The sequence below is a fragment of the Dama dama genome, chromosome 13 (genome assembly GCF_033118175.1).
Source record: "Dama dama isolate Ldn47 chromosome 13, ASM3311817v1, whole genome shotgun sequence".
In the NCBI taxonomy this organism is placed as follows: domain Eukaryota; kingdom Metazoa; phylum Chordata; class Mammalia; order Artiodactyla; family Cervidae; genus Dama; species Dama dama.
Window position 1 is genome coordinate 64,805,158 of NC_083693.1, and position 270,827 is coordinate 65,075,984.

Below are 270,827 nucleotides of genomic sequence, written 5' to 3' on the forward strand. Positions count from 1 at the left end.
ATGTCTCCTGCACTGGCAGATGGGTTCTTTATCACTAGTGCCACCTGGGAAGCCCTACTTTATATACAGATTTTATTAAATCAGTTATCTCTCTTTTGAGGAGTCATAAAAAATGAACAATAAGAAAAAAGAAACTTCAGTATTCATGATCTGACTCTTCTGAATCACATTGTCCCCCTTCTTTCATGCAGTGATTTTTTTAATAAGGGAAATTTTAAACACATAAAAGTTTGAGGAAATAAGATAATGAATCCCCAGGCAATTGTCATCATCTCTGGTCTCACCCACAGCCCCCCTCCTGGATTAGTACACAATTGAATTCAAGACATCATATAATTTCCTCTGTGAACAGTTCAGTTTTTGTCTGCAGAAGATAAGGCCCTTTTGTTTTCAACATCATCCTAATATCATATCATACTTAAAAAATAACAGTGACTTCTTAATGCCTTGAATATATCAAGTCAGTGATAAATGTTATTTTTCTATCATTGGTTTGTTCAAATCAGGACCCAAAAGAAGCTTATACATTCATGTCTCTATTTTGTTGATACATCTCTTAGAAGTCTCTCTGTTATCCCATCCTCATTTTCCCCCTTACATTTGTTTGTGGAAGAAACTAGGTCATCTGTTCTGCTGAGATTTTGCATTTTGTATTTTTCTGATTACATTTTACAGTGTCATTTAACATCCCCCTCTCCCCTATATTTCCAGAAAATTGATAGTTAGCGGGTTTTTTTTTTTTTTAACACTCCAGAGAAAGACTGTCTCTCAGAGGTCTCTCTTGGTCAATGTGAATTTCTTTTAAAGGGGGTTTGGAAAGGATTAGAAATGACTAAGATGTTGGGATGGTGGGGTGAAGACTCCCCAGGGGTAAAGCCGTTTGGGGTGGACAGGTCCCCCTCTGGCCTCACTGCTCCTCCCTGGTGCTGACTTTCTGGAATCATCTGGGTCAGAAGGCCTCCAGGGTGCATCTCTGATTGCAGCGATGAGCTTGACCCCGGCTCCTCCAGCCTGAGACCTGAAGGCAGCTGATTCACCTGGTACGAGGTGATCCCAGTCCCCTGCGCAGCCGCTGCCACGCCCTGAACACAGTGCCCAGGCGTGGCGGCTGGGAAGCCTGCCTCTTTGCAGATGTCCCAGTAGTGTTTAGAGCCACCTTTCTCCTGGTAACGTTTACTGGAACATTTATTCCCAAGACCCTGAGTATTGCTCCTTCCTTAACTAACCCAAAGAGGGCACCAGTAGGTCTTCTCATGCACAAGTCACAGCTCCTAGAAACAGTTCCAGAAGGTTCCAAAGGTTTCTTCCCTTTCATTTTCTTCTTTTTCCTTTTTCCCTTCCTTCTCGCTTCCCACCTTCTTGCTATTCTGTTTTTTTCCTCTCCTCTTTTTAAAAATTAATTTTTGTTGGAGCACAGTTGATTTACAACATGCTAGAGTCTGCTTACAGCAAAGTGAATCAGTTATGCACACGTGTACATTGTTTTACACTCTTTTCCCAAACAGGCCATTACAGAGTATTGAGTAGAGGCCCCTGCGCTGTACAGTAAGTCCTCATTAGCTATCTAGCCCCTATTTTATATATAATAGTATGTGTAAATTAATCCCAACCTCCCAGTTTATCGCTCCCCCCATCCCCCTTTAATAATCAACTCAGCCATTTTTCAGTGCACTAGAGGGGGCTGCTATTTAACAAAGCCTGCAGTGTGGGGCGATCACGTGAAGCTGAGCTGCATGAAGCAGAGCTGCCTCCATGGGATCGACCTTAGTGCCCACAGAACACAGATAAGCGAGGGATAAGTTCAAGGCCTGCTTCTGTCATCATGTAGAAGACCTCCCTTTCAGCCTCCAGTGATATTACATCCTGACTGCCACTCAGCCCCTGTGTGAACTTGGGCAAGTGGCCCGGCCTCCCTGAGCTTTCCTCATGAGTACTGTGTGTTAGTCACTCAGTTGTGTGAAACTCTTGCGACCGCATGGAATGTAGCCCACCAGGCTCCTCTGTCCATGGGATTCTCCAGGCAAGAATACTGGAGTGGGTTGCCATGCCCTTCTCCAGGGCATCTTCCCGACCCAGGGACTGAACCCAGTTCTCCTTCACTGCAGGCAGATTCTTCACCATCTGAGCTGCCAGAGAAGCCCCAGGAGTACTGTAAGGCAGGTAGCAGATCCCTACATCACAAGATTAAATAAGGTAACGCTCTGAGCACAGAGTCCGACGTAAAGAAAATGCTCCACAGCTTTATGATTTATGAAGACAGAAACGGGCTCAGAAACTGTTTTCCCTCTGGGGTCTGAGTATCTGGGAAACGCTAGTCTATTCATGCTTACAACCTGTGAGCGTTCACGGTTGGGGGTGTAGCTTTATTGTGGGTTGAAGCTGTATTTCCCCCGTAAAGCGACCTCCTCCTCCCCTGGTGACGCAGACCTAACGAGCCCCTGGGAGGTGGCGCTGATGTTCTGCTGGAGGCAGGAGTATCTCAGGGCCTGCTCTCCTCGTGGTCCACAGGCCACGCTGGGTCCCCCCTTCCCCCGACACCCGCACTCCAGCCCTTTCAGCAGCGGAGGGAGGGCTTCTCCGTCGAGGCCCCAACCCAAGTGTCTGAAGGACCCTGGGGGTTTCCAGGCAGGCTCGGAGCACCTGGGTGCGGGGTCTTCATGGGCTCCTGTGGGTGGGGAGGAGGGCACGAGTTGGGGCAACAGACGTGACAGCAAACAGGCCTGAGAGCCCAGCCCAGACTTGAATAAAGCGAGAGGAACCGGTCTCTGTGGCAGGATCACCGCTAGTGGGTTCGGATGTTTTCATTAGAGTAGGGGGAACAGGGCTGAGGACGCCCTTGTCATGCCTTCAGAGCAACCCCTCCCCCAGTCTCTGTTGGGGCAGGGACCGTCTGAGCCCACCCGGTAGGCGAGGTTTGAAGCAGCTTGGAAGGAAGGGTCTTAACTCCAGCTTCCGGAGTCTCCCGTAAACCCGGAGCAGCCTGTCCGCAGGATTCCGGCTTCTCAGGTACTGGTGACGGACCAGCTGGGGCTGGGCTTGGAGAGACTTCACCCTGCTTGAGGCGGGTAGCTAGGGAAGGTGGGTGGGGCGCAGGAAGGATGCTCATCTTTATACAACGGGAATATCTTCTCCCTTAGAAAAAGATGGCAATAGAGGAGAGGTCATCCTCCCTTCTTCATTCCAATGGAAGAAATAGTGGCTGAGAATTTTCCATCACAGAGGAAAGCTCTAAATCCTTAAGTTGAGGAAGCACCGCGAGTCTTGAGCAGGGTTAAAATAAATGATCCTACAACTGGAAACGCTGCAGACAAACTTCGGGACCCTAAAGTAGAAGAAAAGAGCTTAGAAGCTCAAAGAGAAAAGACAAACTGCGTACAAAGAAATAACAGCCTGTTAACCATAACAACAGAATCTAGAAGATAATGAAATGCTATTTTAACAATAGTTTGAAGTGCTGGGGGAAATACAAGCATTAATTTAAGAATGAGAGAGATACAGAGATTGAGAAAGCTATAAGAAGGAATCCTGATCAAATCAGTTGAGAAACCTGGATACGTTTAAACAAATATTCACTGTAGAAAACAACAATCACAAAAATGACTAATTTGAGGAAGCTAAAAAATAGAGATATGGATCAATGAAGACACTTAAGACAACACCTAGGGCAGAATTGGAGGGAAAACACTTGAAGGTCTTTTTATTATTTGAAATAAAAGATAAATTCTGGCTAACCTTAGACTTTATTAAATCAAGTGGGTTAAAACTTTAAGAGTAACCACTAGGGAAGGAAAATACGATGCATAACTTTGCACCAGTAGAAGAACAAAGGGGAAAAAGAAAATTTGATCAATTCAATGAAAGACACAAAGGAAAGAAAAAAGATGAAATAGCCAGGTAAATAGAACATTGGTAATAAAGGATTATATATAAATTTAAACCAACACTAGTCTCAATAAATGTAAATGAACTAAATTGCTGTTTAAAAGGTAAGGACTGCATTTCAGAAAAATCCACTGCCTGCTAATAACAAGAACTCAGACTCCTCTTAACCTCACAGACTCAGACCCTGACTCCAAGATACTTGTCGTTTGTCATGAACATTTTTTTCTTTTTCAACATTTAAAGTGCTTTTGTCATCTTCCAACAGTCAGATCTGGTTAGCTCATTTATACAGATGAGGAAATCAAGTCTGTGATAAATTGCATAACATCCCAGTTTCCTCAGCTAGAGTGTGATAGGATTTCAACCCAGGTCAAGAGGACTCCAAGTTTAATGGCCTTTTAAAGCTCTAAATCTGCACTCCCTTCTTCTTTACCTTGTTCAAATGTCTCCCTTGGGACCCTTATGGCTAAGGGTCATAATGGATGGGTCAGACCATCCATTAGAGTTACTTCAGTAATGTCTGTACAGGCCACTAACCTGCTTAGTCCCATGCACTAGAACAACATTGTCTTAATTCTTGTCCTTTTATATTTTTACACTAGGTAAGACTCATTTTTCTTTTCAACTTTTTAAACTGTATTTTTACATTTATTTTCCCATGTTAACCTTAAAATGATTATGCCAAAATTTAAAGACACAGAACTCTACTGGCATTTCATTCAATTCATTCAGTCCTCACACTTTTAAAATAATTTCCCTCATTCAGTATTCTTAAATGACATTTATTCTCCACAGATTCTACAATAACCTTCTAAGGAGTTCCCATCCCCACAGAGATTCACTGAACTTGGGTTTTCTAAGTAATTAAATTGTATGTTCTTCAGATAACGCTACTGTGTCTATTCCTTTCTGGGGATTATACCTCTTATTACTGTTTATGTTTTTTTGCACTGGTCAGAACCTCCAAAACACTATCAAATAATAATGGTGACTGCAGTACACCCTGTTGAATCACTTACCCCAACCTCCATTCTTTCCTTCCTATTTGATTACAGAACTCTAACGTTTAGCTGAATACATTGCTTCTCAGCATTCTTTGCAGCTACATGGGACTATGTATCTAAATTCTCATCAATGAGATGCCAGCATAAGTGTTGTGTGTAACTTCTTCACAGTCCCTGTCTTCTGCTCCCTTCTATCTGCTGTTGACTGGAAAGGTTGATGTGATGGCTGGGACTCTGGCTGCCATCTTGGACCACTTGGTAGACAGACTAATGACCCTTAAAGATGTCCATGTCCTAATCCTTAGAACTTGTGAATTTGTTAGTTACATGGCAGAAAGAGTTTTGCTGGTATGATTAAGTTAAAAATCTTGAGATGGGAAGATTATTCTGGCTTATCAAGATGGATTTAATCATAATCACCAGGGTCCTTATGAAGAAAAGAGAAAGGCAGGAGAGTCACAATGAGAAACAGCAGTGTGAAGATGGCAAGTTGGAATGATGCAACTATGATCCAAATGCCTCTAGAAGCTGGAAGAGGCAAGGAAATGGGTTCTCACATAAAGGCTTCAGAGGTAATGTGACCCTGCTGACACATTGATTTGTGCCTAGTGAGACCTGCTAGGACTTCCAGCCTCCAGAACTACACTGTCATAAATTTGTGTTGATTTAAGCCTCTGAGTTTGAGCAATTTGTTAAAGCAGCAATAAGAGACTCGTGCAGACCTAAGACTGGAAGGCAAGGAGTTGGAAAATATAGTTGGAAAATATAGCAAGATGCTGGAAAATATAGCAGAAATTTTGCTCCCTAATCCCAAGGGAGTTGCCCTGGATTTCCTACCTCCAGGCTTCTTTTGCCTGACAGAAAAATTCTTTTCTTGTATAAGACATTATTTTTCAGGTCTTTGTTAATTCACTAGAATAATACTTGTTAGAGGGATAGAGACCACCTCATTTAAATCTTGATTTTAATGAGAATTACTCTAGTCTATCATCATAAAATATGATACAAGCATGTAAGTTAAACTGTTTATTCTTTATTGTGTTAAGACCATCTCCTTATACTTTTAATTTTTAGTTTCTAAAATAAAGACTAATTTTTATTGAATGCTCTTGGAGTATCTACTAAAATATCATACCATATGCTTTTTCTTAATACTGATATACTTCACTTATAGATTTCAATTCTTGAGATAAATCCTACTTGGTTATGTCATAATATTCTTTTAATGTATAATTGAATCCTAACTACTGAGAGATGTAGACATTTATTCCAGACATCAATGTTGTTTTTGTTGTTTAGTCGCTAAATTGTGTCCAACTATCTTGTGACCTCATGGACTGTAGTCCACCAGACTCCCTGTCCAGGGGACTTCCCAGGCAAGAATACTAGAGTGGGTTGTCATTTCCTCTTCCAGGGGATCTTCTCAACCGAGGCATCAAACTCACTTTCCTGAATGGCAGGTGGATTCTTTACCACTGAGCACCAGGGAAACCCCCCAGACATCAATATGATCAGCTAAAAAAATCTACTATAAAGAGGCGAGGAAAAGTGAATATATTTCTCTATATTCTTGATCAGTCTATAGATTTTGCTTTGTGTACTTCAGATATCACCTAGGGTTATGTTGGCCTTATAAAATAAATTGGGTAGCTCTCTATTTTTCTGTTTCCAGCAAGTGTACATATTCCTTGGGATTTTGTTCTTTGACAGTTTGGAAGAATTCATCCATAAGAACATCTGCAATGAAAGAATTTTTAAAATAATAACTTTGCCAGTTTCTTTCCTCTCCACTAGTCCACTCAGGTTTCCTTTTTCTTGAGTGGAGTCCTGAATTTGGACTCTTGGGTATAAGCTTTATCACTGATTGCCTGTGTTTGTTCATGCATTCATTCATTCATGCCATTTCCGCCTTTTAACACTAATGGGGCGTCCCAGTTGGCACTAGTGGTGAAGAACCCACCTGCCAATGCAGGAGGTGTAAGAGAGGCAGGTTCAACCCCTGGGTCAGGAAGATCCCTGGAGGAGGGCATGGCAACCCACTCCGGGATTCTTGCTTGGAGAATCCCATGGACAGGGGAGCCTGGCAGGCTACGGTCCATGGGGTTGCAAAAAGTTGGACATGACTGAAGTGACTTCACACATGCACATGCTGAGCGCTGGAGATAGAATGATGGACAAAATAAAGAGAATCTCTGCCCTCAAGGCCCTCACAGTCTTCATGGGGTGAGAGACCGCAAACAGGCCAAGAAACAAGACAAGAAAATGCAAGTGAAGGCAGTTCCCTGGTGGTTCAGTGGTTAGGACTCTGTGCTTCCATTGCAGGGGGCCTGGGTTCCGTCTCCGGTTGGGGGACTAATGCCGGGAGCCAACACATGAGACCCTACCCATGCCAAGGCCATAAGGGAGAAAACCTGACGGGCAAGGCGGATCAGGTTTTCAGGGGTTTTGAAAAGGCCAGCTCACGAGAACCTACCCCTAACAAGGCCATGAGGGAGAAAACCTGACAGGGAAGGCGGATCAGGTTTTCAGGGGTTTTGAAAAGGCCAGCTCACGAGATCCCACCCATGACAAGGTCACGAGGAGAAAGCCTGACAGGCAAGGCAGATCAGGTTTTCAGGGATTTCGAAAAGCTGCCCCTGGCGCTCACCTTAAAGATGATATCTGTCTTTCTGATGCCTGCCTCAGTGGACTACTCCCTAATTTCTGTGACACAGGCAGAAGGCCTTCCCCGATCTCGTCCCAAATAAGAATCAATTTAGAACTTTAATCAATAAGTTTCCCAGGTGGTGGTATTTTATGAGATTATCCAGGGTGAAAGGAGTGTTTTAACTTAAACTCCTTTGCTGGTAGTTTGTTAGCCAAATGCATTTATGCCCTTAGTACTAATATGCATAATTGCTTATAATATCCTAATCATAAAATAGCATAAAGAACCTGATTATATAAAAGCCCTAATAGACATAGAGCCTTTTTAAGGGGTAAAGGAGTCCTATTAGAAAACATAAGAAAAATTATTCTATAGGTGGTTATTGGGTTGAGATTTGCTTGCTGTGTTTTGCTTGCTGTGTTTTTGCTTTTAATGTGCTAAGGTTGTGTTATAGAAACCATTGTTAATATAGTTAAAGATCTAGAGAAATAAGGACTTAGCCCTAGTGTGGTAACTATGAGATGGTTGTTAATTGTCAGCCAGGAGTGCTAGGCAGAAGCTGCCTCACCAAAGTCGCAGAGTCAGTATGGGGTAAACTTCTTAGATAAACGCAACTGACAACTTTTACAGAGGGATTAATTTTTGTATTAACAAGAATATAATTCTACTCTGTACTATTTCCCTATGAGACTGTTACCTTTCAGTTAAGGTCACCATAAAAACGGAAAATAGGTTTACATTCACCTGACCTGCATAAAATGTTAACAGCCCCAAGGCCAGAAGATCATGCACTAAGAATTACTATAGAATTAGAAAGCAAAAAACATCCTGCTTTTCCTAAAAAACAAAATGATGTAATACTAATCCTGTGTAATCATGAGTAAGCATCTTGTACCTTGAAAACGTTCTGTAAAAGGGTATAAAACCGGTTGTCAAAAAGTAAAAGACAGACTTGGCCCTATCAAGGCTAGTCTCACGTGTCTTCTGTCTCTCTCGCCGACACCGTTCATCCTGAGGGTACCCCCTGGATCCTGCCGAAGCTGGACCCCGGCAGACTAAGATCCTATAACCCACATAGTGAGGCCAAAAAACGAAGAAGAAAGAAAGAAATGCAAGTGGTTATTAAAAAGAAGGAACGAAAGAAAGAGAGAGAGGAAGGAAGGAAGGAAAGAAGAAAGAAAGAAGTTAAGAAGGGGCTGAGACTATGAATAGGGGAAGGCCTGTTTCTGGATGGGAGTTGAGGATAACCTCTTGGGCAAACACTGTGCCCAGATACCCTCAGATCCCATCAGCTCATCTGTGGCCCATCATTGTGCATGGACACTGCTTCTCACGGCTTCCACAAGCTTTCCTTAAGGAAGTGCCCTTGGGTTATTGGAGTGGAAAGGGCCTGGGGTTTACGTCCGTCCCCCAGGGGACTTGGCCTCAGACTGTAGGAGTACAAAACCAAACCTCTTGCCTGGCATCAAGGAAAACTCCAAGCTGTGATTTACTCTCCAGGGGCCCCTGTGGGGTCAGGACTGAGATCACACACTTGCTCAGGGTCTCCCCTTTGCCTGGCCTGTATCCCCCAGCTCCATTCAGTCTCCTTTCCCCACTCCAGCATTGCTTAATTAATCGCTCACCCATGCCTTCCCATCTCAGGGTTTGCTCTCTGTGAAACTGACCTATGACAGTCTCTGTGAGCAGATGATTCTGAAACCAAGACATCAGGTGTGAGAAGTAGCTGATCCCAGCGAGACAGCTGTGAGTGGTGGCCTGAATCGAGATCTTAATTCCCTGCCCAGGAATTGAACCTGGGTGGCCTGGATGAGATGGGTAGCCAGGAATCCTAGCCACCAGACCAGCAAGGGCTAGAGGCTAGAAGCGATTTTTCCCTGGATCTTTGCCCCCAGTGAAGAATGCATACATCATGGAGGCAGAAACTAAATGCAGGTACAAAGTTTATATTTAGAGACACAGCGTAACAACAAGTGGGAGCGCACACAGAGAAATGGTTTCTTAGGTAAGATAGAAGCAAGGCAGAGACGCACACCTGGAGAGAAAGGGTATGGGTGTTGCCCCTAGTGAGAAGGAGCTCAGTAAAGGTGTGGTTGCGTCATTTACACGTCAGTTCTTCCAGGTCTTTGTTTACTTTCAGGCCAATTTTCTTTTAGGCCTAAAAGTGGGCCAATTTCTTTTCCCACACCTGACCTACCTTAGGACCCTCCGCTAAGATGGATCTTGAAAGTGAAGGCTTCTGGAAGGAGCAAGACTCATTACTGTTGCAGTGAAAAGGAAAAAAGAGGAATGAATTTATTTTCTTTCCCTTTCCTGAGAACAAAGACAGCAAAGAGAACAGTGAGCAGGCCTGATCATTCCTAGTTTTTATTTTAACTGTTCCTAATCTGTAGTTTGTAACTAAGTTTGCCTTTCTGCCCCCTAACTCTGCACAAGCTACATTTTGCACCTATTGTCCTTTGACTCTATGTTAATTACAGCCCATATCTGGTGCTCACCTTTCATGCACTCTCTTTGCAGACCACCCCTTGTAGTTAGTTTTTCTCTTTTTGCTCTATAGAAAGAAGACCCCAGGGCCACCAAACTGCCCAACTCAACTACTGGGTTATCTGACACCAGCCATTGACTGTTTTTGAAACAATGCAAGAGGAATAAGAGTACAAGACCCCTCATGGAAGTGGGGTACAGTTCTTGAGGCACAATCCTCTCCCCTCCATGGGCTGAGGATTAAAGCTATCTTTCTATTTCCTCCAAAGTCTGTATTTTTCTATTCTGCTTTAGGGAGCAGAGAATGCCAAGATTTTGGCCAACAACATTATGGCCTGGCGTCATTCCTTGACTTTCTGTGCCTTTGTAGCGTCGCCCTTGTCCCAAAAGAAGGGGGAGCAGAGATCTCTTGATCTTTTACTCAAACAGGGTTTTGCCCCTTTGTCCTTGCCATGACTATTACCTTGACTAATTACCATGACTATAAACCTTAAGGTGTTTACAAGAGACAAACACTGGCTACCTACCCTGTTTCTGTTGTTATGTCCATTTCAGAGGGCAAACAGGTAGCTGATTGTAAATGCCTTAACTGGAGCCTACCTATCTCTTTTCTCAGGAATTGTTACAGTCATAGGTATCCAGCCTGAAGCCCACTTCTTCGTGCCCCATGAAATGCAAATAGGAGACCAGTTTGTAACCTGGAACCCATCTATCTCCTGTCTTATAGCCAGTTAGGGAAAGAAACCAGAGAGGGTTGGGATGAGAAAGGCTGAATTGGGAGAGGGGGAAGGGACTAGCATGTGCAAAGGCCCTGAAGTAGGAAGAGGCTTGCTAAATCTGGGGCTTGAAAATGAGATTTGTTTGAGAAATGGTGAGTGGGTGGGAGGGAAGACAGGGCAGCGTCCTGTACCAGCATCCTTAGATATTATCTTGTAGGTAGTGGGGTCCGAGGAAAAATTCTGAGCCAAGAAGAGGCAGGATGAGGGTGGTGTGCTATGCTGTGAACCTGAGAGCCGAACAGTGCATCAGAAGCGTAGAGGATATCAAGATTGGGGATAGACAGATCATAGGGGCAAGTGGGGGTGGCAATGATTTTGGCACAAAGTTATGTGGGCCTTGGTGGCTGGGGGGAGGAGAGGGGAGAAAATTACAGAGAGTGATTAGGAGATAAACTGGAAGAGGCCCAGTAGCCTGAGTAGTATAATGGAAAAAATTGCAGTTGCAAAAAAGATGCAGTTTTGCAGAAATGACTCCAATGAACAGTTCGGAAGTGAAGACTTGGGAATAAAGCATTCTTGGATTTGAACTCAGGTGGGGAGGTTCACCTCTTTGGGCAACAGTTTCAGCATCTGTGAGAGGAAGGTGTACCTGGGCCCTGAGGATTGTTGGGAGGAATAGATAAGAAACATAGGATTCATCATGTTTCTGCTCTCTCATCCTTTCAAAATGGAAGGGCAGAACCAGAAAGACTTTCCTGGAGCTGCCTTTCAGCACCAACATTCTGTAGCTTTTATAATCTGACAAACCAGGGGCTGAGAGTACAAAAGCCATGTGTTTAAAGAAGTGTGCTTTCCAGGTAAGAAGAGCACAATTGCTGTCAAAGGCGTTAAGTGGTTTCTGAACAGCTGCAGTGTGATTAAATTCACCACTTAACCAAATTGCTTTCTCTTGCCTTGATGGATGCAATTGCTCGGAGATGAAGGGGCTTAATGTGCAAAGCTCCGCTTGCCTGCATGACTAATGAATTAACTGTTCCTCTTCCTGTAGCCTCCTGCCTGCTGGCACCCAGCCTGTTTGCCTGACCCTAGCCGGTCCCCTGGACAGAGATCTCTGATGTCGTAGATCACCACGAGGATGGCCAGTAAGGTGTTCTCATTACGTGAAGTCTTGGCCCCCCAGTTAGCATGTTCTCCCCAGAGCTAACAGTGTTCAGGGAAGTCTTTCAGGAAAGAGGCAGCAAGGTAGGGTAAGAAGAAATCTTAGGGTTGAGCTCTGGAGCCAGTTCCCCCACTTACTAGTGTGGGACCTCCAGCAAGTGACTTAATCATAGGGAGAGCTCCAAGTTCTAAGCATGTACGTGCACCAAGAGCCTTGCTGGGTGCATTCCCACATTTTCATATCACACTTCTTTCTCAAGGCTATCAGCAGCTCCAAAGGTAGATGGTCTGTTGATCTCCATCCAGTGTTAGTGCAACAGCAGAGCCTCAGGAAATGATCTGTGTAAAATGATGACTGAAAGAAACAATGAATAGTTGAGGAGATGATTGGGTTCATGGCTTTCCTGGTGGTTAAGAAGGTAAAGAATCCACCTTCAATGCAGGAGATTCAGATTCTATCCTTGGGTTGGGAAGATCCCCTGGAGAAGGGAATGGCTAGCCACTCCATTATTCTTGTCTGGAGAATTCTATGGACAGAGGAACCTGGTGGGCTACAGTCCCTGGGATCGCAAAGAGTCAGACATGACTGAACAGCTAACACTTTCACTTTTTTCACTTTGGGTGGATAGATGGATAAATGAAGGGATGGAGGATAAATAGATGAGTGGAAAGATTAATGGATTTGACAGATGGTAAGAAGAAAGGATGAATGGGTGGAGAGTGAAAGGATGGATGGGTAGATGGATAGAAGGATACATGATGGTTGGTTAGAAGGATGGATGAAAGGAAGGAAGAATGAAAGGATGGGTGGAAGAATGAAAGGATGGATGGAAGGAGAAAAGAACTGAAAGGTGGATGGATGCCTGCAGGCTGGTCCTCATAGGGAGGTACCAATCTGAGAGGTCAGTCCCCAATTTTTTTGCCCAGAGACATTCAACATGTGTCTAGAAGTTACCAGGAGTCCTGAACTTCTCTCCCTGGAAAATAATGGGTTAGACTAGTTGATCTCTGAGGTCTTCATTTTAGTTCTTTCCCTTGTAACATGAATTCTTAAGAGAAGAAGGGAAATGATAATAGTCAACACAGTTTGAAAGCTTACTCAAAAACATCATTTCATATGATCCTCAAACAACCCATAGCAACTTCAGGGCAGCTGTATTTTTATCTTCCCCACGTGACAGATGGAAACACTGAGGCTCAGAATAGTCACACCTGGTATTTAGAATGTATTTTCTAGTCAGGTGGCCAAAATTATTAATTAACTTCTCTGTGCTTCTGCTTCCTCATTCAAAAAATAAGGCGAAGTGCATGGCAAGATGGAAGGCAAGAGGAGACGGAGACAATTGAGGATGAGATGGTTGGATGGCATCACTGACTCAATGAACTTAAGTTTGAGAAAACTCTGGGAGATAGTGAAGGACAGGGAAGCCCGATGTGCTGCAGTTCATGGGGTTGCAAAGAGTCAAACATGACTTAGCAACTGAACAACATCAATGGCAAAGATTCATAAAGTCATTTATTCATTCATACCCGCTTATAAGGAAACTACCAGGCACTGTTGCTCTAGGCACCAAAGATGCAGCAGGGAACAAAAATTTCCAGCCTCTACCCTAATGGAGCTAGTATGCTAATGGAGGGAGAAAACAACATATGACAAAGGAGAGTAAGTTACCGAGGATTATAGAAGCAAAAATGTTTGGAATCCCTGGAGTATTTAGAAGCCTTCACAGTGGAGGTTGTTGACCTTTGGGCTGGGTCTTAAAGAAAAAATAGGATTTTATCATGTAGACAAAGGAAAGGTAGCTTTGTAGACACAGAGAAGAACTCCAGGCATAGAAGTGGGGAGGGCTTTTGGATTGGAGCCAGATTTGAAGGGCCTTGCATCCCTTCTTGGCAGACACAAGGAAGCCCATGAAAGACCTTAGCGAGGGAGTGACAAGATAAGGCATAGCTTTCAGGAAGGAGGGCAGCCTGGAGGGTGGACTCAGGTGTGGAGAAGATGACATGGTCCCTGGCCAGGAGGGGGTTGAAGGCACAGGTATGAATGAGACCATCCAGAAGGGCATCAACTGCAAAGCTAAGAGGGACCCGAGGCAATGTCAGCCTGGAGAGAGCATGAGGTGGACGAGTGGTCAAAGGAGGTGGATCCTTTGCTACCCCCAGCCCTGGTCCCACTGGTCTCAGCCTGGGGTCCACACCCTGCCTCTCACTCCTTCTCGGTGAGTCGGTTAAACCTTCCCCTCTTCCTGGAACCCAAGAAGCATCTGGCTTAGCCTCCATCACTGCAGAGACCGCCCCCCAATCTCCCAGCATCCAGCTTCAGCCTGACCACCGGGAGACCAGAGAGGGGAACTCACTACCAGGAAGGGTCTCATCACCCTGGTGGGGTGCATCCATCTCCTTCCCCCTCCTGCTGGCCTGCCCCATCCAGGCCCTGCCCTTGCTAAGCAAAGCATCTCAATCAACCCCCCGCCCCCGGGGCCTCTGAGGGTTCCTGAGCCCCAGAGTCGGAATTCTCCACTTTCAAAAAGAGATTCATTTTTTTATTTGCAGTTTGAAAAAGTCAAAAAGTGCTTGTCTTATTTTTTAAATCAGATAATCCAGAAAGATAGAAAGGAAATTTAAATTCTTTACAGTCCTATTCCCCGGAAAGTCACAGTTACCATCTTGCTGTGTATTCTTCCAGAATGTTTTCATTGATGGGCCCATGTGGACGCCCACACACACCTTTTTTTGTGTGTGTGGAACAATAACAGCAGCACACCATACACTCTGTTCTGTGAACTGCTTGTTATTTTTCAGTTACATCGTGAAACTACTCAGCACACCTAGATCTCCAGCAGCGTTTTTTCTCAAGGGAAGAATATTCTGTGTTGAGAAAGGGCCTTGACAGAATCTCATCCCCTCTGACAGATATTTAGGGTCACTGCCCCCCCAAGACACTTTTCCTGTTTAAGTAATGTTCTGTGTACATCCTTGTTCATAAAGCTTTGAGCAATAAAACGGGACTGTTCAAAGTTGGGGGTTAATATGGCCTCTCTGACTCAGGTCATGAAGGAAATTGATTTTGATTTTCAAAGTCGGTAGGGATTAAATGAACAATGGTTGCCAGGCAACCGGTGAGAGGGGGCCTCAGAGAGGAGGCCAGAGCAAATGGTAGCCTCCACCCCCACCCCCGGGGACCCAGAGCCTCACAGGCTGTGTTTCTAGGTAATAAGCCCCCCTCTCGTGCTGCCCAGGGAATCCTTGGTGGCTCAGTGGTAAAGAATCCATCTGTTAATGCAGGAGACGCCAGAGATATGGGTTTGATCTCTGAATTGAGATGATTTCCTGGAGAAGGAAATGACTACCCCCTCCAGCGATCTTGCCTGGAACAATCCCATGGACAGAGGAGCCTGGTGCGCTACAGTCCATGGGGTCGCAAAAGTTGGATATGACTTAGTGACTAAACCACCACCCACCACCCACACTGCCTGGAGCCCCCAGCTCCAGCCATAGTCCCTTCCCCACCTTTCCCTCCCATTGCCATGGTGTTAACCTTGGACCTGAAGCTATTATCAGGGTCCTCCTGGCTGTGGTTCTGGAGGAAGGGGTGGAGCAGCCACCTGCAGGGGTGGGAGAGATGGTGCTACTTCCTTCTGGATGAGACTCACTCATGCAGGGTAAGGTGGGGCTGGTCTTTCTCTCCAGAATGGTAGGGGCGCTAGAAAGGTGGCCTAGTCACAGCCACCAGGTGGCCTGGTTCTGCACCCCTCAAGAAAAAGTTAGTCGCATAGTTGTGTTCAACTCTTCGATCCCATGGACTGTAGCCTGCCAGGCTCCTCTGTCCATGGAATTCTCCAGGCAAGAGTACTGGAGTGGGTCGCCATTTCCTTCTCCAGGGTACTCCCTGACCCAGGGATAGAACCTGGGTCTCCTGCATTGCAGGCAGATTCTTTATCTACTGAGCTATTAGGGAAGTACATACCCCTCAAAATGGCCCCTTATAATTCTCACCCACATGTGTAGACCTCCCTAGGCTGAATAAGCCAAACTGCACAAACCACAGGACATTGCAAAAGGTACAGTGAATGGCTTCTGAGGCCAGGTCAAAATTAGAAGCCAGCTGCATGTCAGGAGGACATTCAAGCAGCTCTATGAGAAGCCTATGGAGTGAGAAACTGAGGCCTCCCGCCAACGAGCGTGCATGTGTGGTAAGTCACGTTAGTCATGTCCAACCTTTTGTAACCCTATGGACCGCAGCCCGTCAAGATCCCATCCATGGGGATTTTCCAGGCAAGAATATTGGAGTGGGTTGCTGTGCCCTCCTTCAGGGGATCTCCCCAACCCAGGGGTTGAACCCACATCTCTTGTGTCTCCTGCATTGGCAAGCGGGTTCTTTACCACTAGTGACACCCAGGAAGCTCCTCCTACCAACAGCTATCATCAGTTTTCCATTTGTGTGAAGGAGCCACCTTGGAAGCAGATCCTCCAGCTCCTGTCAAGTCTTTGGATAAGTCTTCTAACCTGGTTGCCATCTTGTCTGCAACCTCAAGAGAGACCCTGGGCTGGAACTATTCTGGGATTCCTAACCCTTAGACACTGTGAGACAATAAATGTTTATTACAGTTTGAAGCCACTACATGTTGAGCTAATTAGTTACACAGTAATAAATGACTAATACTAGCAAATCAGTCAATCCTAAAGGAAATCAACCCTGAGTATTCTTTGGAAGGACTGATGCTGAAGCTGAAGCTCCAATACTTTGGTCACCTGATACAAACAGCTGACTCACTGGAAAAGACCTTGATGGTGGGAAAGATAGAAGGCAAAAGGAGGCAGGGGCAACAGAGGATGAGATGGTTAGAGAGTGTCACCGACTCAATGGACATGAACTTCAGCAAACTCCTGGAGATGGTGGAAGACAGAGGAGCCTGGAGTGCCACAGCTCACAGGGTTGCAAAGAGTTGGACATGACTTTGTGACTGAACAACAAAAACGCTAACAGAATTCCTTAGGGAAACCTGCTGTAGTCCGGGGACTGTAAGTGTCTGGGTGATCCTGGAAAATTCTTTAAAACAAAGTTTTCACGTCAGAATTCAAGAATGGCGCCCAAGAGACACTAACCTTGGTAGATGTATTAGTGAGAATTCTTTCTGTTACAAAAGACAGAAACTTGGGACTTCCCTGGTGATTCAGTGGGTAAGACTCTGTGTTCCTAATGCAGGGGTCCTGGGTTCGATCCCTGGCCAGGGAACTAGATCCCAAAAGATTCCACGTGCTGCTACTAAGAACCAACACAGTCACAGAAATAAATAAATATTCTTTTAATATAGAAAATTAACTAATGAGTGTACGCAAATAGAAAATGTAAGTGAGGACTTATCATTAGATGGTGTGATTTGGAAGAACTGAGTAGAGTTAGCCGTAGGCATGGTGGGATTGGAGTTTACATACGTCCAGGCTCCCGAAAGTGCAAGGGCGTGAGTGGAGAGTGGGCCGATGGTCAGGGAACCAGAATCTCCAGTCAGCATCCTCTGGACTCTGAAAAGGATGGCACGTTGGTGTCAGAGGTGCCTCTCTAAGGTCAGGATAGCGGAGGGCTCCAACATACCTGTGGGCTGTCCCCACCTGTTCCTTAAATCTCCATGCTCTCAAGCTTCCGCTCTCCATCCTCCCGGCCTCACTCCACCTCTCCCCCTCAGCATCAGTACCTCCTGTGTCCAGCACCTCTGGACATCCCCACCCAGCCCAGGGCCACTGGCCCTCATCCTTGCCACGGCCAACACTGCCCTCATTTACCCCAAGCCTTCTGGATTGCAGCAATAGGCAGCACCGTCCACCTGGCCATCTGAGTCTGAATCCTCACTTCTTCCCCGCCTCCTCCCTCTGCCTCCATCCCCACCCCACCCAGATCTGTCCACACTCTGTCCCTCTGCCTCCATCCTGCTCCAAGCCATCACTTCTCTCCCGGATTACCGGAACCACCTCCCAACTGGCCTCCCCGCTGCCAGTCTTACCTCCCTGCCTCTCCCCTGTCCCTACCACCCAACACTCCGCCGCCTCCTACTTCTGCCTCCATCACTTGGCCGGAGCTATGCACTCCACCTGAAATTTATTTATTTTGGGTGGGCTGGGTCTTCATTGCTGCATGGGCTTTTCTCTAGTTGCATCAAGCGTGGGCTACTCTCTAGTTGTGATGTGTGGGCTTCTCATTGCGGTGGCTTTTCTTGTCGTAGAGCATGGGCTCTAGGGTACTCAGACTTCAGTAGTTGTGACTTCTGGGCTTGAGAGCATAGGCTTAAATAGTTGTGGCATGCATGGGCTTAGTTGCTCCACAGCATGTGGGATCCTCCCAGACCAAGGATTGAACCCGTGTCTCTTGCATTGGCCGGGCTTCCCAGGTGGTGCTAGTGGTAAAGAACCCTCCTGCCGGTGCAGGAGACACAGAAGATGTGGGTTCGATCCCTGGGTCAGGAAGATCCCCTGGAGATGGGAATAGCAACCCACGCCAGTATTCTTGCCTGGAGAATCCCATGGACATAGAAGCCTGGCGAGCTACAGTCCATTGGATCACAAAGAGTCAGCCATGACTAAAGCAACATAGCACACTCCCACATTGGCAGGCAGATTCTTTACCATTGAGCCACTAGGGAAGCCTCTATTTATTTTTTAAATATTTTTTATCTATGTGGCTGCATCAGGTCTTAGTTGTGGCACGTGGGATCTTTAGTTGTGGCATTCAAACTCTTGGTAGCAGCATGTGAGATCTAGTTCCCTGAACAGGGATAGAACCCGGGCCCACTGAATTGAGAACTTGGAGTCTTAGCCGCTGGACCACCAAGGAAACCCCTCCACCTGAAATTTAATTCCCCACTCTCATCTGTCGACTGCGCTCCCCTTTATTCTTTAGATCTCTGCTCTGGAGTCCCCTCCTCCAGGAAGTCCTCCTGGATGCCCAGAGCTCATCATTCCCTCCTAGGTGCTGTTGCTGAACCTACCACAGGCTGGTTTGTAGAGTGGTTATGAACGCAGTGTCCTGAGTCAGAAATGGGATGTTAGCCCCACTACTCAGCAGCTGTAGGACAGTCTGGGCAGGGACAGAGTGGGGCTGGCAGCAGGGGAAGCCCTGGTGATGGGAAAAGATGGCGTTACCCACTTTAGGCAACCAAGAGGGAGAGAAGTGCAGGCAGGGTGTGGGTGGAGAGTAAGCCCGGCCCAGAGTGGAGGCGTGGGGAACAGAACTGATATTTGTGGGGCATCTGCCTGTGCCAGGCACTGGGCTACACTGTTTACATTATCTCCCTTAATCTTTGCAATAGGAGGTGAGTATTATTATGCACATTATTTACATTTAGAAAGTGAAGCTCAGAAAGTTTTTGACTTGATGGAGACAGAATCCAAACTCCACATCTGTTGAACTCCAAAAGCTTTCAGCTCTGACACACGAAGTCTGTGTAGACCCAGTTGAAGGGTCCTGGGTTTCTCAGGAGGGGAGCGAAGTGAGAATTTAATCAGCCTGGCCCACTGTGAGATATCCCTTCCCCTGTGTTTGGTGATAGGCTTCTAGTAATACAACCCAAGATGGTCTTGACTTTGAGGTTTCCTCTTCCCAGCTGTGGAATCAATTCAATCCCACTTACCTCTAGGTCAGAACAGGACAGCTTTCCCCATCCAGAACCTAGTCTCCATATCATACTTTGAAGTTATCTTGTAATTGCAATGTTAAGTCCCAATTTATCCTGCCACCCTGCCCCCCCTCCCCCCAACCTCCAGCTGGTGCAACATAAGCATTGTCATGGCCAACAGCTCACAGCTCCTGGTGTTGAGTGAAGGGTGTGACATGGGGTGGGGTGTACTCTTCCCTTTCTGGGGATAATTTCCTTCTGTTTCTCTGCTCAGCTCAACAACCAGCCACCTTTAGCTTCCCCAGCTAATTAACCCTGCACTTTTCATCAGCCCTGATTAGATTCATCTAAGCCAGTCCAAGCAACAGGAAGTCTGGTTTGGACTCCAGCTGAGAGAAAGTGGCTGACTCAAGGGGGTGCAGGGCAGAGGAAGAAGGGACTCAGAGTTATCAGCAGCGAGGGAGGCAGAGAGAAATCAATGGACTCCCTAGGAAGCCACATGGGACAAATTTAATCATTTAATAAATATTTAGTGAGCACCTACCATGTACCACCTCTGTTCTTGACATGACAGCAAACAAGACACATGAGGTCCCCACCTGTCCTCATGGAGCTGACAGTCTAGATAAACAAGTAGAAAACATTTTTGGTGCTGATAATTGCTATGATGAAAAATAATGTCTGACCCGCCGCCTTCCTGTTAAAGTCTCATGGAGCTTTGAAGCCTGCTCTCACCCCCTCTCTGACTTCTCCTGCAGGCAAAAGCCCTCAACCTTCCATTTTTCACTTCTCTTGACCATGGCCCGTCACCTGCTTAGCATGGTGCTGACTCTTTGTTATTATTCTTTTACAGAAAAGGAAGCTGAGCTGCACAGTGAGAGAGTGATGGAGCTGGGATTAGAGACCAGATCTCCAGGCCACCCCCAGTTCCATCTGCTTCACCCTGCCCACAGAGAGGAGGTAAGGCTAACAGGTGAAGGGGAGGCTCTGTGTTTGGCTGAGACAGCAGGAACCATGCAGGTATCTGGTGGCTTACACACCCTGGACACACAGGTCATGTCCACAGGAAGTGCCCTTATTGTACTGTTCTCACTGGGGACCTGAGGGTGACTAGGAGTCAGGGATGTGGGCCCCAGAATTTCACATTTGTACCAAGCTGGGTGGAATAGGTGAATTCAGGTGTCTTCAGGTCAAATGCCCTCATCTTGAAGAAGTCACAGATCCTCCAGCCTGCATTTATCAAACTGCTATCAGTGGATGTTCTCTAATGCGAAAGCCTCCAAATACAAAACAGACACCAGAGGAGATGCTTTGTTCAAAGCATGGCCACTGTCCACCAACCCAGACCCACGATACTTCTGTGCAGCCAGGGCCTCAATAGAGTACAGTTTTAGAACCACTGAGCTCATCCAAACTCTTCTTTGGAGAAATGGATAACTGAGGCCAGACAGTGGACTAGGGACAGAACCTTTAAGGAGATCACTTGAGATTGGCCCCAAGGGATAGGATGAGAATGGCTTCCCTTTTGGCCACACTGCCCTGCTTCTAAACATGGGGAAGTGAGTAGAGGCCTCTATCAGGGACAAGAGTTACCTGGATGAGAAGAAACGCCTGGGTTTCAGGCTCCCAGGCCAATTCACTTTGGGTTTGGTTTGTGTACCTGTCAGGATGAGCCAGGTTATGCTGCAGTAACAAGCATCCCCCAAATCTCTGCTCAAAACATCAAAAGTTTATTTCTCCCTAATACACAAAAATCCACTGCCAGTCTGGGCAAATCTGGGGTCACTATCCCCTGTGAAGTGACTCAGCAATCAAGCTGCTTTAATCTTCGGGCACTTCCTTCTCAACACTTGACTGCAGGGTTGGTGGGGGCAGGGAAGAAAATAGGGAGACTGGCCCTGAGCTGCTTTCATTCAGAAGTAAAACCTATCACTTCTGCTCACATTTCGTCGGCCAAAGAAAGTCACATGGTCACACAATTCAAGAAGGGAGACTGGGATCACAGGAGGATGATAGTGTACATCCAGAAATGGTGAGCCCTAAACCTGCCAACCACTGTTTCCAGATCAGCAAAATAGGCAAAATAATATCTACCATAATTCCTTCACTCGTTCTATGTGTTCATCTATGTGTTCAATCCACTGATTTTTATTGTGCAAAGTGCTGGTGAAACAGAGATACAAGAGTGGAACTCGGGTCTCCTGGCTCCTAAGCCAGGGCTTCACCCTCCTCCTACTCATACTCTCTGCCAGCCTGGCTCATATTTTGGTCTCAGTTTGTCTTCTCCCTAAAGCAGAGCCTGAGAAAAAGATTTGGGAAGAGGAAATTTACTTGAGAAGTGAGCCTGGGAGGCTACAGTGAGGGAGTCAGAGAGAGAGACAAGGCAGGAGGGATACCAACACATGTGCATGCGACAGCCAGTCATCGGCGTGGGCTCCGTCCCACCAGCGATTCTCTGAGGACCTGTGTAAAGTGCACCTTGGAACAGTCCTGAGTTGGGGGAGGCTGGGGTTTGGTCCTACTGACTGCCATTCCCCCCAAGAGAGGGGGGGATGTTTCTGGGGAAGTGAACCCCCAATTCACTGGGGACAGTGCTGCTGCTGTGGTCTGATCGAGGCTGCAGGAACAAGATTCAAGGCACCAATAGCAGCCACTATAGATGCTGACGGAAAAGCCATGCCTATCACGAAGCCATATGGAAACCCAACACAAACAGCCCTGCATTGGCCAAACAATGGGGGAGAGCACAGCTCGGGCCAGCTGCTGAGATATTTTCTTCTAACCTCCTTTCCCAATTTGGAAGGAGGTAACTCCTCCACATGAAAACAACCAGGAGAAACAGCAGCATGGTGATGCCAACTGGCTCGGGCACAGGGACAAGACGGTGGCAGCTACAGGTGCCCTGGGCTAGATTTCAGGCTGGCTTGACACAGCCTGTCCAGAAGTCAGGAAGATGTGAATAGGACGCACAAGGACCGAGAAACAGGTCTATTAGCTCACCTCCTGTGGTCAGCATGTCTGGGAGTCAGAAGACACCACCCCTGTGTTTGAAGCCTCCAGCTTCTTCAAGAGCATTCTACGGTGAGAGTCTGTGTGGTCCAGGCAGAAGAGTTCCAGCCTTGGGAGCAGATGCTCTAGGTTCAAGTCTTGAGACCACCATAAACCACACACTCACCAAGACGGATGGACAGATCAGAAGATTGTGTGTGAAGCACACAGTTGAGAACAACAATGGGAGTTGCCATTGATCCTTGCCAGAAGAAGGCTCAGCCTCCACTCTACAGAGGAGGCACCTGAGATCAGAGGCAAGTCCCAGGTCTTGTCCTTCAGAGCAGGCACCCCTGAATCCCTCTGAATTCAAAGTTCCTCTGATCCTGTGGTTCTGGAACAAACTCAAAGGCAGCTCTCCAGGTGGGGACATCACAGAAAGACCCCTGCACTGGCAGCATGACCCCAGGGTAAGGTTGGGCAGGCGTGATGATCACATGACCAGGCCATGTTCCTGGAAAAGTGCAGAAGACTCAGGGGTCTCAGAAAGAGCCAGGGAGTGAAGGTCAGGGCCACGGAGGGCACAAGGAGTCTTGTTCTTTGGGTTGGTTTTGGTTTTCCCATCAAGGTGGTCTTTGGGGTCCATTGGAGTCCATGATCTTATTGTTGACGAGGTCTGAGGTCAGTAGTGTGGGAGAGGCAGGGGAGGCTCCAAGGGGAGCTGACCTTTGGATTTGATGGGTAGTGGGAGGGAAGACATCATTGTGCCCAGGGCTCCAGAGAAACTAGAGGAAATGGAAAGAGCCCAGGCCCATTTCAGCAGCGTGGACCTGCCAGCTCTGTCCTCTCACTTCCACCACATCTGGATTTCGAGAAGTGGGCTTTCCTGGCATGCCATCCTGCTCACATCCTACGACCCTCTCACCCAGCTCAGTGCCCACCTTCCATACAAAGTGTAGGGGGGAAGGGGCGTGCTGTGTGGTGGGACAAGGCTGGTGGAGAAAGGAACCACAGGTCCACACTGAATGTTTCTCAGAGACCTCCACCTGTCCTGGGGCTGCTGGGCGGGTCCCCCAAACCCACATACCTCAATCCTGAGCATCTAATCCTGTGCTTTGGAGCCAGCCAGCAGGCCCCAGGTCTATGCGCCCATGCTTGTTTTTGTGGTTGCTGTTGCTTTTGCTTAGTCGCTTCAGTCGTGTCCAACTCTGTGCAATCCTATGGATTGTAGTCCACCAGGCTCCTCTGTCCACGGGATTTTCCAGGTAAGAATACTGGAGTGGGTTTCCATTTCCTTCTCCAGGGGATCTTCCCAACCCAGGGATTGAAACCACATCTCCTGCATTGCACACAGATTCTTTACCACTGAGCCACCAGGCAATGTTTTTGTGGAGCCTTATACAAAAGGCATAAAGTTGTGAAAGACTGATGCTGGAGTCAGGGACCAGGGAAAGGAAGCGGTGACCTTCCCTGGGGAAGGGTCTTAACTCTCAGATCAGGTCATTTTGGATGAGCCAGAGATCCAGTGATGACTCACAGCTGTCCAATACGACCCCTAGCACACAAAATCCTCATCCTTTCTCTGTCTTCTTTTCCTCATCCTGTACAGAGAATAATGACAGTACCTTCCTCAAAAGGCTGTTGTGGGATGAATGAACGAATACATATGACCTGCTTAGAACAGCGTTTGGCATGTAATAAATTCTCAATGGATGTTAGTTGTTTTTTGATGGTTGTTATGATGATGATTAATAACGCATTCATTCAAGTCCAGAGCCTTATATGTATTTGGTTTGTGTTGGATGAATGATTGAAATAAATGTAAGTGGATAACATGTTAGCAGCAAATGACATCAAAGATTGAAACAGACACTGATTTGGTCTGATTACTTATTATGATCTGGTATCCATGGAAACTGCTGAATAGTGAGGCTCAGAATAGAGGGTTTTCCTCTGTACTGAATACACCAAGGTACACGTGTGGCTTCTGCACTTTGCAAGCCACAAAAGGGGCAGATTCCTTACCCACCTTGCTCATCTCTCTCCTTGCCGAACAGTAAACTCTTCCACGGCAAGGACCACAACTCATGGGCACTCCAAAACCAAGTGCTGGCATGGTTGCTGGGACACAGTACGTGCTTATGAATTTATGTTAACTGAATGAATGAGTGTTACCTGATTAACTCAGAAGATGACAGGACTAAACCTTGAACAAAGGATTTCAGAGCCTGGCCCTAGAAGGGACTGGGAAAGGTAGGGGTTAATTATCACCCCTTGAATTGTATTAGATTAGATGTTAGAATGATTCCGGTTACTGAAATTGGGGTAGGCTGTGTCTGAGTTCAGTTCCAAAGTGGTGAAGAGCTTGGACTTCAGGGTCCATCAAATCTAGGAGGAAATACTGTCTTGGCCATGCCCCAGTTTTGTAAAACTTAAGCAAGTTATTTAATTTCTCTGGGACTCAGTTTCGCTATCTATAAACTAGGCTTGAAGATACTTGCTTGCTTCTCAAGGATACTGTGCAGAGCCACTGGTCCCTTTGGGAAGGGAATCGTATCTTTTTTTCCTCCCCTTTAAATTATTTTATTCAATATAAATTATGTCAGTAGTATAAGTGGTTAAAAGAAGCAAGCTTTGAGTGAATTGGCCAATTTGCCCAATAGGCTATTTGGCAAAATGATTCTTAGCAAGTTGGTTTTTGGCAAAGCAGACCTGGTGTTGTCATACCCCTATGACCATCTCTGCCAGGGGTGGGGGTGATGACCCTTGACTAAGGATTCCGTGAAGGAGAAAGCAAATCTGCTTTCTCAAGGGATTTGGAACCACTTGTGGTGTGTGTGATGGCAGAATTCTTTGCAGAGTGCAGTGCACACGTGAGGACTGTAAGGATGGCTGGAGTAGCAGAGAGAACCCAAGGCTGAAGCAAGTTTCCCAGCAACAGAGACAGGATTCAGCAAAGGAAAGACCCAGAACCCCAGGGGGAGCTTCATCCGCAAGGCCATGAACTCAGGAGTCGGACAGCCTGGGTTCAAGGCCTGCCTCTGCCTCTCTCTACCATCTGAGATCCTGGCAGTGACTTCACCTCGCAAGGCCCCAGTGCCCTTCCCTGGTTGATGAGGTGGTGTGACAGCAAGCACTGGGTGGGGTTGGGGTTGGGACAAGCCTGTGAAGTGCTCAGTCCACCCGGCCCTGGGGCTCAGCAGCACCCAGCAAATGTGGCTCCCCCTTGCCCAGTTCTCCACAACCTCTCCCACTCCCACCTGGTCTCAGGGGGCAGTGAGTCCTCCTGCCTCAGCCAGTCCAGTCTTGATTTTCAGAGTGTGCAGAGAGAACACACCAGAAGGACAGCAAGGGGAGGGGGAGCAGGGTGACCCCCCTTACCGGGGAGGTCGTTATTGCGGGAGGCAGCAGCCATCATGACCCCCATTTCACAGGGGGGGTCACGGAGGCCCTGTTGGCACCGGGCTTCACATCCAGGCTCATTCGTGCTCAAAGCCGGTGCTCGTTCAGTTCAACCAGGATCCCTCTTTGGTTCTGCCTCCAAATGCAGTGTGGGTCCCCCTGGGCCTGGAGGAGAACACACAGACAGAAACCAAGTGGGTGCTCGGCCCAGCCTGGTACCCGCCTCCCCACCCTCACCCTGACTCATCCCCGGTTCCTTCCACCCCCCGACAATGACCTCTTGCCCTGGGGTGCTCTCCTGGGCTGGTGTTCCTGTCAGCCTCTCCAGGACACTGGGACAGGGGGCAGGAATCACAAGCTTGGCCTGTGTCTTCTCAGCCACAGATAACAGCGACATTAGATAATTGCATTTGGCCCTTATCTCCGTCTCACTCTTTATTACTTCCCCAGGGAGGTGCTGTAACCATGGCCTTTCTGCCAATTAAGCCAGCCTCCAGGCTGCAAGTACAAGCCGAGGGACCACTGTCGGGGAGGGGAGATGACATCTTCAGGTGGCAGGGACACCCTGTCCCTCGGCTCGGGACGTGCTGACAGGCCCTGGGTGACTCCTGGGAGCATGGCCAGAGCCCTGCCTAAGAAGGGCTGGATCCAGAGGAGGAAGTATGGATCGTGCCGTGGGTTCTGCCCTAGGGTTTGCTATGTGACTTCAAGCATGGCACTTAACCTCTCTGGGTTCTAGGTTTTTCATGGGTCGGATGGGGACAATAGCTCTTTCCTGCATAATAATCGAGCCATCTTGGAACTGGAAGACATCATGTATTCCATGTATTCTCGGTGTGTTCCGGATTCTTGTGACAGCTTCTTTCTTTAAAACAGCTTTATTGATGTGCATATTTAAACTGTACGATTTGGTAAGTTTTGACATGTGTGTACCACCGGGAAGCCATCACTGTAGCAAGATAATGAACACATCCATTCCCTCCCTGATCTCCTCTCGGCCCTTTGTGACCCCTCCTTCCCCCCACCACCTCCACATCCCCGGCAACCCACCACTCATCTGCCTCTTATCACTAGAGATTCATTTGCATGTCCTAGAATTTTATAGAAACGGAATTATACACTATGTACTTTTTCTGGTCTGACTTCTATTTTGAGATTCATCCATATTGTGTATTTCAACAGTTCATTTCTTTTTATTGCTAAGTCATACCCCATTAATGGATCTGCTACGACGCTTTTGTTCATTTATCTGTTGATAGATACTTGAGTTGTTTCCAGTTTGGGGCGATTACAAATAGAGCTGCTATGAATATTCATGTACGAGCGTTGGATGCTTTCGTTCCTCTTGGGTAAATACCTAGAAGTGGAATGGCTAGTCATATGGTAGGTGTTTGTTTAATTTTTCAAGAAATGACAAATTGTTTTCCAAAGCCGTCATACCATTTTACATTCCCAACAGCAGTGTATGGGTTCAAGTTCTTCGACATCTTCACAAACACTTGGCGCAACCAGTCTTTTTAATTTTAATTTAATCCAGGAGGCGTGTGGTGGTATCTTATTGCAGTGCTGCTCCCAGAGAAACACCCGGGTTCCCAGGCCCCCTGCCCAAGGCCAAGTTCTCTTTCTTAGTTAGGAGGTGAGGCATGGCATGGAGACCCTGGGAGTTCTCTGCATCTTTCGTTCTTCCCTTCTGCTAGTGGAGAGGCTGTGGGGGATGTTAGGTGACCTCCCAAGTACCTTGGGATCCTGGAAAAATGCATTTGAGATCAAACTCTCATCTTTGATAAAAATTCTCTGGCCTCTCAGTATCATTGCCCTGTGTCCAGTTGGGCATTTATTATTAATTGGCATTCAATGCCTCAGGAATAAGATCTCTTGCTGGGATTCCAGGTTGAGGTGGTGGAGTAGCTTGAACCACCTGGCCTGGAGCCAAGAGGTCTGGGTTTGGGGTGGGCTTGTGGCTTCTTCAGAGCACCCTCGTCACGGGTATGACAGCAGCTGAAGGCCTCTGACGTTCTCCAAGTGGGGAGGCTCCCTGGTTTGAGGCCAAGTCAGTAGGCTTTTGCCCCTGAAACGTGTCCAGGTACAGATCTTCTCCAGAAGAGTTGGCATGCGTGGAACAAAATTCATTGTTTACATTTCGGCCCAAATGCTTCTCACCAAGAGCATTCCACTTGAAAGACAGCTGAGATGTTGTTAAAGTCACCTGGAAATAAGAGTCGAAGAATGGGAGGTTTCAGATGTCCTCCTAAGATGCAGTGGGACATAGAGAACAGACTTGTGGACACAGAGGGGGAAGGAAAGGGTGGGATGAATTGAGAGAGTAGCATGGAAACATATACATCACCCTACGTCAAATTAGATAGCTGGGGGGAATTTGCTATATGACTCAGGGGACTCAAACCGGGGCTCTGTGACAACCTAGAGGGGTGGGATGGGGTGGGAGGTGGGAGGGAGCTTCAGGGAGGAGGGGACATATGTATATCTATGACTGATTCGTGTTGATGTATGGCAGAAACCAACACAATATTGTAAGGCAATTATCCTCCAATTAAAAATAAATAAATGTAAAAAATATGACACAGTGGGTATCACAGACTGAACCCTCCCATTATTCTTAGCAATCGGAAGTGAGGCCACCCACAAAAAAACTGTCTTGAGTTTCATGTGGGAAATGTCCTAGATTTTCTTGGTTATTTTAAAGAGCTTGGGAGGAAGGATTCATGGAGACATGGGAGACATAGCCAGTGACTCAGGAGCCACCATTTCAGCAAAGAAAGAGATTGCTCAGAAAATCAAGCCCAAAGCCCTCTCCTCATCATTTAAACCATTTATAGAGGAAAAATGGAGGCCCAGACAGGTGGATGGACCTTCCTCATCCAGTCATTATGAGGAAGAGCTTGGACAATGTCTCTTAAAATGAGGCAAGATGTAGGAGTCTAGTCCCATGAAGTAAGGAGGACCCTTAACCACAAAAATATCATTGCCAGGGACTTGATGGAGTGTGCACATGACTCCCTTACCATCCAAGTTCTCGGAGCTGGAAAAGGTCTGACTATTCAGAAATAAGACTCCACGAGATAAACCAACTACATCAATTAAGAAATAAAACAGAAATTCTAATTATTCCATGGTTATCTAAAAATTTCAAAAGTTTGAACAAGCTTGGGGGGGGAGGGGTAAGTTTAAAAACTATGACCCCCTGAGGCCTGTCAAACAAAAATCCTTAAGCAGTGTCCTGGGTTCCCTGGAAGGCGGTGATTGTTCAGGACCATAGACAGCGGCCAGGAAGCTGCTCTCGTTAACATGCGTTCCTCTAAGAGAACACCTCCTTTCATCCACAGCAGCAGCACAAATCAGAGTTTGTGGAGCATCATTTGAACTCAACTGCCTCTACATGAAGAATCGGGACAAGCATATTCCCAGGGTGGCATAACATCTATGGGGTTCTTAAAGCTCCCAGATCACCTAGACATCTCCCCGACCAATATCCCACCTTATGAGAAATTCCACCATCATCCTGGTATTTGAGTTAAGCTATTTTTCATCTCCATAAACACACACACACACACACACACACACACAAAAATCATGTTCCTATGACTGTAAGGTTGAGGGTGATTTGAAGCAATGTCTTTCTCCTCCAAAGGCTTGAGATCCAGTTGAGCAGAGAGAATATTTGCCTATGAAGTTAATTCTCTGGCTAATATGGTAGCTGATAATGGTCAAATAGTGGTGCCTACAGTAAGGGCTAAAAGATCTTCCTGGAGTGGAAGGTGTTGAGAGGAGGTGATCTGAGCCTGAAAGTCTGGGAAAAACAAGCAAGAGCAGAAGGCATTCTTGGCAGGAGCACATGATAAAGGTCTGGAGGCAGGAGAGTCTGACAATACATGTGACACAGGGGAGGTGGAGAGGCGTCAGGACAGTATTAGGGCAGTGTGGCCGACGCGGGTGGGAGCAGAATAATAAAAGAGAAGCCAAAGAAATATGAGGAGACCTTTCTGAGGGTGCAAATTCCTTCCTTTTCTAGAAGATGAACTTCAGCGCACCCTCATATTCTTAGTTCCTCTCTTCCTTGAGTGATACATCTTCACTGCCCTGGGAGTGTCCCATCACCCCACTTCCATGCATCCCCCATACTGTAGAGTATGCTCAGCTGCCAGAACCTAGTTTTTGGCACCTCCTCTTGGAGAGTGAAGGTCGGGGAGCAGAGCTTTGAGTGCGGGGGAAAAAGCACAGAGGTGGAATCCAGTTGGAGAAGGACTGGAGAAGTGTTCTGAGGCAGGTAGACAAAGCTGAGGACGCCAGGGTGACACCTGGACTTCGGTCTTGGTTGGAGGGAAGGTCTGTGATTAAACCCCACCTGGTCCAGAATTCCCTACTGTCTCCTCCAGGGCAGGGACGCAGGAGGAGAAGGGTAGCCCCGATGACTCGGGATCTCTGAACCTGGGGGGCTGGAGGACTGAACAGCCTCTGCTAATTGGATCTGAAAAAGCTTTGGGCAGCAGAGAAGTGGCTCGAGTGGCCTGCAGGCCCCAGCTAACTAGGTGCCCCCTGTGCATCCGTCCAGGCCGGTGCTCCCAGGAGCCCCTCTGCCGGGGCCCCTGATCCCCATCTGGGCTGCCTGGGGAGGAGCAGGGCCTGATGCTGGGGCATCCGCTCACCGCCTGCCTGTCTCTGGAGGGCAGAATCAGTACCACTCAGGGCTCCAGTGCCCCCACTTCCAACACTCCTTTTCTGAGCCCCCATTTTGTAGAGCCCTAGATGCAGCTGTGGGGAGATTGAGAAACTTGGTCACCTGATGAGAGACTTCCCAAAGTTACAACAATGACAGTCTGAGTGACTTGGCACTCATTGCGGGCAGACCCTGTGTCAAAACACCCAGGACATAGCCACTCTGTGAGCCTCTCAAGAGCCCCAGGAGGTAGAAACAGTCATCAATGCGCCCATTTTACCGATAAGAAGACGGAGGCACTCCAGACATTGAGTTGCCCAGCCCTGCTGATGCCAAAGCTTGAAGGACGTGGCTCGTTTAGTCAGTCAAATACAAAGTGGAACCACACGAACCAAGTGCTCCCCCAGAGGACAGAGCCTGAGGCCGAGAGCTATGACAGCCACCTGGGGCCCCCAGGAACTGTGCTGGGGCTTTCTCTCCTGTTATCAGCACCCCAAGACACCCCAGACCCAATTAGCACTAAGAGATGTTGGTGGCTGAATTCTCCCCGTTCGTTTCAGAGAAATCATGCCAAAAATTATTTTGGCCATTTTGTAGAATAGGAACAAGAGCCCAGCAAGGTTAAGTGACTTTTGTAAGGTGACACAGGAGAACCATGCAGAGCCAGGATTCAAACCCAGGCAGGACTCTGAAGTACAGTCCTTTCCACCATCCTAAGCAGCTTCTGGAAGTTGATCAGGAGCTCTGGGGACCGGGATCACCCCCAAATCGCCTGAAGACTCTTTCCTGAGAAGCCCTAGAGGTCAACCTTTTTTGGGGGGGCTATAGAATTGAGAAGTTGGGCATCTCTGATCTCGAGGCATCACCCTAAAAAAGCATCCTGCTTGGAGTCAGGTGCCGGAGTGGCTCCCTGAGGCAGCATGGCTGCAGAAAGGAGGCAGGTTACGGGCAAGCCCTCTAGGGTCTCAGTCTGGCCCAGGCCAGGTCCTTCTTTTCAACTTCCTCTTTGTGCCTCGAGCCCCCAGGGCTTGGCCCATGGCGCCCTCCCTCTGCCTTGCCCACCACCCTCTTGGGCTGGAGCCCACCAAACCCCTCGTTCACCCATGAGGCCTGTAAACCACTTTATTAGATCAAAACAAACATCTGCCACAGAAGAAAAGCAAAACCTTAATTAGAGGCCGCTGGGGATGTTTGCAGAGACAGATGGGAGAGGATCTAATGAAATCACCTTGTACCGGCCTCTGTGCAGACCTCACAGATAAAACACCACTGCCCAGCAACGGAGCTTCGCTACCTGGAGGCCTGATAAGGGGCTTGGAGAAGCTGCGTGTTTGGAAAATATGATTTTGTAAGCAGGGCCCAGGGTATGTTGACTCTGCCCGAGGCCCTGCAGCCCCCATCAGATGAGCAGCTGCCACTTTCCCTGGGGTGCAGGCAGGAAGCTGCTCCTAAGGACCCCCTGGCAGGGACTCCCAGGTGCACATGTCCTGAGACCCAGCCAGAGGAGCAGTCGGTCACTCCCTGGGATCTGGTGTGTAACAAAGGGGACATTTCGGAGCACCTGGGGCACCTAGTGGCAACAGCTTTCTCTTCTCTCCCTGACGCCTGGTTCAGAAGCATCTCTGTAGGCACCTTGGAATGAAGTGGGGGGTTAGGGCTGCCAGGAGCCTATGAGGCTTGGTAGGCACATCTGCACAATGCCTTGTAGCCTCTGGGTGACCCCACCTTCTGCTGTGCATCTTCTCCCAGGGACTCCCACTTTCTCCCAACTAAAAATAAAAATCTTCACCAAGGCCCCCTAGGCCCTACATGATCTGACTCAACACTCTTGTCTCATCCTTGACTACTCTCTGTCTCACTCGCTGTCTTCCAGCCGCCTTGGCCTCTTTGATCTGCCTCAAACCTCCCAGGTGTACTCCTGCCCCAGGGCCTTGGCACTGGCTATTCATTCTGCCCAGAATGTTCTCCCAGATATCCACAAGGCTCTCTCCCTTGAAGTCCTCACTCAAATTACACTGAAGTCCTCACCCAAGTTACCATCTCAATGGGGCCTACCCTGACCACCCATTTGATGAGGCCACACCCTTCCACCCTGCTTTTCCCAAGCCCCTTACTCTCCTGCTTCTTCATTTTCCCCAGCATCACTACTTTCTAACCTACTGTATAAAGTGCTTATTTATGTTTTATTGTTTTTTAACCATTTGTTAAAATTGAAGTATAGTTGATTTACAATGCTGTGTTAGTTCAGGTGTATAGAAAAATGATTCAATTATTCATCAATCTATATCTGTTTATTTTTAGATTATTTTCCATTATAGGCTACTATAAGACATTGAATATAACTCCTAGTGCTATACAGTGGTTCCTTGCTGTTAATTTATTTTATATAGAATGGGAAACACTAGAGATCTCTTCAAGAAAATTAGAGATATCAAGGGAACATTTCATGCAAGGATGGGCACAGTAAAGGACAGAAACAGTAAGGACCTAATAGAAGCAGAAGAGATTAGGAAGAGGTGGCAAGAATACACAGAAGAACTATACAAAAAATGACCCAGGTAACCACGGTGGTCACTTACCTAGAGCCAAACATCCTGGAGTGTGAAGCCAAGTGGGCTTTAGGAAGCCCACTACAAATAAAGCTAGTGGAGGTGATAGAGTTCCAGCTGAGCTATTTAAAATCCTAAGAGATGACACTGTGAAAGTGCTGCACTCAATATGCCAGCAAATTGAGAAAACTCAGCAATGGCCACAGGACTGGAAAAGGTCAGTTTTCATTCCAATCCCAAAGAAGGGCAATGCCAAAGAATGTCCAAACTACTGTACAACTATCGTGTTCATTTCACATGCTAGCAAGGTAATGTCCCAAATCCTTCAAACTAGGCTTCAGCAGTAATTGAACCGAGAATTTCCAGATGTACAAGCTGGGTTTATAAAAGGCAGAGGAACCAGAAATCAAACTGCCATCATTCATGGATCATGGAGAAACAAGAGAGTTCCAGAAAAGCATCTGTTTCTGATTCATTGACTACACTATAAACTTTCACTGTGTGGATCACAACAAACTGTGGAAAATTCTTAGAGAGATGGGCATACTAGACCACTTTACCTATCTCCTGAGAAATCTGTATGTGGGTCAAGAAGCAACAGTTAGAACCAGACATGGAAGAACTGATTGGTTCCAAATTGGAAAAGGAGTACAACAAGGCTGTATATTGTCACCCTGCTTATAAATTATAACTTATATGCAGAGCACATCATGCAAAATTCTGGACTAGATGAATCCCAAGCCAGAATCAAGATTGCCGGGAGAAATATCAACAGCCTCAGATAGGCAGATGATACCATTCTAACGGCAGAAAGCAAAGAGGAACTAAAGAGCCTCTTGATGAGGGTGAAGGAAGAGAGTGAAAAAGTTGGCTTAAAACTCAACACTCAAGAAACTAAGATCATGACATCCAATCCCATCACTTCACTGCAAATGGGGGAAAAATGTAAGTAGTGACAGATTTTATTTTCTTGGACTCCAAAATCACTGCAGACAGTGACCACAGTCATGAAATTAAAAGACGCTTGATCCTTGGAAGAAAAGCTATGACAAATCTAGACAGTGTATTAAAAGCAGAGACATCACTTTGCCAATAAAAGTCCACATAGTCAAAGCTATGGTTTATTCCAGGAGTCACATATGAATGTGAGAGTCAGCCCATAAAGAAGGCTGAAAGCCAAAGAACTGATGCTTTCAAATTGTGTGCTGGAGACAACTTTTGAGAGTCTCTTGGCCAGCAAAGAGATCAAACTAGGCAATCCTAAAGAAAATCAACCCTGAATATTCATTGGAAGGACCGATGCTGAAGCTGAAGCTCAAGTACTTTGGCCACCTGATGTGAAGAACTGACTCATTGGAGAACACCCTGATGCTGGGAAAGACTGAAGGCAAAAGAAGGGAATGGCAGAGGATGAGATGGTTAGATAGCATCACCGACTCAATGGACATGAGTTTGAGCAAATTCCAGAAGATAGTGGAAGACAGAGGAGCCTGGTATGCTCCATGGGGTTGCAACCAGTCAGACACGACTTAACGAATGAACAAGTCACATCCAGGTCCTTAGCTGCAAGGGGACCTGGGAAATGTAGTTTTTAGTTTTCCTACCTCTGCCCCCCCAACCCCTAGCTGAGAGGGTTGGAATGGAAGTTGAACAATCTAATCCACAGTGCTCTCCATATGCTCACAAGGTAAAGAGTTCCTGACTTTGCTTTGCCCCCTGCCTCTTGCTATCAGTGAGCTATACTACAGCTCCCGCCACCCACTCAGCTCACTGCTTCATCTAACATACAAAACCAAGGCAGTATATATACTTAGCTATAATCATAACACATTCTGTGCGTGGATCAAAATTTGGCAGCAAATCTGGGAAACTGTCATGGGGAGCCACAAGCAGTGGGTAGATTGAGAAATACTGGTTCCCTGGTGCTCCAACATGGGCCTAAGATGGGCTGCTAAGCCCACCTTCAGAGCAGATCCTCCTCCTCTCTGATTCCCTCTTACTGCATATTTGATGGAGAGTTACCACATCTTGGCTTTCTGTCCCAGGTCTTTGCATTTCAGCAGGAGTGATTCACAGAGAAAAGATTTGTCTGGGGGAAAAGACGAAAACTTGACCATGGGCATCAGATGAGAGGTATTCGCTTTAACCAGAAGCAGCTCCAGAATATCAAGATAAGAGGCACTCAGGAGCAGCGATCTGATTAGAAATCAGATTGCTGGCTAGAGAACTTGTTCGAAGATTTATATATAAAGCCATGACCTGCTTTTTATGGAGATAGCATGTATAGACTTGGAGCAATAAAAAGAGCCTTCCTCCACGCTTTGTCCTTTACCTAAAGCTGAAAAAACATCAATCGTCTCTCTCTAATGTGAGAAACCTTAGAAAGCCTGAAGGCAGTAGTTTGGGATGGGAGTTGTTGGTAAAGACCAGTTAAATATAAGGCTGCTAGAGGGTATAAGGCATGGCAGAAGGAGGGTGGGGTGGCACAAGACAGATGGCTGGTCCCCACACGCCACCATTTCCTAGCTGTGTGACCTTGGAAGAGTTCCTCTATCTCTCTGAGCTTCAGCTTCTGCATATGAAAAGCAGAGATGTTGATATCTTAGCCACGGGTTTATTGTAAAGATGAAATAAAATGACATGCATAAACCTATAGCAGATGTCAGTGTCCCACCTCTGAGCAACTTTGGAGGTTACCAGTAGACAGTTCCCATACATGCCAACAGCTTCCAGTGTTTCTCTGCCTGAAGGTATTCTCTGGCAGTGACAGTTTGCTTGGCCCTTTTTTAGAGCAGACAGGAAGTCAGCATCTCCAGGAGAGGCCCTCAGTGAGGAAAGGGATTCAACAGGTAACATCCCAGCATCCTTGCCCCAGTGGAAAAATCCTGGGGTATGCCCTAGACAGTTTCTCAAGAGGTCCCAGCTGGACTGAGTCTCCAGTGCACTCAGTAGTAACTTGCTTATCAATACTCATTTCATTGTCTTTGGTTTTTTTTTTTTTCTTTTCCGTGTCTCACTTTCCTTCTCCCTTATTGCTAAAATCACTTCCAAATGATGCATTCTCAGATTGTGGTCTTAGGGTCTGCTTTTGGGGAAATCCAAACAAAGACGAGCGTCAAACCCAGTGCCTGGCTCCTTAAAAGGGACCCAACCAGCACCACACAGGGTTCCTCCTAAGAACCACAGCCCAGAAATTATTTGAGTGGTTATTTTCTCAATCCTCCCAACAGAAGTGCATAATTTATATCATGCTAGATGCATGCAAGAGACACTCATTCATGAGGAATGCCTTAGGGTGTTTGGGCTCCATTTTCTTGTTCAAACTCCATCTGTAAGCAAGTATGATAATGGCACCTACTCCATAGGGCTGCTGCGTAAAGCACTTAGAACAGTGCCTGGTTCTAAGTTTTCAGCAACGGTTAGCTGTTGGCATCACCCCCAAGGGTTAGTTGGAGGGAATACACACTGTCCTCCAGTATCCCAGCTTCCTTTAGTAATCAGAACCTGTGGCTGCTCAGTCTCCCCAAAAACTAGGTGTGTCCATGTGCCCAAGTCCTAGCCAATGGGTTATGAGAAGTGATAGAGGCAAGGTCTGCATCAGAACCTTACAAAGAAGCTGCTTGGCCTCCATCTACCCTTTGCCCACTTTGAGACAGTTGAGAAATAACGGCAACTGGAACAGCTGACTTGATATCAAAATATATGTTGAGGATAACAGAGCCACCCCGCAAATCCTACTTGTTCACTTCGGGGCTGTTGTGGGAGGGATAAATAAGACCCCATCTTATTTCATAGTATTTTAGAGTTTTTCCTTCCAGTCACTTCTCCTCACTTAACCAGTCCAGCCCAAAGACAAATATGGGGTCAACGGATGTGAGTTTTTGTCTTCTTTCACGTATCCATTGTGTTGACCACGTGCCCAGCACTGTGCCAGAAACTAAAATCAAAAGATGAGCAGGATGCAGACCAAACCCCAAGGAACTCAATGTGTAATGAGATAGAAGGATCGAGAGGCAAAAAACGCCAGCCTTCTGTGATAAATGCTCACACAAGTGTTGTGGAGGCAGAGAGGAGGGAGCAATTAGCTCAGGTCCTAAAAAGGATGGAAGCATTTGCCAGGCTATAGGGGAGGGAGTGGGATGGTGATGGGAGGCATTCCAGGGAGTGGTAACAGCACGTGAGAAATCATGAGAGATGGGGGTGATGCGGGGAAACATGGACATCTGAGCAAAACGAGCTCTAGGTCCGACTTTACCACTCACTGGCCTTATAGCGCCCTGCAGGCTCATGCTAGTATCCTGGGTCAGTTTCCATATCTGCAAAGTAGAATAAAAAAGCCCTGCTCTAATTTAGGCTTAGGGGTACTGTAAGAGCTCAATGATGGAATGTTTAGAAGAGCTTATAAAGAATGTGCAAATGCTAATCGCTGGCATCGTCACTTGTGAAGCTTAGTTTGGGACATTTTTGCATGTTGGTTACACTCAGCTTCAGGGAGGCAAATAGGCTCTGGGAGAAGAACTAGTGCTCCAAGGAAGGTGGCAGGGGCTCTGAAACTTCCCAGGAGAAAAACCCACTTAGCTTGGAGAGTGGTTCAACTTTCTTCATGGCTTTTGGGCAATGCACATCAAGTGTCCTAAAATGTCCATTTTCTTTGATCAAGAAGTTCACCCTCTGTTACATGAAATGATACAAAAGAATTGCAAATGCTGCAGAGGTTCGTGCACAAGGTTGCATGCTGCAAACCTCTGCACCACGTTCAGGATGACCTACATCCGAAGGGCCTGAGGTCCTTAGGCTTTCAGTGTGTTCAGCTGAAGTTTTCCACTGGGAACCGTCCTTCACCAATGGAGCAGCCTAAATACAGACTATAGAACATACACTTTGTTTATTTTTGGCATTATTTGATTATTTTTAATGACTGAATAACATTCTATTATGTAAACATACCACATCTTCTTTATCCATTCGTCTGTCAGTGGACCGTTTATTTCCATGTCTCGGCTATTTTAAATAGTGCTGCTATGAACACAGGGATATATGTATCTTTTCAAATTACATAATTTTGCCTGGGTATATGCCTAGGAGTTGGGTTGCTGGATCATATGGTAACGCTATGTTTTAGTTTTTTGAAGAACTCTCCATAGTGGCTGCACCAATTTACATTCCCACCAGCAGTCATAGATCAAAAGTTTGTTAAAATTGATTTTTATTGGAGTATAGTTGCTTTACAATGTTGCATTAGTTTCTGCTGCACACCAAAGTGAATCAGTCATACATATGCACATATTGCCTCTTTTTTTAGTTTTCCCTCCCATTTAGGTGACCACAGAGCACTGAGCAGAAGTCCCTGTGATATACAGTAGGTTCTTATTAGCTATATATTTTATACACAGTAGTGTATAGAACCCTGGAGAAGGCAATGGCAACCCACTCCAGTACTCTTGCCTGGAGAATTCCATAGACAGAGGAGCCTGGTAGGCTACAGTCAATGGGATCGCAAAGAGGTGGACACAATTGAGTGACTAACACTTACTTATTTAGTGTAGAGAACATATACTTTAAAATGATCAATACTGTCTGGGTCGTGGGAGCACGGGTGATGTTCTGTATTTCTGTGCATTTCCAAGTTTTTGAGACAGACTCCATGTTACTGCTCAGCACTAGCTTTCAGACCATTTTCCCTCTGTCTCCCTCCGATTCCTCCCTCTGGGCATTTGGACTTGTGGTCCTTCTACCTGGAGCCCTCTGCCCCTGGAACACACAACCCCTCCCCCACCAACTTCAGGGCTTTGCTGAAATGTCACTTCTTTGGTGAGGCCTCCTTAGATTCACCTGATTTAAAATATAAGCCAACTCCTCCCCCAGCTCACAGTCCCCCCTTCCCTGCTTCATTTTTGTCCACAGCATTTGTTCCCACCTGACATACTTCGCATACCTACAACAGCTGAGCGCTGCTCTAAGGTGTTCTAAGCACGTGTGTGCTATTCTCTGTGTGTGTGTGCTCAGTCTTTGCAACCCCACGGACTGTAGCTCACCAGGCTCTAAGTATGTAGTAGGTGACTAACAAGTAGTAGTTAAATGGATGACTAAATGCATGAACAGGACCATTTCAGTTTCTTCTGGCTTCTGCCAGGTTCTCCTTTGGGGTGGGAGTGGGCACAGGCGTGGGGCAGGTGGTGGGAAGTAGCAGCAGCAGATGGGAGGGGAGGGTTACAGGAAGAAGGTGGGGCTCTAAATGATGCCACACCAAAGGCCAGATATCAGCTTCTCTATGTTGGGGGGCCACGTGGCAAAGGGCTCTCAATGTGGCCCCCAGGTTGAGAGCAATACTTGTGACCAGAACATAAGGGCCCCAGGGCAAAGAGAAATAAACCAGGAAAACAGCCTTACACACAAAGCACCCAGGTTTTGAGAACACTCAGGAGAAGGGAGAGGCTTCCCCGGTGGCCCAGTGGTAAAGCATCTGCCTGCAATGCAAGGAGACACAGGAGACTCAGGTTCAATTCCTGGGTCGGGAAGATCCCCTGGAGGAGGAAACGGCAACCCACTCCAGTATTCTTGCCTGAAGAATCCCATGGACAGAGGAACCTGGTGGGCTGTAGTCCATGGGGTTGCAAAGAGTTGGGCACGACTGAGCATGGACACATACATACATACAAGAGAAGGTAAGAGCTGTTCTCAAACACACACATGGGTAACCAGCCACAAGAAGGTGAGCCTAAGGTTGCACTAGGTCTCCTGAGTAGAAGTTACAAGGGCTCTTACTTTGGTTTGGGGTCAAGAACTGTTCCCTTCTCCTCCCTTGCCACCCTCCATGAGTGCTGTCCAACAACAGCCAGAGTCCAGGCTTCACTTGTTCGTGGGTTGAACTTTTAATCAGTGCATTCAACAGTTATCAATTAAGTGGATTTACTCTGTGTCAAGGGTCCTGCTCGGGACTTTGAAAGCAATGAAGACTAAACATGATTCTAATAAGTAAATACATATGCAACTAGAAACTGTGAAAGCACAAAACTGGGTTGCCACAGAGAGATCTAATTCAGACAAGGGGTCAGGGACCTCTAGGGGACCTCCTAGATTTTTGAAGGAGCCCAGAATGGTGAGCACGCCTCCAGCCAGTGAGATGAAGGAAGTCCCCCTCCAAAGGCCCTCAGAAGTAAGGAGTGACGTGTTAGAACTGGCGGGGACCTCAGCGCACTTTGGAGGAACAGGAGGTCCAGAGACTGGAAGTGACTTGCCCACAGACACACAGCAGGTCGGTGGAGCCGTCGAGAGTTGGACGATCAGCTGAGTCCCCTGTGCCACCTCCTGAAGTCATATGTCCGCCTGGCTGCCTCACCCAAGAACTGTGTGCTGTGGGGGCCACCCGCAACAGGGACGGGGTAGGGGGTGAAGCTGGGGGGGGCGGGGCGAGCTGCTGCCAGACCCCCCGGAGGGATGGGGAAAGGGGTAGGGGCGGATCCGATGACGTCATTTCCGGGGTCCGCGGTATATAAGCGGGGCGCGAGCATGCCCCACTGCTGCAGTGCCCGAGCCCAGTGCGGAGGGCTGTTGGACAGGCAGACGCACACGGAGACCTTGCGCCACCATCCACCCCCCATCCCGCTCCAGCGTCGCCGCAGCCGGCCCGGAGCGAGCAGTCCAGCCGTCCTTCGCCCGAGCGCGCTCCGTGGCCGGCTTCAGACCGCCAGCTGCTCGGCGCCCCGGCTTCGCCATGCGCTCCGCCGCGGTCCTGGCGCTTCTGCTCTGCGCGGGGCAAGGTGAGTGAGCGCGGGCCCTTGGGGGAGAGGTTCCTGGACGCCCCTGACTGCCCTGAGGTCCAGGCACCGCGCAGCGCCGCGTGCCCCTCCATGCCTTCCCTCCGGCGCGGCGAGTTTTCAGCGCCACGGACAGCGCCCCGCCTCCCACCTGACCCCGCAGAGTGGCCTCGGCGCAGAACCCGCAGACCTGACTCTTTGACTCCGACTCCCGACCCCGCGGGACAGGGCTCCCTGTCGCCCCCACCCCACGTCTGGGCTGCTTCGGGGCCAGCGCCGGCTCTGCGCCGTGGCTGGCCAAGGTCATTTGGGGAGATGGGAGGACCGCTGTTGGCTCCCCTGTTGTCCCTTCTTCCTCCTGCTCCCCACCGTCTGTCTGCCCTTGACTTCTACCTCTCCCAATCCTCCTCCTTCATCTCTGCCGCTCACCTCACCCTCTTTTCCATCACCTCTGGGGTCTCTCTGCCTCTCCCTCATCCTCCCCCCACCTCAGTCCCACCCAGCCACTGGCCTGTTTTCATAGCTCTTGGCTTCTGCTCCCACACCCCCTCCAGAGCATAGCTTTCCCAAAGGGAAGGATTAAGGCTCTCAGTGCAGCCTGTGGGAGCCACCCCCATGAGGGTAGCAGTTGGGAAGGGAAATAAAATCAGCTCCACATCTCATTTGAGTGGGGGTGGTGTTAGGGAGGAGCTTTGGGGTGAACGGGCCCCTGATGAACTCGGTCTGGAAGGACTGGGTTCTCCCCTCAGAGCAGAGGAGTGACCCCCGCTCTCTTTTTCTTCCTAGTCATTGCCCTGCCTGTGAACAGCCCCATGAATAAAGGGGACACTGAGGTAAGAAGGGGCGTGGGTTTGCACTGGGATGGGGGTGCAGAAGACCCCAGTGGACCCCTCAAAGCCAGATCTTGGGTAGCTGCAGGAGTCTGGCATCAAGCCAGGGGACAGCACTGCGGCTGCTGAGCCTGGGGACAGCTTGCAAAAGAAGATGTCAAAGTCTGCTAGATTTCCCTGCTTGCCTGCTGTGGGGCCTTCCCCGGCTTCCTCTGAGCTGGGTGTGCAACCCAGCGGGAGCTGTGTCTTACCCACTGGGCCCAGGGGCCAGGCCCACTGTCTTGAACACTCCAAATCTTGTAGGCCCACCATGGGCTGGTGGGGGTGACTTCTCTGAGGTTTTGGTTGTCCACTGTCCTGCGAGAACAGTCTTCATCTGCCTGGCTCCGGCCTCCCTGTTTGCTCTTCCCCAAGGCTCTGCCAGCAATACACCCACCCCATCCCACAGTTGCTAAAGCCCTGGCTCTCTCAAGGGACCACAACAAAAACATTCTTGATCATGGCTCCTGCACCCAGGCCAGTTGGGGCTTCTGGTGGAGGTCACCCAGGAAAGGACTTGGAAGACATTGATGGGGGCTTCTGTGGCCAGCAAGAGACACTCTGTGTTGGGCATATTCCCAAAATTGATTCACGTCTGAGTTGGGACTGTTTTTCCAGCTTCTGATGTTCACAGATATCTCCACTTGTGAATTAGAGAAATTCTACTCCCTGCCTTTTCAGGAACTATTTTCTTTAGAGAGGCTATAGTTGAAACCCAAAGCATCAAAGAGATTTCAACCTCAATGTGCTCATTTAAAATTTCCTATTCACTAGTTACAGACAGGCCTAAATTGAAAAAACCGCTGCCACTCATTGTAGCTGTGTCATCTTAGGAAAAATCCCTTGAATTCTCTGAGCTTTCCCTTTTCTCACTATAGTGATATTTCCTTTGAGGGAAGTTGTAAGGAATGAAAAAAAAAAAGAAAGAAAAGTAGCTCAGTCATGTCTGACTCTTTGTGACCCCGTGGACTATACAGTCCATGGAATTCTCCAGGCCAGAATACTGGAGTGGGTAGCCTTTCCCTTCTCCAGGGGATCTTCCCAACCCAGGGATCGAACCCAGGTCTCCCGCATTGCAGGCAGATTCTTTACCAGCTGAGCCACCAGGGAAGCCCTGGTAAGTAAGGAATAGGACTCCTGCGAATTGCTGACACATAGTTGGTCCTCAGTAAATAAGCATTTTTATTCATAGCCTAGAGCTTCCTTTCCTGACCTTCCCATCATTCTTGGGACCTATACCCAATTTGTCTCTCCCAGAATCTGTCCTCATGGACTGGTGATATTATCTGATTATCTGATATTCCGAGTGCAAGGTTTGTGGTTGCAGAAAGGGTGCAAGCTATAAGCCTTTCCTTGCCAGATTCCTTATGGGAGACACTTTGGCCATCATATTTTCAGCGGCCTGGGTCAGAGACACCAGAGCAGCTGGTGAAGACCTGCATGTTCTATCTAGGATGCCATGACTACTATAGAGCCTGTCTGCCAGTTTGCTATCCTGGATCCTTGAACGGGTTGCCTTGGCATCCCATAGACACAGCCTTCCACCCCCTCACTCCTCACTGTGTTGCCTGATGCTTGTCTGACACTTCCTGCTCCTCTGCCCAGCTCTAGGCAGCTGAAGCAGGCTGGAAATTGTGAATCCCTCCCTGACTGTGTCTGGCACTCCATGCGTTACAGAGTATTTCCCCATCTGTGCCCCATCACCCTGGGAGGGGAGTCAGAAGGTCTTCTCACTCACATTTTACAGAGGTGGAAATTGAGGCTCAGAGAGGTCAAGTCACTTGCCCAAGATCACACAGCTAGGATGCCACACTACAGTTGGCACCATCTTCAAATATCATCCATTTATCAGCTGTCTGATTATCCATAGCACCTTGCTGGCCACTGGACAAGACTTTCAGAGAAATGGCTGCTGTTGGCCTGGGATGGGCACCCGGATATAGTAGATGTATGCCCACATCCAGCCAGGGAATTCACCTGATGGGTGAATATGGAGCCAGGCTGTGAGGCTGTCACTCCCTGCATGTGACAACCCCATAGATATTTAGAGACAGTTTTCCAAGTCTTGTTTCCAGGCAGCAAAGAGCCAGGAAAGGTCTTTGTTCTCCTCTGGGTGGTCCAGAAAGGCTTCCTGGAGATAGCTGACTTTTGGGGCATCTGCAAGACTAAAGTACTTTTGCAGGGCTACACCTCTAATGTCCAGGAGCAGCTTCCCCATCTATAGAGAAACACTTCGGATGAGAGGGTGCAGGGTACCCACCCCCACTTTAGAGGGGCTCCTGCTGGCCAGGTAGTTGGAGTGCCTGGCACTTGGTAAGCACTGTATGTGGATTTTTAGTATTAGTGCTATTATTGTCTGGCTTAGAAAGGACAGCTGTGCCACTGAGCTAGATATCCATGGACTCCTGAAGACAAAAGTGAGCATCATTATGTCCTCCTTAGAAATTTGCCTTGGAACTTCCAGGGGCTGAGCTCCATGCCCAGACCAGCCCCAACTGGCCCCATTCTGTTCCCAGGTGATGAAGTGCATCGTCGAGGTCATTTCAGACACGCTGTCCAAGCCCAGTCCCATGCCGGTCAGCAAGGAGTGTTTTGAAACACTCCGAGGAGGTACGGGCCAGGCTCGGGGTGAGGGGCTGCTGCCTGCAGGGCTGGGAGGCAAGGACATGAGTGTGTGGTTTTTGATGGAAATCAACAATTTAATTAAGTAGTCACTGACCATGTGCCTACCTTAGCCAGGTCTGGGCTGAGGTCTGAGTGGTACAGAGAGATGAAGAGCTAACAGCCCCTGTGTGCCTGGAGCTTACAGTCTAGCAGAGGGGAGTGATATGAACACAGTTAACTAGAATTCTGGGCAGAATGAAACCAGGGCTGGGAACAGCAAGCCCGCAGAATGTGAGCTCCCTGTGGAGGAAGATTTTGTGTGCTAAATCCCCAGGGTTGAGGACAACCACTGGCACCTGGATACCCTGTAGATGTGTGATGAATAAAGGAACACCAAGGGTGGGTGAGCATGATAATGGCAAAGCTTTTGCAAGGAGGCAGTCAGTGTTGGCTGGATCCAACATTAGCATTAGGATTGGGATTTAAGAGAAAAGTGGGAAATCAGTAGTTAGCAAAATGAAAAAGAGGGTACTCCAGGTGAAGTAGACAGCACTAGCAAAGGCATGGAGATGCAAAAACAGGTTGTGTTTGGAGACATTCCTGTATCACTGCAGGAGATGCCATCTCTTGGCAGAAGTCTGGGTGCAGGGACAGTGGCTGACCTTCCTGATATGATAGCAAACTTGGAAAGGAAGTCATTTCAGAAGTGTTATCTCCAGACCCAATCTTGCTGCTACCACCAGGGTTTTGAGTTTCCAGAATAAATTCCTTGTGTTCAGCTGAAAATATTGATGGCAATCTCTTTCTCGGCTGTCTTCTGGAAACCACCCGTAACGACTCCCCTTCATTGCAGATGAACGGATCCTCTCAATCCTGCGACATCAGAATTTGCTGAAAGAGCTCCAAGACCTCGCTCTCCAAGGTATTTTCCAACCACTGCACATGGATCTGGGTGAATTCCAGTACCTAAGAGTCAGAAAAATCATGGTGGAAGGTTGAGCAAGGTCTTCTTTCTGATCCTCACTTACCACCTTTTTGTTATAGGGTGGTAAGGTGCGGTCCTCTGTGCCACTTGGCCCAGTCTATCATTCATACACTTAAAGAGATCAAGGCCCAGAGAGGTTGAGTAGCCTGTCCAAGGTCACACAATAAGTTAAGGACATCCCAAGACCAGATGCAGCTCTTCTAAAACCCTGTGGTCTCTGGAGTTCAGCCATGTTAGAGGGGGCACTTTCAAGACTCAGTTACAGAGAGGACTTCTTTTCTCTGTTTAATGGGAAAGAAATTGGTCTCCAGGAGAGAGCAGGGGTCCCTTTGCCCTTGTGAGCTTTTGCTCAAAGCGGAGATGGGAGAAGCAGGATCTTGCTTGCCCCGAAACACAGCCCAGACAGCCATTGTGCTTTCAGAGTGAGGTGTGTCTTTCTCCAAGAGGTTAACAAAAATCTACTGATGCTGTTGGGAATGGAGTGGTTTTGTGAGGTAGTGAGCTCCTTGTCACTGAGGATATTCAAGCAGAGCCCAGGTAGGATACTGGGAATGGAGAGTTAGGCTGATGTCATCCCACAGAGTTAGCTACTCTGCTCAGCCCCAGGCTCCTTCCTGGGTTCCTGTGAGGCACAGAAGGCCTCCCTGGAAAGAAATGGGTCCTGGGTTCTGGCCCTCCACCTCCCTGTGGGAAGGGGCTATTTACTTGGGGGTGGGAACATGGGCATTCTCCTGCCTCTCTCTGAGAATGGGCCCTCGAGCAGGAGTCTCGTATCTCCCTGCAAAGAAAGTAAAGGCTTATCTTCAGGGGTTGGCTTGGGTGGGGTGGGCTGGGGTGGAGGGCGCAAAGGCTGCCCAGGCTCAGGGAAGACCCTTACTCTAAGCCTCTGGGGCAGACTAGGCCACATGTACGAATGGAGAGCGATTTGGGAGAAGAGGCGAGTGAAAGTAACCACAGCTGGAAGGCTCCCTGAGGCCCTCCCCAAGTTAGCACACCGTTGTTCCTCTCGCTCACTTGTCCTGGAAGAGAGACATCCACTGCACGTGGTACAATATGGTAATTTTTAAATTAATTACTGAATGACTGGCGTTATATTTAAATAATTAAATGTAATGTCAATGAAGACTATGATAGGAAGATGTGTTCCGAAACATCTGTTTACACACATATACACATGTGTGTGTATTCAATATAAACAGTGTCCAATATACAGGTACATTGTTGTTTTATGTTAAAAGAGGATGAGATAAATCTACATATCTGTCCATCCGTCCATCCATCCATCCATCTAGCTATCCACCGACTCCCTCTTCTGTATTCTCACAATGTCTTCTGCACACCTCTATCCTAGCATTTACGACACAGCCACCCTATTTTATAGATGAGCACCCAAGTCTTGGATTGCCCAGGTCGCCCAAGGTCATAGAGCAAAGAATTAACCAGGAGGTGTGAACCTTGGTTGGTCAGGGTCCAGATCTGGGCATAATCCCTGGTTCACAGCCACCATGTCAGGCACCTCTGGCCACCCCAGAAATCCCCATCATAGGAAAACCAGCATTGGCTGCAGAGTTGGCCTGGCCAGGGCCACTGTCAAGAAGCAGGGGTGGGTGGAGATGGTCAGAGGAGGCAGCACAGCCTGGTCTGATGCAGGAAGAAGGGTCTTATGCTGATCTTGGGCTTGGATGCAGACAGGTGTTCAGCCTGGGCTTATGGGGGTCCATGGGGACAGGTGTTGCCTGAATCAGGAGCCCCCACGAGGGGACAAGCAGTCACTGTTGCCTCCTGATGCAGGGTCCCCTAGCCCAGGGGTCCCCCATCTCTGGGCTGCACAGCTGGAAGTGAGAGCAGGCAAGCGAGTGAAGCATCATCTGTGTTTACAGCTGCTCCCTATAGCTCACATTACTGTCCGAGCTCCGCCTCCTGTCAGATCAGTGGCGGCATTAGATTCTCTTTAGAGCGCAAACCCTACTGAGCTTGAATCATCCCCAAACCCTTCTCCCGTCGACCCGATCTGTGGAAACATTGTCTTCCACGAAATCAATCCTTGGTGCCGAAAAGGTTGGAGACCGCTGACCTGGCTACCAGCCAGGTTCTGAGGGCCCTGCACTCCCTACTCCTGCTCCTGGAGCCCTCGACTCTGAGTCTTCACTACTCCGTGAGGCAGCAGGCAGGGAGCATTCTTATTTCGCAGGTGAGAAGTGGAGTCTGGAGAGGTGATGGGGTCGTGTGATGGGCCCTAGCTGGGAGGGGGCGGCCAGCCCTCCCCTCCCGCCCCCCCCCCCAGCTTCTGCCCCCTCAATCTCTCACTGGGTAGGCCCAGAACAGGCCCAGTTTTACAGATGAGGAAAGAGAGGCCTCCATTCTCACAGCCACACATGCGGGGCTTAGACCAAACGGGACACTTTTCTCGTTTTCTTATCCAGGAGCCAAGGAGCGGACACATCAGCAGAAGCAGCACAGCAGTTACGAGGCTGAACTCTCAGAGGTGCTTGAGAAGCCGAACGACCAGGCCGAGCCGAAAGGTCAGTGCCGACCCGTCTGGCCAGAGACCAGGGGAAGGAGAATGAAGAGAACAGTGGTTACAATAGACCGAGGGTCCCAAGGAGTCAGAAGCCCCTCCTTTGGGTCCTGGAAGGAAGCTCTTATTTCCTTCTCTTTCCAAATGGGGAAACTTGAGTCCCAGGGAGGTTGAAGCACCTTTCCAAGGCATAACTGGAGATGGAATGTCTCACTCCGCAGCCCTTGATGGGTCATATCTGCCCACCCCAGGCGCTGGCACTCGGTCAGGCAGGAGGCCTGGCAGGTGGGCGGCTTCGACTCTTCCGAGTGGCCGAGGCAGTGCCTGTCCTCCCGGGAGTTTAGCGGTGCCCTGGCATAGCCTAGGGGCAGCAAGATCCCAGAGGAGCAGGTGTGAAATACTAAGTGAATCTGGATCATCTTTTTTTTTTTTTTTTAATTTTTTTTTTTTTGGACTGCTTTGGATTTTGGTTGCAGCATGTGGGCTTTCTCTAGTTAGGGTGAATGGGGGCTACTCTCGAGTTGCAGTGTGCAGTAGTTTTAGCACACAGACTTAGTTGCCTCACAGAATGTGGGATCTTCTCAGACCAGGGATTGAACCCATATCCCCTGCACTGGCAGGAGGTTGCTTAATCACTGGACCACCAGGGAAGTCCTGGATCATCCTTCTTGAAAACAGAGAGCTTTTAGGGGTCACAGAGATCATGGCTTAGGTCAGAGGGATGCTCTATTAAACTCACTTTTCTGGCTAGAAACAGTCACACGCTTGTCCTCACAGCCCTGCTCTTTGCACGTGGAAGGTGAGTGAACGGGGCCAGTTCCTAGAAGCAGGGACCTCAGCGGTCATCCGTCGGGGCTGAGAGGGGAAACCTGCCGGCGTGCCCTCACGTGGGCCAGGGCTCTCACCCTAGTGGCTGCTTGAGGCACGGCAGGGGCTCACATGTTCTGGTTCCATGGAAACGAGTGTCTGGCTGACCCTGGTTGTCTGCCATGGGCTGTAGGAGGAGGAACAGGGTAGCATTCATTGGGGAGACAGCCATATGTCAGTGCAAAGGGCACCCTGTACTTGGCATTTGGAGGTTTGGGTTCAAGGCTCAGCTCTGCCATCTGAGCACAGACATGTCACCTTACCTTTCTAAGGGTTGGTTTGAGTTTCTGTAAAGTGGGCATGGGACCACTTCCACCTGGAGTCCTGGAGTCAAATGGTGGAATGGACTTGGTAGTGACTTGTTTGACAGTAATCATTTCTAGCAATGGGAGGGATTTTTACTAGATGAAAAGCTGTCTTCAAAGCAGGTACAGGTAAATACCTTTTAATGAAAGTTGACAAATACTGAGGAATTGAATACTTTCACAGGACGCTCAGGATAGAATGCTTGCAGAAGGGAGAAGGACGTCACAGTAATGGTGCCCATTACACAGAGAGGTTAAGGAACTTGCCCAAAATCACACAGCAGTTCATCTGCTGTCTTAATTTTAAATTCAGGGCTCTAGCTTCTGGGGTCATTTTCAAGGGGTCATCACATCCTCCTTCGAGAGGTAGAGTTACAAAGAAACACAGTCCCATTGTGCTGCTGTCAAACCCAGACGTGGAGAGGGCAACCCTAATTCTCTCATGTGTGTGTTGGGTTGGGCTTGCTGGAAGCCTAGAGATACAGTGACTAAGATCTGAAATTGGGCCCGGGGGAGATTCGATGTGTAGCCTGGTCCTCAGGGCCTGACTTTGCTCTGTTGTTTCTGTAGAGGGGACAGAAGAGGTGTCCTCCAAGGATGCTGCAGAAAAAAGAGACGATTCTAAAGAGGTGGAGAAGAGTGATGAAGACTCGGACGGAGACAGGCCTCAGGCCTCCCCAGAGCTTGGACCAGGGTCCAAGGTTGAGGAGGACAACCAGGCCCCTGGGGAGGAGGAGGAGGCCCCCTCCAACACCCACCCCCAAGCCAGCCTCCCCAACCCAAAACACCCAGGCCCACAGGCCGAGGAGGACAGTGAGGGCCCCTCCCAGGGTCCAGCCAGCAGGGAGAAGGGCCTGAGTGCAGAGCAAGGGAGGCAGGCAGAGAGAGAAGAGGAGCAGGAGGAGAAGGGGGAGGAGGCCGAGGCTGGAGAGGCTGTCCCAGAGGAAGAAAGCCCCCCCACCGCAGCATTTAAACCCCACCCCAACCTCGGCGGCAAGGAGATGCAGAGGGGTGAGACTGTGTTTGATGTCTGAGACTTCAGCAGATATGTTGGGGAGAGGGGGATGAGTGGGAGGGCAGTGCCCTGATCCATAATCTCATTCCACCTTCTCAACAACCCTGAAAGGTAGGTATTATTCCCATTTGCTGGATGGGAAACCAAGGCTCAGAGAGGTTAAGTAATTTGCCTGTGGTCACACAGCTGATATGTAGTAAACACAGAGATTCCATCCCAGGTTTATCTGGTTCCAAAACCCTGCATCTCTCAATAGTCCACATAGGCCCTCTCCACCCCCAGGAGGGGAGAGGGGCTTTGCAGGGTGACTGGGTGGGATTTGGGAACCAAGGGGCAGCATGATGGGAGGGAAAAGGCTGGTCTGGGGACACCGTTAGCCTCAACCAGGGATTAGGAAAAGGTCCTGGCTCCCCTTGAGGGCCTGGTCAGGGTCTTTCCTTCCTCCCCAGCCGGGCGATCCCTGGGTCGGGTCTTCTGGGATGAGAGGGCTAAAGGAAGAGGTGACTTGGCGCTTTAGGGGGTCTTGTAAAGTGTGGTGTCAAGGTGGCCTTTCCGTCCAAGGGGAGTCTGTTGTGAGAGGCTGAGCTGGACCTGGTGGACAGGGTCTGTGGTCACAACAGCAGCTACAGAGAGACTTCAGGGAGCGGCAGGGGCCCGGAGAGGTGGCAGCCACTCCCTTATTCTCCCACTCTTGTCTACCAGCTGCTCCAGGTTGGCCCGAGGCTCTGGCCGTGGATGGAGCCGGGAAGACGGGGGCTGAGGAGACCAAGCCCCCTGAGGGGAAGGGGGAGCGGGCACACTCCCGGCAAGAGGAAGAGGAGATGGCAGGGGCCCCTCAAGGCCTCTTCCGTGGTGGAAAGAGCAGGGAGCCCGAGCAGGAGGAGCAGCTCTCCAAGGAGTGGGAGGACGCCAAGCGATGGAGCAAGATGGACCAGCTAGCCAAGGAGCTGACGGCCGAGAAGCGGCTGGAGGGGGAGGAGGAGGAGGAGGACCCCGACCGCTCCATGAGGCTCTCCTTCCGGGCCCAAGGCTATGGCTTCAGGGGTCCTGGGCTGCAACTGCGGCGAGGCTGGAGGCCGAGCTTCCGGGAGGACAGCGTGGAGGCCGGCCTGCCCCTCCAGGTGCGCGGCTACCCGGAGGAGAAGAAGGAGGAGGAGGGCAGCGCCAACCGCAGACCAGAGGTTGGTACGGGGTGGGAGCCGACCCCGGGCCCCACTGGGGGGCAGCTGCACCCAGACGTGCTACCCCGCATCCCCGAGGGGACACTGTCCCCTTGGAGTCAGGACTAGAGAGGCGCCTGGATAGGGGGCGCTCAGGAGACTGGGAAGGCACAGGAGAAAGGGCGTGTGGTGGTGGGGGGCACCCAGCAAAGCTGGCGGACAGGCAGACAGAAACATTCAGATCAGCACACAGAAGTTGAAGAGCTGGTGAGTGAAGCGGATCCTAGAGTCGCTGGGAGGGGCCTTTGTCCTAAAGGCAGTAGGGAGCCTCTGCAGGTTTGGAAGCAGGACAAGGATGGATGGCGTTTGGAGCTTTGAATGGAGAGAGCTTGGGAAACTAAAGGACCTGGCAGGGGCTAGCCTGGGAGGGCCACTTGCTGCCTGGGGGAATCCAGGCTCGGGGCATCACTGGCCTAGAGAGCTGGGAGGGCAGGACAGGAGGGGACACTTAGGGACAGGTGGTGTCTGGGGAGGCCCTTCCATTGGTCCAGCCGTACCCTCTCCTGACTTCCAGGCAGTTCAACCGCACCCTCCTCCCAGGTTCAGACCCTGCCTCCCGTCCCGATGGCAGAGTGGGGAGGATCTGGTGGTGACGGGTGGGAGAGGCATGGGCATGTGCCAGAAGACCGGGGGTCTACCTCCTCCTAGGCTGGGTGACCTTGGGCAGGTCACTCCCCTTCTCTGAGCCTCATCGGTTCCCTCATTTGTGAAATGGGGGTAAGAAGTCCTTTCTGCCCACCTCATTATCATGATCAGAATGCACACAAGCTTTGAAACCCTGGCCATGCCCAGGGCTACTTGGGAAGCTCAGAGGGGTGTGGAGACATGATACCATGGGAGGGGATGGGTTGGGACTTTGGGGCAGGCTGGCAACACCACCTTGGAGCTGGGGGAGGCCTTCGGGGTGGGGGGGCAGTCCATGGTTCAGGCTTTAGTTCTCAGGGGGGCATCAGGGCCTTTTGGGGGCTGGGGTGTGTCCGAGGCCGTGGCCCCAGTGTTCTTCTCTGCCCACCCGGAAGACAATATGGCCCTTTCCTTGGGTCCCCAAACCAAGGGGCCTGGGCCTAGGTCCTAGCAGTCTGAGAGGGAGAAGACTCCTCCTTGGCAGCTGGTGCCGAGTGGTCATCTGCCTGTGTCCCCAGGGACTGAGGGGACAGGGCTTCAGGAAGCAGCCACTTGCCCTCCACCCCTCCCCAAGGCTGGGCACCTTTCATCACTGCCTTCCCCACCCTCAGAAGCTGGGGAGAGCCAGGGGCTCTGAGGGACTGGCTGGCTTCCCTTCTCCACGGGCAGAGGGGCCCTTGGACTACAGGCAGGAGAAATGGGGACCCGAGTCCTAAGGATTGGACAGGACAGGGCCCCCCGACTCAGCCCAAAGGTCTTAGAAAAAATGACCCCAGAATCACAGAACTCCTGCCTGGGGGGTTACTCCAAGATGGGGGCCACTAGGGTCCCCATTTCATTGGCAACCATTGTCCGTCTCTTCTCACTGGGGCCCAGGTGGGGACTCCTGGAAAACCAGCCCTCTCGGTCAAAGCTGGGGTATGGCTGACTCCTGCTGTGAATCTGAGGGCATGCTCTTGTGGGTGTCAGTCCCAGAGGGTCCTCGCCTGCCCTGAACCGGCCTGGCAGCCAGAGCTTGGGGACCCAGTGACGGGGACGGAGGCTGGAGGTCCCGTCCAGGCAGTGCTCATGTCCTCAAGCCTGTGTGCTGGCCCCCTGCCCCTTGGGTAGGGAGGCCTGCAGCAGACAGGACACCCAGGCACGGCCTCCCCTTGGAAGCCACTATCACAGCCTTAGCCTTGGGCTGGGGGGCTCGAAGCAGCTCTGAAAGGCACCAGAGGCTTGGTTTCCCACATGCCTGCCCAGAGCCACTGAGGAGGAGGTGGGCCTGAATAAGAGTCCACCGGGGAAAGTATGAGGTCGGGGCACACACTCTCGCACGCTGGCTTCTCAGAGCAGCGCAGCAGGGCAGCTTCACTGTCCCCATGAAATAGATGAGTCTCAGAGAGGCAAAGCCACCCGTCCGAGGTCACACAGCTAAGCCGGGAGCCAACAGGCTGACTGTGCGCTCCACGCTCCAGCGCCCGGGTGACTCTGGGTGTTCTCTCCTAGGACCAGGAGCTGGAGAGCTTGTCGGCCATCGAGGCGGAGCTGGAGAAGGTGGCCCACCAGCTGCAGGAGCTGCGGCGGGGCTGAGGCGCCGACTGGCCCCACCAGCCAGGGCCCCGAGACACCCTGTGGGCCCGGCTCTGTTGTCCCTCCTGCAGGTCCCGGCCAGATGGCCCCGGGTGCTGCTTCTGGGAGGGAGGCCTCCCCCAGCCTGCCCAGCCCACCCTGTTGCCCCCACGCTCTTTTCCTCCTGCTCCTGACCCCTGCCCCAGTGCACCCCTCTGCAAGGCAGACCCCCTGCCTTTCAACGATTGTCCTGTCTCTGAACACAGACAGGCTTCTCAAAGTTTCCCTTCCACCATTAGAGCCACTGGGCCTAACTGCAATAAGTACTGATCTTTAGGCGAAAGCTGAGGACTCCTGACTATATTGTGTATGAAATTTATCTAAGGAAAATAAATCTGCTCTGGGCTCTTTCCTGTTTCTCTGAACTTCCCCCATCTTGACTCCAAGTGGGGTGGGATGGATGGATTCAGGCAGAAAGACAAGGGGAGGTTCAGTCCCCCTGGGGTGACTCGGCCGCTTTTCAGTCCTGGGATTGGAGGGCAAGTGACACTGCTGCTCAAAACATCTGTTTCCTCATCTGTGAAGTGGGGGTGCTGACACCTGCCCCAAAGTGCGTGTGGGATTAAATAACACTTCCCCCATTTGCCAGCCATACGTGAGCTGGGTCAGGCAGGGACGGGGCTGGTTTGAGAAACAGCCTCTGCTCTGTGCAGGGTAGAGGCCCTGACAGCCCCAGGATAGTACCTGCCACCAAGGCCACAGGCCCAGCCAGCTCTGGACTTCCTGACTCAGGCCTCTGAGCTGCAGACCCCTCCCTCGGCACAAATCTGTCATCTCCTCTGACCTGATACATGCATGGGGCTCTGGGGCATTTGAAGTTCAATGGTTCACTATAGCGCGGTAGTCTTAGTCTCAACTTTGAGAATGATGAAACTGAGGCTCAGAGGATGAGATGACTCATCAAAATCTCAGGCAAGAGTGATGCCCCATACATGTAACCACAGGGGCTGCAGGATTATGAATCAGAACAGACAGGCTGATCTGCTGGACTGGAGTGGACCAGCTGATTATCAGGGCCAATCATTCAGTCATTCATCAAACGCTTGTGAGCCGCTGCCTTGAGCCTGGCAGGCCTGGGCACACAGAAATGGCCTGGACTAGCCCTGACTTCAAGAAATCCACCGCCTGCAGAACGTGTGTTTTGACATCAGACTGCAGTTGGAATCCCCAGCCCAGCTAGATAGTTTGGATGAGCATTTCTCGTGCGCCTGCAGCCTCAGTTTCCTCATCTATAAAATGGGGATACTTTTTAGCTTCTCACCAGATCATGGCAAGGATTCGAGGGGTCTAGACAGCCTGGACCAGAAAACCAGTGCAGTGATGACACAAGTCGTTTGAGGGGTCTTGGCAAGTCTGGGCCTCTCCTAACCTGGCGAGCGGGCCCACTGCTGTTGACGCCTGTCCGTGAAGCACAGAGGGACTCTCCAACGAGCTGGTGCCATGAGGTGTTTATTCACATTTCAATGAGACAAGTTTATAACCCCCCCCTCCACAACCCTGACAGTTATCGAAATAACAAACATGACACTAACTGTATTCCACTAGTCAACTGTCAGCACATCCACCTCCAGGAACAATTAACAAATAAAGAGAACATGGGACACCTCGTCCCTGAAATACCCCTTCCTGGAGACGGGCCACCTGTTGCTATCATCACATGGAGCAAATATGCAACAGAATCAAAACAGCCAGTGGTTCTTGGTTTTTACAGAAGTGATGATTTTATAGACAGTATGTATAGATTCATATAAACATTATATACATACATGTGTACACAAATGAAGTACAAGTCAGCTTGGGGTTCTGACAAGCATGGCTCGTGAACGGGATCAAAACACGTAGCATTTGTCAAAAGCACAGGTGTCAGCACTGAAACTGGAGCTGCCAGCGTCTTGGGAGCAGCTTTCCCAAAGAGAAAGCCTGCTGCAGAGGACTGGGATCCACAACGGAAGCCGAGGTGGGTTCGGCTGTGGGAAGGAGACAGTCCCTTCCAAGTCACCAGATTGTGGATAACTGGATGTAGAGCAAAAATGCAACCATTTCCGGAAAAGGCCCCAGGGGGCCTTGGATGGGACCTGGTGGTGAGAACCAGAAGGAAGAGGGCCTGGTGCTTCCACGCCAACAGGCAGCTCTCCAGTGAACAGCGTGTCGGGGGAGGGCCATTCCGAGGCAGGGGTACCGAGCCTGTGTCGCAGAAGGTACTATCAACGACCAACGGGAGAACCACCTGTCTGGAGGCCTCTGCAGCAGCATCTCAGACTCAGACTCTGGCAACGGTAGGACTATGCCTACAGCACAGGGCGTGGCCAGGCCCCAGGGGGCGTGACCAGGCTTCCTGAGGTTGTGGCCAGGCCCCGAGGGCGTGGCCAGGCTCCCAGAGAAGGTAGATGCCCGGAACCTTCAAGGCTGGATGCACTCCTCTGTCTCGTGGTAAGCCACGTTCAGGGGGTGTGTTCCTTCAGGATCTCTGGAGCACGGGGGCCCTTGAGCCGTGGCCCAGGAAGGGAGAGGAGCTATCGGGGGTCCTACTGGGTGAAGGGTCAGTCTCTAGGGCGAGAGGACAGGGCAGATGCAAACCCCGAGGATATCAGAGGAGCCATTCAGTGGGTTCTCTGTGGACAATGATTCCCTGAGCCAAGGCCCAGTCCCCCTCGCAAGGACAATGCATACAGTCTCTCTTGGTCTCAGAGGGGCCGCCTGGCAGACAACAGCTGCTCTTCCCAGCTGGCTTGGAAACTACAGCTTCCTGCCAGGATCCTTCAATCTGCCATAAACCATATTTGGCAGTCCTCTGGATAGAGAAGAATCCTCTCTTCAAGGTTGTTTTCTCCCTCACTGATGGGATTAACTTAAACAATACCCCCACGTAACTCCTCAGGAGACAAACCTAGACAGCATATTAAAAAGCAGAGGCATTACTTTGCCAACAGAGGTCTGTATAGTCAAAGCTATGGTTTTTCCGGTAGTTATGTATGGATGTGAGAGTTGGACCATAAAGAAGGCTGAGCGCAGAACTGATGCTTCTGAACTGTGGTATTGGAGAAGACTCTTGAGAGTCCCTTGGACTGCAAGATCAAACCAGTCCATCCTAAAGGAAATCAGTCCTGAATATTCATTGGAAGGACTGATGCTGAAGCTAAAGAAAGCTCCAAATACTTTGGCCATCTGATGCGAAGAACGAACTCCTTGCAAAAGACCTTGATGCTGGGAAAGATTGAAAGCAGGAGGAGAAGGGACAACAGAGGATGAGATGGTTGGATGGCATCACCAATTCGATGGACATGAGAGTTTGAGCAAGCTCCGGGAGATGGTGAAGGACAGGGGAGCCTGGCGTGCTGCAGTCCATGGGATCACAGAGTTGGACACGACCGAGCGACTGAACAACACACTCCTTGGGACCTCCGTCTGTGTCTGCCTCCTGTGGGTGATGCTGAGGAACCTCTCGCCCAACCCTACTCACCCCCCACCCCCCGCAAACTCAGACACCTTCATGCCAATGGCAACTCCTGCCACCAGGCTCTCTTGGGGAAGACAGACATCCAGCACCCACACTCAGTCGGGGCTTGAGTGCATGTGAAACCACATTACTCTGTAACCTGCAAGTAGAACTCAGCCTGTGGCCACTGCTCCAGGCTGCACAGGGCAGAGACCTTGCAAGGAACCCTTTGAACCGACCCGAGGCCTCAGGCAAAACGTGGTCCTGCACTTGCTCCCGGGGCCCTTTGAGTCAAGAGGGCCTTCAGCAGCCCTGGCCACGGACCACAGCCAGAGATGCCACAGGGCCAAGGCCCCAACAAGCCCACCAACTAGCAAACAGAAGCTGGGGAAGGAGTCCCAACACCCCTGCCCCCGACCCCCAGTTTACCAGCAGCTTACCAGAGCAGTCCCTCCCCATGGGCCCTCGAAGGTTCTGAGACTGATCAGAGGTGGCAGCACCAAGCCCTAGTGAAGAAAAGGCTGCAAAGGCAGAGAGCATTCCAGGCAGGTCTGTCTTCCCCTGGCAGGAGGCCCCAAGGCCAGGGACACTGAGGCCTAGGGGGAGACCAACTTCCTGGCGTGTGTCCTGGGACCCGGTCAGTGCGCCCAGTAACACTGAAGTGGGGGTCGCTTGGTGATGCCTCATGCTGCTCACGGCCTTGTCTACACTCCCTGACGCAGCTTCCTTCACCCCTGTGGGGTCAGCTACTCTTTGTTAGATGGGGTTCACCAGCTGGGGAGAGGCCCATACACGCTCTCGAGTGGACCGGTCCCTTCCCCACTGCTCTGCAGTTCCTGGGCCTTTATGAAGCCGACCCTCATCCTTGGTTTCCACTCCTGGGAGAGGCAGTCACCCTGCTGGCCACCCGCATCGAGGCTGGTGGAAAGCGCCATGTCACTGGGAAAGTTCCTCAGTATCTGGGCCCTGGATGCTAACATGTGAGACCCCATGGGGGAGGCAGCAATTAATCTGGACATGACATGACCAGGGGCCCCACCAGGCGCGGGAGTCACCCTGCACTCCTGACCTGTCCTAAGGCGATCAGGACTGGAATTTTATTCCAGAAGGTAAAGCTGTTTTATTAAAAGACGGCAGGAGGACAGAAACGTTCAGCAACGTTTTGTAAACACGTGTGAAATGCAGTTTGATTTCAGTAGTTTATTTTGGAGACAAAGCAGTGCAAGAGGCCGGCCACGCTTTCCTGCTTCCCCTGGAGCTCAGGGGTCAGACAAGGAAAGGCGACGTACAGACATTATAATCGGGGTTCAACACTCAAGTCGTGTAAACACGGTTGTCGGCGGGCCCTTGGTTTCTAGGACAAGCCGGCCAGTTCTGAGGGCAGCGCCCCTCACCCCAGCCCTTCCTCTCCTAGAGGCAGGCGACCCCCGTGTCCCTGCTGACCAGGCCTGAAGGTGCCTCTGAACGCCTGACTCAGCAGCTTCTTTCGTGGCACCCTCCCTGGACCTCGCACGACAGCCCAGAGGCCTGTTCCCCTCCCTCTGACTGCCTGATATCTGAAGACACACGCTCATGCTTCAGGGGGTCTGCTGTTTCCCACCGGGTGGGCACACTGACAGAGGACTGACCAAGCCCCTCACTGGTCCCCTTCTCTGCCAAGGGGGCTGCCTGCCCGCCTGGACTGTGGAACTGGACTGATTAGCCGGTGGTCGGTTGGTCTGCTGCCATCAGGGGCTGGGGGCTCGGACGGGAGAAGCAGGGAACATTTTCTCACCTCTGGGGCTGCAGCCTGCTCGCCCCTGGCTGGCTCAGTGCTGGGGGTGGGCAGTGAACACGGGAGGGGTGTGGATCAGGCCTTCCGGGCAGGCGTGGAACAACTGGCAGCCTCGTCCGGCCTGGGAAGAGGACCCCCGCCGATTGCCTGGGTGCCAAGGGGAGGCTCATCTGGGTGGACTTCACAGAAGGACAGGCTGCGTCGCAGGGGTAGGGCGTTGAGCCTGCCCTTGAGTTCTCTGGTCATGAGTGCCCAGCGACTCTCGGAATAATTTGCCCAAAGTCACAGCACAAATCCTTGGCACAGACAGGATCAGCCCAGAGGCTCTCGGCCGGGCATCCTCCTCCCAGGTCCGGGGAGCAGCGGCCCCTGGTCAGGGAAGGGCGGACCCTTCGCACGGCCGCACAGGACATGTGTTGACGGGCCCAGTGGACTCCGGGGAGTGGGACATGGAGAGAGGCAGCCAGCCTGGGGCTGTGGCCTTCCCGGAGAAGCGTCCTCCTCCTTGGCTTTCACGAGCGGCAGCAGGTGGATCACAGCTCAGACCTGCTGCATGGACTTCCCCAAGGAAAGGGAAGCTGAGGCCTCTGGTTTCCTTGGGGTCACGCTTTTGGGAGGGTCTGCTGCACACCTGGTGGGGCTTGAGGCCATCGGTAAGAGAAACGGGCCGGGCCGGGGTGCAGGGGCCGGGCGGGAAGAGACAGGGAACCATTGACTCGCTCTGCTCAGCTACCGACGACCTGACCCGGGACGGCCTGCTCCAGGGTCCCCGAGGACCAGCCCACAGCAGCCATTGAGAAGGACAGATGTGGGCGTACCCAGGCACTCACACACACACACACACACACACACACACACACACACACACACACACGCAGGCACGCCCCACCTCACATTCAGACCTAGTGTTGAAAACACAAGCGTGTGTAAACTCGGTGAAGACATCTGCACAGCAGGAACCAGGCGGGATCATCCCTTTGCCGCGAGGCTGGACTACTTGGGGTTCCTTTCCATCCCCACCCCCACCCCTCATTTAGATCATGACATCAGAAAATCAGGTTAAAAATTAAGGAAAAAAAAGAAGTAGAAGAATCAGATCGTTGGGAATCCTTAGTAGTAGCGTCACCGTCGTCAGGAGCTGCTCGCCCAGCGGCCGCGCTCTGCGGCCCACGCCGTCTCTCTGGGTCCCGGGCTCTGAGGCTACTGGGAGGAGGCCTTAGTGGCCAGCGAGGCCACGCAGTGCTGCTGGAAGCTGGGCGACACGGCGGCAGTACAGCCGAGTCTCTGGTGCGGCAGCTTGGCGGTGTTGCCGGCGCCCACGTCAGCCTCGGGCGTCCAGGGCGGCTCCTGGCCCATCATGCTGCTGCAGCAGCCGGGGCTGGCGCTGCACGTCCGCTCGGCCGCCAGGCCGCCGGCCTGCTCCGCCAGGAGCCTGCTGTGCCTCAGTGGGGCCACGTCCCCTGTGCCCGCCGCGCCCGCGCTCTGGCCCTGCAGCACACTGGCGATGTGGTTCAGGAGGTCGGTGAAGAACTCACTCACACCCTCGTAGCCTGCAGATGGGAGAGACAGACGGCAGGCTTAGCCGGGTGGGTGGGTGAGTGGGGCGCTCAGGGGCAGCTGGTGGAGTACACATAGCCCAGACGCCAAGTGTGTGTGGCCCCAAGGGCCAGTCCTTGAATTCTGGCTGCACCCCCGGGGTATGAGCATCTAGAGAGAGGAGGATGATGAGAAAGGGCCCTGCACCCTGTCTCTCTCGGGCACAGCTTCAGGGTCTCATTTGATGACCCTCTACGTGGTTTGGTGGGCTTCCCAGATGGCACATGTGGTCAAGAATCCAAGTGCCAATGCAGGAGACACAAGACACGTGAGTTCGATCCCTGGGTTGGGAAGATCCCCTGGAGAAGAAAATGGCAACCCGTTCCGGTGTTGTTGCCTGGGAAATCCCGTGGACAGAGGACCCTGGTGGGCTACAGTCCAGGGGGTTGCAAAAGAGTCAGACACGACTGCGTGGCGGAGCACTGTGGTTTGATGCCCTTATGTGGGGATGTGGCTCAGGGGGCGGGACCGAAGGCCCACTCCTCCAGGTCTGAATCAAACACGTCTCATCTCCACGTGGCCTGGCCCCAGCTTCCTCGTGTGTAAGCGGAAGATTCGGGTTTGGGGGCTCCTGCAGGCAGGGCCAGGAGGGGCTGGAACATGAGTGAGGCCTGATCAACAGCATCTGCTCCTGGAACTGAGTCTGTTCCACTTCCCCTCCCCCAAGCACCTGCAAGGAGGCCCCCAGGGCTGCATCCTGACCTGCAAAGCCGAGGGACAGAGATTGGGCAGCCCGGACAAGGCCATCGCATGGACACCGCCTCCCTCACACGCGGGCCTGGGTCTCCTGAACAGAAACTGCCAGGGGCCTGCGTTTCCCATCACAGACTCGATTGTGATTGTCAGCAAACAGTCCTCGGAGCCTCCCACAGAGCAAGTTTCAGATCTAGGGCGAGGATTTTGCTGACTTTTGAAAACGGCTTCAAAAGAAATTCAACAAGGGGTGGGTGCCCCACCCCCTGCCTGCCTGAATCAATTCGCAGGGATGCAAACTGGGCACACAGCTGCAAGAACAATGATCGGGACAGGAAGCATGTCCCCAAAAGGGATGGTGTGCCTGCATCGGGAGGGGCTGCAGGGACCACCTCCTGGATGTGACCCCATCGCTGACACCAGGCCTGGTGCTGAGAGGGACTGACCCCTCCCTCGCACGGCCTCTGGGATGGTCTTCACAGCCATCCGTACAAGCAGCGGGGGGAATGAAGGTTCAGACACGGGCAGGTGCACTATTGCATACAGAAAAGGCTGCCCAGGGGCCAGTTGGATGGGAATGCCTCCCTGTCCACGTTCTTTGTGTTCAGCAAACAATGGTTTGCTGTTTTTGTGGTTTTGAGGGAGCCCAAGGTTGAGGGGGACAAGTGGAGGTGCCCAGAGTAAAAACAAGAGTGGGCAAGATAGCTGGCATGCACCATACTTGCTCTGCTCGCCTTGTTCTCACTTAATCATCACAACCCTCTGTTCCCATTTTACAGACGAGGAAATGGAGGCAGAGAGTTAAGTAACCAGCCCCAAACACCCAAGAGCCATCAGCAGGTGGATACGTGCCCACTGGAAGGTGAGTGGGATGACAGTGTCCACGGCTGGGGTCCATCCAGGTTAAGTGCTGCCCCTGGCTACGTGCTTCACAATCCTCCCTCGTGGCATCCTGGGAAGGGTATGTCCTGGGGAGCGGGGCCCGAGGGTTGGCCCCATTCTACAGATGCAGATATTCATCGGAGGGACTGATGCTGAAGCTGAAGCTCCAGTACTTTGCCACCTGATGGGAAGAGCCAACTCATTGGAAAAGACCCTGATGCTGGGAAAGACTGAAGGCAGGAGGAGAAGGGGGTGACAGAGGATGAGGTGTTGGATGACATCACCGACTTGATGGATGTGAGTTTGAGCAAGCTCTGGGAGTTGGTGATGGACAGGGAAGACTGGCGTGCTGCAGTCCATGGGGTCACAAAGAGTCGGACACGACTGAGCGACTGAACAACAACAGGTGAGGACAACACGCAGCGCTGGGATCTGACGGGCCCTTTGGTGCCGTTTGTGCCGTGAACACACGTGGTGCTGGGCGCTCCACCCTAGCCCTGGTGGCTTCCTCGGCCCTGGGACTGGGGTGATCAGCAGGGTAGCCCGTAGCCCCGCGGGGGCCATCAGCAGGTATGCTGCTGTGTTTCCAGGGTCGGATGCAAGCAGGGAGGAGAGCTGAGACCCACTGACGGGCCGCCAGGGACCATCAGCTGTTCCCTCAGCAATGGCTCTGCCGTCCCCACACGAGGCCTGGCGCACAGCCCCATGCAGCCTGGGGAGGGTGGGCTGAGGCGTGAAGAGTGCTGTGCACACATCATCTCCCCTGAGAGGAGGGGAGTGTTCTTTCCACTGCACACAAGCGAACACTGATGTTGCCTGGGCAGGAGGCTCATCTTGTCAGGGGGCAGAGTCGGGATTTGCACCCACGACTCAAGCGGAGAAAGCACGAAGCCTCAGGTCAGGCCCCCAGACCCAGCCCTGCTACTGGGACATGACCTTGGATGTGGCGCCCAGCCCCCTGGCTCCATGCATGTCAGTAAATGGAGATCCCAACAGTCCTTTGCACGTTGTGTGGCTGTGAGGATGAGATGAGGTGCTGGGGACAAAGGTCCCCAGGCAGGCTGGGGACGACTGCCCAGCATGCGGGGGGGCTGGCGGGGGCGCTGCCAGACACCCACGATCCGAGGCACAGGGTGAAGGGCTCCAGACCAACGGGCACCCTAGATCCAGGCTCATAAATCAAGCCGGTAGAGAGCCGGGCCCCAGGCGGCTGTCTCCTGGACACCACCTCCCTGGGGCCCTGGGCTGCACGCCCTCCCCGGAGCCTTCCTCCGTGTGGGCCAGGCGCCCTTACACAGTCTCTGGGGGGCTCAGCCTTGTCACTCAGGCCTGGCCCGTTGGGGGGCGGGGAGGGGGCGGCGGGCTCATGGCTTCCTCTGTCCATGCTGGTTCACTGTCCTCCTCTGCACACCCGGGGCGCCCGGCCCGAGTCGCACAGGTCCCGGCGGGGTGGACAGACTCAGGACGTGGCACAGACCCACAGCTCAGTGGTTTGTGAGTTCTTCTCTCCCTCCTTCTAGAACCTCCACCCCAACAGCCCAGTGCTGCCCTGCCCTGCCCCCGAGTCTGTTAACCCGGCGACCTTCTTGCCTTCATCCCCTCCCTCTCCTCCCTGGTTTAGATCCTCCGATTTGTTGTAACTGTTGCCCTGACGCAGCCCCAATTCCCTCATGCTCTCTCATTCCGTCACCCGCGTCCATCAGAAACCTACCTCTCCCTCCAGGCTGCACCGAGGATGACTACCGAGAAACAGGCCACTGTCCCACAGGGTCTCAACTTCTGATCACAAACACAGCCCTCAGATGGCCGCCCCATCTTGCTCAGAGAGAATGGCCATGTGCTGGGCTCCCCTCTGGCCTCTGGCCTCCCCACTGCACAGGAAGCCTCAGGCCACAGGGCCCCTCTGCAGGCCCTTGCGTGGCTCCCTCCCTCCCTGCCAGGCCCTGCCCCCATGCCTGCTTCCCAGAGGAGCCCCTGTCCTCCGAGGGCAGGACCCCAGCCGCCGTGCGCACGCCACCCCAGTGTCTGCAGCAGCTGGGACACGCAGCGGGCCCTGGATAAACCGCGTGGCTGAGGGAGCCAGGGGCCTCCTCTAAGCCTGGGCTTCCCTGGCTGTGAACAGCGGGGCTGGCTGGGCCCGACCCGCGTGCCCTCCATGCAGGGGACACACATCAAGCACCCAGCCTAGAGGCCCGTGAGCACTCCCCACGCACAGGGGCTCTTGGCCCCTGCAAACCCAGGGGAGCATTCTCCTCCGGCAAGCCAGGCTCTTCACACGCAGGAATGGCTTCCTATCTTCTTGGCCACTGAGAAGGGCTGCTGCTCTACCTCCAGGGCGGGTGCTTGACACAGGGGAGAGCCGAGGTCTCGAGACAGGGACGACCGCTGAGAAGTACCTGCCCAAGCTGCTCCGGGCTGAGGGGGTGCCAAGTGTCACTCTGTCCCTGACCTGCTGTAAGGACAGGGAGCCGCCCAGCCTCAGCACACGTCTAGGTGAAGGAGCCCAGCCCAGGACTGCCCCCCACCCCACAGTCATCACTGTGGCTAACAGTCCCGCTGAGGGGTCTCTGTGATGTCTCCTATGGAGCCATTGCTGAGTGGGGATCTGAGGGGTGCTGGGCAGAGCCTGGTCATGCCAGCAGGCCCAGAGGGCCTGGCACGTGCTTCCCGCCTTAGGGCTGCAGCAGACAGCATGGAGCAGGCCCCCCCACCCCCAGCTGGCCAGATCTGAGTGTGTCCCCCACACAGTGGCTCAGGGCAGAGAAGGAGCAAGGCCTTGCCGCCACCCTGCAGTGTGACCTGGAACAGTTTCTCCCTCCCTCCCTTCACGGAAACTGGGCTTTGTATTCCCTCCAGAATCCTCTCAGCTCTTTAAGTAAATCTACAAGGGCCTGAGAGGTCAGCTGAGATTTGGCCAAGAAAGGCTACTGCTGATGGCACAGGGTCAGGAGAGTTCAGTCAGTCAGTCGTATCCAACTCTTTGGGTCAGGAGAAGCGGGGTAAAGGACACACATTCAGGAGCAGGCCCACTGTGAGCCCTGAATATCTGCTGGCAGGTGGGCAAAGGCTTAGCGGGCGCTGCTCTGACCCCAGGCCCCAGACAGGGAGGGATGGAGTGGTCAGGCCGGCTCTCCTGCCCCGTCACCCACCCACGGCCACCAGCCTCCAGGCAGGTGAAGGCAGCCCCCGGCCCCACGGCTCACCGGGGAAGGCGTTGATGTCGATGACAGCATGCTGCCCCGTCTGGTTGTTGATGATGATGTCGATCCCGAAGAGAGACACGCCCAGTGCCTGCCGCAGGGCCCGGGACAGCTCCCGGATGACCTCGTCGCTCGGCCGCTCGAACACGCCCTCAATCTTGTCCAGCTGCCAACACACATACACGACACACAGACACACGGGAGTCAGACCTCGGGCAGGGAGACGAGATACTAAACCATAGAGATCCCCACTGCGGCGCCACGAGGCCGGCTCTTACCTCCAGGCAACAGGCAGGACAGACCCTCTAGGATCAGCCCAAGGATGGCCATTTCCAAGTCCTGCCACAGGCTGGGCAGGCATGGCATCTGTGACCTCTGGTCCTCATGCCCAGCGGGGAGGTGAGCATCATTACCAGCATTTTACACAGAGAGGCGCTGACGCTCAGGGTCAGGGCTGATTCACAGCCACACAGCTTAGGGTTGCATTTGGACCCAGGTATTTAGCCCATGGAAAATCCCATGGACTGAGGAGCCTGGTGGGCTACAGTCCATGGGGTTGCAAAGAGTTGGACACGACTGAGCGACTTCCCTTATTTAGCCTGCAAAAGCCATGGGCTTCCCAGGTGGCACTAGTGGTAAAGAACCCGCCTGCCAATGCAGGAGACATGAGAGACATGTGTTTGATCCCTGGGAAGATTCCCTGGAGGAGGGCATGGCAACCCACTCCAGTGTTCTTGCCTGGAGAATCCCCATGGACAGAGGAGCCTGGAGGGCTATGGTCCATGGGGTCACAAAGAGTCAGACACGACTGAAGTGACTTAGTGCACACACACTGAGCCTGTACAAGACAAGGTTCTTAGCAGGAAGGAAGGAGAAGGAGAGTCTGCTGTGACCCCATGGGGATCAGGGCACCTAAGAGCTGCACCTTGAAGAGGGGAAGACTGGAGTGGCTGGGCCAAGGGACCCAGGTGAGAGCACGGTGGAAGCAAAAGTGCAAGGCAACCGCCCACGGAACAGAGTTGGGAGCGGCTGGAAAAGTCGGGGAGGACGTGGGCAGCAGGGGGAGTTTTTGTCAGCATCACCGCACTGGCCCATCATTGTCAGAGCCTCAAGGCTGTGAGGCGGTGGGTTCCGTGGACCAGCCTTCATTTACTGGCTGGTACTGGGTCGGGGGAGGTTTGGACACAGGGCTCCTGGGTGGGACTTGTCATTCTCCCCTTCCAGACAAGTTGCTAACCTTGGTGTTTCCACCCTAACTCCCCATGCTGAGCAAGCTTCCCCAGAGTCTACTCGGCCACTCCTGCCCAGCTTCTGGGTCTGAGCTCAGCTTTTGGCGATGCTTCCACGGGGCTGGGGAGCTGGCCCCGGGACTCCACCGTGACGCCACTCGTGTTCTGCTCTAATCACAGCTGGCCTGGGACAGGCAAGTCTTCATGGGCTCAAGCTTGGCCCCTGGAAGGAAGCAGCACATCACCCTGGGAAGGACTGGAGCAGACGACTCTGGATTTGAATCTGGACCATGACTTCCTAGCTCTGCGGTCTTAGAGAGAAGTACTTGGCTTCTCTGCACCTCGGTCTGCTCATCTGCCAATCCGGGCCATCGAGGCCTCTACCCCAGACAGCTGGGAGGAGTCACAAGGTCATTTAAGCAGTGGGGACAGCACAGGTCTGGCTCCAGGAGCTTCCCCACCTGCATTTTAGGGCACGGATGGCAGTGTGTCACCCCTAAGTCGGCCAGAATAGGGCTCACGTGTGGTGCTCAGTAGATACCAGAGTCCTAAGCTTGCTGGGATGGGGTCAAAGGGGAAGCACAGGGGCTGATCCACCAGAAATAAAAAAAAGAGTTGGGTCAAAAAGTTAAATGGAGAATTATCACATGGCCCAGCAGTTCCACCCCAGATGTGTAACTTGTATGCCAATGTTCACAGCTGCATTATTCACAACAGGCAAAAGGCAGCAACAACCCGAATGACCATCAACAGATGACTGGATAAATGGAATGGGTTACCCAGACAATGGAATACTGTTCTGCCACCCTTTGCTACAATGTGGAGGAACCTTGAAAATATTAGGCCAGGTGAAAAAAGCTGGACGCAGTAGGTCACCTACTGCATGATTCCCTTAAAATGAAAAGTCCAGAAGAGGTAAATCCATAGAGACGAAAAGCAGATTAGTAGTTGTCAGGGGCCAGGAGGAGTGGGCAATGAGGAGGGCTGCTTAGTGGGTACAGGATTCTCTTTTGGGTGATGAAAATGAAAATGTTCTCTGGAACAAGACAGAGGTGGTGGTTGTACAACACTGTGAATGTACTTAATACCACTGAATTGTTCATGCTAAAATAACTAATCAAAGAAAACTTTCCTGGCGGTCCAGTGGTTAAGACTCCATGCTCCCAATTTCAGGGGGCCCAGCTGTGATCCCTTGTCAGGGAACTAGATTCCACATGCTGCAATGAAGATCTGATGCAGCCAAGTAAATATTTTAAAAAACCCACAAACAATTGTATGTTATGTGACTTTCACCTGGATTTAGAAAAAAGAAGTGAGGCTGGGTCAGCCGGGCTGGGACAGAGCCCGGGCAGCACCCGCAGGACACGTGGCCCTCACCCCCGGCACAGGAAGCCGAGTGGCCGATGGGGAGCTTCCAGACACGCACAAAGCAGGGAGCCCACCCCTGGGCACCGTGATGCTCTGCAGGCAGGGCCCCTCTGCCCATGGCCCCGCTGCCTCGGCGTCCCACCCTGGGGAGCCACTGTCTGGGAGGCAGCGTCAGCCTGGCTGGGACGGGCACTTGTCCGCTTGGCACCTGCTGAGCCCACCCCGTGCCCGCCTCCCACTCACGCCCAGCGGTGCAGGCTCAGCAGCTCGGCCACTGGTCCCGCAGCCCCGGGGGACGCCCGGCACTGCCCAGTCTCCGCCGTGTGCCATGAGCTGTAATGGGCCCCGCCGGGCCCTGCTTTCTCGCGTCGGTAAACGGAATACTAAAAACACTGCCACCGAGGGACTGTGGCGAGGATCCACAAAGCTCCTGAGTCAGGCCCGCAGCGCCGGCCCGGCGGCAAGGGGACCCATGGCTGCTGCTCTGTCACAAAGCCTCGTGACCTGCTGTTTATAAAAGCGCTTTCTCAGCTCAGTGAAGGGACCTCAGACATCCTTCTGCAGCCCTCTGCCTGTCTGCAAAGAGGCGGCGATGGAGGTGCTGAGGTGAACCCCCAGGCCCCTCCATCACCGACAGACCGAGCACCTACTGAGCGCCTGATACGGTTGTGGGCGCTTCATCTAGGGACCCCCAGGGTCCCAGGACCATTCCAGGGGCAGGGTGGGGACACTGAGGCTCAGAGGGACGACTGGACTCGCCACACAGCTGGGAAGGTTGTGGAGCTTCTGATTCTGGGCCGTCTCATTCAGTGTCGCACTCAACTAATACCCGGTCCTGGTGTGGGGGCCTGCCAGTCAGCTGGGAGCGGCGTCCACTCTCGGGGGCATCCGACCAGGGAGGGAGGCAGGGCTCCCTGCACCTGCACGAGGCCACGATGGGGACTGGAGGGACCCCATAGGCGGGAGGATGCTAAAGGCTCGTCTGGACACCTGCACCTGGGAACGGACGTGGCTGTGCAGGAGGGCCTGACATCCCGAATGGAAAGGGGACGGCCGACTGCCTTTCCCGTTCCTTGTTTATGTGTTACCAGCCCTGGAGGACCCCCGCATAGCAGTCATGAGCTGAGGGGAAGGGCAGGGCTGGGCGGTGGAAAGACAGTCTTGCGATGTCTGCAGGCTGACCTTTCCCATGTAGCAGATGGAGACATGGGCTGAGTCACAGGCGGGTGATAAACCGGGAAGGTGACTTTGCTTCCAGCCCTCACGGTGACCCTCTGGCCTCTGTTAACAGCCCAGTGGTGACAAGGGCCACACTGTGCCGGGGGTGGGCGGCAGGGACAGCTTCTCCTTAAGGTCATGGAATGCGGACCCCCTCCGAGAGTCACTGGCCAAATAAGGTCTGGGAGCCTCGCAGGGACACTCTGAGATTTCTGAGCCTTCATGAGACCAGAACATTCCCTAGCACAGAACACCTATCTCAGTCTTACAATGTGCATGGCCAGGTGCCGAGGAGTTCTCTTTAGAATCTGGTTGTTCTCCAAGCGTCCCTGACCACAGAACTTGTTCCCGGGTTACGTCTGTCAACATCCCGAGGGAGGCTGGTGCTCACTCCAGGTCCCTGCCGTGCCTGGGCTCCGTTGAACCCTCGGCAAATGGCCGGCTCCTCAAAGGAGCCAGGAACAAACGAGAAATGGGACCGGCGGCCTGGGTCGGGAGACAGCGGGTTGTGGGCAAGCACAGGCCCTAGCCTGGAACGGAGGGGAATGAGGCCCGGAGGTGGGGGTCCGCTGCAGAGGGGACATGGCTGAACCCTCCCAGAACGGCTGGGAGGGCTCTGGCGTACGGGAGCTGGAGACCTGGCGGAGGGCTCGGTTCAGAGGCAGGGGCAACAGAGGCCACGGGCTCTGGGGACACGGAGGAACAGCAGGGCGTGCCGCAGGGCTGATTTCTAACTGCTCGGCGAGTGCCAGGGAGGTAAGAAACCCTAAATTCCTGCAAGACCCAGCTTTGGAATCAGACTAATCTGGGGTCAGCTCTCATCTCTGTCCCTGCGTGAGAGCCCTGTGGGTTTAGACAAGTTATTTAACCTGGTTGAACATAGCTCTCCCCTCGGGAAAGCAGGGACGTCTGTCCACCCCCGCAAGGCTGTTTCGGGCCGGAGGATGGAGCCTGACGCCCACTGACTGAACAGCAGCCCCGAGCCCACTCCCCACCGTGAGCCACCCCAGCAGCCGCAGAAGTACACAGCAGGAGCTCCACAAACACTTACTGGACTCCCATGGACAAGGAAAGAAAAAAGGAAAACTGAGGTGGTGCTGTTTCTTGCCTCCTTTTTTTAGTAAACCAGGAAAAGGCAGCTTAGAAAGCAGGTCTTCAAATTCCTCACAACTGGGGGATTTCCTCACGTGGGAGAAGTTAGACAACCGTCCACCTGAGTAACCGAATGGTGAATGGGCCTGGCTGTGATGGCCGTTGCCATGGAGGCGCAAAGCGAGCAAGGAAGAGGCGGTCTCTGGAGCCCCTCCCTGGGGTCCCCGGCCTGGCGGGGAAGGTCCTGCCACCCTGCCCTGCTGGGGAGCCAACGTCACCCCACCCCCAGGCTCGGCGGGAGGGACATACCGCGGTCAGGACCGACGACGACTCTGGCTTCGACACGTTGTGGCTGTTGAAGAAGATGGACTCGCGGTCTGAAAAGCAAAGACGGGAAGGAGCCAGAGTTAGAAGCTCCAGGCAGAGACGGCGATTCCACCACCGGACACCAGGGGGCAGCACCACCCCGGCCACAGGCCGTGGTGCCTTAGGGCTCAGGGTCCGGCAGCAGCCACCTGGGCTCCCTCCCACCCCGGAGAGACACGACACCATGGAGGGACACACGCCGAGTCAGGGCTCCTGTTTCAATTTTTCTTCTCATATAAACATGAATGGCTTGACGAGCCTACCTCCCCTCCACTCTCATCTCATACCTGGTTTACCCGATACCTAGGCCCCTTCCCCAGAGTGTGTCCAGCGTGTCTAATGGGCGTGGCACCAGAAAGCGGGGCTGAGTGAGAAAGGGGAAATGCTGCATATGGGAACATCAAAGGCCCAGAGGAAAGAGGTCAACTGATGCCACTTCATCCCATATCCCCAACCCCTCCTGGTTCTGCCCATGGAATGCCTTTTCAGGCACATTTAGGCTGCCACGGGGCACGTGAATGTTTAAAACACAAAGGGTTCTGCTGTTTCCCAGTTATTTAGGGGAAAAAAATAGGAAATCAGAACATGGGCTTTTGTAGGATCCATCCAAGAAAGCATAGAGAATAATTTCTGTCTGGCTTTGGAAACGGGCACAGCTGCCTGAAGTACCCTCCACATCTTCCCACACCATCTCTCCCAGCTCCCACTGCCCCCGGGCCCCCTCAGTCCCATGGAGAGGCAGATTAATAATCTCAATCCCAAGACTATTAGAGTGATGAGCAGTCGGTTTGTTCATTCATGCCCTGCAGAGGAAAGGCACGTCTGTTGGTCAGAAACATGCTCTCCAGTACTTGGAAGTATGCAAATGCATGGATCACAAAACCAGGAGCCTCAGGATTGAGAGATCTGGTAAAGACCCTCACCACACTAGGACCCCACCCCCCCTTACCCCGAGAAGGACACAGGCCACGAGCCCCCACGTGGCCCCGGCAGCCTCTGCTTTAGTCCTTCTGGGGGAGGCGCTGTGGCTCCCGTGCCCCAGGACACACTGCTCAGCCCTGAGACTCAGGACAGGAAGGGCCCCGCCGGGCACCGCTGTGTGCCGGGGGCTGAACCACGGGGGCACCTGCTCTGGTCGCCAACGCCCCCCCCACCAGCTCCAGGGTTACAGCGCCGCAACAATCATGCATGAGGAAGTGATTCGGGCGGAGGCCAAGCAGGCAGGCGCTGAGATGTACCTGGCTTCTTTCCCGCTAGCGGGGCACGCAGGCCCCTTGCCGCCCCGGTGTGCCCGACAGTCCTCCTACCGCTCCGACCAGAGCCAGTCCAGACGGGGGGCACGAGAGACGGTCCTGGGGAGGAGCCTGGGGAAAATAAACACCCTGCGGGACTTGTGCCAAGCAGCCCCACTGACCTCTATTCTTGCGCGCCGACAAGCAAGAAGACTGAGCCTTCGGGGGTAGCAAGCCCCGTGGGCCAGAGGTCAGAGCAGGGCTTGAGCAGCTGGGGTGGGCCTTCCAGACTCTGCAGGCACTGCCCACGTTCGCATCCTGTAGCCCAGCCTGGCCCCGCTGAGCTCAGGGCACTTCCCACCCAACCAGTGGGACCCAAGGGCAATGGCCCATGTGGCAGAGTAGGCCTGGGGAGAGAAAGGCCACCCAGGGCAAGTGGACACAGCCAAGTTCAGGGAGGCTGAAAAGCCACAGAGAACAATATGGATGCTTAGCTATGCAAGGAAGGGAAAGAACTGGGTGCTCAGAGGGGTGTACCCAGCGCCCATTGAACTGGACAGACCATGTCACCCGGCAGCTTCTTGGGGCAAGATCCAAAGTGTGGCCCATTTCAAAGGGGACTTGTTTCTGCTCCTGGCTAACTCTGACCTGGGGGCTCCAGCCAGAGGACTGTTCAGCAGGGCGATGGGAGCTGCCCTTCGCTCAAAACCCTCCCCACGTGCAGCTTGAGCAGGCCCAGATGGAGAGGGAGCAGTTTCCAGCCATTTGGTGATCCGGGAAGGTTGTGGAACCTGAGACACGTCAGGCAGGATTGGAGCATCCCCTGGCACCAGCTTCTTGGGCAGCTTTAAGATCCCCTGCTGATAAACCTGGCAGGGCCCTTGCACCTTGATCACAGGAGCACCCTGGACGGGGGGAGCTGGTCCCTTCTCTATTCCCGGGCTAGTCCCACAAGACACATGGAGCCCAGTGAAGAACCACCATGAATGCCCACAGGAGACGGGAGACAATAAAAAAGAGGAATATGGGTGTGTTTGTGCCCAATTTACAGATGAGGAAAACAGGTTCAAAAGAGGAAGAGCAGGGCACACGTTTAGCCCCCAAATATCCCCGTGACTCTGTAGTGCAGCTGTGAACTGCGGCCACACCTTCTTAGCTTCATTTGCTTCATCTTCACATGTCTTCTTGGGGGAGGGGGTGGGCAGCATGTCATGGCGCTACAGACAGTGGTCCGCGTCTCCTCCCAGACCTCCGGCCCAGGCTGCCCTGCTCGAGTGGTCCCCTCACCCAGCGGTGTCCCGGGATCCCCCGCTTCCTCTGGGGCCCCTCATCTGTGCACAGTCCATCCTTTCATGACTTCCCTGTGCAGTTTCTCCCACTAGAATCTGAGCACACGAGGGCAGGACACCTGGCTGACTATCCAGTGCCCTCTGGATCCTAGCCCCGGCACAGGGCTGGGCACGTGGCAAGTTCAAGGGAAATAAGGCCTCTGTTACACCCACAGGGCTCTCAGTGATGCAAGATCACCAGATCTGGCCCCGCCATCTGCAACTGTAAATAGAGGTTTATTGGAACGCGGCCCCGCCCATTCACTTACATGTTGTCTGCAGGGGCTCTTAGGCAACGTTAATTATGACGGAGCTAGAAATACTTATTCTGGACTTTTCCAGCAAAAAAGTCTGCTGACCCCTGCCCTATGTCATCATTGGTATCATTTCTTTATGTACATACCCCTAAGGGAAAAAAGGCCCAGGATGCAGAGACAACAAAGGCCCTGTGTCTGCAGGGGAAAAGAAATGGAAATATTTCTCCCACTGTATTGAGGGGAGGGGGAGGGGGATGGGGGGCGGGGCCAGGGGTTGCCACAGGCCAGCCTCAACCCTCTCCGTAAAAACGTAACTTCGGTTCCAGCCAAGGCAACCGGGAGACGTTGGCTATTAAGACACTCCTGACTTCAGAGGTGCTAACTGGTGCAAACCAAAAGGACACCGGAAAACCAAAAGAACACAGCAGCTGTGGAGGGGGAGGTGGGTCCTCATAATCACCGCAGGTCCAAAGAATCCCACTCAAGGAGCCCCCACCTCCCTGCGTGGACAGGGGAGGCTGGAGGGCTTGCCATGCAGGACTGCAGGGACCAGAGAGATGGGAGGAGGCTGGAAACAGCCAGAGGCCCAAAGCCCCCTGCTCAACTGGTCCAGTTTAAAGGGCCACTGTCACGCTGTGCTTTTCATCTGTTAAGAGAACACACATGTGAAAAGGACAAAACCCAGGCCAGCCGATGGCCTGATGCCCTGAAGACAGTGGCCATGCAAACAGCTTTGGGGAAGGAGGGATGGACACATGGAAAGTCACTCAGCTTCCCTGAGCATAATAAACGCTCCTCCGTCAGCCCTGTGTTTGTCCACTGATCTGCTCAGTCCCGGTCAACACATTTGGGCTTTCCCGGGGGCTCAGCGGTAAAGAACCAGCCTGCAATGCAGAAGTCACAGGAGATGCAGGTTTGATCCCTGGGTCAGGAAGATCCCTGGACAGGGAAATGGCAACCCACTCCAATATTCTTGCCTGGGAAATCCCTTGGACAGAGGAGCCTGGCTACAACCCATCCCATAGGGTCACAAAGAGTCGGACATGACTGAGCAAGCAGCCTGCATATTACAGTAAACTCGCAACCAGAATGGCCACAAGAAGACACAGATGTGGAGCCCTTGTCCTGAGACGGGACATAGAGCCCACGCCCTGCCACTGGTGGTTCCCAGATGGAAACTAGCCAGCCCTTTGCAACCAGGGGGAAGGGTGGGACAATTGTTGTGTGGAAAGGAAGGGAACCAGGTGGTATGTTTCTTTAAGAGATGGAATGATTTAGGGTAAAACAAGAAAAAAGGAAAATGACTGTATAAGGTATACTTTTTCTTCCCTTAATACATTTGCTGTAGATTTAAACATATTCTTAAATACCAGGAAACAATATAGAGAGGATTAAAAAATACTGGCCTTACCCTGCCCACAACTGCTAAGAATGTTTCTTGCTAACATACAGTCACATACAAAAAGACCCTTCCCGACATTGGTCCCCCACCGCCAGTCACTCCATCACCCCAGTGGGTGGCGGCAGGGAGTGGTATGTGAACTAGTCCCGCCCGGGAGGGTGGGCTGCCCGGCACTCAGAAGGTCAGGGGAGAGAGACACACGTTTCCCAAGTGTCTGCTCTCTGGGCTGTGTTAACGGGAAGAATGGCTGAGAGAGGACGGGAACAGCTGGACTTGGTCCAAGAGGAGTGGCTTGCAGCCACGAGGAGCGGACAGGCAGTCCCGGGATTTTAGGCGGACACGTCTGTCTGCTCAGCGGCCCGGCACTGCGTCTGCTGACGGCGGGTTTCCCGTGCAGAGAGAAACGCACCGCGAGTGAGACCAAGCCAGGCCGGGGCGACCCACGTCCTCCAGCTGAGGGGACACCATGCGTATTCCAGAGACACTGCCCCTGCCCCAAAGACTCCTGGAACTGACCTTGAAGAAGCCTCCAGAACCACTAAAGCAATCTTTTGAGCAGCCCCGATAACACCAAACCCTTGTCTTAAGTGTCAGTTTTTGCGATAGCCAAGGGTCACCAGGAGCTGGAGAGCAGCTGATGAAAAGCTGAGGGCCTGGAGCCCCTCAGCCTCCCGGGAGGACACCCTCAGATGGGGCAGCTCCCCGCAAATGCCACCACCGTGTGACAGCTGAGGGACCCTTAGGGCCATCATTCACTGGTCCAGAACATGCTCACCGACATGGTCCTCACCCCTGAGGCCACTCCTGACCCACCTGGGGCCCCACAGCTGGCAAGTCCTGTGCCCCGAGCGTAACTCCTAACAGAGCTCGCGTCCACCTCAGGGGCTGCAGAGGCAGCAGCTGACTCAGTGTTTCCCAGTTGGAAAAAGGAGCCATGATAAAGCAGCCAGAGCTCTGGTCCTCAAAATACCAGGGGTCCCTCCCTTCCTGGCTTCTGTGAAAAGCCCATCACCCAGTCCAGCATGTTCTTGGTAAGCCTCCTTATCACGACGGGCCCCAGGAAGCGGCCTGGGTGCAGAAAGCTTTCAAGTTCTTCCCGGAGTTTATGGTAGCTGAGATGCACGGAGCCCTTTCGGCGGACCTGGTTGGGACAGGGGTTTCCCACTCATGCTCCAAGACCTCTTCACCTACTGGACACAACTCTGCCAACCTTCAGATCACCTCTCCTCCCTCCAGAAACAACCTGGGGTGACCAGGGTCAGTGCCGAAGGACAGGCGGCCGGTGCTGTGTCCTAGCCACGCCCCTGAGCGCGGGCATCCCTGACAGTGTGAGGCCCACTTACCTGACGTGCCCGCAGAGAAGTTCTTCAGCGAGGGCCTCTGGACCACAGTGTAGGACTCGCCAACCACAAACACCTTGTACAGGACAGCGTTGTGGTTGATGAAATTCTGGACCACGCAGGGCGGCTGGATGGCGCTCAGGCCCTCCTGGTTGAACACGATGGCCATCTGGGGAGACAGGGGGCCAAGGGCTTGGTCAGCGTCTTACCACCTCCTCAGCCTTATCACTGTCCCGAGCACCACCACCAAGGGCCATCCCTGGCCCGGTGGCACGAGGCCTCCCCAGGAAGAGTCTCAAGCTAGAGTGAGTGGGGTGGGCCTCGAGCAGAACACCTGGGTATCCATCCACTCCTGCTGTGGGGGGTTTGGAAATCCTGCACTGTCAGGCCTGCCATGTAAGGTTGAGCTGGTTGCGCACTGCACAATCCCACTACTCACAGTGTACCCATGGAACGGGCCCGCCTGGGTTGTGTACTACTCACCCCTTAGGACCTCTTTGTAGAGGTTCCTCTACAAGGACTTTGGCGGTGGGAGGTGGGGCACCAAGGGGTGGGGGCAAGAAGTGGAGGACAAGGGATCAGGAATTGGGAGGCCTTGCGTTCAAAGCCTGTACAATGACAACGGCTGCCTCTTGAGAACTCATGACATGCCTGGCCCTGGTGTGACCACTTCACCTGAGTCACCCGGTGTCATTTTCACACCCTGCCCCGAGCTGGGCACGGACATCATGCCCCTTTTACAGATGAGGAAACTGAGGCCCTGAGGCACTTAGAGGCTGCTGGCAAGTGACAGAGCCCAGAAAGGGATGGGGTCCAGCAGCCCCCAGCCCCGCCACGTTATACACTTTACACACGAGTGCTTAAGGAATGGGAACATTCCCCTCCTGGGTCCTGACTCCTCTGGGGACAAAGGCCTCCAAAAGGAGGACCTGGCAGGGGACAGAAGTTGAGGCAGGAAGCGGGGTGGGGTGGGGGGGGGGCGACTGGAAAAAACCCCCCTGCGTTGGCTGAGGCTGGGTCTGCCCAGGGCCCACCAGAGCCAGCAGCCAGTGCAGGGGCCCTGATGAATATTCCTTCCAGTCCTCAGGGCCACAGCAAGGAGCCATCAGCTGCCCAGGGCTCCTGCCCAGGGAGGGGATAACAGGGCTGGACAGCTGGCTCCCCACACTAGCTGTCGTCTCTCAACGAACCATCACAGAGCACCACCCGAATGTATCTGGGGCCCAGCTGGGTGGGGCAGAGGTAGAGACCCAGGCCACATGGGGAAACAAAATGTGCATGTGTGTGTATACCACAGTGAAACAAATGTGTATGTATATACCATAGGGAAACAAGTGTGCGTGTGTGTGCATGTGTGTGTGTGTGTGTGTGTGTGTGTGCACGCCTGCGCGTGCACACCACAGTGAATAGCTCCTTAACCTGCCAATTAAAGTAAGAGAGCCAGACATGATGAGTTCAAGTCCCACCCCTGGCACTTGCTGCATAAGCCCTGTTTAAACTCCATTTTCATCAGCTATAAAACAGCATCAGCCTCATGGGGTAGCTTTGGGGGGTCCTCTGTGCTTTTGGCTCAATTTGTTTTTAAGGACGGGTGGTATTTCACTGTGGAACAAACTCAAGTGCTTACACCAAAACAAGAAATCAAATCATAAACATAAAATAAAAACAAACAAGTCCTGATTTTGGGTGACTGAGCTAGGGACTGAGGAATCAGAAGCAAGGCTCAGCAGGCTGGGGTCCGGGTGAGGACCCCAATTGGAAAGCCCCCTTTCCTGCATAAAGCTAACCACGTACACAGAGGTGTCCTCCGTCCTCACTGCACTCAACATCCCCAGGCACCCCTGAGGTGGGATGGAGCCTGGCCCCCCTGGGCTCATGCCATGGAGGGCACCCCACCAGAGGAGGCACTCCTCTGATGCAATCAGCCTCCCAGAAGGCAGGTGGCCTGGAGCACAGAAGCCCCCCCAGGAACCTGCGACACTCCAGACCCCAATCTTGGAGCTCTGTTCTTGACGCCCACCAGAGGAACCCCTCCCAGAAACAGCACACAGTGGGTTGGGGAGCCCCAGGGATGAGGAAGGGGAAGAGGGGCCATGGCACACATGTGTACATCTACGAGCCAAAGTCCGGAGAGCTGGACTGAGGGGTAAAACACCTTAAGTCAAGCTGACCCCAAGGAGTCAAGACTCTCCCGGAGGAAGCAGGTCACCTCAACCCAGAACCCTTGCCCCTTCTGCAATGACCCAGCAGGCTGCAGGGCAACTGGCTACACCTCTTCAGTCGCTTCAGTCATGTGTGACTCTTGGACTGTAGCCTCCAGGCTCCTCTGTCCATGGGACTTTTTCAGGCAAGAGTACTGGAGTGGGCTGCCATTTCCTCCTCCAGGAGATCTTCCCCAAGCAGGGATGGAACTCGTGTCTCCCGCATGGCAGGCGGATTCTTTACTACTGAGCCACCTGGGAAGCCACTATAACATATCAAATGTTCCCTGGCCCAGAGCCCACAGCAGTACCGGCAACTCCCTCACCCTCCACATCAGCCGTCATACCGCCAGTGACAAGTGTGGGACAGAAACTCAGAAAGGCTGGGTCACCTGCCCACAGTCACGCAGCGGGCAGCGCACACAGCCAGATCTGGTCCCAGGCGGGAGTGACTCTAAAGCTATTGTGTCCACAGCAGAAGCAGCTCCCTCCCAGCAGGCTGACCTGCTCTGCGTCTGAATGGTCTACTCACACTCCTGACTGCAGTTGCCCTTCTGTCCTGAAAAATCCCCAAGGCGCTGACCAGCAGAAGAACTGTTCGGTGGTGTAATGGGTCAGGTGGAAGGTCAGGGGTCCGGTGCTGGTGAGGGGACCGTGAGTTCCAGGGCCATGGTCTGGCTGCTCTGAAGCCTCCCGGTCCCCCCAACCCCGGGTCTGGCCCAGGAGCACACCCCAGGCATGGAGCCCAGGCAGACCCAGACGGGGAGGCTCCACGAGGGCTCCAGACCTCAGGAGACAGCTGACCTCCGCCGCAGGCCGGGATTTCCTGCCCCCACCTTTCCGCCCACAAGCAATGGGACCCCTCAGCTTCATCACAGCATATTCCACACCATGCGGACACATCATCTGTTTAGAGACGTTTCCCCATAGGTACGCACCAGGGACAAAGACACTACCTAAATCTACAGGGCGCCGCTGCTGGGCTTGGCCACGTTTAGTCATGAGGTCGTGGGGGAGCACTTCTGATGGTGGGGCTGCCCAGGACAGGCTTGCCCACAGGGCTTTCCAGGAGGGTCAAACCTCTAACACCCAGGGTGTCCTCCCACGCAGCTCATGAGGGGGTCACCAGGCTGGGCTGTGCCCCTGGAGGCAACGTCCCAGACGTGATTCCCCAAGATGGTGACAGACCCAGCCGAGCCCCTGCCTGGCTACCGGCTCCTCTTGCCCCCAGAAGGCCTCTTTCGCCTGGCCTCCCACAACACGCCTGCTGGCGCTCTCTGCCTCCGGGACCCCGTCTTCCCCACTGGGGCAGCGCTCTCATCTCAGGTATCCTTCCCTCAGCACCCAAGGTGAACAGTCACTGGCTGAGTACAAGAATGAACACGAGGTGGCGGGGGGGATCACGTGCACAGCAGGTCGGGTGCCCCTTCCTCCTCCCACTCCCTTCCCCGATTCAGCAGGACCTGCAGACTTGTGGGCAGTGACGGGATCTTTGCAGGGTGGCGGCCAGGCCTGTGTCCGGCCCAGAGCAGGAAGTGACCGACGCTGACGGGCCAGAGGAAGGTCAGATGGTGGTGTGGCTTGCATGGGCTCAAAGGGGGCAGGCATGCCCATCCCAGCCTTGGGGAGAGGAGAGGCCCAAGGTGCAGGTGGAGATGGGGTACCAAGCCACCAGCAGGTGCGGTGGGACCCAGCAGCAGGGCTGTCAAGCTCCCAGAGAGACACTGTGAGCTGAAAGGATGGGGGTGGAGGCGGGGAGGCAGGGGCAGGGAAGCGGGGGGGCTGGAGGGGGACAGGGCTGTCAAGTCATCAACTCCTCCACTCACCTCGTGAGAGTTGGTGCCATGAGCCACTCTGGTTTTGCAAACTGTGGGTTGGGGAGAGAAAAACAGGAGTTAGCAAGGTTACTCACCTACAAAGCCCAGCCTGGCAGATACGGAGAGAAACTCTCAAAACCTCCTGCGGCCCCTGGGGTGGGGACGGGGGTCATGGGGAGCTGGGGGAGACAGGCTGACTCCACCAGGGCCAGCATCTGCCCTCAGGGGTGCTAGATGGTCACCATCAGGCCAGGCCCTTACCACCCAGGGACCCAGGGACCGGGGCTGTGCCCTCCCCGGATGGCCGAGGCCTCCCTCCACCCCCGGGAGTTCGGGTGCTCACTGAACGGGAAGGCCAGGCCGTTCTCCTCCAGGAGTCGCATGGTGTCGTCCCCGCACAGGCTCGTGAGCTCCATGAAGGGCGGAGAGCAGATCCTGTCGTCTGGGGATGGAGGAGGAGCCCGCGTCAGCACTGCCTGCTCCACGGGGCCCCTCAGCACCCCTGCCCGCCTCATCCAGCAGCCCACACCCTGAAGTCACCCGTGGGCGTGCAGACACACACGCTCACACGTGCCCCGGGAACGGGAACGAGGGCATAGTCATTAACTATAGTCAACAGCATTCCCGTAAGGACCGGCCTGATAACGGCAAAGCCTGAAGATCAAAGAAAAGTGAAAACGAGACCCAGGCAGGCGCTGACTCGATCCCACCTCCTCAGCCCGCACTTGGGCTTGTGACGCGCACACACACAGCACTTGACACCGGGATGCTGTTTTGTGACTCGAATTTGCACTCAATCAACTATGAACACTTTCCGTGGGCAGTGACAACGCCCCTCCATTCAAGGTACTAGCTTAGTGATTGATCATCGGAGGATGACGCCAGCCCTTCAGCTCTTAGCCTGAGGCCCACACTGCTGAAGGCTTTGCATACATCACATCTGAAGTCTGCAAATAATCCTATGGGGACGGGGTGGGGGGGGCGCGCAGGAGACGCTGAGGAGGGGTAGGGATTAAAGAGGGGCTCACTGTCACACAGGGACCCCTCTCCTGGAGCCTCTCGTGCCTAAGAGAGGGGCTTCTGCCACCACCGTCACGTGGATGGGCCACAGTCAGGCACACACTCCCAACCTCCTCTGGCTGCCAGACTCCAGCCCCGCCCAGCCCCCACCCAGCCCCCCTGCCTCGGCTTTGCTAAGTCCTCAGTCTCAGGGGGCTGCCGGGCTTCTCTGCACACCCAAAAAGTGGGTTCCTGGCGTGTTCGGTTTTCTGAAAAGCTCTGGAAGCTGGGTGTGCTGTTTGTCAGGATGATCCTGGAGCCAGGCATCAAGTGAAGGCAGAAAAAATCATTCGTGGGGAAACCAAGTGCATTCTGAATCTCTCTGCAGATTGCTGAATTGCACCACTGGCTTGTTATTACTACTTTGTCTACCTCCATCTCCAGTCAGGGCACCGGCTCCTCAGGAGGTAAGACCACCCTGTATTTCTGGGCACAGGGGCCAGGAAAGGCTGAGCGTTAGTGGGATGGGGATGACTCCCCTCCACACACACCCACAAACTTGGAAACCAAACCAAAAGCAAACAATAAAGCAGCTTGTCTCCAACAGCTTCTAGCTACTTGGCTGGCTAGGAGGTCAGTACATTAAAACATTAAAACCAAGGTAAGATCCAGCTTCACATATCTCATAAAAAGCAAGTGCCAAGAATTACACAGGGTATATTAAAAGTGCTTTCATTTCCCTCCTCACCCCCCACCAGCAAAGTCCAAAGTCCAAACAGGCGCAGAGTGATGGCAGATGCTGGGGTGGGCAGAGTTTCTCAGGGACCCAGGGAGGGAGGAGCCCTGGTGGGCGGTGAGGCAGGTCCTCTGCTTGGAGGATTCATATTCCTCACAGACAGAGGCTGAAACAGAGGCAGTCCTTGCCCAAGGTCACTGGACAGTCACATCCAGGGGAGGACAAGGAGCCGGGCTCACATGGCAGGTCAGGAAGAGAGAAACCAGGAAAATCAGAGCACCGAGGGAGGGAGCGAGCGGGTGGGGTGTCCTGGCTCTCAGCTGTAAGCCATTATCTAAATGGGGCCCCATTTCTGCACCCCCTGCCCAGAGTCAGAGCTGGGGTGGAAACACTGGTGAGGGGCTGGCAGGCCATGGAGGGAGGCGGTGGTCTGTGCAAAGACTTCCTGCTGTAGCCCCTCCAGCCAGGCCCTAACGGGGTGTGAGACTCCAGGCCAAACAAACTAAAGGGTGTGGCAGCGGGCGGGCGTGCCGCAGCACCCACCTGGTCTGGCAGGGGACCCATCCTGGCCCCAGCCCTCCCACGGGAAGACTCAGAGATCCCTGGAGGCAAACAGACGGCCTCCTGTTAAGAGCTTCCAGATTTTTTTGGAGCAGGTGAATAATCTGCCTGGCTTTTATCATTTGTTGTTCAGTCACTAAGTCATGTATGACTCTTTGCAACCCCATGGACTGCAGCACACCAGGCTTCCCTGTCCTTCACCATTTCCCAGAGTTTGCTCAAATTCATGTCCATTGAGTCAGGGATGCCACGTAACAATCTCATCCTTTCTCGCTCCCTTCTCCTCTTGCTCTCAATCTTTCCCAGCATCAGGATCTTTTCCAGTGAATCAGCTCTTCACATGAGGTGGCCAAAGTATTGGAGCTTCAGCTTCAGCATCAGTCCTTCCAATGAACAGTCGGGGTTGACTTCCTTTGGGATGGACTGGTTGGATCTCCTTGCAGTCTAAGGGACTCTCAAGTCGTCTCCAGCACCACAGTTCAAAAGCATCAATTCTTCAGCGCTCAGCCTCCTTTATGGTCCAACTCTCACATCCATACATGACTACTGGAAAAACCATAGCTTTGACTATATGAACCTTTGTTGGCAAAGTGATGTCTCTGCTTTTTAGTACACTGTCTAGACTTTTACTATAGATTCGCCTTCAATGCCCTCCCCACCCCAGGCCATCAAAGCTTTCCACCTAATGTCACGGCTAATGACCAACAGTCAAGAAACCCCACTTGTTTACATGGCAGACACTGTTCCACGTAGTCTGCGAAACAATCATTTACCCTCACGAGAGCCCCGTAAGGAGGTGCTGTCACCCCCATTTTACAGATATGGGAAATGAGGCACAGAGAGGGGAAGTTCCCTGTCCAAGGTCACACGGTTGAATAAGAGGTGCAGTTGGGGGGCTTATCCCCAGGCAGCTGGATCCCAGGTTCAGGCTACTGACCACAGCCTCCCTAGCAGAAAAGTGCCTGCTCCTACTAACAGAATAAAAGGACTAAACTCACACAATCCTAGCAATAGATGTAGCGAAAGCATTTCAGCTAAAATAATAAAACGCTTGGAAGAACACACAGGTGTAGGTCTTTATGACCTTGGATTAGACATGGTTTCTTAGACACCAGAAGCACAGGCAATCGAAATAAAAATGGACATATTTGACATTGTCAAAATTTAAAACCTCTGTTCTTCAAAGGATACTATCAAGAAAAGACAACCCAAAGAATGGGGGGGAATATTTGCAAATCATATATCTGGTAAGAGTCTAGTATCCAAAATACATGAAGAACTATTAACAACCAAACAATAAACAAGACCAGTAACCCAAGTTAAAAATGGGCAAAGGGCCCAAAATGGACAGTTCTCAAAATAAGACACAAAAATGGCCAGTAAACACAGGGAGGAGTGCTCAACGTCATGAAGCATCAGAGAAACGAAGATTAAAACCACACGTGTGAGGCTGGCTACAACCAAATCAGACAGACAAGTGTCCTGACACTTGCTGGTGGGCACGTGAAATGGTCCAGCGCCTCTGAGAAACGCTCTGGCAGTTCTTCACAGAGTTAAACACAGTCCCAGTGTGACCCAGCGGTCCACACCTAGGTGTTTCCAAGGGGACGGAAACACACGTCCACACAAAAGCCTGCCCAGGAATATTCACAGCAGTGTTATTCATAACAGCCAGAAAGTGGCAGCAACCCAAATGTCCGTCAACTGATGAGCCGGTAAACAAGAGGTGATATAGCCACACAATGGAATATTATTCAGGCATAAAAAGGAATGAAGTTCGCCTGCATGCTACAACATAGATGAACCTTGAAAACATCATGCTGAATTGAAGGAAGCCAGTTAGAAAAGCCACAGAATATATGACTTCATTTATCTGAAATGTTCAGAACAGGCAGCTCCATTGAGATGGAAAGGAGACGGGTGGTTGCCAAGTCCTGGGGGGCAGGTGGAATGGGGAGTGACTGCAGGCGGGTCCATTTCTTTTTGGGGTGATGAAAATGTTCTGGGATTAGATAGTTGTGATGGTTGCACAACTTTCTGAATATATTCAAAACTAATGAACTGTATCTACACTTTAAGAAGGTGGATTTTATGGTACGTGAATTATATCAATTCAAAAAAAAAAAAAAAAGGGAAAAAACCCCAGCGGCAGCAGTTGAGATTCATCAAGCACAAGCACTTGACCTGTGCAGGAAACTGGGCTAAAGAAATGCATCAGGTACAGCGTCTCCTTCAGTTCTCCAGCAAACCTGCAGAGTCCCGTCCCCCACCACTGCCCCTGCCGAGTCTCAGGTGAATCAGAGAAGGACGAGGGCAGTGTTCCCCCAGAGATGTTTGGGGTCCTGGTGAAATGCATTCCTAATGAGCGGGCCACAGTGAGCATTAGACCAGACACCCCCACCTTTCTGGAGTCTTGGGCTCTGGTGTCAGAAGTGGTACCCTGGGTGGTAGCAGGACCCAGCAGAGATGTCAAAGGACCGAGTGCATCAAGAAAGAGGGGCCACGCGCAGTGTTGCATTCTTCTTCCTTTATCCTAACTTAAAGCTGGCTGACCACACCCTGAGCAGCAGGCATGACCAGCTGCCGACCCTGCACCCTCTCCAGGGTGGGCCCAGGACTGGAGACCATCCAGGTCACACTGCCTGAAAGGCCCACAGTTCAAGCTCGGTCACCCCCGCAATGGGCCAGGCTTGAGGGAAGGCAGTCCTGAGCCCCACAGGGCAGAGGCTGGAAGGGACCCATGTCCCTTGCTGGGCTGCCGGCTGCTCCACACCCAGGGCTTATCCCAACTCTAGACTCACGGACCGTAGACCATGATGACTGTAGCTTGCCTCAATTTCTGGCAGCTTGTAGCTAAAACCATCCTGCAGCGCCTGTGAGATCACAGTAAATTAGAAACTACTACTGTTCCTATTTTGGTTTTTCAACCACCAGTCACCAACGACAACAACAAAAAAAATGTGTCGCATCCCAGGAGCCCGAGATCCAGCAGTGAAGGAACACGAGCCATGCTGCCTCGAGGAGCCCACGCTCCAGGTGCGGGGACCAGGCCGCAGCCAGACGGAGGGGCAAAACGGACGGCCCGACGGGGGTGGCGGGTGACCTGGGGCTCGCGAGGGGGTGCCAGTGGAGGTGGGGTGCGCCCAGGAAGTGCCTTGTGGAGCCAAGACACTGGCAGACGAGCAGGCAGGCCGGGCACCTGGGGCACGCGTACTCCTGGCAGACAGAACGGCCGCTGCAGAGGCCCTGCTTGAGGACACGGCGCCGCCCGGGCGCACACACTGACCCAGCCTTGGAGAGGAGGATGCTGACATCGGTCTAGCCTGTGGACTCAGAGGTCACCTGAGTGGGAGGCGTCTTGGTGGCACGAGACACGTTGGCCCCGTCCCACGGGAGGGACAGTGACAGCAGCAGTCCCTGCAGCTGCTCCCCCCCGCCAACCCCGGGAAAATCCCAACAGTGCCAGCTCTTCTCCCCCAAATAGTATAAAGACTCTTCCTATCAGTCAGCACTGGAGCCCAGGAGGCTGTTTCTGCTCCCCCGAAAAAGGCTACTTCTTTATCTGTCATTGTATTTCTGGATGGGAGTTGGAAAGGAAGCTTTTTTTAGTTAGGTGGTGGGTTGTGCTCTGCTAAGAGCTGAAACAGCAGCCCCTGGGAACCTGAAACACCCCCCTCTTCCCTGTCTGCTGGCCTCGTCTGAGAATGTGAAGTCAGAGGTCCTGGGAGACGGCAAGTCCCATCACGTCCAGAAAGGGGAAGAGAAGAGTTCAAAGTCACGCACAAGTCATGGGCAGGCCCAGGGTGAGAAGTCAGGTGTCCGAGTCACACGCCTGCCTTGTCCACTGTGCCAGGTGGCCACGCTCCCATGCCACGGGGGACAGATGCCACAGAACTAGCAAGAGGACCAAAGACAATGACGAACAGGTGCCCCACGTGCCAGCTGGGGAAGGCGGAGAGGGCACTTTGAAGGTGCAGCTCTGAAGCCTGACTCTGAACCTAGCTGTAACTTTTGGCAAATGACTGATCAATGCTGGGCCTCGCTCTTCTCATCTCTAAAATGGGAACAAGGCCTCCCGAGAGGGTTGTTGGGAGGCCTGGCACATAATAGCAGTGGTGATTTCTCTTACTACACTAAGCGAGCCCAGCTGGGCGGCCCACAGGACAGCACGTAGATTCTATATCATAGCTACCGGCCCACGTCCAGTTTCTGGGGATGACAGAGCTGGGTCTCCCCCTCCGTGGCTTCCTGGCTGCGTCCAGCAAGGTGCCGGCACCAGGCAGGGCAGGCAGGGCCTGGGAACAGCCGTGACAAGACCCTGCCTCAGTTCATTTCTTCCAGACGACACTAGAGAGAAACAAAACCTGGGGGCAGTGATGGTCCCCAAGGACACACAAAGGCTGGAATCCTCTGAAGTTTCCGTGCAGGGTGGGACCCCAGAGAATGACACTCGTGAGTGAGGGCTGTGCTGAGGCGAGAGGAGCTGAAGGCAGGCCAGCGAAAGAGCCCGCGGGGCCCGGAGCTGGCTGTGTGGTCCTGGGCAGCAGGGAGGACCCACCTGGCACATGTTGGGAGAGAAGTCACTATATTCTCCCTCTCTAGAACGGTTCCATGAGGGCAGGGAGCGGTGTGTTTTTTCAGCCCTGTGGGCCCAGCACCTAGAACACTGCCGGCACACAGTAGGTACTCAACAGGGGCTTGTTGAGCAAACGAACTGACCTTTGACGGCGCCCTGTGCACAAGGCCGGCTCCTCGGGCATCTCGGCTACATCTGGTCAGATGCAGAGTGCGTGGTTGGCGTACCTGGGCGCCGCTGACCCACATTCCGGGCCAGCCTGCCTGCCTGCCATTGGGCCCTCTGGTCACTGCCAGGTCCTCACGCTCCGCTCCCCCCGAGGCTCGCCCCACCCCACCCCGCCGCTAGTTGTTCCATCTGAAAACACAACAGCCCTCACAGGCCCTCAGTCTGGCCACTGGCTTTTCTGGAGGACTTTCCCCTGCAGAGGCACCTTGTTTATCTGCTTTGCTATAACCGTGACTGGACTTTCCTTTTTAATTGTTTTCCACTGGACACTGCTGCCACCAGTATTTTCCCATGATTCTGCATTTCCTGGTCACCCAACTGCTGACATTTCCCCTCAGGTCAGACATTTATGTTTGTGCCAATTTTCCTCCACCGTAGACAGGGCTGAACATCTCTCATGCATGATAAGGCTTGGGGCTTGAAATAAATCATTTTCTGCAGTCACGTGCCCAGGAGCTGGGGGCCCAGGGCCCCCTGGAATCAGCATTTCTATGGTTCTTGCCACAGAGTCATGTTGTTCCCCAGAGGGACCACAGGAGTTTCCTGGGGAACCAGCAATGAGGGGTCTTGACCATGCTTTTCCAGCCCTAGGGAGCACGGTTTTCAGAAACTTGGGCAGAACTTTCATGAGGGAGGGTGACATAGTGAGTGGTCCCACCCCCTACACAGGTCACTCTGGGGCCTGCAGATCCCATGGCAGAGGGAGCGAGGCACAGAGACCCAGGCTAGCTGGGGGAGCCCCAGGGCAAGGCCCGTGCATGACCCAGGGAGCAAAAGCCTGGGACGGGGGGCCTAGAGACCTGCATGCAAGTTCCAGCAGCTCTCCCCTGAGCCTGGGCAAGACCCAACCGTTCGAGTTATGGGTTCCTGATCAGTAGTAGACTGGCGGTCACGATTAATGACTCCTGTCTACTTCCTGGAGTTGCAAGGAAGAGGAGAAAGCACTGTGGAATCTGTACCCACTAAAGACGCCAGCTCCTGCACTTTCATGGTGGTCCAGTGATTACGAATCCACCTGCCAATGCCGGAGACACAGGTTCGATCCCTGGTCCAGGAAGAAGATTCCAATGCTGAGTGGCAACTAACTAAGCCTAACACACTGATTTCACAGGCCCTGGAGCCTCTGCACACACCGGACCCTCAGCCCTGCAAGCACCTTTGAGCCCCTTCTCGGCATGAGATGCTCTGGCTTGTCCTCCAAGCCTTGGGTCAGGCCACCTCCCTCCTCTAAGCATCACCTTCCCCACACCTGGTAGGAGCCGTCCCGCTGCCCCCCAGTGCATTCACAGGCCCCTGTGTGCCTGGGGTTTGAATCTTGGCTCCAACTCGTATCAGCCGCGTGACCCCAGCCAAGTAACTCTACTTCTGCCTCAGCTTCCTCACTGAAAAGAGGACAAGGGCAATAGTATCTACTGGTGACTCAGTGGTAAAGAATATGCTTTCAATGCAGAAGATGTGGGTTTGATCCCCGGGTTGGGAACAAACCCTGGAGAAGACAATGGCAACCCACTCCAGTATTCTCACCTAGGAAATCTCATGGACAGAGGAGCCTGGTGGGCTACAGTTCATGGGATTGCAAGAGTCGGACATGACTTAGTAACTAAATAACAACAGATATTTAAATGATGAAATAGTTCCTTAACACAGTTTCCTCTGGGAGGAGCAGTCCCATCTCAAGGGTCTGGGTAGCTGTATCGGCTTCAGCTGTATCACCCAACACAACCCATCCCAGGATCAAAGCTGGATGATCCCCTGGGACAGAACAAAATCGGTGGCCCAGTGCCAGGGTTTCTTCCTAGCTGCGGGAGTTTGTTAACCAAGGAGCCCCCTTCTGGACACCCTCCCCCCTGAACCATCCTCTCCCCACTGCGGCTACTCTAACCACACACCGCTGGATTCCTGGTGTTCTGCCCGCCTCACCTCCAGAGCCCACCGAGCCGGCACCGTGCACAGCGGCGGGATCCTGGATTGTCTTCTTAAAGTTCCCACCTACATACTGAGCTCAGCTCGATAATCATCCAAGTCAGATGTGAGTGAAGGTTCAAAGCCTTTTCGGGTCCCGGCAACCTGTTCCCGTTACAGGCTGCATGCTTAGTCACTGCAGTTTGGCTGACTCTTTGTGACCCCAGGGACTGTAGCCCCCCAGGCTCCTCTGTCCATGGGATTTTCCAGGCAAGAATACTGGAGTGGGTTGCCATGCCCTCCCCCAGGGGATCTTCCTGACCCAGGGATCAAACTCGCATTTCCTGTGTTGCAGGCAGATTCTTTCCCACAGAGCCACCTGGGAAGCCCGTGGGCTGCACACCGCGTCCCCGTAAATCCACATGCTGAAGGCCTGACTCTCAGGATCTCAGGACGTGCCTCTGTATTCGCAGACAGGACCTTCCAAGAAGTGATTAAATGAAAATGAGGTCATGCGGGTGACTAACGTCCTTGAGAAGAGGAGACAGGACACAGATGGAAGACTATGAGAAGACAGAGGGAGGAGGGCACCTACAAGTCAAGGAGAGAGGCCTCAGAGGAAACCAGCCCTGCCAGCACCCTGACCTTGGACTCCAGCCTCCAGAACTGTGAGAAAAGTAACTTCTGTAATTTAATTGCCCAGTCCGTGGTGCTCCGTTGAAGAAGCCCCGGCAATTACACTTCCCGCCTCCTCTCAGAGGGCACAACGAAGTTCACTCCCAGCCAAACCACAGCACCAAGCAGAGTGGTCTCCCCGTCATCCCCCGGCACACCCTTGGGACTCTCCTCCCCCCGCCCCCACCAGTTGGCAACAACCTACCCTGCCAGCATCGCCCAACCCCTTGAGGACAAGCTGTCTCATCACGATGACGCCTCCCAGCAGACACCCCCCAGCATCTTCTACCCACAGTCCTGCCTGTTCCACCATCATCTCTCTCCTGCACGGCTACCTTGTTCGGTCGCTCATCTCTGGTACCCTACTAAATGCCCACATGTTTGGGTTCTGACTCTGCAGCCAGACGGTACATTCCTTGGGGTCGGGACCTGGCCTGACCTCCCGCCCAGTGCTGTGCAGAGGAGGCAGCCCTCAAAAAGAACTCTCTGACAAGTGCACATGTGAGATGAACTGAAGATGGAATAAAAGTGAGCTGAGTCTGGAAACGAAAGGAGAAGGGGAGGGCGGAGAAGCACAACTGACCAGCACAGGGAAAGAAAGGCGGCGGTGGCCTGCAACTCCTCAACCGGCCGCCATGTGGCGCTGTCGGTCTGGCACAGCCCTGGTGACCGTGGCCGTGGGACCTGCGGGCTGGGCCTGGCCTGCCAACCTGCAGACCCCAGTGTCGATGACTCATCCAGTGCCAGATTGTCCAAAGTCACCTTCCCCCCGCCGTTATGCTGCTAGAGGGCAGGAGCCCCGTGTTCTTGAATCCTGATGGGGAAAGACGCTCTCTGTACATTCTGGGAGAACCAAGTTTCAGCCTGACAGCAGCTCTGAAAACAACTGGATGGCTTTTTGGCCTGTGGCGATGGCAGCCACCCAGTAATTCAGGACAGTCAGGTGGGAGGTGGGAAAGCACCACAGGCCTGGGCCAGGAGGAGGCGGTCAGGAAGGGCAGGACTGACAGGCCCACATATGAGAGGAGACAGAAGTGAGAACTGGTCTCTCTGATGTGGAGCCAGGCCTGGGCATCAAGACGGCACTGCCTGTCCTGACCTCGATTCTCCTGTTCCTGCTGTCCACTTATAATGTCTCGTCCACCGGCCCGGCCAGGAAGGGCTTTAGTATCCAGTCACTGCACCCCACATGCCTCCCCCAGGCAGTGCTCCATCCTCACCTCCTTGCTTTCTTCAGGAGGCATGCTTCCTGGGATGACACCCATGACCCCCCTCTCACCCTCCAATAAACCAATCTCCGCTGATTCCCTCCAGGGACACTCAGGAACTATTCCCTGCTCTGACCCAGCACGTCCCCTAGCACCTGCTTCCAGTTCACTCTGCATTCTCTTTACCAAAGGTGACTCAGCTCTGCCTGCAGCCCCAGGGGCCCTGGAGGCACAGGGGCCTGGATCTGTGTGGGGATTTGTGTCAGGCGTCAAAAGGCTGGAAATACCTGGACGATGGTGACATCATCACGCCTCTTCAGGCCCATCCATAGCCCCAGGTGAGATGAGACTGAAATAACACATTTTAAGACAGTAAAGTTCCAGCCGCGTGCCCTGGGGATGCGGGGACTGGGGAGCCTGACTCACGGGAACCACGTGGAAATCTGCCAGGGCTTTGGGCTGGATCCCAGGAGAGGCCCACCCTCGTCCATAGAGCCCCTCGCAGGTCATGGGTATACGCAGTGGTGAGCAGGGTGCCTGGGTCCCAATCATGGGTCTACTGTCTCTCCCTGGGCTGGCCACCTCTTTGTGCCTCTGTTTCCACAGCTCCAAGAATGGGGGGGGGGGCGCGGTGAAAAATATTGGTAACTACTCCCTAGGCTGCTGGTGAAGACGTGAGGACCCCTGAGTCACCGTGAGTGGCCGTGCAGGGAGACGCGCCACGTAAGGCTTGACTGCCGTGAGTCGGCATTGGTCTGCTCCTCCTTGGGCAGAGGTCCAGCCCGGGCGTCCCTTCTGAACCCACAATGGGGTCAAGGGCCCCTCTGGAGCGAGGGCTGTCTCAGGTGCCACGTGCGGTACCCACTCTGGTAAAAGGGAGGAGAGGGGCCCTGTCCACTGCTCGGGCCCCGCGGGGCTCAGACAGAGCTGGAGGGTGAGCGAGGCTCATGGCCAGCCTTGCAAGGGAGCTGGGTCCCGAGGCAGCAGGGGCGGGCCTTCCCCAGGCATGACTGGGCACGGCTCACTGTCCAGTTCACCTGGCGTGTCTGCGGGGAAGCAGGGCCTGACACCTCGGAGGGTCACGTGAGGACAGTGCATGTGAGGAAGGGCCCGGGCTCTGTCTACTCGGGCCCCTGGCCACACAGATCAGGCAGTGACCCGGGGGCCTCAGGGCCCGGAACCAGCTCCGACGGTGCCCCTCCCCAGAGCCCTCTGAGGGGAGGCAGAGAGAGGCAGCACGTCCCAGGTGTAGACAGGCTCACGCTGTCTCCCTGCCCCTTACAAAGGGCAGGGGGCGAGGGGATGAGAGGGGACCTGGCAGGACTGCTGTGCGGGGGCCCCGCCTGGGGCTGCCTGAGGCACCAGGAGGGCTGGACACACGCCGAGGCCGCTTGAAGGTGGGGGGGGACCGTGAGACGGAATAGGGGGGCCTGTATTCTCTCAGAGAGCGCCCCCTGCTGACAGCCCGCAGAGACACTGCACCTCAGTCCTACAGCCGCAAGGAACTGGGTGCTCGCCGCCAACAAGCGCAAGCCCGGGCGCGGGTTCTTCCTCAGGGCGTTCGGATGAGAACTCAGCCCTGCTGACACCTTGATTCCCATCTGTGACTTCCTGAGACCAGAGACCAACCATGCCAGGTAGAATTCTCACCTACCAAACTGCGAGATAACAAGCGGCAGGCCTGGGGGTGGGGGGGAAGGCGGGGGCGAAGTTTCTAAAAGTCACTCAGCTTGTAGTGACCCATCATGCAGCAATAGGAAACTCATAGGCTTGGTTACTGAGAGTTTTCAAAGAGGGACCTTCACTGTGCTATTTGGAGACACCAGGTAGCAGGGTGGGGGCATTTCAGTAATGCCTACTGTCCCTACCCTGCTTCCTGGAGGCTTCTGAAGGGCCTCCCTTAGGCCCAGCTGCAGCTTCCACCTCCCTGCTAGCAGCCTGATCCTTGGCTCGCCAGCTACAGGCTTGCTGTGGGGAACCAGATTGAAATTATTGGAGGGGGTGGCTTCTGGGCACAGACAGAGGGGAACAAAGGCCACAGGTCTGACAGGCCCCGTCTGACACAGTCCTGGTCAGCTGGACAAGCAGTCTCCCTCCCATCTGACTCAGCTAATGACCTGTTTCATCTTGAGGGGACACAGTGCTACTTGCGCCGGGCATGCTCGAGGCCAGGATCGAGTAAGCCAGACACGGGCTGGCGGAGACAGGGACATTCCTGAGTCCTGTTCCAGCTTATGGAAACGGCTGCTGGAAACGCGGATTAACTCTGTGGCAGCTGTTTGCGCTGATTTATGGCCCCTTCCGGACCCAAAGGCTTGCTGCCCCACTCAGCTCTGACTCCCAAAACGCAGCAGCCTTTTTCATTTTCAAAACGTTTTTAAAAATATTTGAAGTGCTCTCTCTGGTCATACACATTCTAAAAGCAGAATAGAAAATGTTAGCTTGGCCCAGTGCAAAGATGAAGCTGCCAGCAACAAAACAGTCCATATTTTAAAACAATGACACATGAGACTTCCCCGGTGGTCCACTAGTTAAGGCTCCACCTTCCAACACAGGAGGTGCAGGTTCGATCCTTGGCTGGGGAGTTAAGATCTCACATACCTCCTAGCCAAAACCCCAAAACATAACACAGAAGCGATGTTGTAACAAATTCAATAAAGACTTTATATATGGTCCACATAAAAAAAAAATCTTAAAGAAAAAATGAGACAACATCCTTAATCCCAAAAGTGGCTCTAACCAATCAATAAGAAAAAGACCACCAACCCAAGAGAAAATGGGCAACTAACATGAAAAGATTCATACACAGAAGAAACACAAAGGGCCAACAGACACATGAAGAAATGTGCGATCTTGTCAATAACAGAAGAAATGTAAATGAAAGTCAGACAGCTATCATTTCTCCAGCAGCCGTGTACAATGGGGCGAAAAATTTGTTCAGGCTTTTTGAAGAACAATCCAGCAATATCCACAAGGTGAGAGATGTTTACAGTAGCCTTTGGGAAATTCCACTTCTAAGGATTAATTTTACAGAACTCTGCAGAGACCTGTGTTGACTATAGCTCAGTCGGTTAGGAAAAAAAAATCCAAATCAAACTGGAATGACTCAATGAGGTCAGTATAATTGAATAAACTATGGTTTTTTTTTTCCCATTCACGTGCTGAAATATGATGTTGCCATCAAAAAGGGCAGACCAGACCTACTCCTCTTCATGTTTGTGGGCTGACATGGAAAGAAGCCAAAACATATATTCAGTGGAAAAAGGAAGTTATATGAGAACATAAGTATTAGGATGCCCTTTCTTTCTTTCTTTTTTAAGCACACACATATTTGCACATGTATGAGAAGGGCCTAGAAGGATGGATTCCATACTTAAGACAGGCAGCCTCTGGGAAGAAAGGAGTGGGCTCAACAGGTGTGAGAATCACCAAGAATCAGGGCCCTGCCTGCTGACAGAGGGTATTCAGGACCAGTTACCGTGCAGGCCTGGCGGACAGCAGCCTTCCAGTCCAGCAATTCCTGGGGTGTGCTGGGTGGAGCAGACCTCTTCTCAGAAGCACGATAAAAACAAGGAGGGGGACCCATAACCCATGAGGTGGAAAGGGCTAAACACTGGAGGTGTGGCTCCCCCAGAAAGAGCCCTGGACTGAGCTGGAGACCAGACCCCAGTCCTGCGGGGTGGGCAGGCCGACACCTGGGGGGCAGGGCAGGTAGCTGTCTCAGGGGTCAGCTCCTCACAAGCCCACTTGCAAGGTGTGTGTGAAGCATTTTCCTAGTGGGTTCATCCAAAACTTCTGCCTCCTGCACAAAAGCAGGGCTGGAAGCTGATCCTAAGTCAGGAGCAACGGCCCGAGGGGGCTACACCACTCTCCTCTTCGTCCTCCAAGACTCCAGGCCCTCCTACTGACCACCAGCTCTGCCGCGTGCCTCCCCCCGAGCCCCAGGCGCGCTGTGGGACCCAGGAGAGGAGCTGAGAGCACCTGGGCGCCCAGCTCTGGGCTGCGGCCCCTGCAGAGGGCAGGGCCAGGCCTTCCCCATGCTTCCCCGCTGCCACCCCCCGACTTGAAGCGAAGGCAACCCCTGCATCACAGATGAGCGAACGACTCAGAGAGGCCCAGTGACTGCCCAGGCCACACGGGCAGGGCTGAGATTTGAGCCCAGGCTTGCCAGGGCCAAACCCTGTTCTTTTCCACTACCATGTGTCACTAACCTCAAAAAGGACAGCACTTTCGTTTCCTCAATCAACTGTAGGAGGCAGAGACTCCGTGACGGAAGCCGGGCCCCTGTCTGGAAAATGCCATCGCCTGGACACCAGGGGGCGCCCAGGAGCAGGGCCAGAGCCCCCAGCGCGTCCACCGTGTCCTCAGTCCGAGCGCAGGTGAGGAGAGGCAGTCCACGCAGGGGCCAGGAGCGGAATTCAGGAAGCACTGGCCAAGAGGATACCCGGAGGGACTGGTTCAGATTCCAGCTCTGCACACAGTAGCTCTGTGGCCTGAACCAATTAGACTCAAGGGACATCAGTAAGCTCACCGCTCCGGGGGGTAACCGTAGTGCCTTTCTCAGAGGGGTCACCGTGAGGATTAGATTAGCTAATATAGTGCCTGGCATGCAGCCAGTGCAGCCAGGGTCAGCTTCCTGAGCGCTGACAAAGCGGCCCCGGAGACCTGCAAGCCGCACAACACAGGGGCTGCAGGCAGACCCGGGCCTGGGCCTTGAATCCAAGGCCTCTCTCGCTGTCTCCTCTCCAACCAACAGCCCTATGCAGCTCCCCAAGGGTGGACAGTTGGCCCCCACCCCTGAGTAAGAGCCCCCCGGCTCGACCACACACACCCACCCGAGGCAGCTGCTCTGCGGGGATCATTTCTCCCAGGCTCTTCGGCAAGTTATTTTCTCTTTGCTTGGGGTCTGGATTATTCCAATTTACCCCAGCCTCCAAACAGCCTCCAAGATGAGTCCTGATTAAATTCCCACAAAACCCACGGGCAGAGATGCTCGATCTGCAGAGGGCACCCCCCTTCCCCAGGGAGGCCCAGCATCCGATGGCCATCTGTCATCCCCCAGAGTAAGCGTGTGCGGGAGCTGCCGGGGGAGCTGCCTCGCGCCCACAGCCGTCTCGGAAGGGCTTCTGCGCCTTCCACTCGGTGGTCTGAGACCCTTCACCAGCTGCTGCCCCCGGGGCCAAGGACACACACCCACATCATCCGGTAACAGCCCAGCTTTCTCAGCCATCACTCCAGCCAGTTTAAGAGCCGGCTAGAGCCTCGCCTGGGATTGCGTGGCCTGGGGCAGCAGGGCCAGGCCTTGGGCTCTGGACTTCCGCCTCAAAACCCCAGCCCCGGGCAGCAAAGCAGGTGCCCGTGAGACGAGGCCTGCAGATGCGTGTCTAGCAATCTTGGCTGGTGACGCAGCCTCCCCACCTCCCCTCAGGCCTGCAGCAGGCAATGTTCAACCTCCAGGAAGCTCCTGTCCTCGGCTTGAACTGGATCCAAGTTCAGGGCCATCTGTGCCTCTGGTAAAGGGTGTGGGTGCAGCCCCACCCAGAAGGCATCATCCATGTGGGAAACCTATGGCCCAAGAACCCTGGGGTGGGTCCCTCTGTAAGCCTACTGACCTCATGCTCTATGTTAGCTGGGCACAAGGTTGCCCAGAATAAAGACCACAGTCCCCAATTCCCTTGCACCTCAGTAGGTAACTCAGTTCTGGCCAATGAACAGAGAATCCCTGTAGCTTCCAGAATTTTTCCTTAAAAGATAGCCTGGGCTGTTTCCCTTTGCTTCCTCTTTCTTAGGCCCTCTCTATCCTAACATCTAGATTGTGGGTGTGGCAGGTGGAGTTTCAGCACCACCCTGGACCAGGAGGGGCCACACCAGAAGAACAAGGAGCTGGGGAAACTTGGGCTTTTATGTGAGAGAGAAACAAAGCCCCTCTCATTTAATACACCCTCCCCCAGGTCTCTGCTGTGGTAGCAACTATCTATGGGTTTGGGACGGACAGGTCTGAGGTAGGAAGGAGCCAGTCACCCACGGCCAGCTCTGAATTAGAAACGATGAACTCTGGGAGCACGGAACTGAGATGGTGCCAACTACGCCGAGGTCCTCAGACAGGTGAGGCTGGGAGCTCCCCGCAGCTGATGCTCTGCAGGGAGATGGATGGCCCACCTCAGTCCAAGGGCTCTGCCTGCTCTCCCCGGGGGCCCTCCCACATGTCACAGCCCACCGGGCCACCCCCACTGCAGAGCAGGGGGCCTTGGTCCCTCCCTGCAGCGCCTCCTCCATACCGCCCTGGCTTCTGTGCAGCCATCCGGGCTCTCTGAGGACAGGGACAGCCACCTTGGCACGGGGGTGGCAACAACTCCCAGGAGCCTCTGCCAAGCCCCTTCTCCCAACACAAAAGCGGTGTTGCTTGGACGGCTGTAATTGAGGAACTTAGAGGGTAATTACGGCCCTTTACTGCAGGGCCTCTAGGAATAGCGGGAGCAGGGTGGGGGCGGCCAGGGATGCGCTTCCCAGAGAAGGTGCTCTGCGACTCACAGATGCAGCCTCACCTCGGAGGACGGGACGTGGGAGCCAGCAGTGAACTGCCCTGGGTGAGCAGGAAAAGGCTCCAGGAAGCCCCAGCCTCTGCCTGCCCTCCTGGAAGAACACCAGCCCAGCTCGGCGTACACGATAAGGAAAACCCCGGGTGCAGCAGTCACGGCCCACCCACACAATTCCTGCTGGCCCAGGACCAAGCCGGTCTGGAGACTTGGGTCAACAAGTTCTCGCTGGGCCCTCTAGCGGGACACCCCCGCGCTGACCTCTCTTGCATTTGAGCTGAGTGGGGTCTGTCCTGTGTCCCCACTGGGGGCCAATCACCCGCCCCTCACACCTGTGCACCTTCCACAACAGGATAGAGGTGATGGCCATCAAGATCCATCCCTAGGCCATGTCTGCACTGCCTATCTAAAATGAATTCTCGTCTCACTCACCAGCTCACACACTTTCAAAGGCTGCTCACAAATGGGGTCCCCCAACCGTCCGAGGTGTTCCAAGTCTCCCCACCCCTGACCGGTGGTCCACAAGTTGACGCAAGTACCCAGTTCAGCTCCCTCCCCGCTTTGCTCAGACCCCTGCCCTGTCTGGGAGGCCCAAGCTGTCACCCCCTCAATATTTGCCCTCCCGAGAGTTAGTCCTGCTTCCTGTGTGCCCTTTAGGGGGTGAGCCTTTTGGGGGTGAGCATGTGAGTCTTGCCCCCAAACTCACATGCTCACACACTAGACCCAGGCTCACCTTTGACCCCCAGCCCTGTTTGTCTGCTCATAAAAACAGAGACAGACTCTTAAGAGCCAATCCGGACACCTCAGCCCTTTCCAGTGTAACAGGAGCAGGAAGAGTAGACCCCGTTGCTGGGTGACCCCATGGGCCAAGGCCCAAACTAAGAGCACTTCAGACATTATCGCAGGTACCCCGACTCCGGGCCCTGTGAATAAACTACTTTTTATCCATCTTACAGAAAACAGGCAAGGTCAGGTCAAGTGACTTGGCCAAGACCACAAGGCAGCAAGATTTGGAACCAAACTTAGTCTGTCTCCTCCTCAAAGTCTGAGCCTTTTGCTCTACAAAAGCCCTCTCGGCGGTACCCTCCCTAATCCCATCAGAAAGCATCACTCTTCTAATGGACTTGTTGCCTCTGCTGACCTGCAACTCTGCCCATTTACTGGGCCTTCTCATCTTTTACAGTCATCTCCTGTCCCTTCACAAATAGTTGTTGGCATCCAACGCACACTCTTCCTAGGAAGAGGCAGATTTCCATTCTAGAAGCATCGTTCGGCCAAAACATCATCACGGATCTTCCTTCTGCTCTAGGAGTACTGGTTGGACCCGGGAAGGAACGCAAAGAGACCAGAAGTTGAGATGGTCACCGATCACTCCAGACCCAAGGATGGAAGGATGCTAGCATGCTAAAGAAGCCTGCCTGCTTTGGGGCCTTTCAGGAAGTCACGTCCATGCTCTTTGTTGCTGTTGTTCAGTCACCCAGCTGTGTCCGACTCTTCACAACCCCATGGACTGCAGCAACGCCAGGTCGCCCTGTCCCTCACCATATCCCAGAGTTTGCCCAAGCTCATGCCCATGCTCTGTGCTTCCTGGTAAAGGCCAGCCACCCACAGCAAAGGGCCTTAAGACCTCCTCCAGGATGGCCAGGTCCAGCACCCAGCTCTTGTGCAGAGCAGGTTCCTTAGGTTCCTTAGAGAACCAAACGGGCATCGATTCCCCTGGCCAGGGTCCACAACTGCACCCGTGCCAGGGGCTTGCTAGATCCAGGGCCCTCTGACTACAGACACGGAAGTCAAGCTTAGGTGTTAGGAGCCAGGGAGCCTGAGGGGGAGAGACCTGGCTAGATTCTGGCTGGGCAGTTTCCAGGCTGTGTGATGCTGGTACATCAGTGAACCTCTCAGGACCTCCTCTGCCAGCCAGGGAGGATGACCTGGCCCACCCTGATGAGCACCAGCAGGGAGAAGGTAAGAGGAAGGCTAAGCCCAGTGCTGGGCACTCAGCAAGTACCCAATAAACGCTGCTCCTATCTCCCATGCTGGTGCTGTGAGCCAAGGCACCCAGCATCACCTGAACAACACACGCCTGGGGCCAAGTCACCACCCTGGTCGGGGTTCAAGGCAGCCCCCTGAGGCCACACACACACGACCCGGATAGCAGGAACAGGGGTGCCTCTCCCGCCTCAGAGATGAATCCTCACCCATCCCCAGGGCCCAGGAAAAGCACTTTAAAAAAAAAAAATTTTTTTTAAAGAACTCTATGCAGGGACTGTGTGGACCAGGCGGAGAATTAAGAGCTTACTGAGCATGAATCTTTCTGAAACGCCTTTCTCGTATAAACAGACACCTTGGGAAGGCAGTCTGACTTCTCTGGCGCTGCCCTGCCCGGGGATGCAGGGAGCCTGAGTCCTCTAGGGCAGAAGCCGGCAGCTGGCAGGAGACACTCCCGCAGCTAAGAGGGAGGTTCCAGCCTGCGAGAACAACACGTACCCCCGCGAGGTCCAGCCACCACAGGACATATCTCCACACATTTGATTAAAGGCCTCTAATTTCTCTGTTTGTCTCTTTTGCCCGGTTACATAACTCCCCTCGCCTGCCTGCCGCTGAGCTGTTCACACACTTCTGCTCTCTAACCACTGTGTTATCTGGATATTTCATCACACGCATGGGTTTAAGACAACAAAACAAAACTGTCTTGAAGTGGCGGGAGCTACTCTCACAAAAAGCACCCTGGGGCTTTCACTGTCTAACTCTGCCGGTCACGGAGGGAGAAGAAAAGGCCCTCCCCAGAAAGTACAGCTGCTTTCCTGTGTCAAAGTGCTTAAAACGACCAGACCCCATCTCCCACCCAAGCAAGGACCGCCTTAGGTTCACGAGGTGGGCCAACTGCCATCGGGGCCAAGCCACTCAAGTCCGTACCTTTCATGTAGGCCTCGATCTTCCGGATGAGCTCGTAGGACTTGGACCGGTCAAGCAGGGTCCTGATGGCAGGAAGAGGGTCCAGGACAATGGTCTCCGGGTGGGCATCGATGTATTCCTGGAAGGAAAACACACTCCTGGTTAGAGAAGGGAGACTGATGCTGAAACGGGGGGTGACAAGCAAGATTTCATCCCGAGTTTGCCCTCCCTGCATCCATCCCTGCGTTCTCTGTCCTCTCACCAGCCCTGACTTCTGGCTGAGGCATCACCTGGTCTCAGGACACAGGCTCCATCCTTAGCCCCACCGGGATCACATGACTTTGATTAGCCCAATCAGCGCCTTCCACTTCCTGGGGCTGCTGTCTCAGGAGAGGACATGTGACCAGAGTTCGTCCAATCAGAGGCAGGCTCAGCACTCTTGCAGGGAATGCTGGGACACTCTCCCTCCTGGAGGACAAGAGGAAGCTGGGAGACTGGGCAGCTGCGAGCAGTCATCCTAAGATCTGAAGGAGACAGGCCTGATGGAGCCAAGCTCAGAATAGAGCCCAAACTGAGAAACCAGAGCTGAGAAAAGGAGAACCACTGGGTTCTGATCAGCTGTTCAACTCCTGGAGGGAGCCCCACCGGAAACCAGACCTGCTCCCGGGGTGGGTTACATTCAATGAGTGGTCAGGACCCTGCCCTGATAAGGCTTCTGAGGCAAGGCTGGGGAGAGTGGGACGCCAGGATCCTGTAGGTCTGTGAGAAGTTGATGAGACCTGTGACATGGGCCAGCCACCTGACCCTCGGGTGCCCACTCCAACAAGTGCTTATTAATACCCACTAGCTTCACAGTAGGCCATGGACAGGCGAGCAGACCTGTGATAAGATGAGCCTTTGCAGCCTTTATTAGTCTTTACAGTCTTCTTGGGGAAATAACATTAACGCACATGAGGAACAAGAAACCATTATCTGTTAACAAGAATTCAACAAAAGACACAGGAAGATGTTTTCAGGAAAAAAAAAACACAGGGATCGTGGCCCTGCCATGGCGCTCCTCAATGCCTCGAGGATCCCTAAGCCAGTGGGCGAGAGCGGTCTGTCAGGCAGGCAAAGTAGAGAAGACCATCCCTCTGGCCCTAAAACTCTATGATGCTAAGGACAAAAGTGGGGGATGCTGGCGTGACAGGAAATGGGCTCAGAGAGGAGGCTGGGTATAAGGAAGGCCATTCACCAGCTGTTGTTGTTACTGTGGGTTGAACTGTGCACACCCAGCCTGAAATCTGTTCAAGTCCTAACCCCCGGTCCCTGTAAACGTGACCATGTTTGGAGAGAATGTCTTCAGAGATCGAATCAAGTTAGTGAAAGTGAAAAAGTCACTCAGTCGTGTCCGACTCTGCGACCCCACGGACTATACAGTCCACGGAATTTTCCAGGCCAGAATACTGCAGTGGGCAGCCTTTCCCTTCTCCAGGGGATCTTCCCAACCCAGGGATCGAACCCAGGTCTCCTGCATTGTAGGCGACTTCTTTACCAGCTGAGCCACAAGGGAATCAAGTTAACGTGAGGTCATATTGGATTTGGATGGACCCTCATCCATCGACTGGTATCTTCAAGACGAGGAAAATGGGGACACAGAGACACACAGGGAGAGGGCTGTGTGAAGATGGAGACCGTGAGTGAGGTCAGCTGCAAGGCAAGGATGGCCACAGCCACCATGACCCTCCTCCTCAGGACCTTCGGGAGGAACCAACTCCATAGACACCTGACTTCAGACTTCCAGCCTCCTTAACTGAGAGAATGACCTTCTGTTGTTTTAGGCCACTCTGGTACTTTGTTGTGGGAGCCCCAGGGAATAAACACACCAGCTTAATTCACCCTCCCCTCCGACTCCACAAGCTCCGTCTGTGAGGTCAGCAGAGGCCAGGGGAAAAGCCATAATGCTTCTTTTCTAGCAAACCTTATCAGCAAAAAGAGTGCGCCATTTGGATTATTCTTTTTTTTTTCCCAGTGAACCTGTTTTGGTTCCTAGGAATCATTTTTTAAGAGCTCTCAACACAAAAGCCAGAGATTCATATCTCCCTCTCTGAAATCTGCTCCCGCCTGGCGTTCCATACCAGAGTATCTGGTGATGGGCTCATTGGTGTCTTTTTTTTTTTAATGTCTCTGCTCCCGAGGGGTGGCCAGTACACACATCTGAGGAGGCCGTCCTCCTGTCCTCACACCTGTGAGGTCCACGGGACCTACATGCTCTCGCCCCGAGAATGTCCTCTCCAGCACACGTCTGCAGACCCAAGTACAGAAGAGAAGCTGCCTTCATGCCTTCTCCTCCTGAGAGCCTGGCCCGCTGCCCGGCTCATACAGACGGGCCAGTGGCTGGTAAGGCAGAGCCTGCATCTGGACCCACAGGGGACGTGGGGACGAGCTCGGAGGTGTCCTTCAGGAAGGTCTATTCAGGGCTGTCCTCAGGCCAAGGAGCCGTTCTCTCTGCTACGGCTGCGGCCTCACCTGTGTGCCTGTACCTCTCTGCTGCCAGATCCCCAGAGACAACTCTCCCTGTCGGGTACGGTTCCTTCCCCAGAGTGTGTTCCTCAGAACTAGGCCTACACTGACATCAGGGCCTGTCACTCATGAGACACCGAGACTGACATATACGATAGCAATCAGACCAATGTCCTCATGGTAAAAGGTCATCCACTCAAGTAAAGCAACTACATATACTCCAATACAAATTAATTATAAAAATAAACAAAAATGAAATGCTGAAATATTTTTTTTAAATACAGTTTGAAAAAAAATAAAAATAAAAATACAGTTTGAAGGGTGAATCTAAAAGAATAACGTAGGTAAACTTTGAGAGATTACTTGGAATTAGATTATGATGAACTTTATGATCAGGGCTTCCCAGGTGGCGCTAGTGGTAAAGAACCTGCCTGCCAACGCAAGGAGACATAAGAGACGCTGGTTCAATCCCTGGGTGGGGAAGATCCCCTAGAGGAGGGCATGGCAACCCACTCCAGTATTCCTGTCTGGAGAATCCCATGGACAGAGGAGCCTGGATGGCAACGGTCCCTAGGGTCACAAAGAGTCAGAGATGACTGAAGCGACTTAACAGGCATACACATGAATTTTATGATTCAGTTAAAGCAGATTAAACTCTACACTAAGGATTAAAGAAAAAGAAAAGGTTATCCACTCAACAAACTTCACATCACCCACAGTGCATCATGTATAGGGTGCAAACAACAATGGACAAATAACAGCCTTTGAAGGTTTCCCCTACTCAATCTGGCTGATGTATTCACGTTCTGAGTTATGAACTAAAAGTTCGTGATGCCCTTACCACCACTGCCCACCCCCTCACCCCTGAACCTGCAGGGAGCAGTCTGGCACAGAGGGAAGAGCGAGGGACCGAGAAACCCTGGCCCCTGGTTGCAGTCATCTTCCACTGTCACCCTGGATGAGCCACTTGGCATCTCTCGTCTGGATTTCCTTATCTGTGAATTACAAGTCTAAGCTGGAGAAGCCTAGGAACGGTGTTTATGCAGCATGCTTCAAGGCCATACATGAGGCTGTTCTGGAACAAAACGGGCAGCCACGTGGTAGCGACACTACAGGTAACGGCAGGGACACACACGCTCCCTGCCTTCCTTCAAAGGGGAGGCAGCATCGGAGACGTTGCTTCCGCCAGGCTGGCCCACTTCTCCCCCAACCAAACGGTCCAGCAAACCATGACCTCCTCTCCCCTCAAATGTCCCCACTGCAGTACTGAGAAGACTATCTGCAGAGTTGCCAGATAACACAAAGCTTGTTCTGGTCCCACTTTTGTTCATTTAGGGCAGTGGCCTCTATAGAGAGAACTCGGGCTCATTAAGACGTGAACTGAAGCCAAAGATGCTAGAAGAAACCAAAGTGGGAAAGATCTGACAAGCAGGCGCCAACAAGCTTTGGACCTGGGATGAAAGCATCAGCATTACCAGAAGAATTATTCCTGAACACGATCTCTTTCAGGACAAAGAAGGAGTTTTTTCCAATCACCCCACTATCCACAAGCGGATTTTCTTCCAAGCCTTTCAGTTTATCTATTGTATCGCGGGCCTCATGCATTTTTCACAAGTCTCTTAGAATTACCAAACACACTGCTGGAAGGGTGAGCGCACAGTATCATTTTATCACCACTTGGAGGAATAAAGGCCCAAACCATCTCCATGGCAAATGGTAAACACATTTCTGTTAGAAAGCCTGTCTTGAACACCTAGAAAGGGATTCTGGAAGTTAACTAGGAGGAGCCTGGCTTTGAGAAGCCAAGGCAAAAGAAACGCAGAAATACACAGCCTGGGGTCAGCAGGGCCAGGAGGAGGTTTAGATAATACTGACAAAGGGGCACAGACCAGCCAGATGCCCCCCAAGGCCCAAGGGGTTGCGAACCTGAGAGGGGGGCTGGGGAGGAGGCAGGCTGGGGTCAAGGTTTCCCCGCAGAGAATCTGAGCTGAACGAGAGGACTGAGATGAACACAGGAGATCCTGTTTCCTCTGCATTTACAGCCTGGCAAGGAGCAGGAATGCAACACGAGGATTAGCTCTCCTCTGAAGACAAAATGCAGGCGGGGTCCCGGGTTCAAATCCCGCCTCTGTCACCCTATGTCCGTGAAGAAGAACCTGGAATTAAATCTCTGGTGTTCCGTTTCCTGTGGGTAAATGTACATTCTGAATAAAACCTCTCTCAGGAAGCTGTGTGGACAATGAGGAGAGGATAGATATGAAAAGGGTAGGGGGAGTTCCCTGGTGTCTAATCGTTAGGACATGGTCCTTTCACCGCTGTGGCCCAGGTTCAGTCCCTGGTGGGGGAACTGAGATCCTACAAGCTATACAGTGCAACCAAAATAAATAAAAAATTTAAAAAAGAGTTGGCAGATATAAAACAAAAAGAATGCTCATGACTCTGTGGCATAGGGACCCTTAGGGCCCCACCTGACTGGGGGGTTGTGAGATGCTGTGCCCTGCCCCGTCCAGCAGACAGAGGGGCCAGGCCAGCTCCGCACTTAGGGCTGAGCAACTGGGCTGCCCTGCCCCAGGCTGGCCCCGCAGACACCCGGGGCACGACACGGTCCCCCGTCCACGGCAGCCACCCTCCACGGGCAGCTCGGGTCCTGACGGAGCCCAGCTGCCTGCTCCTCACAGGGCAGCAGGCGAGGCACCCAGTACCCGCCCCCTGGATCCTCAGGGGGTAACAGGGCTCTGGCCCACTTCTCCCAAACGCCACAGGTCTCTTTAGAGAGTGGTGGCACAGGGAACTGGGGCTTCCCTGGAGGCTCGGGTGATAAAGAATCTGCCTACGATGCAGGAGACCCAGGTTCGATTCCTGGATCAGGACGGTCACCTGGAGAAGGGAATGGCAACTCACTCCAGTTTTTTTGCCTGGAGAATCCCATGGACAGAGGAGCCTGGTGGGCGAATCAGACACGACTGAAGTGACTTAGCAGCAGTGGCACAGGAAACTATATTCAATCTCCTGTGATAAGCCATAATGGAAAAAAATATTTAAAAAGAATATATAACATCATACACACATGCTCTACATTGTGCTGTAGAGCAGAAATCAACACATTGTAAATCAACTCTGGTTCAAATAAAAAAAGAGAAAGTGGTGACTCACATTTTAGAGATGTGTACTAAAGCAATTTACAGGTTAAACACAATGTCTGGGATTTGCTTCACAAGGATCAGGTGCACGGGGTTGGGGAGGGAAGTAGGTGAGACACAGGTGAGAGGAGGGCGCCTGTAAGCTGCTGACCAGTGAGACCAGTGATGGACGGGGGAGGACACTGCCACATCCTCTCAAGCATTTTTAAATTTTCCAAAACAAAATGTCTAGGGGTGGGGAGGGAGGTGGGAGGGAGGTTCAAGCGGGAGGGGACATGTGTACACATGGCTGATTCACGTTGAGGTATGGCAGAAACCAGCACAATACTGTGAAGCAATTATCCTCCAATTAAAAATAAGTCAACTTGAAAAAAAGGAAAAAAAAAAAGTTTGGGGGGAAATGGGGGGAGTGGGGGAAGTAATGAAATCCTCCATCTTCAACTCCCGATCCCCCTAGCTGTGCCAGAAATGAGTTCAAACAGCAATGTGAACTTTCAGGAAGGAGCAGGAGGAGGCCACCCAGATGGGAAACACAATGAGAGATGACAGGGTGAAGATGATAATCAATAACAATAGTTGATCATAATTCGAAATACTAGCAGCTCCTATTTGCCCAGGACTGGCTACATGCAGGTCACTGGATAAAAGTGGTTCACAAGGACCATTATTAAGAAATCCCATGAGGTACGAGCTAAAACTATAAATCTCTTTGAAGAACACATTTCTGTAAATCTTCGAGACCTTGGATGAGACAATGGTTTCCGAGATATGACACAAAAAGTACAGACAAAAACAAAAACAATAACTAAACTGGACATCATCCACATCAGGAGCTTCTGTGTCCAGGATGCCACCTGCCTCGGACCTGGTGCTCTGGAGCGAGGGAGGGCCTGGGCACGGCCTCACCTCATCATGCTCAGGACCCAGGAAGGCGAAGCCTGCTCACGGGGTCCTCTAACCCCGACAGGAGGACTCGGGATTCAGACGTGAGGGACAGGTGGAAATCAACGCCTCTGAGGGTTGGGGGAGCTGGGATGGAAGAAGGACCACCGCACAGCAAGCTGGGCATCCCGGCTCTTCCCTGGGCCTCAGCTTCCTTCTCCATCAAGCAAAGGTCACTGCTGGGAAGAGGTTACATGTGTTAAGAGAGCTGAAGCCACCAGACTCGGTACAATCCTGTCTTCCCCACTGGTGAGGCTGGGCTTCCGTGAGCCTCAGTCCTCACCTGTGCAGCTGAGCCGGGCAGGTCTAGAACAGCAAACAGAAGACGGAAGCCTGGGGCCAGTGAGGGGGAGGACCATGGAGAGCCCGGGAGCGGCCCGGACCCCCCACGAACGAGCGGTCTCCTACTGGGTCTCCGGGTGGCCGGCTGTATGAAAGATGGTTTCCTGGGCAGTCACATCCAGCAGACATTTAGGCAAGCCCCACAGCAGGAGGAGCCGAAGGCCCTGTCCTCAGGGTGCTCTCAACCTCCACGGAGGCTGGACAAGGAGCAGCACGTGGATGCTAAGAGGGGAGCATGTGCAGGGCTGGGTGAGCTAAGTGCCCACTCCCCAGCAAGCATTCTGCATGTTAACCTGCAGCCTGGAGGGAGAGGCAGAGGAGTTTTTGGAAGAATTTCAGAAAAATTCCTGCTGGCCAGGTTGGAAGCCATTCCTGAAACAAGGTATTTGATAGCACTTAGTTGGCTGGAGAAAAGTCCATCTCCAGGTTTGGTAACCAGCCTCCTTCCCTCCAGTGGCCTGTCCCCCACCCCAGGAAGAGGATGTCACATGGGAGGACAGGAGCTCTGCACCCTGAGCAGGAGGGGAGCTCACTGCCCGAGGCTGAGGACAGAGAGGGGCGGGGCAGGGCAGGGCTGGGCTGGACCAGGCTCAGGGGAGTGGCACTGCTCTTCTGCTTGATGGGGTGCTAGGTACACGGCCTATCTCTGTGGCAAAAAGTCATCAAGCTGCGCACCACATGTGCACCTTCCCCTATGTATGTTATACTTCAGTTTTTAAGGGGGCGCGGGCGAGGTGGGAAGCAAGCATTAGACTAAACAGCAAGGCTCTGGTTGCAGTTCCTGCTCAGCACTATGGCCTGCCTGGTGCTCACCCTGTCTAGGACTCCATTTCCCACGTAAAGTGGATCAAAAAGGGAAAATGGGACCCAATTCCACCATGCACCGCGCCCCCCTCCCCGCCATGGCCCTGGCAGCCATCAATGGATAGTGGCGGTGACCCCTTGGGAGTGACAACAACCTTCTGTGCTGACCCCAGGGGGATTTCGGAATCCGGGTCATCATGTGGTTCCAGAAGCAGATAAGCATCGGCATCAGATAGATTCCACATACCACACACAGAACACATTCTCCAGGCAGACTCCCAGGATCCCAGGAGTCAAGGTCTGCGTTTCAGTTAACAGCCACCAAACGAACACTGAGGAAGAACTGAAATTACTTCCTTGTGGCTGTTAAAAATTACTTGCGGGGTTTTTTTACGGGAACGGAGGTGATCTTAGGCTTACTCAGCATAATCTCACTCCTTCTGGCTCTTCCTGAGAGCATGACCCGAGCCCGGATGGTTGAGCTGATGCCACAAAGCCTGGCTGTTTAGTGGGCTCCTCCCACACCAAGTGGTGGGTGAAAGCCAGGAAGCTTCTGGTTCCTGAGGTCTTGATATCACGATGGGGGTCCTGGCAGGATGCTCGGATGTGTGACTACTATTGACAGTTACAACAGTAATCATGATAGCAGCTAAGTTTTCCTAAACACTCAGCAAGCGCAGGACAATGTCCTACACCTTGCAGGAACTGACCTTTTATTCGTCACAACAACCCTATGCAGTAGGTCCTATGAGCAGCCCCATTGGACAGACAGAGAAACTGAGGCTCAGAGACCCTCAGTACCTTGCCCAGGCTCTCCCAGCTAGGAAGTAGCCAAGCTAGGATCTGAATCCACGCCCTTCGGCTCCAAAGCCCTCCAGCCTGTGAAACAAGGCGCGGCAAACCTGGCTAAACAAAAAGAAGCATCTCAGTTTTAGCTGCAAGCCCAGGTCACTCAGGTTCATTCATTTTTCTAGAATTTTCCATTATTTATTTATTTATTTACATAAAACAGAAAAGACTGGGCACTCTTAACACGGGCCCACAGATAACCATGCGGTGAGGTAGAACCTTTCCTTAAGCATCAAGTCATGATGGTTTAGTGGAAAGAAAACTATACTGGGAATCAAGGGCCCCAGGGTCTTCGACTCTTGGTGTCATGAACTAATTTTGTGACTTGCAAAAAAAATTACATTTTCTCAGATATGAAAACTTTAAAATTTATGTTAAAAGGAAAAAAGCAATAAGCCTTTCTCATGTTCTGCCAAGCCAAGCTGAGGCCTTTAGCCTGGTGGTTCTGCCGTGAGGCCGGGCACCTGCAAGTGGGGTCAGCTCAGGGAAACGATAAAAGAAGAGGAAAGGCTGTGGGCTTACCTGCTCCTCCTACCACCCCAGGGACTGCACCCTGGTTCACCCCGCTTCCAAAGGCCCCCAGGACCTGGGGCAGTCTGCATCTCTCCCCAACCCTGGGTCCAGACAAACTGGAAGACAGACACTTCCTGGAGGAGCAGGCAAACTACATGGCCGGACACCAGAGTCCACAGCGGCCTCTGTGAGGAGAAGCCACATGGCACCGAGGGAAGGACACATGCTGGGCACACAGGCGGGTGGCCGTGGGCGCTGCAGGCTGAGGGAATGGGCCCCCGGAGGGAGGTCTAAGACTGCGGCTGCGGCAGCAGCAACGCCCCCTTCAGAGGCACAAACGCGCTTCTGCAGAGAGTGAGACCTGTCACTGAGAGGGCGGCTCCAGGTGACGATGAGATCATGAGGCGGGCTGAGCAGAGCTTTCTGGAGAACCACCAACCAATCCTCTGGGCAAACCACTGATACCTGTCATCAGCTGAGGCCAGGACCTGAGGTCTCCCCAGGCAAAGCCTTCTGACACCACTCCGAATACCTGCCTGTTCATTAGAGCTTACAGAAAACCACGTATCAAACATACTCCTAAAGAACCCACGTTAGGCCCCAGTGCCATGAGGTCACACAATGTGCCAGGCAGCCATGGCCCTAGCTAAACCCTAGCATGCAAAGCTGCTCAACACTCATACGCTGAGGGTCTAAAGAGGTAGTGGGATTTGGAACAAGGCTGGGTCTGACTCCTGCAGCTAAGCCTTGAGAGTGGGCTCCCAGGAGCCAAGAGAAGGTTGTGGCAGCATCCAGAATATACCAGAATATATATATATTCACGTATACCAGAATATACAATGGACTGCCAAGTCCAGCCACACAGAGTGTCATCTGCAGTCTACTGACCTGTGCATGTAGTGTACAACCTGCGTGACTGTCCCTGACAGTCAGCCAAGGTTTGAACCTTCCAATCACTGGCAGACCACTTCTATCAGGCCAGCCACAGCACTGGGACAGTCCTGATCTCAGCACCAGGACTCTGAGACACTGTGAAAGGTCAGGTGCAGGCAGAGTCTAGAAATTTGGGTTCAGGTCCTAGAATCGCCAATAACTTCACGTGTGCTTCCAAAGGTCACAAGCTATTTGGACCTCAGTGTTCTTATCCATAAACCAAAGAGTCAGCATAACATTTATAATATCCATTCTGACTCTTAAATTCTAGGATTTGTTGGTTCCACGATGTGATAAACAAAGAAGACAGCTCTTCAGGTACCGAATGGAGCCAGACCAGTACACAGGGGCCCCGGGCCTGCTGCCCTTGAGCGCGGGCACAGCATGGTGACCGCAACGGACGACCTCGCCGGGGCAGTAGGATGGAGCAGAGGGAAGAAAGCCAGAAGGACGGCACACGAGTGACAGACAGACGACGGCTCCAGGTCGGGGACAGATGCCCACCCGCTAGCTCGACTAAGCCCACACGCACCCCGAGACTTTTCTCTGCCATCACCAGATGCCTCTCCATCCCCCCTCAAACAAGCCGGGCATCTAGATGACACCCCGCACTCACTGCTGCCTCTCTAACTCTTCCCGAATGGCTCCCGGGGAGAGCAGGGCCTCCCACCAGCAGGCGCCTCCATCTTAATGAAACCTCGTTTGTATTCCAGAGAGCTCTCAAGTGTCTGAGCGCCCAGCCTGAGGCCTCCCAGACAGCCTGAGGCCTCCCAGACAGCACGAGACTAGGGAGAGTGACAGCCCGTGTGTGTGTGACGGGGTGTGTGTGTGTGTGTGTGTGTGTGTGTGTGTGACCAGGGAGAGTGATAGCCCGTGTGTGTGTGTGTGACGGGGTGTGTGTGTGTGTGTGTGAGTGACCAGGGAGAGTGACAGCCCGTGTGTGTGTGTGTGACGGGGGGTGTGTGTGTGTGTGTGTGTGTGTGAGAGTGACCAGGGAGAGTGACAGCCCGTGTGTGTGTGTGTGACGGGGTGTGTGTGTGTGTGTGTGAGTGACCAGGGAGAGTGACAGCCCGTGTGTGTGTGTGTGACGGGGTGTGTGTGTGTGTGTGTGTGTGTGAGTGACCAGGGAGAGTGACAGCCCGTGTGTGTGTGTGTGACGGGGTGTGTGTGTGTGTGTGTGTGTGTGAGTGACCAGGGAGAGTGACAGCCCGTGTGTGTGTGTGTGACAGTGTGTGTGTGTGTGTGTGTGTGTGTGAGTGACCAGGGAGAGTGACAGCATGTGTGTGTGTGTGACGGCGTGTGTGTGTGTGTGTGTGTGAGTGACCAGGGAGAGTGACAGCCCGTGTGTGTGTGTGTGTGTGTGTGTGTGTGTGTGTATGTGTCTGTGTGTGTGTGTGACCAGGGAGAGTGACAGCCCATGTGTGTGTGTGTGTGTGTGTGTGTGTGAGACCAGGGAAAGTGACAGCCCGTGTGTGTGTGTGTGTGTGTCTGTGTATGTCTGTGTATGTGTGTGTCTCTGTGTGTGTGTGTCTGTGTGTATGTGTGTGTCTGTGTGTGTGTGTGTCTGTGTGTGTCTGTGTATTTGTGTGTGTGTGTCTGTGTGTGTGTGTGTCTGTGTCTGTGTGTGTATGTCTGTGTCTGTGTGTGTATGTGTCTGTGTGTGTGTGTGACCAGGGAGAGTGACAGCCCGTGTGTGTGTCTGTGTGTGTGTCTGTGTGTGTATGTCTATGTGTGTATGTCTGTGTGTGTGTGTGACCAGGGAGAGTGACAGCCCGTGTGTGTGTGTCTGTGTGTGTGTGTGACCAGGGAGAGTGACAGCCCGTGTGTGTGTCTGTGTGTGTGTCTGTGTGTGTATGTCTATGTGTGTGTGTCTGTGTGTGTGTGAGACCAGGGAGAGTGACAGCCCGTGTGTGTGTGTGTGACGGTGTGTGTGTGTGTGTGTGTGTGTGTGTGTGTGAGTGACCAGGGAGAGTGACAGCCCGTGTGTGTGTGTGTGACGGGGTGTGTATGTGTGTGTGTGTGTGTGTGAGTGACCAGGGAGAGTGACAGCATGTGTGTGTGTGTGACGGCGTGTGTGTGTGTGTGTGTGAGTGACCAGGGAGAGTGACAGCCCATGTGTGTGTGTGTGTCTGTGTGTGTATGTGTCTGTGTGTGTGTGTGACCAGGGAAAGTGACAGCCCGTGTGTGTGTGTGTGTGTGTGTGTGTGTGTGTGAGACCAGGGAAAGTGACAGCCCGTGTGTGTGTGTGTGTGTGTGTGTGTGTGTGTGTGTGTGTGTCTGTGTGTGTATGTCTGTGTCTGTGTGTGTATGTGTCTGTGTGTGTGTGTGACCAGGGAGAGTGACAGCCCGTGTGTGTGTCTGTGTGTGTGTGTCTATGTGTGTGTGTCTGTGTGTGTGTGTGACCAGGGAGAGTGACAGCCCGTGTGTGTGTGTGTGTGTGTGTGTGTGTGTGTGTGTGACCAGGGAGAGTGACAGCCCGTGTGTGTGTCTGTGTGTGTGTCTGTGTGTGTATGTCTATGTGTGTGTGTCTGTGTGTGTGTGTGACCAGGGAGAGTGACAGCCCGTGTGTGTGTGTCTGTGTGTGTGTGAGACCAGGGAGAGTGACAGCCTGTGTGTGTGTGTGTGTGTGTGTGTGTGTGTGTGTCTGTGTGTGTGTGTCTGTATGTGTGTGTCTGTCTGTGTGTGTGTGTGTCTGTGTGAGACCAGGGAGAGTGACAGCCCGTGTGTGTGTCTGTGTGTGTGTGTCTGTGTGTGTATGTCTGTGTGTGTGTGTCTGTGTGTGTGTGTGTTGTCTTCAGCCACAGAGCAGCCACATCCCACCCCCCCAGGGGGCTCATAAGTGGAGACATGGGGTGACTGGTGATAATAGAGTGGGGTAGTGTTGCCATGTTGAGGTGTGGGTGGGGGGAGTAATCCAGCCACGGGGGAGAGGGGAAGAGGAGAGGAGAGAGGGTTTCTGGAAGCCGGTGACGCCGAGCCACAAAGGGTCGCAGGCATGGGACACACGAAAAAACATTCCAAGCAGAGGAGACAGCAAAAACAGAGGCCTGGGGCGAGGCCGCCCACGTGGCTGGGCGGACAGAGCTCTCAAGGGGAGGTTACGTGAAGACAGCGGGGAAAGACAGCTGGAGACGGACCAGCCACGGGGTTTGGACTTGATCCTAAAGCAACAGGTTCTGGGCCGGGGAGTGACGAGCCAGCCCTGAGCTTGGCGGTGACCCATCCAGCGGTGTGCAAGGCTAAGCGGCTAAGCTTGGAAGGGACGCGTCCTGGGCAACGTGTCAGGCGAAGCGCTGGCCTTGGGGGCAGGTGCACTAGGCTTTGCCGGGCAGGAAGAACCGAGATGCAGGCCCTTCCCACACAGGGAGTACAGAGGAGACAGGCTGGCTGTGCATGAGCACTAGACTGGGCAAGGTGACCAGGTTCAAGGCCCAGGCAGGCTGAGTGAGCCCGGCTTACACACTGCCCTTCCCAGGACCCTGAGTGCCCGGCGGGGAAAAAACAACAGGATGAGGAGGTGAGTACTAGGTCCCGGCACGCTTGGATTCTCTGTGACGTGGTGCCAAATGAAACTGATTAGAAACACCTCCCAAAGGGGTGGAACAGGGGCCAGGACCTGCTTGGTGGGAGTGCTGCTGGCACAACTTCTATGGAGAGACGTTGGGCAACGGCCAAAATTAAGAAGACATAAACTCAGCATTTCTATTTCTAGGTGTTTTTCCCACATAATTCCCCACATGGGCACGCAAAGATGTATGTTCAAGGATATTTACCTCTGCGGCATTTCCAAAACATGATGGGAAACGTTCTAAGTGTCCAGCAATAGAGGACGGGTTAAGAAAAGGATTTAAGGCCATTTGGTGGAATACTGCGCAGCTATTAAAAAGAATAAGGCAGCCTGAAGGAAGGACTGCTATGGAATCATTTCCAAAACAGACCACACAAAACAATGGCTTTGTGTGGGGATGGGATGACCACCTTTGCTCCTGAACACAGAATTCCCTGAAAAGGTTTCAGGCTGCCCCTTCCCAGATGGGGGCTGGTGGCTGGGCAGCAGGGGGAGGAAAAGACTCCTTAAATTTGCTGCATGTGCACATGTTAGCTACGTCAGATGGCAGAGAGCCAGACAGAGAGGACACAGGGAAAGCCACACCTAAGGAACCCACCAGAGCCACAGTGCATGAATAGACTCGTAGCACTCACTGTCCCAGGGGCAGAAGGTGGGGGAAACACTGGAGCGTTCCGGAAGCTTCCTGGCAACAGAACACCAGCCGTAACCCCCACCTGTCCCTGTTGGGGAACAAGCCCCAGAACAAGGGTTTCAGAAAGGGCAAGACACTGGAGGAATCCAGGGCTGAACTGTACGTGACCCATGCCACGGATAGAGCTGAGGGGAAACCCCTTCTAGATGGGGAGACGGGAGGAGAGTGAGGGGCTTAGGGAAAGACTGCCTGACGGGGTGGGATGGGCCTGAACATCTTGGGTGTGCCAAGTGCCCACCAATGGCTTCCAGATCACAGGCCCTCATCCCATCCCAAAGCCGGATGCCACTGACAACCATCCATCCACCGGGTCACCTTCCCAGACAGTCTGCAGTGTCACGCGCCTCGCTCAACCATCAGAGGGAAAACCATGGTCCCCATGGCGGGGACACTGCCGTTCACAGGACTGATGGAAAGTTCACGAAGAAAAGCAATCCCACCGACGGATAACCCCGAACGCTGAGGAAGAGAGGGCGGGGAGGAAACGGAACACTTTACCATCTGAGACAACAAACACCTTCTCCCCTCCTTCCCAGGCCCCGGACTAGAACAATACCCTTCTTTCTGCCCCTGGACCTCAGCACCAAACTTGTAGGCATCCTCCACCTCCCGTCTGTGGGAGGCTGGCAAGGTGCCCGGCCAGGCTATGCACCTGACCATCATCACATGCCCTGTCACAGCGCCAGGGCACTGCTCAGGCCCTCGAGCAAGCAGAGACTGCGGCCACAAACAGCTTTGGGGCTGGTGGGGGATGTGCAGGGCTGGGTGCAGCCGGGAGAAGGCACCTCCCCAGGGGCTGACTCTCACCCAGGACAGGCTGGCATTTCCACTCAGCAGCCACTGGTGGGGCTGGAGGGGGTCCCAGCGGCATCACAGCGAACACAGTGAGCACCAGAGAGGGGCTGCCTGGTCCCAGGAGCTCGGTGTCACCCCAGCTCAGCAGCGGCCCCCTCACTCCCTAAGCACCTGTCCTAACCCCGTGCACCTTCTGCACCCACACGTTCAGGTGAGCTGGTGGAGCAGCCCCTGCCCTCGGGCCGCGTCCCAGGAGCCAGGCCACAGGCCGGCTCTGCCCGCCCCACCCGAGCCTGCAGCCTCCAGCCAGAGTCGGACTCTCGGCTCCCCGAGGCCTGCGGGGTCCCTGGCCTGCTCCGCTGGGTATGCCACGTTACAGCCAGGACTCGGGACGCCCGTGCCAATGTCAGTGGGGAGACAGAGGAGTTGCCCGGAATCACAGCAGAGTTTGCAGGGTGCTGCTGAACTCTGGGACCCGGGGCCACTCAGGCCGGGGCCCCTCACCCCTGCACTCAGCCACCCCGCCTTCCCAGCCTCTGGCTACAGGAGAACAGACAGCTGTGGCTGCCAGCCGTGACCCTGACCGAGACCCCAGGAGCTGCAGACCACCGTCTCACTTCCGGCCGCCCATCTCCGCCCTCTCCTGAGCAGTGGCCATCACAGGCCCAGGCTGCGCACTCTCGCCCGCCGCTGTGCTGGGCTGCACCAGCCTGTTCCAGGTCCCCAGGCCTCTGTGCTGTCCTGCGACATGGCCCTCGGCCTGCTCCACAACGTCTCCCTGCCTACCAGGCTTTTAGGCCCTGGCTCAAGTGTCACCTCTTCAGAGAGGTGATAAGAACCTCCAGGTTATGACAGGCCTTGATTCTTCTTCTTCCTAGAACTCGCCACGGGCTTCCCCAGGTGGCACAGTGGTAAAGAATCTGCCTGCCAATGCAGGAGATGCAAGAGACATAGGTTCAATCCCTGGGTCAGGACGATTCCCTGGAGGATGTGGCAATCCACTCCAGTATTCTTGCCTGGAGAATCCCATGGACAGATGAGCATGGCGGGCTACGGTCCATAGGGTCACAAAGAGTCAGACACAACTGAGCGACTGGGCACACACACAGCACAGAACTTACCATGACTGGAGACTATGTTGCTTTTCCTCCATTTACTTGTGTTTTGTTAGTATCAACCCTGCCTCCCCTATATCAATAAACACACACACACCAAATACAAATCTATGGGGACAGAGTCTGTGTCCACCTGATCTGTCTTACTTTTTGTATCTGTGATGTCTTTTAAGATTCCTAGCACACAGTAAGTGGCTAATTGAGGCTCGTGGAATAAAGGACATAATGGTTATTTGACAAATGATCTCACGGATCAATGGAGAGACAGAGACACAGGCCAGGACAGGGACTAGAAGCCAGAGAGTGTGCAAGGCCTGAGGCAGGGGCCCGGACCCAAGCCGGCATGGGAAGGTCCTCCCGCCCCACTCTGTCTGTCCCCAGAGGACCGAAGTTGGCTGGGGCCCAGCACGTGGCCACCAGAGCAGCTTTATTCTCGGCTGGTGAGAGGCTTTGTGATTTATTACACGAAGTTCAGGGAAACCACACAGGCCTTTATCGTGGGCACACAGACCACACGGGTTGCACAGAAGCCAAGTCAGTAGGTCATGGCCCCAAACAGGCCAGGAGGAGCGTGGAAGAGACCTTCCTGCCATAGATGTTCCTGAAATGACGAACCCACCAGACTACAAACCTCTTGGTTGGGAGTTCTCGATTTCCAAAACCCAAAACCCAGAAGCCCAAAACATCCACAGGACCAAGCTAAGGAACCCTGAAATGATGTGTACATCACATCACTTGGACACAAACACAAAATCTGTACACACTTGTACACATCACAAAACTTGTACACACGTTTTCCCTACCATTTGGGGAAAATGTACTATTAGCAAATGTTCTAAAAGCCAGCACACCACCAACCCTGTGCTGTCTACACACACAGAGGGATGGCGGCCAGCTCCCGGAGTGAGCTCAGGCCCTGGGGCGGCATCCCTTCCCCAGCCGTCGAAAGTCCAGCTCTGCTCCGGGCAGGTAACAGAGTCGTAAAGTCGAGCGTCTTCCTAGGGGGCCGGCCTTCCTCTCCACAGAGAAAGGCCCTGCAGACAGTTAACGGCCCCAAACAGCACCACACTCCCTGGGGCAGAAAGAGCGATTCACAGCCACTGCCCGATTCACAGCCACCGCCCGGCAGCCTAGCCTGGGCACACAATGGCCAGATTGTTCGGCCACCTCCGCCGTGGGAGGAGGGGCCTCCCGACACAGGGCAGCTGTCACGGGGAGGCTGACCTCAAAGCCACCCCCGGAATCCTGTCCTGGGGCCAGGGCCACCAGATCCGCCCAGCTCTGCCCCCCTGGCCTCTGCCCAGCCAACATTTATTTCATCATCAGGGGGCACCAGCAGGGTCAGAGTCTGGCACGGCCAGACAGTGACCCAGCATCACTGGCCCTCATCCCCCAGGGGTCTGTCAGTGGGCCGTCAAGGCCCCTCTGAGGCATCTCTGAAAACAATGCAAGCTACCTTCTTCCTGAGTGACTGCAAGCAAGTGATTTAATAACCTCCCTGGGCCTCAGCTTTGTCACATGAAAAATGGGGAAGTTATTCCATTTGTCCATGGATTGATGTAAGCACCAAACAAGATAGGAGATGTGGAATGCCCACGGCCAAGAGGGCCCCTTGAGATGTGCTCTGGAAATGGTGGCCTCGCCCGTGGCTCCATGGTGATCATCTAAACCCTTCACTGGCGCTCAGGGTTCCTATTCTGACCCCTCTCCTGAAGGTCGATAGATTACCAGGTGCCGCCCCCAAAATGGGCAGAAACTCACTTAACCTTTGATCGGTTCAGATGTTATCTTCTTAATCAGACTAGAAGGCCTCCAACAGTAAAATCTGTTGCTTCTGTTAATTCCACTGGGTGCCCGCCGCACATAATACACAGCCCCGTGCTGGCGGCGGCTCGGTGCACGTCTGGGGGTGACAGGCTTTGAGTCAACACAGCTGTGAATCATTTCAGAGCCGCAGGGGCTAGAGGAAAACGGAGCTGGGGTCTTAAAGGCGATCATCCCTGTTCACAGCAACCGCCTTTTGGCTTAGGTACCACTGTTCTCAAGCCACTGTCTTCTGCTGCCATCCTGGCGTCTTCCCGGTGCGGCCGGGGGGCAACCAAGGCCTCGGTGGGTCAGTTGGTGAAGAGTAGAACCTGGCACAGTACCCAGAGTCCCCCAGAAGCCCACCCGGCCCTGCCTCTACGGCTATAATCAGTCCACTCTTCTGCTCTACTGTCACAGAGCTCAGATTCCATTTGGGGACACTTTCGTAATCACGGTCTCATTGACTCCAATTACAGTTAAGAGTTCTCAAGTTGGCTGGGACCGACAGCCACAGATAAGGCTGCTAGAGTGGTACTATTGCCATGGAATAATAATAATAACAAGGACCTCCCTGGCAGTCCAGTGGTTAAGACTTCTCCTTCCAATGCAAGGGTTGTGGGTTCGATCCCTGGCCGGAGGGCTAAGATTTCACATGCCTCTCGGCCAGAAAACCAAAACATGAAACAGAAGCGGTACTGTAACAAATTCAATACAGACTTTAAGAACGGTCCATATTTAAAAACAAACAAACAACAAAAAAAAAAACTTCAAAGATGTATTTTAAAAATACCTTTAAAAGAAATAAATTACATAAATTTAAAAGGAATAACAATTAAAAAAAAGGAATAACAATAGTAATAGCAATAACGATAATCCTACGTGACTCAGGGGTCACTAAGGGCTCCACGTGGGCAGACGGCTTTCACCTGCTCTCACACACCAGGCACTAACCGTAAGGGTGGTGAACGCTTCCACACGCTCATGACTGGCACCCGTCTTGAGGGCATCATGCCTGTGAACATATTTCAGCGCCTTTTTTATGTTTTCAAAGAAAAGGGCCCCGGGTATTGTTGCTCACCGTGTGCGGCTCCCGGGCCTGCAGGCGGCTCTTACTCCTCTGATCCCAGCAGGCACTCACGGGCCTGGAGGATCTGAGGGGCCACTGGACTGTCAAGAGTCCCCGAGCACCTGTCACTTTGGGGCAGAGACTAAGAGCCAAGACGAGCCTCTCTCTGAGGTGTTCTAGGCAGTGAAAAATGCATGCTCCTGATCACTGGGCCACCAGGAAGTTCCCAAAGATGGTGTCTTATATGATACCAGAAATATCAAAGTCCAGAACAGGGCAAGAGAGCGTCGCAGGTATGAGTGGGTGCAGGGGACCCTGGAGGGACAAAGGGGCTCCAGGGGTCAGCTCCAGGGGAGTGGGCATGAGGAGGGACGGGGCTGGACGGGCAAAAACAGTCAGAGACAGAAACTGGTGGCTGTCTACAGCTGGGAGCATGTGGGCTGCAGTGGCCCGGGCTGCTCAGAGGCCGGTCTGTCATGGCCGAGCAAAGCGCGCCGAGGACGGCGGGGGTCCCAGGGTGAGCAGGGGGCGCTGCTGAGCCTCGGATGGCATGTGTCCCTCTGCGTGTCGGAACACCACCATGTGCCAATGACTGCGGGGTCCCTACTGCCCTGAGCTCACCCGCACTGGCAATTTCCCCTCCCAAGCAGGGCCTCTCTTTCCACTTAAACCTGATCTTATCACTCCCACCCCCAGCCTGCAGGATAAAGCTCAAGCCCTGCAGCCTGGTGTGAAACACGCTCTCTCCATTCTTCTTGCCACCGAGCAGGTCCCCAGGTCCGAGGGCAGGCCCATATGCAGCCAACAGATCCGGGTGAGCTGGCCCAAGCCCCCTCCCTCCTCGGGCCTGCTACCAGCTGCCCCCCTGGAGCCGCTTTCTCCCTCCAGGGATCTGCCAGGGCGCCCTGCGCTGCCCACACCCACGATGCTCTTCAACTTCACAGACATGTGGGCACCGTGTGGAGCAAAGGGGGAGCTTGAAGCAGATCCCCAAATGGAGAGACTGGCCAGAACAACCCATAAAGAATTACAAACCTCCAAACAGACGGAAGGAAAAGCTCAAAGTTTTGGAGGCCTCGGACAGGGAATGTGCCTGCAGTTGGCTAATTGGAGAGACTTACCCCAGGAAGGGGCACCTGAGCCTGGGGGTGAGGACGAATTCCACTCCAGGGAACAGCCTGTGCAGAGGCAGTGAGCTGGAAAAGAGCTCAGAGCTTGAGCAATGAAGGGATGGGTGGGACAAGATGAGGCTGCGGAGGGAAGGAGGCCGCAGCCAGCCTGCAGGCCCCACGGGCCACGACAGAGCCTACAGTCTTTATTATCACTGCAGTGAGACAGTTTCTAGCCAGGGCCCTCAGGGACCAGGTCGGGGTGTCTCCCAGCTCATCACTCGGGGGGCTGCAAAGGCAGTTCCTGGCTTGCCCAGGCCTCTCCTCCGGGCTGGGAGCGCAGGGTGGGAGTGTGGATGGTGCTCAGCAAGTAGTAGCGTGCCGCTGTGGAGAAAGCGGTCCTTGAGTCCACAATGGGGGTCTGGGGGCCATTAGGAGGACTTAACGTCCTGCCAGCTAATGGAGATGAGCAGAAGAGGTGACAGTTCAAACTCAAACCTCTTCCCCGCAAGCTCATTCAGGGAAAATCCCGGGAAGCTCTACCTGGCCGGAGCCGCTGCCCTGAGGAAGATGATCGCTCGGTAATGCTTCTATCCATTCTAGGACGGCAGCGGCAGACCCACGCCCCAGGCGACACCTGACAGCCGGCCCTGGATGCTGCGGTCTCGCTGCTCCCCTGAGGCAGCTGCTCTGGATGCCAGGAGACCCCTGAGCGCTGGGACCGGGACCTTTGCACCACCCTAACCCCACTCACCCACATGGATGCAGCCCCCGAGGCACCTCTGCCCAGGTCTGTTCACTGATAACTGAATCTCGGGGCAGGGCCTCAGCGGCACCAGGCTGCCAGCTCCACAAGAACCTTGGTGCAGAAAAACAACTGAATCATCCCCATGATTCTCCAAGCCAAGCCCTCTTGAGACCAGTAGTTTTTTTTTAAAGGAGGGGGATGGTGAGGGGGCAGGCAGCAGCTTGGGAGCTGGTTTCTATGGCAACCAGCTTCAGTGATGTGTATAAACCCCAGACCCCTAGTCCCCAACCTGTCCTCAAGGGCAGCCAGAAAAAAAAGCATAACCTCTCAGCTCTGAGAATTCCTTTCAATCCCTGGGCCCTGGAGGCTTAGTGGGAGCATCCCATGAGCACATCTCAGAAACATATCTATCTTGACCCATGCAGCCCCAGGCCACTTCCCCAGGGACCTGAGCTGTGCCTTCGGAGAAGGCCCTTTGAGCTGCTCCCCTTCTGGGCCACATCACCTTTCTCTGTTTTCTTAGGACAAATGGCAGAAAGGCCAGTGCTGCGAACCCCAGCACCAGGGCCCGGCTTCCAGGCCTCTGAAGTCTGAACACGCCTCGGCCTCTACTGGCCCTGGGCCCCTCCCCCCATGCCTCCTCATTCGTGTCCCGAGAATAAACATTAAAACAGGCATCTGAAAACAACGGCCTGGTCAAGGTCAAGTCTGTCAGTCTACGGCCTGGCTCTGAACTTGAACCTCGTATTTCGTGCCGGGTGGGGTGACCAGGGCAGTGCTGATAGCACCAGGCCCCGCGGCGCTGAGCAGCCTCACCTGGCACCTCTCGGCACTCCTCTCTGCCAGCCCCTGCCCATCTCTTCTCCTCTCGGGGCCTGCACGAAGCGCGGCCTATCACCCTTCTCCCCAAAGGACTGTTCTCTTCACAAAAGAGGAAACGTCCTGGCCTTATCAGATATCTGCTTCATGCTCAAGCACAGATGGATAAGTGAAAACTCATCCCAGAGATACCCAGGCTGGAAGGTTATCCTGAGGTCACCCCAGGCATCTGAGGGCAGCGGTTCTGTGTGCCCTAGGTGAGACAGACACCCGAGACCAGCTGAGACCCCCCTGGGACATGCAGCTGGTGGCTGAAACCCTTGAAGCTGCATGTCCCCACGTCCCCCACGATGAGCTCACTAACCTTCTTTGCACCAGAACGGGAACTCAGGGCACCCAGTTCCCCTTTACTGTTCACCACCTGCCTGCGCTGTGGGCTGTGTGTCTGCTTGCGGGGAGCAGGGGATGGGAGGTTCCCCAGGGTTGGTCGTTCTGTAACCCCCCAGGGCAATGGGGTGGGCTGGGGCTGCAGTCCTTTATCTAAAAAAGTAATGACACAAGCAACAGTGGTGGGGCCGCCGGAAGAGCTCAGCAAACATCAGACCCGTCTACGTCCTCGGACACTTACTGCTCACGGCAACCTTCTCATAGCATCCCAAGACGTAGGAGCTAGCAGCAACCCCATTTCACAGAAGAGGAGAAGAAGGCGCGAGGTCATATGCTCACACTGGCCTTGACCTTCCAACCAAGCACTCACTGGGAACCGAGCACCGTGTGAAGCACTTTCACACGCATCGCACTGTTTACTCCTCCCAACACAGTACTGACACCATTGTACAAATAAGAAAACTGAGGCTTCGGAGGAGCCCAAACTCGCCTTCCTCCACAGCCCCCAGCGCTTTGGGAGAAGGAGGGGGTGGATCATGTCAGGCTGCTGGCCAAAGTCACTGCAGGGCACCACCTGTGGGCAGCACACCTCTGCAGGTGCGTGCGGGAGGGGAGGGGACACCCGCTGGGCCACCAACAGGCCACCGAGGCTCACGGCAGTCTGACACGGGCAGTCAAGAAGGGAGCGAGGGTGGCTGAGGTCACCAACCCTGGACTCAAGGGCAAAAGAAAATGCTGTCAGGAGGAAGGCTGCTGTGTGGCGATGAGATTCCCCTTTGTCCTGATCAGGAAGGACAGGATGTCACCCCTCCAGTCATCACGCTCTGAAAAGTGCTGGTTCGAGCATCCCTCCCACTGGAGAGGCCCTGGATCTCAAGTGCATTTTTCACTGATAACATGACCTTGTTTTTCATGACCCCGAGCCGCTTTCCTGAGGAATGAATCACGCTCTTGTCCACAACAGAGAAAAAACACAGGGCAAGTCAGTGGGGGCGATGGCAGAGGCGCTCAAGGCGGCGGGCAGGTCACTGTGGGGTCAGGGCCCAGGACACTGGGAAACAGGGCGAAAGGAGGAGGGAAGAGACAGGGAGACTTGGTTGGAGCTCAGAGACGCGCCTGCGGGTTCAAAGCCATGAGCAAGCAGAAGGGGTTCTCCACCAGGGCAGGACTCAGGGGCCCAAGGGCGGCCATTGCAGCTCAAACACCCTCAGGGGACCTTTTCATCAAGGGTGGCAAGAGGGTTCCCACCTCTGTGCCAACACAGCACCTGTGGCTCTGGCCATCTGTGCACGGAGGAGGCAAGGGCATGATCAGACTGGACAGTGCCCTGATCAGTAAATCGTATCTCTAAGGGTAGGCGGCAGACGGGGGTGGGGACAAGCGGGCCCATCTCACCTCCAAAGACAGAGGCCCCGTCAGGGAAGGGCCTGACTACAGGCCCACGTCTTGGCAGCAGCAGAGCCGTGTCTATGGGGAACCCAGCAGGACAGCTCCACGGCCTCAGAGGCACAGAGCCATTCCCTGCACCCCCACCACCACCCTGACCCCTACGCCCGCACACCTGGAACCTGTGCACCAGCTCCAGGGACTGGCTGTCGTTCTGATCGGCTTCAAGGATGACATCGGTCAGCTTGTGGATGATGACGTCCAGGGGGCCCTGCTCCTCGATCGGCCGGCTCAGGTTCAGCTGCAAGCGGAAAACACAGAGAGAGAAAGAACAACTTGAGCCCGTGAGCCTGCTGCCCTGTCTATCCCATCCCCTCTGCACGTCCCCAGGGCACGGAGAGCGAGGAGGGCCCTGGAACTCCTCCAGGGCAGGCCCCCTGTCTGTGCTTCTGTCCCTGAGCGCCAGGCTACCCGGGACACAGAAGACACACAGGTGGAGTTGGGGTGACCAAGGACCTACGGGTCCAGCAAGAGTCACTGTGAGAGCGTTTACTGGCCACCCTGCAGCTGCTCCACCACCCGGGGCCTCTTGGGTGGGGACACCAGGGTTCAGCAAGGTCAAGTCCAACGACTGAAGTCACACGGCCAGACCTGAACTGAGATCCAAGCAGACACTCTCCCCACGAAACTCCCCACGGTCTCGGCAAAGCTGTGATCTGTGCGAATCTAAGAGCCGTCGCTCTGCGAGGCTGGCCGCCAGCACTTCACACTGAGATCAGGGCTGGCCTTTGATGACAAAGCGAGGGATGCAGGGCCACCTGGAGCCCCTGAGTCCCTGGCTTGACCTGCTCCACTGGGGCAATGTGTTTATTTTTTCAAGAGCGTGGGGTTTGGAAGATCGGGGCCCGGGGGAGCCAAGGCTACTGGCTGACAGCCGGCATCCCAGACCCCCAAGACGGAAGCACCTGCCAATAGCCGGGCCACCTGACACCGTGCTTCCTGGCCGCCAGATGTCTACCGCCCGGCACGCGGCCGCCACCACCTGCAGGGCCTGCGCCCTCGGAGGCGGCGGCGCCAGTCGATCACCTGGCTGACCCTCCACGTGGCCTCAGCGGAGGCCAGAGAAGGCCACCAGCCCCACCCCTGCCCTCCGTCCCACTCCCCAAGTGGGGCTCCCTCCGGGATTCCAGGCTGTTTGTTTCAAAGTCATTAGGAAAGAGATCATGATGACAGCTCCAGGGAGGCTCGGTGCTAAAAACGTATGTCCATTTGTTTCTTTTTATCTTCCAGCCACACAGTGAGAGGCAATTCCACACATGACAGTGGAAAACACAGACTTCTAAAACCTGCCAAGGATTTCACAGCGAGGAAGCAGAGCCAGAACTGAAGCTGGGCCGGTCACCCAGCCCCCATCCCGAGTACCGTGCCCGCGCTGTGCCCTAGAGCCACGATCGCCTGGGTGCCTTGCCCTCTGGCTGCTGGCCACGTCTGGCCCTTTGGAGGCACCAGCAGAAGATGGGAGAGAGGATGGGACAGGAGTCTGGGTGCTTGTCCCCACCATCCTCATGGCCCCAACATCTCCCTTGAGCAGGGCGGCCCCTCTCCCAAGACCACCACTGTCTCTAGGCTCTTCCCTCCCCTCGTCCCCTTGGGCCTGGGGTGATGACACCCCACCACTTTGGGGGTGTCTCACCACCTCCTTCTGGCTCCTCTGACCCCGCCCATGCCATGTCATCCTCCTGATTTAAACTCTTTTTCCATTAAACCTTCAGAATGCACCAGGTCTTTCCTGCTGATAGCCTTAACTCCTCTTTTTTATTGTCTGCCAGGAAAGATGTTAAGGGATTTTCCCTATTGAAGAAAAAAAAAAGTCTCATGGACTTCACAAAAGGAAAATACTGAAGAACACTGATCCCTTGATGTTCTAGCCTGTGTACAAAACAGCAAAATCAGACCAGCTGAGCAGCTGCCCATCTTCCAAGACTCCTAGATGGGGAAGGGAAGTGGTACTTGTCCTCACAGGATGGCCAGGAGCTGGAGGTGACAGCTACACCTTCACAGACCAGGACCCCAAGAGCTGAGGAGGAAAAATGACTGGGTGAGGCCTCATGGTTGGGAAATGACCCACTGGGACCTGGACAAACAGCAACACAGATGGGCTTAGCCTGCAGCCAAGCTGCCCATGTCCTGGGGCCTGTGCAAAAGCCTAGCAGCATCCCAAGGCCTTAGTTTCCCCTTCAATAATAACAGGAAACTCCAAGGATCCTTCTGGTTCTGTCCATACATTCATTATTAATTTCCATCCAATACCATTTCTTAGGGGAAAAAAAAAAAAGAAAAAAAACAGGATTGGAAGGAAGGCAGAGCAGCCAGTGGCAAGTGGGAGCGCGGGCAAGGAACAGCTCATTCTCAGAGATGCCCATCTGCCCTGTAAGCAGTGGCTCCACTGTGACAGGCACCAAAGCAAGAGGCCAACATTTTCAGACTGAGACGGCTACGGGCGGAAGAGCCTGGGTCACGTGGGAGGCTGGGCAGGGTGCCCCAGGCCTCGGAAACCCCATCCCAGAGAGAATGCTTCCTGTGCAGCAAGAAGGGACAGAAGCCAGCCCCTGAGAGGACTCTGGGGTCCCCACGCCTCTGGGGAAGGAGGTGGGCAGGAGAGCCCCTGGGCTCGTGCTTGCCCGGCATCACCCAAGGTCTGTAGACCTGACAACTGTGGGCTGTTTGCAAAATAAGATCCCCGCGTTCCCGGCCACTCTGCTGAAGGTAAACAGTTGAGTTTTGGAAGCCGGCCACTGTCCTTTGTGTATTTTCCAAGCGTTTTTTGTGCCAGTGAAACCCTTTCACGAGAGCCGCGGCTCTGGACACACGTCAGGCCTGGCTAGTCCCCACTCTGCATCCTTGCCGGGGCCCAAGCAGAGCTGTCCGTGGCTCCAAAAGGCCCTCCTGGACCAGCCTTCCTCAGAGGACCGGACGAGCCGCCGAAGCCCTGAGGGGGTCTACCCCAAGGAGCCGGAGCCTTGGCAGTCCTGAGGGGGTCTACCCCAAGGAGCCAGAGCCTTGGCAGTCCTGAGAGGGTTTACCCCAAGGAGCCAGAGCCTTGGCAATCCTGAGGGGGTCTACCCCAAGGAGCTGGAGCCTTGGCAGTCCTGAGGGGGTCTACCTCAAGGAGCCGGAGCCTTGGCAGTCCTGAGGGGGTCTACCCCAAGGAGCCGGGGCCCTGGCAGTCCTGAGGGGGTCTACCCCAAGGAGCCAGCGGTCTCTCCCCACTGGCGGGGAAGGGGAGAAGGTCTTCCGGGGCTGCACCCTCAGAGTCCAGGGGAGCCAAAACTGCTGTCGGTCAGCAGGCTCCAGGCACACGCAGGAGAGAACCTAGGATCCTGCAGAGGAGGGGACCCTCAGAGGGGGCTGGGGGTGCCACAAAGGAGGGGACCCCTCACAGAGGGAGGGGGTCCCAGAAGAGGGGCCCTTGGCTGGGGGAGTTGCTGCAGAGAAGGGAATCCTGGGACCAGCGGGGCAGGTGGGGGGAGGCACCTCAGAAGCCTCGTTTCCCAGATGGGACGGGACTGGGGGCCAGGACGGAAGTGAATTCACTCCGAGTGTGTCATTTGGTTTTTCTGACCACACTCTGCTCACAGAAAAGGAAACTCTCCTGGGGGACCTGTTCTCCTCAGAGAGGATCCAACTGGGCCCCCCTCAGCCAGTCACTGGGGGTCCGGACAGAAGGGCCCCCCTGCGGTGGCCAGAGGCGCCACATTTCCAAGTCAGGCCACCCTGAGAGGCCGGCGCTGGATGGTGCTCTGCGAGTGCTCGGAATTCGGAGAAAACAAGGGCCCGCTGTTTCCTCGGTGGCGAAAGCGATGAGGCAGGCAAGGGTGGAGGGAGGCCCAGGAGGAGATGGAACAGAAGCCCGCAGACCCCAGAGGCCCAACAGCCACCTCCGACCTTGGGAACAAGCCACCCCGTCGTGATCCAAGGGGAGCTGGGTGCTTGCCTCCCGCCCACCAGCTGGCCGAGGAGGACAGGATGCGACGGTGGGCACCTGGAGACCCCTCCTGGCTGAGCGGCCTCTGTGCCTTGGTTCCCCCCTTCATAAAACAAGGATGTCAGAACTACGCCTTCCAGGGCTGGTCTGTGAGTTAGAACATTCCGTTTATAGATGTGGCACCTAAGCCCTCTAGACATCTCCCCGCTCCAGCTTGATCACTTGTTAACTTGACAAGTATCTTCTGGGCCCCTCCTGTGAACGAGGCACAGACGCCCCCTGTCCTCTCATCTCAGGGCCTCAGGGGGACCGTAGGAGCATCTCTGTTCGCACTGGGCACAGTCCCAGCCGCCCCAGTCCCTGCACGGGGTGGTGCTCCTCTTCCGCAGTGAGTCCTCTGCCTGGAATGTCTACCCACAACCTGTAGCCTCTCGTCCATACATGAGCTCTTACTAGTCTCCCAAGCCCCAGTACAGAAGTTTTCCAGACTCCTGAACTCCTCGTTTCCCAAACAGGAAGCATTAACGGCTCCTTCATCTCAACCGTGTCCCCGAGATGCTGTGTACATCCCTCCAAGACTGCACCGCAACTTCCCGGCATAAAGTGGTTTCTTTAACCTTCTGTCTCCTCCACAAGATCCTGAGATTCCCCAACGACCAGGGCTGCAGCCTGGCCTCCCCAGGACCTAGAACCAGGCCCCAGGCAAGAACTAGGCTGTTGCTGTTGTTCAGTCACCACAGTTATGTCCAAGTCTTTGAGACTCCATGCACTGTAGCCTGCCAAGCTCCTCTGTCCAAGGGATTTCCCAGGCGAGAATAATGGAGTGGGTGGCCATTTCCTCCTCCGGGGGACCTTCCCGACCCAGGATTGAACCCGGGTCTCCTGTGCTGGCAGGTGGATTCTTTACCAGTGTGCTACCTAGTAAGCCCAAGAGCTCGGCAGACGTCTGCTAAGTGCACTGGCAGCTTCAAAGAATGGAGCGAACAACGCAGACCCAGAAGGGACCTGCCACGGAGCAGGGTGACTCTTTCCTGCGAAGGGGGTTGATATGGCCTCCCGGAGGAGAAGGAGGTGTCCAGACCAAGCCATGGAAGGGAGAGGGAAGAACGGGATCTCCAGAGATGGGCAGGGGAAGCAAGGCTTAATGCAAGTAGAGGGGCAGCTGCCAAGATGCAGGACGCACCATCTGCATTAAACCCTCTCCTTTATCTATCAGTTCCAAACGCCTCAGGTGCCCTAAGCTACCACCTCTGCAGAAAGAGCTTTTCCCACAGCACTGACCGCTGACTGGCACCTTGCAGAGGGTGGCCCATCACCGCTCCCCCTTCTCATGCTTCATCTGTGGGCTGGAAGCAGAGGAACCAGTAGAAGATTCCAGTGCCTAGGGGACCGGGATTCGGCTGTGGTATAAACAATGAGCAAATCTTCAGTGCATTAAGCCACCAGGAGTTTGGGGCTGTCTGTGAGCCAACCCGAAGGCAGTCCCCACAGGAGAGATCGTGGGTGGGGTAAGGGCGGGGGTGGGGGGATGCCAAGACGAGACGAAAGGCAGAGAGTTCCAGCTTTCTGAGGATTCTCTGGGCTGTACTTCCAGCTCTCCCTTTGCTCCCAAACTCCCCCACGCACTTCCCTGATGTGATCAACAACCAGGTAGATGTGAAAGCACATGCATCGGGAAGGCTGGGGACTCGGAAAAACTGGCTCCCACCGCCCACCCCATGCTGGGGGCCACTCACCCTCTCTGGCTGCAACATGCAAGGTATGCTAGCAGAGACCTGGGCTGCGGAGAAAAACCTATGCTTTCCTGAACAGCCAGACAGGCTGCAACAGCCCTCTCTACTGCAAAGGCTGCAGGTGAAGCCGGTGAGGATGTCAAGCAGGCATGGTTACTATTTCACAACCATGCTCGGTGGCCGGGTCCTCTAGGAGCGGCTGTGAAGCTGTGAGGCCTGGCATGTTATTTAGGCTCTGTGTCTCTCTCAGGGGTCCCCACCTCAGGCTGCTGTGAGAACTGAGTTAATGTGTATAATTACTCAGGACAGAGCCTGACACAGAGCTGGGGTGCTAGAGCCGTGCACTCATGCCAGACCATGGCTGCTGGCCTGAAAACGCGGGTTCCGAAGTGGGGTGACCACACAGGCTTGTCCTCAAATGGGATCTTCCTGGGTGACAGGGATGTCTTTTATTTGAATGAGGCAATGCTTGGTGGGCTGGATGGGGGTGGGTCACCAGAAAGATCAAGGCATGATTAGAAGCTTGGAACTTTCAGGCCCACTCCCTATCCTTGAGCAGCGAGGGTGCTGGAAAATGAGTGAGTGACAGATCATGCCTTTGTGACGAAGCCTTCATAGGAAATCCCAGGAGGACAGGTTCAGGGAGCGTCCTGGCTGGTGAGCGGAGGAGGAGCTGAGAGAGAGGCTTGCCCGGGGGTGCAGAAGCCCCTCCCCACATCTCTTGCCCGATACACCTGTTCCACCTGGATGTTCAACTGTACCCTTTCCCACAGTCCTTTATAATAAGCTGGTAAATACTAAGTAAACTGTTTTCCCAAGTTCCAGAAGCCAATGCATCAAACTAATCAAACTAGAGGCGGGGAGCGTGGGAACCTGTGATTTACAGCTGCTGGTTCATGAGCACAGATATCAACCTAAATTTGCAACTGTCATCTGATGGGGCAGGGGGCGGGCAGGACCTTGTGGGGCTGAGTCCTCAACCTGTAGAGCTGATGCTCATCTCTAGGTGGTCAGTGTCAAAACTGAGTTAAATTGTAGGACACCCAGCTGGTGTTGCAGGTTTGCATGGTATGGGAAAAGCTCCCAGTCAACTGCCATCAGACGTGGCGAGTGTGCAGAAGTGTGAGTAAAGGAGAATCCCAGGAGGTATGCTTCTCCTACAGTTGTGCACTCAAAAAGCTCAACTATTCCGTTTCTCTCGCTATTCTTACTCTTTACATTATTACTGCCCGGTGAAATCTCCCCTGAGTACTGTTAACAAGGCGCTTCCCTGGTGGCTCAAGTGGGAAAAATCCTGCCTGCAATGTGGAAGACCTGGGTTTGATCCCTGGGTCAGGAAGATCTCCTGGAGGAGGACAAGGCAACGCACTCCAGTATTCTGCCTGGAGAATCCCATGGACAGAGGAGCCTGGTGGGTGACAGTCCATGGGGTCTCAAAGAGTCAGAAATGACTGAAGTGACTTAGCATGCAGCACACATGCACCATTACCAAGACACACCAGAATCTGCATTCTGCAAAGCTAGGTCACGTGTCCTGGCTCATATTAGGCTTCTCAATGCATTTGTTGCCACATTTAAATGGACCATCCCCGTTAATGACGATAAGTAACACAGAGTTCTGACTCTGGGCCACAGCAGGTGCATGTGAGGACACCAGGTCACAAGACAAGTTAAGTAGCCTGTCCAGGGTCATCCCATCATAGCTGCATGGGAACCTGGTCTCTCTCCTGCCGAAGTCAATTGACTGCTAAGCCAAAGGGTGTCCCGGACACCTGGGGCTTTCCTTCTATTCCTTTTCTCCCTCAGTTCACGCCATGTGGATGGTGTATTTTCAGCTGTAAGTCACTAGAGGAAAAGTTTTTTGTCTCAATTGAAGTCCTGACTCAATGGTCCCAATGAAAAGCAAGTGGGCAGAAGATCCAATTTATTCTCTGGCCTCTCCAAGGTCTGAAGATGGAACAGAACTGCCATCTCCAACATTGAAAGGCCCCAGTGGGTAGGAGCAGCGCTCCCCTGAAAGGCAAGTCGGAGCTGGTGCCTTGGGGCCTTGGAGGACGCTGCCCTGGTCTTGTGCTTCTTGGTGGGACTGGATCCAAAACACAATGGGCAGGCAGTCCTTCGCTGGCAAGAGCGACTCTCCCTCCCGAAGGAGCTCCAAATGGCCCTCAGAGGGGTCAGGAGCTAGACGTCACATGCGGCTGATCCCCAAAGACCGCAGGCTGGGCCAAGCACAGTACAGGTTGCCCCCGCGGCCTCCGCCCCAGAACCCCCTAACCCACTGCCCCAAATTCTCAGTAACTGGATTCCAATAATGAACATAATAAACCACTGTCCGGTTAAGGCAGAGCATGGATAACCTTTCTCCCCCAAAAGATGAGGGGTCAACTCGATTCAACAGCCCGAAGATGAAAGTCCCTTGTGTGCAGCTCCAAAGTTCTGGGAATTTGCAAGCCAACTTTATTTCAGAGAGCCAGAAAAGTCACTGCCTCCAGCACTTGACGAGAGTATTGGTACAGCCTTGGCACCATGCTAGGCCCACCACAGGCCCTCGGGCAGTCACGATCCCGAGGAGCGGTGTCAGCCCTCCCTTCCTGGAGCCTTCTCCGCTCTTGGTGCCTAGAGACCTCCATCGGTCTCAGGTCTGGCTGGACCCTCTTCCTCTGACACCAACCAGTAACTGCCCTTCAGGCTCAGGTCACTCTTTCCTGGGTCCCAGGCAAGACGCTTACCTGCCTGGTGAGTTGCAGAGAGTTCTCCTCGGCTGAGGCACCCTCGCTGAGGTCAGGAACTGCCTCCTGTTCCACAGCCCAGCTGGCCTGGGCTGAAATTCTTCCCGGAGGCTAAAGACTCAGACCATCCACCCGTCCACCTACCCACCCATTCACACAAGGTTTATTGAGCACTTACACATCCACCCCTCCAAGTCAATGTTATCCCCAATCTGCATGGAGAAAATGGATATGGGGCGGGGTAAGGTGAGCTTCCCAAGGGCACTGCCAGTGACAGGCAGGCCCAAGGGATTTCTGACCCCAAATCTACATGCTCCTTTCCCCACAGCCACCACCCTCGTCCTGTTTTTAGTATCTGTCCCCCAGAGCAGGGGCTGGGACCCCCAAGGCCCCCAAGCGTATTACGCCTATGTTGGATTCAGGGAGGGAGGGTTCCACAGGGCCCATCGGAAACCCCGATCAAAGTCCCCACAGAAGTCCCAAGTAGCCTCAGGAACACGCTGCAGACACCCTGCAGGGGCGGGTGAAAAAGTCGAGGGTGCCTCGGGGTCACAGAGCAGAGAAGGACACAAGCCAGGGGACGAGCAGGGTGACGCAGCTCATAGTGCTAGGACATGAACCCTCCAGAGGGGAGGCCCAGCCTCCACAGGGAGCCCAGGAGGCCGAAGGTCTTACCGCAGCTGTGCTCTAAGCCTGGCTAGCGGTGGCGGGTGGGGGGTGGTGTCTCTGCCTCGGGGTGTCTGTCTACAGCCAAGCAGAATGTAGTATCAGAGTCATCAGACATGTGCCTGCTAAGACACTTCAGTCGCGTCCGACTCTTTGCGACCCCCTGGACTGTAGCCCACCAGGCTCTTCTGTGCATCAGATTCTCCAGGCCAGAATGCTGGAGTGGGTTGCTATTTCCTCCAGGAGATCTTCCCGACCCAGGGATCAAACCCGTATCTCTTACGTCTTCTGCACTAGCAGACAGACTCTTTAACACTGGCACCATCAGGAAGCTAGTCACCAGACACTGACCCTCAATGATCCAAGAGGGTAAATGAGGGGACAACAGTCCCCCAGAGAGGCTCCTGTTCACTTCACTTGACCTTCCCAAAGCTAAAGCCTGGGCTGAGACGAAGCGCGGCGCTCCATCTGAGCTTCCAGCCAGCTGAACTCAAATGCCACCACCCCTCTTCCAGACCCTTCCCCACCCACCCCATACACACGTTGGCTCTCAGCTTCCTCCCTGCATTTCCAACTGAGAATTTTAGATCAAGCGTGAACTGACCTGGACCCCAACTTCCCTTCTAGATGGTAAACTCAAAGTCAGTACCCAAAGCGTGGTGCACATCCTCCATGTGGACAATGTGTGAGGCCAACGAGGTGGAGGAGGTGTGGGAGGACGGCACCCCACGGGCCACAGGGGTGAGTGTCTGCAGGGAGCGGAACGGGACTGCAGGAGGTGTAAAAGCAAATGGGCTGAGGCGTGTCTCATCTGACAAACCCTCAACACATCAAGAACGTGGTAACACCGATCTGTGCTTCTGCTCTTTGAGATTTAAATAGAAGAGAAACCACCACTGCTTCACGAACCTGACACAAAAGACTGTTCTTTATCCTGGTCTTGTTTTCTCGATATCTCAGCATGTGGGGGTGGTGAGTGGGGATGACGAGAGGACCTGCTTCACAGGCTGTGTTTTCAGCCATTCAGTCCTCCTCTCACCCACCCACCCATGCACCCAGCCGAGCACTCATTCACTCACTCAGCAGTTCCTGTGAGTGGACGCTCTGTGCCTGGCTTTGCTCAAGCGCTAAAGAGACAACAGTGGACAAGATGGTCAAGGTCCCTGTCTCAAGACCTCATATTCTCATGGGGGAAGATGGACAATAAACCAATAAAGCATCACAACATGAATAAAATCAGTGTAGAGAGCATGATGCAGTGGGGGTGGGGGCGGGGGGGGGGTGGGGGGACTCAGCAGAGAAAGCCCATTATGAGCTGAATTCTGTCCCCACAGATAGGTTACAGGGCTTCCCTGGTGACTCAGCTGGTAAAGAATCTGCCTGTAATGTGAGAGACCTGGGTTCAATCCCTGGGTTAGGAAGATCCCCTGGAGAAGGGAAAGGCTTCCCACTCCAGTATTCTGGCCTGGAGAATTCCATGGACTGGATAGTCCACGGGGTCGCAAAGAGTCGGACACGACTGAGCGACTTTCACCTTCACAAATAGGTTACACGGAAGTCCTAACCTTCAGTACCGTAGAATGTGACCTTATTTGGGAACTGGGTCATTTGCAGATGTAATTTGTTAAGCGGACATCATACAGAAGTAAGGTGGGCCCCTAACGCCACATGCCTGGTATCACTATAAAAAGGAGAACTCTGGGTGCTGACATGTGGGAGAACGTCACGTGAAGATGAAGGCGGAGATCAGGGTGATGCACCTACCAGCTTAGGACACTGAAGACCACCAGCCACACAGAAGTGAGGAGAGAGGCCTGGGACAGACCCTTGCTCACAGCCTCAGAAGGAACTAAACCCGCTGACACTCTGGTCTTGATTTCCAGCCTCCAGAGCTGGGAGACAACAGGTTTATTGTGTAAGCCGTACAGTCCTGAATTCATTGTGGCAGCCAAGGGAACTCATGCGAGGCCCCTCTGAGGACGCACCATCTGAGCTGAGACCCGACCAAGGAGAAGGACCCAGGAATGATGGAGAAGGAACGGGGAAAGCCAGGTGGGGCCCCCAGCACAGGCTGCATTCAGTAGGTCCCGGGGAAGGGTGACCAGGACACGGGGCAACTTGTGCAGAGCCTCCAAGGGCGGGATGGAGTTGGGAAGAGGTCCCCTGGGGGAGGCGAAGCCCCTGGAGGGCGCTGGGCAGGGAGTCACGTCTCAGATCTCTCTGAAGATACCAGCCCGGAGGTTGACACGTATGAGGCGCCAGTGCCCGCCTCACACATGTTGTGAGCACTTAACAAGCCCAGCTGTCATTTCTATGGCCTCATCGAATAGCTGGCTTAAGAAAGAACTTCCAAAACCAGGACGCTCTGAAGAGGGCTGCTCAGGAGCCTGGCGCTGAATGGCCAGGTGACCCAGGCCAGCACTCTCCTTGTCTGTAACCTGGGGGCCCTGTCTTTATTTCTTAAAGATTTTTTTTAACTGTTTACTTTGTATTGGGGTATGGCCCCTTAACAAACAGTGTTGTGATAGTTTCAGGTTATCAGCAAAGGGACTCAGCCATATGTATACATGTATCCATTTCCCCCCAAACTCCCCTCCCATCCAGGCTGCTGCATAGCGGTGAGCAAAGTTCACTTGCTATAACAATAGGACCTTGTTGGTTATCCATTTTAAATATAGTAGTGTATACATCCACCCCAAGCTCCCTGACTATCCCTTCCTCCCATCCTTCCCCCCAGCAACCATGGGTTCATTCTGTGAGTTTCTTTCTCTTTTGTAAATAAGTTAACTTGTATCATTTTAAAGATTTGGGTTTTTTTTTTTTTTTTTTTAATGTGGACTATTTTTTAAGTCTTTACTGAATTTGTTACAACCCTGCTTCTGTTTTCGGTTCTGGTTTTTTGGCCAGGAGGCATGTGGGAGCTTAACTCCCAGACCAAGGATTGAACCCACACCCCCTGCATTGGAAGGCGAAGTCTTAACCACTGGACCACCAGGGAAGTTCCAGGGCCCGTCTTTAATATGAGACCCCCGGGTGGGCATCTAGAGCTGGTGGGATGAGACTGGCTGCCCACCCCCAGCTGGGATCCCCAAACAAGGCTCCCTCCTTCCCTGCACAGCCCTGGCTCCTGGCCCTAGAGGGTTTTTTTCCCTGCTGACAACAGAAAACACATCTCAATGTTGCTTTTATCTCCACGTTCCTCCTGGAATGACAACTGGCAGCCGCGTCACAAGTGGCTAAGAATTCTCCAGGCCAAAAATACATCCTCTTTGTGCATCCTTCTTACCATAAGGAAGGAAAACTTTGAGTCAAACTTCTACAAAGCCTGCAAAGATTATTTTTCAAGCCCTGAAGCAGTTCCCTTCCTACAGTCATTTATTTCCAGCCCAGAGAGCATTCCTATCCCTTGAGGCGGTTTCCAAACTGGTATTTGATATAATGTTAATGAAGGAGTTTTTTAAAAAAATTAAATACATCCCATGAAAAAGAAAAGTTCAGTATTCCAAATTGCTTCAAGAGGAGCTAGGTGGTGTCAAGTCAAATTGGCATCTTTGGCGCAGGGCTCAGGTATTTTAAAATGCTCATGCGGTGACTTCCCTGCTGGTCTGGTGGCTAAGACACTGCGCTCCCAAGGCAGGAGCCCAGGGTTCGATCCCTGGTCAGGGAACTAGACCCGCATGCGGCAACATAGACCAGGCGCAACTCCATACAGACACACATGTATGCATAAAACGCTCGTGTGCACCGGCGGGGGACAAAGGGAGACGTTGGCACTGGCACCCTTCCTGAACTGGCTTGGAGAACTCTGAGAATAATGCCAGGTCACAGAAATGTAGAAACTTGACCAAACCACCACAGGACATCCTAACCAACACGTCTGCCCACCCGCCCTGTGTGATGGGAAGAAGTCCCCAGGGACCACCACTCGCCACGCGGGAGGGGCAGCTTGCTGCGCTTGTGATGAGCAGTGTCCCGAGGGGCACATGGTGACCTTGACGGAGAGGCTGCACTGCACTTACTCGATGCCTCTGAGCGCTGTTTTTAAGCTCGGGTCAACGAGTCACAGGGGTGGCTGACGGGCAGCTCACGCAGCCTGCGGAGCCGGCCCTCCTGTGCAGGGGTGGGCCTGGGCCCAGGCCTTCCATCTCACTGTGGTACCAGCTGCTCAGGGGTGCTCGGGAGGCCTCGACACAGAGACACCCAGGGACTTGGAGCGGAAAGCGGGGAGGTGGCAATGCCCGCCAGCACAGAAAGGTGCCGCTCTCTAAGGCGGGGCGGAGGAATGAAATCCCCGGTGGGTTTTCCCCGGGGTTTACAGATTAAATCAGCAAATGCAAATGTGCTATCACAACTTCTGCTCAGAGGTCAGTGACTAAGTGGTCTCTAGGATTCCTGCAGTCCTAGAGGTGAGGAGGGAACCCGAGGGTCCCCCACACGAAACTTGGGGGTGTGGCGACTGGGTTCAGGAAGGTCCCGGAGGAGATGACATCGAGGTTAGCACAGTTGCACCTTGGAGGAACTGGAAGAAACAGCCTCGTATCTACTCACGGGGTTGCCAAACCTAATGCGCAGTTCCTTTTTCTCATCTTAGCAGGGCCTTTATCAGTGTTCCACATAGAAGCCTGGGCTTTCCAGGTGGCACAGAGGTAAAGAACCCACCCGCCAACGCAGGAGATGTGGGTTTGATCCCTAGGTTGGGAAGATCCCCTAGAGGAGGAAACGGTAACCCACTCTTTTTCCGCTATTCTTCCCTGGGAAATCCCATGGAGAGAGGAGTCTGGCAGGCTACAGTCCACGGGGTCACAAAGAGCCTGATGGCTGAGCACGCACACAAGCACCCAGGGGCCCCTGTGCCCATCAGACATCTCCCAGCATCTCCTCTGGGCCTGGTCCCTTCCCGGGTCCCAGCACAAGGACCAAAGCCAAGAGCGGAGAAAAAATGGACCAGGAATCAGGACCCAGTGACCACAGGGGTGGACAGGGCAGGAGTGCAGGGCTGTGCAAGGGGTCATACCAGGAGAGGTGGGGGTGGAGAGGTGTAACCCGAAAGAGAGTGAGCTTTGTCAGGGCAGAGGCCACGTCAGAGGCCATCCTGAGCAGGGGGCACTGGGCCAGTGTGTGTGAAGGGGCTCAGGTCAGAGAGCCTGGGGACAGAGGAGAGGCTGGAAAGAGGGCACACAGATCCCCAGGGGCCTCAGGAGCCAGTTGTTCAGTCGCTAAGTCGTATTTGACTCTGCGACCCCATGGACTGCAACACACCAGGCTTCCCTGTCCTTCACTATCTCCCAGAGTTTGCTCAAACTCATGTCCACTGAATCGGTTCCTCTGTCTAACCACCTCATCCTCTGACACCCCTTGTCCTCCTGCCCTCAATCTTTCCCAGCATCAGGGTCTTTTCCAATGAGTCGGCTCTTCACATCAGATGGCCAAAGTACTGAAACTTCAACATCAGCCCTTCCAATGAGTAGTCAGGGTTGATTTCCTTTAGGATTGACTGGTTTGATCGTCTTGCAGTTCAAGGAACTCAGAAGCCAGGGAGGGTTTGTAATGGGAGGGAAAGGCTGTAGGGGGAGTGTGTATGCCTATGAGTGTGGAGCAGGGTAAGACCAGAGCACTGTGTGTGTGTGTGTGTGTGTGTGTGTGTGTGTGTGGAGCAGGGTAAGACCAGAGCACTGTGTGTGTGTGTGTGTGTGTGTGTGTGTGTGTGTGTGGAGCAGGGTAAGACCAGAGCACTGTGTGTGTGTGTGTGTGTGTGTGTGTGGAGCAGGGTAAGACCAGAGCACTGTGTGTGTGTGTGTGTGTGTGTGTGTGTGTGGAGCAGGGTAAGACCAGAGCACTGTGTGTGTGTGTGTGGAGCAGGGTAAGACCAGAGCACTGTGTGTGTGTGTGTGGAGCAGGGTAAGACCAGAGCACTGTGTGTGTGTGTGTGTGTGTGTGTGTGTGTGTGGAGCAGGGTAAGACCAGGATACAGGAGGGCTCCTGGGCAGCATGGGGGTAAAGACAATGGTGCAGAACTAGGACAGTAATGGGGGTAGGGAGGGAAGAAGCAGGACTGTACAGTGACCTAGTAGCCAGGGATTGAGGATGGGGTGGGCATGTGCCCAAAGGACAGATTCCCTTCAAGCAAGGGGGTAGGGGGTGCCGGCCCCAGACTTTCTCCAAAGCCAGGAGTGGGGAGAAAAGAGTGGGCTCTGACGTCAGGGTCTCAGGCCCCCAAACAAGGTGTGAGCCCCCCAAAACGACCTAATATTCTGCCCACGGATCCTCCGAGCCTCTGATCCAACACCTGGTCACAGTGCCTTCCCTCAGCATCCTGCCCCAGGGACTGACTGATGCAGGAGGGAGATCCAGCAGTTCCTATGGCAACCACCCCTCCCTCCCTGCAGGAGGGGGAGACTCTGGAAAACCCACAGATGAAGCAGCGGAATGTCCTGGAAGGCAAGGAGACTCCCTGAATTCCTTGATCCTGACCCAGAAAACTCTTCTTCCCTCTGGCGAGCCAGCAAGCGTCCTCAGAAGGTGACTCTTGTCGCTCTGCCTGGCGGTGCCTCTGCTCATTTATCTGTGTGCATTTCCAGAACCTTCTGCCCGGAATGGACTCTGGAAAGGTGGGCTCTGCCACAGCTCTGACTGTCCTGGGTGGGGAGGACCTGTCTACTCCACTTCCCCCTCAGAAAGCGGGTGTGTCCAGGTCACCCATGCGGGGAGGGTGGGGGGACTTGGCGCATGTCTGTGCTGCCTGAATGGATGCGTGCTGACCTGCTCAGCAAGGTCAAGTCAGAAAGTAAGGCGACAGCCATTAGGAGCGAGCTCACCCGGGATAGAGGACAAGTCACACCTGCAGCAGAGGAGGCTGAATGGCTCCGACACAGGCGCGGCGGGCCCTCACCGCTGGGCCCTTCCGGCTGGACATCCCCGCCCTCCTGCAAACCCCTCACCCCTCAGGCCCGGCAGCTCCTCCGCCGGCCTTTCCCTCCCCACCCAGCCCGGGCAGTGCTGAGGGAGCTGGTTCTCTGAGCAACCACAGCCTACAGGCCGGTCCAGGGTGAGCACACACCTGTCTCCCTGGGCCTTAGGTCTCCCAGGACAAAGCCCCGCTCGCCTCTGAGCATCACCCCCTGTCTCATCCCCTCACTGATCCCTGGGACCTGCTCAGGGCACTTCACCATCATTCAATCAACACACAGGAACCGGGCGCTCACTGTGTGTGCCCCGGAGCCCATGTCAGGGCAGTGGGGAGGGTCCTCGGGGGCAGACGTGGTTGCCAGGGGGCCGTGAGGCAGATGAGAATAGCAGCTCTTCCAGACTGACCAAGAGTGTGGCAGGGTCACCAAGGAAGATGCAGTCATTCAAGGGGGCGCTCAGAAAGTGCACTCGGAGGAGGTGGCTGGTGAGCTGAGCCGTGAAGGCAGAGCTGGGGGTGAACACCTGCCCATGTGTACCAAGGAGTCCCACCAACAGTGCAGACCACAGGGCCACGGAGAGCCTACACCTTGAGTCCAGGAAGAATGGGAGGCCAGCAGCTGGCCAGGGCGGCGCTGCCTCGGACAGAGGGTTTGCAGAGCAGGGTCGTCGGAAAAGGGGATGAAGGTGTCGGGGGCTGCTTTTCGGCCCCTAGGGATTGGGACTGACTCAGCGGGACTCTGTCCCAGAGGAGGGAGCCACCCGGGGAGCCGGGAACCGACCTCAGGGCCAGCCTTGTCCAAGAACAGCCCTGACAAGTGGGGTCACTGCCCGAGAAAAGGAGCATGTTTGGGTGGAGGAGGGTGGGGAGAGCGTCAAGTCATCACTAGCCCAGGGGTGGCAAGCAGCGGTCTACCAGGCACCAGCGAGGCCACCCAGGACAGCAATAATTGCTGGCTGAGCGATAACTGGTGCCCTCTGCACCCCACCACACCTGTCTCGCCCTCCTTGGCACTAGAAGACAGCAGAGCCAGGGCTCACCCAGGTCAGCCTGGGACCTGAACGCCAGGACCCAGAGCGTGGCCCGGCCAGGGGTCCCTACGGGTCTGGGGCCCATGGCATTGAACCGTGGGCCTGGGTGTCCCAGACAAAATCTGGGGGGAACAGGCTTTTGGTGCCAGGTGTCTGCCCCTTCCCAGCCTTGACCTGAGCATCTGATGACTAGTTCATGGTTCTCTGGGTCCCAAGGAGCCTCCTAAGAAAGAATGAAGATGGGTGGCAGGGGGTGTTCACCGAGGCCATCCCTTCCCTAAGCCTCGATCATGAAATCAGTGAGATCTGTCCCCTCCCCAAGGAGCTCACCATCAGCAACCTGGAGGGCTGCAGGGAGCAGACGGGTCACAAGACGGACACTGTCCCCATCCCACTGGGAGCCCTGCCCCAGGATGCCGGCGGGGTGCGGAGGACTGCTGGGTCAAAGGGCACGTGGTCAAGGCCATAGTGAGAGAAGCTGCAAACGTCTCGCTGAGGTTTAAAATAAACTCAAAGGCACAGAGAGAACAGAAATGGAGCTCAGGTTCCTCTTTAAGCAGCTGATTACACGCTCTTCTGACATTGCCAACAATTAATAAACACGACTTCCTTGGAGATGATGCCCAGCAGGGTGGGGGTGGGGTGGGGGGGGCATCGCAAGGCCCATCTGACCTTCCAAACTTGTTCTGTTCGCCACTGTCCCCTTGCTTGCCCACAGGTCGCTCAGCCCCCACCACCTGGAGAGGGAGCGGTGTGACCCCCTTGGGTTCAGCCCCAACTCTGCGGTGGAGGGCTCCCTGTCCAGCTCTTTACTAGCCCCTTCCCCCGCCAACACCCCCATGTTTAGACCCAATGCCTGAGAACACTGACCCTATTCTCTCTGCTCCGGGATCACAACCAAAAACACAAGCTGCCTTCTCTCCCACTCATCTCAGCACCAAGGGGCAGGGGGAGGACAGCTCTCAGAACAGGCAAATGCTAAGAAAATTCTCCCTGGAGTAGAGCCGGGGGAGCTGGGAGAGATGGGCAGCTACTGGAGCAAAGCGACCGCAAAGGGAAAACAAGGCTGTACCTGCCAGGGGTGAGGCCCAGGCCACAGTGGGGATGGCTGGGGAGTGGGAAAACCCTCGGGCTAGTGATGACTCGACACTCTCCCCACCCTCCTCCACCCACCCATGCTCCTTTCCTCGGGCAGTGACCCCACTTGTCAGGGCTGTTCTTGGACAAGGCTGGCCCTGAGGTCGGTTCCCGGCTCCCCGGGTGGCTCCCTCCTCTGGGACAGAGTCCCGCTGAGTCAGTCCCAATCCCTAGGGGCCGAAAAGCAGCCCCCAACACCTCCCTCACACACCTCCGACACCTCAGCACACCTCCCTGCCAAGCCCCTGGCCCCTGGTCAGCAGGGCAAGAATGAATGATAAGGAGACAAATGCAGAGCGCTTCCTTACCCCAGAGGTCAGACCCCACCTGCCTGCATGGGCAGGGAAGGGGCATATGCCTTTATTTCAGACATGGCTGGCGGGTCAAACTCATACTGACTCTTGAAAATTCAAAATTCAGTAAGGATTCTTTAAGGTATTTCAAGAAATGTGAAGGTTGGGTCTCAGTGTTGCAATGAAACGGCAGCTGCAGGTGAAAGCCCAGCTCAGGCTTCTGTCCAGCCCCAGAATGGAGCAACACACACACATGTGTGCACACACACACACACAAACATGCACGCATGCACACACACACACACACACACACACACACACGAACTTTGCGGCCACCTGTGGGCTCGGTCCCTTCATGCAAGGGAGCCAGGTCTGGGACTCAAGAACAGCAACTAGAGGTGGCGACGCCACACACACACACACACACACACACACACACACACACACATATGCGCGCGCACACACACACACACACACACACACATATGCGCACGCGCGCACACACACACACACACACACACGAACAACTCCAGAAGGGTGCGGTCTGAAAGTCCAAGACAGTAATGCCACTTGGCACCCCATGAAGCTCAAATGGGATCCAGAGCCTCTGCCTGCCAAAAGCTCAGATTCTAGAGTGTTCTGCCGTGGAGACAGAAAAAAAGCAGACAGGCTAGAAAGATACCAGGTGTGGCTGTAAAGTAACACAACTTCCTGATCAAATTAATATCTGCTTGTTGTAAGAGACGTTTAAGTTCCAAGTTACTTATTCACATCAGAAAATTTGTCCTTGTTTTCAGAGGTAACTGATTCTATTTTGGTATACATCCCTCCAATTTTTAGGTCTATTTGCCCAAAACTGGGATCATACTACATAAGCAGGTTTGGATCCTACTTTTTAATAAAGCATGCTGTAATGATCGCTTTCCTATGGCATTACCTGTTCTTCTAAGTCACTGTCATTTAAAGACCAATAAAGAATCATTTACTTCACCAACTCCCTATCACTGAACATCTGGTTGTTTCTAATTGTACAATAATGATCCCTGGGTTGGGAAGATCCCCTGGAGAAGGAAATAGCCACCCACTCCATGGAAAATTCCATGAGCAGAGGAGCCTGGCAGTCTACAGTCCATAGGGTAGCAAAGAGTCAGACAGAACTTAGTGACTAAACAACAAAACAACAAACATAAGAAAAAGCATTAAACTGCATCCTATATACTCTCTTTTTAAAAGGAAAATAGGGGTGGAACATATGGTTAAACCTGGAAAACCACTTTTTGGAAGACAAGGGGGTATGCTCCAAGCAACTACCTAAGAAATGGAATTAGTGGAAAACCTCATTACTTGGTCCTGCCAGAAAATAAGATGTTCGGCAACTATGCATGGTACCTGTGACCTATTTCTTGCTCAACTCTTCTCTGAACTGAGCCCCAAAAGACGTTCCCCAAGCTCTGCAGTAAGTTCCCTGGGCTACCACTGATCTGTGCCCAACCCCCTTGGCGGCTATGGCATCTTCTTGCACGCAGCTCCTGTGGGGGGGGGCGGGCACTACCAAGACAAAAGGTCAGCAGTGCCTGGGCTGGCGTGTGGCCTCAATATCACTGGATGGGCTGCCCCACTGCCATCCACAAAGCTGGGGGTAAAAGGGAAGGGGCATTTTCACTCCTCCTCCAGGAGGAGTTGCCCTCAGCAACTTCTCTGGAGGGGGCCCTGCTCTGCAGACCCACCATCTCTCCACCCAGCTCCCCAGACCCCGAGCTGAACACTCTCTGGATGGGGTGAGAGCAGACACTGGTGTCCCCTTCTCCAACCATGCTGGGAGGCACCTCCCCTCCGAGGCAGGCTGCCCAAGGAATGCCCAGCGCATTTCCCATAGGTCCAGGAAACGATTGGTACTTTTGGGGTTAAACTGACTTAATTTTATTTATCTTAATATTCATTTATTTGACTGCACCTTGTATGGATGTGAGAGTTGGACTATAATGAAAGCTGAGCGCCCAACAATTGATGCTTTTGAACTGTGGTGTTGGAGAAGGTGATCTGCAGTCCATCCTAAAGGATGGAAATCCAACCAGTCTATCCTAAAGGAAATCAGTCCTGAATATTCATTGATGCTGAAGCTGAAACTCCAATACTGTGGCCACTGGATGTGAAGAACTGACTCTTTGGATAAGACCCTGATGCTGGGAAAGACTGAAGGCAGGAGGAGAAGGGGACGACAGAGGATGAAATGGTTGGATGGCATCACCGACTCAACAGACATGAGTTTGAGTAAACTCTAGGAGTTGGTGATAGACAGGGAGGCCTGGCGTGCTGCAGTCTATGGGGCCGCAAAGAGTCGGACACAACTGAGCGACTGAACTGACTGACTGAGGTCTTAGCTACAGCATGCGGAGTCTTAGTTGAGGCATGTGGGATCTAGATCCCTGACCGGGGATTGAACCCAGGTCCCCTGCATTGGGAGCATGCAGTCTAAGCCACTGGACCACCAGGGAAGTCCCCAGGCCAGGTGGACTTCAGAAGGAAGGAAGGTCAGCGGGAAAGCACAAGTCGGGGTAGAGGTCACAAAAGCCCATGTGCTCCCTGGGGTCACTGCAGGAAACACTGAACACATGCATGGCTCAACCCACTGACCATTCTTCCTTCTGGGGCTGCTACCACCAGGCAATTGCCCACAACCCTGTCAAGCAGGGGGAAAGCCATCCTGGGTCCACACCAGCCGGCCGCCCCACCCGCCCAGCCCTACCCACCTACAAGGGCAAAGTACAAGACACACCAGTGGGGAACGTGTACCCCGGGCTGGGAGAGGCCACTTCTTCTTATCTGTACCCTGATTAAAACCAGACTGGATGTCCAAGATCTTTAAGTCCTAAGGCCAGGGGTGCTATAATCAGGTGCCTCTTCCTGAAGCGTATCAAGACCCAGGGGGCCACGTGCAAACCACAATCTCTTCTTGACCTGGTGGGACAGGCCTGGCACCAGCCTAGGATCCTGCAGGGAGCTGCCCAGGGCATCCCCTGCCCAGCCCCCACCCCCGAGAGCCCACGTACACCTTTCAACAGCTCTGCGGTCTCAACTCTGCCCCTGAGATAGTCGGTGACTAAGAGCCCAGCGTGCAGACACCTTCCCCACCCTGAGTTCTGAGCCCACGGAGAACCTTCTCCCCTCCCCCAGGGCCCTCTGCTTCGGTCATTCTGGAATCCGGCTTGTGGATGACCAGCCTGCTACCTCTCCTCTCTCTGGCCCTTCACCCAGGAAGGTCAGAGCCAGCAGCCACAGGGCAATTCCTGTGGGGACAGGCCTGGGGGCAAATGGAGGAGCGCAGACGAAATGCCCCCCAGAGGACACGTAAACAAGCAACCAGGCAGTCGCGTGGGGCAATAGGGAGCGGCGCGGACTGTTGGGCAAGTGGTTTAGATACTGGCAACAAATTCCAAGAGAAGAAGGTAAAAATTCCTGTGTGGGTCAAGCGTATCGCTTGCAGGCCAAGTCCACCAGCCCACCCCCCTCTGCAGAGATGCGGAGACTGAGGCCCAGCCACAGGAAGACAAAGGCCTGAAGTCTGGGCCAGGACTAATTAACCACCCTCCCCCCACCTGCCGAGCTGCGGCGGCATAAAGCTGGTGGCAGGTGGAAACTCTGGGGTGTGGGTGATCCACAGCGCCTCCAGGTAAAGGACTGGAAGCTGCCACCCAGGGCCTGGGGTTCATCACATGTGACAGCGAATCGATGCTGCCCATCCCCCCACTCCATGGTTGGGGGCGGGGGTCGCAGATTCTGGAAGAAGAAAAGCAGGGGTTGGGGGAGGCGGCACTGTGGGGTGAGAAGAGGGGTGTGGTCTCACACCATTTGGAAGGACTGCCTCGGGCACCCAGGCTGGTTGGGAAGGAAGGGGGTGCGGGGGGCAGGGGTGGGCTGGGCTTCTCTGGTGGCTCAGTGGTTAAGGATCCACCTTGCAACGCCAGGGATACGGCTTCCATCCCTGGTTCGGGAAGATCCCACAAGCCACAGGACACTACGCCCATGCACCACAACTATGGAGTCTGTGCTCCAAAGTGTACCTGCTGCAACTATTGATACCTGGGCACCCTAGAGCCCGTGCTCTGCAACGAGAAGCCACTGCAGTGAGAAGTCCGCAACAAGAAGCCACTGCAGTGAGAAGCCCGCACACTGCAACTAGAGAGGAGCCCCCGACTGCAACAACTAGAAAAAGCCTGCACAACAGCAAAGACCCAGCATGACCAAATATTAAATAAATATTAAAAAAAAAAAAAGAGGAAGAAAGAAGAAGATTCACACTGTGCCAGCTGGGTCCAGCCCTGAGGACCACGGCCAGGGCAGGCTCTAGAGCTCTGGGGCTGGAACCAGTCCAGCTATGGAGGCCAGCAGGTGGGGGAAGGCACATTTAAGGCTCCCATCCCCGTAAGTGGTCCCATAAAGAACCCTGAGTCCACAGCTCTGGCCGCCTGGCCTTTCAGCTCCAGATGACAGTGCATCTGAAGTCCCGGGTCTGATGACGCTGATTCACTCGGCACCGGGTCCTCGCCTCGGCACGCACAGCGTTTCAATATCAGATCAAATCTCTAAGCTTCGCCCTTCAGAAGCAGAGAGGCCTGGTACACATCTGGGCAAACCCTCAGGCTCCTGTCCTTGCTGCCAGCATCCACCTCCCACAGCTCCTTACGGCGCTGGGCCAGCCAAGAAACAGGGTACGTGTGTTGGGAGTGGGAGGGCGGGGGCAGATTTCAGTGCAGCTTCTGAATTCAACTCCAGGCAGCTATGCTGCCTGCTAGCCAAGGCTCTTCAACCAGTCACCATGATGAGGGGAAAGGTCAGAGGAAGGGAGACGGAGCCTCTTCTCGAAACGTATGACAGCACTTAAGGGCCGATTAGGGCCCCTAGTTACAGGCGAATACGGGAACTGATTAACAAGAGCCCGTAATTAAAATTAAATTATATTTTCACTACAGTTCATTAAACTCTCTAATTCAGACAGTTTACTGTTGTGGAACTAAATTCTGAGTCCAGTCTCTAGCCTGGGAGTAACCCAGTCCACCTTGGGCCTGAACTGCCAGGGTCCCCTCGCCCATTCAAAAACCTTCCCCAGGGTCCCTAAACAAAGAGCCACACCGCCTCCAGCTTCCTGTCCACACTTCCCCCTCACTGCCTCCCACAGCAGCTCCTGGCTCTGGTTGGACGGGACCCCCTCCTGGCCCTTGAATCCGGCCCCAAGCCCCAGCCTGCGCACACACAGCCTGTCTGACCCCCACTCTCCACCAGGCTCCTTTCTGCCTGTGTGTGGTCTGAACACAACTCACGGTCCTAACTCTCAGGTCATCTTGATCTCATCTCCCAGGCTGACCATAAGCTCAACCTAACGCCTCTCTGTGAGCTGTGCTCAGGGTCCCAGACACACACAGGCTTGCTCACAGGAAGTCGCTCACAGGAAAGCCACAACCATCGAGCAAAACCACGGCTCGTTCCTTTCCTATCTGGTAGAGGAGGAATCATGCTAACCCAGGGCCCCAGGGCGGGGGCACCGGGACCTGTGCTGGGTCCTCCTGGCTCAAATTTCCTCCCCCACGTGTCCTCCACCGGGCGCCCTCGATAAAAGGGAACCATGAACCATGTCTCTGTCATAAAAGAGATAAGCCCAGCGTACCGGAAGTGGTGAAACGGCTGGACACGATTTAAGGCCCAGAGGCTCCTGGGTGCTCTGCAGCTCTGGGACCTTTGGGAAAGCGCCAGGTTGGGAGGGACAAGCCCGACAGGCTGCGGAGGAAAGAGCACAAAATAAAGTAGCTCTAAGTGAGTGATCACCCGGAAAGCAAGGGGCAGAATCAGAGGTTCGGTACTTTTCCATTTCTCTGTGGACGAACACCCCAACCACCTTCTTCTGCCCCATGACTTGGCCTCTCAAGGCAGCTGACAAACCCTCAAGCAAACAAAAACAGCAAACGGATGGTTCATTCCCATCAAAGCCCGACTGCAGGCAAGTCCCCACATCAGTAACTTCTGCCAAGGGAAAAGTTCAAAGCGTGGACAGGCAAGCAGTGTACAGCACCCAGCGTCCAGCCATCCGATGCCGTGAGATGTCCACCGTGAGCCGCGGTCCAGGGTGACGGCGAGTAGGGACATCACTGTGGCCTCTGCACTATGGCTCTGCCTCCTCTCCAACCTCCTCCCAAATGAACTAACCACCCTCTCCCCGAGCTCAGAAAACGGAAGGGCAGAGACAGGTACTGAAATGGGCAAGAAGACACACAGAAAAAAGTCTGGGTCGTCAGAAGAGGCAGGCGGCTGGTGAGCCGCCCTCCACATAGTCCCAGGAGAACCTCTCTCTCCCACTTTGACGCCACCTAGTTCCCGGGGATTGACCCCAACTCACTGTCAGGATGGGCGTGGGACTCAGGCCTGGCCAATTACAGCATCGCTTCATCCAGACCCAAGTGTCTGATTCAAGAACAGGTGTGACAGGTTGAACTGTGTCCCCTAAAAAAACAGGCTGAGTCCTAATCCTCATTTTGTGAATGTGGCCTCATTTGTTACAGGGTCTTTATAGACATAATCAGGTTGAGATGAGGTCATTAGGGTGGGCCCCAACCCGACATGATGGCATTCTTCTACGAGGAGGAAATATGCCATATGAAGGCGCAGGCCCACGGCGGGAGGAAGGGCACGGAGAGATGGAGGCAGAGATTGGAGGGATACTGCCATCAGCCAGGGAACTCCTAGGGCCGCCAGAAACTGGAAGAGGCAAGGAGGGGCCAGAGGGAGTGTGGCCCTGCCGACAGTTGGATTCCCAACTCCTCGTCTCCAGAACTGAGAATAAATTTCTGTTTTAATCTGTTATGGTAGCCCCAGGTAAGGAACATAACAGACATGTAACTCAAGTCAAACTAATCAGAACCAGCAAACAGCAGCCAGCCTTGGGAGCTTTGCCAGAACTCACGGCAAAAGGAAAGTCATACTTGCTTCCTATGAGGTTGTTGAGCTTATGGGATGGAGTTGCTGGCAATCTTTTTCACACGTCTTGGCAAAGCCTGCCTTGAAAGAACCTACACAAAGAGCCTGAAAAGTGAAGAAACACTTCTGATGACATAAATTTGAGTCCTTGATGGCCTAAAACCCTTCACACTTAGATTTTCTGAGACATCCATGCTAAAATTCTATCGGGTTGGCCCAAAAGTTAGTTCAGGTTTTTTGTAAGGTGTTATGAGAAAACTCAATTTTTTTGGCCAACCCAATATGCATTCACATTTCCTTAAGTCTCTTTTCAAGTTGAAAATTTGTAGCTTATGAGCCTAAACAGCCTTTAAGTTTTATCATACACAGAGGACAATTTGTGTGTTTTTTTTTAACATATGTCCAAATGTACATAAGTCCTAATAGTCAACCCCTGGGGCATCCAAACTTTCCACACTAACACCTCTGGTGTCCTTCTCCTTGGCACATGCCTTCAGCCCTCAAAGTTCTGTTTCAGCAATGGTTATTACTTATCCCAAAGGTGCACTTGATCTTAAGTAACAGAAAACAGTTCAGCCAAGTTCAGAATAATCAGTGAAGATACGTCTGATTTTAAGAAATGTTGACTGAAATGGCTTGAATCCTAAAGACAGAAAATTTAGAGGAAGGTGGGTCTCTAGAGGGTTTCAACAGCTTGATGTCAGCGAGAACCCAAGCTCTTTTCAGGTTTTTATTCTGCCATGCTTCTTATGACAGACATATCTGTCCTCAAACCTTTTACCTCATGGTCACAAAACAGCTGTCACAGCTCTAGGTATCCTGTTTCCAGAGTACATCTGGGAGGCAGGAAAAGGGAAACAAAGGTCAAACAGTTACCCTTTTGTAACACAGAAAATACTCTTCCCCCTTACATCTTACTGTTCAGAAATGAAAGACGTGGGTGCCTCTAGCTGCAAGGGAAGCTTGGGATGCAAGTCTTGGGCAAAGAGAACTATGTTGTCATGACAGACCTAGGTCAATCACCAACGCCACCTGCGTGGAAGCTGGAGGGTGAAGATGTGCCAAGAGGGCAACTTGCCAGATGCTAAAGAAAAATGGAGTCCACAGTCCCTCACAAGTCCTAAGAAACCACTTCTGTGGCTTCTAAGTGACCTTAGGGTAAAATCAGCAAATAGAATCATTCATCAAGCCTCTCCCCATGCCCACACGTGCCAAGTTCTTCACTAAGTACTGAAATGAGTGCCCTTGAGGACCTCAGGGGTAAGGTGGTGAGGTGGTGGGGGTGTTGGTCAACTTTAGATGGCTAAGGGTTCAGAGGGAGACCAGGGATTCTGGGCCAGGCCAGCAGCCATCCCCAGGAGTAAGTGGTCTCCTGGTGTGGGGTGGGGGGTGGAGGGGGGTACACAGAAGTCACACCTGACCTGCATCGGAAGGATGAAAACAGGTGTGCCAAGGTAGGTCACAACAGGCACAGAGATGGGGCTATTAAGGATTTGCTGCATGTGACTTGGGGAGTGGCAGAGGAAACACTGGGAAGAGCATGGTAAGCAGTTCTTGAGGGCTAGACTTTCACCCGAAGACAAGGAGGGCAGGGGTGTGACACAGGTAAGGCTTGATGAGTGATGACTCCACAGGTAAGGACTTGGCCAAGCAGCAGGGACACCCGTCAGAGGGGTGGTGGTGCTGGGTGAGGGGTGACAGGGGACCCGTGAGTGAAGGATGGAGGTGGGGATGGGCGAGGAAACATGCAAAGGAAGAGAACAACAGGGCCTGAAATTGATGAGCTGTGGACAAGGAGGGAAGAGGGACCTGGGCCAGCTGCCTGGGTGGGAGACGGGAGGCAGCGCCTTCGTTATGATCCAAGAAAACAGAAGAGGAAGCAGGTTTGGAAGGGATGGTGGGGAGTCGAGATACAACACACAGTGCCTGCAAACAGAGGTACTCCCCAGACACTCTAGGCCTGCTTGGGGTGGGGGCAGACAAGTGCACCCCCACTCAGCTTCACCCGGGTGCAAAGATCATGTGAGGGCCAGCCTTCCTGGGGCAAAGCAGAAGCCAGGGGGACAGCCGAACTGGAGGAGAGCCTCTCACTGCCTTAAATAGAAGCAAACTGCTCTGGCTGATCTGCAAGTTTATGCAAGTTTATACGAGGAGGGCTGGGCTGCACTGGGGGCCCCCAGAAAGCACATTTTAAAGAAAGCCCAGTGGTTATGCTAGTTTTCCCATCTTTGCTGCCTGCGTGAAAAATCAAAACTGAACTGGCGTTTGTAAAAGCCTTGTCTTCCAAAAGCCTCGAGCGGGCAGGATATGGCCCCTCCTATCTGGGCCACGTCTGTGCAGTGGGGTGGCAGGTCCTTCCACGGCAGCTTGCCCTGTAATCCACCAGGTCTCTGTCCTGCACACAGAGCCCTGCGCTCATGAGCACCACTCGTTCCAGACGGTTCTCCAAGATCCCCGAGTGGCCACTGCAGCAGGTCCACCAGAGGAGAACCAAAGGCTGACATCACGAGTCGGGGGTCTCTGGTGGGCATCTCCTGCAGCTGGTCTCTGAAAGCTCCCACCATCCACACCGCGAGGTCCTACTTGGCTCCCGTGCCCCTCCTCGTATGAGTAACACTTCCTCCTTTTATTCCCTCTCCCACTCAGAAAGACGGCACATCAAAGTCCTGGAGAGGTTTGGCAAGCATGATTCTTGGAAGATGGGGTCAGACTCCATCTGGGGACAAACTCCACAGCAGACCCTGCTGCGGAGCCACCACGACCAGCAGTGTCCAGTAGATGGTGTCACCACGGTCTTGGATGAAGTTAAGTGATGGTGACCCGTCAGCAGACACGAGACCTGCAAAAGTACCTGCGCAGGAGATTAAAATGCTCGGCTCTTGGAAAATGGTGCTGAGAGGTGCTGAGAGAGATTCAGGGTCTCCCAAAGCCAGGTTCTGTCTTCCCACTGCCAGGAAGCTCCCTGAGGGCTGTCAACGACATCCCAGTGCTCGGCACAGCGCCCGGCTGGCCCAGCACGCAGATGAATGAATGCCTGACGGACAGATCAAGCCGACAACAGCCAGACTCCACGCCCCGCACCTCACTGCCCTGGTCATGCCGCTCATCTCACCAATAGCACTCTGCACACACAGTACCTGAAAGCCTGGGGCCTGGGGGAGGGGGCCGCCGGTTCCAGGGCCCTGGCTCTGCTGCACCCCGACCTCCAAACTCCCCCACCCTGCTCCCCGCACGCGTGGTTTTCAAACCTTCCCTGACCTGCGATGTCCGGCTTAAAAGAAAATCCCCCTCAAATCAAAAACAGATAAAAGAGTTGCATCTATGACTGAAGGGAGCCTGTTGTATGTGGGGGACAGAAATGCCGCCCTCAAAATAGTAGGTGCTCCTTCAAGGTTCTTGAGGGTTCTACTCAAACTGCTGGGCTGTATCCTCGCTTGCCAGCCCTAATCCAACGAGCTTGGAAACCACGCTGGGCCTCACAATTCCTCAGCGTGGGAGATGGGAAATAGCAGACGTAGCAGGTCTTTCCATCTGAGAGCTGAGTAACCTGCCAATCTCTGCCATTGTCGCACACGTGGGGTGGTGGTTTCCACACCTTTTGAGTGAGGACTGTCAGGAATAACCCTGTTATGAGAAATTCTAGCACACACTACTCCTGAGAGCATTAGTATCTTCAGTTCACCCTTTTGGTCACTGGAGCTTGCCGGGGAGGAGCCTCACTCTCTGCCTGGGGATCCACATGGAGGTGGGGGAGGATTGAGAGCAGAAAGCACCGTGGGTTCAGGTCCCAGCTCTGCCAATTAGCAGCTCTGTGACTCTGAAGTCTCCACATCTGACAGACAGGGTAATTAATCACCTCCACGGCTTGTAAGACTGTCTTGGGGTTTACATGAGGGATTTTTTTCAAGTGCTTTATAAACCACTCCCAAATGTTAGCTATATTTACATTGATTTTATTGCCGGGCTTCTAGAAGGCCGAGCAGAGCAGACTGAGTTTCTCCTGAAGGTCTTTTATTCCTGATGCCAGGCAGATTTATGGCAGCTTTTGCTTCTCCCACCAGGATCCCGGGACCCTGGACTCTGCACAAAGTCTATGCCTTGGTGTCAGACGCTGGCTGACACCCCCACCCAGGGAGGCTTGGTCTGGGGTATCCTTACTCTGGTGGGGGGAGGTCTCATTTATCCTGGTGAAAGTACAGAAAGAAACCCCCAGGGTTTGCCTGAGAGTAGTCCAGAGAGCTGGAAGTAACCAGCCTCCTGGCTTGTGAGCAACCCACCCCTTCCCCTGGCCCACCCCGCACTCAACATAATACCTGCCTGCATCACCATGTTCCTCCCAAACCCAGGATCTCCAAGGGGCTGATGACAGGAGCACGTGAGCTCAGGCACAGAGTAAATGCTCAGTCTCCCACTCTGACAGCAGACATGCAATCTAGGAAAGGGCCTTGGGCACAGTCCCCCAGAGGCCCCCGAAGGACTCAGAGCTTCCGAGGCCTCATCACATCCTTTGCCACCACTGCTTAAAACCAGCGGTTCCCAGATGGGGATCCTCAGAACAGCAGCATCAGCATCACCAGGAAGCTTATCAGAGATGCAAATTCTCAGCCCCTCAGGCCTGCTGGTTCAGAGACTCTGGAATGTGGCTGGCCGTCTGGTGGAAGACACTCTACTGGGGATTCTGGTGACACTCAAGCTTGAGAATCACAGTCAGCCTCAACCTGGCTGCCTTTCAGAATCACCTCCAGGAGACACTGAAGGACGGGGAAGCCTGGCGTGCTGCAGTTCACGGGGTCGCAAAGAGTCGGACACAACTGAGCGACTGAACAACAAATGTTCGGGACCCAACCCGAGATCTTGACTTAATTAATGCTGCCTCATCAGTACAAGTGTGATTTTTTTTTTTTTTCCTTAAATACTTTAAAATGAATATGAGGAACACAGAGGGTTCTTAGGGCAGTGAAACGACATGACACCATAGAGTGTATGATACTCTCCACAACACTGTAATGATGGATACCTGCCACTATATTCTTGCTGCTGTTTAGTCGCTTCAGTCGAGTCCAACTCTTGTTGTGACCCCATGGACTGCAGCCCACCAGGCTCCTCTGTCCATGGGATCTCTCAGGCAAAAACACTGGAGTGGGTTGCCATTTCCTACTCCAGGGGATCTTCCCAACAGGGATCAAACCCAAGTCTCTTGCATCTCCTGCACTGGCAGGAGGATTCTTTACCACTGAGCCACCTGGGAACCCACTATACCTTTGTCAAAACCCACAGAAAGCTCCACATCAAGAGAGGACCCCAGTGTAAACTGTGGACTTTGGGAGACGATGACGTGTCTGTGTGGGTTCATCAGCTGTAACAAATGAGGAACTCTGGTGGGGGGTGATAATGGGGGAGGCCGTGTGTGTGTGTGTGTGTGTGTGAGTGTATGAGTGTATGAGTGTATGTGTGTGTGAGTGTATGTACAGAGTACACGGAACTCTTGACTTAATTTTGCTCTGAACCTAAAACCACTCTGAATAATAAAATCTTAAAAAAAAAAAAAAGGTGATTGTGATTCCGGTGTTCTGTGGAGCCTGGGGTGATGCTCAGGAGGTGGGCAGGACAGCCAGGTTTCAGCGTCGGCAGGTAAGAAGACCACACAGCTCTGGGGCTCAGGGAAGACCTCCGGAAGAGAGAATTAACAGTCACAACTGACTGATGTGTGAGGGAAAGATGGGGCATGGACAAGCGAGCGTTCCTAAAGGTACCTCCTTATAGCCCATCCAGCGGCTCATTCATTCCAACTGAGCTTTCACCATCTTCCCTCCCCGTGTCTGCCTTAACAACCCAGGGCTGCTAACTTCCCACCAGACAGCCACTCCTTGGAGACTGTCACCCACGGTGAGAGGAGCCCCTTCTCCCAAGGGAACCCCCAGAGGGACACCCATGTCCCTGCTCCACCAACGTTCTACAGAGAACCCAAGGGTGCACGTTATAGAAAATAGCACACCCTCTGTCTCCCATCACTTGTTTTTTGCCTTTTATGTTTTATAAGCTTTTATAAGCCTTTTACTGAAGTATAATATACAATAAGGAAAAAAGCGTATCACAGCGAGCAGCCTGGTGAATACTCACAGGAGGATGACCAAGGTCAAGGCTGAGAAGAGAACATTTATTTGCAAGACCCCAGCAGGCCCAACAGGTCTCCACCTGGTCCCTGTCCCCAGAGGCACCACTAGTCTGCCTACCACACCTCCCCACTCACCCCCGGTAGTGTCGCGGGTTCAGGAATTTACGACCAGTGCTCTACCGGGTCCGAGCCGCGCATCCACGGGACCCCGTGTTTTGCACGTGGTGGCCTTTGGTTCATCGTCATCACTGCACAGGATTCCGCCATGGGACTGTGACGCCCACTCTCCACTGCGTGGACACTGGGGCTGCTTCCACTTTGAGGCTATTATGACTGCTGCTGCTTAGAACAGCCTATGCCTTTCCTTCAATGGGCACAGCGGTCCTTTCTCTTGGGGAGATGCCTGGGGTGGAACTGGGGGAGTCAAAGGGTAAGCATATGCTTAGCTTTAAGCAAGCCATGCTCCAAAATCCCACACCAATCCCCAGCACTTTACCCTGCTTTCTCTCTCTCCCTGTTGCTCTGCGCCTTCTCACTCACTTCATACGTTTTATCTGTTTTCAGTCTCTTATCCTTCTGGACATGGACACTCCAAGAGGGCAGGGACTGTTCACTGCTGAGTTATACTCAATGAAAGCAGAGACTCAATGAACGCACACAGGCCAGGCTCCGAGCGCCAGCGTTCCCACCTGCACGGGGGCATTGGACGTCTGTCAGCTGTTCCGCTGTCTTTCCTCCTGCAGATGCCTTTCTATTCTCACCCAGTCCTCAGCCCCAGATGCCAATCAGGCCTCGACTAAAGGCCAAGAGCCCTCAGAAACTCAAGATATGCCATGGCCCTTCCTCAGGACAGAGCATCCAGGCTCCTGGGAGAAGTCCAGCCTCACGTCTCGGCTGTGTGAAGGCCGGCTGACTGCAAGGCATTCCTGACTACTGGCTGCAGGCCAAGCCCCCAGGAGGAGGAGGGACAGTCAGAGCACCCAGAATGAGGGGAGAGAGCGGGGTAAGCGGGTCAAGCAGCCCTTGGGGCTCGGGCAGCTCTGGCCTTTGGATCACAATGGGTCTGGAGAAGCTGGGCCCGACCCGGTCTGGGGAAAGCAGAGAGGGCTTCAAGGAGGAGATGTCTCAGGAGCTGTCAGTTCCAAGAAGCCTGTAATCCCCCAGAGAGAGAAGGCTGGGTAGGCATGGCAAGTGGAGATGGGGGTGTGCAGAGCCAGGGATGGCGGGGCTGGGGTGGGTAGCGGGGGGAAAGATGCAGCAGGGCACAGGGGAATGGGGGAGATGGAGCTGGAAAGATCTCAGGGTAGAGTGGTGTGGAGACAGAGAACTGCCAGGCTAAGGCCTCTGGGCTCTGCCCTAAGGACTGGAGCCCCGGGGGTGCCCCGAGGAGGTCGCCCAGTGACACTGTGGTGGGCACAGGTGAGTGGGCACCTGCTGCCTTGCTGCCCTGCAGGCGGCAACCTGGCAGGTCTGGGGAGCATGTGCATTTGTCCCCCTCGGGTGCCCCAGAGGGCAGGCGCTGCCCGTCCCCAGACCCACTCGGAGCAGCAAGGACCAGGGGGCACAGCTCGGAGGCGGGAGCGGCACACCCCACAGGGGAAGGGGGGGCCCGCAGTGGGCAGGTAAAGTTGGCACGGAACCCGCAGTCTTGACCACCTCGCCCGACCCAAGTGCAGCAGCCACAGCTCGACCTCACACCGCCCGCCCTTCCAGAACCTTCCACGCCACCTTGGGGGCGGGGCCTCCCCTCCGGAGCTCAGACCCTGGCGTCGTCAGGGCAACAGCCCACAAACACGGGAGCCCAGGCCTCAGAGCCATAAACAACCCTGACAGATTCAATAAATATAGACGTACTACAGCAATTTGTGGGGAGTTTATGAGAAATTAAAAATCCAACTTGGACAATAAACAACCCATTTCAGAATGTGCCCCCTCTTAAAGTTGAATAAGCCACGTGCAAGCATTTTTTGAGCATGATGCCACGAGGCTGAAAACCGGGCTTTGCCAGGACTGCTTCCTGAGCCTCCGAAGCTGGATGCTGTTGGGAAAAGCGCATCTGCACGTCCGCTCACCTCACAGGGCGCTTTACAGTTTATTCAGCACCTGATCCTCCCAAAGGGGAGAGTCTGACCAACACCGTCAGGATGCTGAGCCTTGCCGTCGGCACAGAGCCTGAAGCACAGTGACTTGCCCAAGGTCACCCAGCTGGTCAAAGTTCCCAGAGGGAACCCGGGGCAGCTGATTCCAGACCACTGCGCCCACAGAAGCAGCCACAAGTGCATTTTCTACACACAACAGCAGCTGCACCCAAGTGAGGTCTGATGTGGGGAGCTAGCTGAATTCTCGAGAAAGCTGCCCTATTTAAAGAGCATCAAAGGGGCCTGCTTCAAACAGATCAACACATTCTCACTCACACACTCACACTCGTGCACCGCCCAGGAGGGCTCAGCTCTCCGCCTCTGCAGGGCAGGTGCGGCAACCTCCGCAGGCTGACTTCGAGATGAAAGGCTGAGAAGTGAGGAGACAGAGATGGAGAGGATGACTGCGAGGTTTTCCACCCCCTGCTTTCTGAAGAGTCAGAGATTCACAGGAGGGAGAGTGAGATCCCATCAGGGCCAGCAGCCCATTCCACAGAGGAGGAACCAAGGCCAGCCCAACCTCCTGGGGAGAATGGGCCCAGGGTTCCCGCTGCCCAGGCCTGGGGCCTCCGGCGCCAGCCACCCTGACTTCAAGCATCACACGACGTGGGGACGCCCGCGGGTGCCACCTGGTCAGACTCTCCAAGTCACCGAACATTACAGGATTAGAACAACGGGAACAGACATGGGTGGGAGAGATAAACACAGGACCACCACGCAGGGCGGGCAGGCGCGGGCCTTCTCAGCAGGAAGGGGTGACAGGCTGGAACCGGCGAGCAGCAGCATGGGGCACAGTGGACGGAGCTCAGGAGCAGGGGTGACTGCTTTGCTGCAAAAGCCCTCTCAAGACATCGGGTCTGCGTTTGTAGCACCCTCGGAAAATTCACGAAAGGCACAATAGGTTTTTAAAGGGAAACCAGGGAGGTCCAGTGGGCACTGGGGAGGGTGGGGAGCATGGTTAGAGCAGCCCAGGCCCATGAAGTTCAGGTCTATCTGGGTTCAGAGACCCCAGTGGGTGATACTTGTGAGCTCTGTGACCTTAGATATGTCCTTAGGCAAGTGACATAACTGGGCCTCAGTTTCCTCATCTGCAAAATGGGGAGAAGGATAAATAGATCCCACCTCACAGAACTACCAAGATAAAAGTATAAATGCCCAAGAAGGACAGGGACCCAGGCTCAGCAAGGACAGGAACTGGTTCAAAGTCATGTGGCCAGGATTCCCTAGGACACTGGCCCATACCCACGCCGGAAATCCTCCTCCAAAGTCCGGGCTGGACCCCTTCCACCAGGGAAGGAAGCACTGCAGGGTTTGACTCAGGGCTACACTCAACTCTCCCACCCTGAAGGGAACTGGACATGCGTGTGGGTGTTTGATATTCTTGTTCGGGAACTAACTTTCCAGTCCTCAGTTCCCCGAAAACGAGCTGGCAGCCAAAGGACAGGGGTGAATCCCAACACACGGCCACCAGCCACAGATTTCTGAACACGGCCTCAGTGCCGGGCTGGGGAGCAGACGCTCTGATTCCGGCTCAGTGACTCTTCTCGACCTCCGAGGCAGGCGCCGTGAAAACCCCATTCCACGCAAGGAGTCTGGAGTCAGAGGCCAAATATCTCACCCATAGCCTTGCGGCTAAAGGAGCCACCAGCACGTGTGAGGATAAGGCTGCTCCCTTGACCAGGATGCTCGCCGCCTCCGAGCAGGGTAAGGTTAGGGAGACAGGCGCTCTCTGCTCTCAGAAGTGGCCTGAACCTCCCCTCGGCTGGAGAACTGCAGGCACGTGCCAAGAGGAGCAGAGCAGCTGCCAGCAAGAGGGGCGGCGGAGGGGGGCGGGAGGACCCTGGTGTAGATGGACGGGCCCAGAGAAGCCGCCTGCACCCCGGCGGTCCTGGAGGGCACCCACCCAGAGACCAACACCTCTGCACTGGTCCCCGCTCTCTGTGCCTCTCCCCAGATCAGGAACACAGCAGGGCCTGTGAACAGGGCTGCAGCCCCACCCCAACCTCCAGCTGTGGAGGGCAGGGGCAGGGGGTTGCTCCAGGGATGGGTGGGTGAGAAACGAAAGGAGGGGAGAGAGAAGATGCATGAGAGAGAAGCAGAACCTAAGTGCAACCAAAAATCCAGAAGGATAAACTCCAAACACAAAGTCCCTTTCTGCAATTCCCGAGGATGTTTGGCTTCCCTCCCCCCCACCCCCAACTCCAAGGCATACACACTTTTCATAAGCTGTAAGAAAAAACAAATATGATTTATTATTCATATAGCCCACAGAAATAACCACCGACTTGCCCCAACAATATCAGAACCAGATGTTCACCACAGCACTATTTACAATAGTGACAAACCAGAACCATGGCCAACATCCACCAGAATTCAGAAACTTCGCTGACAGAATATTATGCAGCCATTAAGAAAGCAAGCCTAAGCAGAACATTTAACAAAAGGGGAAACGTCAACTGAAAATAACTTTGTTTAAAGTGTATAAACACGTTTCATTTCTACACGGGGAGAAAAAAAAACTCAAAGGATGTTCGGGAAGGTGACTGCTGGTTATCTCTGGGCCACAGGTAAATAGATTTTGCTCCTACCAGTCACAAAGTAGGCTCTTCTGGACCTTTCCACTCCCACCCCAGATCATTTTGAAAGACATTTTCAAGTCGCTTCTGGAGGATCAGAGAGTCACGTGGGATGGAGGTGCTGCCCTGGCAGGGGCCCAGGCCCCACGGCAGACTCGTGTTCTTTGAGGCAGCAAACAGGTCCAGAACGGCGTGGCTATAGAAGGTTCCTGGGCTGGGCTGTGGACAGACCGGCCTGGCCTTATCACACCTCGGTGTGTTTCATCTTCTCCCCATCAGGGGTCCTTGTCCTCATCAGACAAATGACCGCGCTGAGGCCTCACACAGCAAAGTAAGAAGGCAGAGGCCCAGAGCTGGCTTGGGGACACCCCTGTCCTCACTGCAGTGGGAGCCGGGAACGGGCAGCCTGGGATATTCACTCAGACATAATCTTATTAAGCCCTGGGCTTAGAGGAGGGCTGGACCTCACATTTATCAAGTTCAAGGAATGGGTGCCCTCACCCCCACCACATATCTCCCCCTCCTCTTGTGCCAGGCTCCCTTCCCCTCAGGCCACACTCCCAGGCCATTAGCTCAGTCCCAAAGGCATCCTTTCTCATCCAGCCTTCTGGGGCTCCTGTCAAAACACTGTAAATAACGTATTTCCACTTGGCAGGGCCTGCAGCAAAAATACTGCCCGGGCAGGGAGCACGCAGTGAGCCAAGGGCTGCTTCCATGCCAGGAAATCCACACCCTGCCCGCCCAGGGACCCAGCGGACCCACCCACTGGGGATGGGAGAGACTCTGAGTCCAGGTCAATTTCTGCCCCCACTGGACAAAGGGATGGGCTTCAAAAGACCCCCTCAAGTGATCTCAGGAGCAAGAAAACCGGTGAGCTGTGGGAAGATCCTTACCAGCGCCCGACCTGGCTTCAGGCTGCTCACGGCTCTCCTGCAGCAAGGCCTTCCTACCTACTCTGGTCTCATCACATTCATCAGTCTTGTCACCATCTGGTAGCTGAGCCTCAGAAAGGTTTCGCCACTTGCCTAGGACTGCACAGCTACAGAGGGGAGAAGCTGGTCGGAGGAGGTGGGGCCCAGTCACTGAGTTCTCAGTCCAGGGGGAGGCAAGGAGGAACAGAGCAGGCGCTGGCTTTACCACTGCACTCCCTGGAATCCAGTCCCAGCTCTGCAGCCCGCCCTCTGCCCGCCTGAACCTCGGTGCTCTCACCGGGCAAGTGGGAACGTGGGCAAGGCCCAGACTATCGCTGCAGCAGCCTGAGCTGGTTCATGGAGGCCCAGCCCAGAGACATCGGGGCACTGTGGAATCATTCTGTGAGCATTTCAGAGCTCCGGGGCAATCTCCCTGGCTGATCGCTGCCCAAGTGCCCCGGCTGGTGGCCCTACATGATCCCCCCGGGACACCTGATGAAGGCCACCACCCTCCCACTCCCACTGGACCGCTGAGCGCCTCCCAAGTGGCTTCCGTGGAAATGGTGAGTGAGCCCCGCTCCACGCCAAGTTCCCGGGCCACAGTGTGAGCTGGAATCTCCTTATAGGGTATGCTCTGAGGGCACTTGAGAACGTTGAGAGAGAGCAAGACTCAGGCGGCTCGTCGGCCTGGAAAATCGGCCTGCAGGGAAGGGGGACGGGGCAGCCAGACCCACTGGGTACCTGGAAGGGCGGCCCCTGCCTGTCACTCATACAGAACCATCAGAGACCTTGGGAGAGAGGCGCAGGGACCACGGGGGTTCCCAGGGGCCTTCTTGAGGTTGGAGTGGCTAAAAGGGAGCCAAACTGTAGCTCTGGGTTGACAAACTTTGGGACAGTCATGAAATCTCAGTGGTGTGCGTGCCTCCTGGGGCCTCCCCCAGCCAGTGGGAAGCTAGCACGCAGGGTTGGGGAAGCCGGGGGGGTCAGGAGTCAGCACGCCTCAGAGGTGATGCCTTCACCCGATGATGGCTGAACACGAGGACATCTAGAGAGAGGAAGTAAGTCAGCCTGCCCCTAGCCAGGGCAAACTCAGCTCCAACCTCAGAGGACACGCCATCCCAGCGCCAAGGAGACGCCTTGGGCTGCCATGTCCAGGAAGGCACCCTGAGCGGAGACCCCACAGGACCCCAGCAAGAAAAACATCCCAGTCAACCCTGTTCTAAGCAAACCAGACAAATGCAACTTACACTGTAGATATTTCTGGCTTCTTGTCTCTTTCTTTACTTGTGATAACAAATCAAACAAGAGAGATCCTTCTATTTTGGCTCATCTACCAATCCAACTGCTCACCTGCACAACATTCAGACTCATATTAATTTCCATGGGCCCCAAGGACAACGAGGATGACAGTTCCAGTAAATAATAATGAACAGCTGCTTCTGAGGACGGCCATGTACCAGGCCCTGTGCTGTTCCCTGGCGGCATTAGCTCAGTCTGACAACAACTCCCTGAGGCTGGTTCCTGTATTACAGTAAGTCCCCTACGTATGAACCTTCAAGTTGCAAACTTGCAAAGATACGAGCGTGCGTTCCATCAATGTCAGACGTGAGTGAAACTGCAGCTGGCCCTCAGCTCCTATTGTTAACAAACCTTCAGCTCCACCATCTCCCACTTCCGCTCCCTCCTCCCGCCAGTACCTCTTCTTGCCTATTCACTTGATGCCAGCCCCTGTATGCCAACTGCTGTACTGTACTAGTGTACTGTAAGATTAACAATGGTTTCTTTACTTTTTTTTTTTTATGTATTATTTGTGCAAAAAGAATTATCAGCCTATTCCGGTACAGTACGATATAACCGATTATGTTAGTTGGGTACCTAGGCTGTGTTGGACTCTCTCGGAATGGAACTCATGCATATATAGGGGACTTATTGTATTGCCTGTCATTGGCTCTTTGAGGGTAACTTGTCCAGTTTGAAGGTAACTAATTCCAGAGCCTGAGTGTGCTGGCAGAGCTATCTGCAGCCCAACATCCAGGCCCACTCTCTTCTCCGAATACATGCGAGGTGACGGCATGCCCAGCAAAAAGGCTGCCAGGATCGAGTGCCTGTGAGAACACTTCTGACCCAGGTGATGTAGGCAGCAGTGTAACGTGGGACTTCTGTTGAGGTCACCGAGGGAAAACAGGCTCAGGTACGAGGCGGGGTGCCCTATTCCCTGACCACTTTCCTACAGCCTGGAATGTAAACGCCATGGCAGAAGCCCCAGCAGCTGTTTTCAGCAAGGAGGTGATCTGGAGCCTAAAAGTCAGGGCAGAGGATGGTGTGGCACAAAGGGAAAAGGATTCTGTGCAACTTTATGGAGCCCCCACACCAGCCCTAGGTTCCTACATCCAGCTTCTTTGACACAGAGAGAAATAAACATGGTATTGAGTTGGCCAAAAGAGTTTGTTCGGATTTTTCCATAGGATTGCATCCAATATTTCATTTTAGCCCAGGGTCCCCCACCTCCGGGCCATGGACCAGTACTTCCTGACAGATCGGCAGTGGCATCAGATTAGAAATAGAGTGCACAATAAATGGAATGTGCTTGAATCACCCCCAAACCATCCGCCCCACCCCCTTCTCCCCCCCGGCTGTGGAAAAATTGTCTTCCATGAAACCGGTCCCTGGTGCCAAAAAGACTGAAATAAATATATTTTAAGCCACTGTTATTTTCAACCTGCTACTGGCAGCTGAATGCCAATCCTGATGGCTCCAGAATGAAGCTGCAGGTGGACAGGGGGCTGGAGAATGGGCACTGGCCAGGCAGAGGGAGTGGGGAAGTGGGGTCCAGGAGAGCCCCTCCAAAAAGGACAATGACCCTGCACCAGGGACTCATGGAAGATGTACTCAGGCCACCAAACTTCTGCTTCTCTTTAATTCCCCTGTCTGTCCACGGCAAGAGAAAAATTTCCTATTTGTGACACTGACGAGGTTCTTCAACATTTTAGGAAGGAAGGTTCAGTCCTCTGCATGGTTCTCTACTCCCCCTCCCAGGAACTCGGAGTTCTCTTCCTCACTGGCCGCTAATCTCATTTCCTTGCCTGCTCTCACTACCAGGAACCTCAGAACTACCCCGGTGTACACTCACAGCAGCGGGCTTGACAGTTAACATTGATCCTCCTCCATTCCTCAGCCTTGATTTAATCCAATCTTACTAACCTGTCCTTCAGGGAAAGAGACAGAGTGTGACGCATACAGAACACTAAAAGGCAGGAACATCCCTAGACTATGAAAGAAATGAAAGTAACCCAGCTTTCTCTTTCTGGGAATAGTTAAAATGGCAAACTATTAAAAAGAAATTAGCGCTTCATGAGTGTAAGGGGGAATTCTCTGGTTTATGTATACTTTCTGACCTTTCAAAGTGGTGTTCTGTGATACAGCAGCCTGTTACTGGAAAAAGAAAAGAAAAGAAAAAAAAAAAAAAACCCAAGACCTCTCACCCAGCCTCAGCCTTCACACACCATCAAGCCCATCAGGTGAAGAGCCCTCCACAGTGTACAAATATGTTATTACACTACTTCCTCCACTCAAAGGCACATTAAATGTTCACATCCCAATTTCAAACACATTAAAAGATTTTTAATTAGGCGTTAGAGAACGAAAAGAGGGGAAAAGGAGCGGGGGCAAACTCCGGGAGATACTGGGGGACGGGAAGCTGGTGTGCTGCTATCCACCGGGTCGCAAAGACTCAGACACAACTTGGAGACTCAACAACAACAAGTTAGTACAGGCATACATAGGGAGGGAAGCAAAAAAAAAAAAGAATAGTTAGCAGTGCTTATTTCTGGAGAATAAGACAATAGGGAATTTTTCTAATTCACGTATTTCTATGTTATTGAATTATTTTCCACTGGCTTCCAAAGATTCCTTGATAAGTAGTGTCTGCAAGCTAGACTGCGTGCCAGGCTGGCACAGCCCCCAGAAGACATGGTCCACGGCATTAAGGAGCCTCTGGAGAGAAGGAAAAGCTGCCAGATATGTAATTACCCCATGAAATGGGAGCTTCTGTGCCTACGAGGTTGGGACCACAGGGTGGATGTGGGCAGAGATGAGGGAGAGGCTCTCTAGACCTGGCCGGGGGTGGTCCATGAAGGCTTTGAGGAGCTAGTAGCTGTGAGCTTGGTCACACAGATGAAGGAGTTATCTGCGAGAGACCGAACAGGAGGGGTTAAGGCGGGCTGCCAGGACAGGATACACGGAGGAGCAGGCTAAGGGTCTGCACGGGGTGCTCTGGGGTGTGCCTGAGGGTGTGGCCCGGGTTGGAGTCCTAGAGTAGGAACCAACCGCCAAGGGCTTCATGGACCCCTCCAAGGAAGGGTCTTCCCCTGTGAGCCTGGGCACTGCAGCCGCGCTGTGACGAGATGGGGCTTGTCTGAGAAACAGCACGTGGGCATCAGACGCATCAGGACAGGAGAGAGCAAGACACCGGGGCAAAGGACCTGCAAGGAAGCGCTGGTTCCAGAAAAGAATCACAACCAGCAGCAGGGTGTGGAGGTTAAGAGAGGAACCAGAGCTCCAGCGAGCTGGGCTCAGCTCTGCCTCGTGCCAGCTGCAAGGCTGGGGCGAGCTCTCTGGGACTCGGTTTCCTTAGCTGTGAAGTATGGAGAATAAAAGTTGATCCGTTGGGAATTTCCTGGTGCTCCAGTGGTTAGGATTCTGCGCTTTCACTGCCATGGCCCAGGTTCAATCCCTGGTCATGCAACTAAGATCCTGCAAGCTGCACGGCACAGCCAGAAACAGAACACAAACAAACCAAAACAAAAAAAGTTTATCCATCAAATAAGGCTAATAATAGCGCTAATAACAGTCCTTCTCTGGATTGTTGTAGGGATTAAATTAGTTAACATACGTAAGCGCTGAGGAAACTTCCCAGAACACAGTGAGGCTGTGTCCACATTGCTTTGAACCACTCCCCCACCCTGGTGGCTCAGACAGTAAAGAATCCGCCTGCAATGCAGGAAACGGTGGGTTCAATCCCTGGTTTGGGAAAATGCCCTGGAGAAGGAAATGGCAATCCACTCCAGTATCCTTGCCTGGGAAATTCCACGGACAGAGGAGCCTGGCGGACTACAGTCCCCACAGGGTTGCAAAGAGTTGGACACGATTGAGCGACTTTCACTTTCTCACTCCCTTATAATGAACACTCCTAGGGAGGCACCAATTTGAACAATTCCTGGGACCCAATCAATTCACACACATCCCAGACTTTAAGATTTTTTTTTTTTTTTTGATGTGGACCATTTTTAAAGTCTTTATTGAATGTGTTAAAATACTGCTTCTGTCTTATGTTTTGCTTTTTGGAGGCCACGAGGCATGTGGAATCTTAGTTCCCCAACCAGGGATTGAACCCACACCCCCTGCATTAGAAGGCAAAATCTTAACCACTGGACCACCAGGGAAGTCCCATGTCTCAGGTTTCTAACAGTCACCCTTGGCCCAGAGGTCAGACGGAAGATAACGCGGCCCCTCACTTGCCTCCCAGAGGCCAGGGAACTGCCACAGTGCAAGGGCCAGAACCATCACCTGGAAGCGTCCCAACCCACCCCTGAATGGCCCGCCCAGAGGTTAAGAACAAGGGCTGGTCCTTACTTTGCAGAGACACATTCTCAGATGAGTTGACAGAATGATGAAACTGGCTTCAGACCAGCCAGTGGGGAATAAGGTCTCCAGAAGTGATACTGGCCAGGTGGTCACGGACACCAAGCTGAGCGACAGGTACACAAGGATGCCCTATACTCCCCTCCCTACTCTGCTAGGTCACGTGAGTGTTCCCTAATAGCAAGTTCTCGGCTCAGTTCAGCAAACCCAGAGCACACATAGGGCCCGGTGCCACCCTTCTCAGAGACGGCAGGGTCTGGCCCAGGAAGACGGGTCCACGGGCAGCTCCAGCTTGTGGGAAGGAGGTCTGCTGGGGGAGCAGGGAAGGGGTCACCTGCAAGGTGACATCTGAACGGGTCTAAGCCTATAAGCAGAAACATGAAACTGGGGAGGGTGCTAGAGAGGGAGATGCCAGCTTCTTGGATGCAAGGATGCCCTGTGGTCCGTGAAACTGAGCAGAAGACAACGCCCGTCTCCACTCCTGCTTTCCCACAGCCAGTTGTGCGCCTGGGATCTTCACGTCAATTCACCATCTCACAGTCTCAGCCCCAGAAGGCGCCTCCTCCCCAACTCGAATGGGCGCCAACTGTTTGCACTGGAGCTTCTTGCAACTGTAACTTGCACCCCGCTCAACGAGGGACGCGGATTCGGGTTCAGCAGCTCCCGCCTGGCACTCTAGCCCAATCCCGGGCAATGGCTGGTGGGTCACGCTTTTGAGTAACACTCTACAGACAACTTCACTCCAGAACAACCTCGAAACAGGTAGCTACTTTCAAAGTGGAATCTTAGCTTCTGGCTCTCTCTAACCCTTTTAACCCCTTCCTATTTCCCCATGTTCCTCCTGGCGTCTCTTTGCTTTTATGTGCTTGTTACAGCCCCCAAGTGGCCAGAGAAATCACAAAGCCAGCCAACAGCAGAAGGACTAGGAGATGGAACCCCGACTTGTGGAGTGGTGTGGAGGGGCCAGGCTCCCCCAGAGGCCAGCTTCCCTGACCGGAGTGCTTTCTATTTAAAGGACTTATGCAAGTTGACTTAGCGAGTCAAAGGGCAGGAAAGAACACCCCAGAAGTGAGGTTCACAGCCCTCTGAAGTCACACAGGACCGCTCTGATGCCGGAGATGGTTTCTATTTGTAACAGCAAGCCTGAAAAGCTCAAGAATAAAAATAAAACTGGCAGAACTGAAACCATTCAGCAGACGTTGACAGCACTTACATCGACTTATGAACATTTTCCCACGCTGCCCTCCAAAATGTGGTCTCTGTTTCATGGCTACTAAAAACATGTGACATGCTCAGACCCCAATACACGCTTCCCTAGCCCCGTGGATCATGATTATATATTTAAAAAAAACACTTTTGATAATCATGCTTACAGATAAACATGTATAACTCCATTCGTTAAATGTATGTTAAGTAAAATGAGAATAAAGATAATTTTCAGTGTTTTGAAAATGATATAAATATCTGTGTCTCAAATTTTTAACAACAAAATCTATCTTTTAAAAAGGAATTAAGTTAAAAATCCACAATAGTTAGAAACCCAAACATGTTAACTTAGGCAAGGGGACAAAAATCCCACGCTTTTGCACAAGACAACATATTTTTCTAAGCAGCACAGCTTCACCTGTAGCCGTATCCCCACCACCCACACACATAAACCACACCGTTCCCTCAAGGATGAGGGAAAATAAGCCCATAATCCTTGAGTCTCTATTAGGTGTCTTAGGTCCTATGTGCTAAGGGTCATCCCATTCCAAAGATGAGGAAAGTGAGATCACACACAGTCAGAAAACAGACTAATGGCAACTCAGACCCAGACCTCTTGGCTCCAAGGGAGGTTGCACTCAGCCAAGAACAACTGCAGTCTGTTCAGTTGCTAGGTCATGTCCAGCTCTTTGCAACCCCATGGACTGCAGCAAGCCAGGCCTCCCTGTCCCTCACCAACTCCCGAAGTTTACTCAAACTCATGTCCATTGAGTCGGTGATGCCATCCAACCATTGCATCCTCTGTCATCCTCTTCTCCTGCCTTCAATCTTTCCCAGCATCAGGGTCTTTTCCAATGAGTTGGCTCTTCGCATCAGGTGGCCAAAGTACTGGAGCTTCAGCTCCATCATCAGTCCTTCCAATGAATATTCAGGGTTGATTTCCTTTAGGACTGACTGGTTTGATCTTCCTGCTGTCCAAGGGACTCTCAAGAGTCTTCTCCAGCACCACGTATATCTCAACAATGGACCCAAACGGCCATGTGAAAACATTCTGTGTGGAACCAACTTCCTAGCCCCTTGGCCACTCTCCCCAGAGGTGCTGGGGTCTGCTGTCAGAGGTCGGGGTCATACTTAAGTGGCCTTCAGGAAGTTCCTGCCCATGAGGAGCTGGCCAGCTGGCTGCCCTGGGCTCTCCTGGGATGTCAGGACTCCAAGAAACACCAAGGCAATCGATATTCCCCACGTCCCTTACATGGGGCTCCAGAGGACCCAGCAGAGGGAGCAGGTGGAAGGAAGGATGTTCACAGGTGTCCAACCCTACCTGAGCCCCTGGAAATAAAACCAGGAGGCGCCAAGGTCAGCCAGCTGGGCCACCCTGGAGAGAATGTGGGTGGCAAAGGGAACCCAGCTAGGGATTAATCACCGGACCCCTTTAACTCCATGCTTTTTAAAACAGTTTTTGAATCATGTGAATCATAGATCATGTGAAACTATTAACTAAATAACATACTTTTTTTTTTTAAAGCTGAATGGAGAATTCCGCATCTCTAATCCTTGGAGGCAAGCGTACCACTCCCCCAGCCATGTGACCCCTCCCAGCTGTCTGTGGGAGAGGGGCTGCTGACCTGAGCCGCCTGCATTGAGCACAACTGTCTGAACCAGCAACCCCTCCCCACGGCTCCGCCTCCTCCACCACCCACACCCTCCCCCAGTCTAAGGACTGACCTCCTCACTCTCCAGCACCCCCCCACACCTGCCCAGGCACCACACCCTGCCATCTGTCTCCCCTGCCACCCACTACTGTGTCCGTTCTGCCCAGACCCCAGCACCCTTGATAAGCCCTGGCCCCAGCCTCTGACCAGAAGACCCAGCACTTCCCCCTCCAGTCTGGCCATGTCTAACCCCCCCCTCCACCGTGTCCTCCCGGCGGGACCCTCCCCCATCACCTCTCCCAGGGAGAAGCCCTTTGATGCCCCCCTGACCCAGCGGCCCACCAACAGCTCACCTGGCCCTCCTGTGGTCTGGCCTAACTGCTTGCCAACTCCTTCGTGGCCAAGGCCTAGTGCTTCCACACCACTCCACCAGGAGACAAACGACCCTCTCTCCCAGCCCCAGGTTCCTTGTATAGGCTGTGCTCCCTGCCCGCAATGGCATTCAAATACCTCACCTCCCCACCCACACCTGTGCCTGGTTTATTCTGTATCCAGAGGCCTGAATTTCCCCACAAGGCCTTCCCCACCTCCTGCCCACTCCCCTCTTTCCATGCCCACTGCCCCCCGTGTCCTTGCAGGCCCCCACAAAGGCACAGACAAGTCCTCCCACCCTCCAGGCTTGCCCGTGAGCTTGGGGCCACTGTCACGGTACCCCTTCAACTCCAGATGCCCAGAACCCAATCCTCCACGTGCCCTGGGCACATGGCCTGTTGTTGGCATCAATCTCTCTTTCTTAGTCTTTCCTTTCTACTTCATCTTTTGCCACCCAACCTCCTGCCCTGAACAGCTTGTGCAGAAAAAGGGAAAGGCACGCACAAAGAGCTCCAACATCTCAGGCAGCAATAACTCTGGAGAAACCTAAAGGAAGAACCTGCAGCCCGCCCTTCACTCCTGCAAGCTGGGAAAACATATTTACTTCCTCAACCTGCTTGAGAAAGAGTGGCTGCTCCAGAGACTGGGAGGTTTCGTAATTTCTGAATTCTCAAGGAATTTGGAAAGGGGACCATGAATCTAGAAGCAGCAACTGTACTTCTCACACTTACAGCTTGCTCATTTGCATTTTAAAATAAGACTCCAACCCCTCTCCTGCTAACAGCCATCTCTTGCTCCCCCCTGCACTTTGAAAATAACTGGTGAAAGACAGCCCTCGGAACCTGGCGGGGCAGACGGTGGGATGCAAAATACATTTTCCCGAGGATGCTGTGGCTGAAGGCGGGTGGGACCACATAGGCACGATATTCCCACCAGAACTTCTTCCACTAAATTCAGGGTTGCCCTTGAAAAGGGAGATAGGGTCCAGGGACGGAAAACCCACCGGCTTCCCTCCCAAGCCTTCCCCGTGGATCAGGTCAGAGTGAAAAATGTTCCCTGGAAGGGCATCCTGCAAGGCTGACGTTTTAGCCCCAGGCCACAGATGACTCCGTTGCAGCCTGTTTTCTCCCGACAAAGGTTCACTGGGTGGAAAGGCCATGAGAACGTGCTTTGCTCAGCCCTAAGTCACTCAACACCTAGATGTTTCAGGAGCAGAAGGGGCTGTGGGCTTAACCCTACCTCTCAGCTGGGCTCGGTCAAGTGGACGAGGCTCATCGCCACTAGCCAGGCTCACCCTGCCTTCCTCCAGGAAGCCTTCCTGATTTACAAAAGTGGGGTAAGGACCCTCCTCCATGCCTGTGCCCACAATCTGTGCCCACGATCCCTACCCTCTTTGGGTCTGGATGCCAACAGTAGGCTTCAGAGAGCTGAAGGGATGTGGCCTGGGCCCATGAGAGTTCCCAGCACCTACAGCCTGGGACCCAGCAGGAAAAGGTTTGCTGAATCCTGTAGCAAGGGGCAGGGGGAAGGGGCAGTCTTCCCAACCAGCATTTGCCAGCTATGAGGGACCCTCACGCTCACTGGGGCTTCCCCTGTGGCTCAGCTGGTAAAGAATTCGCCTGCAATGCCGGAGACCTGGTTTCGATCCCTGGGCTGGGAAGATCCCCTGGAGAAGGGAAAGGCTACCCACTCCAGTATTCTGGCCTGGAGAATTCCACGGACTGTATAGTCCAAGGGGTCGCAAAGAGTCGGACACGACTGGGTGACTTTCACTTCATTTCACACTTATTGGTTCAGTGAGGCCACCTGAAATGGAGGAGTTAACGGGGTCTGTGCATCCAGTGCCCTCATTACAACAGTACAGAGGGGGAAACTGAGCCCAGTGGGGACCTGGGGCCATCACCGCCATGACAGGCGCCCCCTGAGGACACGGGGGTGGCCGGCCTCCTGTCACACTCTCCCACCCACGCTCTAGCCAAGTCCAGCACCGATCACAGGGCAGGACTCCCAGTCCTCCCAGCCCTGCTGGACTCGGGCTCACCTGGGGCTTCTCAGGCTACCTGAGCAGGTAACGGCAGGTGTTCATCAATATCAAGCATCTCTCGGCCTAACAGACCCACTTCAGGGGAGGCCAGTTAGCCTGCAGACGAGCCCACTACCAAGGCCTTTCCGAGTCTCCGCAGAGGCCCGGGCCCCAGCGTCCGAGTGGCCCCCTCGGGGCAGGGCCACTGATGGCCTGAGAGCCGGGCTGCTGACCCCCCACTCTAGGGCTGTGTCCGCCTCAGGGCCTGGTTCTGGGAAGCAAATGGGGTAACACTCTAAAGCACGGGCCTTCAATCCAAACCCCCCAAAATAAATGTTTAAAACTCTGTATCTATTTGTACATTTTCAAGCTGACATCTAAATTTCTCATCGTAAGTTTAAATACTTGTAGAGGATGTAATTTCCAACATATTGTAAATATTAACATTTCAAAATAAAACTGTTACTGTGTCTCTTTCAAATGGACCCAGTGGAATTCTAAATACCATAGCAATTCAAGATCCACCGTCATCCATCTTAAAATTACAGAATTGGACGCTTCTTAAACACTTGGAAAGATAGCAAGGCTTCTTCTGCCTCCTCGAACTCCAATTTCCAATCCACATGCCTGATACATTTCCACTATCACTGTATTTCATGTTTGAAGGCCTTTTTCATTGATTAGTCTAACATACTATGAGACAAAAAAGAAAAATGTATATAAATGTCAATTTTTTAATTTCATGTAACCATAAAGGTCTAAGTGTCAAAATTTTTCTTCTGGATTGAATTATTATTACAACTACTATTAACACATAATAGTAGAATCAATACAGCAGAAATATAAATCTATATAGGTAATAATCATAAAAATTAAACTTTATTAGAAATAAATCTTAGAAGAGATGAATGGTAATGCTTTTAAATTATTTCACAAAGCCACAGATGACTATTACCTACTGCCAGAATAAAGCAGAGTTTATTATCAATTCTATCTCCATTTTTCAAATTTTATAGTGCTGAAACCACCTAGTCAAATACATAGAAAGATGGAAAGAGATTTACCATAGCAAATTCTCTGAATTCCTTCAGAATTTTATGGCAAGAATTACAGTAATTTATTATCAAAACTCAATTTTTTTTTCCAATCCGGATGCCATTTGTTTCTTTTCTTGTCCTTACTGCACTAGTTAGGACCTCCAATATAACATTGGATATAAGTAGTGAAAGTGTCAGCCGCTCAGTCGTGTCCGACTCTTTGTGATCCCATGGACTGTAGCCTGCCAGGTTCCTCTGTCCATGGAATTCTCCAGGCAAGAATGCCATTTCCTTCTCCAGGGGACCTTCCCAACCCAGGGGGGAAAATGTTTTTTCACCATTCCCGACCCAGGGAAAAAGCTTATTTTTTCACTATTCCATATGATATGAGCTGTAGAATTTTTACACAATGCCCTTTGTCAGACTGGGGAAGTTTCCTTCCACTAGATTGCTTAGGATTTTATGCTAAGTAGACGCTGGACTTTGTCAAATGTTTTTTCTGCATCTGAGGACTTGTACCTAGAATATAGAAAGAGTTCCTAAAATTTAGTAAAAAAAAAAAAGAAAACAAACCCAACTTTTAAGTGGGCAAAAGATTTAAATAGACACTTCACAGAAGATATACACGGATGGACAAGAAGGACATGAAGAAGTATTGATCGTCATTAGTTTTGAGGGAGATGAAAATGGAAGTCACAATGTGATACCGATGTACACATACTGAAATGTCTAAAATTGAAAAGACAGAGGATACAAGGTATTGACTGGAATGTGGAAGAACCAAAAGCCATGAGATCAGCTGTGGGAACGAACAGATGAGGAGGCCGAGGGTCTGCAGGGCTAACTTTCATCCGTGTGTTCCCACCCCTGCCCTGCAGAGGTCACACACAAATGCTTCCTTCCAGCAAATGGCATCACTGCCTGGTAGACAGTGGTGCCCAATAAATGCTAGCTCTTTTGGTGTTACTACTGCTGCTCAACAGCAGGAAGAACAACTCTTGTGACCAGGACACACGCTGCAGGTCTCACCACCATTTTACAGTCTTGGTTCCTGAACCGAAGTCCCAACATCCTTTTTCATTTTAAAATATTAACAGGAAATACATGTAAATCCATGGCTGATTCATATCAATGTATGACAAAACCCACTGGAAAAAATAATAATAATAATAAAAATTAAAAAAATTTAAAAATTAAAAATAAATAAATAAATAAATAAATAAAATATTAACAGGAGCCAAAGCCCAGGTAACAACAGGTATGAAAGCATGTAGTAAGCAGAGCAATCTATAAACATGCAGGAGAGACCCAGTTATCAGAAAAACCATGGGCTTTACAGACAAACCAACTGCACTCAAATTCAGCTCCACAAACTTAACCAATTGAGTTCCTCAAGGAGAAAAATTCTGAGTCTCAGTTTCCTAATCTGTAAAATGGACATGAAAACGCCATTCACATCACTGGGTGGCTGCACAAAGTGGGACCGTGCCCTTCAGAGCACCTGGCACGGGAAATATTGAGTGGCAGCTGTGGCCTGCTTACTCTGCTCCTTCCTCTCCAATCACTGCCCCCCAGCGACTGGCAAACGCCCATCGCCAGCATCCAGGGACCCACCAGCCTGGGGTCTGGTGCACAGAGGCTTGGCTGATTTGGGGGAAAAAAAACAAAAATAGGCCAAATGGCTTGGTTTCAAATTTCTTCAAAGAGTTTTTACTCTATATCCTGAAATTTCAAGTTCTCCAAACATGCAGGGATGCCAGGAGGAGGTGAACAGAGAGGCATCGTGGTGGATTTTATTTTTAGATGCTGGCGTGGAAAGCATCCAGCCTGCCTTCATGCTGGTCCCCAGCCGCCACTTCCTCCCCCAAGTCATCGCCCAAATGAACAGCAGACCCATCAAGAAAGATTTCACAACTCTTCTTCTGCCTGGTACATTCTAAAACAATGGCTCCAGTTTCCCGTTCCACCCAGAGACTAAGTGGATTAAAGGTCTTGGTCTTCCTGGGAAGCCGTGCAAAGCGAACACACTGACCCCTGGGTTGGCCCTCACATCCTGACGCTCCAGGGGCTCCCTCCGCCTGCCCTCCTCCTGCCCCATCCCATGGGAGGGGTGGCATCACACTGGGTTATAGCCTGGGATCTGGTGTGAGCAGGGATCAGCTACTGGGGACAGAGCCTCCTTCTTCACCTTTTAAGCAGCCGCTGTTCATGAGCACATGAATTCACTGCCTCTAAAAAACAGTTCCCAAGAGAAATTTCCCCGTGGACCCTGATGGAGGCTATAGCTAAGCTCCGGGAAGTACCTGGCCCTTCACAGTGACCTCCAGCTATAGCTTCAGCTACGGGTCTAGGTTTTGGTGGTGAGTACAGCAGCATCTACAAAGGATCGACGGCTTCCAAGAAAACCATCAAAGACGACTAAGAGATGAAATTAAGCCAAAGTGTCCTGGAGCAGGAGACACCAGGCTCCAGAAGGACAGCTGCATCTGCTCTGCCCACCGCTGGACCCCAGGCAGGCATTACCAATCCATCCCTGTCTTCAGCCATTCACAGGCTTTAAAATCCTCTGGGCAGCCACTACTAATCAATCAAAATGGCGCTGAAAGCATTACTTTTGAGTATCCTTTGGACCTCCCCCTCTCGATGGATGGAGAAACTGAGGTCCACAGAAAGAGTTCAGCGCAGATCATGAAACAGCAGAGCCAAGATGAGGCAGGATGAAAAACACACAGCTGCTGAGAAGCTTCCAGAAACGACCTCCTCTTCCAAAACAAACCTCAGCCTCAGGGTGACAAGTTCAACCCACAAGCTATGAAGAGGGAGGCCAGGAGGAAGAATTCAGCAGCCGGCCACCACAGTGGCCAGACGGAGGCGCCCAGCCCCACCCCACCCACCACCCACACTCTCTGGGTCCCAGGGGCAGAGCGGCTTGAGGGCCCCACCCCCTGAACCTGCCAGGTGTGGGGAGCAGGGGGGGAGCCGAAGTTAACAAGGTGGATTCTGAGAACTTCTCAGCAGGCTGTATAAAAGCCTTCCTCAGATATTCTAGTGGGTGGGCAGGCTTCCATCAGCCCTGATGCAGCCCTAGTCTGGGTTCCGCTCTCTGCAGCCCCAGGTAGAAGAAGGGCTGCCAGCCAAGCTGCACACACAGGCAGACTCACTCTGGGCAGGGACAGGGAGCCCAACCAGGATACCTTCGGGACTCACCAAGCATCTGTTAGGTGCCAGGCAGAACCTCTGGTGCAAACATCACAGCCTGCCCCTGACGAAGGGTCTGAGGGCATCTTCACGTCCACACAGAGAGAAATGGCCCTCTTCCCATGCCCCCACGAGTCATCACTGCCAGGACGAACGGAGCTGGCCAGCGGGCACCCCTGGCGTGTCCCCGCCCCCCACCCCTCCCCACTGTCAGACAGGCCCAGCCTCCTGGCATCACTGCTGCTGTCCAAGCTTGTCATCCATTTGGAGCCCACAGGGCAAGCTCCACACCCCAGGAGAGCTTCTCTATCCAACTATCCTTCCTTCTCCAGCTAATGAGCTCATCTCATGTATGTGTATGTGTGTGTGGTCAGTCATGTCCAACTCTTTGCGACGCCAGGGATTGTAGCCCGCCAGGCTTCTCTGTCCATGGGGTTCTCCAGGCAAGATACTGGAGTGAGTTGCCATTTCCTCCTCCAGAAGATCTTCCTGACCCAAGAATCGAACTGGCATCTCCTGCAAATCCTGCATTGCAGGCAGGTTCTTTACCGCAGAGCCATCAGGGAAGCCCCAGTGAGCTTGTGATCCAAGTCCAACCCAAAGTGAGGCAACACAGGGGGTCAGGAGTCCCTGCTGACTCAGTTCACGCCCCGGGGGCCAGGGGAACATAGCGAAGATCAGATGCGGCCACAGAGAGCAAAGGACTGACGGGGGAGGGGACACACCCTGGGGCAGGAGAAGAGAGGTCTACGGAGATGACACCACGTGGGTCATGATACAAGAACGGCCCAGGTAGAAGGCTTGTCCCCAGAGGGCTAACAGCTGAGGCACCCAGGGCTGGAGTTCCCCTGAGGATGCCACAGGCGGGCCACAACAGCACCCAGGACCAGGACGTGGGGTGATGCCCCCTCACGCTGCCCACCCAGGCCCAGGTGCCACTGCTCCCCCACCGACAAAGCACAGCAATTCCTCAACCCCTCCAGACCGCCGGCCCCAACTCCTGTCCAGCCTGGGCAGCAATCACGTCAATTCCACAGAAAGAGAAGTTAAAACAAGAGCAGGTGGAGAGAGGCCAAGCGCCCAGACTCCTCCGGGAGGCAGGAAGGTAAGTGCTGCAGGCCCCTTCCACCTGCACAACGGCGAGGGCACGGTCTGTACTCACCTGCACGACTTCTATGCCTCGCTTCCTGTGGAGAAAAACAAAGAAAACACAGGTTACTCCGGCAGGGAGTAAGTACCCTTCCAGCACCTTCACGAGAGCCAGCTGGAGGCAGGGCGGTGGCTGCACCTCTCAGGCCGTGGTCCCCGGGATGACCTCGCTCTCGAGGGGGACATTTATGAACCCCCAGCCAGTCCTCAGAGCCATCTTCTGGCTGAGAGAGAAGGCTGGGTGCCTAGAGGAGGCTGGCTGGAGTCTGCCCATCTGGCCCACAGCCAGCTGTCCCCCACTCCAATCCCCGGGGCCCGGGCTTCGTGGGCACAGCTCCAGCCTGAACCACCCCAAGACGACCCTCCGCCCACCGATGGCCTTAAGCCAACCACCCACCCCCACTCCCGCCTGGGCACCCCCAGGCCTGCCTCAGCCCACCCCACTCCAGCCCACCCACCCTCCCACGAGGACCAGGCCCCCGGGCCCTCCAGTCCTGCCCGGCTGCATGTCCACCACGGGCCATCTCAGCCTACCCTCTGACCCTGGTTCAACCACCACCGTCCTCACCAGTATCCTCCCAGGCCTGGACCTTGACCCCTGCCCCCGACGTCTCCCCCACAATCCAGGACCGTGTGCCCTGACTCACCCCACCCCATAGAGCCGGGGTTGGGGTCCAGATCCCCACAGAGGCACACAAAGGCTCCCTGCTGCCTCACCCACCCACATTCCTTACTGCGGTTCGGGGCACACAGGATCGGCTGGCATCTCTAAGCCTTAGGCCACACTCTCCATCCCAGCGCTTGGGACTCAGCTCAGCTCAGACAGACGCCCTCCCGGGAAGCTTTCCCTGACTCACAACACCCTCCCCACCTGTGCACACAGGGTGAGCCTGGGGCACCCTTCCTTCCCAGTCCGTGGTTCAGGAGCAGCAATGGGTTGTCACCCGGGGGCAGAGCCCACGTGGACCACAAACAACAGCCAGGCCTGTGTGTACTTCCCTGAGAACAGAGACTGGGGGCCCCCACCCCCCACCCTCCTGACGCTCAGAGGAGGCTGTGACCAGGCAAGGTCAGGATCTGGGGTTCCCTCGCCCACAGGGCCTCCTTGGAGCGGGGTCGGGGTCGGGGTCGGGGTCAGGATCACTAGCTGCGCCCGCTCGGCATCCAGACGCCCCCTGAACTTCAACACATGAGCTCGGTTCCTGTGCCCAGCCTGGCCCGCAGGGGACCAGACAAATGAAACAGCCATGGCTCAGGTCGCCAAGGGGCTCACTGCCTGAGGCAGGCACGAAGGCCTGGGGACACCTTGGGCCACGGTGAGCAGCACCGTGGGGTCGCCAAGGGGCTCACTGCCTGAGGCAGGCACGAAGGCCTGGGGACACCTCGGGCCACCTCACGCAGCACAGCAGAGGAGACACCTGCCGATCCTGGCATCTGTCATTTAACGGCTCCCACGAGCGTTGCCCAGCACCTTCCAAGCACCGGGCACCGAGCGGAAACGCACGAGGAGGCCACCACGTGAGACGTAAGACGCAGCTGAAGGGTGAGCGGGTCACATGGCGGGACATGCCTGCCGCCCACCCCTCCACCCTCAACCCCTCCCCTGGACCCGGGGCCCCGAGGAACCCCAGCCGAAAACCACAGCGGCTGACGGTTTCACGGTCCCCACTGCGAGCTGCTCTGCAGTCCTGGAAGGAACAGTGGCCGATGTCCATCAGTCTCCCTGATTTCACGAGGGGTCGGGCTGGACACAGCAGCACCGCCCTGGGCCACCAGGGCCCAGGAGGGGGACGGATGGTGTCACTTGGAACCTGAGCCGCCTCCAGGCATCAGCTCGCAACCCGCGCCGTTCCTTTCTGAGTCCCAGCATCCCCGCCTCCATCCCCGATGGTCCTGGCCCCCCGGGAGCACCAGGAACAGTAACTGGCCACGGGCCTGTGACTGGCCAGGTTAGGCTCGTGTCTCCTCGCCCTGGCTCAGCCCCTGCCCCCAGCCTGGATGGAAACCTCCAACAGCTGAGGGAGAAAGAAGCCTCAGGTGACGAGACTCCAGACAGACGGACGGACGGCCTGGAGGACATGGGCTCCTATGCACATAACCCACGCCAGGTGGGCAGGGTTTCTGCCAGGTGCCCACCCGGCCCGGCTTCTCCCTCCGAGGGAATTCTCTCCACATCCAGGCTACCCCGGCATGCGGCTCTCACGTCCTTAGGAAGCCAGCTGCTGCGGTCACTTCCGATCCGTCCACATCACACAGCCCAGACGGTTCCCACCCTCCTCCCCCATTCTAAAACACAAACAGGACTCCAACTTTGAAAACAGATGGAACACATAAAATAAAAGCAACAAACAACAAAAAAAAAGTAGTCTTGAGGACAGACTGAAAACCTCAAGTGGGGCTGAGCTCCCAGGAGCCGGCGCAGTTTCTCTGCAGCTCAAAGCGTCAGAAACAGGATAAATGGTGCTTCTGGCAGAAAAGAGGGGGCTCGGCTCCCCTTTCCACACGCACCCAGCCACACGTACACCAGACACGCTCACGGTGTGAGGAGGGAAGGCCCACTGAGCGCTCACATCGCCTTCCACAGTGATCACCCATTACTCTGACCAGCAAGCTGAGACCCAGTGGCCTCAGGAGAGCAGCCAGGCTCCCCACCGGCCACGCGGTCATGGCACAGCTAGTTCAGAGGCACCAAGAGGGCAAGCCTCATCTCTGTGCCCCAGGGCCTCGGTGTAACGGCGGGGGGTGGGGGGGCGCCTAAAGAGGCAAGCAGAAAACCACATCCCGAGGGTGGGATGCCGCGCCCTTGGGAGAACAAGGTCTAAGCCTGCCAGGGTTCAGACTTCTGCACTTGAAATTTCTGCAGAACAAAGGTATCAACAGCCCCGTTTCCCAAGCTCCTGAAATCTGGTCCTAACTAGAAAGTTCAGAAATTAAATTGTGACACCAAAGGAGAAGCGGGAGGAGGGGGCGAAGGAGGGAGGGAGACGGGAGTGGGAGAAGGGAAGACAAACCAAACCTGCCATCAACTGAGTAAACTGCTCCTCCTGAAAACCCCAGCTCCACGACCCCGCCCCACAGACATACTCAGACAAGCAAAGCGTTTTGGGCTGTAAATGTTAACTGCCACACTGCCCGAGAGAGCAAAAGCCCGCAGCACCTAAACCCCCCAAGAGGGGCCCCTAACAAATGGCGTGTGGTCAAAGGAATACTATGCAGCAGATTAAAAGAATGAGGAAGTGCTCCAGGCCCCGCAAGGCCTGCATTCTCTCCAAGATACTGCTATCGGAAAACGCTGTGGGCCGCACACGGTGACCTGGGTTCAGAACAACATCCTGCACCAGAAGGCATGCTTGTGTCCACGCGGAACGAATCTGAAGGAACTACGAGAAAACAGTTTTGGCCCGGCCTCTGGTCGTGAGCAAGGACAAAGGTGTCTGAGAGGTAAGGGGGAGGAGACCTCCTTCTCACTGTGCAGCCTCATGCATTTCTTGAGTTTTGTGCCATGTGCCTCTAAGGCATGCCCCCAAACTAGAGAAATGTACTGTTTCAATTAAAAAGCAACACAAAACAGTTGCCAGCATTCCAGGGTCTGGCATAAAGATTCCTGATGTAGACATGGGTCAATCAACCAGTTGATGAAGTGGAATAGAGGAGCTCAGGATTTATCTAGAAAAGCTTCCCAGTGCTGCTCAAAGGGGACCTGCCATGTCACCCTCTCCAGGGCCTGGCAGGCATCAGAGCACCCAATTAACCAGATGTCTAAGCCCACTTAACTACTTCGGTATCTGAGAAAGAGATATGGAGGGAACTGCAATGTTAAGGTGGCGCGAGCTGTAAAGAACCCGCCTGCCAAAGCAGGAAATGTAAGAAACACGGCTTCGATCCCTGGGTGGGGAAGACCCCCGGAGGAGGGCATGAAAACACACTCCAGTATTCTTGCCTGGAGAATCCCACAGACAGAGAAGCCTGGCGGACTATAGTCCATAGGGTCACAAAAAGTCGGACACGACCGAAGTGACTTAGCATGCATACACGCAGCAGTAAAGTGATGTGTGCTTCTTTTTATTTTATTTATTTATTTATTCTATTTATTTTATTTTCTGGTAGTTTCTAAGTTTTCCACAAGGAGCATAGATACTACGAATACTTCTAAAATTATAGAAAAAAGTTAACAGTAAAAGTTAAACAATAAAAGAATTTTACCTAAAACCTGTGCCTCGAGAAAATCCCAGCTCTGAAACTGTCGTTTCCTTGATAAATACTGGATTCATAAGTTTTGGACAGAGGCCTACCTCACCACTCATAAACTTGCTTTTCCAAAAGCTGGCTATCCGATAAAGGGAGAATCTGCTTTGCAAAAGGGACCTCCGTCCCCAGACATCCAAGGGAAGCATACCCTTGGGGAATTTCAAATCCTTCCAGACCTTTCCAGGGCAGGTACGAGACCCAGGGCTGCAGGCGAGTAAAGCAGAAGCAAGGGAGAAAAGTCAGCAAGGGAGACGGGATGACGCCCTGTCAGAGGTGCCCTCTGCCCCACAAGGCAAGAAAAGTCCTGTGATAGCTGGGAGAACTCCAGAAGCTCCAAGAGAACAGAGCAGCGGCCGAAGAAGAGCGAAGCTGCCAAAAAGGGGGCCCCTCGGGTTCATCAAGAAATGCTTTTTTACAACGGGCGCGGCCATGGCAGAGGCTGGAGAAGCCCGCTGTGGAGGGAGGCCGGCCAGGCCGCCTGGCAGTGATCTCACAGCAGAGGGAATCGACCCGGAAACAGGGACTTCCCCCACCACCCGCAGTGGACTTGGAGAAAGGACCTGCACCTGCACCAGAGCTAAGAACCACTTGGAGACAGGAAGTGTGTAATTATCTAAGTGCGAAGCCAGGCATCGCTCGCATCCCAGCCTGCTCGGTAATTACCAGATTTCAGGAGCCCCGCATGACACGACCTTTAGCACTATGAGGCTGGCAGGCAAACCCCCCACACCCCCATCTCTCCCTGGCCAGCAGATGGCAGGGCCCTCAAAATGTCTCCTGAGGACTTGGGGCTCCCCGAATGGGCGGCCGGGCCTCCTCTGTCAGCCGTACACGGAGGGACGCTCTGGTCCCACGGCCCCGAATGCCACGCCAGCATTACCACCTAACCCACGGCCCAGATCAGCTCCTGAGGGTCCCTCCTGGGCTCCCACCCTCCTCGGAGCCCCCACGCCCCAGCAAGGTGCCCTGACATGGAGGCTGCCTGGCTCTGGGCCACCGACCCCTACTAGGCTAAGAGCTAGCAAGGTGGACATGAGTGGTGTCCACCAGCATGACAGTTCTCCTCCTGGACACTCCCCTGGACACACGCACACACACGCACTCACCAGGCTAGGCACACCCACGTGGCTCGCTCTGGCCAAGGAAATATGCACCGAAGTGACCCATGTCACTCCCAAATAGAACCATTTGATGGCTGGTGGTCGGCTGTCCAGCCTGTCCTCCTATTGCTCAGAAACTGTGGCAGCATGGGGGCACAGATGGCCCCCAAAGCCATCCCAGATCCACTCTTGGAGGGAAACCTGGCTGGGTGGCTGTGAAGAGAGGCTGGGAACCAGGGGGAAAAAAAGAAGATTTTTTTAAAGACTTTTTATTAAGAAGACTTTCAGCTTAGGAGTGGTTCTCAACCAGGGCAATTTTGCCCTCCAGGGGACGTTTAGCAACACCTGAAGGTATTTTTGATTGTCACACTGGGGCAGGTGCGCCTGGCATGTAGAAGGCAGAGGACATGCCTTCTACAATGCTAGGACAGCCCCTGAAACAGAACCATCTGGCCACGGTGCTGAGAATATGAGAGATGCCAAGATGCAGAGGACCAGCGCTTAGCGCCGCCAGGGAGGCCACATCCCAGGGAGGCCCCCAGCCCTGGAGAGTCACTCGGGCCCAGAGTGGACTCTGAATGAGTTATAAATAAACCTGTTGTCGCCAACCTCTCCAGAGGCTTGTTACTGCAGCCTAGCCAGGCCCATCCTGACGGACAAACGCTCCTTGAGGAAATAGGGCCTGTGTCCTCTATCTGCACCCCAGATTCCTAGCACAGGCATTTGGAGGTGCCGTACACAAGGGCTGGGGGAGTAGCGCAAGCCCCTCCTTCCATCACACTCTCCCAAGAGAGACCCTGTAGCTGTAAAAACACCCAGACCTGACCTAACTCTGAGTCTGCACAAGCTGGTCCTGCTATGAAATGCCTGTCCTTGGGCAAACTCCTGCTCGTCCATCAGGAGCAGCTCAAACATCACACACGCTGAAAGGCTGTTCCCGGCCCCTTCCCTGGACAGAAACGACGGCCTTTTGGCCACAAGGCCATGGACACTTAAGGCCACCCTGTGCTCAGTCTGGGGCCATGAGCCCCTGAAATCTGAGAGTCTGTTCTTTATTCCAGCTGCCCCTGCCCACCACTGGCCCCTCCCCCACACACCTGGCAGGTGCTCACAAGCACTTCCCGAATGAGGGTACCAGCCTCCACTCCATCCCTGAGCACCCCTGCCTGTCTGCTTCCGAGGTTCACTCGCCGATGGTTTCATAATTTGGATTTCCCTTCTCTTAGCAGCGCCAGAAACTGAAATGGCCCAATACAAAGGCAACAAACGAAGAGAATTTTTCAGCCAGGACAAACACTGGAATTGTTTGGACAGCTCCAAGAAAGAACCAGATAAACTGAAAGCTAGCATATGTCTTTTTGCTTGGGGGGCTGTGGGGCAGGGGGCGGGGCGGGGAGTGGTAAGGGGGAGTGTAAAACCCTTGTCAAGACTGGACAGTCAGCTACTCCAGTAACTGAAGCCCTTCCCCACAGAGGTGTCCCACCTGGAGGAGGCGGGCGGGCCAGAGGGTCCTCACAGAGGCATGAGTCAGCATACTCTTTCAGACCTAGAACAAGCCCACGGGATCCCCAGAAGTGGCTTTTCCTCGTGAACCCAGGATGTGGGCAAGAGGCAGGGTTAGTGACTCACTTTCCCGCGCCTCCAGGAAGAAAGCAGAACCGCCCGGGCCCAAAGGCCTTTGCTATGGAGACACCCGCAACAGTACGGAGGCCAAGACGCTCTAAAAGCCCACTCCTCAGCTTGCAGGGTCGGGAAACTGAGGCAGGGGCAGAGACGACCCAAGAATGTGCCCCGCTGCCTCTGAACTGTCATCGCTTCAGATTGGAAACGGCCCTGACTTTTCATCTGAAAACAAATGTTGAAATTCCCTAATGGCGCTTGACACACCTCCACTTTTCAGTATGAAAATCCTCTACTTGAAATTCTTTTCAGATCTTTGACTACCCCCTTGCACGCGGGTGCTATAATTTTTCCTTCTCATAATCAGGGAGGGGCCCTAAATTGCAGGCAGGAGGGTGTTACCAGGAACAGGAGACCCACAGGGGCATCAGGAAGGGTTGTTTCCAGCGCCTTCCGCCACCCCCAGCTCTGGGCCTCTGTCACTTGCCTTGGGGCTAATAATGACTCAGTCGGTTCTCTTCTGAGCAGTTTCTTATTTCCAAGAATGCAAAGCCATTTTAACATCAGCCCAGTGATCAAGGTAAGCTCCAGCAGGAAGGGAGGCAGGAATCCCTGCGTCATATTTCTGTCCTTTGGACCCACTGGGGGAGGGAGAAGCCTGTCCAAGGTCTGGATTGTTTTCAGCAACTCTCCTCAAGGTACCACACATGCTCAAAATAACTGCACAAGCTTATGCCAGACCTGCTTCTGGGATGCCGACACTCTTTTCAAGGCTACATTCCACAGCAGATTAAGTATCTCCATCTACCCAGATCCTGCTGCTAGTATTCCCTTACGACTGAAAGCTCCCTCCAGGTCTGAGGGCTGGAATCCAAGACCAAGAGAAGGGTTCTTTGAGCCACCTTCTGTGGCTGGGGGTGGGGTGGGGTGGGGAGGACGGGGAGGTATCTGTGCCCTGTGCTGTCCTGAGCCTTCAAGCACAGGAGCGCAGAGTTCCCGGTCATTAAACATTTGCTGACCTTCTCCACCCAGCTCTGGGCTGGCCTGGGAACAGAGGTCCCCCGCAAGCCACGAGCCCTGCCTAGAGAGGCTGGGAGCCACAGGGCCCTTGAACAGAGCAAGCCTCTGGGGGACGGCAGTGACAGGGGAAGGTTTCTGAAGACTGCTGCTTGAACTGAGCTCCAGGCGCAAACAGGGGGGCGGCCGCAAAGCACCAGCACCCGCGAGGGCAACGCCAGGGCCTCTGGGCACTGGGTTCCCTGGGCCCCTCTGCCACAAGCACCAAGGCTGCTCTCACATCAAAGCAAAGGTGAGGTTGGCCCCACCCCCAATCACTGAAAACTTAAACCACAGCACCTGAATCAAACATCTTCCCAACCTCTATCTACTTGCAGGATGGGGAGTGGGAAAGCAGGCCCTGGGAATCAAACACCAACCTTATCCACGGGTCTGTGACTAAGGGTAGGGAGTCAGAGCCTGGCTCTGACCTTGACCCAGTCCCTCCCAACAGGAGGTTCCGGAAAAGGCAGTGCATTGGAACACTGTATTCATTTCCCATTACTGTTGTAACAAATTACAACAAAGTACCGCTGAAAACAACACAAGTGTGTTCTCTTGCAGCTCTGAAGGTCAGGTGTCTAAAATGGGTCAGCAGCTGAGCCATGTTCCTTCCTGAGGCTTGGGGAGAAATCACGCCTTTGGGGTTTCCAGATCTAGAGGCTGTCTGCATTCTTTGGCTTGTGGCCACATCATTCTGACCTCTGCTTCCATTGTCACATCTCCCTCTGACCCTCCTCTTATAAGGACCCATGAGATTACACTGGGCCCTCCCAGATAATCCAGGATTCTCTCCCATCTCAAAGTCCCTCTGCAACATAAGGGACCATATTCACAGGTTCTGAGGACACCTGGAGGTAGCAAGACATTATTCTGTCTATCCCAACATCAAGGCTCTTGCAGCTCTGCCATCCCCTGCATCTCAGACACCTCCTCAAAGTCTCCATGTGTGGGCTGTGGCTAATTGAGATTTGTCCAGAGGTTCACTGGGGGCCTCGACAGTCACCAAGGGGGAAACTGGAGCTTAGCCCCTACGCTGCCCACAGGACTCTAAAGGGGGTACTGGTATAACCAAACACGGATACAGGGGTTCTTGATGGGAAAAAGGCCCAGGCCCTGGGTGTCAGAGACCTCAAGCCCCAGGCCTGGAAGTCTTAGCTGTATAAACTGGGGGAAGGGATGACATTCCTGACCCTGGGGTCCACCTCTAGGCCTAAGAGAGGTGCTCAAATCACTAAGGCTTTCCTACCCCCAACTCCAAGGCCACCTGGCTCCACTGAAGGCCACAGCTCCAAGCTGCCAAGAAATGCCTCAGCAGACAGAAGCTGGAACTGGAGCCTAGCACCCAGGCACACCGGGGCCAGCAGGGGCCTGCCCAGCCCCCATTTACAGGCCCCAGGGGTACCAGGGGTACCTTCAGATGCCCTGATCACCCAACTCTAGAAAGAGGCAGGGGCTTCATCTAGGGTCTCTGAGACCGTCAGATTTCAGGGAAGGCTCCAAGGGGTTGGACACAACACAAAGGACTGACCACATGAGTAAATCCTGAGCCCCTCACTCCCCGCTCAGGGGAAAACGGGGGTAGGGAGAGAGGCAGGGGAAGAGGTGGGGGCCAGGAGGGGCCTAAGAGATGCCCAACAACGGCCGCTGAGCGTAACTTTCAAAGGCTGCACGAGGGGGTATGACTGTCCTGTTTTTTCAAGCGCGGACATTTAAAGAGGTCAAGAAACTCACCCAAAACATTATGCTAAGTGAAAAAAAAGTCAGAGAGAGAGAGAGACAAATACTGCATAGTATCACTTCTGAGTGGAAACTTAGGGGAAAAAAAAAATCAAACTCAAAGAAACAGAGAATAGAAAAATGCTTGCCAGGGGCTGGCAGGATGAGGCAAATGGGGCAAGGTTGGTAAAAGAGAAAAAGTGTCAGCTAAAAGAAAACGGCCTGAGGGTCTAATGAATAAGACGGTGACGGCAGTTGACAGCCCTGTACTATATGACTGAAACCTGCCGAGAGGAGCACTTAATCGCTTTCACCCAGGAGAGGAAGAGGGGGAGTAAATAAATATGTGAGGGAACAGACCCGATCAATCCTTCCACAGTGCGCACACACGCTGAGTCATCACACCAGAGACTTCAAATATATCACAATTTCTACTCTGGGTTTTGTTGGTTTTTTTGTTTTTTTTTTTTTTCAGGTCATATCGCCTTTTTAAAAATATATTAGAATTTTATTTGTCAACTATACCTCAATAAAGATGAAAAAAATACATATATATTAAAAAGAAAGAAAAAAAAGGAACTCACCCAAAGACCCATAGGAAATCAGCCACAGCGGAACCACAGTCTCAAGTCCGGTCTGTCAGCAAAGACCATACCCGTCCAGTGACCTATGAGGGTGGGGTCCAGCCGGGTCTGTCGGGGGTGAAGCTGCTGGGATTTCCGGGGGAGGACTTGTTCTGGACAGACCTGCCTCTCAACTGCCCCCCACTGCCCAGCCACTGCCCCAAGTCTGAGCTGCAGTCCCTCCACAGACCCCTGACCCCCAAGAGGCTGGAGGAGGGAGTGCCATCTCCCCGAGAGGCCCGCGGGTCAACAGCCCAGAAGGGGCTTCCTGGGGAGCCGTGACTGCCCACAGGCATCCCGAGACCTCTGCGCAGTGGCGACCCAACATGCCTGGGTCCCCCGAGGCCCAGGAGCAAGGGGAGGCCTACTTTCCCCTTGACGCCTCCTTCTGACCACAGATCAGCTCAAAGCCACACTTCCCGAGCAGGAGGAAGCTGGTTTAGGCTCTGCTGTAGAAGGGGCGTCCAGCTCCCCAAGAAAGGCTGTCCAGGCAGGTAGAGAGGTGGTGACTGCCCAGGGGTGGGAGAGATTCGAGCAGAGGTCGGATGCCAGAGTCATGGAAGAGAGACAGGTTCACGGGGGAGGGGACGAGCTAACGTCTCAGGAGGGCTTCCCCATCTCTAAGCATTTCTGACCCCCAGTGAGAAGAAGCAATCGGTCCTCTGGGCCTCCCAGGGAGGAGAGGACAGGCCTAGGGCCTCAGAGGACCCCAGCACTGAAAGCTGAAGCCCCAGAGCCTCCTCCCAGACGGCAGGCACGCACCACACCTCCTTCCTGCCCGGCATCCCACCCAGCCAGGCGCTGCAGCTGGCAACCATAGCAACAGGCCCCAAACAGCCCGAGAAATCCCTCAGTCAGCCCCACGCAGAGTGTCACGGCAGCGGCCAACCCGAGGCTAAGGGGAGCCGGGCCCGGGCAGAAGTAAAAACACCGAAAAGAGGAAGCCCCATCTGGCCAGAGGGGAAGAAGGCTTCTGGGTCGGCAAAGGGCAGCCTCCCGACCCCAGACACAGGCCTCGGTCCTGAGGGCCACCAGGACCACCGGCCACAGACCCGCCAACCCTGCCCACCCCCCAGGGGTCTGGCCTGTGACCCTCTACACCTAGGCTGTGCCTCATCCCTGCCCCCCAGCATTCAAGACCTCCGCAGCAGGTGCCCACTCCTCACCACCCCATCCGCTCCCAGCACAGCTGGCTCCGTGCCCTCCCGCCCACCTGCCCTCGCTGTCAGCCCACTCGTGTGAACACCCCGCCCCTTGCCCACCATCCACAGCAGCGGAAGCCTCTTGCCTCGCACAGCCCCCCTCAGAGGGCAGCCCATGAGGAACGTGGCCAAGGAGCCTGCAGAGTCAAACCCCGACTGGAAGGGCCAGTACACCATGGCTTCTCCTGACCTGGGTGCCCCCGGAACTAAAGACCCTGCATACAACCCACCCTGCTCCAACCCTGGCGGGGAGGCTTGGGGTGGCGGGGGCCCCCTACCTCCCTGACTCAGGATGTTAACCCGCTGGACTATTCTCCAGGGATGACCTTAATTTGCAGGGTAAGAACTCAAGATAGAGAAGAACGGGTCCAAGCTGCAGGAGGTGGGGAGACGAAGCCTCTTCTTAGCCAAGATTTTTCTTAAACTAAATTCCTCCCGATGGTTGCTTTCTCAAGAACCACCTTTACACCGGAGGCCGCCTTTTACTCATTTGTTTATTTCATGCCTGTTTCTTGAGCCCCTACTGTGTGCCCAGCATGCTGGACACATCACAGTGAGGACAACAGAAATGGCTCCTATCTTCAAGGAGCTTCCAGCACAGAAGGGAGGGTGAACAAGAAAACCTCAGAATCAAATACAACGAGGTATGACACATTCTGAAAGGGAGCCTCCAGGGACTGACAGAGAAGGGGGGACTATGCTGAGGTCAAAAGGCCAAGGAACAGCCAGACGTGGGGGGTAGGAAGCCTGTGAGGCAGCAGGAATAGCACATGCAAAGGTCCTGAGGTTGCAAGGAATTTAGAGCAGCTAAAGAACTCAGCAAAGATCATGGAGGCTGATCATGGGTGAGGAGCGAGAAGGGCAGGAGGCATGTCTGGGGCCCTGAGGGCCTGCTTCTGTGCCATTTGTTTCCCTGGTCCAAGAAATCTTCGCTTTGCTTAAGCTCGTCGCAATTGGGTTTTCCTGTCACTTGCATCCACAAGAATCCTGGCTCCTACAATATCCAAACCAAAGCATCATATTCTATCACCTTCTCCGACAACCTGGGCCTCAATCTTGGAAGCAAACACTGCCACCCATCCAGCTACCCAGCCCAGAGTCTGCAGCAGCCTCCACTTCTCTCCCATCGGTCACCAAAGAAAGGTTTCATTTGGGTCTCCAGGCAGCCAAGGGCTGGAGGTCCCCCTCCCAGGGAGATAGGCGACTGTATGACAGGAGGAGGGGCCAGGAAGAGAATCGCAGATGGTCTCTTGGCTGAGGGAAAAAGAGAACCCCCATCAACACTGGCTGGCTGATTGCATATAATTATGAAGGAAAAACGCTCTTTAAAATTAGCTTCCCAAATGCGAATGTAATTTCAAGTGTCCCTTGCAGTGTGATTATAGCGTCAACCGAGGAATGTTTTATCGCTGGCACAGATCATGCAGGCCCCTGCAGGCAAAAAATAACAAAGCCAACCCAGGCACCAGGGTGAAGCAGCTCCCCGAGAAGGGCCCGCAGCTGCCCAGGGGAAGCACCAGCCCAGGAAACCCAGCCCAGAACCAGCCTGGCTCCCCTCCGCAGCTGGCTCAGGGCCTTTCCCAAGAAAGCCAGAGGCACATCTTTCGTCTTTCTCTCTCTTTAGAGTCTTTGGTGTTCAGACTCAAGTCCCAGGAAGAGCCAGTTCATAATAACAAGGACGGCTTCAGTCTCTGTATGCTTCCTAGAGCCAGGTGTTGTACTCTGTGCCTCAGTTTTCCCATCTGTAAATCGGGCATGATGATGGAGTTTAACCCACAGCATGCTGGGGACTGAATAACGACCGGGCAGCCAGTCAACAGGTATCGGCCTCCCATTAAGCCTCAGAACAGCACTGCTGGCTCTACAGACGTGGAACCTGACCTCAGAAAGGCTACATCCGGCCAGTGGGAGAGGAGCAGGGATGCACACCCAGCTCGGCCTGGGTCCGAACTCCGCTCAGCTGGCCTTGGGAGGCTGTGGCAGAGAAGGGGCCACTCAGAGCTTCTCAGCATGCCCTCCTGGCATAGCTGCCAGGCCTGTATGCACGGTGACCTCAGCCTGCAGCCCGGCCCTCCCCATCCTCAGCCCATGACCCTCTCGGGGACTCAGGGTTTTAAAACACTGCAGCCTCTGACGGAAGGGCTGACCCCCACTATTCCCCTCTCCCCTCAGGATCCTTCTAGCCCTGGGCCCTCTGCCTCTGAGGGGCCTTCCCATTTTATACACGAGAACCTAGGTCCGGAACTGAGAGGGACTTGAGGTCACACGGAGGTCTCACCCAGGATGAGCCCGGCGCTGGGGGGTAGGGGCATCACACCCTGGCCTCCCCAGTCTGCACTGGCACCCAAGGACGGAAAGGCTGTGTCAGCCCCATTTCAAAGATGAGAAAATCGAGGTCTGCGGAAGCATAAAAGGACAGGTTCAGGGTCTCCATCAAGGGAACAGGAGAGCCATGACCCCCAGGCCAGAGAACCAATCACGTGAAGTGCCCACAAGCACACTGCCACATGGGCCTCGACTGTATGTGTGAGGGCAGGGAGCCCCCAGAGGGGCCACCAGGGCAGGCCAGACCCACACCTGGTGGCCGGGTGGCCACAAGGCCAGCCTAGTGGTGGTTCTCACTGGAAGCGATTTTCTCCCCGGGGGACATGTGCCCACGCCTGGAGACATCTCTGGTTGTCATAATGGAAGGGGTAGCACCCAGTGGGTGGAAGCCAAGAACACCGCTACATCCCATGACGCACCGGACAGCCCCTAACAAGCAGAGGATCTGGCCTGAAATGTCAACCGCGCCAAGGCTGAGGAACCCTGAGCTACAGAAATCTGAGAACAAGGATTTGGATCTGCCTGGACATGGGGTTGGGTCAAAACAACAAGACTTTCAAATAAATAAATATGTACAGGTATATTTTTCAATTGTTGTGCTCGCTTCGGCAGCACATATACTGAAAAAAAAAAAACAAAACTTTTCAATTGTTAAGTCGTGTCCAGCTCTTTGTGACCCCATGGACTACAGCACAACAGGCTTTCCTGTCCTCCGCTATCTCCCAGAGTTTGCTCAAGGTCTTGTCCATTGAGTCAGTAATGCTATCTAACCATCTCATCCTCTGCCACCCTCTTCTCCTTTTGCCCTCAATCTCTCCCAGGGTCTTTTCCAATGAGTCGTCTCTTCGCATCAGGTGGCCAGCATACTGGAGCTTCAGCTTCAGCATCAGTCCTTCCGATGAATAGTCAGGGTTGATTTCCCTTAGGATTGACTGGTTTGATCTCCTTTCAGTCCAAATACACAAATGTAAATATGGTTATAGGTATGCATATGTGTTTGCTTGCATTTGCTGAAATATCCTGGAAACAAAAAACTAGGAACAATTCCAAGAGACAAGCTAGGGCTGAAAGGGCACAGCTAGGACCAGACCTTTTCACTTGCCTCTTGATTTGAATTGTGACTATACTGTCTATTTCCATACATTTATATTCTCTGAAGATAAAAAAAAATGACACTTCCCTGCATGTCCTCCAGGCGAGCTGGCCTCCACCTGCCCAGCTCACACGCCTGCTGGGCTCCGAGAGTCCTCAGGACAAGCCCAACTGCCACAGGGGGCTCACCGGGTCCCGAGGCACCCGGCCTCCACTCAAGCGCACCCCAAACGCCAAGTCCGGATGGACTGGACTGCACTGGGTTCCTGGGACGCTCCGTCCAGAATCCATGACCTCGCTTCATCCCTCCCAGGGGGAGGGTCTGGGGGGATCACCCAGCTCTCACACTGGGACAGAGGCCACTTAACCTCAGCGAGGGCCTCCTTGTTTCTTGTCTAAGGGCCTGGGGGGCCCCTCATCCCTCCACTGCCCGGTGGGTGGGGGTGGGGGATGGGGGGCTGCCAGGCAAGGGGCTGAGGCAGACAGAGGAAGGGAGCTGCCCTGCAGCCACTGAGAACAAGAAAGAAAGGAAACAAGTAGCAGGGCTGTATGAGCTCCGTGCCTACAGCTCAGAAGGCTGAGAGGGACGTCCCTCCACCCCGCGCACCACCCCTCCCCTAAACCAACAAGAGGCTGTCAGACAGGCTCAGCTTCAAGGACTCCGTTTAAAAGCCTCCGTTTCATCATCAAGAGCCTGCTGTGTGCTAAGTACCATCCACGAGCCTCTCATCCCCCTGCTGGCCCCGCAAGTGGGGGGCTCTCACCAACCCGAGTGAAGCTCAGAGATGTGCGGTGACCTCCCAGAGGGGCAGCCAGGCTCCGCGGGTGAGGGGGCACCTCCAGGGTCCAACCTGTATGCCTGCATGGCCATACATAGCTGCCACTCAGAGAGAGGAGAACCAGGGGTGCTCCCTCCCCTGCACCCCATCTCAGTGTGCTCCAGATGCTCAGCTTCCAGGGGCTCCCTGCAGCCCCCCTCTGTCCCCACCCCGACACATCCTGAGGTCCTGTGTGAGAACCCCTGATCTTACAACATCACACCTTCCCATGTGCCAGCTCCCTACCTGACTTCCTTAAGTCCACTCTCATCTGTCCACTGAGCTTGCCCTGACCCTCAAAGGTCACCTGCAGGGTGAAGCCTTCCTGGTCTTCCTAGATGGAGAAAGCTGTCCCCCACCACCACCACCATTCCAAACTTGAACATGACTAGTTTAACCCTTCAACGCTCCCATCTGCCCCACCCAAGTGAACTCTGGTGCTTCCAGCTCTGAGTATGGGCTCTGACCCAGACCCACAGCACCACCTGTTAACCCCACCCCCACAATAAGAACACCATCTACCTCCTGTTTGTTAAGGACCTGTGATGGGGTATTGCTGATATTTATAAATAAATAAATGTGCCCGGCAGTGAACGACAGGGCTTTACACCCATTACTTCAACTGACATGCCAACCGGGAAGGTTAAAAAGTGCTCTGCTTATCCAACAGATGGAGAAATTGAGGCTCAGAGAAGCTCAACAACTTGCTCCAAATTACAGAACTGGACAGTGCGAGAGGCAGCTTGAAATTGAGGTCCCTCCTTCCCAAAGCCTACTGTGGGCGTTTTGTTAGTTAGTTGGAGGGAGAGGAGACCAGGCTGCCCCCAAGAACATAGGGCGGTCCCTGGGAGCACCCAGCCAGGAGGAGAGCCTGCTCCAGGACACAGTCACACATGCAGGCCGTCACCCATGTGAGGACTGAGCGCAGGCCAGGGGCGCTGGGAACGATGCTTTGCAGCTGACATTTAACATCCTCAAGGATGATGTGCACAGACAGCCTCAACACCTTGGCCTGGAGCTCGGAACACTTGCCAAAGCTTTTAAAGGGGTCATCGATGTTCAAGGACTATTTTGTGGGGTGATTTGATGGGCGCCTTCCCTCTCACATAAATAAAAGTCAAACTGCACCCCATGCATGGCCTGAGCAGCCCTGAAGAATGTGGCCCCCGCCTCCCTCCCTATCATTCCCTCCCTCACATGGCACAGCCCTCCTCCCCGCTGCCCTGAGGCACCCCAGGGCCTTTGCACTTGCTTCTCCCCCGGCCTGAGATGCTCCGGCCTCACTGCAGCTATTATAACTCCTCTCTGATCAGTCACATCACAGGAGGAGTCTCTCTTTTAGAAAGGCCCTCTCTGACCACTCTGGGGACAGTCCCCAGACCCCTTTGCGTCACTGCTCTCACTTCATTTCCTGTTCCCCCTGGACTTACCCCCTTTAACTCACTGGTTGATACGTCTGTTACCCACACAGACCTCCCCCCACAGACCAGAGCTCATCGGATGGGGTCCTGTCCACCCTGGCCACAGACGGATTCGCACACTCGCGAACAAACACTTGACTTGGGGGCAGGGAGGGGGGACCACAGGAGCTGTCCTGGGGAATATACACAGAGCAGACCGACAACAGGGAACGTGGCCTGGAAGCACTCTGGAAATGACCGGTCCCCAGCAGTGCGGGGGCCGGGGCGGGGGTGGCAAGAGCTACAGCCTGATTCACTCTGGCTTCCCCTGGGACACCCCGAGGGCTCGCCCAGGTGGAACCGTCAAGAACTTGGGGCTTCTCTGCTCTAAGCTTGTCTTTTTCCAGCTGAGAAAAGTGAAGCTCATCAGGTGGGGGGCGGGGCTGCCACAGGTAACACCAGGCTCCGAAAGGGGCCCAGACTCCCCCCACCCACACCCTGCAGTCCTGCCTGCAGGGCTCCCCGGGTCATCCAGCCACACCAGCCTGCTCTCCTTACACAGACGCTGCGTTCCCAGAGGACCAGGCCTCAGAACGCCTGGCTTGAACTGGACATAAAGTGGGCACTCATAAAGGATGGATGAAGGATGGACTTTCTTTCCTTAGGGAGTCCGCTCTAGACTGAGCACCCTGAGGGCCCCCAAGCTAGGGCATGACTCTGCCACCCCTCACCCCGCCAAGCACAGCACAGCTGGGACCTCCTGGGTCCTAAAAAAGGGTCCACAGCCTGCCCGGTTGATGCTAAGGCCAGATCATACACTCATCTGCACAAGGGTTCCCAATCCATGACCTCTCCCGGTATCCGCATCCTTTGCAAGGACTCTGCTGCTCTGACCAGGCCAATGGAGTGGCATTCATATCACTGTCCCCATTTCACAGATGAGAAAGCCAAGGGTCACACCGTTAAGCTCTCTGTCGAAAGTCACAGAGTGGATACTGGACCACGTTGTGTCTCCTAAAATGTCTTCTCTGATGTCAAGGGCAAAGTGTTAAGTCAAACGAAGACAAAAGGTTTCTTTCTGGCAAGACGTCAGGATTTTTCATAACGCTCTTGTGTACTTTAAATCTCCAGGTATTCGATGCTCCAGAAATTCACGTCACCACAGAATTGCTCCCTGGAGGATGAACTTGTAGAAACCATGTTCTAAAGGACACCTACATACCATCTCTCCTGAAAATCTAGGCCACAGGTGTGGAACAAGGAGCTTTCACCTGGGACCCATAGGACCTCTGCTTCAGAAAACCTGCGGCCTTCTCTGCATTTTGGTGGATATACATTAGCGCATAATGCAAAGTGGTTTCTTCAGAATAGGCTCTATGGCTTTCATCAGAAACTCAAAATTCTGCACAACATCCAACAAAAGTTAAGGAGCAACCGTTTTACAGAAACAGGTTTATGTGACAGCCTCAATCAAAAAAAAAAAAGGTTAAGTTCACTTTCTCACCCCTTGAACCTGGCAGGGCCTTGAGCCTTGTTTTGGTCAACAGACCATGGTGGAGAGACCACGCCTCCAGGGGCCTTGGAAGCGCCCACTGTCTTGGACCCCTGCCCCCCAGAGCACACCCAGGCAGCCTGCCAGGGGATCAGACACACGTGACCAGGTCACCCCCATCGCCCTGGCTGACCAGAGGCCAAGCCCCAGGAGCAGAGACCCTGAATGACCGGCCGCTGACCGCAGACACACGAGGGAGCCTGGCCCAAACCGCCACCCCACCGTGCAGTGGGCGCGCAGTGGTTACGCTGGGGACGCTCTGTTATTCAATGATAACTGATAAGATTCTTACGCATAATGGAATTGATAAAAATCTTAACTACACATACGAAGTAGGAAGGCAACTGCATTCACAATGATATCCAACGCATTATTATCTACACCAGCAAGAAAACTGGGAATAATCTAAATAGTCAATCATAAGATTACAGCTCAATATATCACAGCACAGACGCCCAACAGAGCTATCACGAAGCAATGAAAAAGGATCATCCTCTATTCTACTTTACTTTCAGGTGTGATAGCATCACCGGGATTACGTTTTAAGTCCCTATCTTTTTTTCTAGCAGGGTTGGGGTAGAGTAGATGGTGGTGAGCTGACACTTTTATCACCTTTTAAGATATTTGATGTGTGAAAAGGAAAATGAAACTATAAATATATTATCATATGGATTATGAAAGTCCTTAGCTTTTAAAGATCATACTGAATTATTTACATAAGAAATATGTCTAAAAAAAAAAAAAAAAAAGAAATACGTCTGAGATTTTTCTCCAAAATAATAATAAATAAAACAAGAGAAGTCATAACTTATGGTTAATACTTGGTATGGGGGGGGTCATTTTATTATTCTTTTACATATGTTGGAAATGCTCATAATAAAAGTTCATAAATTTTTTTAAAGATCACTCTAAAGACTGTAGCAACATGGAATCTGTTTACACTATAAGGCTGCCCTGCAGAAAGCAAAAATCAAAATGCTACCCATACAATGTTCTCAACTCTGCAACTTTAGATACAAAAAGGAACGAGAGATGGTTGGGTTAGGAGTAGAGGAATGATCTGTCTCTTCAAATTTTCCTCTCATGATATTACACGGTCTTTACAGAGGACCAAAAATTCCAAGAAAAAAAGATGACATGTTTTCATTTCCTTCAGCTGGGGCTCAGCATGAGTGAGGGGCTGGCTGGTGGGGAGCCCTTCCCAGCAGCATGTGGGGCTGGGAAGGGGGAGGGCTCTGCGGAAAGACACGGGAGAAAACGCAGATTCAGCCGGGCCGTCGAGGGGACCCTCACCTGCTCTCAATGTGCCCCAGCAAGAGTGCTGGGCTGGGGGATTTATCATCCAAGAGAGGTCCTTCCCAGTTTAAGGGACCATATCAGATACCCCTTTGTTTGACCAGTTTTGAGGTCAGAGATGATTTTCAGCTCTCTATTTATCTACCAGGAGAAAAAAAAATTATTTGGAGAAGAGAAGAAATTATTTATAATCAGATCCCCCATTATGTGTCAAAGACCACCTCCATCAACTCAGCTGTCACCACCTCTGATCCCCCAAACTGCCCAATTAGATGCGCACCCATTTTACAGATAACAAAAGGGAGGCCCGTCACCTGCCCAGGTCAGTCATGCCCTGGGCACGGGGACTGGGTTCAGAAGCCAGCTGGTGGACTTGGCCCAGCACACCTGTTGGCTTCCTTCCCCGGTAGCATCTGCACTATGGGCCACATGTATGCAGACGGGGCAGGACCCCAGCCTCAGGTGGATGTACCCCTGTACAACGCCTGCCAGGAGGGATGCTGCTGGCTCAGTGTTTGTGTTCCCCACAAAATTCATGTTAAAGCCCTAACCCCCAACGTGAGGCTACAGTAAGCCCCCTACAGACAAACTTTCAAGTTGCGAATCTTCTAAGATGCAAACTTGTTCCATCAGCGTCGGTGTGAGTAAAACTGCAGCTTGCCCTCTGTCTCCTATGGCTGACGATTCTTCAGCTCTCCCGTCTCCCTCCTCCCCTCCCCACTCCAGTCACATTAAGCGTAGGAAAGCATGGATAATGGATCATCTCTGTTTCAGAAACAAAAACGGGGGCTGTGCCTGTGTGTGCGCACGCATAAACATGGGCTTGTATAGACACAACACACGTCTCAGAGGACAGGCGAGAACAAGGCAATGTGGCTGCCTCGGGGGCCTGGGGTGAAGTCTAAGGGAGACCAGCTTTCCCGAGAACAAGGCAATGTGGCTGCCTCGGGGGCCTGGGGTGAAGTCTAAGGGAGACCAGCTTTCCCGAGAACAAGGCAATGTGGCTGCCTCGGGGGCCTGGGGTGAAGTCTAAGGGAGACCAGCTTTCCACAGCAAGCTCTTTGGTGTGGTTTAAATTTTGATCAGGTTCGTTACTCCTTTGTAATAACAGTGTTTTAGTGGTATTCACAAGTCAGATGCGAACCTGCCCAAGAGAGACTGTGGAATTTCATGCAGACGACTGACCTTCTCAGGCTTAGTTTGTTTCCAAGTGCTGTTTTTATCAGCTGATAAACTGAAGTGACCCCTCCTCGCTGCCTCGCGTAACAAACCTGCCGAGCTGACAGCTCGGGCCGGCGGTCCTGCCAGCTAAACCAGATGCTTCCGGTCCCAAATTTGCTCGCCGCAGCCTCTGAGCTGAGGGCCCGCAGAAGGGGACTCTGGTGAAGGCGGCACAGCTCATAGTGAGAATGAATGAGATCTGAGCTTCCTGACCCCGCTCCCTCCTCACACAGCCTCAGAAAGCCCTGCTGACAAAGGTCAGGCCAGGCCTGTAGCCCACGGTGGCCAGGGCAAAGGGGAGGGCCCAGGACAGCCCTCTTTCCACTGTTTTCCCACCCACATCACCGCTATCTACCTGCCACCAAAGGCTATGCCCCGAAAAAGAACCACTGGCTCATGAGAGTCCGGCAACGGCCAAGAAGAGCGGCTGGCGGGCCCTGACAAAGGCTCTGAGCAGGGTGGCTGCTGGCTTCTCAAGGGTCCTTTGAGAAAGGAACCATGTGGCACCGAAACCAGACCCTAACCAGACCCCCTCTCCCAGCACCTGAGCCTTCTCCCCATCTCTGGCCCAGCCCCTTCACTGGGGGCCTCGGGACTGAAGGGCCTGGGTGTGGGACCACCAGCCAGTCACCAGTCACCCCCTCTGCTTCCCGGTGGACTCCTCCGGCCAGGCCTCCCGGGACGTGAAGGGGCCGGCGGGGGGTCCGGCGTCCAGCACTGACGCGCCCCTCTGCAGGAGGACTGACCCCCACCCACCCACTAATTCACAGGCGAAACCCAGCGGGCTCCCCGGTGAGCGTGGGACAGGGCCAAACAGCCACAGGGCGATAGCGTGTTTACATAACACAAGACTGTTTCACCCCAAATACTTGGTGTCAAAACCCCACAGTTCCTCCCAACGGGACGCAGACGGGCGGAACAGGGAAGACACCAGCCCTCGCCCTGGCCTCCAGGCAGCTCCGCCCCACACCCCAAACTCCATCCCTCCAGGAAGAGTTACATAAACCCTTCCTCCAGGACGCCCCGGCGTGACCCTGGGCCCAGCACCCTCAGAATCTGCCTGGGTCCGACCGACTGTGGAGATAAACCAGGCTCAGGTTTATCTGAGGGGAAAGCGGAAGCCAGGGGCCCACTTGCAGGCCGTCACCCCGCTCTTGGGAATGGCGCCCTGACCCTGGAGTCTGGCTGCAAACCCTCCGGCAGGCAAAAAGCCCCGACCCTCCCACCAGCCGGCCCTGGAGCCCAGAACCGGGGAGCAGCTCCCCCTCCCCTGGCTGCCCAGTGGCCAGCCCGCTGTCTGCAGAGAAGTCCCCAGCTTCCGGTGTGGGCCCACCCTGCCCACACGCCGACCATGGGGTCAGGAACCGGGCACTCCCCGGGCCCCACAGCTGCTTCAGGGACGAGGGTGTGGCCCAGGCTGACCCTTCCGAGGTGGAGGGGAGGCCCCAAAGCCCCCAGCCCGGGTTCCTACCCCAGCCCCACCACCCGCTAGCTGTGACTCTGAGCTAGTTCCTTAACCCCTCGGGGCCTCCACTCCTTCTATTAGGAAACAGGGGCACTCCAAGCCCCCACCCACAAGGGGTGTAATGTAGATCAAAGGTGATACCACGCAAGGACCTCGGCACTCCGAATAAAGGTCAGCTGTGAGGACCCATCTTGCATCACTTGGGCCTCAGAACGAAGCCACACGAGGGACACTGGGGGCGGAGAGAGACCAGGTCCTAAAAACACCACGAGAGCCCCTGGATCCACTGGACCTGAAGCCGCCTCGGCACGGTGTTAACACTCACAGGAGCCCCTTTACGACTGAACCTGGTCGGCCCTGAGGTTTCTACCAAAACACAAACACTGCTGCGACTCGTAGGAATCAGCCAGAGAGCTGCTTTTCTGCTCAGATCATTAACTTCACCCCAATAACTCTCCACGTCTGCCGGCTGATGGAGAGACAAGAGCCTGGAGGATACGGCTGCCCTGTGGTGTCCTCCACCGATGAAGACAGACTTGCGGGCACCTGGCCAGTCCTCCGGGCTCACCCCCAGGGGAGTCCCCATCCTCCCCCCTCCCCTCAGAACTGTCCGTGTCCCACATGGCCACCCACCCCCCCACCCATCCCAGTGGAGCATCTCAGAGAGCTCGCCCCTTTGGCATTCCTGGCAAGGCTGGAGGAAAGACCACCGGGATGGTGGCAGGGGGACACCGACTACCTGGATCCGTGGACCAAAGAATTCATCCTGGTCAAGGAGGAGCCTGCCAACCATGACCCAGAACAGAACAGAACATACTCTGGCCTCGCATTCGATCTGCAGTTCCCTGGAGGCCAAAGGAGGCGCGCTCGTGGACTCCAGGACGAGGGCCCGGCACGTTGTGCTTGAACCTGCAAGGCCTGGCGCTCTGAGCTGCAAATCCTCACCTGCACGGGCCCCTTCTGGCTCCGAGGCATGGGGAACCTGCTGCTCTATGACAGTGAACCTCTGCATCTCAGCAGCAAAGGAGGGGTTTCCCTCCATCACCGGGCGACACAGACAGCCTGACTACAGGTCAGGGGAGTGAGAGGCAGCCCTCCCTGCTTCTGGCACAGATGGTCTCTGGCCCAAAGAAGAAAGGAGACGCTTGTGTGCTGAGCCCCTCCTGAGCACAGACACCAGGTTGACTCCTCTCAAGGAGGAAATCAAGGCCCAGTTGTTGTTATTCTTCTTCTTTAATCACTAAGTCGTGTCCGACTCTTTTCGACCCCATGGACTATAGCACACCTGGCTAACCTGTCCTCCACTATCTCCCTGAGTTTGCTCAAATTCATGTCCATTGAGTCAATGATGCCATCCAACCAGCTCATCCTCTGTCACCCCCTTCTCTTCCTGCCCTCAATCTTTCCCAGCATCAGGGTCTTTTCCAACAAGTCAGCTCTTCGCATCATGTGGCCAAAGTGTTGGAGCTTCAGCTTCAGCATCAGTCCTTCCAATGAATAGTCAGGGTTAATTTCCTTTAAGAAACCAGGGAGGGGCCACCCAAGCAGTAAAAGGCTGTGTCAGCATTCACATCCCATCACTGACCAAGATACACACTGTCCCTGGGACATCATAAGCAATCTAGCACGGCCCCACCTAAGAGGCTTCTGGAACTCAGCTTCCCAGCTTCTTCCCAGACATGAGGACTGTTCACACATAAGCTCAAACATAAGGTCCATCAACCTTTAATGGCTGACTAACACGAACAAAGGTATTTACCATTTGCCCACCAAGGGCCAGGCTTTGTGCTAAAAAAGACTCAAGCGGCCTCAGCTCACCCAGTCTGTTAAAGTATTCTGCTGCAGGCTGGTACTAAAATTCCCATTTCGGTTATAGAAACGAAAGGCTCACAGAGGTTAAGTGGCTTGGCCCAAAGTCACACAGAGAGAACCCAGCACCTCTGCTTCCAAGTTCTTCAAGTTCCTTCACAAGCATCTCTCACTTCTGAAGCCAAGGATTGGCTCCAAAAAGAATGCTCCCAAGAGCCTTCCAAGGCTTTGGGGATCTTTCCAAGGTGCTTCTGAAACCCTCGAGCTTCAGTGAAAAAAAAGCACCAAGGTTCCCCAAGGTGACCCCAGAAAGGGACACGCATGGCAACTTAAACAGAAGTATAAGTCAATTTGCTGACAAAGGTCCATCTAGTCAAAGCTATGGTTTTTCCAGTAGTCATGTACAGATGTGAGAGTTGGACCATAAAGAAGGCTGAGCACCTAAGAATTGATGCTTTCAAATTGTGGTGTTGGAGAAGACTCTGCAGAGTCCCTTGGATAGCAAGGAGATCAAACCAGTCAATCCTAAAGGAAATCAATCCTGAATACTCATTGGAAGGACTGATGTTGAAGCTGAAGCTCCAATACTTTGGCCACCTGATGCAAAGAGCCGACTCACTGGAAAACATCCTGATGCTGGGAAAGATTGAGGGCAGGAGAAGGGGGTGACAGAGGATGAGCTGGTTGGATGGCATCATTGACTCAATGGACATGAGTTTGAGCAAATCTGGGAGATGGTAAAGGACACGGAAGCCTCGAGTGCTGCAGTCCACAGGGTCACAGAGAGCTGGACATGATTTAGCAACTGAACAATAACAAGGCCATGGGGCCTCATCCACATGGGCTCAGAGCATTTCAAGGAAGGAGCTTGAGCGGCAGGAATGGGGCGATCCTGCGACTCTGAGTGATGCTGTCTGGACAGAGCACATCACAAACTGGGAGACCCAAACTCAGCATCCACAGACGGATGACAGTGCTGTTGAAAGGCGTCTCAGTTGATGCCCAGCCTGAGTGAACATCACCTGAGCTGGCACCGAAATTTCCTGATTCCAGACAAGCCATGCATCCAAATGAAACTGAAAATGGAAAGGAGAAAAGTGAAAAACTGAGGGGTGCTAAGGACAGGTCATTAGCAAAGAGCTCAGACAAAAGGAAAGCCATCCTCTCATCCTCTGCCATCACTTACAAAGAAAATAAACTCTAATGGTCAAAAGTCTGGGCTCTGGATTCACAGGAAGTGCTATTCAACTCACACTCCAGCTATGGAGGGACCAGCTATGAAACACTGGGAGGTCAGTTACTCTCTCTGAGGCTGTTTCCACACATGGAATGACAGCCTTAAAGCACAGGATCAGGCCAGTGACTGGAGCTCCAGGATGGGGAGCTACTGTTATGTCCAGGGTTCAACTATTCTTACAACACTGGAAACAATGCCACGACATCCACAGCCTCACGCAAAGGAGCCCACTGTCCCCTCCCCACCGGGGCAGCCACAGCAGCACCTCCAAGGGAATAAGAAAAATAAGTACATTTCTCACCAGCAGGGGCTCTGATGTCCAGAGGGTCAGGTAGCAAAGGTCTGAGAACCCACAACCCCATGAGCACAGGCAGCACCGTGCCTGTGTGCAGGTCACAGTGAGGGTGGGGGGCTTGGGGGCTGATTTCGAAAGAAGCAGAACTCTTTCCTGATAGGATCCAGGCGTCCCTGCCCAGACCTGCCCACGCGGAGGCAGGAACAGATCTCTGATGAAATGGCCAGCATTCCTTTTCGGTTCAAGGAGCCCTTGCAAAGGGCTTGAGCGCTAGGACTTCTAGGATAAAATCTTAAAGAAGATATGCTTTAGTGTCAGCAAGGCAAGGTTCAAATCCAAGCTGCCCCATCTACTGGGTCTAAAACTCAGGGCTCACTCTGCATCTTTCTGGGCCTTTGTAACCCGGGCTGCGGCGCAAAGAGGAAACTCCATCCACAGAGAACCCAGGAGGCCCACAGCACTGAACGGTCCTCAGAAAGATGCCCAGGGCCCTGGGAGATGAGAGCCAACCCAACAGCCCCTGGGGACTCACAAATACCCCCACACGTGCCAACATGCCCCCGTTCTCACCAAGGTCCCCGATCCCCTCTGGGAGAACGGAAGAGAGCCCCCACAACCTGGACACCCCTCCCTACCACACCTCCCTCCCTCAGACCCAGCCCAGCGCACAGTGAGGAAGAGCCTTCCATGGCCCCAGGCTGCCCTGGGGCGCTCACTGCTGCATGGATCCCAAGAGTGTCCAGCATTCAGCAGGCACTCAATAAATACACACCGTGTGACTCCAGAAAGGAATGAATGGGGTGCTCTGCAAAGAGAAGACACCCGGGGCCACCCCTGACTCACCCTCTAGGAAGGGGGCGCCGAGCAACCTGCACTAGGACGGGTGCCCCAGGGAGGGGCCCGAGGGTTTTCCACACTCCAGCCCTCGACTGTTGGATGGATACGGGTGCGAGGTAGAAGTGAAAGCGAAACTCCCATAGTGGCCTCCACTCAGCACCCACCTACCACTCCCAGCCCCTCCCAGGAAGCAGAGAGAGAGAGCTGTGTCCTGGTCACGGGTGCTGGAGGACCCCACACCAGAAAAGGAGGGAGGAGGGGGCAGGGGGGCTACCTTGTCTGCCCTGGGCTGGGGGCTCCGGCCAGACACGTGTCAGAGGCCCCAGACCCTGGCCTGGTTGGGTGGGGGGGCCAGTGGGGAGGGCGAGTCCCAGCACGTATGAAGCGCTCCATGCTCAGTAGCCCTGGAGGTGGGTGTACTAAGCCCCCCTTTACAGAGGCTCGGGGAGGTGGAATGACTCACCAGTCATCCACAGCCAACCGGGCAAGTCTTGTTGCTCCAACTGCACAATCATCTCACCACCTGCCACGCCTTGGGGCCCAACCACTACCCTCAGAGGATGCTCAGAAAAGAACGCCTCGACTTTCTTCTGAAACTGGGTTTCAAGCCAGTGGTACCCGGATGAGATGAAGGCCACTTGGCAGGGTGGAAACAGCACGGTTTCAGGAGTCAGTGGGCCCCAACGGTGAGTCCCAGCCCTGCCACTCACAGCCGGGTGAACCAGCAAGTCATCTCCCCTCTCCCAATGCCTCTGTGTTCTCATCCGGCAGATTGAGACACACCACCCGTCTTGGAAAGGAGATTCCCCATCTTCAATAGTGCCCGGCCAGTGGAAGGCTTCACCCCTGCTTGGAAATTGGGTGTGAGTCACTGGAGGGAGCAGGGGGTATTGAACACAGCCCTTCTGCAGCATCGGGGCCTCCTGGATGAGCCCCCAGTTCTGGTTTTAGGTCTCAGGCTCCAAGACGCGAGCAGGCAGAAGGCTGATGAGGACCCAGTGAGTTTGCAGACAACACTGCAGACCAGGGGCTGCGCCCTCCGCCTCTGATCCCGGCCCCCTGCCAGATAATCAGCGCGCACCTGGCCGAGCCAGTCCCCAGGAATGTCTCCTGAGCAAAGACCATAGCAGCTCCTCCCCGGCCCCGGGATCCGCCTCTAAGGAATTTCAGTGCAAAACAGGTACCGGAGGCAAGCCATTTTTAAAAGGGGAGAGTTGTTGTTGTTCAGTTGCTCAAGTCGTGTCCAACTCTCTGTGATCCCATGGACTGCAGCATACCAGGCTTCCCTGTCCATCACCAACTCCTGGAGTTTACTCAAACTCATGTCCATTGAGTTGATGATGCCATCCAACCATCTCATCCCCTGTGGTCCCCTTCTCCTCCTGCCCTCCATCTTTCCCACCATCAGCGGGGAGAAAGCACTGCCCACAAGGTGGCAACCAGCAGGTAGGGCAGCTGGGGGGCAGCCTGGTGCCACCACCCCATCCCCCCCCACGTGATGAGAATCAAACAAGGCAGTGGATGGCGGGTGCCACACCAGAGCTACCCAGGTGGGCTCCAGGGAACACGAGTCCTGCACAGGGGTTCTGGGGACAAACCAGCCCAAGAACCTTTACGTCCCAGATGCCTTCTTGGAGGCCCCTGTCCCAGAGAAGCCCCACAGTAAAGAGGCTGCTCTAGCCTGTTAACTCAGCGCCAAACACGCCTGATGGTTCTGGGGTGAGGCCTAGCAACACCCTTCGGGAAGTGACAGTGTCTGTTTCCCAGAAGAATCGTCAGGCCACTTGTTAAGAGGAGGCTCCCAGACCCCTTCCCTGGAGGGTTTTTAGGGAGGACAGGTGGACTCAAGGATATGTTTTTCACTGGTGCCCCAAGTGCTTCTTCTGTTGGGCAAGTTCAGCAAACATTGGCCTAGAGGAAGGTGCTGTGATCAGTCGCTCAGTCCTGCGTCCGACTCATGCGATCCTATGGACTATAGCCCGCCAGGCTCCTCTGTCCATGGAATTCTCCAGGCAAGAATACTGGAGTGAGTTGCCAAGCCCTCCTCCAGGGGATCTTCCTGACTCTGGGATCGAACCCGTGTCTCTTATGTCTCCTGCACTGCAGGGAGACTCTTTACCCCCTGAGCCATCAGGGAAACCCCTAGAGGAAGGTAAATGAGTATAAAAGAGAACAAGCATCCTTCCCCTGCTCCCTGGGCACCCAAGGCCTAAGGTGAACTTCAGGAAAGGTCGGCTGGCCTAGGGTCTACACAGGTCATAGGGTCCCCCATCCATCCCTCACACCAGCCCACCCTCAAGGCCAGAAGAGCTCATTCCCGAACACAAAGGCTGGACTGAACCAGGCCAGAGGGGAGTATTCATCCCCTTGTCTGGTCCTGAGAACACAGCCTCAGGTGGAGGAAGGTCCCAGGGCCACCCACCTGGTCCCTTTTGACACTGTCAGGGAACAAGGCCACCGGAGGAAACACTGCTGCCTCCTCTGACCACCACCTGTCCAACATGGAAACTGACCTGCCCTTACCCAGAAGGCTGCCCTTGGTCCTCAAGGGCACCCAGGGCCACAGCAGAGGCAGGCCAGGGCGAGTGACCTCCAGGCAGCAGACCCCACCTGCCCTGCAGCTCTTTGCCTCCCAGAGGAATGGGCACTCGCTCTTACTAACATCACCTCCTCAGAGAGGCCTTCTCTGGCCACATAGTGCTGAAGTAGCTGCAGCTGCTCCTGCCACGGCTCTCCCATCCGCAGGCTTCCTGGCTCTAGCTCCACCGTGAGCTAGAGACACATTTCAAATGTGTCTGTGTGCTGGTTTCCCTTCATCTCCCCACCAAGCCTCTGGGCACAGGAGGGCAGGGAGCAGCACTCGCACAGGGCGGGCCGGGGTGGAGGGTCAGGACTTGCTGAGCGAAGGAAAGAATGAGGGAATGAGGCGCGCCTGGTGGCTCAGTGGTAAAGAATCCACCTGCCAATGCAAGAGACACGGATTTGATCCCTGATCCAGGAAGATCCCACATGCCGCAGAACAACTAAGCCCAAGTGCCACAGTTATCGAGCCGGTGCTCTAGAGCCTGAACTACTGAGCCCGCATGCAGTAAGTACTGAAGCCCTCGAGGCCTAGAGCCCGTGCTCCACACCAGGAGAAGCCACTGCGGTAAGAGGCTTCCTGCACCCCGTAAATAGAGTAGCCCCCACTCGGTGCAACTAGAGAAAAGCCCATGCCACAAGGAAGACCCAGCATAGCCAAGTAAATAAATAATTTTTTTTAATGAAAGAATACCATATGTAAAATAGATAACCAACGGGAATTTGTTGTATGGCTCAAGAAACTCAAACAGGGGCTCTGTATCAACCTAGATAGGTGGGATGGGGCGGGAGACTGGAGGGCGTTTCAAAAGGGAGGGGATATATTATACCTATGGCTGATTCATGTTGAGGTTTGACAGAAAACAAAATTCTGCAAAGCAGTTATCCTTCAATAAAAAAATAAAGAAAAAAATGAAGGAATAAAGCCGACGACCCGACCTGGGACCCACCACCTTCAGCCTGGGGTTTCCTTCCTGGCCCAGGGCACTCCAGGGTCACAAGCCACTCTGGCTGAGCCACAGGGACCTGGCGAAGGCTTCAACCCCGCCGGTCAGCTCCTTCACCCACTAACAGACACCCTCTCTGAGCGCCGACTGTGTGCACTGGTGTAAGCACTGGGGCGCTTCACCAGGGAACAGAACTGCCCAAGTCTCGACCTTTATGGAACCCACCCAGCAAAGCAAAGAGACAGACAAGGAACGGAGAGAAATAACGAGGGCAGCCAGGAGGCACTAAGGGTTTGAGATCCTAAGTAAGGGAAACGAAAACCTAGCATCTCTCAGAAGCTGTCCTTGGGAGGACTTTGGCCTGTGTGTCCCGCGGCTCCCCGGGGGCGGCTGGGGGCTGTGCAGAGTGGACCCAGTGGGTTCTGCCGGCGGGGACCACGAAGGGCGGTTAACAGGGTGGGCACCCCATACCCACGGGCCTGGGAGGGAAGGGGCAGGAGTTGGTGGGGGGGGAGGGTTCCTTCATGGGAGTGGTTCTCAAATCCCTACGGCCAGCATCAGATCCACGCCCAAGCCCTCAAGATGGGGGGTGGGGGTGCAAGGCACCCCCAGGGGCTGTCACGATCCTCCGCCCCGCCACCACGATGGGCCCGGCTGGAGACAGAGGCCCCGGGCGGCAGGGGCAGCTGCCTTCTCAGGGTGGCTGGGAGCCGGCAAGACAAAGCAGCAGGCAGAATTCAAACAGCCCAGTGGGAACGGCCTCATTCACAGCTCCGGAGGCACTGTTTGAAAGCAGGCGGTGGGGAGCGGGCGCTGGTCTAGGAGTGAGGTGACCCCCCCACGCCCCACATCCCACAGTGTGACCTGGGACCAGCCACCCCACCCAGCCTGGGCCCCCCTGCGGAGCTCGACGCTCCCCTCACAGCAAGGCCGCACACACCCAGGCTGGCCAGCAGAGAAGGATTCCCGCATCAAGAGGGATGGTGCTTTGAGATCCACACGGTGGCTTTGCCAGGCAAGGAGTAAGTGCTCAGCTCTTGGATGACCACATGCTTTCTAAATGAATCTGGCTTTCTAAAAAGAAGGTACCAGAATATTCCCCCAAAAAGCCGGCTTACCAACTGAACTCAAAACACAAAGAGGAACAGAAACCCTCTTTAACAGCCAACTCTCATGCGGCACTTCGCTAAGTGGGCCTTTGCTGAATGCCCCAAACCTGCTAAACCTCGAGGAGAGGAGGCAGGAGGGCCCAGGGGTTGGGAGGGAGGCCCCAGCCTGACGCACAAGTGAGCCGAGCTCTGCCGAGCAAGCACGGCCACCCCTGCTGATGGGAACTCAGTCCTCCGGTCAAATGCAAACCAACAGTATCATTTCTCACCCATGTGTGTGGCCAAGATCAAAACTGTCCACCACTGCGCTGGGGAGGGAGTGGGTGACAAGTCCTTCCGCTGGCTGTCACTGGCGAGCAACGCCCTGTCCTGGTGAGTGGTTTCAGAACTGCCCCGGAAAAAGTCAAACGCCTGTGCCCTTTGACCCAGGGCTCACTCATCTGGCAATGAGCACCCAGGCCAGGGGATGGAGCACGCCCTGCCTACCATCTACACCGGCAGATGCCAAGCACAGGGCAAGAAATAGGGTCCATTGTTTTAACACCTGGAATCCACAGCCGTTAAAGAAAGGAGGTAAGTGATACAGAAGTGTCCCCAGAGAAGCAGTGACAGGCAGCTTCTCTAAGACACAGCGTTTCATGAAAGGAGTCAAGGACAGAACAATACGTGTGGAAGAGACCCATACATGCGTGCCCTGTGTTTTGCACAAAACCCTCGGGGAGGGGGGGAACATAGGAATAGGGGATTTTTTAAAAAGGTTATTATATGATCATACAAAATCATGTGGGGCCTCCCTGGTGGCTCAGACGGTAAAGAATCTGCCTGCAATGCGGAAGACCCAGGTTCTAGCCCTGGGTCGGGAAGATTCCCTTGAGGAGGGCATGGCAACCCACTGCAGTATTCTTGCCTGGAGAATCCCATGGACAGAGGATCCTGGCGGGCTACTGTCCATGGGGTCACAAGAGTCGGACATGACCTAGTGACTGTCACACACATACAAAATCACATGTGTGAAACTTTTGAAAACTGTAAAGTACCACAGAATTTCAAGAATCATTCAATTTTTTTTTTTTAAAGTTTAAAAAAAAAAAAACCACCTTAAGAGAAAGAGACTGCCGACAGCGCGTGTCCCTGAGTGACCGGAACTCAAGAACAAGAAGGAAATAGACTGACTTTTCATTGTGTATTTTGAGTCCTTTTCATTGTGTATTTTGAGTCCTCTAGGTTTTAACACAGGCATGTATTAAATATTCAAAAAGATAAAACAATAAATGTGAGCTAATAATAACAGTAGCATGACTGGCATGGAGACTCTTGGGCATTTTCAGGAAATCCAGTACAAACTCCTCTTGAATCTCCAAACTTGAAAAAACAAAAGTGTCATCTTGCGTTAACAAAATTTCTTCAGGCTCCACATCCATAAAACAGGTGAAGACAGCAGCCCCGACTTCCCAGGGGCTGTAGGATCCCCGCGGGCTGGGTGTGTAGGCAGATGCTGGCAGGGCAGCAGGCACGGTAGGCAACCCCCACCTGCACCCCCAGCCTTGCCCCAGACCCACATCCAGGCAGGATGAGCAGTCAGCCTCCCTCTTATGTCTCCTGGACTTCAGGGTCGCTCAAAAACGGCCCCAACCAGGAACACTCAACCTGCAAATACCCAAGATCCAGGAATAGACAGACATTTGTGGGCAGACGCCCACTCACCCACTCCCCAAGGACCAATTAAAAAGTAACAGCAGCAACCACCACCCACAGAGTTCCAGGCACGGTCGGGGTCCCCCATAACCCTGAGAGAATATTGTCATCAGCCTCACTTTACAAGTGAGGACACTGAGACAGAAGCCCAGGTCACATGGGTGGCCCGCTGTCGAGGCAGGCCCGGCAGTGGCCCTTACGGTCCATCTTCTCCCACGGGAAGCCCAGTTCACCCCCGCCGGAGACTGGTGGAACGTGTTTATTTGAAAGGCTGAGTATGGACAGTCCCAGTGAGCAGCTACAAAGGATACTTAAGTCAGTACCTCCTCTCACCCCCATGCCCCCAAAATCATACCAGATCCAAACATTAAGAGAAACAGAAAAAGAAAGAAAAAAAAAACCCACTCACAGACCAGCATCACTTAACCCTGGAAACGATTCTCCTTCCTCCCCACTATGAATCTCCCAAAAGAATACCAGTATAGAACCATGCTAAATCCTCCCAGCAAAAAAAAAAAAAAAACGAACCTTCTAGAGTCCTCCATTTAAAGAAAGGAATGAAAGGAATGGGGACTTCCCTGGCAGGCCAATGGATAAGACACAGGGCTTCCACCACAGGGGGCGCAGGTTCAATCCCTGGTTAGGGAATTAACATCCCTCATGCCTCACAGCATGGCCAGAAAGCAAAAAATTTTAAACATTAAAAAAATAAAATAAAAATAAAGGTATGCAGGCCCTGAGGGTATGGGCCACCTGAGAGGCCAGGTTCTTGTTAACAGCAAACTCCCAGCTCCCTCCTCCTGCAGCTTCCCAGAGCCCTGACCTAACCTGGGCAAAGAACTTATTAATAAACAAGGCAGCCACATCCTCAGGTGTAAAGGCCTGGGGTCTGGGCTCAGGGAAGCCCTTCACTTCAAATCCAAGTCCTTCATATGGCCTGAGCCTCAGTTTCCCCATTCTGCCACCCTGGGCTGCTGGGAGGATGACATGAGATGAGGTTTCAGGAAAGAAAGCATTCAGGTCAGGTGACGTGACGGTAAAGATGGACAGAGGACACATTTTACACCAAAAAGCTGTGCGACGTCTTGTATATTTCCACCACCGCCTCCAACACAAGTTCAGCCACAGGAAAGAGGAACGGTGATGCGAGGCGCTGGAGGGCTGACACAGAAAACATGGACACAGCGAACCGGGTCAGCCAGCACGTCCACATGGGCCACAGTGGAGGACGAAGAGCATTTAAAAAAAAAATCACCTGACATTTTCAACTAACAGCTTTACTTCTCGGCTCCCCTCTGAAGTCCCTTCTGCGTGTGAGGAAGCCTTGAGGCTGCTCCAGGGTGAGGGGAAGGGGCAGGCAGGTGGGAGGCCAAGAGGACACAAGCAGAGCCATCCCCGTGGAGAGGGGGAGACTCACGGGCAAGTGTCGGGAATGAACAATCCCGCAAGAAACAAGCCGAGTCGAGGCCCATCTGTCAAGGAGCCAGAGGGACATTCCTTGAGACACCGCGCTTCCACTGCAGGGGGCGCAGGTTCGATCCCCGGTCAGGCAACTGACATCCCAGATGCCTCCCAGCGCAGTCAAAAAGTATAGAATTTTTTAAATTAAAAGAAATTAAAATAAAGGAATGTAGGCCCTGAAGGTATGGGCCACCCTAGAGGCCAAGTTACTGTTAACAGCCAACTCCCAGCTCCCTCCTCCTGGAGCCTCCCAGAGCTCTGGCCTATTGTAGGCAAAGAACTTATTAATAAACAAGGCAGGACCAGGGTGTGAAGGGGTGGCCCTCCCGCCTGCTAAGTGTCCTGGTGGGACCTGCTCCAACGGCCCACGGACACCTGCAGGGGGCGATGCTCCTCGGAGGGCAGACAATACGCTTGCTGAGGCCACAGCTCAGGATTGCAAGGCAGAATCTCCACGACAAAACGGCAGCATGCCCCTGACGATGATGAGGGGGTCCGCCCAACTGCTAGAGGCGCCCATGGAGAAAGGGCTTGCTTTCCGTATGGATCTCGAGGTGCCCGGGGTGAAGCCATTCTAGTAGCCGAACAAAAGGAACAGAAGTATGGAGCCTGCCCCCGTCTCGCGCCTGTGAAACAAAGGGGCTGGGTAGACAAGATCTCCCTTCCCATCCTAAGATTTTCTTTTTTACAAGGCCTGACATTTGGCTAAACAACTCACCCCGCTGTGTTCAGGTCATCCTCCCCGCTGCTGATACTGCCCCAAACATTTGCAGCAGGGCCTCAAGCCATTTTCAAACATCTCTGGACTTTTTCACTATGGAACTCGGGGATGATTCTTCACCCATCCAAATGGGAACCCCACGTGACAATGTCCATCCACAGCCCCTCTCGGCCACTGAAACTGCACCAGCACTCTCATCACACCCACCAGCAGGCAAAGGACTCTGGCCACTCTAGAGGGTGGGAGTACTTTGCACCCAGTACAGACACGCGGCCACCAGGGGGCGCCGCCCTGAAAGTATCCATAATAAAGGAGAGAAGAAACAGAAAAATTCTTTTCGGTGTTTTCCTTTCCTTCCTAAGCTTAAGCGACAAAATAGCTAAGGCTCCCCTGATGAAAACACAAATTGGGTTTCCTGAGGTTCTAGAATGACCCAGATATTTCCCTTCCCCTCTTTGAAGTCAATATTTTGGCCAGAAGAAGGCAACTAGACTTTGAACGCAACCACTCTTTCAGAGAAATGAACACTCCAGGCTGGAGCTTCCCCGGAACGGCTGACATCACAGCTTGCCCTGAACCCCCCAGTGTTTAAGGGTAGGAGGGTCTCTGGGGAGGGAAAGGCAGTCTGCAAGTCCAGCCTGAGGACCCAGCCACAAGTCTCAGTCTCGGCTGGGACTGTGTTGCGAGAGCCTCCTAATTACCAAGCAAAACATACCAACCAGATGATAAGCCTCGTGCTTCAGCTGCAGGCACAGGACGACACAAATAGAGAAAGACCTCAGGAAAAAGGGTGCAAGGTATCAGTGGGGATTTCCCAAGTCTCAGATGACTGCAGGGGGAGCTCGGGCACCCAACACCAGAACCAGATTTCAAGAACACGTCAAAGGGGTTTCTGCACATGTCTTCAGTGTCTAGGGCACATCATCCACATGTGTGTGTTCAAGCGCCCCTTTCTAAGGCTGCAAAAGTCCTCACACTTCCAAGGCTCTGGCTGCAAGTTCCTCCCCATTTCCTTGTGAATTACCTGGTCATTTGGCATGCCCTCCTGAAAATGAAAAGCGTGCTTTCTCCCAGGGAAGCCAGCAGGAGAGGCAGCAGCCAACTCCATCCCCAGACCGAGGGATGCGCAACCAGGAGCTGTTTTAGACAAGGTGCGCCCCTCTGGCTGCAGGGAGCAGGGCGCCTGCAGGGCTGGAACAGGCCAAGGAGCAGCAGGCCCTGGGGACAGGCATGAGAGGGGCACAGAGGTGCTGTGCCAGCCTGCACAGGCCAGCTCAGACCAGCCACTCGCTCCGCATGCCAGGAGATAAGGAAACTCAATTGTTCAATTCATCATTATGTTTGGTGACCCAACAGGGACAAAAATGCAAGGGGGGCCCATTTTTGAGAATCAAATCTACCAAGTGTAGACAAGGCATAACAAAAGGTTTTCCACCTGGAGTTTGCAAAAGGCTTGGGGAGCCAGATTCTCTGAAGCTTTCACTGAGACCAGGATTTAACTAAGGGCTTCTCAGAGGCAAAGCCACCATAGGGGAACAAGGTGAGGCAAAGCCAACCCAAGACTGGATGCATCTGTAATGGACTAAGAACGTGACCCCATCTTATTAAAACACCTGGAGTCTCCCCCACTAAGGAACTGTATGGAGTCGGGGGTGGGGACCTCGAGGGAAGAAGGCCATTCTACACAAGCGTTTACATTCTGCACCAGCCACTCCCTGGCTGTGGGACCCCGGGCCAGGTACCCCACCTCTCTGCGGATGGATTTCCCCCCCTCTCGGACACGTGGCCCAGAAGCACCAACCCAGCCGATTCTCAAGGCTGGTGCGAGGCTCTAATGAGACAGCAAATCACCTACACGCCAAGTATTGCTACTCGCTTCAAAGAGGCTTAATCCAGTGACATGCAATGACAGATTCTTGCAAAGAGAGCTGCGCCGGCGGGGCACCTAGTAGGTGCTCCGCAAACACACAAACATGGGTGCCCTCCTCTACGAGGAGAACGGGGACGAAGGAAGAGGACCACTCCAGTCCAAAAGTAACCTCCAGCCACGGGCAGACAGCGTGGATTCCCCCCATTTCCCAGGTCCCTCTGCCACCTTCAGCAGCGCTCCCGTCACGCCCGGGGGAGCCAGGGGTCTCCGCACCCGGGGTCCCCATGCACGTGAGAGCCCTGGTCCGTGCCACACCGCTCGTACTGCCCACCGCTTCCCTCGAACACCACAGCCACCTGGCTACTCGGACTCAGTGTCCCCGCGCACCGTTTCTTCCCGTTTCGCTCTAACCTCCGGAAACAGCCCCCCGCCCCCCGAGGCTGAACCGGGGGCTCAGGCCGGGGGTCCCCGGGGGTGGGGTGGGGGGGGGTCGGAGCCCCGTCCCTCCTTACCTGCACAGCTCGGCGAAGGCCTGGAAATTCAGTTTCTTGATTTTCTTCTCGCTCAGCCAGTAGCCAACTCTCTTCCCTTTCAGAAAGGTCTGCATCTTCCTCTTCGGGCGGGGAGCTCGGGTCCGGAGGAAATCGCCCACAGGCCGAGTCTGGCGGCCCGGCGCGCGCCGCGAGCGTGCGGACACCTCCTCCCGGCGGCGGGGACGCGGAACGGGGCTCCGGGCGCGCAGTCCTGCCGGGAGGGGCGGGCCGGGGCGGGGCGGGCGCCCGGGCGGAGGGAGCGGCGCTCAGCGCGGCATTCCACTGGCTGCCACCGCGCGGGGGCCGCCCGCGCCGCCGCCGCCCACGCCCCCGCCGCCTGCGGGGCTCCGGGCGCGCAAGTTCGCGAGCGCCGGGCCGGGCCGGGGAGGAGAGGAGGCAGGCCCTCCCTCGCCGGCGCCGCCCTCCCGGCGCTCGGAACCGAGCCGCACGCCCTCCAGCGGCGGCCACCGACGACCGGCTCCCGAGCTTGGGCTACGCGCCGCCCCCAAGTCCCTCCTCCCGGCCCTCCTTCTCGCTCTCCACCGCTGGGGGCCCTCCCCTCCGAGCCCCCGGCGGCGCGTTCGGCCGATCCGAGCCGGGCGCGCGCCCCTCCCGACGCGCTCGGACCCCGGCAGGGCGCACGCGGCCGCCCGCGCCCCCGCCCCCCCCGCGCCCGCGCCCGCGCCCGCGCCGTCCTCACCCGCCGCCGTCGCCACCTCCTCCTCGTCCCGGTCCTCGCCCCGGCGCGCGGCCCGCCGCCGTGGCCACCACCGCGCTGACCAGGCCAGCCGGCCCGCTGGACCCCGCCGGGGCGGAGGAAGCGCGTGAGCGCCGGCCGCCAGGGGGCAGCACTGCCCGCCGCCTCTTAAAGGCGCCGCGCCCTCCCCCCGGGTCTGGTTCTTTGGTGCGTGTTTCTGTGAAAGGCTCAGCGGCGGAGCTTGGGGGTCGGAGGGAGCAGGGCTGGATTTACGGCGATCCTTGCCAAGTGCTTTTACTTTTTAAAGGAACGGGAGGAGTCGCGGTGTGGGCACTTTCTGCCTGTCCTTTCGGAGTGATCGAGCCACTTGAATTTCATTCATCAAAAGCCTCTCTGTACCCTGAGCAGTATTCAGCCCCAACTGCAGCAGAGGGCGCGGGACGAGCGGGGGTGGGGGTGGGGGGGTGTTGGGGGCGGGGGGCGCGGCAGATGCAGACACTTGAGATCATCTGTCTTCCCCGGAGGGGACAGACCCAGGCCCAGGATGGGGGCCCCTGGGGTTGGGGACATAAACTCCCAGGGGCCTTCTCAGGCTTAAGGAGGTTAACCACTAGACACACTCTGGGTTCCCTCCAACGGAGAGGCAAGGAGGGGAGAAACTAGAAGCTCAAGCATCAGAGTGGCTAGCACCCTTGGTTTCCCTGTAGGGCCCTAGGGGAGCATCCTGCCTTCAAAGAATTTGGGCCAAGTGGGCATCACTCCCCAGGCCACAGCAGGAAAAATGGGTGGGGTGGAGTGGAAAGGGTCTCCGGTTTTCAGGGAAGACATTTAAGCTGACCTTGGAAAATAAGGATGAGGCTGACAGGCCTGAGAATTGGGGGTGGCTTGAATAGAGGCAGGGAGAAATGGAAGAACCAAGTGGTTAGGGGTGACCAGGCTGGAGCTTATTCTCTAAGGCCCAGCCCTAGGGGCCTGCCTTCTTCCCCTAATTACAGCTTCCCCATCCCTCTTCCTGCAGGCCTTCCGAGCTGCATAGGTGAAGCTTGTCCACACCAGATTCCAGGAGGAAGCACAGAGGTCCTCGTCTCCACTCTCAGCTAGCTCCACCCTTCACCCATCTCCCCTCCCCTTACACCCTGGCTGGGTGACCTTGCTGGGTGACCTTAGCCTCTCTGGGCCTCAGGTCCTGCCTCTTCCCTTAGGAGGTAAGCCCTGCCTCCTGAAAACACTGCAGAAGAGCAGTGACTCTGAGGCCTAGAATGTGTGGTGTTATGAGAGGGTCTGGTGCAGAGTAGGGACAGAAGGAGCAATGCCGCCCATTGTACTGGGAAGAACAGTCTTTAGCTTCAGAAAGACCTGCCTTGGCGGGGAGTGCCAGCTCAGTTCCTCCCGGCTTGGACAAGGCATGTAAGTTCTGCCGCTGATCTCTGTGTTGAGAAAGTAACGCCTGCCTTAAAAGATTGTGGGGAGGATCAGGACAGGGTATTAGACTGATCCTCCTATCAGGTCATCAGAAATGGAGCTTGTTACTGTCTCACCAAGAACTCTTTTGTTTTTTTTTAATTGAAGTATAATTGACTTTCAGTATTACATTAGCTTCAGGTGTACAACATAATGACTCAATGTATTATAAAATGATCACAGTAACTCTAGTTACCATCTGTCACCACACAAAGTGATTACAATATTATCAGCTGTGTTATTGACTATATTCCCTGTGCTGTTCATTACAGCCCTGTTACTTATTTTATAGCTAGAAGTTTGTCCCTCTTAATCTCCCTCGTCTATTTTGCCCATTCCTGCCCCCTGCCCCCACCCCACAACCACAAGTTTGTTCTGCGAATCTGTTTCTAGTTTTGTTCATTTGTTTTTTAAATTCAGCATATAAGTAAAATCATATGGTATTTGCCTTTCTCTGACTTATTTCACTTACATAATAACCTTTACGTTCGCCTGTGTTGTCACCAATGGTAAGATTCTTTGTGACTGAGTGATATACGTGTATGTGGGTCTGTACCACACCTTGATTCATTCATCTGTGACTCTTCGGTTGCTTCCATACAAGGATTCTTTTTTTAATTTAATTTTTATTTTATATTAGAGTATACCTGACTTACAGTGTTGTTAGTTTCAGGCGTACAGCAAAGTGATTCAGCTATAGTATTAATATATCTATTTTTTTTCAGATTCTTTCCCCATATAGGTTGTTACAGAATATTGAGGAGAATTCTCTGTGTTATATAGTAGGTCCTTGTTGATTGCTTTATATATAATAGTGTGTATATGTAAGGATTCTTAACTTGAGGTCTAATTAAGTCCCCTCCTTGCCCCACCCCAGGACTTCAGGAACCCCTGAAGCTGCCAGAAATCACATGCATCATGACCATAGCGTTCAACAAACCCTCAAAGTCTGAGTCACTGATTACTCCAACTTCCTGTCTTATCAATGAAGTAATGGACCCAGAGAAGGAAAGGGATTTGCCCAAGGTCACAGAGCAGAAAAGTGGGAAAGCCTGAAGCAGCATTCCAAGATCAAGAGTTCCCTCACCCCCGTAGCCCACCACTGTTTTGGAGATGAGAGGGATGTAAGAGGAGAGGAACGTGTTTTGAGGGCCAGGACCCCTGCCCAGGGAAAATCAAGATCCTCCCATGCATTGGTAAGACCAGGGACCCACTGACCCACTGACCCACCCACACGTCTCTGGAACCCTGGGCAGATCCTGGCCTCAAACCTCCTATGAGAATGGGAAATTATGCATTTATACCTCTGTTTTAAGATCTTGGTCATCCCCCAGGGAGCTCCAGGGTTGGAACCATCCTTTAGAGCTGCCCCACCTTGACCAAGGGAGTGGGCCTTTCTGCTGCTGCTCAATCAACCAGACTTTGAGTATGGCTGACCCGAGGGAGGGGCATGACCTCAGACCAAATATTCCTCAGATTCACTCCTCGCTCCTTTCTTTCTGTGCCACGGAGCCTGTCAACCCTTCCCCGCACCCCTTGCCCACGTGTCGGTCCCCTCAATTTGGCCAGTCTGTTCTTTGCACTTCAGCCAGGAGAGACTTCAGACGGCAAGTCAGATTTGATCAGTCCAATCAGGCTCCTCACTACACTCCCCCTACCCTACCCGGCTGACTTCCCACTGTGCTTGGGATAAAATCAAAACTCCCTGAGATGGTCAAGGCCTCCCACCCTCATCTCCCACCACCTCCCTCTCACCCTTCCCCTGCCACCCTGGCCTCCTCTGGTCCCTGCAGTCCCTAGAGCCTTTAGACATGCAGTCATTTTTATCTGCAGTGTTCCACCCTCACTCACCCAGCAGCTTTCAACCCAAGTGTCCCTTCCTGGTATCTCAGCCATCCAGCTGCCCCTGTGAGTGGAGTGCTTGACGAATGTGAGCCCCTTGAGGGCAGGGACTGTGTTTTTCTCTGCTCGCTATTGTTCTCGTAACACAGCGGTAGATAATGCTGGCTGGTGCTGGCTGGATTCTAAAGGAAGCCAAACTGCCTCCAACAGTGCCCTACGCAGATGCGCTCAATAAAAGTGACTAAATGAATATCAGGTAAGGCCCTCCAGATGGTCACTGACCTCTCCAAGGTGGGAGACTCCGGAATGGAAGCCTAGAATCATCTACATTCCCTTTGGGAGGCAGACAATAAGAGAGATTAAATGGGCTTCTCTGTGTGTTCATGGCCAAGGGCCGTCAGGGAGAGGATTCCAGAGCTGGGAGAGGATGTCAGAGCTAGGAGGGGAACTGCAGGAGACGGCCTTGGGAGAAGACTGCCAAGGGGCAGAAGCTGACTGCCACCCTTCTTGTTATTCAGTTGTTCCATTATGTCCAACTCTTTGAGACCACATGGATGGCAGCACGCCAGGCTCCCCTGTCCTTCATTATCTCCCTGAGTTTGCTCCAACTCATGTCCATTGAGTCAGTGATGCCATCCAACCATCTCGTCCTCTGTCACCCCCTTCTCCTCCTGCCCTCAATCTTTCCCAGCATCATGATCTGTTCCAATGAGCAGGCTCTTCACATCAGGTGGCCAAAGTATTGGAGTTTCAGCTTCAGTCCTTCCAATGAATATTCAGGGTCAATTTCCTTTAGAATTGACTGGTTTGATCTCCTTGCTATCCAAGGGACTCTGCAGAGTCTTCTCCAACACCACAATTTGAAAGCATCAGTTCTTAGGTGCTCAGCCTTCTTTGTGGTCCATCTCTCACAACCATACATGACTCCTAGAAAAAACATAACTTTGACTATACAGACCTTTGTCGGCAAAGTGACATCTTTGCTATTGAATTTGCTGTAGCACTGCCCTCCTAACCCCAATCCTTTTCCTTAGGGAGAAGTCAACTTTGGGAGATGAGACAATGTAGTGATTGAGAGTTCCAACCCAGGATTCAACTGATGGACTTGAATTCTAGCTGTGTGACCTTGTGCAAGCTTCTTAACCTCTCTGAGCTTTGCTTGCCTCATCTGAGAACCAAAAGATGGTGTCCATTTGTAGGAAACTGGTTAAGTAAACCCATTCTGCAACAGTCTGGCACAGAAATTAAATGTGCTAGTTCAAGACAGCCAGAATGGCATGATCATGTATTGTCTGTGAGACTGGGGGAACAGATGATAAAACTAAACCAGTTCACCATCTATCAAGTGGAAGTGATTATCAAACCTAGCTCACAAGGTTGGTGAGAAGCATAAATGAGTCTGAATTCATAAAGGACCTGATCAGACATGCCTTGTGAATATTAGCTACCACTGTCCTGTCATTACATCATCCATATAGTGGACTCCTGTGGCCATTTAAACAATCAAATAGTATGAGATCTGTTCCATCATTCAATCAGTAAATAATTATTAAGCATCTCCTATGTGCCAGGAGCTATTCTAGGCACTAGGGATACTGCAATGATGAAAACAGTTCAAAAGTGGGAGGCAGATGGATGCCTCCCCAACTCCTGCCTGTCCTTGTGGAGCTTATAGTCTCATAATTGACCTAGTATGTTAGTAAGTGACGCATGCTACAAAAAATTAATAATAAAGCAGACAGGGAAGATGGGAAATGGCAGATCACCATCTTAATCCACTAGTCAGGGTAAATCCCACTGGAAGGTCACATTTAGCAAAAATGTGACAAAGGTGAGCAAGTAAATCCATGCAAATATCTGGGGTAAGAGCTCTCAGGCTCAGAAAAGGCAAATAGTTAAGACAGCCTTGGTGTTGACAAGGGACAGTCGGGAGGCTAGACAGGCTGGAGCAGAAGAAGCAACGAAGGAGGAACAGGTGGAGGAGGAGTCCACAAAGAGATCACATGGAGCTCCCGGACCACTGCAAAGACATTGCCTTTTACTGTAAGAGAGACAGGATTCCTCGGAGGGATACAGGACCTCATCTTGCTTAACCATGACTACTCTGCTGCTGTATGGAGGAGACTGGGTGAGGGAGCAAGGCTAGGGGACAGAGGACCAGTTAGGGTTTTATTGCAATAATCTAGGTAATGACTGATGGTGGCTCAGACCCAGGTGGCAGTGAAGATGGTGAGAATTGGTCGGATGTTGCTTGAAGGAAGAGTCGATGGGATTTGCTAGTGGGTGGGATATGGGATTTGAGAGCAAGAAAGAACTCGTGGATGTCTGAGGTTTGGGGTCTGAACAACTGGGGGGAAAAATGAAGTTGAAATGGGGAAGACGACAGGAGGTGAAGAGGTAGGGGCTTAAGTCAGGAGTTCCATTTTGGACAGTTTCCGTTTGAGTCATTGGTCAAACATCTGATGGCGATTCAAGCAGGCAATTTGATAAGACATCTGGGGTTCAGGGCATGACTCGGGCTAGAGATATAAAATCGGGAGTTGTCAGTATAGGGGTGATATCAAGCCCAGATGAGATCATCCAGGGTGTGAGTGTAGGCAGAGAAAAGTTCAAGGATGGGGCCAGTAGTATGATGTTCGGAGGTCAGGGAGGCATGACGGAGCCAGCAAAAGACCTGAGGGGGTAGGAGGAAACCCAGGAGAGTGCCAGCCCTGGAAGTCGTGGGGTAAGGGAAGACTGACAGGTGGCCTTGGATCTGACCACGGGGAGACCGTCGGTGGCCTTCATAAGAGCAAATACGTAAGAGTCTCTCAGATACGTTAAATCAAAGCACCCAGGTATAATACACCACTGATACAAGGGACCACATATTCATAGAGATACTTGTGTGAACAAAGAATGCTTCGTTTCTGAAATGATACACAAGAAACCATTAACAGTGGCTGCCTTTTGGAAGAGGAACTGGGAAGAAGAGTTTCCTACAGGGTGGGGGATCATGTTTCGTTGCCTATTTGTTAAGTGATTAAAATATTTTTCATCAAATTTATATTGCTTTTTAAAAAATTTATATTACTTTTCCACTAAACTTAATTATAAAAAGGAAAAACACATGGCTATTATGAAATGAGAAGATGCATAAAGTGCTGGCATACAACAGAAGTCCAGCAAATGTCCATTCCTTATTGAAAGGTTTACTTACAGAAAGGGAAACTTCCAAGGCGGTCCCATGGGTTGACTTGTCTTCACCAACCTGAAAATGAATCCTAATTTTTTGGCAGTAAACATCTTTCGAACTATGGTGCTGAAGAAGACTCTTGAGAGTCCCTTGGACAGCAAGGAGATCAAACCAGTCAATTCTAAAGGAAATCAACCCTGAATCTTCATTGGAAGGACCGAAGCTGAAGCTCCAATACTTTGACCACCTGATGTGAAGAGCCTGCTCATTGGAACAGATCATGATGCTGGGAAAGATTGAGGGCAGGAGGAGAAGGGGGTGACAAAGGATGAGATGGTTGGATGGCATCACTGACTCAATGGACATGAGCTGGAGCAAACTCCAGGAGATAGTGAAGGACAGGGAAGCCTGGCATGCTACAGTCCATGGGGTGGCTAAAGAGTCAGACACAACTGAGTGACTGAACAAAAGAAAAATCTTTTGAAAATAATGTTTTCTAATAGAACCAAGTTAGCATTATCATGCTTTAAAACAAAACCAGGGGAAAAAAATCCTTGACATCAAGAACTTGATCCATATTTAAATACCCCTACGTGCCTCTATGGGTATGAGTTGAATTGTTACAATTTCCATAGAAGGCAAACTGGTAATCTCTATCAAAAATTTAACAGATTTTTCTTTTAGAAAAAATTTCTACAGATATTGATATTTTAATTAATTGTATACCATGAAGCAAGCTTCCCAGGTGGCTCAGACGGTAAAGAATCCACTTGCAATGCAGGAGACCTGGGTTCAACCCCTGGGTTGGAAAGATCCCCTGGAGGAGGTCATGGCAACCCACTCCAGTATTCTGGCCTGGAGAATCCCCATAGACAGAGGAACCTGGCGGGCTACAGTCCATGAGTTCGCAAAGAGTCAGACATGACTGAACAACTAAACACGGCACACAGCGTGTGCCTCTCAAAGTTTCCTTTACAACTGGTTTGTCCAAACCAGGATCCAGACCAAGGCCATTGGTCGGGACGTCTCTTGAGCTCTTCTGACCTCAACCAACTACCCTCGAGAAAGATACTGCATTGATTGTCCTGCAGAAGGGCCAGCCTTCTGGAATTGTCCAGTTGCTTCCTCGCGGTACCATTTAGCTCGTCCATCTGTCCCTACATTTCTCAGAAACCAGAAGTTAGATCTAAAGTCTTGATAAGATTCGTTAAAAGTTTTCGACTAAATTACATAATAGAGTGTTACGTTTACCAGAAAATGCATTAGGTTCCTGTTGTGCTAAGATATTTATGTATGTTTCCACTCACATAATCACAACTCAAATGAAGACTGAGGACATTCCTAGTTCCCCAGCAGGCTCGCATTCATGCCCCCTCCCAGATAATAGCCCCTAAGCAAAGGAAAACTCTTCTGACTTTCTTCACACGGGTGAGTTTTGCCCCTTCTATACTTCGTATCATTTCAGTTCAGTCGCTCAGTCATGTCCAACTCTTTGTGACCCCATGAACCACAGCACGCCAGGCCTCCCTGTCCATCACCAACTCCCAGAGTTTACCCAAACTCATGTCCATTGAGTCGGTGATGCCATCCAACCATCTCATCCTCTGTCGTCCCTTTCTCCTCCTGCCCTTAATCTTTCCCAGCATCAGGGTCTTTTCAAATAAGTCAGCTCTTCATATCAGGTGACCAAAGTATTGGAGCTTCAGCTTCAACATCAGTTTCTCCAATGAACACCCAAGACTGATCTCCTTTAGGATGGACTGGTTGGATCTCCTTGCAGTCCAGGGACTCTCGAGAGTCTTCTCCAACACCACAGTTCAAAAGCATCAATTCTTTGGCATTCAGCTTTCTTTATAGTCCAACTCTCACATCCATACATGACCACTGGAAAAACCATAGCCTTGACTAGACGGACCTTTGTTGACAAAGTAATGTCTCTGCTTTTTAATATTGCTGTCTAAGTTGGTCGTAACTTTCATTCCAAGGAGTAAGCGTCTTTTAAATTCATGGCTGCAATCATTATCTGCAGTGATTTTGGAGCCCAGAAAAATAAAGTCAGCCACTGTTTCCACTGTTTCCCTATCTATTTGCCATGAAGTGATGGAACCGGATGCCATGATCTTAGTTTCCTAAATGTTGAGCTTTAAGCCAACTTTTTCACTCTCCTCTTTCACTTTCATCAAGAGGCTCTTCAGTTCTTCTTCACTTTCTGCCATAAGGGTGGTGTCATCTGCATATCTGAGGTTATTGATATTTCTCCCAGCAATCTTGATATACTTGTACTTCGTATAAGTAGTACCTTATGATATGCACTCTTTCACTCAACATTGTCTGTGAGATGCACACATATTGTTATGGGTATCAAGATTTTCCCCCATGATTGTCTTATTTCATCAGATGAATATGCCACAATTATGCTGTCCATTCCCTTGCTGATAGACTTCCTAATAGTTTTAACACCAGTAAGTAATCTTGCCTGAGCTGATTTCCTTGAAGATTGCAAAACTGATCAGACTCTAAAGTCAGCTGTCATTCCCAGAAAAAAAGTGGCAAGGAAGAGATTTAAACTCACATCACAGGTCTAGTAGGAGAGAGATGATTCAATCCAAGAGATGTTCGTTTAGACTATACACAGCTACTGATACCATGAACCTGGTTCTCAAAGAGCTTTTTAAAAAAATTATATATTTATTTGGTTGCATCAAGTCTTAGTTCCTTGCGGTATCTGGGATCTATCATTGCAGAGCCCGGCAACTTGTGGCTTGCCAGCTCAGTAGTTGCTGCACGCCAGCTTAGATGCTCCACGGCATGTAGGATCTTAGTTCCCTCACCAGGGATCAAACCCTCATCCCCTCCATTGCAAGGCAGATTCTTAGCCCCCAGGGAAGTCCACAAAGAACTCTTCAATACATTGCTTTACAGACTTCTATAGCCACCTGCAAAGAGGGATGTGTTCTCCCCATTTTCACACTGAATGAGGACTCGGATGGGCAAAATGCTTAACTGAAAGTCACAGGGTAAGGGCAGAGTAGGACCTGCTGCCTCCTGCTGCGCTCTCCCCCCATTCCCTGTTTCCCTGGGAAGGGGCAGGGAGGTCTAGGACAGGAACCCTCTTCAAAAGACCTCAGGTGGAAAGAAGGAAGGAAAGGCCCAGAGAAACAAGGCTGTACTATTGAGTTTTGCAATGCAGCTGGCTGCAGCAACGTGCCCTTTGTACAGGCCAATAAACCGAGGAAAGGGGAGAAAGCCAGCAGTGTTCAGCTCTTCCTTTGACCTGAGTAAGGCCAAGTTCCAAGGACTGCAAGGTCAAAGTCTCCTTGGGTGATGCCAGCTCTCTGCTCACAGCATTATACTCGTGCCCAGAGCCGAAGTGGTGAAAAAGCAGTGACCAGGCCTGAGCACAGGGATCTGTCTCCATGATGGCCCCTTCTGTGACATCTGTTCTCCTTCCAAGGCCTGGGAAATGTCCCTCTCAAAGTCATCAGTAACCTCAATGCCAGACATTTAAGTGACATTCTTTTAGTCCTCTGTGGCACTTAGAAAATACAGCTATTGACTAACTATATTAAGAAATGCCACCCACAGCCCACCCCTGACAGCCCATGAGCCCCGGTGACGTCCACCCTCTGGGGTCATGGGGAAAGAGGCCCCTGGCGGCCTCTTGGGTCCTAAATTGCTTTTCCTGGCACAGTCCCGCCCCCTGCACTCTGCCAGACAGAGGACGACAAAGGGACCTCACTTTACGAGAAACCAAGATTTAAAAAGGAAAAAAATAAACAAGCACAAAACCCATGTGCCTCAGCAGTTGACGTTTTCCCAGCCCCACCTCGGATCTAGAACACAGATCCGTCTACAGCATTGAGCCTCAGACACCACTTCCAAGTATACATCAATTACTTAAAGGGGGGCATACACGCACGACGCAAGAGCTGTGTGCTTTTTAACTTATTAATAACTGAGCCGACGATCCCCTGGAATCTTGTTCAAGTGCGTGTTCTGGTTCAGGGGGCCCAGGGTGGTGCCTGAGACCCTACAGGTCTAGTCCCTGATGCTGGAGGAGCAAGACATTAGAAACTGTAATAAAATGCAGACCAGTGGGTCCCTGGCTGCATTTAGAATCACTGAGGAGCTTTCAAAAACAAATACCTCTGTCTGTTCCCCACCCCAGACCAATGGATCAGAATTCTTGATGAGGGAGAGAGGAACATGGAGAGAGAGTGAGACCGAAAAATAAATGAGCGGCACCTAGCGTGGGTGATACTATGCAATGACACGAAGAGTATACTTTTATTTTTTAAGTGTTAATTGATGTATGTATTTGGCTGCATCGATCTTAGTTGCTGCACGTGGGACCTTCATTTCATCACGCGGGATCTTTTGTCGTGGTGCACAGGTTCTCTAGTTGTCGTTCTGGGGCTCAGGGGCTTAGCTGCCCTACGGCACATGGGATCTGAGTTCCCTGACAAGGGATCGAGCCTACATCCTCTGCATTGCAGGATGGATTCTTCACCACTGGACCACCAGGGAAGTCCTGAAATGAAGAGTATACTTTTAAAATCATCTACCTCTAAGACCAACATAAAGAAATGCCAGAAATAAGAATCTTCCTGAGGGACAGGGAGAGAAAGAGAGAGAGACAGAGAAAGGGTCTTCTTCCAAATATTTGGATGCATGTGGGGACTGAGCACTATTCCAAAACACGGGAAAGACGTAAATCACAATATTATCATCATTCTTTATAATCAGGCACAGTTAACAGTTTAAATCAGGTATTCTTTACAGTTTAAAAGAACTACCAAGCATGCATTTATAGGCTCCTACAGTGTGCAGGAGGAATCACAGTCTATCCTTATCACAGCCCTATGCTAGGTTCACATTTACTTTCCTCTCATTTTACAGCCGAGAAAGGTGAACAGTGGAAAATTTAAGAAATTGCCCTGAGGTCAATGCAGGGACTTCCCTGGTGGTCCACTGGTTAAGACTCCCAATGCAGGGGGCCCAAATTCAATCCCTGGTCAGGGAACTACATCCCACATGCCTCACCTAAGAGTTTGCATGCCACAGTGAAGACCAGATGAAACCAAATAAAATATATATTTTTTAAAGGTCAGGGTGGGAGGTGGGAGAGAAGCTTAAGAGGGAGGAGACATGTGTATACCTATGACTGATCCATGTTGATGTATGGCAAAAACCAATACAAAATTGTAAATATCCTTCAACTAAAAATAAATTAGGGAGAGAAGAAAAAAAAAAGGTAAGCGTAAGTGACTGATGAGGCTGGAGCTGAACTCAGGGCCCATGAAGTAAATCCACCACTGGTCTTTGTACAGCCCATGAGCTGAGAATGGTTCTTCCGTTTTTAAATGTTTGGTAGGGGGCAGGGGAGGGAGAAATCCAAAGAAGTGAAAATGACACAGAATTCAGATCTCAGCGTGCACACATCAAGGTTTCCTGACACACCCACTCTTTTCTGTCTTGTCCATGCCTGCCTTCTTGCAACAATGGAGTTGAGTGATTGTGACAGAGACCGCATGGCCAGCAAAGCCAAAAATGTTTACATCTGGCCTTTTCCAGAAAAGGTTTGCTGACCCCTGCTCTAAATGGTTACACAGTTTATAAATTCTCCACTTTTCTTTTTTATACTTAAACAAGCACTGTTTTTATCCCCAAAATTGCAAAATTTGAGCATGTATAAAGTTGCTTTTATAGGGTCATATAACAATAAACTAATCGTCTGAGATTTCTGGTGGATCAATTCAAGCAAATGAATGAAAAGTCACTGAGTGTTCAGATGCGTGAGGCCATAAAAACATTTACAACAAAAGGAACTCTTAACCTTTCTCACATATGGATAGGTAGCAACTGGAGGCTAGACCAGGCCTGGAAGAGGCAAGCAGCTAAGAAAATCAAAATGACAAACCAAAGAGGATGAAGTACGCTCCAAGTCATTTCCATGCATTTGTAGGATACAGGAAACATTCCTTTAGCAGACACATGCTGCTGCTAAGTTGCTTCAGTTGTGTCCAACTCTTTGCGACTCTGTGGACCATAGCCCACCAGGCTCCTCTGCCCGAGGGATTCTCCAGGCAAGAACACTGGAGTGGATTGCCATGCCCTCCTCCAGGGCATCTTCCTGGCCCAGGGATTGAACTTGCATCTCAGGCAGGTTCTTTACCACTAGTGCCACCTGGGAAGCCCTACTGTCACCTATCTTGAGGCCAATTACTTGCTCTAGAGAGTCAGGAGAAAGAGACGGGGTCTTTGACCTTAAGAAGCTCATGATCTTCACCTGGGAAATCAGGTGAGGCCGTAGAGCCCTGTGAGAGGATAGGAAGAGGGTATCCTGGCAGACATTCCGGAGGAGGCGAGTCTGGGGGTTAATTAGCAGGTGCTGCATAACGGTGTGGCTGTTAAGACCCTCAAGGGCAGGTTGGTGTGTTCTCCGCTCAATATTCCAACTACTCTCTTTGCAGGGCTGTGCCCGAGAGGCATTTCTTAAGTGCTTCTGATTCCCTGGAAGGCAGGGAGGAAAGGCAAAGAGAATCACAGTGTGGACCTTTGTGAGATAACCTTGGGCAGATTCTGGGTTCTGCATGTCTATCTGGGAAGACAGGGAGGGTCCTGGAAGCCTTTTCAGTTTTGTTCTGTTTTAATGATAAAGTGAAATGTTGTTGCTGCTCAGCCACTCAGAGGTGTCCGACTTTTTGTGACCCCATGGGCTGCAGCACGCCAGGCTTCCCTGTTCTTCACCACCTCCCGGAGCTTACTTAAATTCCATTGCTTAAATGTCCATTGAGTCGGTGATGCCATCCAACCATCTCATCCTCTGTCATCCCCTTCTCCTCCTGCCTTCCCCAGCATCAGGGTCTTTTTTAATGAGATAAAATGAATACACTCTCTTTAAAGTGCCTTTAGGAAAAAGAAACTATGGAGGAAAAAATTACCTAACAATCACTAACAAATTAGCAATCCTATAAATCCTATAAAACAATCCTAATAAATTAGCATTATTTCCTTCCAGTGTCTTTTCTCTCAACAGCTAACAAGCTTTTATTTTAATTTCGTGTTCTGTTTTGGCCCCTCTCACCATCAGATTTTAAGCACCCTCTGTGTTGTAACAGCTTTAATAAGCATTGGTTTTGATGACTGCCTAATTGTCTAGTAACTAGACCATCAACTCACATAACTGGTCCCCGGATATTGGACCTGAGTTGTTCTCTGGTTTTCAATCTTTCTGGGAGGATTCGGCAATTCTCTTATGTACAGCACTGCTATGAACATGTTACAATTATTATAGATGTGCTGGATCCCTAAAGCTTACTTATGATTTTGTCCTTGGAAATGACTCCTCAGAGGGCAATGACGGGTTCAAACTCCTTCGGTAACAAAAAGTCAAACGTATTTTCCAAAGGCTGAAACTGACTTCAAACTTCCAGGGTAGCTTTTAAAATGGTGAAAGCTATTTTTATTGCAAAGAGGCTGAGTTTTCCTATGTAAATGACATCAGGTACTAACTCTCAGAGTTACCTGCACGAAGTCCTTCTTTGAAAGGGGCTCCTTCCATTACAAATGAACTTACAGAACAGAAAGAGACTCTTAGACTTACGAACTCATGGTTGCTGGCAGGAAGAGATAGTTAAGGACTTTGGGAAGATCATGGACACACTGCTACATTTAAAATGGATAACCAACAAAAACCTCTTGTATAGCACATGGAACTCTGCTCAATGTTATGTGCCAGCCTGGATGGGAGGAGAGTTTGGGGGAGAATGGATGCATGGTTGGGCTTCCCTTGTGGCTCAGCTGGTAAAGAATCCGCCTGCAATGTGGGAAACCTGGATTTGATCCCTGGGTTGGGAAGATCCCCTGGAGAAGGGAAAGGCTCCAGTATTCTGGCCTGGAGAATTCCATGTACTGTATAGTCCACGGGGTAGCAAAGAGTCGGACACAACTGAGTGTGTATGTGTATGGCTGAGTTCCTTTACTGTTTACCAGAAACTATCACAACATTGTTAACTGGGTATATCCCAATACAAAATGTTTTTGGTGTTTGTTTTTTTTTTAAAGACACCAGTCAGCAAGTGCTCCGGCCTGGTGCACTGGGAAGACCCAGAGGAATCGGGTGGAGAGGGAGGTGGGAGGGGGGATCGGGATTGGGAATACATGTAAATCCATGGCTGATTCATATCAATGTATGACAAAACCCACTGGAAAAAAAAAAAATAAAAAAAAAAAAATAAAAAAACATATGCAAAAAAAAAAAAAAATAATAAAGACACCAGTCAGACTCCAGTTTTCTTCACTGTATTTACATGCAGCCCCCAAATGTTGCCAGATCCAGCAAATAAAAATACTGGAGGTCATAATGAAACTTAAAAGCTTTTGCACTACAAAGGAAACTATAAGTAAGGTGAAAAGACAGCCCTCAGATTGGGAGAAAATAATAGCAAATGAAGAAACAGACAAAGGATTAATCTCAAAAATATACAAGCAACTCCTGCAGCTCAATTCCAGAAAAATAAATGACCCAATCAAAAAATTGGCCAAAGAACTAAACAGACATTTCTCCAAAGAAGACATACAGATGGCTAACAAACACATGAAAAGATGCTTAACATCACTCATTATTAGAGAAATGCAAATCAAAACCACAATGAGGTACCATTACACGCCAGTCAGGATGGCTGCTATCCAAAAGTCTACAAGCAATAAATGCTGGAGAGGTGTGGAGAAAAGGGAACCCTCTTACACTGTTGGTGGGAATGCAAACTAGTACAGCCGCTATGGAAAACAGTGTGGAGATTTCTTAAAAAACTGGAAATAGAACTGCCATATGACCCAGCAATCCCACTTCTGGGCATACACACTGAGGAAACCAGATCTGAAAGAGACACGTGCACCCCAATGTTCATCGCAGCACTGTTTATAATAGCCAGGACATGGAAGCAACCTAGATGCCCATCAGCAGATGAATGGATAAGGAAGCTGTGGTACATATACACCATGGAATATTACTCAGCCATTAAAAAGAATTCATTAGAACCAGTCCTAATGAGATGGATGAAGCTGGAGCCCCTTATACAGAGTGAAGTAAGCCAGAAAGATAAAGAACATTACAGCATACTAACACATATATATGGAACTTAGAAAGATGGTAACGATAACCCTATATGCAGAACAGAAAAGGAGACACAGAAATACAGAACAGACTTTTGAACTCTCTGGGAGAAGGCGAGGGTGGGATGTTTCGAGAGGAATCGGGTGGAGAGGGAGGTGGGAGCGGGGATTGGGATGGGGAAGACGTGTAAATCCATGGCTGATTCATATCAATGTATGACAAAACCCACTGAAATGTTGTGAAGTAATTAGCCTCCAACTAATAAAAAAATTAAAAAAAAAAATACTGGAGGTCAATTAAATTTGAATCTCTGATAAACAATGGATAAGTGTTTGGCATAAGTATGTCCCGAATGGCCTGTGAGATGTACTTATACTTTATTTATTATTATTATTTTACTCTTGGTGGTGCTGGGTCTTCATTGCTGTGTGTGGGCTCTCTTTAGTTGTGGCGAGTAGGGGCTACTCTTCATTGCGGTGTGAGGGCTGCTCATTGTGATGGCTTCTCTTGTTGTGGAGCACAGGCTCTAGGCTTGCAGGCTTCAGCAGTTGCAGTGCTGGGATCAGTAGTCATGGTACATGGGCTAAATAGCTCTGCAGCACATGGGATCTTCCCAGACCACAGATCAAACCTGTGTTCCCTGCACCGGCAGGTGAATTCTTATCATCTGTACCACCAGGGCAGTCCATACTTTTAAAAAAGTATCTGTGGTTGAGATTCAAATTTAACTCAGCCTCCTGTATCTTATCCAGGTATATTTAACCCTACCCGTGAAGAGCCCTTGGAAGCCAAGCCCTTCCAAGCCAACCTTGGAAGCCAACCCAGTGTGAATGTGACCTTTATCTGCCACCTGGGGTTAGTTCCTTTTTTTCTCCTGGGAGTGGGACTATCCATGTTGATCGGATGCCAAGGGTCCTATCCCGGATGCCATATTAGGAAGGCTGGGCATGGCCTAGAGGAACTGGGTTTGTTTTGTTGGGTAAAGATTTTGCCTGCTTATATTAGTGGACAAGAGCTTGTTTTCTTTTGGGAGAGCCAGAAATATCTAGGCAGGCCTGGCTCCCGAAGGGCTGATGGACTAGGTCAGAGCAGCTTCTTCCACACTGTCCTTGAGAAAAGCCTCTCGTGGATTTTCAAGGCCCGGTGGCAAGAGAAAAGAGGAGACAGGAGGAGTTTAGCCTTAAGAGCAGACAGTCAGGGGCCAAGGGAAGGGGGTATCCAAGCTTAAAGACAAGTCAGGGACCGTCTCTCCAACACGTTGGTATGAAAATACTCAAAATCTGCCAGAAGCTCTCTGGGACTCCTTTCCTGCTGACTTCTGCTCATTCACAGTGCCCACATTCCATCCAGGCTTCCCTGATAGCTCAGTTGGTAAAGAATCTGCCTGCAATGCAAGAGACCCTGGTTTGATTCCTGGGTTGGGAAGATCCCCTGGAGAAGGGAAAGGCTACCCACTCCAGTATTCTGGCCGGGAGAATTCTGTATAGTCCATGAATCCTGTATAGTCCATGGGGTCACAAAGAGTCAGAAACGGCTGAGCAACTTTCACTTTCATTTTCATGTTACACCCACACCCCAACTTCCAGAAAGCCCTTCTGTCTTTAGTACCCAGCCTCAGACTCCCTCTGACTCCCTCCTTAGAAGTTTTCATCTTTACCCTAAGACAGAGTTCACCATGAGGAGCCCCCTCTCCTGACCACTGCACTGTGGACATCAGCCTCCCCTCCAGACCCTGACCCTTGGTGAGGCATACCAGGCACCACTGGGACACCCAACAGGACTCTGTGCTTTGATTGTTCTTCGGAGAGGAGCGGATGGTCATCACACCTTTGCTGGATGTTCTCTTAGAATTTGCTCCAGGCTCTCCCAGGCCCACCTGGGTCCTCCTGGCTGCCTCAAGGCAGAGTCGAAATCTCTTGCCTTGAGACAGACAATAATATGTCTGTTTCCCTGGCCTTGCATCAAATTAGCTTTTTTGACTGGTTCCACCACTTCCTTTGATAGATAAAGGAGCTGAGGCCAAGTGGCCTGCTCAATGTCACACAACAAGTGGGTGGTCAAACAACACCTTGAACCTGGATCTCTGGCTCCTAAGCTGTCACACACGCAGCCCTGCCCAGCCTGTATCAGGAGGGGTGCACAGCCTGAGGAGGGCAAGAGGAGAAGCAGGCAGCAGAAGATGAGATGGTTAGATAACATCACTGATTCAATGGACGTGCATCTGAGCAAACTCTGGGAGATGGTGAAGGACAGGGGAGCCTGGCTCGCTGCAGTCCATGGGGTCGCAAAGAGGCGGACACGACTCAGTGAGTGAACAATACAGCCCGGCAGTTCTGCGTGTGGACAGCGAGTGCCTGCTTTTCAAAACCCAGGCCTTGCGCTCCGTGGATGTGTGACACCTTGCCCAGCCTCTCTCCTGAGACGGTTCTGCACCCACTTTAATGCCGAGTTCCAGAGACGGAAATCAGAGTGGTCTTGGGCTACACTCATGTATCCACTCCCTTTCTGCGTGCCCTCCACGTGCCAGGCGCTGCTCTGGGCATTGGGGATGCAGCGTCGAAAGACACAAGCCCTGCCCTCCCGCGGCTTTTACCTTAGTCTCAGACACAGACAAAAAATGTAGACCACTGTACAAGATAAGGGAGTGGTGCGTGCGGAGAGGAAAAATCAAAATGGTGGGGCGGGGGACCACCTATGGGTCTCACCCTGGATTGTAGCTCCACCTAGTGGACACTTTGACAATTTCCTGGGCTTTTTCTGCCTGTCACAATAATGGGGGAGCGGGCAGCTTGCACACCTGGTGTTTAGCTGGCCAGTGAGGGCGCACCAACATTCATTGGATCATGGAGAGAGCAAGGGAGTTCCAGAAAAACATCTACTTCTGCTTCATTGACTACACTAAAACATTTGACTGTGTGGATCACAACAAACTGTGGAAAATCCTTAAAGAGATGGGAGTACCAGACCACCTTACCTGTCTCCTGAGAAACCTGCATGCAGGTCAAGAAGCAACAGTTAGAACCGGACATGGAACAATGGACTGGCTCAAGATTGGGAAAGGAGTATGTCAAGGCTATGTATTGTCACCCTGCTTATTTAACTTACATGCAGAGTACATCATGTGAAATGCCGGGCTGGATGAAGCACAAGCTGGAATCGAGATTGCCGGGAGAAATATCAACAACCTCAGATATGCAGATGATACCACTATAATGGCAGAAAGTGAAGAGGAATTGAAGAGCCTCTTGATGAGGGTGAAAGAGGAGAGTGAAAAAGTTGGCTTGAAACTCAACATTTAAAAAAAAAAAAAACAGATTGGGCTTTCCTGGTGGCTCAGCAGTAAAGAATTCACCAGCCAATGCAGGAGACACAGGTTCGATCCCTGACCCAGGAAGATCCCACATGTCTCAGAGCAACAAAGCCCAAGCACCACAACTACTGAGCTTGTGCCTTAGAGCCTGCAGTCTGCAGCTACTGCAGCCGCACACGCTAGAGCCCATGCTCTGCAACAAGAAGCCACTGCAGTGAGAAGCCCGTGCACCGCAACTAGAAAGGAAACCCCCCCCAACTCTCCACAACTAGAGAGAAGCCCTCATAGCAACAAAGACCCAGAACATCCAAAACTAGAAATAAATACATAAAATTATTATTTAAAAAAACTCAGATCATGGCATCCAGTCCCATCACTTCATGGCAAGTGGAGGAAAAGTGGAAGCAATGACACATTTTCTTTGCTTGGGCTCCAAAATCATGGTGACGGTGACTGCAGCCATAAAATTAAGACACGTGATCCTTGGAAGGAAAGGCATGACAAACCTAGACAGCATATTAGAAAGCAGAGACATCGCTTTGCCCACAAAGGTCCATAGAGTCAAAGCTATGTTTTTTCCAGTAGTCATGTATGGATGTGAGAGCTGGACCATAAAGAAGGCTGAGCGCAGAAGAATTGATACTTCCGAGCTGTGATGTTGGAGAAGACTCTTGAGAATCCCTTCGAAAGCAAGGAGATCTAACCAGTCAGTTCTAAAGGAAATCAACCCTGATATTCATTGGAAGGACTGATGCTGAAGCTGAAGCTCCAATACTTTGGCCACCTGATGTGAAGAACAGATTCCTTGGAAAAGACCACGATACTGGGAAAGATTGAGGACAGGAGCCAGGGGTGGACAGAGGAGGAGATGGTTGGATGGCATCACTGACTCAATGGATGTGAGTCTGAGCAAACTCTGGGAGTTAGTGAAAGACAGGGAAGCCTGGAGTGCTGCAGTCAGTGAGTTCACAGAGTCAGACACAACTTAGCAACTGAACAACAAGCAGGCATGCCAGACATCCTGAAGTGCACAAGACAAATGAAAGAATGAGAGGTTGAAAACTGACTTCCTTCTTGCAACTCTGGAGTGTCCCAGCAGACATCTGTAGCTGAAAACTCTGCTTATAATTATATGAGCCTAGAACCTAAAATGGTTTTATAAATAAGCAGAAAGTATTTTGTACACAGATTTATCACTCACTGCATCTTCAGGAATTCAAGAACTATGTATTTAATACACAGAGAGAAGGTTACATTTTGTCTTGCTTGGGACTCCACCAGGAATTGTTCACTGTTTTAAGAAATCACATCTCTGTGGAATTTGAGTCAACACATTGCATCTTTGTGGTTGTCACATTTATAAGAACTCTAGGTATAATAAGTGCAGAGAGCTGCCAGAGGATCTACTTGTTAAAATACATATTAAATGATTAAACATTCATTTTCTTTTATTTCTCCTTTACATTATAGTACATCCTATTAATTTTTTCAAGTATGTGCTTAGGTAGGTTTTATTATCTGTGAATTTATCTTACGCTTATAAAATGTGATAAAAGGCGAGACTTCCTGGTGGTCCAGTGGCTAAGACTCTGCCCTTCCAGTGCAAGGGATGCAAGTTCAATCCCTGATCAGGGAACTAAGATCCCACATGCCGTTCAGAAAAAAAAGAAAAAAGAAAGTGATCAAAGGAAGCAAAGATGCCAGTGAGCAGCGGTCCTACAGGAGGAAGGAAGGAGCCCTGAGCGTACCTGGGGAAAAGTGTCCCAGGCAGAGGGAACAGGGTGTCAGGTGTGCAGATATCAGAGCGGGGGTGGGGTGGGGGGCGAAGAGGAAGCCATGGAAGTGAGCCTTGCGAGCCTTGGCAAAGACCGTGGCTCTGACCCTATCCCTAGGTCAGTGCAAGGACTCAGGATTGAGCCGGCAGACAGACATGTCCCAGGGGCCAGGTCCGAGCAGGAAAGGGACATAATCTGATTCTTTTTTTTTTTTTAAAAGCTCACTGTCGCTGCCTGATAGACAGTAGCTAAGAGGCTACTGCCAGGATCCAGCCTTGCCTGTGGCTTGGATTAGGGAAGGAGGCTAGAGGTGGCCAGATTTGTGATGTATTTGAAAGTAAAGTTGGACAAGACCCATAGGACTTGTCAGAAATGTGATTGAAAAAACACACACAGCAGCCTAGGACTCACCCCTCAGAGAAAAGATGACAGAGGCAGGGAGCTGGCTAATCCACGGGGGATATGCAGCTTTGCAGTGAGGAGATTAAATTGAAAAAGGTTTTGCAATTTGAAAACACAAAGGCTCTCTAAAAATATAAAAGATTAAGCCTAATTAAAAAGCATTTGTTAGTGTATGTTTAAGTTGGCAGTAAGTTTGGGGGCATGGGGATTCTTTTATTACTGTCTTATGACTTACACATACAGGTTACATCGGGCTTCCCAGGTGGTGCTAGTGGTAAAGAACCCACCTACTGATGCAGGAAGATCCCCTGGGGCAGGGCATGGCAACCCACTCCTGTATTCTTGCCTGGAGAATCCCATGGACAGAGGGGCCTGGCGCGCTACAGTCCATGGGGTCACAAACAGTGAGACAGAACGAAAGCGACTTAGCACACATGCACATGTATGTTACATATCTGGGGAGGCATGTGTTAAATATCACACAGTGGTATTTTTTTTAAAAGCTTGGCACTGACAGCTTTTGTGCCTCCAGGACTCAGTTTCCTGGGCAAAGCTAGAACTAGTCAGAGCATGGGCAGCGTCAGAACGACAGGTGGAGGTCAAGAGAAGACTGAAGTGAGAGGTCAAGGGCTCAGAGCAGGCTAGCGGAACAGGCAGAGCTGGACTTCAAGGGCTCAAGTAATGGCCTTGATGCTGTCACGTGACCTTGGGCAGGTTCACTCACTTTTCTAAGACTTATCCTCATCTGTAAAATACGGACCATTATGGTGCCTCCCCCTAATATTACTGTGAGGACTGAAAAGAAATAACACACACAAAGCTGCCAGCGTGATACCTGGCAGGGATGCTCCTTGTGTGGTGGCGATGGTACTTGAGGATGGGATCAGAAGACGAGAAGGGCATTAGCTGGATGCTCTTGGAGAGCAGCTCTCTGAGCGCCCAGCTGCCCAGGAGGGCTCGTGCTAGAGAATTGGCCAGGATTTGTGCTTCCAGTGTCCTCCTTCAAAGGCGTCCTGCAGTCCAATCCCTTTGATGAGCACCTTCTTTCTTCAAGCAGAAGGCAAATCCAATCTCAGCTTCCCCGTGGCCTAGAGATTACTTTGTTCTGTACGTGTGTGTGTGTGTGTGTGCACGCGCGCTAAGTTGTTTCAGCCGTGTCTGACACTTTGCGACCCCATGGTAGCTTGCCAGACTCCCCTGTCCATGGGATTCTCCAGGCAAGAATGCTGGAGTGGGTTGCCATTTCCTCCTCCGGGAGATCTTCCTCCAGGGATCAAATCCGAGTATCTTATGTCTCCTGCATTGGCAGGCGGGTTCTTTACCACTAGTGCCACCTGGGAAATAAGTACCTAGAAGCAAGCTAAGGCTTCCCTGGTGGCTCAGATGGTAAAGCGTCTGCCCACAATGTGGGAGACCCAGGTTCAATCCCTGGGTTGGGAAGATCCCCTGGAGAAGGAAATGGCAACCTACTCCAGTACTCTTGCCTGGAAAATTCCATGGACAAAGGAGCCTGGCAGGCTACAGTCCATGGGGTCGCAAAGAGTCAGACACGAATGAGCGACTTCTCTTCTCATTCAAGCAAGCTAAATGGGAGCCCAAATTGTAACAAGGAGGCTATTTGATGGGGAGGGGGTGCGGCGGGAGGAAAGCAAAGGGATTGATAATATCTTAAGATGTGCCTCTGGTCTATCCCCCTTTCCCTCGGTCAAGCTGAGAACACGGCAGGGCCGGGGAGTTTCGGTGGTCAGGGAATTGGTACAAACAGGGGAGCAAGCAAACATGGAAATAGAGCGAAGATAATGGGATCCAGCTGCTCAACACCAGAGAAGAGAGTAATGTCCTATTGGAAAAGAGGGCGTGCTCACTTCAGCAGCACATACACTAAAATTGCAACAATATAGAGAAAATTAGCATGGCCCCTGTGCAAGGATGATATGAAAGTTCAGGAAGCATTCCATATTTAAAAAGAAAATAAAAGAAAGAGAGACTAAATTCTGAGTGTTGAATTGGATTTAGAAATGCTGGTATAAATTCATGGTTTTTAAAAGTATGTATAGATGGAAGAGTTTGCATTAGATGTGTATATTAACCTATACATGCATATGCACACACACACATATATACATGTATATTGCCTAGTTTGGTCTGCCAGAAAGCCAGGAAGCAGTGTCAGCTTGGTATCAATAAGCATACATAGCACATAGGTCATGGTTTCTAATCACCATTCTCCACTAAACCACTGAAACTCATTATTCAAATGAATAAGTCCAAGGCTAAGGCATGGAAATTACAAGAAGAGCCTGGAATATCTTGTGCCAAATGTTAGGATATACTGAAAACAAACAAAATGATGTGTGTCTATCAAAGTAACACAAGAGTCAGCTGAATAGTCACAAAGATAATTGTCACAAAGACAACTGTCAAGCTGACAATAGTTAAAGTCAAAACAATGTAAACGTTTGTCTGGCTTTTTTTTGGATACCGTGAGTTCCTTATGGTTTACTAAGTATCTTAGTCTATTTGCCTGCTAAAACAAAATTACCATAGACTGAGTGTCCTGTAAACAACAGAAATTTATGTCTCACAGTTTTGGAGGTTGGGAAGTCCAAGATCAAGTTTCTGGCCAGTTCTGTTTCTAGCAAGAACCTACTTTCTGTCTTCTCACTGTTTTCTCACATGATGGAAGGGGCAAGGGAGCTCTCTGAGGTCTGTTTTATAAGGACACTAATCCAGTTCACGAAAGCTCTGTCCTCATGACCTAATCACCTCCCAAAGGCCCCACCCCCAAAGTCACCGTATTGGAGTTAGCATTTAACATACAAATTTTAGGGGTATATAGTCTAAGGCACTGCGTATTAGATGGTGTATAGGTTTGGCTGCTGTAACAAAATCCAAAGATTGACAATGGCTGAACAAATAGCAGTTTAATTCTCTTGCCCTTAAAAGCCTGAGCTGGTACAGTGCCTCCCTCCAATAACTCATGAGGAACCCGGGCTCGTTCCATCTTTTTTCTCTGCATCCTCAACACTCAGTTGCTACCTCATGGGTCAGTATGGCTGCTCTGCCTCCTGCCAGCACAGCCCTGTTCCAGCCAGAAGGACAGCAGAAATGAGGAAAGAGGTGAGTATGTGTCCTCCCTTTAGGAACATGACCTAGAAATTGTACAAATCACTTCTGGTCACATCACATCCTCTAGAGAATACTGTCACCAGGTCAGGCTAATCTGCAAGGGAGGTTGGGGGAGAAAAGGTAGAATTCAGCCAAGCAACTATGTTCCTAGCTAAAAATTACTTTACCATGTGGGAAAGGGATAATAGAAATTCGGGGACAGTAAGCAGTCTCTGCCACTCTTGTGAATAAATTCCTCGTTTGGCTTTAGTTAACAGAGTTGATTTCTGTTACATATGACCAACATGACAGAAATATAGGAAAGAAGGACACTAACTTTTATTGACCAGCCCCTGTGTCCCAGGCACAACCTACAGATGACCTCTTTTCTTCTCAGCAGTGACTCAGTCAAGTAGGGTTTGACAGGTGAGAAAACAGGCTCAGAGAGACAAAGTGACCTGCTCACGGCCAAAAGCCATGAGTGACAGAGCTAGAACCTGAACGCAGATCTCTGAGACCCAGAGTTCAGGCTCTTCCCGTGGTACCACACTTGAGGCACTCTTCCTTCGCCCAAGGCATGCCCCCAGACCCCTGGTTGCCAGGAATACACCAGCCACAGAGATGCCTGATTTTCACCCTCCACGTTGCCTTGGCCTGACTCTGGTTGGCATCTTCTCCCTTTAGCAATGTTGATGCCAGCCTCAAAGGATGCACATTTGTGCTTAGGCAGGGGCCTGTGTCTGTAGCAACACCCTGATCTCATGATTAAAACTCAGTGTAAGGACACACCTCGGGCATCCCCTGGTCACTCATGTTCTCTAAACAAGACAGTGACAGATGCTTCCCCAAGGAGCAGCCAATGAAGCACAAGACTCAAAGTTAAATCTAAGGGGGACTTCCCTGGTGGTTGGCCCAGTGGTTAAGACTCTGTACTCCCGATGCAGGGGGCCGGGGTTCAATCCCTGCCCAGGGAACTAGATCCCACAAGCCACAAGTAAGAGTTCTCATAATGCAATGAAGATCAAAGATCCTGTGTGCCACAGGTAAGACACAACACAGCCAAATAAATAAATATTTCTTAAAACATAAATATTTAAGAGCTTTGAAGGTGCTGACATAGAGCTATGTTTGGGGTAAAGTGGGGCACGTGGGATGTAGGAGTCAGGAAAGGCTTCAGAGAAAAGGGGCTTTCCTGGGGGCTCAGTGGTAAAGAATCTGCCTGCCAATGCAGGAGACATGGGTTCGATCCTTGGATCTGGGATGACCCCACACTGCACGGAGCAAGTAAGCCCATGCGCCACAACTACTGAGCCTGTGCTCTAGAGTTTAAGAGCGGCAACTACTGAAGCTTATTTGCACCTTAGAGCCTGTGCTCTGCAACAAGAGAAGCCTAAGAGCCACAACTAGAGAGTGGCCCTCACTGTCCAAAAGTAGGAAAAATCTGTGCAGCAACGAAGACCCAGCATTGCCAAAAATAAATAAAGAACTACATACAATTTTTTTAAAAGGGAAAGAAGCTGTTTGGTCCATAAAGGCCCTGAAACTATAGGCAAGTCTTTATGTGTCTGTATGCATGCTTCCTTCAAAGCGAAGGTCCATGATCTTTATCATATTCTCCAAATGGCTGACAGCTCATGGGGTAGGGACTCTGGGCTAGAGGTTGAGAAAGCTGAGGAGGCCAGGGCGCGGTGACGGGGTGGGGATGGAGTGGGCAGGTACGAGATGCGAGGAGGGCAAGGGCCACGGTTCAAAGGAACAGTCGACCTTGCTGGGGAGCCTGGACTTCACTCCAAGGGCAATAGGCGATTATTGCCTAGGTGGGGTATCTGTCTTATGCCTGGCCTATGTCACGTAGCCCTCAGAGTTCTGGGCAGTCTCACAGTGTCTCGTAAGCTCTGGGAATACACAGGGAACCAGCTTGCCACAAACACCAGAGGCGGCTTCTCACGGGAGATGCATTGGGCCACAGAGCCTGAGTAGGAGCTTGTCCAGCAGAGGCTTTAGTCAGAAAGACTGTTTGGGCTGTACCTTACAGAAGCCCCCTGGAATTATCTTAAACCCAGTGATGTTCTTGTTAATATTTAATAACCAGTTTTTATTACCGGGGGTACTGATTTGTAGAATCTTCTGATTTCTCTGGTGTAACTGTTGCGGCTATGGCCTATGTCAAGTTCCCCAGGTGCTCCCATGGAGAAAGAGATGTACATTAGCTTTCAGGAGCCAGTGTGAACCAGCTCCAGCACACCATTGCTTGAGCCCCATTTATTATAAGAATACAAGTGGGGAGGGCAATCTAGGGATGGGAGAGTATTGGGTATAAGATAGGCTCAAGGATGTATTTGTAACATGGGCACAGCCAATATCTTGTAATACCTGCAAACAGAAAGTAACCTTTAAAAGCATATACAAATTTTTTAAATATACACATGTGTCTCATGGGGACCAAGCTGGAGCTGCAGCCAGGTTCAGATTGGACAGGAAGCAGGAACTGTGGGTTTTTGCAAACTCAGCTACCCTTCCCCTCTCTCTTCCTTCTCACGCCTGTTGGGGCAGACTGGCTTTCTCTGCTCCCCAGTCCATGGATCAAAGAACTGCCACTGCAAACAGTTTCCAGATTTCCAGGACCCTTTTGGCAAGGAAGCAGCCAGACTGAAGCTTAGCCTCTCTTAGTCCCATTTCAAGTTCCTCGGAGCCCATTGGCCCATCTTGGGTCAGGTGCTTGGCCCTGATCCAATCAGCTGTGATGAGAGGCAGAACCGTTGTTAGACCAAAATGTTGAGCAAGCCCTCTGTTGTAACCGTAAGGTGTTGGGGAAGGAGAAGTAACCAGGGGAAAAGAAAGCAAGCTCTAAGCAACCAACATCTTAGGTATCTTGTGGCAGAAAATGGGGGAAATTAATCATATGTTCATGCCGTCTCCTCTAGTCTTTTGAATTATCCACCCAGAGAGTTACCAATTCATTCATTTACTCATCTACACATGCCTTCAGGGTTAATTTGACATTTTTTGAATGTGTACTCTATGCTAGAGAATATGTGGGCCTAAAAAGGAAGGGGAAGATAAATAAGGTTTAGTAACTGTCCCCGAAGAGTTTGCCATCTGGGAGTGAGACTGGTGTGTGCATGTTAAGTCACTTCAGTTGTGTCCAACTCTTAGCGACCCCATGGACTATAGCCCACTAGGCTTCTCTGTCCATGTGGTTCTCCAGGCAAGAATAGTGGAGCGGGTTGCCATGGCCTCCTCCAGGGGATCTTCTAGAGCCAGGGATGAAACCCGCGCCCTTACATGTCCTGGATTGGCAGGCGGGTTCTTTACCACTAGCACCACCACCCACAACACCAGCTTCACAGAAGGCTAATAAAGTGCCAATCCCCCAAGGACACATGGGAGAGCTGAGGCCCGCAGCCTCCGAGATGGCCCCAGGGAGCCTCGCTTCCTGATATTCACACCCGGCCTGTAGCTCCCTCCCACACTGCATTGGGGTTGGCCTGTGTGGCCGATAGAATAAAGTAGAGGTGATGATAGGAAACTTCCGAGCACAGGTTATGGAAGATCGTGGCTTCCATGCGGGGTCCCCTCTGTCTTGCTCTCTTGGATCACTTGCTCGAGAGGAAGCCAGCTAGCAGGTCATGAGCAGCCCTGAGGAAAGGACCCAGGGCCCATGACTGTCTACCGACAGCCAGGCAAGTGTGGTAGGTAGTCAGGCCCTCAGCAGAGACCTCAGCCCTGTCAACAGCTTGACTACCACCTCATGAGAGACCCTGAGCCAGAATCACCCAGCTAAGCCACTCTCAGATCCGACCCTCACAAAGGGAGGGAGATAATAAATCCTTATTGTTTTCAGCTACAAAGTTTTGGGGTGATTTGTTACAACGTGATAGATGACCAGACTTCCCTGGGGGCTCAGTTGGTAAAGACTCTACCTGCCAATGCATGGGACATAAGAGAGGCGTGTTCCATCCCTGGGTCAGGAAGATCCCCTGGAGGAGGGCATGGCAACCCACTCCAGTGTTCTTGCCTGGATAATCTCAGGAACAGAGGAGCCTGGAGGGCTACAGTCCACGGGGTCGCACAGAGTCAGACACGACTGAGGTGACAGACGACTAATGCAGGAGGTGATATTTGAGGTGGATCTTAAAGGATGAACTCACCAAGCAGAGACAAAGTCATCCCAGCAATGCCATGTGCAAAGCGGTAGACCAGAAAGCGCAGGGCATGAATGGGGGACAGTGGCTTGGTGTGGCTGAACATGAGTTGGCTGGGAGGGGGGCCCACTAGCTGTAAAGGTGGACCAGGCGGGGGAAGAGCTATGTCAGTTTAGCCAGTGACTTCCAGCCTTTTTTTAGCCCTAGGAACACCTTCTTCAAATAAAATCTTACAGAAGAGGCCAAGCTGTAAAAAAGGTGACACAGAGCTCCCCTGGTTAGAGGTAGGTAGGGTTGGGGATGGCGCAGAAGAAGGTCTTGCCTTTCTTCCCCTGTTCCTATTTGCTTCTAAACACGTAGACCGGCTCTGGAAGGATACTGGGTAGAGTTCTGGCCTCCATGCAGGAACCCAGTGGCTGAATGGCAGGGAGAATCACTTTTCTTTCTTTTTGGCCGTGCCGTGTGGCTTGTGGGATATTAATTCCCCCATCAGGGATTGAACCTGGATTCCCTGCAGTAAAAGTGCTGAGTCCTAACCACTGGACTATGAAGGAATTCCCAGGGAGAATCATTTTTTACTGTATTTTCTTTGGCTTTATTTGAATTTTAAATTGTGTGCATTATTATATATCCAGAGAAGTATGGATACATAGATATTGTATATCCAGAGAAGTTGGATATATAGGTACTCATCGTACTATTATCTCTACTTTTCTGTACATTTGAACATTTTATAATAAAAAACAAAAAATCGGGGGACTTCCCTGGTGGCTCAGACAGAAAGGAATCTGCCTGCAATGCAGGAGACCTAGGTTCAATCCCTAGGTCTGGAAGATCTCCTGGAGAAGGGAATAGCTACCAACTCCAGTATTCTTGCCTGGAAAATTCCATGAACAAAGGAGCCTGGCGGGCTACAGTCCAGAAAAGTCGCTCTGGCTGCCCTGTGGAAAACTGTGTTAGGAGACAAGAGTTAGGTAGGAGCCTAGTCAATCCAGAGGCCACTTGGAAAGTTCTGGGTGTGTGAACTGGGACCCAAAGTAGAACATGTATTCCAGGAACACCTCTGAGGTGGAACAGCTCAAACCCTAAAGACCACTGTTGTAACAAATATTTATCAAACATGAGCATGCACCAGTGTGTTGAGAAACAGGGTGTGTGAGGCGGAGCTTAATCCCAGCTCAGCCACTCTTTGCCTGACCTCTCCACGCCTCAGCTTACTCATCTGTAAAATGGGATTACTAATTGCCTCCTATTTAAAAAACATTTTTAACACTTATTTATTTGGCCAGGTCAGGTTTTAGTTGCAGCAAACAGGATCTTTCACTGTGGTTTGCCGATTCACTTGCGCCACCCTCGGCATGTGGGATCTTAGTTCCCTGACCAGGGATCCAACCCACATCCCCTGCATTGGAAGGTGGATTCTTAACCACTGGACTATTAGGGAAGTACCCCCAAGTTTTTGTTTTTTATTATAAAATGTTCAAATGTACAGAAAAATAGAGATAAGTATAATGAACACCCATATACCACTATCCCAGATTTAACAGTCTTTAATATTTTGCCATATGTGTTTCATTTAATTGTCATCTAATTGAATTTTTAAAGTAAAGCATAGACATCATCAAATTTTACCTCTAAAGGATTTGTTATGCAAAAAAAAATGACTTTTTTTCTCCTACAGGAACCACATTATTATCATATCTACCAAAAGTAACAATAATTCCTTACATCATCTAATCCTCAGTTCATATTCAGATTGGCCTAAAGGTCACCAAAATGTCTTTTACTGATCTCTTTTTTCAAATTGGGTTCCAGTCAAGGTCAATATACATTGTCCTCGGGGTCTTCCCATAAGGGTGAAATGAATCCATAATCAAGAATTCCTTAGATGGTTCCTGGGGTGGTAAGCGCTCTGTGAGTGTTGACACTTCTCAGCAGGCACCAGGGGCTGAGAGCCAACTCCACAGGGCCCCAGGTCTCTTGGGGCTGCAGACCCTGTATCGCAGTGGGATAAGAGTGTCATGAGATGCAGCACTGAGGCCCAGAAGGCTCTCATGGTGGAGGATGGTGACCCCATGGCCAAGCAGACGGCCCAGAGGGAGCTTCTGGCCTGGTGTCTGGAAAGCTCTGGCTGACCTCTAGAAGGTAAGTTCTCTAGGATGGTGTCTCCCCAAGGGGAAGGCAAGGGTTTACCAGGCTGAAAGCTTATAGTGAATGAGGGACCTCCAGGCTGCTTCTACCTGGGGTCGACAACCCTGCGTGAACTCAGCCCTTGGTGGAGGTGAGCCTGGGTCCCTGGGAAGCCTCCGATCTGGGAGCTTTAGGGCAGACAGGCCCTGCTGCTGCTGTGGAGAATACAGACGACCAGTACCAGCTTGGACCTCATGGTTAGGGGCGGGGGGCGGTGGAGGGCGGCCTGAGCTTTATTCAAGGGCCCTGACAGCAGAGCCTGCTCTGGGGAGAGCCCATTGTAGAAGTGAGCCTGTCCACCCCAGCTCTGGCCTCCCATCCTGACTGCTTGGGGACCTGACCACCCAGATCTCTTCTTCTCCCCCCCTGAGTGTGTACTGGATGAGGGGGAGGGGGGTCATAGACTCCCTGCAATCTACATCTGTGGTACTCCTCTCTCCAATGCCACAGCCCATATGGTATTTTATGGGCCTCATTTTGCCCCTTCTGCCACGTTATCACTGCTTGATAGGAGAGGATACCCAGAGAAGGATCTTGGTCCTTACCCACCACAGTGATTGGGTCAGAGGAAAACACGTGACCCTACCAGGGCCCATCCAAGACCATGAGGGTCAGCTCTGGACTCAGCCTGAAGCCGGGAGGTAAGAGAAGCACTCTCTGCGTGAGAACAGGCAGGAGCTGCAGGTGGCAACCTTGCCTCCATTCAGAAATCTTGAATAAGCAGAAAACTAAGGAGTTCCCTGGCAGTCCAGTGGTTAGGACACTGAGCTTCCACTGCAGGGGGCACAGGTTCCATCCCTTTGCAGGGGAACTAAGATCCATGCTGCGTGGCCAAAAGGAAAAAAAAAGACAACTAAAATGGAGAAAAGCAGGGCCTAGGGATGGAGCAGGTGGGATTTCTGATACATTGTTTAAGCACTGTGCTAACCAAAGGCCACTACACTTAATTTTTTCATGTATGCCAGCTAGAGTTAGCAAGGTAGCCTGGGTTCCCCAGAAAGCAGAGTCTGCGGGGAGGGCTTTGGCTACTAGTTCAAAAGGGAGTGAAATTCCAGAGACTGGAAATCCTTGTCCCTCCACAGGAGAGGTGGGTGAGGGTACTTAATCTTCCAGGGCCATCCTCTCAAAAGCTACACAAATTTCATCTCAGGACAGTCCATGGAGGGTAAAAGGAAAAGAATTTATTCACTTCTCCCACCTCCCATTGGTCAGAGGTTTGCTCAACAACAGGGCATGAACGCCTCTGCTGCCCCCACTTCCAAGTTGCAGGGCCGTCCATTGGGGCAGGAGCTATTGGGACCTCTGGGAACACTGGAACTTACAACATTGGGGGGGGGGGGGGGATGGGGAGTGGGGGAGGAGGGCAAGAATTAAACAAGTCACTGCAAGGTGTTGAGTGTTCTAAAGAAATAGAGCAGGATATTCTGGGCGGGGTCAGGAAAGGCCATCTAATGAAGAAGCGGCAAACCCGAATCTAGATCCAAAGGAGGAGCTGGAGTTAGCGGGGCCATGGGGATGATGGTGAGAAAGAGCCATCCGGAAGCCGGGTATCCAAAAAGAGCTCCGCAGGCTTGAGGAACTAAAAGAAACCCAGCGTTCCGCCGCGTTTAGAGCCAGGCAGATCAGTAAGCATTTATAGAGCATCAAGTGGATACGGAGATGAGGCCCCCTATCGATTCTTTTTTCAGGGAACTGTGCTTGTTCCTTCTTGCCCCTATCAGGCGCCTTACCATGCCAACCGTCTCCTTCCTAGATTGGACCACACCCCTCTGGCTGCAGTTGATTGGGCTAGAGGTGAACACTTCGCCAAGGCTGGACCAATCAGAGTCTTGACTCCTGGAGACTGGCAAGGTTGGGACAGAGTGATAAGGCTCTTGGTTCAGGACTGGACAAGTTACACCGCCACTCGGGAGATGCTGGCAGCCAGGTTCTCAGTCAGGGAACCAGGAAGGAGTGAAAGGTACTCCTTCAAAGAGGAGGAGTTACTGAGGCAAGAGATGAGGAATAACCAAAGAGCCTGATTCCTGTTAGTCCAAGCAGTGGTTGAACACCTACCCTGGGGCGCCTTGAAACAAAGCCCCCCTTTTACTTAAATTGCCTCCAGTGTGTTTCTATCTTTTGCAATGAAACTAGCCCTAACTAGGGCTTCCCAGTTGGCTCAGTGGTAAAGAATCCGCCTGCCAATGCAGGAGATGCAGGTTCTTGATCTCTGGGTTGGGAAGATTCACTGGAACAGGAAATGGCAACTCACTCCAGTATTCTTGCCTGGAAAATTCCATGGACAGAGAAGCCTGGCGTGCTACAGTGTATGGGGTCACAAAGAGTCGGATGCGACTGAACACGTACAAGCCCTGACTAATACTTTGCCAAGTGCTCGAGCTATTTAGATGCATAAATCCGTCAGGGTCTCTGCCCTGAAAAAGGTCATAAACCAGCAAGAGAGATGGACATACACACTAAACATTAACTACAGGCTGATAAGTGCTATAATAAGCTTGTTCAAGGCAGGGATGTTGTGCAGAGATAAATTAAGATAACAGATGTAAAAGCATTTTGAGAAGAAAAATGTGTTATGTACATCCCCTATAATCATACTTAGGAGAATCAATTGCATTTCTACTTTCAGTTCAGTCAGGAACACAGCCACCCCACTTTCAGAATGATGCTGTTTTTATAAGGCAGGTGCTGGCCTGTGATCAGGCAATGAGTAAATTATCCAGGGTCTCATGCTTTCTCTTTCCTCATCTGTGTTTGGCGAATGGATGGAAAAAAATAACATTACAATTTCCCAAAGAGTTGGGAAGCAAAAAAAAGAGTTGGGAAGCATTTGCAGTTTCAGCCCTTGCCCTGTGTCACAATCTTCTTTCTACCCTTTCTGCCCCGCCTACATCAACCTCTTCTTGACTCCAGGAAACTAAAAGGCTGCTGACTTAACTAAAATAAAATCTCGCAAGTGACTGAGAGGTTTGCTGATAGACGTACCATTGCTATGATAATTACAGATGGTGGCATTACGTCTGGAGAAAAGGAGTGACTGCTTCCACCTAAACAGTCGTCAAAATCATTCCGTCCAAGGAGGCTTGGCTCATTGAAATAGATTACGAAAGAGCAATGATATCTTACTGAGAAATACTTTCCGTCCACCTCCGTCACAGACAGACACCTGTTTACTCCTGCCGAATTTTTGATGGTGGAGGTAACAGCACAAGCACAGTGTAGAGGCAACAAATTAGGCTTTGGTATCACCTGACTTAGGTTCAAATTCCAGCTCTACTGATTGCTAGCTGTGAGGTCTTCCGGAAATTACTTAACCTCTCTGAGCCTCAGTTTCCTCATTATTGAAGTAAGGAAAAGACACTGACGAAAGATCCGTCGTGGAGGTGGATGGGTGGGTGGAAAAGAGAGCCAGGTAGAGGGAAGGTGCATAAGCCCAATCCAGCACAAAATGGAGCTAAAACCTGTTTCTTCTCTTGTGGTTTTTAGGCTTGTTTTTCTTTTGGTTTTGTGGCTTTCAAGATCTTAATTCCCTAATCAGGGATCAAACCCATGCCCCCTGCGGTAGAAGCATAGAGTCCCAACCACTGGAATTTCTTGCTTCTTCTCTTGTATCTTGAAGGGAATTAGGTTTTCTGGGACAGCCTCGTAGGTCAGAACTTCCCTTCTAGCTGAGCTGATCCACACTTAGGTATTAGAATCTGATCTATCACATTTCCTAAGAATGATGGGTTTCTAAAAACTCACATCATTTAACATTCAGTACTCTTAAGAATTATTTTCCCACATAAGTCATTCTAAGGTTGGGGGCATGATTCTCAGAAAACAAATTTTACAACCATTGTAGTCTTGGGCTTTCATTGGACCTTTGCCCTCTGCGCCATTTCTGTTATTGCACATAAACTGGGGCTTCCTAGGTGGCGCTAGTGGTACCTGCCTGCCAGTTCAGGAGACTAAGAGACGCGGGTTCAGTCTCTGGGTCAGCAAGATCCCCTGGAGAAGGGAATGGCTACTCACTCCAGTATCCTTGCCTGGAGAATCCCATGGACAGAGGAGCTTGATGGGCTACAATCCACGGGGTCGCAAAGAGTTGGACGTGACTGAAGCGACTTAGCACGCACACGTACATGCACACACACAGTGACTGGCCTTCATAGCAACCTATCTCAGCTAAGCTTTTCACAAAAGTGATCACAGTCCCAAAGTCCCAGTACACCCGCACACACCGCTGTGGTTTCTACCCTGTTAACCCAGACCGTGTGCTTGTTTACCCGTTGAAGTGGCGCCACCCTGTGGCCAAGTCATGAATGGTGTACAATCTCCAGCCCCATCAGTTTTGAAATGAAGGGATTCTTGGCTAATATTAATATTTTAATTGGATGGGATTCTGTATTTCTATTATGGAGCATAGAGTCAGGCTTTATTCATATTACCCCATTATTTCAGATTTCCACAATCCGAATTCACATCAAATGTAACCGTACTGTATAATCAATTTACTTAAACCTTTTAACTCCAGACTCAGGAGTTTCTATTAAAGTTTTTCCATCCAGAACATTTTTAGGAGGGCTACTATATTTAGGGGTTAAAATAACAGTGTGTGTGTGTGTTTGATATACTTGTCCTTCTGTGGGCACCGTGTCTATCTTACAGTAGCTCATGACCAGAAGCCGATAGAAATTGAGTTTTCCCAGTATCTTACAGTCAGTGGTAGAACCAAGCCTGGATCTCCTTGTTACTAAGACCAATTCTGAGATACTGTTTAAGTTTTCAGTGTTTCAGCTGCTAAAAATCATTTGTCTCATGATGCTCCTTCTACTCCTCAGAATAAGTGAGAAATATGCAGACTTCCAATCAGACAGACCTAGGTTTATATGCCAGCTTCAGGAGCAGGGCAGCTCGGGAAGATGCTAAACCAATCTGAGTCTTGCTTTTCTCTATCTGTCAAGGAAAATTGAGGTAATAACATGCACATGGAAAAAAACTGGTTAAATCTGAATAAGTTCTGTAGATTTGTACCAATGGCAATATATTTCCTGATATCGTCTGGTAGTTACGTAAGATATCACCATTTGGGGAAGCTGGTGAAGAGAACTGGAGGAGGCAATGGCACCCCACTCCAGTACTCTTGCCTGGAAAATTCCATGGATGGAGGAGCCTGATGGGCTGCAATCCATGGGGTCGCACAGAGTCGGACACGACTGAAGCGACTTAGCAGCAGCAGCAGCAGTGAAGAGAACATGGAACACTCTGTGCTGTTTTTCAACTTCTTGGGAGATTATGATTATTTCTCAATGAAAACATTTTTTGGCATTTACGTAATGAACTGACAAAGATAGAATCTCCAAAATATACTTTCAAATGTGAGTGCTTTCCTAGTGAATCATGGGAGAAACGTTTATGTCATAATAGTGCTTGGTGGGGGTAGGGGGAAGTTCTATCGAATAGTACTCATGGTATGATTTATAACTATATTCTAGGAAAGGAAATTTATACCACAAAGGACTGGAGGAACATACTTTGGAAAGTTAGTGGTATCCACACACATATGGTCAATTAATCGTCAACAAAGGAGGCAAGAATATACAATGTAGAAAAGACAGTTTCTTTAGCAAGTGTATTGGGAAAGCTGGACATCCCACACATAAATCAGTAAAGTTAAAACACTCCCTCACACTATACACACACACACACACAAATTCAAAATTGTTTAAAGACTTAAAGATGAAACCATAAAACTCCTAGAAGAAAACATAGGCAAAACACTCTCTGACATAAGTGATAGCAATGTTCTCTTAGGTCAGTCTCCCAAGGCAAAAAGAAATTAAATAAATAAACAAATGGAATCTAATTCAACATATAAGCTTTTGCACAGCAAAGGAAACAACAAATAAAATGAAAAGACAACCTACAGACTGGGAAAAAATATTTGTAAATGATGCGACTGACAAGGGCCTACTTTCCAAAATATACAAACAGCTCAGTAACAACAAAGCAAACAATCCAATGGAAAAATGGGCAGAAGACTTAAGTAGACCTTGCTCTGAAGAAGACACCCAATAGGCACATGAAAAGATGCTCAACAAGCATACTAACACATATATATGGAATTTAGAAAGATGGCAACGATAACCCTATATGCAAAACAGAAAAAGAGACACAGAAATACAGAACAGACTTTTGAACTCTGTGGGAGAATATGAGGGTGGGATATTTCAAAAGAACAGCATGTATACTATCTATGGTGAAACAGATCACCAGCCCAGGTGGGATGCATGAGACAAGTGCTCCGGCCTGGTGCACTGGGAAGACCCAGAGGAATCGGGTGGAGAGGGAGATGGGAGCGGGGATCGGGATGGGGAATACGTGTAAATCCATGGCTGATTCATATCAATGTATGACAAAACCCACTGAAATGTTGTGAAGTGATTGGCCTCCAACTAATAAAAAAATAAATAAAAAAAAAGAAAAGATGCTCAACATTCACTAATTATTAGAGAAATGCAAATCAAAACTACAGTGAGGTATCACCTCCAAACAGTCAGAATGACCATCATTAAAAAGTTTATAAGTAGTAATTGCTGGAGAGGGTGTGGAGAAAAGGGAAAAGGGTGGAAAGGTAATTGGGTACAGCCACTGTGGAAAACAGTATTGAGATTCCTCAGAAAACTAAAATTCGAGTTACCAAATTGCCCAGCAATCCCGCTCCTGGGCCCATATCTGGAGAAAACTTTAATTTTAAAAGGTACATGCACCCTGGTGGTCATTGCAGTACTATTTACAATAGCCAAGACATGGAAAAGGTAGCAACCTAAATGTCCACTGACAACTGAACAGATAAAAAGAAAATGTGAGATAGATATAGATATAGATATATACATATGCTTGCAGGCTTGCTCAGTTGTGTCCGACTCTTCGCAACCCCATGAGCTATAGCCCGCCAGGCTCTTCTGTCCGTGAGATTCTCCAGGCAAGAATACTGGAGTGGGTAGCCATTCCCTTCTCCAGGGGATCCTCCCAATCAGGGATCGAATCTGTGTCTTCTGCATTGGCTGGTGGATTCTTTACCACTGAGCCACCTGGGAAGCCCTATAATGGACTATTACTCAGCCACAAAAACGAATGAAATAATACCATTTGCAGCAAGATGGATTGGACTTGGAGATTATCATACTAAGTGAGGCAAGTCACGCAGAGAAAGATAAATATCACATGATATCACACTTGTATGTGAATTCTAAAAAATTATACAAATGAACTTATTTGATAAGCAGAAACAGACTCACAGACATAGAAAACATAGTTACCACAGGGGAAAGGGGCTGGGGAGGGATGAATTAGGAGTTTGGGATTAGCAGATACAAACTACTATATGTAAAATAGATGAACAACAGGATCTACTGTATAGTACAGGGAAATATATTCAATGTCTTGTAATAAACTGTAATGGAAAAGAATCTAAAAAAGATAAACATATGCATAACTGAATCATTTGACTGTATACCAGAAACTAACACAATATTGTAAATCAAGTGTACTTCAAGTAAAAAAAAAATTTTTATGTTGGTGATGATTATCTCTGAGCTGTAGAAATTTGTTTGATTCCTATCCACTTTATTGTGTTTTCCAGATTTTTTATGATGAATCTGACTTTTCTAATCAAGAAGTATTCTTCAATTTTTTTTCTGTTTTTGGCTGCATGACTTATGGGATCTTAGCTCCTCAACCAGAGGAACTTGGCAGTGAATGCACAGAGTCATCACCACTGGACCGCCGGGGAATTCCTGGGAGGACACTTCATAGAAAGAAGAACAGACCGGAGCTGAACCAGAAAATCCAACATATGTGTTTGCCTGTCATTCTGGAAAGTATTGGTCATGGAGAGTCAAGGCAGCCTTTACTGTTTATTTTCCTTCTTCTTCTTCTTCTTTTTTTTTTTCAGACCATACTCATTTCAGCCTTCTTGGGGAAATTTAGAGCTCAAGTTTCAAGGAAGGACAGTGGAAAGGCAATCATGTATCTTATGGTGTTTACTTGCACAAGGAATGTTACTCTGGCCAGGATTGCATCGGGCTTTCTGGAGGAGGCTGCCTTCTCCTCAGATGTATAGGTGTCTGCACGTGTGGCTGGAAACTCACCCCCACATCCTTCCACCTACTGGGCATTTCCTAAGCTGTTTCTGCTGGGAGAATCTCCCAGACCCATGGACATAGACACTGAGCAATCCCTCTTTTCTTTCCCCTATGGAATTCTGGCTGGTGCTTCTCCACTTGGGGTCCACAGACATATTCCTGGGGGTTTATGAGTTCTGCCAAAAGCTTTGAATGTTCTGTTTTCACTTTTGGATCGCATAGATGACTACACCAGAACCAACTGCCACTTCACCATATTAAACCTGCTTTTCCATTTGGATTAAGGTCATGTTCATGGCAGATGAATCAGTGTGCTATATCACTGAAGGCAAATGCTTCACCAGAGTTCAAAGAGAGAAAGATGGCAAGAGAATTGTGTGATCTTACAAGATGATGGACTTTGCAGCTCTCATCTTCTTCCCATCCAACTTGCAACAAAATGCATTAGCAGTTAAATGTGGTAAAAACAATAAAAGAATTTCGTTAAATACTTTAAAAAATATTTTTTGGTTATATTTGGCAGAGTGCACAATTAAATTGATTGACTCAATAAAATAATAGATAGGTGGTTAAAAAGGAGTGGTGGTTAAAAAGGAGTTTATTATTCAGAATGAAAAAATCGAGAGTGAAAATGTCAGCAACTCAAATAATGGTCCATTATCCAAAAAAAAAAAAAAAAAAGTCAAGTTGAAAAAACATCTTTCTCCCAGTAAACCACACACCAGTGATTCACAGTAATCTAGTGTTGGTAAAACATCATCCATCACGTTGATTTAATGTTAATTTGAAGTTCATGACTTTTTGTTTGTATTTTTAAGTTTATTTTTGTTTAAAAGCTGGGGCAGCATATGAACTTTCTAAATAGGAAAATTTAACAGTTTTGTTTTTCTTCCCTGCTTTGGAAGGATTCAACACAGTCTAGGAAGGGAGTCTCCCCCCACCCCCACCCCAAGCACATCCCGTTGGGGCAAATATTTCTGAATATTTCCCTTCCCTTTCCAGTAGTAGATGAAGAATGAGTCCTTCCAGCCTTCATGGCAAGGAAAACTAGTTTTTCAGTGGGTAATGATTTAGTGTCCAGTTTAATTGGCCTATCAAGGCTCTACCAGGAAAGGGAGAGAGACTAGGGCTTTTGTGCAAAGTGATTAAGTGGGAAGGGCTGCATGTGAAGCCCTGTTGAGTCCCCGGGGCCTTGCTGGAACCTCACCAGCTTCTCCTGGGAGGTTCTGGATACAGACGCCTCTGTGGTCTGCACGCAGGACCAATCAGGTTCCCAGCAGGGACAACGCCCAGCAATTCCACAGGACTGTGTTCTGTCCCTGATGACTATGCACTGCCGATGCCTTCTTGAAATGCCCCAGGAACTCTGGAGGTCCCAGGGTGGCATGCCTGGCTACCCAGAGGCAGAGCTTGGAAGAAGTTCCATGGCTGTACTTAGTTGGGAAATGACAAACTCGAGTGGAGGCTTGCAACCTGGAGCAATGATTAGAGATGATCCAAGCACCAATAAACCACATCAGAAAACATCCCCCAGGAGGGGGCACTGCCCCACCACTGCTGGGACACAGGCCAGGACACAAGGGAGCAGGCTCGGAGGTGCTGGAGAAATCCGGCAGAGGCTGGGACGAACCGCAGTTCCAAGACAACTGGGACAAGGGCTTCAAGCAGGAGGAAAGACATCCCTCCTCTCTTCCTCCCTGCCAACCTTTCTCTAGATGGGCTGGACCCATCAGAAAGTCAGCTGGCAAGGTCTGCAATGTGGTTTTCAGAGTTCCATCCCCAGAGCGGGCAGATGGGTGGGCTTGGGACTGAGAAACACTAGGCTGGTGACCACCAAGCCATGTTTAAGGCCAGGGAGGAGTTAACTGGATGAAGCTGTGTTTCATCCAGTACCCTGAGCCACAAGCCACAGAAGCCACGGATTGAAACTGAAAAGGAACCAACCAGAGACTCACAGAACTGGCTTGAGAACCAAATTAGAAATTGGTCCAGAAATACTGGCAGGATCACAGCCCAGAACCAGACCAGAAAGGACACCGCTGCCATCTAGCATCTTATGTTGCTGCCCTGGTGTGGTAGATTCTGTTATTTTCTTTTTTGGGGTTGTGCTGGGTCTTCGTTGCTTCATGCAGACTTTCTCTAGTTGCAGAGAGCAGGGGGCTAGGCTTTGGTTGCAGCGCAGGCTTCTCACTGCTATGGAGCACAGGCTTCAGGCACATGACCTTTAGAAGCTCAGCACGCAGGCTACGTAGCTGCAGCACACCAGCTCAGGAGTTGTGGTGAAAGTGGAAGGAAAGTGTTAGTTGCTCAGTCATGTCCGACTCTTTGCGACCCCACGCACTGTAGCCCACCAGGCTTCTCTGTCCATGGGATTCTCCAGGCAAGAATACTGGAGTGTGTTGCGATTCCCTTCTCCAGGGGATCTTCCCTACTCAGGGATCAAACCTGAGTCTCCGGCATTGCAGGCAGATTCTTTACTATCTGAGGCACCAGGGACGCTCTCAGTAGTTGTGGTACACAGGCTTAGTTGCTCTGCAGCACATGGAATCTTCCCAGGCCAGGAATTGAACCTGTGTCCCCTGCATTGGCAAGTGGATTCTCATTCACTGTACCACCAGGGAAGTCCAGTTCTGTTGTTTTCCAGGAGAATTCCTTCACCCCTTCTTCCACCCTATGCCTGCCCGCCCTGCTGATTTGCGGCTTGGTTGTGTGACCTGCACGGACACATGGAACTGGGGAAAGCTGACGGTGTGCCCTTTCTGAGCAGTGTTTCTGCCCCGCTGTTGAGCTCCTGCCTTCTTGTACGAGAAGAGCCTCCTCCAGGGAGCTGCTGTTCCTCCAGCCCAAGCTCTGGAAAAACATGGAGTACTCCTGATCCCAGCCAACACCTTGGAGCCCAGCCCGTGGGCTCCCAGGAGAAACCAGCCGAGGCACAGTCTACCAACAGTCCAGCCACAGAGCCATGAATGAGAAACCCATGACTGGGGCTGTTGGAAACCCCTGAGATTAGTTGGGTGCGGGTGGTACTTGTTGAGGCTTTCCTGGTGGCTCAGACACCAGTAAAGAATCTGCCTGCAATGCAGGAGACCTGGGTTCGATCCCTGGGTTGGGAAGATCCCCTACCCATGGAGGAGGGCATGGCAACCCACTCCAGTGTTCTTGCCTGGAGACTCCCCATGGACAGAGGAGCCTGGTGGGCTACAGTCCATGGAATAGCGAAAGGTCGGACACGACTGAGCGACTAAGCACCAGTACTTGTTACCCGTGCCTATGTGCTTGCTCACTTGCTCAGTCGTGTTTGGCGCTTTTTGATCCCATGGACTGTAGCCCACCAGGGTCCCCTGTCCATGGAATTTCCCAGGCAAGAATACTGGAGTGGGTTGCCATTTCCTCCTCCAGGGGATCTTCCTAACCCAGGGATCGAATCTGTATCTCCTGCATTGGCAGATGGATTCTTTACCAGTGAGCCACCGGGGAAGCCCAATATTTGTTACCAGTAGGAGCTGACAAATACACATGACCAGCTAGAAGAATTTCTCTTCCTGTGATTCTTTACAGAAGAACTCCAGCTCCAGATACAAAATCCTCTGTGGGGGTGTCCACTGGCAAAGCTCAGGTCACACACCTGTGTGTACCTGGCAGGGAGACTGGGAAAGTGCATATCAGGTGTTCTCAGACTCTATAAAAGTGGGTGGGTTCCATATCTTTTGCATTCTAATCAGACTCAGGGTTGGGGCTCTGAATTGAATAGGGTCTTCCAAGAATTCATGTCCACCTGGAATCTCAGAACGTGATCTTACTTGAAATAGCGATTTTGTAGATATAAAAGAAAAGGAGGCTACAGAGGATGAGAAGGTTGGATGGCATCACTGATTCGACGGACATGAGAGTTTGAGCAAGCTCCGGGAGATGGTGAAAGACAGGGGAGCCTGGCATGCTGCAGCCATGGGGTCGCAAAGAGTTGGACATGACTCAGTCACTGAACAACAACAAGAAGATGTAATTGGTTAGAATAAGGTCATACTGGGTTAGGGTGGGCCCTAATCCAATGACTGGTGTTCTTATAAGATAAGAAAACTAAGACACAGAGAAATACATGGAGAGAAGGCCATGTGATGACAGAGGCAGAGATTGGGTAATATGTCTACAAGCAAGGACCGCTGAAGATGGCTGGACACCACCAGAAGCTAAAGAGAGGCATGCGGCTTCCCTGGTGGCTCAGTGGAAGAGCTAGCTGCCAGTGCAGGAAACACGGGTTCAATTCCTGGTCGGTGAGGATCCCACAAGCTGCAGAGCAACTAGGCCCAACTAAGCCACCCCTACCTCTAGGCCTGAGAACAGCAACTACTGAAGCCCACGCACCCTAGAGCCCGTGCTCCACAACAAGAGAAGCCACTGCAGTGAGAAGCCCATCACCACAACTAGTTGGTAGTAAAACCAGAGAAAGCCCGCACAGCAACGAAGATCCAGCACAACCGAAAATAAAAATAAATACAATTTAAAAAAAAAAAAGAGAGAGAGAGAGAGACAGGCATGCAACGGATCCTTCTCTGAAGGCTTCAGAGAGCTGGCACTACAGACTCCTTGCTTTTGACTTTTCGCCTCCAGACTGTGAGAGAATCCGTTTCTGTTGTTTTAGGACATTGTTCCAGCTGTCCTAGGAAACTAAGTGAAAGTGAAAGTCACTCAGTCAAGTCCGACTCTTTGCAACCCCATGGACTATACAGTCCATGGAATTCTCCAGGCCAGAATACTGGAGTGAGTAGCCTTTCCTTCTCCAGGGGATCTTCCCAACCCAGGGATCTTCCCAACCCAGGGATCAAACCCAGGTCTCCCGCACTGCAGGTGGATTCTTTACCAACTGAGTCACAAGGAAGCCCAATAATACTGGAGGGGATAGCCTATCCCTTCTCCAGTGGATCTTCCTGACTCAGGAATTGAACCAGGATCTCCTGCACTTCAGGCAGATTCTTTACCAACTGAGCTATCAGTGGGCAAATTCTCACACAAGAAGGAGGTACAACGCTCCCCACCAAAGGTGAATCCCCTTTTCTCATACTTACCTCAGTAATACTCTGAAACAATAATTCAAGCAGAGAATTCTTCAGTCTTTTTGCTTTAGAAGCACTTTGCATGTCAGCTTAAGGGAGTGTGTTGGGGCGTCCCCTGGGCACCATGGCCCCTGCAGAAAGAATTCGGTATTTTGGGTCCCTGCCTTGTCCTGGGTCTCATTTGACCCAAAGATAACTTTGCATGGATAGGGTTACTCAAAAGTCTGGGAGGAAAACAGATGTCTCTACAAAAAGCCTATATTTCAGAGTACAGGGGTTGCTGTGGGGATGAAACGTCAAGGATTGCAGTTTGACATCTGAGGATGACCTAAGATGACTCCGCTAGACTCAGAGTCACGTCTGCAGCCTTTCTAGCAAAGACTCGTGCCACCCGTTAGACTCTCTACAAGCCATGCTGAAATAGTCCGGGGAATATAAAAGTGTTTCTTATGTGTCTTTCTAACATTGGAGATTCAACAAGGCCATGGCATGGAGAAAAGGGAGGGGGCACTTTAATTAAGAAAATTCAGAGGCTTCATGTTGATATATGGCAAAAACCATCACAATATTGTAAAGTAATCATCTTCCAATTAAAGTAAATATTTTCTAAAAGAATTTTAAAAAAGAGAGACTTCAGAGGCATCACAACCAAGGGTTGTATGTGGTCTTGTCTGGGGTTCTGATTCCCATTTCGAGGACGCGCACCTGGAAAGGCCTGGCAGACAAAATGCTGTGTTCTGGCAGATACCAGCCACTGCCTACCACCAGGGCCCACGAGGCCCTGAGCCGGCCTCAGTATCACCGGCCAGACAAGGGTGTGATGAGACTTCAAATGATTCTAGGTTCCCAGCCTCAGGGTCTTTCTGCCGAGGTCCCAGACATCATGTAAAAGAGACATGCCATACCTGCTCAGACCTGTCTGAATTCCCGACCCAAGGAAACTGTGAAAGATATATGTGATCTTTATTGTTTCAAGCCACCAGGTTTTGAGGTGATTAATTAGGCAGGAATAGATCATTGTAGTAAAAGTAATACAGCCATGGAAAAATAACAGAAAATGAATAAAAATGGAATAATCACACAATATAGGTGATGAGAAGAAAGTGATGCTATATAACTGAATTTAAAATTCAACAGGCACAACATTGTAAATCGACTATTTGTTGTTGTTTTACTTGCTCAGTGTCCGATTCCTCTGCGACTCCATGGACTGCAGCCTTCCGGATTCCTCTGTCCATTGGATCCTAGGCAAGAATACTGGAGTGGGTAGCCATTCATTCCCTTCTCCAGGGGAGCCTCCCAACCCAGGGATTGAACTTGCGTTGGCAAGCCAGTTCTTGACCACTGAGCCGACAACTGTGTGCTCTACTTAGTTGCTCAGTCGTGTCTTTGCGTCCCCATGGACTGTAGTCCACCAGGCTCCTCTGTCCGTAGGGATTTTCCAGGCATGCCATGCCCTCCTCCAGGAGATCTGCCCAACTCAGGAATCAAACTGGGGTCTCCTGCATTGCAGGCGAATTCTTTACCAACTGAGCTACCAGGGAAGACCCGCCATCAATTTTAAAATTTAATTTTTAAAATAAAGGATAAAGAAAAATTCAACAGAAAGGCCGGCAGAGGGCGCTGAGGAACTGGAGTTAATCTTTTCGCGGCTTCTCTCGGGTCACGTGCTCACCTTGCACGAATGTGACTCGCTGGTTAGTTCAAGTCTGGGTCATGCCTCCACCCCTAGACTATGACTAAGCTATGGCGTAGAGAATTCCCAAGCAAAACCCGGGCTATGGCTGGAAGAGAGAGCAAACGCGGTACGGGACATGCACATTTCTTCTGTCTCTCTGCTTTCCCAAACCGGGAGCAGTCACTTAGAGAAGAAGCCTGTGCTCGGAGCTTCCGAGGCTCGGCCATCCCTGCACGGGAAGACTCCGCTCCGGCCGACTGGGCCTGGCACATCCGCTCCCTGCGGAAAAGCTGTTTAGCTTCTACTGTGCTTAATGCATTACCCATTACTATGAAAAATAAGAATGTAGGGTTGGCCTCTTGGAGTTTAGCATCTTATGTTTTTTTGAGGTTCTAGTTTACTCATTTACAAATCTGTAACCATTACACCAATAGGAAGTATTGATTGGAAAAAAGCAGAAACTTCGTTTTTGGAACAAGGATAATTCTGCCACCCAAAGACAACTACTGTTAACATTTTGATGTATGCTTTGCCAGATTTTTTTCTTTACAAATATATTTGTGTGTGTTGGTCAACACAAAAATGAGATCGTTCCATAAATACTGTGGTACTCAACTTTTTTTCACTCAGGAGTCTATAAATCTATTTGTATATCAAAAAACATTCTTCTGTTTGGCTGAACCATATGAATTACCAAAATTTAACCAGTTTTGAACTACAAAAACAATTGCATATGGCTTCACCCAGTACAATTTTGTTTTAAACACTGCAGATTCTATAGCCCTTTGCACATGGCTTAATGTACTCAACTTGGTGCTAATAGTAAAGAACTCACCTGCCAATGCAGGAGACATAAGAGATGTGGGCTCGATCCCTGGGTCCAGAAGATCCCCTGGAGGAGGAAACGACAACCCACTCCAGTATTCTTGCCTGGAGAATCCCCATGGACAGAGGAGCCTGGCAGGCTACAGTCCATGGGGTCACAAAGAATCAGACACGGCTGAAGCTACTGAGCACCCACACATGCACATCACTTTTTATTGATGCATTTAGTTTCCAATTTTTTTTCACAATGATTAAAAATTATTGCAATGGAAAACCATTCTTTGTGGCGATTCTTAGTATCTTAGGATACATTTCTATAAATGGAATACATTAGATTAAAGGAATGAAGGAATGCACATTTTATTATTTTTTAAATTAGTTTTTATTGGAGCATAGTTGATTTACAATGTTCTGTTAGTTTCAGGTGTGCAACAAAGTGAATCAGTTATACATATGCATATATCCACTCTTTTTTGTTTTTTAAAATAATATTACTTCTCTCTCTCTCTTTTTTTTTTTTTGGCCACGCCCCTGGGCATCCTATTTGATCTTAGTTCCCTGACCAGGGATCAACCTGTGCCTCCTCCAACGGAAGTGTGGAGTCTTAACCACTGGGCTGCCAGGAAAGTCCCTCCACTCCTTTTTGATTCTTATCCCATAATCATCATTACACGGTACTGAGTAGAGTTCCCTGGGCTATACAGTAGGTTGTTATTAGCTATCTATTTTATATATGGTAGTGTGTATATGTCAACCCCAATCTACCAATTTATCCCTAACCACAAAAGAATGCACATTTTAAAAGATTTTTTTGGACTTTCCTGATGGTCCAGTGGTTAACACTCCAAGCTTCCATTGCAAAGGGGTGTCGGTTACATCCCTGGTTGGGGAACCAAGATCCCACCTGCTGCTCCTGACAAAAAAGAAAAGTGCTTTTGCTGAATACTGAAGGAATAGTTTCTGAGAAGCCAGAGCTGGCGGGACAAAGTCTCCTCTCCACTCCCAGGAGGATGGGAGTGTTAGGGGCCCTGGAGGATATTGCTTCTCCCTTAAAGGGAAGAAGGTGAGATCAGAAGGAAATCAGAGACAGGGAAGCAGCTGGGTATTTACTGCTTGGAGTAGAAAGAGACTGAGGAGGCAATTATGCTTGTAACTCTAAAATGCTGAACATATGGCTGGTTGTAAAACCTAAGAGGACACATGGCAGGCTTTAGAAGGGACAAAGAGCAAATCTGTTTATTACTCTGATACATGAAAGAGTTAAATTGGAGACAAGCAATGTAATGGAGGATCTTTTTTTTAACCTGGATCTAATAGAGGAATTGTATCATTTAAAGAGAAAGTACAAAGGAGAAGTAACAAAAGTGTAGACTCTGTAAAACAAACATAAAAACCAACCAGGAGCTGTCATAGCCTCTGCAATGGCCCCCAGTAGTCTCACCTCTTAGAATTCACACCTTTGTGCCATCTTGTCTCCTTGAAAATGGGCTGGACTTACTGCCTTGCTTCTACTCTAAATTTGAGTAGAATTTGACAGAAGTAATAGGGTGCCACTTTGGAGACAAAAATCATCAAAAAAGACTGTGGCTTCCGTCTTGGGTGCTGTCTCTTTTGAATCGCCTGCTTCTGTGGAAATGGTGGACATCAGCTGCTGTGTCACGGGCAGCTATGTGGTGAGGCCCGCATGGGTGAGCCTGGAAGATTTCCCAGGCTACAACCACAGCCCTGACCAACACCTCTGTCAGACAGCCCGAACCTCCCAGTAGCTCCCAGATTCTCCATCCACGGATCCGCTGTTTTCAGCCTCTGGAGGCAGCTGGTTGTGCAACAAAGGAGAACAAATGCAATAGCTGCTTGCTGAGCCCTTACTATGCAACAGGTACAGTTCCCTGCACGTCCCATTATGAGTCTTGACAATGACTCTGAGTGAGTGCCATAATTATTCCCATTTTCAGTCGAAGAACCTGAAGTCCAAGAAAGGGTTAGTAAACTTGCCCAAACCCATCGAGTTAGAAAATGGTGAAGCTGGAATCTGAATTGAAGTACTCAGGGACCAGAGTCACGCTTAAAACTGCTGCTCAAATTTCACTGGATAGAATTGCATTACTTGCCCGTGCCTAAAAAGAGCAGTTTGGTAAAGAGGACTGCATCATCTTAAACTAAATCAAGATTTACCACCTCCACTGCCTGCAGGGGCTAGGGAAAAGCTAGGTTTCCCCTGAAGTTCACAGTTCTGTAAACTGGGAGAACACATTTGGATTTAGGTACAGAGGAGGAAGGGCTAATGGTTGCTGGCTGGTAGCTAACTATTGTCTCTGCTGCAGCCTAAGCTGGGTTGCATTATTATTATTATTTTGGAGGGAGGGAGCGGGGAGTGGTGATGGATAGGGCTTCAGGGTACGTGGTCAGAACCTGCTTTACCAGTGATTATATTCATGTTCTCATCTCCACTCTTGAAGAAGTGCTAGTTCCACTCTGAGCCAAGATACTCTGGAGGCCCTCTGGCACAGTGGTTAAGATCCTTGGCTCTAGAACAAACAGATCTTGGTAGCTCCCAGTTGTGTGACTCCAGGCAAGTCATTTTACCTATCCAAAGGTCTGTTTCCTTCTTTGAAATTAAGCATAGAAATATGCCAATAAGAGTTGTGGTCAGAATTAAATGAGGTAACAAATGTAAAGCATTTAGCACAATGCCTGACACATGGATGTTACTCTTGCTGGTTAGTCGCTGAGTCGTGTCTGACTCTGCAATCCCATGCAATGTAGCCTGCCAGGCTCCTCTGTCCATGGGATTTCCCAGGCAAGAATTCTGGAGTGGGTTGCTATTTCCTTTTCCAGGAGATCTTCCTGACCCAGGGATTGAACCCGCGTCTCCTGCATTGGCCATCAGATTCTTTACTACTGAGCCATAGAGGAAGCCCTGACTGGTACATAGGAAGAGTTTAACAAATGATATTATATATGCCATCATATTAATTATTATACAGCATTATCTATATCATTGTATATACTACAATTATTATGTATTATTACATCAGAATGCTATGATTAATTAAGAAATATTTATAACCTTCAAAGTATGAAACACCAGGTTGGGCCTATATGAGAATACAACGCACCTTGATATCAGGGAAAATACAGAATCTAGTTAGGGAGTTAGCACACTCATCAAAAGATACCCTGATAATATTTGAGAACACATGTTAAGTGACAAATATTAGGCATTTAGAGTCTAAATTAAGTCTAAACTAAGAATTTAGAGTCACTTTTTACATTAAGGATACTTAAATAAAGATAATTAGAATATCTTTTGAGTCACACAGTATTAGAGTTATAAGGGATCGTATAACTGGAGAAGGAAACGGCAACCCACTCCAGTATTCTTGCCAGGGAAAACCCATGGATAGAGGAGCCTGGTGGGCTTTTTGGTCCATGGGGTTGCAAGAGTCAGATAGCACTTAGCAACTAAACCAAGGGATCACAGCTTTTGTAGGAAAGTAAATTGAAGTCCAGGAGGAATTAAGTGCTTTTACTTCAGGTCATAGAGCAAACGAGAAGTAGGCGCAGATTTGGGCTCAAGTTTGGGCTTTGACACTAACTAGTGTGTGTTCTTGAGCAAACCAGTCATCTTCTCCGAGCCGCCCTTGCTTCACTGGCAAGACCCCAGCCTTCCAACTTCCAAACCACCTCTCTGGGTGGTGACTAAGAGCCTGACTACCCTATTTTACACTGAATTATTTAACATAGTAGGCTTCCCCAGTGGCTCAGCAGTAAAGAATCTGCCTGTAATGCAGGAGACATGGGTTCAATCCCTGAGTCAGGAAGATATCCTGAAGGAGGGCAAGCAACCCAATCCAGTATTCTCGCCTGGAGAATTCCCATGGACAGAGGAGGCTGGCGGGCCACAGTTCATGGGGTTGCAGAATCAGACACGACTGAGCGATAACACACACCATGAACATAAGAAAATGAAGACCTCTGCAAGCAGGCTTGCTGGTAGCAGAGGCAGGAAAGCGTATGGGAACCTATGACAGCTAAGCATTAGTGCTGCTGGCCTAAATGTCGTTCTTTTTAAGAGATTTTCAGAAATTGATCTCTGAAACCAGCTACTTTTCAATCTGTGAAATGCTCTGACTGGGACTGAAGAGGAATCATGAAGAATGTTTTTCTTTTTTTAAAATATTTATTTATTTGGCTTGTGCCAGGTCTTAGTTGCAGCATGCAGGATTTTTTATTTTCCTTGTAGCATGCTGTACCTCTAGTTGTAGCTTGTGGGATCTAGTTCCCTGACCTGGGCTCCCTGCATCAGGGATTCAGAGTCATAGCCACTGCACCACCAGGAAGTTCCACCGAAGATCTTTTTCACTTGTACAGATGGATCATTCCATTTGTCATGGCCAGGCCTCTTTGCCAACATAGGAGATTCTATAAACAACAAGATCTTAGTGTATAACACAGGGAACTGTATTCAGTGTCCTGTGATGGGGAATTCCCTGGTGGTCCAGTGGTTAGGAGACTTGGCGCTTTCACCAAGGTGGCCCTGGTCAGGCTCAATGCCTGGTCAGTTCAGTTCAGTTCAGTCACTCAGTCGTGTCTGACTCTTTGTGACCCCATGGACTGTGGCATGACAGGCTTCCCTGTCCCTTCACTACCTCCTGAAGCTTGCTCAAACTCACATCCATCAAGTCAGTGATGCCATCCAACCATCTAATCCTCTGTTATCCCCTTCTCCTCCTGCCTCCAGCATCAGGGTCTTTTCCAAGGAGGCCGCTCTTCGCATCAGGTGGCCAAATTATTGGAGTTTCAGCTTCAGCCTCAGTCCTTCCAATGAATATTCAAGACTGATTTACTTTAGGATCAACTGGTTGGATCTCCTTGCAGACCAAGGGACTCTCAAGAGTCTTCTCCAATGCCACAGTTTAAAAGCAGCAATTCTTCGACACTCAGCTTTCTTCATAGTCCAACTCTCACATCCATACATGACTATTGGAAGAACCATAGATTTGACTGGACGAACCTTTGTCAGCAAAGTAATGTCTCTGCTTTTTAACATGCTGTCTAAGTTGATCATAGCTTTTCTTCCAAGGAGTGATTCCACAAGCCAAATGATGTGGCCAAAAGAAAAAGAATTCTGTGATAACCATATGGAAAAGAACATACCAAAAAAAAAAAAATATATATATATATATATATATCTCACTGAATCATTTAGCTGCACAGCAGAAATTGACATTGTAAATCAGTGATGTTGTTGTTGCTTGGTTGCTAAGTCCTGTCTGTCTCTTTCTGCAACCGCATGGACTGCAGCCCACTAGGCTCCTCTGACCATGGAATTCTCCAGGCAAGAACCTGGAGTGGGTTGCCATTTCCCTCTCCAGGGGATCTTCCCAATCCAGGAGTAGAACCCTCCTCTCCAGCATTGCAGGTGGATTCTTTGCTGCTGAGCCACCGGGGAAGCCCCAGTATTATACTTCAAATTTTTTAAAAAAGATTTCTAGAAGGGTCATGGACCTAGAGAGGAAGTCACAGTTCCAGATTGAGCATTTAAATATTTTTCCACATAAAGCCTTGAGAAATTTTCCAGTCTTTGAAGGAGACAGGCATGATGCCACTTATGTAAGAAATAATCCCATTCCCTCCTTCGGCCTGGCCAAGGCCTAACCTGAGTCTTTAACGCCACCTGGTGGTTTGTAGATGAATAAACATTTTGGGGAAGGGCCCTCACTCCAGTTACTCACTCCCTAGTGACTTAATTCCCAGGTCATTTGTTATCTATCTGTGTATATATGTAAGTACCTATGTATATATTTCAACAAACAATTTATTTCAAAATAATCTGATACTTTCAGAAAAGTTACCAAGATAGTACAGAGAATTTTTTTTGTTTCTTGTTTTTTTAGACATTCATCATTTTTATTTAAGTTTCTTTGATTACTAGAGCAGCCAAACAGCTGCTGATGTCTTTTAGCTACAGATATTTTTTTTCCCCTTGGGCTATTCAGTAGGTCCTTGTTGGCTATTCACGTTACATATAGCAGTGTGTCTGTGTCAACACCATGCTGCCTAACTATCCCTCCCCACTTACCTTTCCCCTCTGGTAACCATAATATTCGTTCTCTAAGTCTGGAGTCTGCTTCTGTTTTGTAAATAAGTTTATTTGTATCTTTTTATTTTTAAGATTCTGCATATAAGCAACAATCATATGGTATTTGTCCTTCTCAGTTCAGAGACTTTGTGTATACTCAGGTAGTTTCTCCTTTTAACAGCTTTCATTACTATGGTAATTTGTCACCTCCAAGAAACCAACCTTGATATGTTACTAGTCACTACACTCCAGAGCATATTCAGATTTCACTCTTCCACTGAGATCCTTTGTCTGTTCCAAAAGCCTGTCCAGAATACCACACCACATTTAGTTACCAGGTCTCCTGACTCTCCTTTGGTCTTTGACAGTTTCCCAGTCTTTTCTTGTTTTTCCCGATCTTGATAGTTCTGAGGAGTGTTGGTCAGGTCTTTTGTAGAACGTCCCTCAGTGTGAATTAACCTGGTGTTTTGCTCAGACTAGACTGGGTTATAGGTTCTGAGGACGTGAAGCGCCCTTGTCATTACATCATATCAGAGACACATGCCATCAACGTGACTGATCCCTGATATTAACCTTGACCGAGCAAGGTAGTCCTTGCCACATTTCTTCACTGAAAATTTCCTCTTTTTCCTTTCCATATTCTATGTCTAAATTCAGTCCACGTTTAAAAGGGGACAGGAATAAATTCCACCCCCTATCTCACACAATAGTAAAGTAATACTCAAAATTCTCCAAGCCAGGCTTCAGCAATACGTGAACTGTGAACTTCCAGATGTTCAAGCTGGTTTTAGAAAAGGCAGAGGAACCAGAGATCAAATTGCCAACATCCGCTGGATCATCGAAAAAGCAAGAGAGTTCCAGAAAAACATCTATTTCTGCTTTATTGACTATGCCAAAGCCTTTGACTGTGTGGATCACAATAAACTGTGAAAATTTCTGAAAGAGATGGGAATACCAGACCACCTGATCTGCCTCTTGAGAAACCTGTATGCAGGTCAGAAGCAACAGTTAGAACTGGACATGGAAGGACAGACTGGTTCCAAATAGGAAAAGGAGTACGTCAAGGCTGTATGTTGTCACCCTGCTTATTTAACTTATATGCAGAGTACATCATGAGTAATGCTGGGCTGGAGGAAGCACAAGCTGGAATCAAGATTGCCAGGAGAAATATCAATAACCTCAGATATGCAGATGACACCACCCTTATGGCAGAAAGTGAAGAACTAAAGAACCTCTTGACGAAAGTGAAAGAGGAGAGTGAAAAAGTTGGCTTAAAGCTCAACATTCAGAAAACTAAGATCATGGCATCTGGTCCCATCACTTCATGGCAAATAGATGGGGAAACAGTGGAAACAGTGGCTGACGTTTTTTTTCTGGGCTCCAAAATCACTGCAGATGGTGATTGCAGCCATGAAATTAAAAGACGCTTACTCCTTGGAAGGAAAATTATGACCAATCTAGGCCACATATTAAAAAGCAAAGACATTACTTTGTCAACAAATGTCTGTCTAGTCAAGGCTATGGTTTTTCCAGTGGTCATGTATGGATGTGAGAGTTGGACTATAAAAAAAGTTAAGCGTAGAATTGATGCATTTGAACTGTGGTGTTGGAGAAGACTCTTGAGAATCCCTTGGACTGCAAGGAGATCCAACCAGTCCCTCCTAAAGGAGATCAGTGCTGGGTGTTCATTGGAAGGACTGATGTTGAAGCTGAAACTCCAATACTTTGGCCACCTGATGCGAAGAGCTGACTCATTTGAAAAGACCCTGATGCTGGGAAAGATTGAGGGCAGGAGGAGAAGGGGGTGGCAGAGGATGAGATGGTTGGATGGCATCACCAACTCAATGGACATGGGTTTGGGTGGACTCTGGGAGTTGGTGATGGACAGGGAGGCCTGGTCTGCTGCAATTCATGGAGTCACAGAGTCAGACACAACTGAGCAACTGAACTGAACTGAAAGGGGGAAATAGTTACACAAACAATTTGAAATTCTTCTGAAGAAAAACTGGACTTGTCTCCCATGTTTACTTAGAATGAACTCATGTATGTTTCTTTTGTACTCTGGGTTATAACCTTATATTACCCTATACAGTTTGTTCCTCCAATTGTGGCTATTGCCAGGGGGAGCTCTTTCAGGGTGGCTCCTGTCGCCAACTGATTTTTGCTCCATAGAAACATTTTTTGCATATTTATTTTTCATGTGAAAAACAACAATTTAGAAAACTAAGAAACAACCCAAAGAAAACCAAATTATCCTTATAACCCCATCATTTTGACACAGTTGGTTAGCCTTTTGGTGTTCTCTTTGTCTTTTATGTTTTTTAAATATAGCTTTTAAAGAATATCTGCTTCATAACTACACATGATTTCTTACACATGAGTGCCATTTTTTACAATTATGTAGTGTTTACCAGGTGCACATGTTAGAACACCTTAAGAAAAGCTCTCTGGAGTCAGACTGTGCCTCCCCCACCCTCTGGTCACTGAATCTTTGCGTCTCAATCCTCTCATCCATAAAAGAGAGGAAGTGATGATATGTTTTTCACAAAACTTAACAAAGCAGCACATAGTTGATTAAGATCAAGGACTCGAAATAGACGGCCTAAGTATAAATCCTGACGCTGCCACCTAGTTAGGAAAGCCTGGGCAAGTTACTTGACTTCTCTTTGCCTCCCTTTCATCTGTAAAGTGGGAAAACAAAAAGCTTTGCTTTCAGTATTGTTGGAGGACCAAATGCATTCAGTGGTGTTCAGTGCTTAGTCCACAGCAAGTGTTCAAAGTCAGCTGTT

General features: G+C 52.1%; 2 protein-coding genes and 1 non-coding gene across 4 annotated transcripts; 2 read left to right on the forward strand and 1 right to left on the reverse strand.

The window, feature by feature from the left end:
* The first annotated feature begins 40,643 nt into the window (after positions 1 to 40,643).
* CHGA (chromogranin A) lies at positions 40,644 to 53,853 on the forward strand. Its single transcript, XM_061159324.1, has 8 exons — positions 40,644 to 40,878; positions 41,662 to 41,708; positions 44,261 to 44,354; positions 45,202 to 45,270; positions 47,757 to 47,855; positions 49,594 to 50,034; positions 50,741 to 51,219; positions 53,374 to 53,853. The coding sequence occupies exons 1-8, from the start codon at positions 40,833 to 40,835 to the stop codon at positions 53,455 to 53,457; spliced, it is 1,359 nt and encodes a 452-aa protein (XP_061015307.1). The 5' UTR covers positions 40,644 to 40,832; the 3' UTR covers positions 53,458 to 53,853.
* Positions 53,854 to 58,117: 4,264 nt separating this feature from the next.
* ITPK1 (inositol-tetrakisphosphate 1-kinase) lies at positions 58,118 to 215,252 on the reverse strand. 2 transcript variants are annotated; one of them, XM_061159325.1, is made up of 11 exons: positions 215,030 to 215,252; positions 177,233 to 177,257; positions 123,934 to 124,059; positions 100,262 to 100,379; positions 80,271 to 80,369; positions 79,937 to 79,977; positions 75,913 to 76,078; positions 71,589 to 71,714; positions 70,294 to 70,361; positions 65,081 to 65,243; positions 58,118 to 60,256 (listed from the first exon to the last, which is right to left on the reverse strand). In XM_061159325.1, the coding sequence occupies exons 1-11, from the start codon at positions 215,122 to 215,124 to the stop codon at positions 59,907 to 59,909; spliced, it is 1,377 nt and encodes a 458-aa protein (XP_061015308.1). In that variant the 5' UTR covers positions 215,125 to 215,252; the 3' UTR covers positions 58,118 to 59,906. The 2 variants fall into 2 exon arrangements, with proteins under 2 accessions (XP_061015308.1, XP_061015309.1); XM_061159326.1 differs by lacking the exon at positions 71,589 to 71,714 and having other exon boundaries at positions 215,030 to 215,251.
* A 23,435-nt stretch (positions 215,253 to 238,687) lies between these two features.
* On the forward strand, positions 238,688 to 238,794 carry LOC133068552 (U6 spliceosomal RNA). The gene has a single exon (XR_009695530.1). It is a non-coding gene; the product is annotated as a U6 spliceosomal RNA (small nuclear RNA).
* Positions 238,795 to 270,827: the final 32,033 nt, after the last annotated feature.

Excerpts from the sequence above, each read along its gene's own strand:
- CHGA (XM_061159324.1), top strand. The coding sequence starts at position 40,833 with ATGCGCTCCGCCGCGGTCCTGGCGCTTCTGCTCTGCGCGGGGCAAG. Across the intron at positions 40,879-41,661 it reads TCTGCTCTGCGCGGGGCAAG|TCATTGCCCTGCCTGTGAAC; the intron begins GTGAGTGAGCGC and ends TTTTCTTCCTAG. Across the intron at positions 44,355-45,201 it reads TTTTGAAACACTCCGAGGAG|ATGAACGGATCCTCTCAATC; the intron begins GTACGGGCCAGG and ends CCTTCATTGCAG.
- ITPK1 (XM_061159325.1), bottom strand. The coding sequence starts at position 215,124 with ATGCAGACCTTTCTGAAAGGGAAGAGAGTTGGCTACTGGCTGAGCGAG. Across the intron at positions 79,978-80,270 it reads CGGCCTGGCCTTCCCGTTCA|TTTGCAAAACCAGAGTGGCT; the intron begins GTGAGCACCCGA and ends CCCAACCCACAG. Across the intron at positions 60,257-65,080 it reads CGACATCAACGCCTTCCCCG|GCTACGAGGGTGTGAGTGAG; the intron begins GTGAGCCGTGGG and ends TCCCATCTGCAG.